At 41.4% G+C, this 288,358-nt stretch overlaps 3 protein-coding genes and 1 long non-coding RNA gene across 7 annotated transcripts; 3 read left to right on the top strand and 1 right to left on the bottom strand.

The window, feature by feature from the left end:
- The first annotated feature begins 6,409 nt into the window (after nucleotides 1-6,409).
- Nucleotides 6,410-41,210, top strand: UGT8 (UDP glycosyltransferase 8). Of its 3 annotated transcripts, none has more exons than XM_079306777.1 (6): nucleotides 6,410-6,855; nucleotides 21,388-22,211; nucleotides 35,013-35,155; nucleotides 36,587-36,663; nucleotides 37,777-37,996; nucleotides 38,923-41,210. In XM_079306777.1, exons 2-6 carry the CDS (start codon nucleotides 21,390-21,392, stop codon nucleotides 39,284-39,286), a joined length of 1,626 nt encoding a protein of 541 aa, XP_079162903.1. In that variant the 5' UTR covers nucleotides 6,410-6,855; nucleotides 21,388-21,389; the 3' UTR covers nucleotides 39,287-41,210. The 3 variants fall into 3 exon arrangements, with proteins under 3 accessions (XP_079162903.1, XP_079162902.1, XP_079162904.1); XM_079306776.1 differs by lacking the exon at nucleotides 6,410-6,855 and adding an exon at nucleotides 13,017-13,154; XM_079306778.1 differs by lacking the exon at nucleotides 6,410-6,855 and adding an exon at nucleotides 18,242-18,491.
- A 23,957-nt stretch (nucleotides 41,211-65,167) lies between these two features.
- LOC306802396 (bifunctional heparan sulfate N-deacetylase/N-sulfotransferase 4) lies at nucleotides 65,168-170,997 on the bottom strand. 2 transcript variants are annotated; one of them, XM_079306570.1, is made up of 18 exons: nucleotides 170,949-170,997; nucleotides 155,161-155,243; nucleotides 140,756-140,895; nucleotides 132,361-133,109; nucleotides 118,089-119,326; nucleotides 98,843-98,930; nucleotides 94,143-94,297; nucleotides 88,235-88,420; nucleotides 87,212-87,340; nucleotides 76,409-76,591; nucleotides 75,445-75,541; nucleotides 75,203-75,326; nucleotides 74,158-74,332; nucleotides 72,954-73,124; nucleotides 71,532-71,641; nucleotides 68,623-68,725; nucleotides 67,925-68,441; nucleotides 65,168-65,655 (listed from the first exon to the last, which is right to left on the bottom strand). In XM_079306570.1, the coding sequence occupies exons 5-17, from the start codon at nucleotides 119,067-119,069 to the stop codon at nucleotides 68,322-68,324; spliced, it is 2,622 nt and encodes an 873-aa protein (XP_079162696.1). In that variant the 5' UTR covers nucleotides 119,070-119,326; nucleotides 132,361-133,109; nucleotides 140,756-140,895; nucleotides 155,161-155,243; nucleotides 170,949-170,997; the 3' UTR covers nucleotides 65,168-65,655; nucleotides 67,925-68,321. The 2 variants fall into 2 exon arrangements, with proteins under 2 accessions (XP_079162696.1, XP_079162697.1); XM_079306571.1 differs by lacking the exons at nucleotides 140,756-140,895; nucleotides 155,161-155,243; nucleotides 170,949-170,997 and having other exon boundaries at nucleotides 132,361-134,135.
- Nucleotides 170,998-173,733: 2,736 nt separating this feature from the next.
- Nucleotides 173,734-255,970, top strand: LOC306802685 (uncharacterized protein; the record flags this gene model as incomplete). The annotated part of the gene is made up of 5 exons (XM_079307182.1): nucleotides 173,734-173,818; nucleotides 250,201-250,364; nucleotides 250,899-250,984; nucleotides 253,078-253,164; nucleotides 255,794-255,970. The coding sequence occupies exons 1-5, from the start codon at nucleotides 173,790-173,792 to the stop codon at nucleotides 255,968-255,970; spliced, it is 543 nt and encodes a 180-aa protein (XP_079163308.1). The 5' UTR covers nucleotides 173,734-173,789.
- Nucleotides 255,971-266,598: 10,628 nt separating this feature from the next.
- Nucleotides 266,599-283,961, top strand: LOC306802865. Its single transcript, XR_013774498.1, has 7 exons — nucleotides 266,599-266,737; nucleotides 269,239-269,364; nucleotides 271,630-271,742; nucleotides 277,586-277,753; nucleotides 280,064-280,324; nucleotides 281,510-281,646; nucleotides 283,904-283,961. It is a non-coding gene; the product is annotated as an uncharacterized lncRNA (long non-coding RNA).
- The last annotated feature ends 4,397 nt before the right edge of the window (nucleotides 283,962-288,358 follow it).

Below are 288,358 nucleotides of genomic sequence, written 5' to 3'. Positions count from 1 at the left end.
ACAACTTCTTGGTGTGTGGTAGGCACACAGAGTGACTCTGGCATGTTTCCCCATCACCCCCAGCAGCAGAGTTACAACAAGGTGCAGCAGGGCTGCCTGTGAGGGCCCTCAGCTGGGCACTGAGGTCAGCAGTAGAAGTTCCAGGCTTCCCAAAGCACTGCAGAGCTGATGTATGTTTGTGGCAACTGGAATGCCCTTTTCTCTTCCCTCTCTGGACTCACATCAATGACCATAATTGATTCCCATAGCAGATTGGATTCACCACAGTTGGGTTACTTTGCTTCTTACCCATTGCTAGAAGTCACTGTCCCCAGCTCCTCCCAGCTTTGTATTTAAGTGCATTTATATCAGTCAGCAGCCACTGGAGCTTAAACTCAGGATGTCTGCCCTGCAATCATTCCCAAAAAGAAGCCTAGAGAGCCCTGTTCTGGTTCTTCATCTCCCACTTCTCATAAATATCTGATCAGAAGTCAGGATTGAAAGTGACCTTCTGGGCTGGAACTATTAACTCATAGAAACCCCAGTCCTACAATGGCTTTTACAGACCCATCAAGTTCATCTTAGAGTAACTTTCTGACAAAGGGAATGGTAATAACTAACCATATATATAGCCATAATTAGTTCACCAAGCAGAGCTTAGCACTACCTGAGGAGACAGAACACTTTAAATGAATGAAGGACACAATGTCTTTTCTGCAGACTCTTAATACTGTTCAACAAACATTCTCACACTGCTGCTTAATGCCATCTTTGACTAAAGAGAGTTCAAAATGCCAACTCCAGTAGGGCTTGACAAGAGAGGGAGGAAAAAAAAGAAAAAAGAAGGAAAAAGAGCAAAGGAGCCAACTGCATGAGACACAAAGGAAATGCAGAACTTCATTTAAAGAGGTTCATAACTAACCTTTTGTCAAGCTTTTACCACTCTACAGAAGACTCTCCTACAATCATTTATAAAACAGAAAACCAAACACACACACACACCATACCACACCCTTATCACCTGGGTCAGTATGGGATTATCAAGAGATCTCAGTTCATTTAAGTGTTTCCTTGAAGCCCTTTTGAGGTGCTGCACACTCACTCTGTTCCTTACAGTTACTGCTCAGATGGGCTAAGGAGAACAAACAAGATGCAAAGAGCTTTGGCATTTGGTGTTTTCTTAATAGGTGTGGCAAGAACTCTTTTATCAATGAGAAATGGTGCAAGAACCAAATACAATACAAAGCTGCTGGAGCAATACATTTGTTTGTTTTACTGCTCTTTTTTTCCTTTCAGTCAAACAGCAACACCTTTTAGTGGAGTATCCAGGCACTATTAATTATTTTACTTATTACATACAAACTAACAAAGATACATAAGCCACAGCTTATTACCATGAATAATTTTAGTTAGAATCATAAGTGCAAAACTAAGCAGTGCTTCAGGAAGCCACTCACAAGGAAGTGTAAAAACTGAATACAATCAAGCATCTGCTTGGATTGGTATGCTGTCTCTGCAGACAGGTTTTGAACTCAGTATTTGTTAAAATACATACATCATGTCAGTAGGGTCTGAAAAAGCCTCTTGCAAAAGTTAAATATAAATTAATGTTAGCTCCAAACTAGGGTATTTTAGAAATGTTTTGCCTTGTACAATAAAACTATTCTTGTAGCCTTTTATAATTACTTCTGGTCAAATGAGCTAATCAGAACAAGCAACTCCCACCAAGTAAGAGACTTGGAATACCTTTTGATGTTCCAAGCTGAAAAAACAACTACCACCAATACCTGTTTCATGTTGTTTTCCTCAGATTTAAAGAGATGAACTCCTAGTGCTTCTCTCTGAAGAGGGATGCAGAGAGAGCTATACATGGTGTTATTTGCTAAGATAATAAAAACCTGTAAAATAGCAAAAGGCACGTGCAAACATTTCTAACTGCAACCAAGAGGACAGTGTTTGCACATGCAGGGTTTTTACAAACGTAATGACTGATCTTAAGACAGTGAATTTCAAACAACTTTCACAAAAGTATGAACAGAAACATTCAGCTTTCTATTTCCATATTCCTTTTTTAAAAGCACACTGAGGGAGCACACTACCAACAATCCAAGAAGTGACTAAACAACCAGAGAGGAGCAATATTCAAACATGGGAACAAAACAGAGAATAGCACAGGATTTGAAAACATGTCACTAAATCACCACTAAGTGTAGAAAAAAACAAGTGATCAAAGAGTCACCAAAGAGATAACACAAACAACTCTATTCAACTAAGAAGCACCTACACCACACCTAGCACTACCTCCCTACTTGTGTGTCAGCATTACACTAGAACTTGAAAATGCTCAGGAATAAACATAGCCTAAGTTGCCAGAAGCAGCTTTTGTAAAAACGTATACCTCTACTTACTACCAGGAAAACAACTCGGTCTTTCCATTTTCTAACTACATTTTCACACACAGAATTCTGCTTAAAGCAGGAAAAAACTCAGAAAAAAATAACATAATGAGTATCTCTGCTCCTCAGGTTAGAGTTCTCAACACAAGAAATACCTTAAGGGTTAACAAAGTTCTTTCGGGCCACTATTCAGTTTCTAATTGTGGTAAAAGAAAATACCTTGAGAGACAGCATAACCCCTCCTGACAACCACCTCCCTTATTACTCACTCACAGTTCTCAGTGATTGTATTTGCACAGTGACAGGTCCAAAGCCTGCCTTCAGAGCTGAATTATAGCACCCCTTCCCACACAGCTACTCACTCCATTACTAATACTAACCTTGCCCAACCAGCCTGCCTTTTTAACTGCTCGGGGTAATAAAGGAAATCAAGGTCAGCTGCTTTTCATGAAAAGCTTCCTCTCATCTCTCTAACCCGCTCTGGTGCTCGCTGAAGTTACTGTCACCTCTTCATGAATCACAATTTCTGGTGAATAGCAGCTGTGTAGCTGTCATCTCTACCCCCTTGATGGCTTTGCAGATCCTGACCAAATCCTCTCTCAGCTATTCCCTTTCCACACACAAGAGTCCCACCTCCCTCAGTGTTTCCTCATAAGAGAGCTGCTTGATCTGCTCAAATGCTTTTAGTGCTCCTCCCTGGGCCTTCTCTAACCACAGAATGTCCCTTACTACAAGGCACAGCAAAGTGGGATTTATGGTTTTAACATTTAACATTTTTCTACATAAAAGTGTCCTGACCCCACGGTCAACAAACCTCCTCAGAAACTTCCAGTACTGCCAGACTAGGAATAAATAAGACACAAGGTCTCACCTAAATTTGTCCATAAGGGATTCTTTCTTCCTTTGTTAAAATTTTTGCCCCAGGAAACAGAACGCTGTGTTTTGTAATTACACAGGCTGCACCAAAAGAACAACTGCAGGCCATCACAGATTTCTCACCTAGGAAGAAAAACTGCCTGCTGCTACCCAAATATACATCACTTAACTGGAAATTACCATTTCACACCTACACCACAAGGCACGGGGTGATCCCTGTAGTTCTCTGTTGGAACCACCACTTACAGCTGTAACACACAGTTATGGGCATCACCCATTCAGGTAGAATTAAAGCCTGTGTTAGTGTCACTTGTGTGAGATAATAACATCCAACAGCTTGCTACAGCAAAGCAAGACTCGTTTGTAGATTTTTCTTGCTTTCATGGGGATCTGTGAGCAGGTTCCAAACACATGGCAAGCAGATCTAGAAGTGCTGGTTGTCTGGAAACACTGCAGTTAAATTGGGTACTATACATTTCACATGATTAATTCCTTCTGGCGTATTGGAAAGGCTAGAGAACTACAAACCCTCTTTAAATGAATTAGTTTGGCTGCTTATGACTGCATATCAATTAGGAAGCAAAAGCAGCTAGCACTGTCTTGGAGTCTGAGTTACAAGGAAGGTGGTGCTCGCAGTTTGTTCTGTAAACTCTTGGGGTATGTGCATGTATAACCAAAACAGTCAAGGCTGAGAAAAAACCACTTAAAGAACTTGGTGTGACTCATCATAATCCAAAAATCTACTGAAGAAATTCCTTCCTCTTCGGCCAGACCTGTGCAAATCAGTAGAACAGCACAAGAGACACAATCTTCAATTTACACGTGCTGTCCAGTCTAATTAACTGGATTAACAGAATCACAAACCTGGAATTAACAGTGCAGCATTTCTTGACTGTTATGAGCATGATCAAAACTCCACCAGGATGAAAACACAACAGGGAACCATTGTCTTCCTCCCACATAATCAAGTTCTAACTTAATTCTGTTGGATGAAGGCACTCTACAACCTCAGAGAAATGTGTCACATCAAGAGGCACTTCTTGTTCCTCAGCCAGTGAAAATAACTTTGATGGCATTACTGTCCAAATTAAAAGCCAATGAAGTAAATTCCTCTCTTGAAAAACAATATTAAGGTGTCACTTTGGACAACAACAGAAGGTTCTTCAAAAATGCTTTGAAGTGTTTACTAGGTCTGTAAAATAAAATTAAAATAAAATAAAAATTAAGAATGCTTCATATTTATAGGACTTTGTGACTTTTTATTATTTTATTTGAATCTAATTTCCTTATCACAGTTTTGGATTCCAAGACTCCAAAACTTTTGCAACACAGAATTTCTTTATTAGGGTCTGGAATATACTGGAAAACAAAAAAATCCCTGTTTCAGTATTTTGCTCTATACTGTTATACACTTTAGAGTTATAATCATAGCTTAGCTAACAATGAATGCCTCATATTTACTTTGAAAGAAATACAGAATCGTTAAATACAGAACTATAGACGGATCTGGAGTTTGAAATAAAGTCAATTTGGCTATAGCATGGAACCATAACAGGCCAAGACAGGACAATAAAATGTATTTATACCTAGAGTTGATGGAAAATCAAGAAAAGTGGTCATTACAAGGCAAGGAAAGATGCCATTACAATAAATGTAGGGTGTAATGAGAAAACCGGTAACTCTTGAACACATTAATTTTCAATAAAACCTTGTGCCTGACCTAATTCTCATCTGCTCAAGATAGGAAGCTGGGAAGGCAGAACAACGACAAAATCAAGCAAGTCTGACATGCTGACAGCAAAGATAGAGTGGGTGGGGAATAATACAAAAGTTTTTAGAAGTAGCATTCATTCCTGAGCCAGTATTAAACAGCACACAATAATTAAATTCAAAGTACTACCACCACTGTGAGACATTTTCAGTACAACATTCCACGAAGAAACCTTTAATTTTTTACCAGGGTCTGGTAAATGATTGTGATGGAGTTCTCCAGGTACCTGCAGTGATTGCCACTTTCACAGGAAACCAAAGACCAGGAAAACAAAGCAATACTGACAACGGTGCAGGTGATCCCAGCACAGCTCTGGGAAACCTCAACAAAATCTACACTTGCTTCATATCAAGACTTATGCCCATGGTTATGCCTTAGGAATGGTTCTGCTGGTTTTGGATTTACTAAATTGGTTGCTGCTGGAATAAGAAGGTCATTTAGATATGCAGAGGAACTGAATTGATTAGATTTTTTTACCTAATATAAACTGAAATTTATTTTGCTAAACCTTTTTCAACACCATAGTCTGAATAGAGTTGATTTTGGGACATTTAACTTCAGAACTTCATTATTATACTTCAGTATTTAGCCAAGGGTCACCATTACCTTGTAGGATTTCAGTACCACCCGTCGAAATTTAATACAATTTAATGTTAACTGGACATCAAAGGGGGTGCGAAGTTTGAGAAACTTTAAAGATTTCATATGTGAGAAACAAAAGAGCTCTTAAAAACTCTATAACGAATATAAAGAAAAATTGCACGCCCCAAATAAATTGGATTAATTTGAATAAAGTAAAGTTTCATTTTCTTTTGCAAGCCATCTTGACTAGAATGGAAATCAATTTAAAGCTTATGTTCATTCTTCTTATCATGCCATTTCATTAACCTATCATTCCAATTTCATTAACTTTTTTGTTTTGTCTGATGAAACTTAAGCCTTTACTTTTATTAAAGAAGTAACTTGATCTGTCAAATTCATTAAGACAATCTGACACTTCTTGTCCTTTAAAGCTCATTGCAAAAACACCAGTGAACGTGTAAGTTAAAAGGAACGGGGAAAGTTTGGATTTTGGAGTATGTGAAAGGTGAGGGGCAAAGCTTGTAGTTTCAAAGAACTTTACTGTCTGTCGCTATGAGCGAGAAGTTTTTTTATATTTCGAATAACACGAGAAAAGAACCCAAATCCACACCCACCCAAACCACACACACTCAAAACCAATTGGCTAATTAGCGTTCGTATTTAAAGCTCGTCAGGGGAGCAAAGGCGGAATAAGGACATTGTTTGGCTGGCGCTCAGCAAGGGGAGCGGTCGGACGCGGCTCGGAGCACAGGTCCAGGGAAAGGTATCCCTGCCCCCGGCGGGGGCTGGAGCCGGAGCGCGGCCGCGCCGGGGCTGATTGGCGGAGGCGGCCGCGGTCCCTCCCGCCAGGGGCGGGCGCAGGAGACCTGCCCTGTGCCGGGAGCTGCCCGCCGTCCCGGCAGCGGGGCAGTGCATGGGGCGGGAGGGCAGCCGAGCCTTTCCCCGGGCGCGGGGGCGAGCGGCAGCGCCGGTGCATGCGGTGGGGCGGAGCGGGGGCAGCCCGGAGTGATGCGAAGTTGAGGGAGGACGGAGCGAGGGAGCCTCCTCTGCTCGCAGGGCAGCCCAGCCCCGCAGCAGGTGCAGCAGAGCCCGGGCGGAGGCACCGGCGGGCCCGGCGCTCTCGGCGCCGCAGCAGCGCCGCAGCCCGGGCCGGGCGGACCCGGCTGAAGGACAAGAGCCCCGAGCGGAGCTGCGGTCGGCGGCTCCTTACCAGAGGCAGCGACGCGGGGGAGCGGCCCTGAAGAGAGAGCGGTGAGGGGCCTCGGCGGTCCGGGGGGGGAGGTGGAGGGGGGCTGTCGTTTCGCCTCGCTGCTCGCCCCAGTCTGCCTGCTTCCTCTTCCCTCCCGTAGCCCAAGGGGAAGCCCGCGGCGGAGGGTCTGGTGTAGCGGGAGGAGAGAGAACCTTTCAAGCGGGGGGGGGGGGGTGAGAGTCGAAGGGCTGAGGAGAAGAGGTGTGTTGAAGGGGAATGGTAGCCGGAGGGCTTGAGGGGAAGAGCCGTGGAAGTGGGGGTGAGACTCGGGGTCTGAGGGAAATAGCCCTTTCTTGGGGTGAGAGCCGAGAGAAGGAGCCGCAGGGGAGCCGCGTCGATGCGGTGCCTCCGAGCGAGGGGACGGTGTGACCTGAGGAGGGAGCTGAGGGGTGCGGGGGAGCGCCATGTCCTGAGGGGCGCCAGAAGGACGCGTCCCTTCCCGCCCTTTTCGTGAGGGGCGTTCGGGCGGGGAGACCAGAGGGGCCCGGGGGCGGGCGGCGCGCACGGTACCTGTGTGGCGCGGCGGGCGGGCTCTCCTCAGGCGGGCTCTGGCGTGGTCGCCGTCCGGCGCCGCAGCGGTGAGTGCGGGGCAGCCCGGCAGGTGCCGGCGCCGCTCCCTGAGGAAGTTTGAGCGCCCTGAGGGCAGCGGGAGCGGCGGGCGGGCTGTGTGGGGGCGCGCGCCCGCGGGGTCCCGCAGCCCTGAGGGGGGAGGCGCGCGCGGGGCGCTGAGGGCGGGAGCGGGGGGGACGCGGGAAAGGCGCCGCTTTTGGGACACACGGGAATTCCGGCTGGCTTCGGCGGGTCCCCGTGAAGTGCTCGGTGTCGCCATGAGGGGCTGTCGGCGGCGGTAGCGCCGCGGTGTGTGGGCGCAGAGCCCCCCTTGTTTGGGTCGCCGTCCGGCTGCCGGCTCGGGAACGCGGTGTGAGGGACATGGGAGACCTGGGATGGCTCCCAGAGCTCCTGGGATGCGGTGCCCTCCCTGGATATTCCCCGAGTTTCCATCCCGGCCGCTTTGGAAGGAGCAGCGTTGCGTAATTGCTGCTGCGCCTCCCGGTTGGGCTCAAAGCGGAGGAAAAGGGTCGAGCGTGAACTTTAGAGGCGGCACATCGCTGAAGTTGCGGTGTTTCAGCGGGTATCAAGCGGTATCTTGCCTCTTACTGTCCCCCTGCTCGTTGGAGCCCTGGCCGCGGAACGACAGGGAATCATTGGAATTGCGCAGCCCGATCTGCATGCTCATCCGAGTTCCCTGGGGACGGACAGCAGGGAGCAACTCTAGTAGTAGCCATCCTTGAAGGTCTCCTCCCCCAAAGCAAACTCCTTGAAATTAATTTAAAATTTTTTTTTTTTGTTACAACCAAGTGACTCAATTTTTGGAATTCTTATTTCCAGACTTCCATTGCTGACGGTTTTTCAGTTAACGTTTCCAGTCTGATATTGCCTCCCTGCTTTTCCAAGCAGTTATCACACAAGGTCACTTAGATTTTTAGCTGAGCTGGTTTTAAAGCACCGACACTACATAGTGTGCAATTAACCTTTGCTTCACGTTTCCTTGTTTTTGTTCCTTTGTTTCAGTCATTGATCCAGGCCGAACACTGGATACTGCAGCGGCTTTTCTTTTTCAAAGGACCAACCAGTTTGTGCTGGAGTTTCGTGCTGTGAAAACACTTCAGTTGAAACACAGGGAAATGAGTATTTAGCACAAAATGCTTATGATTTCTTTTTCCTTTTTTTTTATACCATGTTTCCTGTTAACAGAAGCTCTTTGTAGAACAGAAAAAAAAATATTTGTTTTGTGATGTGTTAATTATTGAAACTCAGAGGTGAGAATCACGTCAGTGTTTTGTAAACAGTAGGTTTTTTTCTTAGTGTGCTTCTAAACAGTTAGGTTGTTCTAAAGCAGGATTTGTGTGGAGAAACCCATGGGATTAACTAGGCTGGAGGAGAGGACATCTGAAATGATCCTGCATTCTCCTTCTGTGCAGGGTGATGTCAGCTGGGCTCCGAGTCCTCTCCTTGCCCGTGCGAGTGACTTGCTGAGTGAGTGCCAGTGAAGCCGTGGGATGGATTTGGTGGCAATTCCAGCTTGGTGCATGGCTACCAGCTGCTGTGCCTTGCTGGCACAGCTGGGTGTACTGCCTGCTCTCTACCTGTTGGGACGTGCACAGAGGATGTGATTTGCTGGAATAATCTTAGTGCTACTTGAAAAGTGTGCTGTAGTAATTAAAAGTGTAACAACGTCTGTCCTGACTTGCTTATTTTCTAATTGATGATCTTTAGCATGAGATAGTTCAGTTCTGACTTAAACTGGTCAGTGTTTGTTGCCCATGCCTGCTTTTCCTGCTGTTTTCCACGTTGGGCTCTCACAAGTGTTTTTAGTTCACTGTTTAACCAGGTTGCTTCCTTTACAATAGCAGAGGAATTTACCTTGGTTTATTCCTTACTGGTCAAGTCCCTTGTCTTCTACTTAAAAGATAAATCCTACTGCATTATTAAAGCCTATTGGGTTGTTTGTGATGAGATCAAATTTGTGAGATGCTTAGCAAATGAAATAACTTTTTTTTTCCCCCCCTCCAGCTCTAGACTTTCAACAAATATTTTTATTTCTGTTTGATTATTACAAAGTCATATTTGTGAAGAGAACAGAGCTGTGTTTGAGAAATGCTGATACATGAGAAGCATTTGACATCATTCTCCTCCTTTGTTGGTAGTTCTAGTCCTCAGAAAAATTTCAGCACGGATTGACTTCTTATTGTTATTTTGGAAAGTATCTTTGGGCTGAAAACTGACATTCTGATACAGCTCCAAGTGTTTGTGAATAGGTATTGTAGAGGGCTCTTCTCTCTGTTTTCCAGGAAGTAAAATACACTGGAAGCATCTAATAGAATTCTGTCCTTCCCCCAGGACAGCTTTGCTGTGAGACAATTTCCAAGACTTGTGACATAAGGTTTTTTGAACATTTTGATGAATATTTGTCATCTTTTATGACACTTGGATGGATGGATGCTAAAATGCTCAGGGTGGGAGATCCTGGTCAGCAATAAGCATTTAAATGATTTGTAGCCCAAACTGTGGTTACAAACTGGTTTGTTATGACCATTTCTCTTAAGCAGCCCAGTTGCCATGCCCATAATTTTATTTGTGTAGGGAAACAAGCATAGCTTTATCTTTGCTCTGTGCAGTTCTTTGCTCCTATGAATGGATGGTTCAGCTTGACAAAAAATAAGCAATTTAAGACTATTTCCCTTCTTACTCAGTAATTAAAGGCAGAGTTAGTGGGAATTCTTGAGTCAGCTTCTGATTCTGAGCTGGAAGTGAGCCTTGATGCCCTGCAGAAACAGCATCTTTTAAAAAACAAAATCTAATATTAAGGCTGTGTCTTGGTGTATTTAGAGGGAGGTAACAGAGTGAATGTACAAGTTGGAGAGCCTTCCAATTTTCTTAATTCCAGACTATATTCCATTAGAGAAGTTATTTTTACCACCAGTCTGAAAAAAGTTACTTGATTTGTTATAACTGAAGATGGAGTGCATATGTGTAACCAAAACTGCAGATATGAAATTTAGGCGTCCTGGATTTCAGATTAAAATGCAGTTACATATTTTGTTGGATTTGTGTTGGGTTTTTTTCTGCAGCCCTCATTCAATGTGAAAGTTATTTGACTCAAATCAAATGAATAAGGTGCTTTAATGCCAAGAGCACCAATTCATGAAGTACATGTTCAAAAGTATTGCAAAAATTTTCACTAAAAATTAAGTACTAGCATTAAAAAAATTGCAGAAAACCTAGCACAAAGCAAACAAAAAGAGGAATAGAAAGTTAACACATGGTCAGTACTCATGTGTTCTGACTTGCTCTTAGCTTTGTTTTCAAGACACCATTATTGTCTTCCCAATTTGATGTTTCAGCTGAGAAATACTCAAATTTGAAGCAGAGTGAGGTGTGGTTGACACTGCCAGGTGATGTTTTCTGTCTGACACTGCAGGTGAGATGAAAGGAGCATCTCTCTGGATGAGCTCTGGGTGAGGAGCAGGAGTTCTGCCCAGGATGCTGCTTCCACATGAGGTGCACATCTTGCTGGTGAAGTGTGGCATGATCCAGATCACCATAGTTCAGTTAAATCCTGTACATCAATGCACTGGAAGTGCTGGCAGAGCTTTGTTGGGGAATTAACACCCCTGGTGAAGCCTTGCTGGTCCTTCAGAAGAACATTATTTCTTGAAATCGAGCTTTGAGGGGTGTGTGGTGATCTGTATGGTGTTTGGTCCCTGGGCACAAAACCTTATCATAAGTAATCAAGCTTAAAATCCTTGTGTGAAGTTTTGTCTGCATACATTTTGCTTCCCTGCAAAGTGGAAAATTCCAAGTGTTTCAGTAACATGTCTGGATAGGCCAGTCTAGTGCTTGGGGCATCCAGGACTCATGGGGCTAAATGGGAAGGGAGCTGTTGGTGTCAATCTTGTGAGGACTTGTGTGGAAACTTGCCCAAGGACAGTTGATGATTGTATGATTTTTGTTTGTTTTTTTTAAGTTGAGAGTCTTGAAAAACACATCTGAGTGTATAAAAGATAGGACTAAAGCTGTCATATTTCTTTAGCCATTCCTAATAGTAAGTCATGAATTACTGTGCTTTGTGTCATTTTGGTAATTATTTTGCTTGTATCTCAATTAGCTTTATTTTCATGGAAGTACCCTTGAAGATTGGAGTATTCCAAATGCTTTTGTTTCAAACTGTACTTTTATTAGACAATCTGTTTTGCCTTAAACTGCTTACTAATGAAATAACTACAGATGTAGGCTATGATTTGTTATTTCTGTTTTAAACCCCCATCAGGTGTTTATTACTATGTAGTCTTCATGTTGGACAAATTTTGCTTTCCAGAAATGGAGGAATACCTGGAAAGTGCTGTTTTGGTGGGTTGGAACAGACATGTGCATGTGTAGAACCACTTGGTGTGCCTGGATGGATTATTGTTCATCTGTTTTGGTTTTATACCCAGATCCCTTTGGGAATGGTAGTTTTGGAGATGAGAGCTGTCTTCATCTTGACCCTGTGTAACCTTTGGTTTTATTTTCTCTTTTCCTGAATATTTTTTGAATTAACAGATTGTAGTTGAGTCTCAGTCTTTGAAAATCTACAAATCCTGTCTTTAGGCTGTTCCTTTCTTGAATTATGCTCTAGTCTTTCTAGCTAGTGGAGGTAGAAATTTGCAGGAAGCTTATGTGTATTTAAAATTTTTTATACACCTACCAAAAAAAAAAAAAACCCAAAAAACCAAACCAATCTTAGTGTAGTGTGTTTTGTACCTTGTAGAAGATTTCCAAGTTGATTTCTGTCTCGTGTAGCTCTGGTAAGTGATGTGGTGTTGCTCCTAAAATCAATCTCAGAATTAAACTGTATGGGAAAGCTGTTACACTACACTTTGGTCCTCACTCTAGGCCCATGTTCTGCTGGGAGAGAGTTCAGAGCAGGCACTCCAAATACAAATCTGAAAGCAACAGACAGCAACTTAATTTGAGGAAAACTGACCTGTAAATTTCAAAACAGAACCTATTAATAAACATACTGAGTAAGGTAAATGTTTTTGGCATGTGTGGTGTTGCTGCAATTATTTTAGTTGAGCTGAATAAGAGCAAAGCATGATGAAACTGTGTGTTTTTACTTTATTCCAAGTTGTATTTCCCACTACTGAAAAAAACCTGTGATAGTTCCCCTTGTGGTAGTGTTTGTGTGGCTTGTTAAAATGTGCTTATTTGCTATAGGATGAAGTCAGAAATGGAACAAAGAAATTCATTGAGTGCTTCTGGGTGTCATGTGATGGCGTGAGCAGGGAGAGCTTGTACCAAGCTGAAGCCAGCTGGAGTGAAAAGCAAAGCATCCCCCCAATAATTATTGAAGTTAAATGCAAATGGCAGTAAAGTGGGTTTAAGTTTAAAACTAGTGTTGTTTTGGGTCCCAAGGCTTGTTCATGAGGTGAAATTCATACTTTGGTGGTGGTAGAATGTAACTACAGCACCAACAAATTGGGCTCACAACAAAATGCACTGCAATTTCTTCCAGCCCCTTCTTCAGAGTGTCATTATATCAAAGGAGGTTCAGTCACTAATTGAAATGTTGAAAATCAGAGTTAGTTTTTTCTTTTTTTTTTCCTTTTTCCATCTCTTTAGCACTTCATTCAGCCACTATTTCAGCCTGTCTTTTGATGCCAGTGTGAGAGCAGAGACTTCATGGGCAGCTTTGACCCTTCAGTGGAGGGATCTGTCTCCATCAGCTGCTGTGGCACTTATGCCTTGTCCTCTGCAGGTAGAAAGTTTCCTTTTGTTTTCAGCACTTAGGTGGTTTATTCTGTTCCTGGGCTCTTCAGGGCATGGTGGTCACACAGCAGGAGCAGGGCTGGTAAACAACATCATTCCCAGTACTGGTGTCCCCTGGAAATATGGGATAACCTGTTGGCTTTTCCCTGTTAATGCCCCCAGCCCTGATGCCACAGCAGTGCTCCTGCTTCTTTCTGGTGCAAAATGGCTGCAGCAAGTCCAGAAACTTAGGGTTTCAGGTCTGGGTACTTGTAGGAAAGGCCTCCAGGAGCTGAGGGGACTTTGTCAAGGGACTGGAGTGTTGTTGCCAAAATTCCGTGTTGGTGCGAGTTCCGGGAGCTGTGATGGAAGGTGCACCATTTGTCAGGAAAGGTTCTCACGTCGTGCTGGATGCAGCAGACAAATCTCTCCAGCAGGAGTACACGTGTCTCACTTGCAGACAGATGGCTCCTCTCAGTGTGCAGTCAGCAGTGTCTTTCCAAGGAGCCAGGGTGGGATCACCACGGGCAGCAAGGAGCAGAGCGCCAATGCGGAGAAACCCGAGCCGCGGCACTCCGAGCCACACTGCCCTGCTGGTTTTACAGCAATGGGTGAGTGCTGGGCTCTGCTGATCCTTACTGTGTGGAGTGCTAAAAAGGGTAGGGATCTCGAAAGGCACCCTGTGCAAAACAGCACAGAAAGGACTGGCTGTTCTTGCTCTATTTGCTTTTATTTGGATTATTAAAATCACTCAATGTCTCTTGATTTGTTTTGACTACCCTACCTGGTGGGTCTACTGAGGTTAATGTTTCACAGGTTTTAAAATCTTGATGAAGCTTAATTCCATGCAGTTAGTTGGGCTGAACTTGGAAAATGGATCCTCGTAAAACACTGACCTTCAATAAAGTTTATATTTTTTTTACTGTGTATTGTTTGCTCAGTTGTAGTGCATAGAGTATTAAGGAATGTAGGTTATGTGGAATGGAAGGTGCCTTTGCCCTGTTGGAACTTAGTTTACATTAAGAAAATATTTAATCAGACTTGAATCCTTTACTCTCAGGGAAATCAGATTTTTGGCTGATGCAGTCACTACAGTGGCATGACCACAAAGCATGCAGGCCTTGCTTGGGTTTATAATGGATTTGATTAAAAGATCAAATTATTGCTATTAATAGATTTGAAATCTTGAGTTGATTTGGAATATAACCACTTCATAAAGATAATATTTGTAAATATTTAATCCTTTTAGGTTTGATCGGTCTTCTCAAAAGTTTGGGACAATTTTCCATAACCGTCAAGAATCACAGAGCACTTCCTTCCAAAAGCCATTGGTGAAATGTTACCTGGGAGTGTTAAACTTGGGCCAGTTGCTATAAAGTCATCTTGATAGGACATCCTTGCATAAGAGTTGTATTCCCATGTAACTTCTGAAAGATCTATTTGCTGGCATCCTTATTGAAAAGATTGTGTATAAACTGGAGATGCTGTATTTTGAAGGAAGTGCCTTTCCTGCCATGCTACTTGTGAAGTGAGGATTTCTAAAATCCTTTTTCTCTACCGTGGTTGAGTACAAAAGCTTAGGTAGAACCCTTCAGTGTTTGATAAAACCTGTTGCACATTCAGTAAGTGATTGCTAAAAGTGATTTCATAAATTGCATATCCTTCTGGCTCCCTCTTAATAGCTCCTTTGGTGTTTGCATAGCTGACACTGTAAGACTGACAGAGGATATTGTAATGCCTATAAATCTTCTCTTTTGTCTCTGGATGAGATGTTCTTGTACTCATTGAAGTGCCTCAGCCATTGGATAGATGTTGTTCAGGAGACTGTACAAACTAAATGCAAAAACCTGCTCTTGTTGATACACGTGTCTTACTAATTTCTTAATTTATTCATTTAGTTGAAAAGAGCCTGTGGTTGAAAGCCAGATCACACCACTCATCTAAAACATTGCAACACAGGATAGCAATTGCAGCACACACTGTGCCTCAGCAATTAGTAACAGGATGTGTGATAGGGAAAATTCAAGGACATAAATCCAAAGGTTGTACAATACCTGGTACCAGAGTCTCTTCCCAGGTAATTTCCTGGTTTGTTGCTCCAAGACTCTCGTGTTTCTGCATTTCTGATGGTTTTTTGCTGTCTTTTAGCACAAAGCCTGAAGTCAGCTTGTAGGGCTGGCTTACTGTAATGCTCCTAAAGGGTTAGGGAAGAGTATTCTGGATTGCCTGTGGAATATGTGCAGCACAGCAAACAGTATTAAGGGTTAAGAACATAATTTACAGTTCCCAGCTTAAAGGAATGGTTAGGAGGCAAGCTTTAGCTTGAAGATCATGGTCTTGCTTACTGTCATCAGTGATGCCACTAATTAAAACCTTCCTGTCTCTATGATAAAATTATTTTCTGAGATTTGCTGTCAGACATGATTTGACAGTGCATTCCCCCACGTAGATAGCATTTCTGGGTGTTTGGCAAAAATAGCTGATCCCTGACACTTTAAAATGTTTAGGGAGAATGTGAAAAATTATATATCTTGAACAGATGTGTGAAAGGGAAGAGTTTTTCTTTGCTCTGGTCACTCCTCTACAGTTTGAAATCAAAGCACTTGATGTACATTTGTCTGTGTATCTTTTTGTCTTGATTGTCAACTGTGTGTTTGGCTGACACAGCTAAGATTTGGGTTGAGTACTTGTATTTTTAGCATGGAATCTTTCTGTAGTCAGTGAAACCTTCTCTTTGCCTTGAAATAGTTTCTTTGTCTTTCATTCTTATACTTAACTGCAAGTGCCTTCTATTAGTCATTCCTGACTATCTTGGGCTTGATAAAAGGCTTTGTTTACAGGGCCTTTGGTCATGCAACCTGGGTTGTAGGGCTTGGCTCTGTGTTTGTATAACTGAGGTGTTGACAAGCCTCTGGAGGATGGGTATCATGTTTTACCTGTAAAACTGTTTTTAATAGCAGCTAAAGCAAACAGAATTGCACATGTAGTAAGTTCATGTCAATGAGGTTTTGAGTGGGCAGGGCTGGAGTGGCAGGTAACAATCTGAGATCAGTGGTCATTTCTTAAACTGTTTTAATGCTTCCTTTCTCTTGAGAGCAGTAGTAAACCATAGTCAGCAGCTGGTTATGTTTGTTTTTTGTCTTTTTTTCCCAGAGGCAGTTTGTAGTGCTTTCCATGACCAGTTGTTCTTCAGCTTCCCTCAGCATTTCTCTTGCTGTGCTTTCAACCATGTCTCTTTTCCTACAGCTACAGTACATCTGGTCTTAAGAGGAATAAACACCCTGTTTATGTTTATCTGTGGTGAGGGCTGTGTGGTTGGGTGGGATTGGCTCCAGAGATGGCAGTGCTCTGCTCGTGGTTCCAGTTTTTGACCTCAGGTTGGGATAACTGAGGTTAAATATACCCTAGTGGGAGAAGAACAAGTGGTTCTGGAGCCTGGCATGGGTGGTTGCTGTATGTGACTGAAAACTGGTCAAGGTCCCTCCACTGATGTGGAAACTGCATCAGATCTGCAGCTTTTAATATGAGTTGCTGGTTAAATACATCCAATGAAAAAAAAGGAAAAATGAAAAAAAAGTTGTTTCTGCCTTTTTGCTCCAATTGGTTCAGATACTGGAGTTTTGCAGAGTTGACAGCTCCAGGAGCAGAGTTTGTGTTCTTCCTTCTGAAATACTGAGTTTTGTGTAATGAGGTGTAGTGAAGGGAGGGGGACAATAATGAGAGCAAGAGGAAGGAATGAAATCTGCATGTTACCACAACTGTGGCAATTGGGAGTACACACAGTTTGCTGAAATGCATCAAAGTCTCCAGTTTCCCCTTGTTTAAAAATAATAATGCTCCTTGGATGCACACATTAGCTTTCCATTTGGGCCTAGTCATTTGATTGCTAATTGGCTCCCAGATTTGGGCTTGCAGAGGTGGCAGCCTGTTCCTTTAACCTGTGCTGTCTGTGTGAAATGGTAATGAGTAATCTGAGCCCTTTGGGTAAGGTGAGAGTGATCAGCAGCTCAGAGATTGCTCCTTTGCTGTCAGAGTGCTGCTGGTTGGGATGAAGGGCACCTTTCCCAGCAGAGCTCCTGCTCAAACTGCCCAGGTAAACTCAGCAAACCTTAGCAAATCTAAACAAGGCTGAACAGAAGGGAGGAACTGGAAAAAGGAAGTTGCATGTTCAACTTCCTTTGCTGCTTTTGGAGTCAGGGCTGTTCTTGGTTAGTGAATAAAAAGAACTCTTTATATCCTTACATGTAAGTGCTTAAGAACTGTTTAATCTTTTGAGTAGTGGTCAGTGTGGGAGCTGTTTGCCTCCAGGCTGTGCTGGATGGAGGTGAGAGGCTCTGCTTCTGGATCTCTCTATGATGGAGGAAAACATGGACAATGGCATTGCTGGCTGGAAAAGAGCTATTTCTGAGTTTCAGAAATAGCAGGTAGGCAGCCAGGGGTGTAAAGCAGAAAAAACCTCCTCAAACATGCCAAAAAGTTCTATTAGTAATGATTAGCTGATTATTAAGGATTGGCAGCAAATCTAAATGTAATTTTGGGTACGTGTTCCAGGACTGTAATTGACTGTTACACCAATTATTAATTGGAATTAATCTAAAATAATTTAAGGCTGATGTCTGTATAAATGACATTGTCTTAATGTTTTAATTATTATTCTAAAAGTCAGTTGTCACTACACTTATTTCAGCTACATTGTCCAACCTTCCAGTATGAGAGCTTTGTGAAGAAGGGAGGGGGAAAGATCCTCCTTATTTTTTTTTCTTCTAAAAGTCATTATTTTCTGTGTAGTCACACTTCTTGTAGATCCTGCTTATTCCTCCTGGGTGAATGGAAAAATACTTCCTTAAAATGAATAAATAATGATTCAGAAATGTTTTGGTCAGCTGGAAACCTCTCCAACAGTCTTGACTGTCAGGAGCGAGCTTTATTTTCTGTAACCCTTTAAAACTCACACTTTCATTTGAAAACCCCCACATGTAGGTCATTAAACCTACTCCAACAGCCACTCATAAAGTTAATGTTTAACTTGTGCTTGCTGTGCTCCAATAGGAGAACCCTTTGCAATCAGCACTTGGTTTCACTACTGTAAAGCCACTCTGCATCTGGTTCTTCTCCATAGCCTTGTCTTTAGGGCTTTTTGGCTGAAAGGAATGGCTTCAATTCAGTGATCATTTTGTGGGTGTTGTTTGATTGGGGGTTCTGTTACGTTTTGGGGGTGTTTATAAGTGCTAGCAAATTTGGATTTTCCTTTTCACTCTGTGATAAAAGGATATTGCATGCCAGCTCAGACTTTGAAGCAGTCTTGTTTAATGGAGGCAAATCCTAAGAAGGACGACTTAAGATAGAGGTATGAAATGGTTTGATATTATTAACCATCCTGGAGAAATGCATCATTTTGTGTCTCTGGGCTTTTCTGTCCTCTCTTTCCATGAGGACACCTAACAATTCTTTTTCATGTTCCTGGTGTGTTTAAATGGAGGCAGTTGCATTGGACGTTGATCCTTTTTATTTATTTTGTCAAGTGATTTGTTCTGGGAGCTCACCACTGGAGTGAGGCTGGGAGTTAGTAGAAGATTCCTTGAGCTCTGGTTGTGATGTGCTGGTTTCCAGCTGAGCACCACCTTGGTGCTCTCCTGACCCTTGCAAAGCCTTCTGTGCCTGGGCACTGCTTGCTGCTTTGGGGAATGAGCTGAATGAGGAATTCCCACTGGAATAGGCAGGTCTGTCCTGCTGGGAATACCTGCTGTGCTGGGGGAGCTCATTGCTGGGGGCAGTTGGAGTGGGGAGTGTTTGGGACAGAGCCTGGAGCTGAGCTTGGCTGCTTGTGTGTTGATGCCCTACTGATGCACCCACCTATTCCCCAGTCCCAGCCTGCCAAATGGCAATTAGGCTCGTGATTAATTGGCTTACAGAATGCTGTTACCTATTCCTGCCCTTGCTCCTGCTGAATTCAAAGCTGAGCTCCCTGCTTCTGTCTGTCCAGGGCATGAAATGATGAGGCTGCAGGTTCCTGCCAGAAGTTCAATAGAAGGTCAATGCCATGTTTCCCAGTAAAAATGTCACTTAATCGGCATTTCTCTAATAGCATCATGTATTTAATAACTCTATGGCTTGGCAGGTCCTGCACATTTATTTTCCAACTCCTGTGGAAGGTAGTTATGTTGAAAAGGGGAGTTGCATAATAGGTTTTTGAGAAGTGATGATTTGTTTTAGCAGTTCTGAAGATGCAAGGTACAGGCTGCCAGGGAAGTGTGTTGTCATCTCTTGACACTGATACACTGCAAGAGGATAAAAAATAATGTTTAGTAAATGGTTTTAGTCACATTGCCAGGTTTTCGTGTTAGTATTTATAATTCATGAGGAGTAAACTGTCCAGTGTGATTGGACATATACTATTTAATGCTATTTAAAACTTGGCTGCCAGCTGAGTGTGGGGAGGGGAAGCAATGGGAAAAGGCTGTCAGCATCCTAGGGAGGGGATAGCTGTAGCTCCCATGGCTTTTGGTGGCATGTGTGTCACCCCAGCCATGGAAAACGTGCCTTAGGGCTAAGGATTCTCTTCTGTGCTGTGCTCTAGGCCTCAGATGAGGAGATGGAAGTAGAGCTGGCCTGTGGCAACCTGTTGGATCATGAGGAGCCCTTAGGCTCCTGTAACCTTTGATTTCTGCTGCTGATAGAAACAGAACTGAGTTTCCCAGTCCTGCACCTCCATTCATGGTTTTGTAATATCGCTCTTGTTGACAGGAGCAGTAACTCAATACCGTGGGAATGCCTCTTGCATGGGGAGATGGAATCAATAATGGGATTTTTCCGGGTTTGATTTATCATTTTTCTTGGATGCTTCATTGGCAAACCATATTTGCTTACTTTTTCTGACACCTCTCTTAGCTAATGAGTGTTATCCTCCAGCAGGGTCCTGTTCAGGCTAACTGAGCATGGGCCAGGGCAGTGATTCTTTCTCTGTACTTGGCACTTTGAGACCACACCTCGAGAGCCCTGTTCAGTTCTGGGCCCCTCACCTCATGAACAACATGGAGGTGCTGGAGCACAGCCCAAGAAGGACAGTGAGGCTGGTGAAGGAGCTGGAGAAAAAGTCCTGTGAGGAGTAACTGAGGGAGCTGGGGATGTTTAGCTTGGAGGAAAAGCTTGGGGGAGACTTAACTGCTAGGTAGTCTGTGACTACCTGAAAGGGACATCTTTCAGAAAACAAAAAAAAAAAGTACAGAGTAATAGAACTCAAAAAACCTCTTAAGCTTTTTACAGTGTAAGTGTATTAGGAATATAGTGATTTATAGATAGCTATGTAGAATGTAAGATGTTCTTTGTTAGCTGATAACCCATGTAACAGGAACTAAGAAAAAGCCCTGAGCAATCTGTTGTAGGAGGGTTTTATGGCTATACCTAGGGAGATAACAAGGACTGAGTAGCAGTGTTATCTGTTCTTTTTTATAAAGGACACTGCAACAGACTCGGGCTTCCACGTGCATTGGTTTGGCACGAGGAGCGAGCAGATTGTTTGGTTTGGCTGGTACTCGTTCCTCTGTCCTAGGAGGGTGATGGTGACTGAGGAGTTTCTGACATGTCCTCATTGTGTTTCTGAGGCACTTTGCTTTCCTCTGCTGCATGCAGCATTTTAAGTTACCCAACCACATGTAAAAAGAGTTTTCCCATTCCCCAGCAGTGTGTTGCTGTCAGTATCTGTGCATTTAGGATGGCAGCGGGGTTTTGCAGCATAGGTAGAGATGGTGTTCAGGTGTGTGTTTGAGTGCTGATTTTAAGGTTCAGAATCAAGTACCTATTAAAGTGCTTCAGTGGAAGATGCAGTGTTCATGTGTGCAGTACTAACTCCTATTACTGTACTTGTTTTTTGCAAGCAGAATGTCATTTTTGGAAGCTCAAAGTTGGTTCTTAGTCAACACGTCTTTCTACCTCATGTTTTGCTTTCCACTGCTATATGTCTGATCAGCGTTGATACTAAAGAAAAACATGGTGTAAATTTGCATGTGCTTTGAAAAGGAAAAAAAGCCCTCTATCTTCTCTCCCTTGTTATCTTATATGAAAACAAAACCCCAGAAAATGTTATGCTGAAATCAGAGTAGAGAGTTGCAGCTTGAAGCCTGTGGGTAACTCTCGGACAAGATCTCACAGTGGAAGTGCTCACAGCCACCCAAGTGAAAGGGCAGTGGGCCTGAACTGCAGCATGTAGTGCTGTTGTGATGTAATGCTCTTCTTTCTCCTTCCAGCTATGAAGCCGTACGCTCCAGCCTTCTTTCTCCTGTGGAGCGCTGTCGGGATAGCGAGGGCTGCCAAAATCGTTGTTGTGCCGCCAATTATGTTTGAAAGCCATCTTTATATTTTCAAGACTCTGGCCTCAGCCTTGCATGACCAAGGTCACCAGACAGTGTTTCTCCTCTCTGAGGGCAGGGAGATCCCTCCATCTAATCACTACAGACTGCAGCGCTACCCAGGGATCTTTAACAGCAGCACCTCGGATGATTTCCTGCAGTCCAAGATGAGGAGTATCTTCTCGGGGAGGCTGACCGCCCTCGAACTGTTCGATATCCTGGAGCACTACTCCAAGAACTGCGACATGATCGTCGGCAACCGCAACCTCATGCGTGCCCTCAAGCAGGAGAAGTTTGACCTGCTCCTGGTAGATCCCAATGAGATGTGTGGATTTGTTATAGCCCATCTTTTAGGGGTTAAATATGCCGTGTTTTCCACTGGCCTCTGGTATCCAGCAGAAGTGGGTGCTCCAGCTCCCCTGTCCTACGTTCCAGAGTTTAACTCGCTGCTCACAGATCACATGAACCTATTTGAGAGGATTAAAAATACTGTTGTTTATATTATTTCGAGGTTTGGAGTCAGTTTTTTGGTTCTGCCAAAATATGAAAGGATAATGCAGAAACACAAGGTTCTTCCAGAACGGTCCATGTATGACTTGGTCCATGGATCCAGCCTGTGGATGCTTTGTACTGATGTTGCACTGGAGTTTCCGAGACCCACGCTACCCAACGTTGTTTATGTGGGAGGAATCCTGACGAAGCCAGCCAGCCCTCTGCCAGAAGTAAGGTTTGCTGAGTTTTACAGTAATTTCTGTGCTTTCTGCTTTACCTCATGTGATGAGTGGCAGTTTATAAGCAGTGATTTTTTCAAGTGGGACCTGTTCTGTTGTTGCTTGGTAAAATATTCCCTGGATGCCACCTCATGTGGTGGTGAGGGGAATTGTTGGTCACAAATTCTACAAAATGGGTTTTCTGGATGCAGGAAATATTTGGCTTTTGAGTGAGGTGTTTAGTGCTGCACTAGAGGTGAAAGACGGTACACTCTGCCTTGGAAATTAACTTTTAACCAAACATGGTTTGAATGTACATGAAGGAGAATGGATGAATACTGTTTATGCTTCAAGAAGCCTCCTCTGGTAGGTTATACTAGGTAATTTCACGGTATTGGTATTTTTATGGTATTTGTTTTTATTCCTCCCTTAGTTTTGATAGTGACTCTTAAGACTACGAGTACATAAGCATGCAAAGACTGTACCGAGTGAGAAATGGAGATAAGGGTTAACATAAATGGCACTGTGGCTGCACTCAGATATGAATTTTTACTGTGCACATGCAGGAAATCAGGTTCTGAACTTCAGACTGAAACAGTGGTAGTGATGGACTGACGCCAGAAATCCTGGCTGTGCAGATTAATTATTAAGTTTGATTACTTCAGTGATCTTTGATATGTTATACCTAAGAATGCCTCTGCTGAGCAGTACAGTGGTGAGTGACAGGCAGAACAATCTCACAGAAAACCATGTCATTTACACTTCTGTTTGTGTACAAAAACAAGTAGATCTTGAATTAGAGAATTTTTAATCATGCTTTTGGCTGGATGATAAAAAAGGGCTAGGTTGGCCTGCAGTGATCTACAATTTGCTCTGTAGAATGCCTCTTTCAGCCTTCAGCTTTGTATGACAAGTGCTGTTATGTGTTCTCCAGGGTGTCGTCAGAGATGACCATAGCAGTGCTGCTTCTAGCTGGTTCTTTCCATGTGTGTGTCAATGTGCTTGTGTTTAGGAAGGGTCAGGTATCCTGAGAAAGCTGACTGAAGGTACCCTTGTGCTGCCTGAAAGTCCATCCCTATTTTCCCTTCAGGAAAACTTTGCTGGCTGGATTGAGTTTTTTCTTCATTTTCCAGGCTGGTAGATCCTTTCTCTGTAGGAGGAAAAATGTGTTTGTGTAATCAATTTGGGCAATAGGTTAATATCTGTTTTATTTTTTGATGTTCTATGAAACAGGAGTGACAGTGACCTTGAAACAAACCTGTAGGTCAAATAAATGGGAGCAATTATTTGTTACAGCAGGGGAAGAAAACTACCTATAATTATTTGTGAGCTGAGACATTATTTACCTTTTCAGTTTTAGCATGTAATTAATTCTTGCTGTTCGAAGCATGAGTTCTCATTGAACATGAGGCACCAAGTGAGCACATTCATATTTTACCCTGTGATTTGTCCATGTTAATACATATCCCTGTGCTGTGCATTGTAGTTAAATCACTGGGCCATCAGTTTGTGTTTGAGCACATGGGTGAAATTCAGAACTGTCCTTCTGTCCAGGCAGACGAGAACTGCGGGTGCTGCGGCTGCTCTGTGCTCGGGCTGCATCTCCAAGGCAGCAGCTTGGCTAATTTATTTTCTGCAGCTTCTAGTTTGGTGCATTAAGGTGAGCCAGAGGCAGAGCTAGTTCATGTTTCTGTGCTGGGCTGGAATTGGTGATGCTTCAGCAGCTCTCTCAAGTAATTTTATTGTCAATGGATGATGATTAGAAAAGGGGAGCACCTAGCTGGACACAGTAGCTAAAGTTTGCCCACTAAAGCTGTTATTACAAGTCTTTGTCTTGAATTCACCAAAACTATTTAGAAGTAGCCTAGCCCACTTTGTCTGCTGGAGAAGTATTGGGAAGGAAATCGGGGTTCTTTCAAGTCCAGAATATCTGCTCAGACTATCTGGGCACCTCAGTAGTGGCACCCATGTGTTGCCAACAGTTTTTTCCTTTTTTCCCCTTTCATCAAAAATAGCTAAGTAGGTTGTTTAACCATGATAGAATGCCTACATATAAGTTAAAAGTTCTAGCCTCCTGTTCATAAGCAGCATCTTAAAAATAAGAGGCACATAATGACATTAAGCAATCAATGAGAGGGTAAAGATCTTTTAAGATGTGACAGGGTGGCTGTTCTTTCATTCCAGGGGATGTTTTGTGGCTGCTCAGGTTCTGCACCTGTCCCTTGAACTTCTTGAGAGAAAAGTTAGCAAAGCACATCTTTAAAGGTAGCACGTAGCAGTAGGTGCTGAATATTCATGTCGTGTAACAGAGTGTGTGAGGGGGAACAAAACTGACCCAGCTTTGCTGGTCATCTGTGTTAATATTATATATATTAATATATATGTTTATGTGAATATATACCCTGACCTAGCTTTGCTGTTCCATGTGCATTAATATTTCTCTGCCGGGGCACATCCTGCCTGCGGATCCTGCCCGTATGGAGCGCGGTTCCGAGCCGCCGCTGAGCCCTGCGGCCATTGCGCTGCAGCCGCGGCCGTGGCGCTGAGCGCCGGCGTGTCTCGGGTTTGCCCGGGAGCCTGGGGAGGCTCCGCTCCTGCTCTCCCTGCCGGGCAGTGCCCGCTGTGCCGAGCGCTTGGCGCAGTATCCCTCGGGAAGGCGCAGTGGCCGCCGTGCCAAGGAGGGGGAGCCAGCGCGGAGAGCGGCGGCTCCTTTGGAGGTCACCGCTCGTCCCGGCTCCCTGCGGTGCCTGCGGCTCCCTCCTGGGCGTGGCAGGGTCGCCTTACCTGTGCAGGCGGTGGCTGAATGCCACACTCCCCTTCCGATCCCTGCTGCGGGTGCATGAAGCTGAGCACGCCCTGTCACTCTGCTCTGCCCTGGTGGTGGCTTTGCAAAGCTCTGCCTACGTGATTCTGTGGGAGCCAGTGTGACGTTCTCGCTGGTTAAACTGGGTTTAGACCCTGCTTCTTGCACAAAGTGTGGTGTGCTGCTCAGTAAAAGACAGTGAGGTGGTGAAGGTGACTTAACCCGCATGCACCTGGAATTTTATTAGTTTCTGGGTGGTGGGTGCAGAGTCCAGGGTTTGTGTGCTTAACTCATAAAACTGTATGCCGAGTTTTATAGAGGACTGTGTGAACAGAATTGGCCTTGAAAAATGAAAAGCTGGAGATGGACTGGCTATATCAAGTCCTTAAGGTCATCAGTGATTTAAACTATTCAGAGTATGGTGCTCCCTGGCAGTATTTTCCAGTTAACTGTCATTGGCCTTAGGAAAATCACAGGCTCCTCTGCCTCTTCCTCACTACAGTTCTCCAGAGAGATCTGAATGAAGCTGCCTTTTTTAAAAGGACACCCTTTTAAGCAACAATGGGGAAACCTCTTCTCTGGTATTTACACCTTGTGACCAGGTTGATGCATACTAGGCATTAATCAGCATGATAAAATACATCCCTGAATCAGGGCAGGAGGCAGAGGGGTGCTGCAAGCAGCTTTCTTGGGAAATACTCAGTCCATGAGTAAAATAAATTTATGCTGCAGAGAAGGGTGTTCTCATTTTGGAGTAGTAAGTTGTCCTTACAGCCTCAGCTGTCAGCAGATGATTACAGGAACTTCCTCACTCCTCCATGGACACCTTTTACATGAGCTTGTTATTATACACAGCAAAGTCTATACAGCAAATCAGTGGCTTTGAAATACCTTCACTAAAAAGTATTCTGGGTTTTTTGTTTTATTTTTCTTCCCTGAGCCTTGCTAACAGTAGTATGTTTATTAGGGGTGTTAGCTGATACAGATATTTATCTTGAAAAAGAGGTGAAAGAATCAAGGGAGGTTTTGCTCCTTAAACCTGGCTTTTCTCCTTCATTCAGATTCAAGGGCACATATCTAAGCCCTTGCAGACTATAGCAGTAGATTTTTGTGCCTGGCATAGCACCATCATTTTAGTATTAATTTTAAAGTCCAGGGAGTGGTTCTTACAGACCTGTTTAGACAGTAACTTTCTGGTGATGTGAAGCAATATTAGAGCTGTTCTAAAATGCATGTGATTGTCAGCTGGGGAGGCAGAAAGTCTTTAGAGGATGATGGAGATGATGCAGCACTGTGCGAATTCTGAAATGATCATGTATTTTGGTTCTGAAATGTATTTTAGGTAAAGCTTCTTTCCCCCCCCCAGAATCTGATGTTTTGATCCACAGGAAAGTGTTGTGTGAGCTCTCCAGGTACCTACAGTCCTAAAACTTGGCTGCTCCAGTAGGACTGGGTTGATGAACCATGTCTGTTCTGCTGTACTGTACTGCTGCATTTTAAATTTGGGAAGAAGTGTGACTCAGCATCTGTCTGTTTAGCACAAGACACAGGGAAAAGGACGTAGGGCTGATTTTGGAGCATGGTTAAATGCCTCCAGTTAAACCTCAGAGGAAGGCAGGTCCTCCAGGTGCATGAAAAGCTGGCATCCCATGAGTTGACAAAGGAGCACCACACCTTCAGCCAGCCTGTGCTCTCCATCAAAAAGCAAGTTTACTTGGTTCATGGATTACAGTCCAGGGTGGTTGTTTGTTGACTTCAAGCAGTTTTTTGTATTGGGAATGAAAAACAGAAGTGCCAGATCTTGGATGTTGGATAGGTCAGATGATGAAATTGGAAGGCTAAAAGCAAGAGAAGCTATTTTATTTCATACAGAAAAAAACCAAATCAAAACCCCAAAACTTTAATAAGCTACTGCTATAAACAGACTTTGTTTTTTTGAATAATCTAATGTATCATGTTCATATTGGAACACACAAACTAATGAGATTTAGTCATTTTGGTAAGATGCAGTGATTTAACTAAGAGTCTCCTCCAAATTTTGAGTAATGACCTCCCTGGAGGACAAATAATGTGCCAGTGTTTTTCCCATGTTTCATTTCAAAAGGCATTCTTTTTTCCTGGGATGTTTGGAACACCCTTGAGTTTTGGTACCATACTCCTGTAATTTGTGAAATTGGGATGAGCTCAAAACTTGACATTTGCGAGTAGCAAGCCTAATTATTAGTACTACTGACTTGGAAAAAAAACAACAACTTTTAATCAAGACAGCTTTTCAGATTTCTTAATTGCTTAAAGGTGAAGAGGATAATTTGTTTATGGCCAGTACCTTGCTTTGGGGGCTGAGGTGTTTCCAGCAAGGGCTTTGTGGGGAGGCATCTTCCTGAGCATTCCCTGCCTGGTCACAGGGGGAATTCAGCAGGCAGCTTGTTGTGCTGCTCATCCTGACCAAGGGGAGTCTGTGTGAAGGAGGTGGGTCTTACACAGCCTCAGAAGCCAGCTGATTGTAAGCTTGTCAAAGAAGTGGTGACTGATGCCTTCTTTGTGTAAGTAGAATATAAAATTATATGGGTGTTGTGTATGTGTATATATACACTTTACATGCATTTACAACTCTGTAAAAAAAGAGAAGGGAGGAGGTAAACCCTAGGAAGAAAGAAAAGCTCCTCTATCTCAAGAGGAAAATGAAGAAGTTGCCATTATTTTATAAAAAGGTTGGAAGCTGCAGATTAGATTTCTATCTCCTACCATCTGAAGAGCACTGGTGTCATACTAGAACAATGACAGACAAGGTTTTCCACCTAAATGAGATTATCATGTGGATTTACAGGTGGGGTGTATGTTAGTATCTGCAACACAGAGGTCTGTATTTAAAGCTTAGCTTCTTGTCAATGTTCTTATTTAATTTGACTTGTGTAGACAGAGTAAGTAAAAACAGTATCCATATTTAATAGTGTTTTTTCTTAACTCCTGTAGAGTTTTTTGCTCCGTATGGAGCAACTGAGAGGGTTGGTAAAACTTGGTTTGCATTGCCATTTGATAATCATCAACTTGGCTGTGCATGCTTGCAAGTTTATGCTTGGGAAGGCGTTTTTTTGGGTATTTTTTAACAGAAGGTTGCCTGTGGGGTAATGGCAGCAAGGTTTGATTGGAACCCTGGCTCTGAGGATCCCTCTGCACCCGCTCCTCTCTGCAGTGATTTCAGTAACCTCTCCTGAAGGGCAAGCGCCTCGCTTTCCACTCCTCCCATTCATTTGGAAGGCAAGGTTGCTTTCCCAGGGTGCTTGCCAGAGGTCTGGTGAATAATGGATTTTTGCATCAGGGAAGTCCTTGCGAGGCACTTTGCTGTTGACCTCTGGCTGTGGGTAGAGCATGTTCCTGGAGCTGCACTGGATACTGCAGCTCCAGAGGGGCTCAGCTATGGAGCAGAGGCTTGGGGGGACTGCATTTCCTTCCTCATTCTGCTTTAGGGTGTGAATTTTGTTCCCCCTTCAAGTTAAATGGACTTTGACTCTCTGTCCCTGGTGGATGCTAAGTGGGAAAAGGCAGTAAAGGTTCAGGATAAGAAAATAGAATATTTGAGGCACTGGAAAGCTTTGTAAGATTTTAAAGACTTTTTTTTAATATGTACACCCTGGGCATTTAGGAGAAGGCAGACAGTGTGTGTATATATATATAAGCAGCAAATAATTGAGAAATGTGAAAAGAGTCTGTATTTCAGCAGGACTGAATCCGTGTCTAATATTGAAAAACTTAAGAGTATTGTTAGATTAATATGTGGTGATGGTACTTAGTACTGATTGGGGTCCTTCTAGGAAACAGTTCAGATCTATGGAGTTTGTTTCCCAACTAGTAGCAAGTTTCTTTCTTCTTGGCCAGCAAGAAAACAGGGATTTAGTCCAATCTGAGTATGCTTGTTTAAAGGGCACAAGGTGTTGTTTTTGGAGCTGCTTTGTGCTGGTGTGGATTACAGAATAGGAGAAAATGTTGCCAATATTAATTGCTTGCACTTTTTGTATGGTAGATTTCATAAATAAAGGGCAGGGAAGAGAAGAATTAACTTATTATTAATGCAGAAGGAAATGGGGGCTTGGGAGGATCCTGTCCTCATTGGGAGCTGCATGTCTGCTCTTAATTGAACAAAGAACTTAATTAAGACTGATATGGAAAGGAGCAAGCCCTGATAAAATGGGAAAATGGCTTTTGGCTGGCGGCAGAAGATGAGGTAGTGGGAAGTAACCTTGGGAGTGTGACCAAGGTGCTGGGTGATGCAGAGTCAGGGAGGCTGGCTCCATCCTCTGCCTCCTGCCCTCAGTGTGCTCTGCCATGTTCTGTGTCCTTTGCTGCTCTGAGCAAATAAAAACTCCTATTTTTGGTCCTTGACTGACTTAAAAAATGCATGGAAAGTAAATACAAACAGCTTGCTTTGCCCGGAGTGATAGTTGCTCCGAGTTTGCTGTGGAATTATGGGGTTTTTATAATTTCTAGTTTGTATGATATGATCCTGTTTGTTTTGTGATGGTAAAGGTTGTATAAGGGCACCTATATGACCTTAGGCCACCTCTTTGGATATGTTGTGTTAATAAAATCTGAAATCAAAATGTATTAATACAGAATTTAAATATGTCACATCAGAGGAGTACTATTCAGAGGATGACTAATGTTGGACACGCAGAAAAATGGTCTTTATACCTTTGTTCATTTATCAGTGAGCATCTCCTTTCTAAAGCTGTCTTAATGTGGCTTATTTTAAAATAGATCTGGTTTTGTCTGCTGTAAGCAGCATTTTGTAGGAGAAGTTGCATAGGATGCCTGTGCTCTGCCTTGGGGCAAGGGTGGTTTGCAACCATATCCCAAGAACAGGCGTTTGTGCTATTGCACATTTGAATGGAGCAGCTGAACAGGGGAAGCTTCGGATATTGCACCCGGTTATGTTTGTATTTGTGCACTTTGTTTATCTGAAACAAAGCTCAGTATTAGGCACCACTGGTTACTGCCAGCTGGGCCCTCACTCCCTGCTCACAGCTGTGTGTTCAGCACCGGGGCCTGCAGAGAATGGCTAATTAGAAAACCAGGCAGAACAAAGCCCACACAGTGGGGCTGGCACAATGGTATTCCTGTCTCACATTGGTCAAAAGATGGATTTTATTTCTTTATTCCTCCCCCCTCGCTCCTGTAGTACTGCACAGATCAATAAGTGCTTCTTCTCCCTGTGCTATTTCTCCCAAAGGACATGCATTTGCACAGAATTTACATGGAAGCAAGCAGAGACCTGGCAGGGTTGGGAACAGTGTTCTAAGTAGAGGTCCTAAAGTTTTTTTTATACTTCAGTATGCATTTTTTGTTTTAAAATAAATAACTTGTATGAAAATGGTAATTAATATAGGTATTAGATTATACTTGCATTAATTATTTTTAACCATTTAAGTGAAAATTTGAGTTGGTTATCATGTGTATAAGGTGATTTTCTGTATGTGTACAAAGCTGTGACTGGATCAAACACAAAATTGAGCTGGAAGATGGAGTTCAGAGTTAGTTCAGAATGTCAGTGTGCTATATTAGACTTGCCAGGCCTACACTTCTAATGGACATAATGTACACAAGCTGTGTCTGTTCTGATTTTTGATTAGGATTTCTATTGGAAGTTTTGCTGTGAAGTTTGGGGGTTATAATTCCTTAAGGTTTGATTGCTGGTTTGGAAGGGAAGAGCCAGATCCCTGTTTCTGAGGCACTGCTAGGTTTGCCAAGTCGGCAGTGTAGCCTCAGCAAGGCAATGTTGTCTCTTGGACTTTTCTAAGTCCTTGCCTCAATTTAAAGAAAACCTGAAAATTACTTACATTTGGGGATGAGGGAAAGGGTTAGATGTTTTAGATGTTCTTGCAGTCACTGAGAGAGCCATTTAAAGAAGTGCATGTCCTGATGTATCTTAAGTTTGAATTAACTTCTTGATTCTGTGCTTGGCAGAAGTTTGAACCAGAGTTTGAGGAAGGCTCAAAAGCAGCTCATCACGTAACAAATTTCCTCCCCCGATATTTTTTTTCCTGTACATTAGACCTCCAGAGTGGTAATCCCTTGTCTTGTGTTAGAGGAAAATCATCCTGAGTTTACAGGAAACCTGAAAATCCTTTAGAGTGGGCAAAAGAGGTGGCTGTGCTGCAGGCCAGGAGCTGTGAAGTGCTGCCGATCAGGGAATGCTGATTTTAATGAGGGCAGCTCTAATGACTCATCCTGACTCAGTGCCTTTTCATACAGGGAGTAATTAGATCGCAGGCAGAAGGTCAAAAGTGTAAGTGGATTTAAGGGGAAGAAAGGGGTGAGTTCATGGGGGGTGAACTTGGGGGGTGAAGCTCTGAGGAGTTTTTTGGTGGGTTCAGAGACTGCTTAGGGGATGTTAGGGCTAATATGGCCCTAGAGAGTGGAATGGTAGGAAGGTGCCTGAAGGCTGCTGAAATTGTAGGCAGACAGAATAGTTCTGTGGTATCAATGTGTGCTTTTCCAGTGTTCAGGTTCTGTGAGCACTGCTCCCAGCTTTTTGTGAATGATGAGTGTACATGCACAAGTTAAATGGCATCCATAGTCACAGTGCTGCTGAAGTATTCAGTCCCTTTCAGAGACGTGCCAAGAGCACAGCCTGCTCTTTATCTGCTGTGGGTATCACAGCTTCACCTTGTATGCCACACAAAGAGCAGGCAAAATACAAGAAAATACTGTGGCTTTGTGCCATGGCCTGGCTAATTGTACCAGGGCATTCAGATGTCTTAAAACCAAAGGTCTGAGAATGCCACTCAATTGGATTCCATTTTACTTGATCGTCTATTTAGAAATTCTGTGCTAAAAAGCTGTCACAGAAATAATTATATTAAGTTTAAGAAATGTGGGAATAGTGGAGTCATCCAGATCACAAACTCAGCTCAAAGAGGATGCTGTGTAAGTTTCCCTGTTTTCTATTGCCTAATTTTTATCCAGCTCCTTGCATTGGTAGTGATCCCATTGAATCAAGGCTGTGTTTTTCCAGCAGTGACACAGATTTCCAGGAGGAATCATTGTCCTGACAAGTCTGTAGTTGATTTTGTGCAGCCCATGCACAGCAGTGTTCAGCACCCCTCTGGGGCAGCAGATTGGAAAGGGGCTGCAGGTCAGAGGGCAGGTAAGTGATTCCTCTTTCTAACAGCACCATGGAAAGCATAAGAAAAATCTGGGATAGGAAAGAACCTTTCAGTGATGGCAAAATGCAGCAAGCTGAGATGAAACTGGGTCCTCTTCCAGAGGTTGGCACTGGGCAGTTTTTACCCTGAGGAATTATATTCTTCCTGATTTAGCATTCTAAAAGAAACTCAAAGGACAACATCAGATTCCTTTGCTTCTGCTTTGGCCAGGCATCATCCAGCTCTGGTCTTTATTAAGGTTGTGTTGATACAAATGATTTTGTTTATTTTCTAGTTATTTTATGTAATCCTGTTCACTATGATGAACAAATCCCATGCTTTCAGCCTGATGGTAGGATCTTGTCTTGCCTGTCAAGATTTTAAATGCACCTTTGTCCATTTTATGTTCCACTGAAGCAATGGGATTACCTTCAAAGGGAAGGAGTACAGAGGCTTGGCTGTGAAACCACCATAACACAGAGCAGGTTGCTTTGCTGTTCAGCAACAAGATGCTCAGGTCTGTAGGTGACATAGTAAAAATTCCTTTTTTAAAAATTATTATTCCTCTACCTAAAATTCTAAGCACTTAGCAACTATTTTTATTACACATGAGGATTTTTTTAATATTATTTTAGAAATTCCACTACAGGGAAGTATTTATACCTCCTGTATGCTTCTGTAATGAAGTATAATTGTTACTGTGTGAATACATCTGCTCTGTGAAGCCTCCAAGAATTTTTCCTTAAGCACAGAGGAGCAGTGGCATTGGGAGCCAGTTCTCAGCTAGAACAGGCTCATCTCCAGCAGCACAAGCCATGTGTCTGGCCAAGGAGAGGCAGTCACAGGTAGGACCTTCTGATGCCAGGATTATTCTCCCATTGCTTTCCAGGCATTAAATTGAGGTTGAATAGACTCCTCCATGGATTTTCCTCTATGAAAATGCAAGTGACACTTGCTATTTAGCCTGTTTCCCCACTCATTCCACACCAGTTTCCAGGCACTAGGCATTTCTGAGTGCATCTGATGTATAAGTAGTCTATGTCCAGTTTATTTAGGCTTTCCCTCTGGTCCTAGGGACCTGGCATTGGCAGAGGCTAAAATGAAGAATGCAGGAAGCACCTTGAACTTTCTGACACCAGGTCCCTTGTTCCATTCAGCTTTGGCTTTCCAAACCCCTTCCCTGCAAGCTCAAGCAGTGCCTGGATATTCCACCTGTCTCTGTTTCTGACTCAAGTGTGCTTTTTTTTTTTTTTTTTTCCTTTTCATGTCTTTATCTTCCTGCCACCTTTGCTGGCTTCCTGCTCATCAGCATGGATCATGCTTGAGCTAGGAGGAAGTGGTGCTGGAATATGTTCTCCCAAGCCTGTCTTTCTAGTCTATGTCTCATGAGGTGCTTCCAGGTCTCTGGAGGGGCTGGAGTTGATTTTCTTGAAGCTCAGGAGCTCTGCTGCTGTCTGCTATGGTGCCTCAGTGTCCTGAAATCCATCTCATGGTCACTGCAGGCGAGGCTTCCCTGCCCTTGCATCCCAAGGTCTGCCATGGGTATGTTTGAGAGCCAGCACCAGTACCTTGTTTGTGGCTCCCTGAGCACCTCTGTCAGGGAAGTGTCATCAAGAAGGCACCCTGGACTCCAGGAGTCTGCCCCTCTGGCTGGGTAAGTGCCCTGTGAAGACCAGGGCCTGTCAATATTGGGCTTTGCAGAACAGCTTGTCCTAGAGCCCGCAAAAAGTTTTTTCTCTTCAGCTTTAAACAGCTGATGGGAAATACTTCAAGATGTAACTAGTTGAAGCACTACAGTGACTATAATATAATGACATTTGCAGTGTGCCTTAGGTCTTGAAGTAAGATTCAAGGACAAGCTTTAAATAAATCACAAAACCGCTTGGAAACTTTGGTGTCAGAAGTTCAGCCTCTAATAAATGATTCAGCTTCGAGGCAGGTCAGAGCCACTTCCCCTCCTTTGCCTTCTCCCTCTCCCTTCACATGAATAAAAAAGGAAAAGAATGAACTGTGGATTTTAAAGAAAATGGAAGGTTTTTTTGCTTTATAGCAGAGAGCAGTGCACAGTTCCCAGTGCAATGTGCTGTTTTGTGCTGGGATATGATAGCACAGCATTACTCAGTTACTGTCTGCCCTCCTATTTATTGCCAGGACAAGAGGCACATTGTGAGCACGGCTCTTCCTTTTCTCTTTGCTCATTTCCTACTGCTGCACTGGTGTTGAGCAGGCTTGTGCCTAAATTTAAGACCAGAATTAAACCATGTCCTGTCAAACAGAAGATATTCTTCTTCCCACTGATATGTCAGTGGTAGGATTTTTTTTGTTTCCATTATTAACAGTTGTGTTAGGAAAAACATAAAATTGAAATCTATGTTTTAAGAAGTAAAGGGTATGCTGTAGAAACTGACTGTCTTTAGTGTCTCTGGCTTCTGAAAGCAAAGCAAGGCTTTTGAAGCACTCTCACTTTGCTAAAGGCTGGAAATGACACAGCTGAGTCCTGGGCTTCATTGACACTTCTTGTGTGCAGGGCTTCCAAGCTGGTACTGAGATGGATCTGTTCATGCTTTGAGTAAAAATGCAGCCTGCTAACTTGTGAATGTATCAACTGATCAGGTAAGGAGGGGCAAATTGTCTGGAGCCGCTGGTGGTGAGTGCTGCAGCTAAAGCAAACACGGGAGGGTTTCTGTTGGTGGCCTCTGCCCTGGACTCTGGGTCGTGAGCCATTGTTCTCAGGGACTGCTGGAATGTTCAGGATTTGTGAAACTTGCCTTCTGAAGCCCCAAGGCAGCCAGGACTGCTCTTGCTGAGCCACGTTAGCCCGCTGTGGCTGTGGCCTGCAGTGCTCAGCGTGGCCCTTGCTTCCCGCAGGATCTGCAGGCGTGGGTGAGCGGCGCGCGCCAGCACGGCTTCGTCCTCGTCTCCTTCGGCGCTGGAGTCAAGTTCCTGTCGGAAGACATCGCCAATAAGCTGGCACACGCCCTGGCCAGGCTGCCCCAGAGGGTTATCTGGAGGTGAGGGCACTGTGGGAGGGCTCTGGAGCATGCTGGTGTCCTGCTGCAGTTGCACAAGCTGGAATTGAGGCTGGCTGGGTGGGTGTCCTGAAAAACACTTGGCATGAAAATATTGCTATATCCTGGTAACAAGGAGAAACAGTGTTGTGGCAGAATAAGGTGTGGGTTCATATCTTTGGAAGGTAAACAAGCTGAGATTATAATGTTTGGGGATATACTGCCCCTATTTTTGATGAAGGCAGTACCCCAGGGCTCGTAAGTGGATCCTAATGATGAAAAGCCTCCATTTTCTTTCTTCTTCCCATTTCCCTTACATTTTTAGGCCCCTTTTCCTCTTGTACGTATAAACACAGGCTTCCATTATTCGTTTTCCCACTTGCTTGTTCTTCTGTGAGAAATGAAGGAAGAGAAATTTTCAGGAGTCAGAGTTTGTAAGAGGTATTCTCAATTCTATGAACATCTTGAGAGGTGCTCACAACTCCCTGTAAAAATCCAAGAACTGTTTAGTCAGCTCTGCCTTGCATCAAGCATTGCTGATATAATTGGATGGAGTTCATGTGAACCTTTTTTTTTTCCCAGATAATCAGCATCTTAGACTTCATGTGGGTGTCTCACAACCCTGCCACGCTCTTGGAGTTGTATTAACTCCCAAGTTTTGGTGGCCTGTTCCCCACAAAATTTTAGGAAATGTCCTCACTGCTTCATGTAGGAGCAAATCCCACTAATGACAGGAAAAATAGGGATTTTTTCAGGCTGTGCCACAGAAACTGTGGTAGTGAAGGTAACATCAGTTTTTGTTTGGAGTAGAGCCACTGTTTCCATATGAATCCCACAACACTGTTTGCTTTCTAATGAATAATGCCAATTTATCTTACTGCTGTTCTTGTCCTTTTACTGTGTTTTCCCTGGAATATGTCTCTTAAGGAAGCATCCCCTTTTGGTAATAAATAAATCAGGAGGATTTCTCTTGACCATGACTTAATGCCAGCCCAACAATTTCATTTAAAGCCTTCTATTAAAATGTAGGTATTTCTATATCAGTCAAATGTAAATCGGAGTTTTTTGGGGATTTGGGGTTTGGTTTTGTTCCTCAAATCATGGACCTGCATGTTGGACAGGAAAGTGGTGAGTACTGCTTGGCAGTCTTAATGTCAGGATGCTAAATCAAAGGGTTTTTGTAATTTTTTTAAATACCCTTCTGGTTAGGGAGAACAAACCAGTAAGATAATTAGCTGCTTTTCTATAACATAGCATAAATAATGGAGTACAAGCCAGAGTTGCAAAGATGTATGCCTTGCTTAATTGAGCATGTGTACCTGATTCTTTCTGAAGTTGCAGTTCCAGTCCTCTCAAGTGAACAAAACAGCTCAATCCTTGAGCAGTTACTTTGGAGGGTTTGATAACTGTTTCCATTTGATGTTACTGGTTTAGGTTTTCAGGAAACAAACCAAGGAATTTAGGCAACAATACCAAGCTGATCGAATGGTTACCACAAAATGACCTCCTTGGTGAGTATCTGTTGCATTATTTATTGCTTATTCTCGCTTGAGTTCGGTTTGTTCTTTCAAAAATACTCCAGCAGTTATTACAAAGCCAGGGAAATTCATGTCATGGCAGTCATGGAGCAAGAATATTAAATTAGGATCTGAAGAGAGAATTGAGCACCTCTCTGTTAATTGTCGTTCCCTATTATGAATTGCACCTTTTCCTTAAGTTCAAATACTGTTCAGGGAGGAGTCATGAAACAGTGCAAGAGTGACTTTTAGGAGTCTGTAAGTACTGTTTTATAAGTAAAAGAAAGCTCTACCAGAACTTGGGCATGTGTTGCAAGCTGATAACGTTTCTGTTGAACTGAGGTGCTTCAGGGAGAAAGGAAAACTTGGTATTTTGTTTTTCTTCCCTCTCAAAGGGTACCTGAGCCCCTTGCAGATCTGAGAGGCCACAAAATATTTGACTGTTTCTGGCAGATCTGGATTTGTGTGTTCTGAAGACAGCTCCAATGGGAGCTGATTGCATTAAGCATCACTGAGTGTGTGTGAGCTGGAGAATTTCCCATAGCTTAGTGGTTAGGCAGATGGCTCCTAAAGCAGGTAGTTTTGTTTTGGTTACAGGATTGCTCTGAGGCAGGCTGCCTTTTCCATCACGTGAGGCTGTTGCTGTGATTGTCAGGTCTTGCTAACCTCAAGTAAGGCATGTGAAGCTTTAGGGAGAGTGTGACATCAGTTGTCCTGCCATTTACAAAGTTATATTCCATGCAAAACCGTGCTCCCTCTTGCTCCCCTGAACTGCTGAACCTGCTGGAGTCACCACCTGCAGCTACTCAGGAGTAGGCAATGCATATTAATTACTCCATTAATCATTTTACATGACTCATACACATGAGGGTTTTCTTTGCTTTGGCTGCTCTCTTTCTCTGCGTATAAGGAAATGATTTAATGCATGAGGAATTTCAGCAGAGTGGGTTTGGGTAGAGCTTCAGAACAAGCTGCAGTAATTTTTACCTGCCTGAGTTGCAGCCATAGAAATGTGGTGGTAAATTTGTCGTACCTAGGTGCTTCAATAACTTAATATAGAGGAGATAGAAGTGTATTTTGTAACCTTCACACCTCTTGTGGTTCCAGGTCACTCTAACATTAAAGCTTTCCTCAGTCATGGAGGCTTGAACAGCATTTTTGAAACCATGTACCACGGGGTCCCAGTGGTGGGCATTCCCCTCTTTGGAGACCATTATGATACCATGACCCGTGTGCAGGCCAAGGGGATGGGAATTCTGCTCAACTGGAAGACCATGACTGAGAGTGAGCTGTATGAAGCACTAGTGAAAGTTATTAATGACCCCAGGTATGGAATGAGTGTTTGTGTGTGAGTATGGATATGAAACCTTTGTGTGGTGGAAAAAAACAAACCTGTGTTTTGTTATTTGTGTGCACAGTTGAGGCAAGTCTGGGTGTTTGTCCCATTTCCCAAGATTACCCAACAGCTGAGGTTTCTGTGTGGGTGCTGGGCTCGTTGCTCAGCACCAAAACTCCATTGTCTCATTTGCTCTTTGTAGCAGTTGCCATGTGGAGGGCACAGAGGTTATGGAAACAAGCCTGTCCCAACTTAATCCGTGTTGCAGGCCAAGGTCCCTTTGTGTCTATCTTGATTACTCCTCGTGAGCAGTCTGGCTGTGGTGCTCTCTGCAGGGCATGGAGCAAGACACATGTGCATGGTTTGGGTTGTAGCTAAAATGGGGAGGTATTCAGAAAGTGACTCAAGTTCTGTAGTTTTATTATTAAAAATATTTCAAGCATTTATTTTCCTGTTCTGGCTCATACTAGCTCTCATATCCAGATTATAAGTAGGCAGTATATTGTGTTGGGCTAACCTGGATTTTGGAGTGTGGTGCTGTTGATGCTCCTTGCTTTCATGGGAGCTGAGTCTTTCTGGGAAAGGAGATTGCTGTCAGGCGCAAGCAGCAGGGCAGCGGCACAGGGGGGGAATGTTGATAGCGACCTTGATAACATCAGTTGCATCACCTTCCCCTTGTGCAATTATCCTTGGTGTAAAGGCAAGTCCTGAGTAAATAACCTGTCAACCCTGCAGACAGGGGAGGAAGAATTTGTCTGCATCAGCTGCCAGGGTGAAAAACCAAAAGTTTTGGGCGAAACTCCGGACCCAGGTGGAAATGGTTTATTGCAAAACCAGCCCTGGGTTTCTGCATTTCTCTCAGTTGCACAATGGCATGAGATGACAGCTTTCCTTTCCTGTTTGCTCTCCTCCCCCAGCTACCGGCAGCGGGCGCAGAGGCTGTCGGAGATCCACAAGGACCAGCCCGGGCACCCGGTGAACCGGACTGTGTACTGGATCAACTACATCCTGCGCCACAACGGAGCCCAGCACCTGCGTGCCGCTGTCTACAGCATCTCCCTCTTCCAGTACTTCCTGCTGGATATTGCCTTGGTCCTACTCGTGGGTGCTGCCTTACTTTACTATGTGTTGGCCAGGATGGCAAAGTTAATCTGCAAGCAGAGCAAACAGCTCTGGTCCAATGACAAACATAGCGCTGTTAATGGACACTACCAGAACGGGATCCCCAATGGCAAGTATAGAAGGAACGGCCACATTAAGCATGAGAAAAAGGTGAAATGAGCCAACAGCCCCATGTAAAGTAGTAATGAATCAGATCAGTAATCGAATTTTATCGCTGTAACTTTAGTCTAACAATTACTTAAAACCTCAATAAGCAGTTCTAACACTCCCCTTCAGTATGTAATATTATGTGACAAAATTCTATGGAACTAAGAGAAGTCTTTAAAAAAAAAAAAAAGGCAAGCACAACCTAAAAAGGAAAGTATTTTATTCTTAATATTGATGCAGAGAGGTTATTTTGGCACTGAAGTTTTTAGAAGCCTTAATTTCTCTAAAGTTCTATACAATGACCGTATTTATGAATTTTCAGCTTTTAAAAGCTCAGTGTGTGTGTCCCAAATGAGGAGAGGTTTCTTTTTATTTGCAGAGGTGTTCTCCTTTTATTTTTTTATTATTTTAATATCTCCATACTTTTAGCTGAGAGAACTCTCTAGTGCTAGCTCTGTGTTTCCATTGTGGGAGGTTCACAACCTGTTATGTAAGAATGCCGTTTAAAACACAGATTATTTCCCCCAGTCTTTATGTGAGAAATAGCAAGTTGTGGACTGAGAACACAGATCTTAAAAAAAATAAGAAATAGTCTTAATGAGCACTGAAGAAAAAAGGCAAAAATATGTACTCGTTTTACTGATAAAGCTGCATGACTCTTCTGCTCGCTACCAGTACTTTGGAGAAAAAGGTTCTGAGCAAGTCTACAGTGTGCCCTAACCTTAACTGAGACAAAATTTTATTTGTCGCCTTTCTCTGCATACAGAATTTATGCCACGAAAATATTAGGCAGTCTTATTTCAGATCCAAATATGGCTGTGTGGGAAGTAGATTTGCATAATTAAGAAAAATAAGTGAAACAGCAGCAACAGAAACCAAACTCATAAAAACCTGGCCCTGTGCTTAGTGCAGAAGGTTCTGTAGTGGCCCGGAGCTGTGCAGACTCGAACCACTCCTTGGGGTTTGTTTGAAGGGAACAGCCCCCACACAGCGCTCCCCCCGAGTTGAATGTCTTTCCTGTTAATTCTCATTAAGTTCTTTCTGAATCGCAATGTTGTAGATGTTCTCTTTCAATGGTTGTATCTGGAAAAAAGCAGAAACATTACCTTCTATTAGTCTGGGCCACGCAATCCATGTTCCACGTAGTTGCCAATAGGAATTCCGTGCTGTGGGCGGTGTCAGCCGTCCCGCCCGGGGCCGGGGGTGTGCGGGGCCAGCCTGGCAACCCGGAGCCTGTGCAGGGGTGGCCTCGTGTCCCTCCCTGCCTCCACCATCTCCTGCAATCATTGTCCCCACGCGCGCTCCGAGGGCGGGAATGCCGGGCCTGGAATCGCTGCTGCCCTGCTGAACCAAAGTTGGCAACTATGGAGTTTTATTTCCATGTCATTCTGTTTACTTGGAATTTGCACTACACACGTTGTGAGTGTACGCTTTATTTATTTGTGGTTGGAGGTGCCGTGGCTGGGAGAGAAGGGAGGGAGGCCCGTTTTGCCTGGTGTGGCTCACTAACATGGCAGGAGTTGGGATGATGACGGGGTGCTGAGCTCATTTTCATACACAGTGATGCAATATTTCATTGCCATTCCATCAGGAGCCTCGGTCCTACAGCAATAAATAACAGTGCAGATATGTTTCTAATACGCAGGGCAGCTACTCGTGCTGCTCTCTGAATACTTGAAGAAAAAAATGGTATTATAAATATAAGCCTCTTAGCTATACCTTTTTACAATCTCGCAGCCCGTGGCAACTACAGGAGCAAACAGAGGCGATGAATGGTGGGATGGTGAGAAGACTTCGAGTGTATGAGTGACTTGGTTTAAAATGTGGGGGTTTTTTGGCATTAAAGAAGGTACAAAAGCACTGACCGGATGATTAAGCATAATTTAATCTCCACTGTGATAAAACTTAAGCAATAAACGTGGATTTAATAGAGAAATTCTGTTGTTGGGAGTATATTTTTGTTCAATTGCATTCTGGTTGTCTCAAAGTACCTGTTCTGTGTGTGTAAATGTGGATTCTTATTGGGGTACACACAATTTTTCTTCAGTGTTATCTGTGGTGCATGTATTTGAAATCAAAAATATTGCTGGTTTTTATGAGTGTAGATAGATTTCCTGCAGGAGCTTTGAATTAAGAGAAAATGGTTAATGATGTTTCTTAAAAGCAGTTCAGCTTTTTTGAAGTTGGTGGACATTCCTGGCACAGTAGTTTGTTTTGTTGTTTTCCTGTACATGGTAAACCCATCACTGGGTTCTGCAGGGCTGAAGGGTTTTTCACAGTGATGGTAGGTGATGGATTTCTGGAGTAGTCTCTGTAGGTATAAAAATGCTGCAATTCTTTAGAAAGATGAGGTAGTTGCTGCGTTAATTGTATTGCAAAATTCTTGATGAGTGTGATCCACCTCATCTCTAGAAATACCTGTTGTGTTTCAACTTTCTTCTAAGTTCATATATGAGCTGTTCCTGTGGTTATTTCAGTCTCCTCTTAGGCACAGCAAGCAAATTGTTCCTGTGTTTCAGACACAGTTGAGCAGTGATTGCTGTTGGTGCCCAGCCAGTGTTGAAAGCAGCCAGATTGCTGAAGGAATGTTTTAAAAAAGGATTTAAAAATGCATGGTGTCACCAGACTGCATCACAGTGTCAGGACTGAGGCATTAGTCACCTCTCTGGTAAGTATTAGTTACTGCACACTGAACAGAGAAGACACTTGAAAGGAACTGAGTTCATCTTCCAAGACAGTGCTCTGCCACTGCATGGAAAATACCACAGCTGGGCTTTAGTTATCCTGATGAAAATTCCACCTTTTGCAAGTTACAAACCTGATTTATTTAAGGATAGGTGTGTGTTTTCTCAAATGGAAGCCAACAAATGCTGAATCTCACTTCAGTGTAAAATGGTAAAACACACTATGCTGGGCAATCCTGGTTACTCTGTAATGAAACAAAACTTGGATAGAAAAGATTGTGTTCCTCATTCATTGAGGGGATGGAAGGTTGAACAGTGTTTGGGGAGATCTTGGAAATTCCTGTTCTGGAATTTACTGTTAGAGTAGGGGATAGAGTAATCCAGTTGTTTAGGTACATGAATCTTGTATTACTTGGGCATTAAGCAGTAGTTAAGGAAATGAACAGATCAGGAATGCCTGACTTCCCTGGAGTTGCTTACAGAGCCAGTTCAGGGACTGATCCTTAAAACAGTAGCCTGGGCTGGAATTGAAGGATTCCATTTTTGTTTGCCTCATGATTTTGTTGTACAGTGATCAAATTTGACCAGAGTTTTATATTATTAGAAATATTTTATTACATTCCTGCCTAAGAATCACTTGGAACAAGCTAACAGTCAAAATTTTAATTTAGTATCTACAAGTTAAATTTGTTAGGAAAAACATCTTGCCAAGCAACATAAAATTGGGAAGTTACTTTTAAGAAATGTACCTGAATACACATATACATATAGACAGTGTTCTTTTATAGATTATCTTGGGTTTTGGAAAACAAATGGGTGAAACTGGGCTGGAGGTAACAATGAGATGTTTCTTTCCATACCAGGAATAATTCCTTGTCCCATTCTTCCTGACAGGGTGCTGTACCAGCTGGGCTGTGTGGTGTCATAAACTTGGGAGAGGTAGCAGCAGCATTTTGTGTTTGTGTGTGCTGCTGTTAGAAGGAAATGCAGAATTAGAACAGGTGTTCAAATCTAGAAGGGACAAAGGTTAGGAGGATGCTGGGATGTAAGGGGCTGGTTGGACATGAGCTGCAGTTAGAGGGAAGTTTGGCATCCTCTGGGATGTCTCTGTGTTAGTTGTGCTGCCCAGAGCTCACCTGGTCATTTTCCAAGCTCAGTGCAAAGGGATGCACTGAACTCCTGTGACAGCCTGGTGGGGACAAGTTGTTCTCATTCTAAACACAAACAACTCTTTGCATCTTGAAATGAAGCAGCAGATATGTGCTAATCTCAGAGGCTTTGAATAATGCCCACTGAGGAAAAGTCAGAGACAGCAGATACGTATGTAGAGAAATACAGAGTTCTGTAAGGAATTAACATGTTTTCCTGTATTTGTAGGAGGTTCTACTCTGTTGTGCCATGCTTTTATGCATCTTTTTTTCCATGTTTCTCTATCTTCCCTCTTTGGTATATCAGCTTTCCTCTGCAGCATTTTTACTGTGTGTGAGTTTCTGAGCTTGCCTGATGTGGCTTTCCCAAAGCCCTCTTGGCATTACCCTGCCCTCCTGGCTCTGCTTTCCAGGATAGCTCAGCTGGGGATGCTGTGACTGTGCCAGAAGCTGTTCCAGTAGCTGCATCCCAGTTCTGCTGGTATGGAAAGCTCCAGTGTATCCCCTGTGTCCTGCCTGGGCTCTGTTGGCTCTTGGGTGGAGGCGGCCTCGCCCCAGGGAACGTTTCCAAGCCTGGATTTGAGTTTGGTCATTGGATTTCAGTGCAGATAAGACCTTTCAACGCTTCAAGCCTCACCCATGAGCTTCTTGATGAAAGAAAGTTTATTTTTCTTTTTTGTTGTTTTTGGCTCTGCAGCCTCTGGTCTGGGAAAAGGTGCAGTGCTGGGTCTGTTGGTGGCAATGAGAAAAGCGTGACAAGGAGATGCATGAATTAAAATCTGCCTCACTTTCTCTGGAAATAAATGCTTGAATTTGTTCTTTTAGATAAAATGGCAAGAACTTGGAGTGTGACTGATGACTGGGTACAGCAGGGGGAATAGGTTTTTTTTTCCCTGCATGCCATTGCTTGTGTTCTCAGGTGCACAATGGAGCTTCATCCATCCTTTTTTAAGGACTCATTCCTGCTGGCCACCCCTCGTGCTGTGGACTGCAAATGGCTCCTCATTTTTGCAGACGTGTCTCTTTTTTGTGGAGCTGCAGTACCAACAAACCTGGTGGGAAGGTCCAGGTTAAAAATAACCCCATGGGAATAAACCCGAGGTCATTCCCTGCTTGTCTCTTTCAGAGCAGCCTCACAACAACAGATGGAGCAGTGAAGAAACCCAGGGTGAGGAATGGCCTCTAATGAGAGGCAGGACTGTATGGCTGCTCCCAAAAAAAGCCAATGATTCTGTGCCTGTGTGACACTTGGAATTCCTGAAAGATTCATCAGCTTCAGTAATTATATTTTTCTTTGTTTTGTTCATTTTAAGTGTTCTTCTAGTGGCTGTAAGGAGAAGAGCATCTCAAGGTAACAATAGGAACCATTCCAGTCTATCCATGGGAGCCTGATGAGATTGCTGTATAAAATTAAGGTGAGTGGTTATAACAATATTTTAGTTAAGAGGGTAAAAGTAGCATTTTTGGTTAAAACAACTTTTTAGAAGTTACAAATTGTCATCACTGATCATATAACGTAAGAGCAACTTTAGGACAGGTTATCAATTCCAGATCTGTGACCATATTTCTTGCTATTAGTTTCTTAGCTCATTTCTTCATCTTCAGGAAATAGCCCACAGACCCGAAACATTTCACCAGATGGGTTGTTGTGGAAATTTTCTGAGCAATCCTGCCTTTCCTGGGTGTGGGAGGAAAGGTTGGGAAAGCTGGACACTCTTACTTGTGTCATAGGAGTCACCACATGTCCACCTGGGAGGTTTCCCTGCTGAGGGCATGCCTTGGTGTGCTGGCAGAGAAAACACAGGGAATTCTGGAGGGGTGAGGGAGGGCAAGTGTGTGACCTTCTCCTTTATTTGTCCATCCTATAGCATGAGGAATTTGTGGAATCTCTCAGGAGTTGATGCTGGGGCTATCCCTCTGCCATGCTGGGTGTCTGCTCTGCCTCATGTTCCTGTTTGTCCTTGCACCATTTCCAGGTGCATAATGCAGTGCATAGTTCTGGTCACTCTTTAAAGGCTTCCTCAAGCCTGCAGCCTACAAACTGTTTGAACTCTATTTGAGGCTGAATTACCTGAACTACCATGATCTGTGTAAGGTGGAGGCCAGGTTGTAGCCCCCCTTCATTGTCCATGGATGGGATGGGTGCCAAGGGAGAGTTCCTTCAGCCTCCTGAATCTGCATGGTTTAAAAGCTTCCTGGTGGAGAACAATGGGTTCTTGGGGCTGGAGCTGTGTGAGAGCACAGAGCAGTCCCTGCCCAGTCAGGGCCATGGAAAGGTATGTCAGGTGTGGTGTGAGAGATTATTATCCATGGCAAGGGACCAGTCAAGCGAGCCAGTGCAGTTTTCACTGACATTTTTGGAGAAGTTCACTTGAGCTGAATACCAATATCCCCATAAGTGCTGAAGCATTGCCTTTATTTGCTTTTTTTCCTCCTAATGCTTTGCTTCACTCCCTGAGAAACATGGAGACACAACCACCTCCTAGAAAAATCCCTGCTTGGCAGGAGTTGCCCTTCCCAGAGCATTATGTCCAGATGGTTTTGAATATCCCCAGGGAAGGAGTGTCCCCAGCCCCTCTCTGGACAGGCTGCTCCAGCACTCAGTCATTCAAGGGCTGCTCTTTGCTCTCAGTTTGTGGGATTCCCAGATTGCTGGGAAGGAAAAGTCAGTTCCCAGATTTCAGAGAAGGAAAGGCCAATTCCCAGCCCATTCAGTCCCATGGGCAGACAAAGGCAGTGAGAGGAGCTGTGCTTACACAGCAGCAGAGTGGGGAAAAGGGCTTAGAAAGGGATTTTAGCCAAAGAATTACTCTGTGAGGCAAAGCTGGAAAGATAAAGGGAAAGTTGGCCAGGAGAACATGGAGGTGTCCAAGGCCAGGCTGCATGGGGCTTGGGGCAGCTGGGCCTAGTGGAAGGTGTCCATGCCCATGGCAGGGGTTGGAATCAGATGGGCTTTGAGGCCTCTTCCCACCCAAACCATTGAGTAATTCCATGATTCTTTCTGTGATTTAGGCTGGTAGCTTTCTGATTATATCAAAGGAAGAAAACACTTCTTAATTTTACCCCAGAGCTTGATAAACTTGCAGCCAGCCTGTCCTGCCTCACATGCAGAATGGAAAACCCTTTCCACTTCCCTTCTGGGCATTTCTGGGCTGGGAAATACCTCTGTGTTTCCCAGCATCACTTTTGCTTCTCACCATGTGTTTCAAAGGATGGCTTTCCTCAGCAAGTGTGCTGTTTTGCTTTTAGAAGGCTTAAACCAACCCAAAATCTGCTGCTCAGCCTGGCTGATGTTTTAATTTGAGATCCCAAATCCCAGTTTATGGCATTTTTTGAAATTTACAGTGCTGTGTGTTGCTGGTTATAGATAGGATGATTTTTGGTTTCTTGAGAGGTTGAGGAGGAATAACAAATGTGTGCATCCCTGTACGTGTGTCAGCATCCTTCATCTGTGTCCGTGTATCCCTGTCTTCTGTGCCAGCCCTTTGGCGTCTTGGGCTGCCTTGTCGCAGGGCTGGAAGCTGGAGCAATCCCTTGGGGAATTCCCTGCAGGCAGCCTGTTAGACATCCACCGCCTTTCCCCCTTTTCATCTTTTTTGTTTTTTCCTCCCGTTTTCCAATTCCCCTCTTCTTCCCACTGCAGTCCGTGGCTGGGGCTGTGCTGCCACCTGGCGTCAGGATCCCGGCAAGCCGGGGAGGAGCATCCTGCTTCCTGGGAAAAGTGGTTTTCTGCTGCCTCTTGGGGCTCTTCAGAAAACCCTCAGCAACAAACAAAGATCCCCCCAAAAAAAGAAAACTGCAGAAGAACGGGAAGCACTGCGGCATTTTTGGCATCTCCCAGTGAGCTGCAGCTGCCTCCCTGGGAAGGGGTTTTATTGGATGTTATGTGTTCTTTATTATCAATTATTAGGAATAATGGGATTTGAGCCCTTCTGCAGTATCTTTATCTCTATTTCCTCTGTAATAAATCAAGTGAAGTCTTCCATGTGTTGCCTTTGTCCCAAAGGATCCCTATGGTTTAGGAGAGGTATTTTCCCACTAATCTCCCATATTTACATCTCCTGGGTTGTGCAGGACTCTGAGGGCAGAACCAGGTCTCTGCCATCAGGAGCAAAAGTCATGGCAGTGAATATTCCAGGCTTTGGGAACGAAGGCTGGGGAAAGAGAAGGGTAAGGTTTACTTTTCCTTAGGAGAATGGGAAGTTCCTGTATTTTACAGGGAATCTCCCTGGCAAACACTAATTGCAGGCTTGAAGGGTGCCACCAGTGCCAAATGGAAGTTGGGGGATGGAGAGACAGTGCCTGCAGCTCTGGTGGATCCTGCTCCAGCCCTGCCCTGGCTTTCCTTCCTGCCCTTCAGAGATGTGGATTTGTGAGGAGCTGGATAGTGCCCAGTGCTGCCTGTGAGTGAGCACAAGGGGCTGATTCAAGGGTGGGGAGAGGTTCCCACTGGTGCCCCAGCACAGAGGCAGGATTCAGGTGGAGCAACCCCATCCCATCCTGGCATGAAATTGCAGCCCCTGCACTGTGCCAAGGACAAGCCTTGCTTTCCTCATCTGCTGCTGCTCCACAGCTTTAAATCTGAGGGGAAAAAGATGTGGATGTAAATGCAACTCTGTGAAAGGAGTCAGGGAAATGTGATACAAAATTATAGCCAGAATGGGCAGGCAGGGATTTATTTTGGATATGAGAATAACATCCATGCATACACACATAATCCCAAGGCATCAGTTTCCCTCATCTCAGCCTTGCCAAACAAGGGTGACATCAGGCAGGGATAATTCTGCAAGGTCTTGTCTTACCACTTGATTCTGCTGCGTCTTCTCTCACAAAGATGAATTTGAGAATTGGCAATGTTTTTAAACCCCTGGGTTTTTTTGATGTAGGGGTTTTTCACTTTCCTGGCTGGGAAATGAGCACATTTTCTCCACACATTTTCCCTTTCAAGATTAGTGTAGATTGTATGGAGTAAATTACATAATCAGTTACTAAGTACTGAAGAATAGTTGCTAGTTTAAGATTTCAGTGTATTCCTTTCCTCAGTGCATCCCTAACTCAGGAAAGGTGCAAATGAGTCACAGAGTGGAAATCAGCAGATAGCACAAATAATGTTGTTCCTAATAAATTAACACCCTGACCTCCTCAAGGCGACTTTGGAGGTTGTTCAGAGCATCCTTGCCATTATTTAATGGCTTTGCTCTGACATCCATCTTCAACCCAAATGGATTCTGAAGCAGCTTAAAAAAGAAATTAAAAAGCGAGTTAGTGCTTGAAAGGTTGAAAAGGAATGCTGCTTGGCTTGACCTTGCTCCTCATGGGAATGATTCTTCTGAGATTTCAGATGCATTTCAATACAAAAATCAGGGGAAAGGCTCTCCAGGTTTTATAGCTTGAGCACCTCAGGTCTTTTTCCATCAGCAGACATGAATCAGCCCCTCAGAGAAGTGAAGGAGTGAATTCCACCTTCTTATTTCCATGTAAGCCACGTGCAAGCCATGGTGCCATATCAGTGCAGTGTACTGTGGGGTGATTCCCCCCCTGGATCCTTTTCCTCCTGGTTCTGCTTGTAAATATGTGGCTTTGTTCTAGCAGTGCTTTTTGCTTCAGGCTTCCTTGGGATATTTACCTGTACCAGACTGTGCTGCTTAAATATATATATATATAGGAAGAATTATTGCAAAGGAGATGAAAACATATCCTGGGAATAGCCTGAAGCTCCAGGGGCTGGCTTCCACTCACAGCAGCATTTAACTTGTAAGAAAAACTGCCCTGCAAAGGCAGAAGTTGTGGAGCTGCAGATCCATGGTGCCATCTGGGAGAGGCTGGAAAAAGTAGAAGAAACACAGGGGACCAGATTCTCCTGCTGCAGCTGCTTCCAGTGGAGGTATTTTCCAAATCCTCACCCTTCTGAAGTGATTCCCAAATGTTCTGGGTGCAGGTGTGTGTGAGTATTAAACCCCTGTTGGAAGGTTTTGGTTCCCTGCAGTGACAGAAGGGGGGTTTAGAGATTTTAGTAACTTGTGCATTGTCTGTTGGTGTTTTAATAGACTCCAGGCTGGAAGTTTAATCCTTAGCAATGTGTGTCAGGTGGCTGATGGATATAAATTGCTGAACACCTGCGAGGCTGGAGGAGGCACGAGGGAGACGGGGCTGCCTTCCCTGTCAGAGAGCTGGACTGGGAAACTGAGCACAAGGGTTTGCAGCCTTGTCACTCTGCCTTCTGCTTCCTGGAGTTCCACTGCTGCAGGCACCTCCTGGTTATGAAGATGCACAGAGAGGTAAGAAATACCCTGTGGCACAAAAATTGTGGAAAAGTTGCACGGAGGAGGCTAAAGAGAGCAGGAGCTGGTGTGGCTGGAGAAAAGGCTTGGGGAAGTATGGGTGTTATCCAAGTGACACAGAGAATAGTGCCACATTTTCATCTTCAGGAAGTATAAACACATGGAATATCCTGCTCCAAGTCCTTTGGTCTGTAGGTTAGAGAAGAGACAGTACAAGATCCAAAGTTTTAAGGGAAGGGGAGGCAAGGATAGCCCAGGTGGAATGATGCTGGATAGGGAGGAAGGATGTGCCTCTGACATGTCAAGTTTGCCTTGCCCATGAAGGGAAATGTGACTTTCACAGGCTTTGAGCTTTGGTTCAGTATTAGCTGTAAATCAGAGTAAATGGGCTGTATAATAAACAGCCATGCACAGGGGCTGTGCTAGCCACTGCTCTGGGCTGAGAAAAAGCATTTCTTAACCCTGCTTGACTGAAATCCTGCTGTCTTAAGTCATTTTACCAGCCAGAAGCTTGGGGGAAAATGATTTGTCAGAATTCCCAGTTATAACAGAGAAGTAGAATGGCCTATGCTCCTCAATTACAGCAGTGATTCCAGTCTCTGTTCCTCCCACATGAGGTGGGCACAGGAATAATCCAAACACAGCCACAGGTGCTGCTCGAGGAAGGGGAGCCTGGGGGTGTGGGTGGCTGAGGGAATGGGGGAGTTCTGCCATGGGAGATGGTTTTGGTCACATCCCCATTTACCAAGTGTTCTGCCACATCCTGAAGCCAGAGCTGATGGACTGTGGGACAAGGGTTCATTTGCTCTGGGATGTAAAACCCCTGGAAATTTTTGTCTGCCACAGGTGCAGACAGGGCCTGCAGGATGGATGAGGCAGGAGCTCCCAGCCCTGCCTTGGCAGCTCTCCCAAGATGGCTGGGACTTCAGGTGTTGCAGCTCTTTTCCTGTTGCTTTAGCACATTCCACAGCCACTCCATGTGCTCCAGGGGGTCTGGTGGCCTTGCAGTCTGTCTGGGGCAAAGTACCTGATGGTTTTGGGGAGGATTGGTTAGAACATCAGGAGGTACCTGCCTTTGTGGGAATATTTACATGCCTGACCTCATATTTGCAGTTCTTCCTGGAATAGAGTCTAAAGCTTTTTCTTGTTAGATCCTAAAATCCTGGGATTGTCTGGATTAGAAGGGATTTAAAGCTTGTCTTGTTCCAACCCCTGCCATGGTCAGGGACACCTTCCACAAGACCAGGTTGCTCCAAGCCCCATCCAGCCTGGCCTTGAAGCCCACAGCACTGCTGGGATAGTTAGTGTGGAGTAGCTGTGTGACAGTCGGGATTGGCACCTGAGAGTGCCTTCGGTGCCTGTATTTGCAGAGAAATGAAATGGCCAAAACCCAAAGTCAAAGCTTGTCTACAAATGAGGACAAACGTGCCCCGTGCACTGACCCACAGCTCCTTCCCCAGCCTGCCAGCATCCTCTGGAGTGTCAGCACATCTCTCCTGCTCCCTGGATCACTGCCTGCACGACAGACGCACCTCTGCTGGGATAATCAGCCGGCGTGGAGGAGCTGGGGATGTGCTGTCAGGCAGGAGGGGGCGATGCCGGCGCTGCTGCTGAGAGCTGTGCTCGCTTTCCTCTGGTTCCCATTCCCTGGAGGCACTGACAGCAGTGACAGAAGGATGACAGTGTGCCTCACTGCCGGGGGCTCGTTGTGCCTGCAATGGGAGAGCGGGAGAGGCCGGGGCTGCAGGAGCTTCCCGCTGCTCTCCCGTCAGAGCTGCCGGCCCGCGGGGGGCAGTGAAACCTGTCAGCGATCCCTCTGGAATGAGCGGAATGGGAGCGGCGCTGCCCGAGGGAAAACACCAAAAACCGGCTGGATGCTCCCTGCAGTGCCCGGAGTGGATCAGGGAACACTCAGCACCACAGGGCTGCACGTCCTGGGGTGAAGCCTTGGTGTTGGCTTAGGGTCAACAGAAATTCCTCTGATTCCCAGTGTGTTATCCTGGTTAGACAGGGATCTCCCATCTGAGCTCGACAAGGGTGCTCTCCATCAGATCACTGTCTAAATTCTGGATGTCTTTACTGGAGGTACCAGAACAGGACAAATGGTTCCAAGTTAGGCTTTTCCCTTCTTCCCTGTCTGTGAGGGCACTGGGAGCAGTGTGGTGAACCTGGGAATTCAAGGTTCTGAGCTGAGCCAGATGGGATAGGGCCTGACCAGCTCCAGGGGTGAGAACTGGGGCAAAAACAGGGAAGCAGCTGCCTCTCTTATTCCCTCTATGCCCCATCCCTGGAACTCTCCAAGGCAAGGCTGGATGGAGTTTGGAGCACCCTGGGATAGTGGAAGGTGTCCCTGCCCATGGAGGGGCTGGGAACTGGATGGTCTTGAAGGTCCATCCCAACACAAACCACTTGGGATTCCCTCTCTGAAGAGATTTTCTTTCTAAGAGTGGCTGCACGAATGAGGAAAAGTGATTATTTTTTCCTAGTGGAATAGCCAAATCACCATCTCCTAAGAATAAATATTTACAGAAATTAATAGCTTGCAAATAATTCCAAAACAGAGTAATTGCAAAGCAAAATTTATAAATATTTTCAAAATTAATTGCTGTTGCTTCCCAGTAGAGCAGATGGGAAAAATTCTGTTAAAATGTTCCTGCATTGCTCTCTAAATATATTAAGAACTTATTCAAATAGGGATAATGAGAGCTTAACATGGTTACTGGTTTTTCCCTTTTCCTGTGTGCCCTGAAGATTAAACCAGAATCCATCTTTACATTTGAATGCAATCCCAAGGAAGTGTCATACTGAGCTGTGCTGCAGAAAGTGCACCTGAAACCACAGGTTTTGATCAAATCATTGAACTTTGGTGGGAAGAACGAGTAACCTTGCTTATGCATTGTCTGAAGCACCTTAGCTGTAAATGCCATGGATATTTTCAGCGTTTAGACTCTCCCTGGGAGGTTCCATGTGTGCTGAAGGGATTGCAATGGGATTGGAATCTCTCTGTGCTCGTGGATGAGCACAGTGCTTTGTCTCCTCTGGGATTCTCCCCCTTTGTTCTGCCTCATCCCATCCTTGGGATGGCTCAGACCTGGCAAGGCCACCAGTGCTCATGTCCCTGCAGGGTTTGTCTCTGCAGTCAGAGTTCAATCTGCCAGCCCTTGACTCTGAGACCTAAATTAACAGAGGGATTCCAACAAGGAATATTCCTCATGCAATTAGACCTGCTGCAGAACTCTTCATTCCATAGGGGGAACAGTGATAGAGTGCAAAAATCCTGGTTTTTGCCTTGTGAGTGAAGGCTTCCCGTTCATCTACATCCCTTGCTATTTATTTCCACGTCCTCCTGGAGGGGCTGTTTTATCTGTAAAGAGAGGAAAAAAAATATTCAGCATGTTTCAAATAACCTCCATCAAATTAGAAGCTGAGTGGGAAGCGTTCCCACAAATGTCCCTTGGAATTCATAAAAGGCTGGACATCAAAAATGATGGAATTATTTAAGGTTTTATTTTCTCTGGCTGGAACAACACGAGATAAATCAGGGGAACGATGCGGTGTCTTCCCAGTGTCTGGATCCAAAGCTCTGGCAATTTTGTGAGCATCTGTACAGCAGAGCCTGTCTCCATTTCCCTTTCATTCCCATGCAGATTGCTCTCCCAGCGTGCTGGGAGTGAACAGACTGATGTGTGCTGGGTAAACATTTACAGAACAAAGTATTACAGTGCCCAAAGTGATTCCCAAATTGGCCCCGCTGCAAATTGCCACGATTGGGAATCATCTGCAGCCCAGGGGGATCCATTGGGAGCCAGCAGAGCCACAGGACAGTGTGTGGGGCTCCTGGGGTGTGCCTGGCCCTGCAGGAGGGGGAAGAAGGAATCAGAGATCCAGCCCTATCCTGAGCTGCACCCGTCCCATTCCTCCCTGGGAGGGTGGGCACAGCGTGCCTGGAGAAGCCCTGGATCCCTAGAAGTGTCCAAGCCAGGTTGGATGGGACTTGAAGCACCCTGGGATAGTGGGTGGTGTCCCTGCCCATGTTTAAGGCCCCTTCCAACCCAGAGCATTCCAGGATTCTGTGGTTTGGCAGCAGCTTCCACCTGAAAGCCCAGCCAGACTCAGCCAGGAGCTGTGGGGTGTGAGGGGACCTCCCCAGGCTCTGCTCACCAGCAGCCAAGTGTTTTATTCAGGGAGCAATTTCCCCATCTCTCCCAATGCTGACACATCCAGCTGCTGTCCTGCAGGGATGGGAGGCTCTTCCTGTTCCCTTGGGTTGGTGGTGGTGAACTGCTCTCTGTCCTGGGTTACCTTTGTACCTCCTCAGCAGTTCAGCTTTTTGTGCAGTCTCTGCCTGGCTGGGGAATAGTTTGGATATGTTTGGGCCTTTCTCACTTTCCCACTGCTGCAGTGTTACTGTGGAATGTCAGCAGTGCTTTCCTGGATCTGTTCCTGGAGGCCTTGGGGGCACAAGCACCTCTGGATAAGGTAAATCTGGGTTGTGATGGCCCAAAATGAGGGAGCTTGGTGGGAAATCCAGGGAGCTCCTTTTCAGGAGTGTTTTATGAGGTGGCAGGACCCAGAGGAGCACATGTGGTCACACCCTGCTCTCCCAGGCTCTGGAAAGGCAGCTGGTGTTGGGATGGGGTGGGAATCAGGAGCCCTGGGTGCTGCTGTTCCAGCTGTAAATCTGCTGCTTGTCTCCATCCCACTGCTCCTGCAGTTCACACACAGAGCTCACTGTCAGCTCCTCCAGTCAGGAGGCTGAAATGGGGTTTATGGTTTTGCTTCTGAGGGTGAAGGGTCTCAGATGATGCTAAAAAACCTGGTGGTGACATCCTTCTCACAGGAGAATGCCAGATACTGCAGGTTTTGTTGCAGAGATATATAAAGGGTGATATATAACAACTAATTGGAAGGGAAATAAATGTGCAAACCTCAATTCTTTTTTTCAGAAACTCATCTTTGTTTTCCAGAAGAGCTCCTGATTCAGGTAGGCCTCAAACCATCCACAGATGGCTGCAGTGGAGGACAAGGGGAACATGGCTCTGCCCAGCACCTCCTGTTTGCTCCCTGGCCAGACAGGAATTAACACTGGGAATTGTGAGGGATGAGAGACAAATGGCTTGACCACAGAGGAAAGAGAGGAGGAAGAACAGTAGGAGTTCTTTGCTCACCATCACTGTGCTGATCACTTATTAAATTTCATCCATTGTGTGATCTGAAAGAGCTCCTCCTTTTATCTCAGCAGCCATCAGGATGGAAACAATAATAAAACTCTGCTGACAGGTGCCACAAAGGTGGCTTTGTTTTCAGAGCCCCTCTTCAATTTCTGCTGGATCAGAGAGCAAACAAACCTGAGGAAGTTCTGCTGGGCCAGTGCAGGGAGAGGAGGAGTGTGGTCAGTGTTGGGCCTGGTTTTGGCTAACTGCTGGAGGAAAAAGGGAGATTTAATAGCAGGTTCTGGGGCTGCTCAGAGGGTGACCCAGAGGCTCAGTCTGTTCCAGCAGTGCTGCTCCAAGCTCCTGGGATTTATGAGGATTTAGGCAAACCTCAGGGTAGAAGGGATCACAGAGCCCCATCTCACCTCAGTGCTGATGGCAAAAGGCTCTGCAGTGTCCCAGTAAGAAATGCACTTTTGTGGATATTTTGGGGTGTGAAGAGGCTTTCAGGGGGCTCTGGGGGGTCCTGTGTTCCTCACACTGCTCAAGTGCCCATCCCTGCCTGTCAGGAGGTGAGTAAAGAGCACACCAAGGTTCACCACATCTGACAGCAGCTCTGCAAACACCCCCTGTACCTGAGCACCATCCCCGGGTGCTTTATCACAGTTTCTGACTGGGTACAAGACATTTTATAATGAGATTAGCAGGTGGCCCTGCAAGAGCAAAGCCTCCTACCCAGCACCACGTAATTAATCCATAAAAAATAAAGGCAGGTTCTCTCCTTGGCAGCTTATAAGTATTTTAGGCATTGCAGTATCATAGGCTTTATGACAGCTTTGAGCTTAAGGAATTAAAAAAAAATTAAAACATAAATTCAGTAATTTAATTCTAGTTAATTCACAGGAATCTTCTTTGAATTGCAGCTCATAGTCACAATATTTCCTTGTATTTCTTCCAGATTTTATTTTTCCCAAGCTTTGCTGCTTTATTTGTGGACAGGTAAGGAGTACATGGATACATTTGTGGTCCTCAGGTTGTATATTGTTTAACTATCTTAAAGTTCACCAATTTAATGCTGTCTCATCCAGGAACAGCCTTTTGTTAAGTAAGTTTCAGGATTTTATGGCTTTCCTGCTCTGGATTTTTTTTTAAAGGGCACTAAAAAGTTCTTTCTCTTCTCTAGCACTGCCCTGGAGCACTGGCCTTCCCACTAGGAGCAATCTTTCAGCAGGAAACATCTTTTGTGCCCTTCAGGTTTGTTTTGCTGTGGTAACCCCAGCTTGGGACTGGCTGCCAGCACCTGTGTGAGCAGAGTTTCAGGGCCAAGCTTGTCCCCAAGGGTGGCACATCATCACCTGGGGCTGTGTGATGCTGGCTTTTGGGCAGGGTGGCAGGAGATTTCCCAGGCTGGAGGGAGCTGAAGTCCATAATCCAGCACATTTCACACCTGGAGAATGCACTGAGCCTGCTCCTGGTAGGATTTTAGGGCATAAACTGCCTGTGGCAGAACATGAATTAATTTTAGGAGTGTATAAATGCTACTCCCAGGAGCTCCCTGGGAGTCCCCTGGGTGCTTTCAGCCCTCTCCTCTCTCAGGTCAATGGGGGAAAGCTGGGGGATGGCAGCACCAGAGAGCTTTATAATCCTGGGAACACTGCCCAGGAAGCCAATTCCCTGGGCTGGGATGGAAAAGTTTATTGTCTGCACCAGGGCTGGAAAAGTGCCTTTTGGGGGGAGCAGGGTGGGTTTGTTTGATTGTTTTGGGCTTTTTAGTGCATTTATAGTTATGGGGGGTGGGGTATGTGTGTGAGTGAGTCGGGAGGGAAGTGATCCAGCTCTGCCCTGCCTGGAGCTGCTGCCAGATCAGTGAGCAAGGTGGCACTGTGGGGCTGCTCACCCGGGAGGGGAGAGGAGCCTGGGGCTCTGCTGCTCTGCTCACTGCTTCCTTGTCTCACATGAGATGGAGCTGAAATACTCAGTTCATTAAAAAAAAAAAAAAAGAAGGAAATGCATTAGAACCTAAATTCAGTTAGGGGAGAAGTAGCTCCTTGCTACTGAGAGGTGGGACACAGGAGTTATGGCCCCTTTGCATCAGCCTTCCCAGAGAGCTGAACTGGAAAGGGGAGTGGGGCAAACTCCTCTTTTGAGAACGTTTTTGCCCTCTTTTTTCGTGATAGTCGTGGGTGCATTGCTGCTGTTTCTCGTGTCTGGGGATGTGGCCAGCTCCCAAGAGGGAGGGCAGATTCAAATTCCTGAATTCAGGTGTGGTCCCTCCCTTGCCCACAGTCTCAGTCACTTCCACGTTGATTTTAGTGGGGATGCAGTGGGACAGGAGCTTCCTCTGCAGTGCTGAGGGGGTGTCAGGCTGGATTGTCACCCTGTGCCCCTCCACAGTCACAGAGCAGCCAGTGCCTCAGCGACCCTGTCACTGTTCCTGAGGAGAGGAGATTTTCCACAGTGGGAGACAGACGATTCCTCACGCTCCAAACAAAGCCTGCCAGAAAAAAATCTGTTTGATACTCAGGCAGCTAAAATGAGCCATAGTATTTATTCCCAGAGCTCTGTCTTCCCTAAATATCTGATCTCTACAATATCACAGGGGCTTCCAACCAAAGCACCGTGCCTTTGGCAGCAATGAAAGACAGGCACCCACGGATAACTCTTCCCAGTGGTTTCACAGCCAGGTAATCAATACCTCACAGCAGACACCTTGCCTTTTATTTGCAGTTTATGCACCACCCAGGACCCCTGGATGTGGTTTTGATGCCAGCACAAGGATACAGGAGCTGGGGGATCAATAGCAAACACTTCTTCAGGTGTATTGATTACCCAGAAAGGGATGACAATAAATTTTTGTGTGTTCCCACTCCATCTCTGAGCCTGTTAAAAGGAAAGAAAGCCCTGATTTCCCTCTCTGTTTCTCTCTTCTGAGAAGCTGAAAAAAAACCCCAACCAAACAACATGGTAAGAGCTTGGGGATTTTGGGTCTTATTTTATTTTTTAGTGAGTGGGCAAATCTAATATATTTCTTTTTTGACCTCTTGTCCTCTTTTCCCATCTTGGGAACAGAGAAAACAAGGATGACAGCTAAAAGGGAAAGAATGCCAAAACAGGAAAAAATCCCAAACCCCAACCCTGAAAATACAACTCCTGACATCTTTCTATTAATCTAATCAGAATTTGGTTTAGTATTGAATTATTGAAAAAATGAATTGGATTACTTTTCATTGGTATGGAAAGTGGGAGCTGTGTTCCACGTGCTGGGATTTAACCTTATTCCTGCCAACACTCCAGACCTTGCCTTGGCACAACTCTTCCCACTCCAAATGCTGGGTGTGCTCAGCCTATTTCAGAATTTGGCATGGAGGAAGGCTGCCCCTCAAGGACACAGCTCTTTGTCTCCTGAGTTTCTGCAGCATCTGGAAGTGTCTCCATCAGCAGGTGCCTCTCATGTTTTGAGGAAGCTCCGTGAGAAGTGAAGGACGTGAGTGAAACAAGTGGAACATTCCAGCCTGACACCTGGAATGAAATGTAGTTGTTGTAGCCAAGGCTGGGAAGTGTGGGGATGGGGTTGGAGCTGCAAATAATAATAACTGCCTGGGAGAAGAGAGTGAGCTCCAGGGCATCATCCCCTGGGAATGCAGATCCCTGAGCCACATCAGTCACTGCAGGGTGATGTGAGATCATTCCACCCCCTATTCCAAACCCACCAAAACCAACCAAACAAAAACTGGAGCTCAGACACAAAATACACCTGCAAGTTCATGAGTTCATTTGTGCCTGAAATTCTCTGTTCCCTAGGCATTCCCTGGAATCATCTTTGCAGAGGGCAAATTTCCTTCTGGCAGCTGATACCAGTAGCTTGGAAGATTAAGACACAATTGGGGAAAAAAGATCTTAAAATAATGTCATCATCAGTGCTGCCAGGGACTTTTTTTTTTGCCTTTGTTTTGCTGGGTGTTTTTGAGGAACAGCCTTATGCTGTTATGTTGTTTTATGGGGTTTTTTGCTTATTTTGCCTTTCTTCCAAGTGATTTGCGAACGTCTCTGTCACCTTTTCATCCCTTCTGAAAAAGCTTTGTTTCTGTGAAGAGGCAGCAGCATGTCAGAATAAAGTGCAAATACCCACTTCAAGGCTCTAACAAGTTCTGTGCCACTAAGAGCCTTTGATTCCTGCATTTAATTATGTCATATTGGATTAGAGTAATCCTATTCCTCCTTGTTTCTCCAACTCAGTTTTCCATAGTTATCCTGCAGTTAATTAAGAGTGCCTCCTTCTCTGCTGGGCTGGTAGGGAAATGAAGGCTGACACACAGGGGAACTTTGCACTGGAGGGATCTTATTTTTAACCTGTCATACTCTGCACCTTTAGACATATATTTATCCTACTTTTCATTCTCCCCTTGCCTAAAGAAATACTCAACTCAAGTCCAAAAAACCAAAAGGTTACTTTGTGAATTCGCTGTAAAACATTTGCAAGAGGTGCGAGGCAAGGAGAAGTTGAATGCTGGGCTAATTTCTAGCTAAATTTGGCTGAACCTTAGCTAATGTCTTGGCAGAGCTTTCCCCACCTCCCCTTTTTCTTTTAATAGTAGTGTTTGGACTTGATGATCTTAAAGGTCTCTTCCAACCTTAAGGATTCTCTGATTCCATGATTTTATCGTAGTAATGAATTTGGGACTTTTACCCACCAGCAGGAAATGCTGCAAGAAGGCAAAGCAAATGTGCATACATGGTTATTAAATGTTGAGTTGGCAGCTGCTTTGAGGCACAATGCCTGATTTTGAGATCTGTGCTATTCATCTCTAACTTTGCTGGTAACTTTCGGCTCCAGCAGTTGAGAAAATTTGTTAGAATTTTCCAAGCACCTGCTCTTATTTCCATCCCTAATCGCCTTATTCCAGCTTTGCTCTGTGCAGCTCCATTCAGCAGAGCGGGTTTTCCTGCATGGTCTGTGACTCAAGACCCTCGAGTCATCCTGGCTTCTTAGGATCAGCCAAAGGATTTTAGGGCATTATGCTTCTTATTCCTGAAGCGGCGATTTGGGACTTGGGGGATTAAGGTGGCTTTTTCCTTTGATCCCTGCTTTCTCCTTCAATCCCTCTTTTCTCCCTCCTGTGGTGCTAGAAGTGCAGATGTGGGCATGAACCTCTCTTACCCTGGCTGTACCTACAGCCATGCAGCTGCATTTTCCAGAGGCTCCTCCCAGGTTTTCCAGAGGCTCCTCCTGAGCGTTCCCAGTGTGGGGATCTGGTCGTGGTGCTGGCTGTCATCTTTGCTCCGGCAGCGAAGGGAAAGTGTTTAAACTCTGTCACCATAATAGGATTATGCTTTTAAGCCCTGAATGATTGCAGCTCCAGAGCAGCATTTTGAGCTCAGGTTTGGATTCCCACGGCTTGTGGGTATTTTGGGAGGCTGGGGAGCAGCGCGGGTGCGATGCACGGCGCTAATTGTGGTGAGGCGCACACGGCGTGGGCCCCGCGCCCGGAAAGGGGGAGCTTTGGCTTTCCTGGGGAGCCTGCAGCCAAAAAACTCCTCTGGGAGCCATCAGGTGGGTCTGCACCCTGCGGGCTTGTCCCTGCCTGGGGGAGATGTTTGCTGGACCCCAGGAGCTCCCACAGCAGTGGGAATTCCTGGTGAAGCTGTGCCAGGCTGGATTGGTTTACAGCAGCTGGCTCGTGTCTGGAAGCACCTCCAGCACTCCTCCAGCATTTATTATCAGCAAGGATTTAAACCTGGTGATTGTTCCTGTGCTCCTGGCCCTGCAGAAGTACCTCTTGAGGTAGGACACCCAATCCCTGAGCCACTGAATTCCCTTGGATGAGACTCATTCCTTGCACCGCTGCCAATTTTCTCCTACTCTCACTTGCTAAAATCAAACATTGCAGTCGCCTCTGAAATTAGACACAAGCTTAACCCTCTGGCAGAGTTCATGAAACCTGTGTGCTGTGAGGAGAGGCTGGAATGTGCCTTTTAATTTGGGAAATGCTGCAGGTGTCAGGTCGGTCAGCTGGATTTTCCATGGCAATTCCTAGGATCAGGGATGGGTTTGGCATGGAAGGGACCCTAAAGAGCATCTCCTGGGCTTGGTTTTCCTGGGGTGGTTTGTTAGGAACCCCAACTTTCTTTTCCATAGGCAGAATTCTGTCTCCAAAGAAGTGTTTTCTCCTTCAGGGATGTGTTACTCATTTCCTATTCCCTGTTTTCACCAGTTTCTCCCTGGTTTTATGGAGTTCTCTCCACCCACCCATCTCTGAGTGCAGTGATGGTTCTCAACAGAGCAGCCAAGGTGCCTGGGCCAAGCTGGATCTCTGAGCTTTCCCCTCAGCTGCCAGCAGACACTTCCTGCAGTGCCCAGCACCTGCTTTATGGAAATACCCTCTGTAATCCCCACACTGCAGAGTTTTCCTCTGCATCTTTATTACACAGGAGGATGAGTGTCTGCCCCACAATTCAGCTCTTCCATTGGAAAAACAACAGGGCTGCAAAGAAATAAATTATTGAGGCCATTAATCAACAGGTGGCAAATGGAAGAGGCAGCCAAAATGCAAGGGAATTATCTATGGGCAAAATAGAGTCATTTAAAATGGGCACTAAGCTCTGTAATTGAAGGTGCAAGAGTGCAAAACTTAACACTGGAAGGAGACCAGAAAATGGATGTACTTAAGGTTGGGCACTTATGAAAGTAGTTTTATTGCACATTACCAAATTTTATAATCTCTTCATTGTGTCACTGTTAAGTGTCCAGAATTATTATTCTTTAATGTGTAAAATAAAAATGTGTTTAATGTGCCAATATTAAATAGGTCCATGGCAAAGTCAAGTCTGTGAGGGATATTTCTACTTTAGCACTCAGTATTTTGTCAAATAATATTTTATGAAAAATCCTACACAGAGTGGGCTGCTGGTAAGGGCTTCCCTTCCCTCAGAGCTCAGTTCCCCAAGGTGGTCTCTGTGAAGGGGGGCAAAAATGAGTTTTTCATTTTCAAAGGACAGAAGGAAAGGATGGAAACAGCCTGGACAGGTCCATGTGCAGGTGTGTCAGCACCTGTCTGTGGAGGGAAGGGTGAGGATTGCCCAGCCTGTGGTTTTCTGACACTTTCTGGGAGCTGGAGTTTGCAGAATGTCAGAGCTGTAAAAGCAGTGAAGTCTTTGTGGAAATTTTCTATACACAGCTGAGGTTTCCAAGAGGACACACAGTTCTCTTCCTTAGGGATTTCCCTATAAACAAGCATCCTAAATTGCAATATTTTCCTGATTCCTGGCTCTGTTCTGAGCCCACTCATGGACTCCCCCTGCCCAATTCACCTCCTTGCCTGATGAGTGGTTGGCTCTGCTCCGTGAGCGTGCCAAGCCTTAAGTAAAAGCACTTGGGGGTTTATGAAAATATGGAGCTATTTTGGAAAAAAGGATCTGCAGCACTACAGGAATGGTGATTTAGGATCCACACTAAACCCTTCAGCTGCTGAGCAGGCTCCTGTGGTAATAAAAATCCTCTGTTCTACAGATGTTTTGCACACCAGAGCCAAAACACTGTCACAGGATGTGACCAATATAAAACATGTCTGTCAAAATTTTATGTCTTGGCTTGTCCCACGTGGGAGGGGGGAAAAAATTGCTTGTCATGAGATGGGCTTTAGAAAGGATGTGACAACGTGGTCTGTGTTAAAGCCCTGACATGACACCTTCCCACAGCAATCCAGGCAAGCCTCCAAATGTTTCCTCTTCTGCCACATTTCTGACATGGAGGGAAATGAAAGAAGTGGCTTCCTGGGTGTGTGTCTGACCTTTGGAGAAATGAGTTTTAGTGTTGTGCTGAGGTGCTTGTCCATTCTGATTGTCCTGGGTGCTTTGGATTGCCTCCCTGTACCTTCCTAAGCTTTCATCCCAAGGTATTGGATCATATCTTTTAAGAAGATTGAAGGGAATTAAGTCTCCAGACTCAACTCTCCTTTTCCAAGTAGCTGACAAGTTTTAGTGTGTTCTGTGTGGCAGTTACTGGAAATAGCTGAAGTCTGCAGAGGGTGAGCCAGAATCCATAAAAACGTTCTTCCTACTTAGGATGACAATTTATAATTTAACTGCAGCTCCCAGCCTAATGATGGCAGATTTACACTCGGTGCCATCCAGCTCTGCTGTGCTTTATGGCCAAGGAGCTTCTCTGCATGGCTTCTGGGCATTGGTACAGTGGGGAAACTGTGGGAATAGTGACTGTGCAGGAAAACCATATCAGAGAGATCCTCAGCTCACTCCTAGAACATGTTGTCTCAATTAACTGGGATAACTTAAAAGTAATTGAAGTGTGTATGGTCTATGTATGGTCTAGGAAATGAAAGGTGATGCTTCCTTGGGAGATCTGCAGTTTTCCTCTCTGGAAGCAGGGAGCAGAAGTTATCCAAGGAAGAAATTCAGCTGGGATTTGAATTTGTGGGTGGATGACTAGATGCTGATGATGAGAAGTAGCCCCAAGGAGTTATGGGTGAGTAGGAAAGCACAGGGGGGAAGCAGGCTGCAGTACTTCCTTGTAGGAAGAGAGAAAACCCAAAATCTAAGACAGAAAACTTTCTCCTAAGAAAAAAGGTACCCAAAAGGTGATTTTGTGCCTTTTTTTTTTTTTTTAAGATCAGATTGCTTATGAAATTTTAAACACTTCACGTTGCAGAACAATTTCTCTTTGCTTACTTGGTGTGATTACACAAAGCTCTGCAGGAAGATGTGCTGCAGCTACAATGTCATTAAATAGCATTTTCTGTTGGTGGGTTTATTCTCTCCTTCACCAGAATATTTAATTGTCACTGATGCTGATGGGAATTGTGTGCCTTTGGAGGGCGTGCAGATTTAATATGGAGATGATTCCCCAGCCAAGGCAAACACAGTGAAACACACACGAAGAATTAAAGAAAAACTGTAAATAAATATCTGCCTCAGAGCAAGTTCTGTAAAAACTCATCCCCTCAAACATCCAGCTCTTCCTTGCAGCTCAGCTCCTCCTCTGAAGGGAAGCTAAATTGCCCAACAGGGGATGTGTGTTACAGATAAGTTCTGCAAGACAGCAGAACATCCACCAGACTCTGAGAAGCAGCAAGTACAAAGTCAATTGAATGGCATGCAATTATCTCCCAAATTATAAACCACACTTTTCAACCCCCACAGCATTTTATGGAATTGGAACTTAGATTGAGAAATCCCACTCCACCCGCTGCTGACCTTCCCCTGGCTGAAAATAACCTCTGAGAACACCCCAGGATGTCTCTAACTAGCAGCCCATAAACCCAGCTGCCCTTCTGCCATGGAGACAGATTTGTGTATTAATGTGTCACCTTCCCCTTCCCAAAGAAATAGGAGCACTATCAAACTGGCCCCTGTCTGCTTAGAGGGAGCTGCAGCAGGACAAACAGCTTTGCAAACACAAAGTGGCAGATATGGGTTTATTGAGATGTTTTAAATGTTTTTTTCCCCACCCAGCAGCTGCAGCTGACTGAAATGCAAATATCAATCTGGTTTCCTGGGAAGTCTTTAATTCCTCATGAGCAGAAATAGGAGTATAAATTATATGCAGAATTCATTTCTGCCCTTCTATAAATCAGTTTCTGACTGGGATTTGGATATTTACAGTCCTGACAAAGAGGAGCTCCTCTCCTTTCCTCTTACACAAACAGATCACCTCACCAGTTTGTTTGGTGCTTTCAGGTTTCCAGATTCTAGGAGGGAATAATCTGGTTGATGAATTTTGTGGAATTTTGATGAATTTTGTGGAAGTAGTACATTTTTGGAGGAATTCTGCTATTGTCTTATTAAATAAGACTGAGACAGGAAACTTTCCTGGGCCTGGAAAGCCTGATGGAAATCCAGTTGATCTTTAGAGCCTACAGATATAGGGGCCTATAAGCTTGCTCTTTTGTTTTTGTTTTTTTTTTAACAGACTCAGATTCCTAAAATGCTTTGAAAATTTTGTCTGCAAGCACCAGGCAGACCTGGGAGAAAAAAGCCAAAACTTGTGGTGAGATATCTGTAATGTCATTTCTAATTTGCTCAATGATAGAAGCTCTCAGGAGGTGGAATTTGCTATTCTGGAAGGTTTGTAGAGAGAATCCTTGACTCTGATATGATTTAACCTCATTCTGACACAGATCAGTGAAACAAATGAATATTTTATAACAAAAAATAGAAGCATTATGAGATTTTAGGGAGGGAAAAAATCTGTCTCGTACTTCTGAGTGCACAGTTTGAGGAATTTGCAATAGCTGGAATCAGGGCCTTTTAAGATTCCTCAAACAGAAGGAAATTATTTTTATTTAGGGCAGGAGCTTGTTTTGGGCTGCCACATGTCCTTCTCCTATAGGGTTCAGGGAGGCCAAACTTTGGGAGGGCAGGCCCAGAAATGTGTGTAACAAACATGAAAGGAACAGACTTGCCTGGATCCACATGCCATGCCTGGGAGGAGGAGGAGAAGGAGGAGGTCAGTGGCACTGCCAGGAAATCCCACGTGTTTGGAGGCCTCAGGGAGATGCTGAGGCAGGAGAAGCTGGTAAGGTGCACAATTAGAAATACATGGCAGAGGTTGCTGAGGAGCAGATTTTGGCTCAGGAAGTGGGAAGGAGGCTTAAGGAAAGAAGCAAAGTTCTCTCTGTAATGCACCATCAGAAGTGTTTATTCTGTGGCAGTGAGAAGAACCGATAATCAGGTGTGTGCACATCAATTATTTAAAACAATTCCAGCAAATACAGCCCTTGACCTCCCTCACCACCCCCCCAACAAAAATACTTTGAGTGATCAAAATTTACTTTGATTCCTTCTGCTTCAACACCAACTATTTGTTCAACTGCATTTGCTGTTGTCACATAGGAGGGAAAAGAAAATTTCTTTAAAAAAAGAGCTTGGGCAAGACAGTGAAGTTTTTCCTCAGCTCTATCAACAGGTGTCCTTTGTTCTGAAATACTACAGAAATCATAGTAAGTCTTACAAAAGTTATCCAGTCACTGGAGCACTGAACACTCAGAATCTGTCACTTGCAAATCCTTGTTTCTTTTTGGCAGCTTTTCTAGATGGGAGAGTGGTGGAGGAATCGAGTCCGTGGGCAGGTCCACACCTTTGCAGTCACACTAAAAGGATGAACTGGAAGCACAAAAAGAGAAATAAAGACAGTGTAAGAAATGTTGTCTGACAGGGAAATTCCTGTCCCATGAGCACAGACTCTTGTAGAAGAAACACCAAACTTAGCCTTATTTAAGGACAATAGAATTAACCACGTGGTCACTGCTGATTTATGTCCCTGTGCTGTACCTGTTTGACACAGATGTCACACACTCATATTCCTGTAAGAAACATCAGTTTTAAGCCCCTTATAAATATAATTTGTTACTGATGGGAAGTGATGAGTGGTAAATGAGTGGTTGATGTCTCCCCTTTGGTGGCCCAGCAGGGGCAAATGAGCAACCCACACCCCACTTGTTCTCAGCCCATCCTTCGGGGGATGAAAGCTCCCCCATCTCCCTGGCTCAGAATGGGGAGGGAAAGAAGCAGGGGAAGGAAGAGGAGAAAACACTCAGCTCCTGCTTCTGTATTCAGGGCACATCCCCACTGCCTTATTATCACATCAGAGAGTCTGGACCCATCAGCACTTTCATTACACAACCACTTCCTCCCCCAAGAATTTCTAATTCCGCCATTTTAATTTGTTTGGGGGACACTCGGCAGCCTGCTCCCCTATCAGAGAGGAAATTTGGTTTATTAGACAACATCTCGGAGCAGTTAATCCCATAACTTTATTTGAGACCTTGAGAGGTCAATGCATAATTTAGAGGGGTTTGGATTCTGTTCTGATTGCCTCTTGCTCAAAGACAACCTCAATTATAGGAGCTCAGCCTTCCCAGGGCCAAAGCCCTGCTTTAATCACCAACTCTGCTGCCAGGCCCTGACTCCAGTGCCTGGCCCAGGGTCACACCCTCAGTGTGCCTGTCCTGGGATCTGCATTTTCAGGGGAATGGGAGCACCTGCAGCCCCCTGCAGCAGGGTGTACAGCTCTCACTGTTACAGCCTGCAGCACGTGAAGGATGGGAATCCTGTGGCTTACACACAGGAAAGAAGGACCAGCACCATCCTTCCCAGCCACAGCCCTCTTGCCATGAAGAATTGTTTCATTTTTGCTGCCTTTGTTTTGCTGGTCTGTAAAAATCCCAACAGTTATGTGGTCAGTGACATAAAAAGGCATAAAAGCAAAGGAGATCATTTCCAGACAGTTCACAGAGGCTCCTCTGTCACACGATGGTCCAGAGAAATTCTGTGCTGATGGGTCCTGTTACAAGTGAGGGAATGAAACTTGGAAACACTGTTATTTCATCTTTATGACACATAAAGAAGTCAATTCAAATGTCAGTTTTCAATGGAACACCAGATCTCTCAGAAATGCGAGGCCCATTCAAACTTAAAAAATAACAGTGAGGTATAAAAATATCCCGTGTATTTTCAGGACATGGTGCCATTACAGACTGAGAGTTGGAGAGACAGACTTCTTTCTAAAGAGAAAGCTAAGAACAAGAAATCATTTTCTGGATTCTATGGTGTTTGTCTCATTTCCCTGAAAAGCTCCTGAAACCAATGTTATGTTTATGTAGCTGTTAATCAAGAGTTAGGCAGTCCTCTTTTAATTAAAGCTGAGCCAATTCTAATGCATTTTAACAGCTATAATTCTATCAAATGGACCATTTAGATATTCTTCTCTGACCAAGGCTGACTTATCCAAAGCTCTCATTACTGCAGTCATCTGTGGTGTTAGCAGTGCTCTCAGATAAGGGGGTGTGATCTGTATGTTACATACAAATATATGTGTTCACCACTTCTACATTTGAGCAATGACCTCCATGCAGGACAAGGCAGGACTCTCTGCCCATCCTTGCTGACCTTGCCCCCACAGCTCTGAGAACCAAGCACAGTTTATGTCATGTTTTTGGTAAACCACCCTTTCATTTCCCTGTGGGCACAAAAAGCAGGTATTTAAAACTAAGTGTGTGTCTGATCTGGAGGTACACTAGGTAGCTACTCAGGAATGAAGATAAGTATGTCATACATGTATATGTGATACACAATGGCTGTGCTTGTCCTTTCAACTCCAGAAAAGTCTACAGAAAGAGTTTGTGCTTCAGCAGACTGATTTGTGTCCAAAACATTAAAAAAGGCCAATAAAGTTATTTTTCTGCACCAGCTTGCAGACTGAAACCCTAAATGACTCACCCAGGGTGTGAAGGCTTCAGAGCAGCAGTGCTGCCTTGCAGACAGTAACAAAACTGTCAGTATTAGGCTACTGGCAGTGCACTGCTTGCACGGCCGGCTTGCACTTTCAAAGGATTTGAACGCAAACGCGGGCAAAGCCCAGCGCATGACCAACCTCCCAGTCCAGCGAGAGCCGTTCCCATCCTCTGCCCGTGTCCTGACAGACTGCAGTTGGTCAATCCGAGGCCCATCCGTCCTACCCACAGGTTCTGGCAGGTCCTGGCGAGGGGAGCGGGGCTCGGCGCGGGCCCCGCTCTGGATGCAGGGAATGCCGCGCAGCGCCGCCTCTTTCCTGGAGCTGACAAAAGGGGTCGGTGCTGCTCCGCTGGCAGCACGCATAACAACACTCGTCGCGTTTGGGTTCGGGGCTTTTTTATTGATTCTCTTGTGGTTTGTCGGCCAGTTCTGGCTGCGAAGAGCGGTGTCCTTGAGGTCTTGTCCTGACGATGCCGAGTGAGCCGGAGGAGCGGGGGGTCTGGGGGCTGGAATTGCCCGGCCGGGTCCCGCCGGTGCTACCTGACCTTCTGCAGCTCCTGCCGCAGCCAGGAGGGCAGCGGCTGCCCCAGCCTGTGCAGCAGCTTGGACAGCTCCACGTTGTGCTCTCGGTAGTAGCTGGACAGAAACGCTCGGGACTGAGACCGGGGGGAACAAACCGAGATCAGGTTAAAGGGAACCCACCCGCAGAGCTCTGGCGGGGGCACTCAATGCCCTCTCTTTCAAAGCTCGAGTTCCTGATCTCGACAACAGAAACTCTGTGTGTTTATTTGGGGTCAGTATTAAAACTGCTCCCATAAATTTCTGGAAAGCCCTTACCTCTTGGTCCATTGGTGGGTATTTCCGACCTTTGCTTTTCCCCAGGCACTTTGTTTTCCCTCCTTCCAATAACTGGCACCAGAAGCCTTTCTGAGGGTCGAACCTGTAGAGGATCATATCTTTCAAAAGACCTTGCTACAGAAACATCCCCTGGCTACTGAGACATCAGTCTTAGCCCAATTATTGCTGCACATATCTCTCTAGATGACTGGAATTCTGAAGACAGAGTGGGAAACAGCTTTCCTCTCCTGTGTCAACTCTGGGGATTCATTTTTTCCCCACAAATCTGCCTTGGAAGTGCCTAGTGGCGGGAAGTTTTTCCACGGTGCTCCACCTACCCTGGCTAATTTTTGTTCTACTTGTCCAGCACACAGGATGAAGTGCTGCTCCACAGGTCTCCCAAGGAAGTGCTGGTTGGGTGCTGATTGTTAAACCTGCCTGAGAAGCTGGCTGCTCCCTATCACTGCATCTAAATACCATTTTCGTTCCTAGGATGGCATGGTATAAACACTGTCTTAGCAGCCCTTATCTGAAACATGCAATTTGATGGTGATGTCTGAAAGGCAGAGATAGAAGAGGTTTGGATTAAGGCTTGGAAACACACTTGCTGAGGAACGAGCAGCACGTGGCGCTGAGTTTGGGATTTATTGCAGTGGGACTTGCAGCAGGCATAAAACATCCAAACACTGCACACTGCTGCTGCTCAGCAGATGTTGGAGAAGGATGAAGGATAATTGGCTGGGACATGGAGTTAATTAGTTACACACCACCTTCTTGCCCCTGCTCTGTCCATATAACAGGGATGCACCAGCAATTTGCTGCTGCACAGAAGTGAGCAAGTTTCAGGAGAAGGGTGAACCTTCTGCGTGGGCTTTTCCTTGCTCAGCCTATTAATGCAGGCCTGACCTTTGTTTCCTAAACTGTCTCTGTAGCTGTATCAATTAAAAACAAATAAATCATTGATTAAATGGGTATATTGATGATAGATTCATTTTTGCTTTGGCCTTTCCCATCTGTTCCTTGCATGGTGAAATGCTTTAGCTGCCTTGCATTAATTTCCCAAGAGGAGCAGCAATATCGTGTGCTGGGTAAAAGGGAAACTGCAAAACTATGCCCCAAACAGTATTTCTGCCTCAGAAGGAGCTTATGGAACATTATGAAAAGGATGTGCATGTTTGTGAAGGGGAAAAGAGGGTGAGACAGTTGGGGCTGAATTCAACCCTCTGCGTTGAGAAATGACAGAACTCTCAGGGCCTTCTGTAAATGTAATTGGGCACAGTGGAAGCATTTATTTAAAAATAGTGATAGCCCTAAGGCTAAAGCTACAGGGGAGCATTTTAGAGCTGTCAGGAATCTTTGGAGGCCTGGTTATCTTCCCTTCCCTGCAGAGTAAGCCTGGGGGAGAGGCAGGGTTTGGGGAAGGCAGTACCTGATGCCAGAGGCAGGGAATGCCTGCGAGGGCTGAGCCAAGCAATGGCACCACGAGGATCTTTCTCTCATTCTCTGACAGAATGCAGCAGCCCTCCGAGGGAGAACATTTTCCTAAGCACACTCCTCTCACCTTGTGTTTTCCTCCAGCCCTCTGGTCCCCTCCCATGGCTCTGGATACTGCCTCCCTTCTGCCTGGGCTGATTTTACTCTCCTGCAAGACTTTCACATAATTACTCAGGGTGATGGACTTGTTGCCCAGTGCTGTTCACAGGACTGGGTCCTTAGGCTGCTTCCTGACACCTTTAAAAATGTGTGGTGTGCAGTTGTCAGGCAGTAATGACTAGGAACATCCTATGCAATCTTTTCCCCTTCGACAAGCCCTACCAGAAAGCAGCTACATACTTCAATGCCTTTTCCCTTTCCATCCCAAATCCGTGCAGAAGTGTGTGCTTCCACAGCACATTTGCATTCTTGATGCCTCCAAACAGGGAGTGCATAATTTTATGGATCTGTTTACAATCCATTTTTCCTGTCCAAACCAGTATGAGAGGCCAAATTTCTTCATGCTGTGCGACTCCACTGACTTTAATTTAGTTCCAGAAAGGAAGATGTATGTCTGTGGGTGTGGATTTTAAAAAGCCAGCAGAAGGCACTGCAGATGTGCAGTTTGAGTTGTTCAAACATCAATAGCTCAGCTCTGTGATCAGACTCCTCCTCCCCTCCATCCGCTTTGGAGACCAGTGACTTAAAAAATTGCATTCTGAAATCCAAAATTCTTCCCCTAGAAAAAGGTTTTGGCAGAGCAACTTTCTTAAGCACTGAAGTCTTACTTTGAAGCTCTGATATAAATAAGCTGAACCCTCCCAGGAGAGGGAACATTAAATAAATGATAATTGTAAGCAGAGAGGAGCAGTGTGGGGCAGTCAGAAAGTCCATGGTTGTGTTTCCCTCAGGACCAGCCTGCAGGGAAGGGGAAGTTGAGGCTTTGCTGCTTCCCACTCCATGTGGGCTCGTGCTCTCTGCTTGCACAGGGACTTGGAAAAGCAGTGGCAGGCTCCCAGCCAAAGGATATCCCAGGGCTGTAAGGAGATGATGCACAGAGAGGCTCAGGGCAAAAGCTTCTTACAATTTTCTGCTGGACTAAGAGGGGAGAGGGGAATTCAGCCCAGTCCTGCCCCTGCAGGAGTCTCAGCCGTACATGGAAATCCAGACAGGAAAATGGGATTAAGGAATGAGTGCTTCTAACCCAACCTCTGCCACCAGACTCCCACTGGAATGATAAAAACACTTAAACCAAACTTTCCACACCTGGCACTCCAGGCTGCAGCTCCCAGAAACTGACAGAAGAGAACCCCAAGCTTTTCAAAGTTACCATTGTCCTGATGTGTTATCTGTTTGTAATTATTAATCAAGGGATCCTGGTGGAAGGGGATTACTCTGGGATCCCACAGGGCAGATAAAAAAGGCAATAAACTCACGTTAGGGCTTCAGAGTAATTGTAGTGAGGAGAGACTCCCAGAAACTTCTGCACTTCATCCATCACAGTAGCAGGGTCACTTCTCAGCTGCTGTCCATCAATAATGAGCAACTGCAGGGGTAAATATGGCACAAAATAATGGCATTATTTCACTTCTCTGACAACCTGGGTTTAAATTAGCACATGACTTTGTACAGTGCTAAAAACATTCATGTGGATGAACTTCTTTTCAGGTTTACTTTTTACTTTATTGAGCTGAATTTACACAGGTGGGCACCTTTTAACTGTGTGTGTGCACCTTGTTCAAGTGCAGGAGTTAAACCTCCCAAGCCAAACCTGAGTCTCAGACAATTCTGAGAAGAAGAGATAAAGAAAGAATGTAAAATATTGTGGAGATTTATGGTGTGTCTGTGGGAAATCTTGAGGAGAGAAGGCAACAGCTCCAGGTGAGGGCAGAGGAGGAGCCCAGGGAACAGGGCATGGGATGCTCAGCACCCTTTGCCTGCTCAGTTTGCCAGGACATCCCCATCTCCTTTGGAGGCATAAGCTGGGATGAGGTGGGTGAGGAGAAGATGTGGCTCCCAGGGCAATACTGCCCTTGCTGCCAGCTCAGCAGCTCTGGGCAGGACTCTCTCCCCATTTATGAAGGAGTGGAAAGGCCAGACATGAAAGAAGGAAGTAAATGACTAAGAGTGATTTTCTCCCTTCTCCTGGAAATGGGATTGACCTGCTTCTCCTCTTTATAGTACAGCTGAGGCCATATGAAAAGAAAAATGAGGATGAAAGAAGGCAGAGCTTTGTTATTTATTTTTTCTCCCATGTCTCTGAGAAAGGAGGCAACACTCAGCTCTGCCTCCTTTCAGCAAAATTCTGTCCCACCCAGAGCAGTCTCTGGGGATCCTTGTTCATTTGCTCACTCATGAAACAGCTTTTACAGCTTTGTCTTACAGCAGGTGCAGATATGAACTGACATATGACCATGTCCTTGCATAAAGAGTGCTCATGCATGTACTTTGTAGTACTAAAATGTTTGCATTAGGTTATTTTATTTTTATTACTTCAACAATGGAAATATCCTTCAGATCTATGTGTTTAGGTAAAGTTTTCATGGCAAAGGTTATAAAAGAAAATTCAATGAAATATCTGATGGAAGAGGGGCCAAAAGAAGGAATCTATGCTCCAGCTCTGAGAAAGGCCAATTCCATACCAGGATCAAACAAATGCAAAGCTTCCTGTGGTAGGGACTGAGTGGGAAGCAGGATGGAATTTCTTCTTAGAAGCCCTGGCGCTTCCTAAATGAATTTGCCAGACCTTCCCACGCCTTCTCCTGCCGCAGCTGCAGCTCTCTGGGGCCGCAGGAGCTCTGGGGACTCCTGAGGGCCGTGCCAAGGCTGGGTGAGCCGGCCGGGGCCGCCGGCCTTACCTGGGAGGCGGGGAAGTGCGAGAGCCACCTGTGGATGTGCAGCGCGTACCAGCCGGGCGTCAGGCAGCGCCTCTGCAGCGCCCGCAGCTCCGGCGGCGCCCGCGGGCCGCCCGTCATCACCTCGTAGAAGTTGAACCTCAGCGCAGCGGGGTCCTGGTGCGAGCGCTGGTGCTGGGGGGATATCGGAATTCCTTTTTGAAGTACCTTTCACCAGGATGCTGCAGACTAAGCCGGAAATCCTGCGGGAGCTGCCGGGAGGGCTGTGCTGGCTGCCCGCGGCTCCCGCTCAGTGCCACCTCTGCCAGGTGGGGACAAGGAATCGGGGTGGGGACACCACTCAGCCCAGGCTCCCCGGGAGTGTTGCACTGCTTTGCCTTGGCAGCTGCAAAGCTGCCAATGAGATATTACACGGGTGCAAACTGCAGCCCCTGGCCATGCTTTATTCCTTACAGAACTTCCTGGCACTATCAGAAATGATATATTTCATGCTTATTCCAACATTATTAATCTGAGTCTATTCCAACACTGCATTTCATGTTTCCTTTATGTGTATGCCTTTGCCATATTTCACAAGCATGCTTATGAATTTCTCTAGAAATAGAATTTTTGAATAGTGCAGAATTTTTGAATAGTTCCAGAAGGGTGTATGCTCAGGAAAAGGCAAGGAAGAGCATCCTGCAGCTTCCTGGGGAAAACAACAGGGTTGCTTTTGTTTCCAAGGAGAGAAAAAAGCCAGTGTCTCCAGACACAAATCTTTTTAACTCCTTGGGAACTTCAAGAGGCACTGGGTCCATTTGTGCACTGCTGCACATTGCTGAGCTTACACACTCAGCAAGGGATGTGGGCTCAGACCCTCAGCATCAAGAGCTCTGATTCCCTGGCTGGGCCACGCTGCTTTTCCCTGTGTTTCTCCCTGGGTGAGGAGCACTGCTCTCCCTCTCTGTCCTGTCAGCTGTAATTGAGATTAAACTGTTTGTTTCCAGCTGGTGGCAGCTCTGTGCTGGGAAGTTTCATCATTTCTGACACTGGTGTCACAGGTGCCAACTGCAAAGGCTGGCATCCAGCACCCTCCTGCTTCCACACAGTGCCAGTGCTGTGCAAGAACTCCCATCACCTGCTCAAGGACACAGATTGCCACTGATGCTGGCCACCATCCCCTGGCACTGCTTCCACTGTGCGTTCCTCGAGGCAAAGAATTCTGTACCTGGTACCAGGAGTAGGCGCGGTCGGACGGGTCGATGAGGATGGTGATGATCTTGGCCTTGGGGATGAGGGAAGCAGCTCTCTTGGGAGCTTCCTCAGAATGGAAATAGTTGGCACTTTTCTCAAAGAGGAGGTCGGTGGTGATGTTGGAAGGAGTGGGGAAGAAATCCATGTACCTGGAGGGGAAGAGACTTGTTGGAATTAGCAGTGGCACAAAAGGGTCGTGGCCCCGTGCCTCCCATCTCATGGTGGCTGAGGAGGTGAATTTTCAGACATAATTCTCAAGGAGAAAAATTGAATTTCTCAGCTCAGCCCAGACTGGAATAATGGGAATGCATCTTGGCTCTTAGGTGGTGCTGGTAATAGCTAAAGCTCTCATGAAGTCTGGTAATTAGGTTTTCCTGTGATGGATGGGAAGTTTGCTAATAACTTCAGTGTCAAAGGGATATCTTTCACCAGTTTGGAGTGAGTTCAGTTTTAGCTGCAGTAAAAAAATGGGAAAAGCTTCAAAATGTCAACATTTAATGTCAACATTTAAATGTCAAACTGTTTAATTTTAACATTGTTGAAGTACTTCATTTTGGAACTGACATATCTTTGCTTTTGGATGCTTTCAGAATGCAAGATTTTAATTTTGGCTTTGAATGGTCTTTTCCATTTAAAATTGATTCGATGGATTCTCATGAAGAGATAAATGGAACCTTACTTCATGAAAAGCCACTTTGGAAGGAACAAAGTGTAAGTCAGTGCAGCTACAGCTGTGACAAGACAGAGATGTTATTCAGCATGCAGACAGAACTCATGACAGAGTTGCCTCTTGCATTCATGTGAAAACTCAGAAAATTTCTTACTGTAATATCTAAACAAAATTAGGGGCTTGATTAAATGTCCCATCATTACCAATTAGATTCTCTTTCTATCTGATAATTCCAAGCATAATGAATTCATCCAGTAATTAAAGCAATGTCACACCCACTCCTGGAGCTGCTCCACTGTGATTTTCCATGTATTAAGAATGAACACCTCATTTTTGTCATTCTTCTTACCAGTCAATTCCCTTGTGGTAGTTGTTGCCGTTGAAGAATTGAACTTCCTCAAAAGTTTTTGGACTGGGGAGATTGCTGATAATGGAAGGATGCATCAGAAGGAATAAATAAAGGGCTGTTGTTCCTACGACAACAAGAAGATATGCCATTAGGAATTATTAAAAATAAAAAAAAACCCCCACCTTTGACTTTGTAGAAACTATGTAGAAACTGAGCTCAAAAGCTCAGTTTGTGCTCCTTACCTGTTTTCTGGGGTCCTATCACCAGGAATTTGGGCAGGTGGTCGCAGGTTTTGTCTCTGGACCAAATGTCCCTGTGTCGTTTATCGTCACACGGGTTCTGAAGGAGGAAAGGTGATTGTGGACATCACACTGGGGGGACCTGAAATCTTTGCAGATTCTAATGCCAGAGCCCTACACTGAGCAGTAAAATCCCACAGTGTATGTACAATGGTTTTGAATGACTGAGGACTAGGTTCAGTCATTAGCACAAAAGAAAAAGAAGGGAAAAAAGAGATTGAAACATTGATTTAATCACGTTTCCATTTGAGGTTAAAATGGAAACCTCTGAATAGCCCCGAGGCATTACTTTTTGAGCTGTCAGAATGGTTTTTGGATGCATGGGGCTTAGTGCCAATTTTAATTTACGTGAGCATGCAAAAGGGAAGGACAAAATAGAAATCTGGGATATTATTCATCTCCTTATCTTTCTACTACCTATGAATGCAAAATAAAAACCTGTGAACAAAAGGCCCTGCAGAAGAGGTTGGGACTGACTGCTCTTCAAAGCAGTTATCATACAGATGCTGCCTTTGCATAGTGCTCACTGGTAACAGAGCATACACTTTGCTGGTGAATAAAATTCACAAATTATGATGGAGAAAATCATCAACTGATGGAAATTGCTGCAGCCCAGTGGAAATATTAAAGATTTATACTTCCTTTGTAGCTGGGCCAAAAATAATAGGGGAAATTTTCTGCACCTTTTTGCTAGTGTAAGCCCTAAACAACTGCACAGGTTTCCTTGGTGGAAACCTGAGCACAGCGTGACTCATGGTATCCAGTTCAGAGAAGAGGCAGGTACGTGTAACCATTAAATTACAGTGCTGACACCACATTCCCATGCTTAAAAAAGGCTTTTTGGAGGAAAAGGTGCTTGTTCCAACGAGCTGATTGCAGCTGGAGGAGGAAGAGGAGGTGGCTTTACCTGCCAGAGAGGGTCTGTCTGCTCAGGGAAGAGCTCGAAGTACTTGTGAGCCAGCTGCACGGGGGGCAGCGTCTGCAGCTTCAGGTTGGTGCAGCTCTTGACAAAGTTGGCCAGGTTGGCAAAGGTGTAGAGCCCCAGGCGGTCGTTCCCGTAGTTGGACAGGTGGGTCATGAAGATGCTGATCTGGGGACAAGAGGAGCCTTTCAGGCAGGGCACACCAAGAACCCAGTATGCTGTTTCCCCCCAGTGCTGCCTGGATTGCCTAGAATAGCATGGCTGTAACTAGGGGAATAAATTCGGACACAGAAACACTCCCAGGCTTTGTGGATGATGCTATCTCAGCTATGTATCTCTGTCCTTTTTTTCTCCTTAAAGCTGATATAACTCCTGTTTTTTATCAGCCTTTATGTGGCCACTGCCTTGTAGATCTCATGATTTATTTCAGAAGGAGAAAGGGATTTTGTAAGAATACCATGACAAATGTATTTCCCAGCATTTTCTTTTCACGAGGTGATTAAACTCATGTTTGTGGCTGGTTTACCTGTAGATTGTTATTATTTACTTTTATGAAGATGGCACCAAACTGAATGTTGTCACTTGGCTGTTTTAGTCAGTGCATTTACCAGAGAGGGGATGGACTGGCAGTGAAATTTGACTACAGCTGCAGGCAGGTTTGGGGGACTGAGGTACCTCATGCTGCAGAAATTAGCTGTGGACAGTGGACACCTGACTGCCAGGTAATTTCTTTGCTTTGCAGAGATAATTGTGTCCAGGTGAGCCTCGCTATGGATTATTAGGAATGGGAGGAGCTTATAAAGCCATGTGCAGAGCACTTGCACCTTCTTACTTTGAATGCTGCTACAGGAATCATGTTCAGGTCAGTGAATTTTGAGTTTTTCAATTCAAAATTAATTGAATTAATGAGCTGGAGGGCTGCTGGATGTGGTTTGAGTGATGCCTTGCACGACATGGGGGGCAGTGTTTAGGCAGCACTCGTTTGGAGCCCGGAGTGTGGGCCAGGTATCTGGAGAAATGCTCTGAAATAGCTCTGTGTATGTCTCAGGAAGGTTGTTAGCACTGATCCACCTGGACAGAAAGCTTTCCCTGCAGTAGGCTCCTGCTCTGTTGTCCCAGGCTTGTCCCCAGCCCATCATTGGATAAGAAGCCACCACTTCCCACTCTCACCCTCTTGCTGTGCCAAGGTGGTGCTTCTTTACCCATTCACCCCAGAGTCTGAAAACGTGCCCATTAGCTTGCTAAATTATTAACAAGGCTTTTAGTACTCCTCCAAGGGGGAGACAGATGGAGCTTAGAAGAAAGTGTCCCTCATGGCTCTTCTGCAGTGGGTTTGCATTCTGCACACTTTAGGCCACAAAAGGTAATTTATTCTTTGCTTTTATTCTGCTCTGGGCCTCAGCTAAGCAAAGATTGGTAACTGCACAAGTTGTTTTTCTCTGTGGATTGATTTGGTGGATTCCAGTTCCTGTGCATTTTACAACCCCAAGTATTTGATGTAAACAGAGTGAATCTTAAAATTACCCTGAACTTGGTGCATGTCTCTATGTACTGGCCCAGAAACTTAGCAGGAAGGTAATAAATCATCCTCTCCTCACAAAATAAACCCCCAGCCAACAGAAACAAATCCTTGCTAGTTCAACTCCTGTAAATGTGAAAAGTTCTTCCTGCAAACTGTTTTAAAGGGATGAAAAGGAAAACACTAGTAGGAAATGCTGATGGAGAATATCACCTCGTCTCTGGAGCACTTGTTTGATGAGTGTAAAGGGTCTGCCAATGACATTTAATATTAGTGCAGCAAATGAAGTATGCAAGTAAATCTGTGTGCTCTTTGTGCTTTGTTTACACTTGAAAATAGATGAGATTGTTTTTAATGTTAAAATGTACTTGTAGGAGATGAGTATTAGCTTATTCTGGGAGTTTCATTAGGCTGCAAACCAATTTAAAAGATCCAATTAATCACTCTTTATGGAGTCAAAAGGTCTTGGACGTCTCTTTTGACTTCTTTTGCTCTGTTGATCTTTTTGGAAGTGGAAACCCCCCAGATATGATGCATTATTATTCATGGAATAAAACAGGATTTAATTCTTTGCCATCTGCCTCCAAATCACTGGGTTTTAACTGTTCATGTTTAGAGCATGGATGATATCAGATTGTTTGTAAACTAATGGCAGGACCATCACAAGGTTTCACTATGTGCTTTTTGTTTCTAGGGCTATTTCACATCACTTACATCTAGAATCTAGATATACAGTGCTTTCTCTATATGGAATGCAGGCTTGTGTTAGAAAATGAAACCTACATCAGCTAGTAGAGAGAAACAAAGGGCTTTAAAAAAATATTGGAATATAAAATACATTCTGTACTCAAGAGTTTGTGTGCTTGCTCTGGATGCACAGCCCTATTAATGCAGAATAAAGAGCTTTTGACCCCCTGTAATCACCCAACTTAGCACAGCTTTAGCTAAAAGCTTGTTTTTGGACAATGATTAGCCACCTGCCTCTGGAGGGCACAGCTGAAATGCAACACAATCTCAAGGATGGCAATTCCATGTTGGGAATAAAATATTGGCCAATTCCTTTCTGCTGATATCTGAAACTCTCCCTATTCATCGATCAAGCACTTGCAATGAAAAAAATCCATTAGCAAACTTAAATGCTTTCCACCCCATCCTCTCAGCCATTCCATAATTAAATAGGATCAATGTTCCCTTTTAGTCCTTTCCCCCTGCTGCTTGTTTGGCCCTGGCCCATGGCTGGAAAGCCCAGGAGCCAGAGATGGGTGTCATGAGGGAATTCCGCTGTTCTGAGAGGAAATTGATGCTTACTGACTTCAGAGGCTTTTCCTTTGCTTTCTCGCCCCTTAATAAGATTTGCCAGAAGGGAGGAATTAATGCACGGGGCACGTAGCAGGGCCGTGCCGGGCAGTCGGTGGTGCTCTCGCAGGATGTGAAGTGCGTTTGCTGCTCTCCCAGCGAAATGAGTTCTGCTCTCGCGGTTTTCCATAGGCTCGGGAAGCGCAGGGTCCCTACGGGGCTGGATGGCAGCCCTTGGATGTCTGTGCCAATGGGATGCAGACCCGCCGGGTTTCCATGTGCTGATCCCGGGCACTGCCTCCTGCAGTCCGGAGCGGATGTGTTTTTATTTCAGCAGCCTCCCGGGACGGATCACAGGCTTGTCCCTCCCGAGCCAGAGCTCCGTTCCCTGATAACGAATCCCCCAATGCAGCTGCTTGTGCGGCTAGGAGCAGGCTGGGAGGGAGATTTTTGTGTTGACAAAGCACTAATTTTAATAATGACAAATGGCTTCTCTACAATTCAGCACTATTCATATTCATGACCCTTCTGCTGCTGAAGCAAAATCATTTATATGCCTGAAAATCGCCTTCTTTTTTTTTTTTTTATTTTATTTTTTTTTACTCTTTCCACTTTGCACATCTGTTTATACTTTAATGTTCTTGACAGGATAATCAAATATTTTCCAAATATAATATCTCTAAAGAAAGCAAGGAAGTCAGTATTTGGACAGAAACATTTTTGTCTTTGATTGAACGGGAAACAAAACCATTGACTGGCATTTTATTTCCCGTGCCCATATTCATTACTGTGCCTGCTCTCCACCTCGAGTGCTCCCAGGGTGGGAGTGGAAGCTGCTGTCCATCAGTGGTGGGAAGTGGCCCTGGGACAGCTGTACAAATGCTGTAGAGCCTCTCTGTTGTTTTAAAATTCCCTACTGGAAGAGCAAAATTGTTTCTCATTTACCCAGGAATGCTTTCTACTTTTCCATTGTTTAGTTGGCAGGATTAAATGAATTCCTTAGTATTGATAGAACAATCCTGTGCCTTGTTCCTTCCCTTCTGAGAATACAGTTGCTAGGTTTGATATTTTATTTTTTTTTCTATTATCTCTCCAAGTTTTGCTTCTAAAATAAAGGCTAAATCATGAGCATATTCCAACACAGCCACTGTTCCCCAGGTCATTTTTGACACCACACGTGTGTGGGGTCCCTGATGAAGAAAACTGGTTGGGAGGGTCTAATCCATTGGTGTTATATATATATATTAGTTGTGTATCTCTTTTGTATTTTTTTTCACAGCCTGCAATTAGAAAAAACGGGGTTTTTTAAGGTCTTTTTACATTTAGCACGTGTTCAGAGGCTGTGAAAAAATAACTGCTGCTTTTGATGAATTTGTGCAATTGGTGCGTAGCTGCATGAGGGTGGAAAATCTGAATGGATGTTTTATGGCTGTTCATTTGTCACACTGGTGTAAGTGATCAGCAGCACAGCTAATTGTGGCCAAAGCTGAATGAATCCTGCCCAAATGCACTGCTGCCACTCACATCTGTGGGCCCCAGGAAGCCTCTGCAGAAGTCTACAGCAATTCAGTCCTCTTGTTATTTCCATTTTCTAGTGAAATTCATGATATAGGAGTTTGTTTTCCTGCCATCTGTGTTTTCTCGTTGAAAAGATTTCCTTATTCTATAAACTCAAAAAATAAATAAATCTATTCAGTTCAGGCTTAAGAATAAACTCAAGTTCAAATTCAGGAAATAAAGCAGATTGAAATGGTTTTGGGTACTGTTGGCTTAGGTCAAGCTGAACATGAAGCAGAGCTATGGAGGACAAGGGACACCCAGGCAAAAAGAAGCTTAAATCATGATGAGTTTGGATAAGTGCCCATAAAGGACAGGTTCTCTGCCATTTCTCCTTAGGGATGTGGTAAATGAAGATCTGCTTCTAACTGTGCTTGAAATGATGGGATGAATGATGACCTTGATCCTGGACATGACACTCTGTAATCTCCAGGTAGAGGAAGGAAATGCAATCCTACCATTCCCTATGGAAATGACTGTCCAGGACCCTGCACACCCAGTTACAGAACAAGTGTAAATCATTCTGTTTATTCTGAGAACTCCTATAAACATTAAGAAAGAGTTTTCACCAGGATATTTTCTTTTGAAATGCCTGGCAAGTTGATATAGGTTGGAGATGTAGGAAATTTATCATTTGCTTTTATAACAGCTCTACTGTCATGTTGCTATCTTAGCAGTTTTCTGACTGCTCTGGATTATAGAGTGTTCATAAATGATGATTAATTAATCCAGTTTGGTGGCCTACTCTGAGCAAACAAACCTCAGAGTTAATTTAATTCTCCACTCTTGGTTTCAGAGAGAAAAAAAAAAAAGGCAGCATTTTCAGTTCACTAGAGGATATAATATTCTCAAATCAGCCACTTTCCAATTAATTTTGAATGGTGAATACAGCGAGGAAATTTTGTTCTTGTCCATTTACTTCTATTAAGGATTCATTTTCAATAATCAGAGAGTTTGAGTCAGCTTGTTTTCACCTGAAAGGCTTGTTTCTGACACTTGAATAAATTATTGTATGGTGTGTGCATGAAGGTAACAGATTCTTTCCCTAATACCCCTTGTTGACACAGTTGTTTACTGCTATTTCTGCCATCACCAAATTTGCTGGGAAGGAATTCTGGTAAAATATCAAAATGTGTGGAGTGGAGCAGTAGCTTTCATAAAGCAGGAAAATGTCATGAAAGAAGGCAAGGAGATGTGCTATCCTTGAAATGTTTTCCTCATGCTCTGTGTTTCAAGCTAATTAGTTTCTAAATATGCTGCTGAAGGCTTGAGTTTCCATGGGATAATATTTCCTTGTAATAGCTCTGTGCAGCCATGTGGGATGAGGGGGAAAATAATGATTTAGCAGTGGGGTAAAAGATTCAAAAATGTGAGGAAGGTAGGGGTTGATTTGGTGTGTTCATGACCATTAAGATAAATTCTGATGTAACTTGTTAACATAACTCCCTTTTAATTTGTTAGAATGACCCTTTCCCTCTTGTCAGGCTGGAGAGGGACACATCTGTCCCTGTGAGCTATACCCTGGTAATTGCAGCTCCACAAATATTGACATTTTTTACTGGGGAGGTTGCCTGCCTGCTTTTCCTGTCCCTGAAATGTGCTGAGATGCTCAGTTCACAGGGCCCTCAGCAGAACTGTGCTGTGAATTACTTTTGGATTGCAGCACATTTCCTACAATGCCCAAGGTTATTTTTTATTCTTTCTATAGCTATACTCAGAGAAACAAAGCAAATAAAAAGAAAAATATTATCAACACTCAAGATGTTCCATAATAACATTCCCAAATCTCTTGTGGAAGGTATAAATTAACCCCTCTCTACATGTACTTTTAATATTCTGAAGCAATAACTGTGATTCTCCTCTGTCTCTGTGATGAGAGAGAGCAGGGAACAAGAACAAAATCTTCCAAGTGTGGCACATGCAGGATGTGGAGAATGTAGATCTAACAGGCTGGAAATGAGCAATAACCCTTTAGTCACGGTGAGAGTTTAAAAATGGAAATGCCTTTAAGTGGCCTTCAGAATTAAAAGGGTCCCATGCCACTTGTGAGGGAGTTGGAATAATAATGTACATTATTATGGGCTGCCTGTAGCTTCTGCCGAGGGGAGTTCAAAGTTACCTTTCAATCACGAGTCTGATTTCGCTCTCCACAACCAAATTCCCGCAAAAAAAGCTAATCTTCCTGAAATTCATCTGCCACGTTTCACCTCTGGTTAAAGCTTCTTAGGGGAGTTTGATTGAAGTGGGAAGAGAAGCCTGGAGAAGTGTTTAACTTCTCCCTTTTTCTGCTGCTTTTCCATTTTTAACCTGATCTGTCAGTTGCAAATATGTGATACTTTGGTGGGTTTGTGAGCCAAATGTTGTGCAGGGTATGCCTGACTCTAGATCCCATGTGGTGAGGCAGGTGTAAATCTAGAGTAGGGAGGGTTATGGATATAAAAATATGGAGAAAAATGACTTGTGCCCATTTTTATGGTGGAACTCTGGAAAGGAGTCAATGGGAGACAGAAAACACCCTGTGAGAGGGAGGGGAAAGAAAGACTCAGCCCAGGCAAATTCCTGTGTAACAAGGAGAGAAAGGAAGGGTGCTGCAGGACAGGGGTGGCAGGATTCTGGGTATCCAAAAGCTTTTCAAGGTGAACAGGTAATGGGAACATGTGCACCACGTTGGCAAATAAATCCAATTGACTGACTGCTCAACCAGGCCAGGGGGTGTTGCTGCCTCCCCTCAAAGCCCCATGCACTGATTTTTGCTGTAGTGTTCGACTGAGGTGCCTTTTGTGCTGTCACTTGCTGGCTTAATAAAAAGCTCTCTGCTTTAAAGAGGTGGTTTTTTTAGGAGAAATGACTCTCTCGCTGTTGTTTGTAGAGGCAATAATATTTAGGGCTGTATTTATTAGCTTATCTTGGCTGTTAAATGTTTATGGCTGTTGTTTATGGCCTGTGGAGCAGGGGAGGAAGGGAGAGGAGCTATCAAGCAGATAGTGGGAGACCTTGTGGATGTTGAAGAGGTGATAAATAGAACAGTTTGTAAAAGCATTAAACATGTCATGGCTTTTCCCGGGAGACTGAACGAAGGACAGCGGTCACAGAACCCACTTGGTTTGGAGCCTGACATTTGGATGTGGAAATTCCCCCTGAAAACTTCAACTCCAATGGAGTTCTCTAACTTTGCCTATGAGAAACCTGCTCTTTTCTTTTGCTGCTGAAAGCATTTCAGTTTAGGGGACTGTATGTTAGAAATGGGTTGCTTTCAATTCTGAGTTTTCATGGGTTGCATTTGGAAGCAAAGAGAGGGATTTGCTCTGTTCATCCCATTTGCTCTCTCCACCTCCTGCTCTGTGTTTGGTCATGATAGCAGATGCTGGGATCCTTGGAAAATACCTTGGGCACACCACAGCTTCCACACCAAGCTCCTTTCCAAAAAAAGCAGGCACTTTAAAGCAGGCTGGTTTTACTGGCAAGAGGTTTAAAAGGAAAGCAATGTGCCACAGCACTGATGAAGTAAACAACAAGGAAGAGAGAATTTAAGAACATATTCTGTGAGAAGAAAAAGTTATTCTAAAGCACAATTAAGCTAAGCAAATAATGAGAGGTAGAATTTTAAAAAGGCTGAAAATAACCAAAATGTTGAACTCCTTGAAAGGCTATAAGGTTGTTTTTTTTTTTCCCATCCTATATAACCCAGTGAAGCAAATGTTAAAAAAAAGTCTTTGAAAGCATCTCAAAGCACAGCAAGAAGTTGTAAAGAATTGGAGATGTTTAGGTAGAGAAAAAATGACATGATGATATTCAAAATGGTTTTAAACAGAAAATAAATTTTTATGAGTTTTAGGCTGACTTTGCTTCTGCTGCTGGGGCTACAGAATGCTGCACACCTACAGAAAACCTAAATATTTTTTCACAGTGCTGATTATAAGCAGAGAATTTTCTAACATATTTACCTAGCTGGGTAGTGTTATATTCCTGTTAAGGCCAGGGTGCTCTTGTCTGATGTTCTTTGGTATTGCATTTCTGGCTTTGAAGATATGTCATGAGCAGCAATGCACTTTTTTGAGTAATAATGTGTTTTCTTGGCTTATGATCTTAATAGAGATGCTGTCACAAGAATCTTAGTCTTGGGACAAGTTTTATTTTGCTATCAAGATTAGATTGGGCACAAAACCAGTTATGTAAAGCTTTTTAAACTTTTGGTTGAAGTTTTAGATGTCATTTTTTCCTCTGCCCTTCTTTCTAGTGTGTGTGGTGGTTTTGCTGCTCTCTTTTCACTGCTGCTGTGTAAGTGCTGATGCTACAGCTTTTGGGAGGTCTGTCCTCATTAAGATTTAGTGACTAACTGGGTTTTGATGTTTGTCAAAGCACATAGTAAATAACATCAAAGATGATTATAACTTAACTCTGAACATCCAGCTTTGGTCTGGCAAGGGAGATAAGAAACTTTTAACTGAAATTTTCCCTACTTGTATCAAATAGTAAAGCGAAAGTCCAAGAAGATAATATTTCATTTTCTGCCCCAAACTGTAATTGTATTTCTTATTTATACATAGATCTGAAGCTCCTTGTTATTGCTGTAAGCCTCCAAATGAAGGAAACCCTTTGGAGGGGAGCTGGATTGATACCTTCGAAAGAGTTTCATTATTTGGGTTTGTTTCAAACCCAGTCTGTTTGCTGAGCCTTCCCCACTAACTTTAATGAGCTTTGCTTTGAAGTGTTTATGCAAAGAGTAAGTACCCCAAACTGCAGGCTTGAGCAGCCTGCTGCCTTAGCTGGATTCTGGAAAGGTCTGCCTGGGATTCTTGTAACCCTCATTAAAACTCCAAGGCAGTTGGTTTGATTTCTGTCTGTCTTGGTGGAATTTATCCCTCCTCTGCCTACTACTAAATCATCTCTGCCAGACATGACTCATCTTTAGGATTCATAAATTAGAAAGTGAAAATATCTCTGTGAGCCACAGAGTATTCAGTAGAAGCCATTTAAAAAAAAAAATTCCATCAGAAGATCCCCTTGACAATCTCTCTGCAAACTTTATTCCAATGCAGTGTCTCTTGGGCACTTTCTAATTTAACCATCTGTGTGGTACTGCTTCATGGAAGCACAAACATTTTTGGTATTTGAGCTTAATATGGATTTGTAACACATTTGCTGAAATTGCTAATCACGACCTGAGGAATGTACAGAGTTTCTATAAACCTGTTGAAAAACTGTTTAATCAAAAGTTGAACATTGCAGCTTTTTCAAATACCATCATTAGCATCTATGGCACTCTCAATTTATTGGGGCATAGATTGGCTGAGGATTTTGGGATGTTCTATGGATTGCTCATGGGGTAAGGAGCTCTACATACTCTGCTGCAGGCTACTGCACTGCCCAGATCTGAGGAAATCTTCACATAAGTGAGAAATGCCAGGTATTCATCCAAGTATGATAAAGCTCAGTGTGAATTCCAAGATACACTTAAGGAAGCTATGGGATGAAAAGTCAGCCTGAGAGAACTGCAGGTAATGGGGGAGACAGGATAAAGAAGAGGGATATGTTTTATTCTCAAATGAGGTGTCATATGGTATGGTACAGAAAAAATTCCTGATAGAAATGTCCCATTTCTTTAAGACCACTGAATCCAACTCGGACACCAACTTAGCCAACCAAAATGTTCACTCACAAGCATCTAGCTGTATAATACCAAACATCTATATTTAGATCTCTAAATAAAAGTGACCTGGATTTAAGAGTCAGCTCCACCTGAAGTTTCTTTAGCTCTGCAGAGGAGTCAATAAGCACTGCAGTTTAAACTCACTGAAAATGAGGCTGCCTGGCAAGACAAGGGATATTTATCTTGTGCCTAGTGCAGCTTGTTTGGATGGAATGGGAAGGAGGGAGGACAATGGCAAGAAAAAATAATTGATATATGGGGGGGGGTTTGGCTCTTTCCCTTCTTCCTTGCACCTCTAGGCTCCTGTCTGAAATGGCACCAGCAGTTTTTTAGCAGCTCAAAACCTATTTTTAGGAGCCAGTGGTGGAGGAATGATAGCAGGCCTGAGCCCTGGGGTTTCCATTGAGCTGTATGAGGAGTGCCTGAGGAGCCAAGCTCATGGAAAAAGGGGAAAAATGAACAAGATCAGCTTTTTCTACCCTCACAGGTTAGTTTCAGCCTCAGACAGGTCTCTCAGGGGGACCTGGCTTCAGGCTGGGAAACAATAAGGAGCTGGAATTAATGCATTTTCCAGGAGATTGTTGCACGTACAGTTGTAGCTGGAAATTGGTGGAAGACATTTTTCTCCTTCCTTCTTAAACTGCTTGTTACCTCTGAGGAGGTGGTCCTGGTTTTTATTTCCCAACATGATCTCCTTCCACTCCTCCCTCCCTCTTTCCCTCCTGCTGATCAGAACATCCAAGAAATAGCAAAAGAAGGTACCTACGGGATTCAGGAGAATGGTGAGGAAGAGTTCACCTCCTCGGATACTTTTGTCCAGCTCCTGAGGACCTCCAGGATATTCCTTGTAAAAAATAGTGTGAGTGAAAAGGCCACAGGTCTGTCGAGGGAGCACCTGGGAACAAAAGAACAGCAGCTTACAGCTATTGCAGCTGTAATAATCTACCCGGGGAAGGGCTTTTGTTTCCCTTAATTCAATTCAATATTTTATATTTTTTACTCAGTTTAAACAACAACCAAAACCTACATTTAGTAGAGCATTTGGAAGAACACTGCTGACTTTGAGTCTGTTCCAGTCATAATTGGACTCTGCGGGAGTTTGGTTTTGAAATACTCCCTCTGCCTTGTTCAGGGGATCACAGTTTTGACTTGGCATGCACAGGCAATATTCAGATCAGTTTTTGGGACTTGAAACCACCCCTTGGAATATTTGTCAGCTCACTTCAGCACACCCAATCTAGAGGCTTGCCAGCAGGCTGGCAGGCCAAAGGACTCGCTAAGTTTTCCTGTTTTAAGTGCATGGGAGGAGCCTTCTCTCCCCTGGCACACGTGCACAGGCTGTAAGAGGCAGGCAGGTGTCCCAGTCCTGGCTCTGGCAATTTCAGGAGCAGAGCTGAAACTTCAGCCTTGCAGAAATGCTGGAGGAGATTACTTACACCTGTTCACCTTCCCAGGTGATGGATTTCTAATCCTTTCATGCATAAAGATGAAGCAGAGCTGGGAACAGAGGTCTTAGGCAGTTTAATGATTTTTGCAGAGTGCAGCCATGACTCGGTTGCTGTTTGATGGGACCACGAGCACATTTAGTTTCTGAGAAATACTTTTGCAATTGCTTGCATCTGTTTTTGCCCCTCTTTTAAACTGCCTATCAAATGCACTCTTCTGGCATCCCTACAGCTGCTGGATGCCAGGGAGTGTTAAGGGTGCTGCGACACGGGAGGCACCCGGCACAAGCAGCCCCGCGGGGTCCCCGCAGTTGTATTGCTATGAACATGGAAATGCAGTGTACCATGATGCCATTGTGGATGAAGCCCCGTCTGTACCGTGCGGGTTTCAGGTGCGGGTACTCTTCCGTGCTGGTCACTCGGATGTGCCACACCTTCTTCCACGCCTCGTAGAGCTGCACGTGCACCGGGTACACGCCCGAGTGGTGCGGAGCCACCGCGTAGCCCATGCCCGTCGGGATGCCGTGCTCCTGCAGCGCCGGGGGACACGCGTTAGGGACACAACAAACCCCAGGCATTGGTCAAAGCTTCTTCCTGCACACAGTGGCACGGGAGAAGCAGAATTGCAGTTGGGTATCTACAGCGAGTAGTAATCCTCCTGGATTATGTTCCATCTCTGCTGCATGGAATAGATTTGCCTCCCGTTCCATTATATATTACATGTATTTTAATATACATCCCACCTATCTGGGTTTTTTTCAAGGTAATCTAGAGAACCAATGCTGCTTATTTTTATTAACATAGTAAATAGATGGGGGAAAAAAATGTTGCAGTGATATAGATGGGATTTTGTTTCCTAGTTCTGGCATAGGAGAAAGATTCCTTCCTAGTTTAATAAATAAATATTCTACACATCTTCTGAACTTCCTTATTTTTTTCCATGGTATTAAGGTAGTAGCAAAAAATAGCTTGGACTACTTTTACATTTTATAAATATTTATATTTACCTCTATTTCTATATGGAAATATGTGCATCTTCATGACTATAATCTATAGGTTATCTTGAAAATCTCTTCCAAAGACACAAATTCATCTTGCTCCCAGCACTGCCGGGCACATCAGCTCTTTTCTACTCCTTTAAAACTGATGTGCAGAGGGAAACAGCTAAAATATGAGATGATTATTTTATGTGCTTTTTTGTCCTTCCTCTTGCCCACATTATCCATTGATTACTTTAATTCCAGGAACAGCAGGTTCTGCTGGGCATCCTCAAGTACTTAACAAAGAAAGGGTTTTGATTCATTGGCAAAAATTAAGTTAAACCTGTAGGGAACACTCATTCTGACATCACATAATGCAACCACTTAAAATTATCCATTCCTTATAGTAAAGACCTCAGGTTACTGACTGATCTTGTAAAAGAGAAACCCAAACTCTCTATTTTGTAATTTACTGAGAACAAAATGTAATTTCAGTCTATTAATGCTGTTACCTACTTTAGAGGCATGAGTCAGTTTAAGGGTGGGATGAGGGATAGGTCTATAATGAGAGATGGTAAATCACCCTGTTCTTTTTTTTTTTTTTTTTTTTTTTTTTTTTTTAAATGAAAAAAGCTGTATCAAAAAGTTTCTTTAAAGCTGGCCATTTGCTGCCATGCCTGAGAGGTCTGTGATGCCCAGACAGTCAAACTGTTAACCTGAATATTCTGTCTCAGCTTGAATGTACAAACCTTCACCAAATGTGGGGTAGGGAGTACACCAAAACATAGATGTAAGGCAAGTGTGTCCTGGGGTTGACAATGAACACAGCTCTGGATGACATATCCCAAAGCAGGGATCTGGATGAGCATGTGCAAGATCCTGTTTATCTCCTTAGTGTTTGATGCTGGAATTGCCATAGCAACAGAATGCTGAAATGCCAATCTGCCATTCACAGAGGCAGCTTTTCAGGAGTTCTCAACATAAAAACAAATTGGTCTATGAATAAAACCTGCTCACTGTGTAGCTCATCATTCAAATACATCAGGCACCCAGATATCTAATATGGAGTTAAGAAGAAGCAACTATCAAATAATTGTATTTTCTTTGGGTAGTTCTATTTGCAGTTTACCTGGGAAGAAGAAGTTCTGTGTGTCCCCTTTCAGTGTTTTTCTGTTGCACTTTTCTTCTTTTCTTCTCATTTTGTTATTAAACTTACTTTGGGAGTGAAAACTTGTGTTAAAGGAGTATACTGGTGTGTCAAGATATGAGAAATACCTGTACTGAGCATTTTTTCTTGGGTATTTTCAGGGACAATTTCCTGATTTTTATGTTTAAAATGTGCATTGTTTTGTTTGGAATGTAAGTGTGATTTGTGTCAGTGAAAATAAGAAAGCAAACTTTTAATTTAATAAATTTTATGTCTACTGTAGATCTTTTCACACAGTCAAGGTGCAGGTGTGAAGGCTTTTATTAGATGAAAAAGCTAAATACAACCTCAGCTAAATTTGCCCAGCCTTTTGGCTTTGTCTGATAGCAGGTGATGCTGAAAATGAGTATTTCAGAAGAAAATAAGGTGAGGCAGAATAAATCTCATCCTGCTGTACAGGGTGATGTTATCCTGTATTTACAGCCCATTTTTAGAGGCAATCTCCAGTGGGAATCTCTCCTTCCCCACGTTAAGTATAGATATTAATAATGGGACAAATTAGACTCTTTTCATCACATGTAGATGCTTTGCTTTGGCTGTGTGGTCACTGGGCCCTCACATTGTTGGTATTTAATTGCTGTATTAAAAGCTCATGGTGTGTTTGTGGTTTGAGCAGCTCAAGGGTTCCAGGCAGAGGAAGTGCTAATGTGCATCTGCAGCTGGTTGTAAGCAGGAGGTGGGAGCCAAGGAGTGTTACAAGACAGGTTCTCTATTGATTTGCTTAGTTTTACATCTTTTTCTTCTTCCTATCAGCTCCCAGCTGCCTTGAACAGCCAGTGACAGTTTTTGCCCTGTCTCTGCTGTGCTTTGGGCTCTGTACTCACAAATGAGCAGGGAAGATAATCACTGAGCAAACAAACCAAGGGATGAAATAAAGAGCTACAGGCTTTGGATTAGATACATTCTATTTGGTTTTGTCAGATAAGGATGTACAAAGGGGAAGGAGGGACATCTTGTTATTGATGGCAGGGAAAACTTGGTTTGCTTTATTTTTGGAATATATGCTAGCAGAGACTTCTGCTTGAGAGATTTTTTTTTTGCCTTTCTGTGTATCCATTGCATTGCCTATAAACAAGGAAAAAAATACTTAAGGAATTATCAGTTTGTAAACTTTAATCCAAGGTTTTGTTCAGTAGTGTCTTTAAAGGGTTTTGGGAACTTCTGACAGAGAAAAAGCCCAAACCACAAAACATCATCAACTCAAATCCAACTGATAATCAAAGTAACTGTAATTTCCCATTTCCTTAGGGAGGCTCTGGAACACATCATCCATATTTACATAAATAGGATGACATTGGGATAGCAAAGTTTTGGGTAGCTTGTGACTTATTTTACCACAGTTAAAAATCTGTCTCTTGCTCCTGTGAGGCTGAGGATCTTGTGATTGATGAGAGATTGAGCAGTGAGGAGTTTGGGAATGGGGCTATGGATGGTGCAGCTGTGGGGCCCAACACTCAGGTACACATGGATAAGGATTTTGCCAGGCAAATCTTCCCCTGCTGCCTGCAACATCCAGAGCACTGGCAGAGTGACATTTATACAAGATGTGAGGAAGTTTCTTCCTCTCACCATGTAGGTAGTGGAAATGATAAATATCTCAATAGAACAATTTGGAGGGCTCTGGGTGAAGGCAGTCTCCTGGTTCACAAGCAATGCACGTGGAAGGGAATCCTTGAAGGCAGATGCACAGAGGTGTTCATATCTGCACTGAAATCAAGGCAATTAGATGCCTAATTAGCAATTAGCTCTGTGTGCACAGAACTGTTTAGATACCTGATTTCTGTGTGCTGTGACAGAGCTGTTTGAGGCAGGCTGCAATTGTAAGCTCCCATTTTATAGAGCCTTGTTAAGAGGTGTGGATAAAGCCATGTGAAACAGAGCCAAGGCTTTTATCTACCAGCCAGAGGAGCCAAAAGGTCTTAATAAACAGAACTTTTGTGTGTTATTTGGGATCTTCAGCAACCTTGAGTATTGTTCTTGGATATAATGATGTGCTCTCCCTTCCTGAACACCCTGTTACCTCCTTAGCCATGTTTAAAAAAGTGAACAAAGAAATAGCACATTAGGTGAAGAATTAATGTGATCACACTTCCAAATAATTACTGCAGCTTTACTTGCAGAGGCTGACACAGTGTCACCTCTATGTGCAGCCAAAACAGGAGGAGGGCAGATATGGTATATAAATGAGAAATGCAAGAGAAAAAGGCACCAGCATCAAGCTGTGTTCTCCTGAGTATAATATTAAATAAAGACAGTGGACAACAAACAAAACACATGTAACATCAAGCAAATTTTCTAACTGCTGTTCCAGACGTCTAATTTACATTTGGATCCACTTTGTGAAATCAAAGAATAATGCCAAGAGGTTTGCTTTAACTTGGAGGGTTTAGAGAACAGCTGCAGAACAGGGAGTTGCTTTCTCAAGTAAGACATGATGCTGAGGATGAGAAAGGCAGGGAGGAATCAAACCCACTCTGGAGTCATGGCTGGGACCTCTGTGATAGCTATCAGGAAGGCTGTCATATTGGGAAGATAAATTTCTCCCACAAGAGAGAATTTCAGAGGAAGCCTTTTGAAAAGAAATGTTCTCATAAGTAAATCGTACAGCTCATATAGATTCAAGGTCAAGGGGTTGATACAACCCCTGTCCAAATGTTAGCAGGAAATAAAAGTGTAATAACAGCAGCTTTTCACTGACATCAGCTCCTTATTTATAGGCACCCTAAGGAGTCTCTACCCTTCAAGGCATGGGCTTTATCTTTCTGGAGCTGAAGTTACAAACAGATTCCATTACCAGCTCTGTTTTCAGGCTGTGCTATAGATTTTACTCCCAAAGGTGGCTTGACCTGGATGACTTCATGCTTCCTGAAAATACTTGGAGAATTTCCCCATAGGTTTAAAGATGAGGGGACTGTGTATTTTTGAGATATGGATTGTTTAAAAAATTACTCTTGCATTTAAAATCTCAGCTCTGTTTGGGTCTCTGGGCCAGGCTACACAAAAGGCATGAACAGGAGTGAGGCTGACAGGGAAGCAGAACTGTAGAAAGGAAAAGAAGACATCCTGCCAAGCAGGAGATGGGAAGGGGGGAAGTCTGGCATAACAAGTAAACAGTTAAGCCATTTTTAATTAATTTTCTTTAAAGGTTGCTAGGAAAATATTTCCATAAATATGGGAATAAGGGAATAAATTGCTTCTAACTGCTTCTTCAGGCATTTGCCTTTTTCCTGATGTGAGGGATGGGAGGAAGGGGCTTGGCCTTTTGGAGCTGGGAAGGGCTGGGATTGCTGTTCCCAAAGCTGTGTCCCTCTGCTCCTGTGAGCAGCTCTGGCTGCTTGGCATTTCTGTGCCTCACCAAAGACCACAGAGTGTCTTTTCCAAAGCCAGCACGTATAGATGGCAGGTTCTCTTTGTTGTGTGCAATAAGCCAGCAGAACTATCCTGGAAAGGCTGTAAATAGCACCAGAACTGTGAGGTCTGGGCAAGGGGGGAGGATGGCTTGTGGAAGTTCAGAGCACAAATGAGGAAAAGGGAAGCATCTTTATCTATCAATATTAGCAAGAGGTTAGCTATATAAAGAACATTTTTCAAGCAGGCAATTTAAAAAGGCACAGGGAAATGCAGCAGCTTCACTTCTTGGCTCTGTCAGCATCAAGGTTTCTCCCAAACCATACACAAGTTTAGGGTTCACTGCAGCTTCCTTCCTGCCCTCCTGAGGGTGTTTGCAGCAGACTTTAGGAAGCTGAGAGCCTGTGTGCAAACTGCTGCCTAAAGCTCAGAAGGCTAGCAGCTATCTGCTGTGTTTGCACTGATTCTGATCCTGATAGTCCTGCCAGGATACTTGGGGCAGGGCTGCTCCCTCTGCAGACAGCTGTGCCAGTGGGAAAGGCTAAGACAAAACTCAGTCTGAGTCACAAACAGGCTGGGTTCGGGATGAGTTTCTCACCTCACTGCCTCTGTTTACATGCCTGAGTAAATATAAAGGTATTGCATAGGCAAGCACAAAACCAGTGTGGAAAGCAAGGCCATGGTATCCTAGCAAATCCCTTGGGAACCCTTACTCACTATTGCAAACTCTTTGTTGTGGATCATCTGCTCCACCAGTGAGGACTCGTTGTGGAAGAGATGTGGCTGCATGTGACTCCACATGTGGGGAAACCACCAGAACTCATCCACTGATCTCAGCAGCAGGTCATCACCCTCATCCTCCTCCTCAGTCCCTGCAGAGTGAAGAAAGGGAGAGAAAAGATACTAGAAAAGCAAAAAAACCCCATAATTGTTCTTTAAACACAGAAGAGTTTGCAAAAAACCCTGGTGTCCTTGGCCTGCCTCACAGTGATACTATCATGTTTATAAACTGTGGGAATATTAAATACAAACAACAGGACTTCTTTTTTTTTTTTTTTTTTTTTAACATATATGATCTTAAAAGCCACCCCCTTTCTGTTGTCTCTACTAGCTTTATTTTAATGCCACACTATCTTTTCATTGCCACAACCTGGCAGCTTGGATCTAACGTGACAAAACAGTGTCAGGAATATTAATGCTGTTTCCCAGGTCTTTTGAAAGCTGGACAAATGATGATGTCCAATCAGTATTGAAGAAAAGGTTCTGTATGTATTACTTATTTTCCATTTTGTCCTGATAATAATGTCACTGTTTAATACAAAATACTCTCCATAAAGACAACAAATGGATGAAAATAGAATCTTATCAATGCTTCCCCTCTCTCCTCCTTGTAACTACCTCTTTATTAGCCTTGGTTAATTGAAATCTGATAATTTCTGGTAAAGTGTGAAACAAGTTTTAAAATATAATTCGGTGGAAAGCATGAAGCTGTAATGGTAAAGGGCTTCCAGATATTTCTGAGGGTTCAGTAGTCAATTTTGGCCAGATTTAATCTTGAAGTAAACCAAATAAAACCTCCTGTGTTAATGAAGAGTATCTGCTTCAGGCAGAAGGGAGGATGTGTGACTGTAACAAAACTTCCATTTGAGAAAGGACACAATGCTGCTCCCACCATCTGCAGACACGTCTGCCCTGCTTTTCCAAACTGGAAAGGCAAAGTGACACTGCAGCAGCTTCACCCTCAAACTACCCAACAATATTTGCTTTTTAGCAGATTTCCTTCTTTGCCATTTGAAGGCTTTCATTTTGCTTCAGTCTAAGAAATAATTGCCAAAATCAGTCTCCTGATGCAAACATAGAAATCCTGTCTTCTTGCAGGCCCTTTAATGTTTTCAAAACTCATTGGAAGCAAATGCTCCACGGATGTCACTGTTTACTTGGCAGGAACATCCAGAGATGCCTGTTCAGTGCCTGCACTTCAGCTCTTGGCTTTTATTTTTCATTTCTGTGGTGGTTTTTGAAGAATGCCACTACACAAGGAGAACAGTACTTTGAAACTTTCTCCCAGAGTCACTGAATCCCTTTGCTCCCCTCTTTGCAGCACTCTGCAAGTTCTAAGGAAGCTGCTCCTGCTGATGGGAGTGCTGCTGGAAAAAGAAAATAACCTTGTTTACTAGGGAATTGCATACTGAAAAGAAAGGCCTGATGGCTGCTCCCTCTGTGCCCTGCATTTTTGGAGCAACTGCTGGCTTGGTTTTGGGCTATGTGCTTTGTGACCTGCAGCCACTCAGGCATGGGCAAGGGAAGAAACTTAACACAGGCTTTCAAAATGGGACAGAGCAGGGAGCAAATGGTGTTTGTGAGGCAACTGAGGATCTCTTTGTTAAAGCAAAGTTGGGGATGAAGAGGAAAAAAGTGCTTATTTGAAATAGATAAAGAACTACAATCAGAGTAGATTTAGATCAAAGTATAATTTAGTTCCTTATTAACTTTTGAAGTAAAGTATGGTTCTTGAAATAAATCCCACTTTTCCCCATTAGTTTCATTGTAAATTTAGATATACACCTAATAAAACTTAGTGCTTCTTTTACTGTAACAAAAAAAAAAACAAGATGAAACATAATGCTTTCTATTTTAAAAAGAATAAACCCATCTTATAATTCCAGAGGTGAGGCAGAAAGGTTGGAAGTTTAACCTTAGGTGGTGGCATTGCTTATGAGGTTAAATCTTCTCACAAACCTTAGAAAAGAATGTTGTTTGATTTTATGAATTCTTAGGTAGTGTTATTGCAAAAAAATCTTATTCAAAGCTTGAATGGAGCATTTGGTGGATGCTTTTATTGTTCAAGTATTTCTGCTCAACCCCTTATTGGAGGCTAAATAAGGGATCTTGAGGTTTTAATTTCTTGTACAATCAACATCCTTTCTGTTACTTTGTTCATTTAAATGTGAAATTTGGAAAATGCATTAAACCTATGAACAGGATGAGCATGTGTCTGCTTTGAGTGCACTTTACATGGGTAACAATTCAAAGCTTGTGCATAATATTTAACCCCATATTTTAAATTTATAACTGTACTTAGAGGTCTCTGGAGTTCAAAACTGAAGCAGATTTGGAATCTGCTACCAATAATCTTGTAGATCTTAAAGGCAAATCCTGAGAATGTCTTAATAGCAATTGCTTAAAAAGAACAAGTGGGAAGTGCTTGTTAAAGCTGCAGAACTAAAAGGGTCTGGTTTTGCTTTTTGTTAATGGTGCTAATACAGTGCAGAGTGTACCAGCTGATGTGGCCTGATTTGTCAGCAGTACCTTTCCATTAAAATATCTAACAGATTTTTGGGGTTTTTTGTGTGTGCCAACACATCCCCACACTCATCCCCCTCCTGTGGTTTTAAACTGATCTGAGTTTTGGAAAGGAGAGCACAGTGCCACACTAAGGAAGACAGGCACAGCAGCTGTGGAGCCCTAGTAGAACACACTGAATATCTGATAGCAAAAGCCTCTGTGGATCAGCCAGCCACATGTACAGTAATTAAAGGACACCTTTCCAGGCTTTATTTATAATGAGTCAATAAAGTGTATATTGTGTGGAGAATATGCTGAAACCTGTGCAGTAAGCTGAGATGACCAAGGGCCATCCCCACCCTGTAAATGAAGTGCTCTGTTAAAAGCCTGGCTGCATCCAGGCCCCTGAATGGAGCCAAGGACATGCTTCAACTGAGGAAGTAGTTCTGTGCTATTCTGGGGAGCCTGGAGAGCCTCAGGAAGATGGGCACAGATGCACACCTCCTCTTTTTTCTCTCTCTACAGTAGTAGCAACTGAAATTGGCCAGCATGGTATCAGAAAACCTGTGACAGCACAGAGGGTCTAGGAAGGAAGGAAGAAAGAAAGGAAAAATAGTGGCAGGTCAGGGAGTGAGGCTGCACGTTCTCTGTCAGCCACTGCCCACTGTGCCATATCATTAACATAAACCCATCTGTTTCCCCATCTCCTCCCCTCCATGGATCACCTTTCTCCACAGTGGACACGAACGTTCCCAGCTCTGCTCTGGAGAGCATCCTGCTTTAGAGCAGCTCAGAGCCTTGGGCTGCTTTTGTTTGTTTTGCTGCATTGTCCAGGAGGAGCAGCTGCACAGGCAGGTCAGCATGAAGTGAGGAGAGCACTGGAGTTCTATCTCCAGAGCAGCTCTCTGACCACAGGTCTGCCACTGCCTTGTTATATGACTCCAGGCAAGTAATTCCATCTCTGTCTGCCTCTCCTTTTTCCCAGGCTCTCTAGCCTGTATCTTTAGTCCATGAGGTTTCCTGGGCAGCAGTTGCTCAGCATTGAGTGCTTGCACAAGGGGAAAACAGCCCGGACTTAGTGACATTGATACAAATACAGGATTTTGCCTTCTTTCTACTTATCCCTGAGAGGCTTCCTCATCTTCCTTCTCCCAGGGTGACCTGCCTCATGGTCTAGGAAAGCAAGGACTGCATCATTCCTAAGTTTTAGATTCACTCTCCTGTCTTATTTCTGCCTTCTCCCATGCCCCAGATGTAGTTTTCCTGGCATCACTCAGTAAGTGGGGCTGAATGGACTGACAGCTGAAGATTTTGGAGCTGGTTTCCAGAGGTGGGAAGGGTTATGGCGTTTGGAAAGGAGGACAGGGAGTCTTTTCTTGCCTCAGCAGTACTAGGGAGCAGCACAGCTCAGTGCCACCAGAGGGAAGCCTGAGTTGAGGTGCAGCAAAGGGGAAGGCAAAATAGGAGTGAAAAAAAAAAAAAGAGCATTTTTTTAAACGGGGGTATTGTGTGCTGAAGATATAGAGCAAAAATGAGAAAGGAGTCACAAGGATGAGGAGATGTGGAAATACCTCATCTTCCACAGAAGCACAGTGAAAGTGTGCAGCTTGTTACTGCACTGAGTGTGGAAAGGGCAGGGATTCAATACAGACTTCTTTTCATCACGTTTCTCTTCTATCATCCCTCCCGATTTGCAGATCACTGAGATAGATTACCTTCACAGGTATAACAAAATCTGGTGCATCCCATTGAAAGGCTTCAGCCTCCTCAGAGATTCTGAGACATGATTTTCCCAATCTTTTATATTTTATCATACCTATCACACCAGAAAAACCTTACTCTATCTTCTGTGCTGGCCTGTCTGCTGTGGAATTAGAGAGATCTCTGCAGCTACTTTGCCTCCTTAATAACACTAAGATTTACCACCACACATCAAGGAAAACATCAAGGGCATCCTGGTGTACCTGAGCAGCTCAGCCACAGTCAGTCTTTACCCCACTAGACACTGAAATGGTGGAACATGTATTTCCCAGTGAGTCACTGGGTTATTTAGAAAGGGAATTTTTAAAGCTATTTTAAATTCTGTCACCTATTTAACTGCAGCTACCTAAGAGCATAAAGTTCCTTCTTACCTGTGTGGTAAAATTTTCCTGAAAATCCAAGGTTGAAGGTAAAATTTGCAACCTGAGTGCGCAGTAAATTTTGAGTCTCTAGTAAAGCCTGAAACAAATAAGAAATTAACATGGATTTAGAAAAGTTAATATTATTTTGGGCTCATCCTTTTTTATACGATTATTACAGAGAACTTAATTTGTTCTGTGAGCACTTGATGGACTAGAAAAGGCAGTGAGAGTGCCTAAGTATCCAAGGAGGTGATGGTTCTGTGGCTTGGCCCAGGGTATTATCCATAGGGGCAGTGATCTATGGCAGGACTCAGATCCAGCCACTCAAAAGCAGCAATATCCTGGATCACTGGGTCACCCATGCTCTGAGTCATTAGTGAAGCTTGATAAAACATGCATAAAACCTAAAATAAGATTTGGAATGCTACTCATCATCTAGGCATGAAGGTGTTGAGATTTACTTACCTGCAGGACCAGTTTGGGCTGTGTCTGAATAGCAAATTCAGGCTTAAGTGTGAATGAGCAAAGCTTCAAGTTTGACCTATGCTAGAAGCAATATCCATGTCATAAATAAATTTTTAATTTCATTAATGTTTAATTAATTATCTCCAAGCTAAGATAAGCTCACTGTAAATGAAATGGAAGGAAAGGGTGCTGCTTATAGAAGAAATAGGTAGTCCTGGCCACTTGTCCAGTTTTTCCTTTGGACATATTTCTAGCTACTAGGGAAAGAGAGAAGTTGGTTAAGCCTGTGGGAGCCTTACTTTGTTTACTACTGGTTGTTAGCTCTGCACTGCTCCCAGAGCTGGTCCTTGTGCACAGATCTGCTTTGGATCCCAGCACATGGAATGTGGGTGCTCTGCATGTGAGATGGGAGTGCATTTACCTCCCTCTTGGCCTTACCAATGCTGAATAGGTTAGAAACTCTGTTTTCATCAATTTTCCACATCTCCATTATGTGGCTCTTGAGAACTTTTCCTATTATCTATTAATAACACTTCTATTGATTAGACCTTCATGTTCTTGCAGAGTTCAAAGATAATGTGATTGCAGTGGTTACACACACCTCCAGCCCAGCTAATAGTGTCTTTAATTTGAAAAAATTACATTCTGTATGGTCATATTTTCACTTAACTTTACAGGAAAATAGTATTTTGGTCTAATTCAAGCAACAACCAGTACCCCTAGTTGGGACCACAAACCAAAATATCTCCAGTGCAGGATGAACAATGAAACCAGGATTTAAGCAACTGAGGCATGTGAGTGTAATACAAGACACTTCCAGGCAGGATGCATTTGCCTTTTTTTTTTTTTTTTTTTTTTTTTTTTTAATAGAAGCATACGTTGGGTGGCAAGAAAGATATAAAACAGAGATAGTGTTTATCAGCTACAACAGTCACCAAGCAAATTCCTCTCCTTGCTAAAGGAAATAAAGTAATCTTATGACAGTAAATCTTGTGCTTTAGCATTAAATATTAAGGTAGCTGTATGGTTTCCAGCCTATCTTGCCAGACATTTAGTAAGTTGATGATTTCAATCCTGTGAAAATTTCTCATGTGGGACTATATTTACATAATATATAACAAGTAAATGTTCACTAAAATGTAAAACCTCAGAGATGAACACCACTGCTAGCTGAGACATTGAGGAAAATCCCCAGCTGGTAAAAACTGGCACTAAATTGACACCATTAAAGTCAGAAGCATAGAATCTGAGTCATTATATTTTAGAACATAATTTTCCAAGCTATCTAGAGCATTTTAGATATGTTGAGAAAGACTGATGGGCTGAGCAAAATCAATTTAATTTTCCTTTGAGGGAAGAACATCTTGAGAAATTATCATCGCTTAACATCCAGTACAAGCAGGGGCATGGAGCAAACAGCATTTCATCACCTGGGCTCCTCTCTCCTGCTCACACCTCAGCAAGATGACAGGGACAGGCAGGAGCCTTCCAGCCCAGGGAGGTCTCATTAAAAACACAGAGTGAGGATTAAGATGTAAATCCTGCAACCTGCAGTGTGTCAAGCATTTTCCTGTCTAAAGGGCAAATCTGTCACTCAAACTGCATTTGGCTTGGTCCTAAAGACTTTTTTTTTTTGCTGTTTCAATTTCCATATATGCATATTAATTTATATAATATGCAGCTAAATTTTGTTGTCATGACCTCCCCTCTTTTTAATGCCAAGAAGATCTTGTCAGCTAAGTCAGTCCAAACTTATTTTGTCACTGCTTGTCTGTTTGGGGGAAGGGCAGTAATATCTTCCCCACCTTTAAAATGGAAAAACTTTGTGATTAGGGTCTGCCTTCCCTATTTTTAATGAAAGGATGGAGAGGCTGCACATCCCTGGCAGCAAGTGCCAGAAACCTTCCTAGAATTTGTACAGGCTCCATGTGAGGCAGAAGGTATTAATTTAATTTGATTCTGAAGGTTCAGCAGGATGGAGAAGGGCTATTGAATTTTAACAGCTGGAAAGCTGCTCCCTTTCCAAGGCCAGGTGCCACACAGCTATTCCCACTCTGCCTGCTGTCCCTGGCTCCACAGGTATCCCCCTTCCCTGGGGGCTTAGTGGTTCCCATCCCTGTCCCCACTGCATACCTGTGGAAATACAACCAGCATTCCTTGTTGAACAGGTGGTTATTTTTGGACAGTTAAATAGATCATGCTCAAAACTAATCACTTTCCAAGGAAAGAGCCATGGAGCACACTGTGCACGGACAAACAGGCATTTCTCTGTGCCAGACTAAGCAAAGACAGGGGCTTTCTTTAAGGTAATCTAAGCTGCTCTTTCAAATACACACCCTTAATGGCCTGGAATCTCTCAAAACTCACGGATTTAACTTTATTAATTGATTCTTTGCTTTGTCAGTGAAGCTTCTGCCTGACACCCACTAGATACAGTTTCTTCATTGTATTGCATTCAGCAACCTTTTACATTAATCCATATAATTACCTTTTGTAGATTTGAAGTTGCCGTGTCTTTATTCTTCATAATTGGTGCATCTATTAGGAAGAAGTTGATATTTTCCTGCTATGTCCTTGTTAATTATAACTGTATCCTTCATTTACATAATAAACTTTTTGGGGCAATTTCTGCAGGAACATTTCATGCCTAATAGGAAGTAATTTGCTTTCCTTCATTAAGTACATTAAAACTTCATGCCCCAGACATCATTGACTGTAAACATTTGATTCTGCTCAAATTTAATGCACCAAGGCATTTTGCTCTGCCATATTAGGTTTATTTATGTGCTATGTTCTGGATTGTTAGCTGCTAATGAGACTTTGGCTCTTACTGCTCTAAGGCCTGAACAGTAACCTCATTTTAATGAGTTCATTATTTGCTGCCTTCTGAGTGGAAGACAACAAATTTTCCTTTTAATTAAAGGTCAAAACACCTCTGGCTGAGGGAAGTGTAGAGGTTATCAAATCCTTAGAGAAGGCAAATGAATGACTGTTCCTGATTTTGATGCCAAGCATGGGCTGGCCAGGCTGAGGTAGAAGGTGCCTCTCTGGGGAGCAAAACTCCAAATCTAAGTTAAGTGATAACAATGCTAAAACACGGTACTGGATTTCTGAAGACATTGTTAAGGCAAAACAGAACCTGAAAGTCAGCCAAGGTAATTAAAGAGGCTTTCCTCCTCACCCAATGGTCTGTGTGGATCAATAAAGCATAAGCCCTTCCTTGTGGTTCTTGGGGTGAGGAGGACAGATGCCAGATGGTTTGAGCCAACACAAAGGAATCTTATATTTCTTATCAGGGAAAGTGAGGCAAATATTGGGGCTGTTGGTAGGGAGGCAGGTGTAAATGCAGCTGTGGCTTTGTGTGTGTGCAAGTGTACAGACAGGGACTGCAGATCCCTGAAACTTCAGTTAAACCAAAAAAGGATTCATTACGGGAATTGATGCACAAATCCTTGTCCTTTTTCTAGTATTCTATTAGCCAGTATTGTTTCATGTGCCTTTCCTTCTATTCCTATGGCAGGTCACAGCATTAGAGACAAGAAGGGTTCTTAGGAAAGAAAGGACCAGTGTCAGTGAGATCATCTGGTGGAAACTTAACATCTAGTTTTGGAGGAAAATCCTAAGAGTCTCTGAAACAGACGTTGTTTAGCTTGAAAACTACAGCTATCAGAATATCTTTATGACAGCTCTAAACACAACCAAACTCCTGACACTCAGAGGTGTCTCAGGGACATTACCAGAAACGGAGAGCATCAGGAAAAGAGCAGGAGGGACACAAGATTTGTAGGACTTAACCTCTCCCCAGTGTGGAGCAGAAAAGCCTGGTGTTTCATTAGGGCTCCTGCTCATACCTGTGACACTCCAGAGACAATGCTGTGAATGTGAATTTTGGGAAGCAGCAAAACCTCCAGATCTTGGAGGTCCCTGTGTCCTTGGCAGGGTGCTCAGGGTGCCCAGCCTGGGGCATTCCATGAGGGCTGCCCAAGGACACACCATCCCAAGTCACTACAGAGCCTGTTGGTGAGGATGCACAGTGTGTGGGAAGGTGAGGAAGTTCTTCCCTCAGTCTGGAAGGAGATTGAGGGAAGGAGAGAAGTTAGATATTCCTGCTTTGCAGTGTATCTGTGATTTGCTGTCATCTTGAGTTATTTTCCTTGCACAGACTCGTTTGAGGGAGTGATTCTGGCACAGGAGGGTGTGCCAATGCCCAGCATCCCAGGGGTGCCTGGCCAAGGTGACACTGTCCCATCACCTTCTGAGAGGTATGACTGAGAATCTTGTCAAAAATGGGCTCACCTGCCATTACTCAAAGTCATTATTCATTTGGGAGCAGATCCTAGTGCTGGATAGTGATTCCACTGCTGCAGGTTTCTGCTCCTTCATGTGTATGTGTATAAAATATTGATATGCTCACTATATACACAATACTTTTTATTTATATTTACTGTAGATAGAAAATATGTGCAAATATTTGCACATATATAACTTTGACATTACCTCTGCTTTGTGCTGGGGCTTAGCTTAGATCACCTCCAGAAATTCCTTCTGACCAAAATTGTTTTTCACTTCCAGACAGTTTTCTCAGGCTTCTATGGCACATATTGCTATTGTTAACAGCAAGAAGTGTTTAATGCATTTGTTCATTTTTGTCCCTAACATCTGTCCTTAATGCTTGTGCAGCTACACAGCCCTGAGGTTCATTCCAAGCTGTTCTGTGCAGCAATTTGCTGGTGGTCTGTGGAAAGCTGAGGGACCACAAAGTAATAGTTTTACTCTAAATTTTTACTCTAAATTTTTTGGAGGAAAAAAAGAAAAAGCAAAGAATACTTTCCAGCAATGTTTCTTTGCACTGCAAGCAGCTGCTGTCAGGATATGATTTTCTGATTGCCTCTTCCTGCTCTTGTTCCCTCCCTGAAATCTATGCTAAGATAAAAAAATCTGACTAAGCCTGCTGTGGTCTTGGCAATTTTCAAAGCCAGTGGAATTGGAATTGATAGGAATACCACAAAGCAGTTAAAATCACAGTAATGACTATAAGGAAGGCATGAAATAACTGGCCACTGCTATTTTCTGACAGGAAAGCTGTCAGTAAAAAAGTGATGTCTAGCTTGACATTACTGATGGGGTCACTGCAAGACTGGGATTCCAAGTTCCTTATTTTCAGCTTTCAGATTGGAGCATAAATTTCTGTCAGAAGGGGGACAATCAACTCAGCTGTATCTGCACTTGTTACAACTCAACTTGGTGAGGAATTTATAAGCCTAGTGAAGCTGAGTTGATGATTTCTGTGTGGTGAGGATTTCAGTCCCCTTCCCATGCTTACCAGAAGTGTAGGAATTAGGAAGAATCCACAGAATTGACTTACTGGCTGGAGTTTGAAAGCAGTTTAGTGGTCAGAGTTAGTAAAATCTTGAATGGGATTTTGAAATCACTGGCCCTATATCCTGTGCCAAACCTGACTGAAAAAGCAGGGCCTGGATCAGAGGCCAGCTGCCAAACCTGTCAGACCTGGAGACACTTTTCACCCAGTCCTTCCAACAAAAGGTGCCATTCCCAGTGCACAGCCAGCAAGGTGAGCAGGGCTTTGGCCCTGCCTTCCCAAGGGGTGAGACTGCATTTCCTTGTGCATTTATTTCTGAGAAGCACCATGCTAACCCATAGGGCTGTATAAATAATTAACAGGGAGCTCTCAGCTGGGGCTGAACACAGCCAGCTGTGGCTGCAGATCTATTTTTTTATTGCAGAGCTATTACTTGACTCTGTTCAGCACTTCCCTAGAGTTGGCTGCCTTTGTGTGAGGTCTGACAGGATAGGTGGATTTCTTTGAAGCAAGAAAAAGGTGATGATTTACACATATTTGTGTAGTATGTTTACTGCAAACAGGAAAAAATTATTTTTCCTTCTTGAATGGAATTGCCAGTTTATCAGATCTATTTCTCCTGCTGTATTGTAACTCTGTCCTGCAGTCAGAAAACTCTCAGGAGCCTACCTGCATTTAATTTGATCCAGAGGAGTGCATCTGTCCCAATGGAGGCTCAGCCAGTTTCAGCTGAAGGAGATGAATGGGGTAATACTGCACCAAATTTACTACTCACTCATGACTACGTGGTGAATAACATCCCTGAGAACTCAGGAGGTGGCTTTTGATTTAGTCTTAGAAGAGAGATGATGCTGAGTGTGACACAGATATCCTGGCAGTGAGAGCATCTTGACCAACCACACAAGTGTGGGTGTACAGATACATAAAAATATCCATGGCAATTATCCAGTCTCTCTTCTTGGAAAAGGGAATTCCTGGCTTTGAGAGAGCATCTAGCAGCAAAAAGCTCAAATGAAGAGCAAGGTGACAATCTGACAGGGCAAAAAGTATGAATGGAAAATCAAGAGCATGAATAAAAAGCAGGTTTATTTTAACCACAGAGGAGTTAAGGCAATTGCTCCCCATTCTGGGGAAGATCAGAGGCATTAGGCCTGGCTGGGAGCATCCACAGGAGCTGCTGCTGGAGCTGCAGGAGCAGGGAATGGCTGCAGTGCTCTGCTGCCAGCAGTGACTGCTGCTCTGTGTCAGCCTCACCCACTGAGAAGATTTACAGCCTATTTGGGAAAGCACTGAGGGTCTGCAGTATCAATCACTCCTGATTCTGAAGGATTTTCTAGGAATACTATCCAAATCTGCTGACAAGTCCTGGACAGGGAGAAGCCAGCACGTGCCCAAGCTGAGAACAGGTGGCAATTCCCTGGGCTGTGGGAGCCTGCTGGCACAAGCCTGGGGCTGAGCAGGATCCCTCCCTGCAGGTTCATGCAGCAGGGACAGGAGCTGGTGGCACTTTGAGCAGAGCAGTGAAGGGGCTTAGAGATTATTTCTTATCAGTTCTGACTTTTCAGAAGCTTAAGCATTTTCAGCAAAAGAAATCTCTTGAAGAAAGGCTCTTCAGGCACAGGAATCAGGGGAAGGCAATCTGCCAGTGGGAGATCAAGGATTATTGGTCCAGTTTTTGAAACAGCATGATCAGGAATGCTTGTTCTAATTTCAGTGGCTCTGCTCCCTACAGCTGGCCAGCACAGCAACCCCATGAAATAAAGAAGAGATGCTCTATTTCCCCATGCCCACATCCGTATGAGGCAGTGGGGTTTGTCTGTCTCTAATTCCACTATAGAGCTGCCAAGAAAGAGGCCCAAAAGGCAGGGACAGAGCCCTCATGTCAGCTCTGATCAATCACAAAAACAACCCCTAAAATAAGTATTGAACAGCAAAACTGTCTCAAGGCTTTACAGGGACCACTGCAAGGTCTACAATAGTGTGTTAATAAAGAATGCATGTTTAGCCATCATGGTCCTGTGCAGGGAACTCTGCTGGTGTCAGTCACTGTGCTGTATGTCACAGACATGGTCATTAGCTAGCTCAGGTCATGTTTAGGCCATGCCAAAAAAGAAGGATCAAAGTCTCCCTCTCTTTGGCACAATATAAATATAAGGCAAAAGACAAGTAACACTAACAAGTGCATGTTGGTTGAGTGGTATATTTTTCCTTTTTCTTGTGTCTTGGTGCTTCAGGCTTGCTTCCTTAAGAAAAAAAAAAATAAAGGAATTGCAAAAAAACTCTACAATCTGTTACAGGTGGGTACTCAGTTGCTATAAATTATTGAAAGGCTACACTAATGGAGGCTACCTTATTTATCTTCTTTAATTTATGGACTTGGATCTGCTAAGGTTTAATCAGAATGGTTTTCTGTTCCTTTACTGCCCTTGGAAATCATTCACTTGGATAACTTGTCACAAAAATAAAACTTCCTTCAAGTTCTCATCATGTACATTTATCTCGAAATTCTGAGCACCTACCAGCAATCTCAAATTCCTGCTTTAAATTTACTGCTTCAGAACTAACTGATGTATATGCTTTGTGGTGGAGAATTAAGGGTTTTTTTCCAGCACACATTCAATCATAAAGGAGAGATTGGAGCAGGTGATATATCCTGAACTGAGGTCTGGCCTTCAGGGTTCAGAATGGGTGTGTTGGCACACTGATGGATCTATCTTGTGGCATTAAGAGAGTGCCTCCATATGTTTGGGGTTTTTTTCCTATGCCAGTCTGCCCATTGCCCACCCTCTCCATAAAAATCAGAAACCAGGGAAGTCTGGAGAACTGTTTTCTAGGTTATTGTGAAACCTTCTGTTTGCAAAATCTTGATGAATAAGGGTGTGCTTTAAAAGCCACTAGGATTAAGTGTTGCTTTTTAATATTTTTGAGATGTTTGATACTTGTCTGGCAGAGCTTAACTTCTCTGACCTTTCTTCCTTCTTTGTGATGCTCTCTTCCAGTATCCAGGGAACTCGCTTCAGTGTTTTGATAACTGGAATTGGATGTTTCTGTGGAATGAGCAGGGAATTTCAAGGCAAATGTTCTTGCTTTATACCATATCTCTTTCACTAGAGATCAGAATGCTTCTGCCACCCCCTGCTCCTTCAGGTTCAGAGCAGAGGGAGCTAAAACCTTTATTGTCCTCCAGGACAGGTTTAAAACTCCTCCATCCCAGAAAATCCTCTTGCTTACCACTGCTTTATTATCTTTCCCAACATGAAGACAGCATAGTGAACTGTCCAGAGGAGGAGGCTGGAAGATCCAGAGTAAAATGGCAATGTCCATCTTACATTTCTACTCAATTCTCTTCAGTAGAAACATGAAAGGCCAATGAAATCAATCAGATCACCAACTGAGGCTGGCACATTTGAAATCAGCAATTTCAGAAGTTCCAGTAGGTTACTTTCCCCATAAAACTAGGTTATTTCAGGTAAAATTGAGAACAAATCTCTTTAACAGTCTAAGGAAACATTTCAGGTTCAAAAGTACCACCACATCTTTCCCAAAAGTGGGGAAATTACACTCAGATCAAAACTGAAGTACTGTTCTTCCTCAGATCACTCTGGAATAGAGACTGGCAAAAAACTCCAACCTGCACCCTTGAGAAATTCAAGGGGTCCAATGTAATTCTGGGAAAGTGATGAAATCTTTCAGTAACTTCCTAGGAAGGAAACTTCTGATAGCAGGAAGCCCTTCTACATGGCTTTTCCAGCTTAGGCCTGTGTAAGTGCCCACAGTAAGCCAGCTCAAGCTGGTCCCAAGCTCCCTGGGCAGACCCTAGAGCAGCAGTGTGCCTTCCAAGAGTGACCATGGCTGGTGACAATAATAACCCAGTGAACAATCAGTGCTTGTGATCCTTCCTAAGTCTTATAGCAGTTGAAACTCTTGGCTTTTCTCTGTTCTCACATACAGGAGAAAGTGTGTGAGCCCTTGTGGTGAATAGGTGTCTCTAGCACTGGGGAACAGGGAAGAGAGCTGATCTCACCAGCACACTGAATGCTTGCATAGCATTGTCTTACAAAACACAAGCAGCACAGAAAGAGGGGGGAGAGATTTGTTTTTTTCTTAAAACAGATTCCTATTTCAAGCCATTCAGATGCATTTTGGTGGCAGACAGAAAGTGGCATTACTGAGGCAGTTAACTTCTAAACCTAGTTGCTTTTGATCTTAATCATTAAAGGCAGTACTTTTCTCTCTAAATATTCCCATTGAAAACTGTAGCTACTTGCAGTGTAAAGTATGAATTCATGTATCACAGGATCATTAAACTGGGAAAAATATGTTCAGCAAACTATCAAGCTTTTAATTATAGTTGTTACACTAAATTTCCACTCATTTCTGAAGTGAGAGATTCTATTACTCTCACAGCTGAAGGGTAATGCCATAATTTTATTTTATATGGGAATAGCTGTTTAAAAATCACAAATCCTGAATTGCTGTGACAGGCTTTGCTTGGTTGATACTCTGCTAGCCAAACAGGACTGTTTGAAAATGTGTACATCCAAATCCTAGAGATAATTTGCAGCTGTTATATGAGAAAGAGCTAAAAGCTGGGTGCTATTTTTTCATTGTGGAAAACCTTCCTCATCCCTCAAGCTCTTTGGGCTGTGCATTCCCCTTTCTCTGCCCCCTTTCTCCTCTGCTGGGGTTCAGCACACCCCTATGTGTTATCCCACCAGTGAAATTAATAATCCTGAATATTTCTGGATGTGGAATATCAGCTGGATTTAAGCAGTTTCAGAGCAGAAGCCTTTTAGAATGTTGGTTTTAACCATTCTACAATGGGCTTTTTCCAGGCACAGGTTTCCTGCCCAAAATTCCCTCTGATCTTTAACACTCATCTTGAAATATGTATAGCAGGGATGGGTAGCTTTTGTTTCCTGATAATGTACTGGCAGCCTGTTCCCAGTTACAGCAGAAATAACAGTGAAAGCATATGGGAAACTGTATTCCCTTTCCTAATAACAAATACAGTGGAATTACACTTTATAATACCACAGACATATTTGTTCATGATGCACATAAATCTTGGGATATGTTACTAGGAAGACACATGCAGAGCTTTTTTTTTTTATTAAAGAATTCACATTCTGCAGCTGAACCTATTCTTTAAAATGTAATGCATTACTATTGTTATTATTGTTACTATTAACCATGCAGAGCATAGCCTCAGCAGTTCACACTTGTGCCTGGAAATCCTAAATGAATATGATTATAGAGTATTTAATCTCTATTAATTATAGATTCATATAGATTAATGCTTATTTCTGCATGTATATTCAATTAATTTCCAAACATTTCTGCTAATTAAATACAGTATACAGTAAATATTATTACAAAGGAGGTCTTCAGTCTTGTAGCCCTCAGGGATTAAATATTACAGGAAAATGGACAAAGCACTTGGATCCACATCCCCTGGGGCTCTCTGCCTTGTCCTGCTCTTCACCAGGCTGCTTTTCCCCAGGTACAACCTGCTGCCCACGTGATTTCCCCCTTAAAACAATTGGGTCTCCACCAAAAAAGCACTTGTTCTATCAAGAATCACTGACAGCTTTAAGAGCCAATATTTCATGAGGTTTGGGCAAGGCAGGCAAATACAGTCTCCTGTCAAAAATGTAAATTCCATCATTTCTTATACCATTTTTTACTTGAAGGGCTGATGTTTTGGGGTGAAAAACATACAGGTCCTGAAGCCCATGTCTGATTCAATCCAGGCAGTTCAAGTGGAATACTGAGACAACTTTTAGGAATTGCTTCAGTGTTGATATTTCAGATTTAATATGTTATGTAAAAGCTACTTTAATAATTCTGGCGTTTACATAAAATGAAGAGGCAGTAAAAACCTGAAATATCCATTTCCTGGGAAATTCTTGTATTAAAGAAGTCTCTCAGCAAAGTGTGAATTACTTGCATTTTTTTTTAAATTTCTGGAAGATCAGCAATTCCAAACCTACATTTAATTATGATCTTTGAAATTAATTTTTTTTTAATATTCTACAGACTGCCCCCTTTTCCTTGAGTCTGCCACAGCAGATGAGCTGGCAGAACACAATTTTGTTTGAATCATATTCCAGTGATACATTTTGCATTTCATAAATCAACATTTTGCCACAGGAAGCTGTTTCACTTGAGCAATCCAGGTTGATCAAGTAACAGGAATATCAGCTTCATTTCCCTCTGCCTTGTCACTTTGCCATTTTGGAGGGGTTTTCCACCCATTTAGTATAAAGATAAATGGCTAAACAAGTAGGATGGAAAGAAAATTAAAATCCTAACCTCTAACTCTTTGAATTTTTTCCATTTCTTGGTCAGAAAGTATTGGGAAGGTGATATTAGTTTTAATAGATTTAGTTTGTGGGGTTTTTTTAAACTGCTAAAATGCCAGTTAAATGACTACATCAATTAAAAACTAAACTCTGAGGTAAGGGATTCAGCCTTTTCCAATCAGAAGTATTAAAAATAGCAGGGACCTCATGTGCTAGAGAAGCTGAGTGTGTACCACACTGCAGATCCCACTTGTGTTTGGGTGCTGTCTGGATGAAAAATGTGAACAGCAGACGAGGAGAGTGCTTGTAATTAGCAGAAAGAATGAAACCAGTAAAAAGTAAGGCTCACAAATATCTAGAGAAATTTTTATGGCTTGGTAAAGGACATTTATAATCTGTGTTTCTGAAGGGGAAAAAATACTTAATCCATGGCTTTATTTGCTAAAGAAGGCAAAGTCTGGACGCTGTAAGGAGGAACTTTATTTTCCCCCAGAGCTGGAAGGACACCGGGCTGCATTATTGCTCCTTCTGTGCCAGCCTCAGCTGCAGACACAGGAATTTGTTGCTGTGTGCTCCCCCCAGCAATGGTAAATGCTGCAGTTTGAGATCAGAACACTCCAGTGCAGGCAGTGTGTCACAGTAAATCAAACCCTGACAAGCAAAAATGCTGCCCAGAAAGACCCAGATGGTTTCAACTAAAATATTGGTTTGCAGGAAACTCTTAATAGCTTATCTTTAATTTTCTTGTAAATTTTGAGAATTAAATTCTTAATGGAATTAAATAGTTTTATTTTCTCCCTGACATTTCTGGAGAGAAATTCTTTTGTAAGACATTATCTATAAAATGGGTGTGACTATTTAAGTTATAAGTTAATGTATTTAACATGAGAAATTTTGTTGACACAAAATGACAAATTAAATTGCTAAATAGTCTTATATTAGAATTTCCCATGAGATGATAAAAAAATCTTTACTACTTTGTTTTTTTTTTTATTTTCTGACTGGATGGAAAGAAGAGAGGTGGAGGTGTAATACACTGGAAGTAAAAGCAGTAATTGAAGAGATCTTTAGCTATAGTCATAGAAAGACAAAGACCATAAGATTTAATTTCTGTGAGGATAAATATATAGAAAGCTATAGGGGTTGATGGATAAATGAATATGACTAAGGATTTGAAGCTAGACATAGTAAAATATTTGGTTTTATACTGTATTGTGACACAGAAAATGCCTAGTTAATTATTGCTAAATAATTTAAGTCTCATATTTCTCCTTTTCTCTTGAAGATTTTGTTTGCCACCTGTTTGTCCATCCCTCCCTGTGTACCCACCTTTTTCCTGTGCACTGCCACTTGCACATCATTTGAATAATGCCAACAGTGCTGAATTGAGCTTTTGCTCTAAGTGTTCCTCCTGCTCCCATTTGGATGACAAAGGCATATTTAAAGTCACTTAAGTAACGCTGCTCCTGAAGGAGCTGCATTATAGATGGGTTCCTAGTAATGTGTTTATTGCTGCTTCAAGTGCTTTTAAGGCAATAATTATGACTGCTCTTGCAGTCTGCACTGCCTGGCCCTTCTACAAGGCTATTCCATCATTTCAGAGTGATGTTTTCTGTGCAGGAAGCAACTGTTAGTGCTCCTTTTTAACTAATATGCGTTGTTTTAAAGCTCAGGTTAATGCAGGTCTCTTGAGGGGTTGGTGTAAAGCAGATGTGTTTTTTTGGTTCCCATGGATTCCCTAAGTGAAGCTAAATTAAACAGAGTGCCATGTGTATTCTAGAAATATACTCCAGTTTGATACTACCTATGACTTCAGAATTATTTTGGAGAAAGGATTCAAGAAATAAGTACAAATCCAGGAAACCAGTGCAAACATAGAAAAGAATGTGCCGTGAGTCAGCAGTGCTTGGCACAGGATGTGATGTGAGCACTAAAAATATCTGAAAGTGACCTGGAAAACTTGCAATTTTTATACTTTTAAATGTAATGACATTTTTTAAAACATGGAATTTGAAAATATTTTTCAAAATTAAGTTCTCTTGAGTTCTTGTAGCCAGAATTAAGTTTTTTGGTGGTTTTTTTGGTGTTTTTTTTTTTTTTTTTTTTTTTTTTTGTGTGTGTAATTAATTTATTGCTTTGTGGAATATTATACTTTTTTCCTTGGGGAAAAAACCCCAAGCATGTGAGATAATTCTGCAGTGCTTGTACAAACAATTTAGCAAATTGAACTCCTTGGTGTCATGTAACCCTACAGACCAAAAACAAGCATGTTCTCTGGGACAGAAGAACACCAAGTGAGTTTTCAAACATTCAGGAAAATCTTGCTAGGAACATTATAGTTTAAAAAATTCAAGAGGTATAAAATTTAAGCCACCAGAATGTTTTCTGGCAAGACTGTATAAAACACTGTCCAGACAACCAGATCTTGGGTGGGAACCTCGCAGATGAGAGAACCCCAAATCTATTATAATTCAGGGAGGGTACTTGGATAGACAGTCAATCCATCAGGCTGCCAAGGAGAAGAATACAGGTTCTGCTGGAGGCAAGGGAGTTGTGGTTTTTAACTACATTGGCACTGAAATTCTGAATGAAAGAAAAGACCCTATTGAAACAAAAGAAGTATGAAACATTTTGTCTGATGTGTCTTGACAAGGCACTTGAGCAGTGCCTCAACACTCAAATTATCACAGAAAGAATTGGGTGATTCAAGAGACCTGAACAAGGAAAATATTGAATGAACTGTCATATCTGATGAAGCAGAATGGAGCAGGCACTCCCATTTTTTAAAGACGATTATTAAAGTTTTCATGTAATGCATCTCAGCTGCTTTTTAAATTCATTTTTAAAGACTTTAAGACTGTCTAAAAGTGGGAGCTCCAGAACGCCATTGTGTTCTTCACTGCCACTCTCTAGTGCTTTAAAACGTGATAGAAGTGCCACCCAGCCTGCAGTGACCAATGCTTGGCTGTCTGCTCTGGGTTCCTGTGCTCACACCTCTGGGCTGGCCATGGGTGTGGTTACTTGGCTGGCAGGGGCTCATTGTTATTAAAAAGGTATCAGGATGATTGTTTCATCTCAGGACTGACCATTCTGCCATGCCTGGTGATGTGGCCCAGGCATTTCCAGCAGTTCCCCCTGAAAGCAGTTGTCCTTGCACAAATATCAGGGATAATCATATGCTGGAGAGATGGAGTGGTTGAGCTCACCTTCCTGCTGTGCCAGTACTTTTTAATTCGGAATAGCCAGGTAGGATGCAACTCCAACATGAATTGTTGTCTTTAAAACACTAAAATGAGCCAGAAATCACAGGCTTTAAGTGTTCCAGGCATTTTAATGATGGTGAAGGTCAAAGACAAAGTGCAGACTGTGGCAGTGAGGAGGTGTCAGACTAATGCAATTCTTGTTTCCAGGGAAGGAAGCAGGCTGGAGCTCAGAGGGGAGGCAGGAGAAGGCAGACAGGCTGCCAGGAGAAGGAAGGCCTGCAGTCAGCACTAACACCCAGGACATGGCCAAGCATGGCTCCATCCTTTTATTGTAGCTCTGAAACTCCAAGGATGCTCTCATCCCTGTAGTGACAATTAGTGGGATTACAGAAAGGGGATGTGGAGGTTTAGAGAAGGGGGTTGTAGGATATGGTGGTGCTGGGACAAGCAATTTCTCCTTCATAATCTTACCAGCTCCAGCTGGGAGAGTGGGAAAAGACAGGGGAACAGGTGGTTCCTGAGTCCACCCACAAGTAGGTGTGTGGCAGTCTAAATTGTAGAGCTAAGAGGAGGGTAGAAAGTGAAAGGTAAAGCTTTTTGCTTCGTTTGAAGGGTTTTGATATTTGTTTTATTTATTAAAGAGTAAGTGCCTTAGCTTGCACTGTGCTCTTGCAGGGCTTTTGAGTTAATAATAGGATGTGTATTTGTGAAAGGTGTTGGAAAAGCCCTGGTGGCTGCATTGAGCTCTTCCTGGGTGAGTAAATATTGTACTAGCTCATACTATGGCAACAGAAAAAATAGAAATACTTCAGCAAGTTTCAGTAATGCAGTCCTCATTGTGCTCAGATAAAAGGAAACTTTAAAGGTGAAAACTTTGTATTTTTTTCTCTGTCTCTTTCCCAGACACAACATAAAAAAACATTTCCAGGGCTTTTTTACCTGATCACTGATACCAGTGATACTGGACTCGTGTGGCTGTGAACCAGCATCATTTACAAGTACACAAATTCACTGTTTCTGTGCATTAACTGATGAATTCTTTTGCTTTCTAAAATAAAGCACTTAGATAATAGATTGGCAGGCAGGAAAGGGAGAAATTCATTTGCAGAGACTCGCTATGCTCAAGATAGAACTCCACAAAGCTTGGAAAAACAGCTTTCTGTGGCTCTGCTGAGTTCCTGTTAATTACTTAGCCAGACATGACCTTGCACAACTTCTTCAACACTAGGGACTAGGAGATCTCCCATGGTAAACAGAGCCCATAATAACCCTGTTGTCTGATTTCTGTTTCTGTGGCTGATGCCACCCTTTATAAAAGTGTGTGTGTGTGTATATATATCTCCCAGAGACACCTAATTGAGAGATGGCTCTGTGAGGGAATAAAAGCATTCAGATTGCAGGAAGTAATTACACAGGCACAAGTTTACTTGTTTCATTACTGTTACACACCAATATTGTTATCAGAGGACTTGCTGTGTACTGAAGCATTCCCAAGGGATTTGGGTGGGCATGGCACCTCTGGAGAGCCTGGCAGAGTCCCTACACCTCTGCCAAGTGCCCCCTCTGTGAGCAGCCACAGCCACTCCTCCCAAAGGCAGGGCAATGCTTGGACATCACTGAGATATCAGCCTCCAAAGCAGTTGTTATTTTTGCCTCTCAAGCAAAGCTGCTGTGAAGCTTCACCTTACAGGGTGAAGGCAGGTCTGCTGGATCTTAATTGCCTCCTTCCCCCTGTGACTTGGGAGATTGTTCTCTAACTGGCTGTAATTATCCTTTTCTGTAAACTAACCAAAGTGCACTCTGCTTTAGTGTTATATTCATTAACAGGGCTCTGTTCTGTGGGTTAATGTATTCTGGGAATGTCCAGTCTGTAGGAACAGACTGATTTGTGTACCAAGTGAAATACCCTGAGGAACAAATCTGTGCCTGTAACTGCTTCAAAATGGAATCCATAATGTTGAGGACAGGTGTCTATGGGTGCTCAAGCTGCAGGATGGATTTATGTGTGAAACATTCACCTAAAAAGGGGAGATGAACTTTTTATTGTCCCTGAAAGAGAGCTTGAGGGGAAGGTTCTGAGCCTGTGCTGAAGATTTCTCCCTGTGGTTAGTGTGTGTGGCATGATATCTTGTGTGAGGTGAGGAGGGCATTTATCCTGTGAGTGGCACTTCTGGTGTTTTTGTGAGGAAAGTGGACTGCTAACTGGGCACTGGAAAAATGTGGGAAGAACAAAAGCTTCCCTCTGTGCCCTGGCTCATACATAATCAATGAAAGAAGGTTCACCGTGTATTGCTTGAAAAAAAATTTTAAAAAGTCTGAATCTGAGCAGATGTTACTGTCTAGCTATTCAGCAGTGTGGGCTAGCTGGTTTTCAGATAAATAAATGCTTGCAGCACATAAATACATTTCTGAATGCTTTTAACAGCATCCAGCTGCTACTGCAGCCCCTGGATGAGGAGTTTTCTGTTGTGTCTCCTAGAATGAGCATGGAATCATGGCTGCTGTGCCAAGCACAACTGGAAAGGTTTGCCTAGCCATGTTGTTGACTGCTGGATAGTAATGGGGGTGATTTGTGCTTTTCCCTGCAAAATGAGATGATTGCAGTGAGACCTCTGCTCTGAATCTCCAAGTGTCTCTGTGTGGACACTCCTCTGCTGGCAGTGGGGGCCCTTGAACCCTGTGGAATTATAACAGGCTTCCTTAGTGGAGCAAACCACGTCAGAGAGACGCTTGCAAAAAGGAGCAGGCAGGAAGCTATTGCTGGAAAACTGGTTTCACAATTACCTTTTGAGTTAATGTCCTCTTGTGTAGGAGCCCTTTCTCAGAGCATTTCCCCATATATTTCCAGAGAGAGAGCACTTGATCACTGAGCTTGTGCGCAGCGCTCAGATCTCAAAGGCACTCCAAGTGCCTGGTGCTCAGAATCAGCCCTGATGAGCATTCATATGCCTGGCTTGGCTAACAGAATTGCCCCAAGTGCTCTGATGTGCAAAACTGTTTCAATTGTATATGAGGCTACTGCTTTTGCTGGGTATTTGGATACCTCAATGGTCTGGATGAGGAGGTAAATTAATATAGAAACTGTAGAAATGGAAATAAGGGTTTAGAAATTAAATAGAAATCTGCTGTTAAAAACAAAAGGTTTGCTTATTGTTCTTGAAAGCATTGGGTATTTACAGGAAAAACCCTTCAGAGTAAAGGCTGGAGAATGTGATATTGCATGCTTAGGGACTCAATTAATCTCTGACTATGATTCCCACATGTGGAAAATGACAAGAAATAACTGTCATGCTGTTGAGCTCTGTCTATTCTTTCCAAGTTGAACACATCTTTGAAAATTACTCTGAACAAATTTAATGGTGTCCCTGGATACTACAGATCAGGAAAATAAGTGCAGAAGAGCCCCCAGCGAGCAGTCTGTGGGCCTTTCACTCTATCAGATGGTTATGTCACTTGCTCAAGTGCATGCTGTGCTTCCACCCTGTCACGGGTAACTTTAAACGCTTACCTGCTAGTCTGGCAATGAAAATTATCCTGCTAACTCTTAGATGTCACATCAGGGATGTAGCTTCTTCATGCTCCTTTTCTCCTTTTGTCTTTTTATTCTTTTTAAACTCAGTGATGGTGAGGTTTAAAAGGGCAACCATCTTGTATTGTTCTGTCTGCTTTAGAGCAATACTGAGAGAAACAATGCAGAAAAGGCCTCTAGAAGATATTATATATATATATATATATTTGCAACATGCATGTGTATGCCCCTACATATGTGCACCCATAACTGCATCTTTGTATGTATGTGGGGAAAATGGCTTTTAATCTCAGGCTGTGGTTTATGTATCTGCTGCCTGCACTTGTGCACTTTGAGCCCTTACCAGGAAAAGAAGCTTCTCAGCTCTTTCAAGCTTAAACACCCATTAGCACACACACATGTCTGGGATGGTATCCCCCAGTTCTTGCCTTACCTTCACATCGTTGATGTTCATCCTTGTCCCCTCCTTCCCGACAAAGATGTCATCTATGTCCACCAGGATGTACCTCTCCAAGGAGAGCGTGAGCTTCTTTCCCGACAGGAAGGAGATGGCATCGAGGAAGATGAGCTTGTGGAGCCAGAAGGTCAGGTTGTTCCCAAAGAGGACTCTCTGGATGCCGTCGTGCAGCCCCAGGTCCTGGATGACAGTTGCATAGAGAGCAGCCCTGGGCAGCGTGGCAGGGGTGGGCCTGGCAGGCTGCAGCTCAGCCAGGAGCACGGGCTGGTAGGTGGAATGGTTGAACTGGAACACTGTCCAGTCCTCGCCGGGCAGGGGGCCCCTCTCCACCCTGGGCGCTTTGGTGATGCGCAGCAGGGGCGACTGAGGGTTCACCGTGCAGTCTCTGAGGGCCACGTTGTTGTGCAGCTGTAATGGCAGCCCCTTCAGTCTGACACTCGGGGAGCTGTTCTCGTTGGCTTTATGAAAACCAATTATGCTAACACTGTATTCCACACAGTATTTTTCCAGAAGCTCTCTATTCCACGAGTCCATGGACACGTACTTTAAAATATTCTCATATATAACAATCGTGTACTTCCCTCTCCCGTTGTCTGTGAGAGGGGGAATATCCCCCTTGGCTGGGGCAATGACCATGTGGTACTGAAACTTGCTGGACTCGAGAATGGCTATGATGTCTTGCCCCAGCTGGGAGTACTGGCTTTCCACAAACAGGAGCACGGTGGGATCAGTCCTAGAGGGATCAATTGGCTTAGGTGTTCTCAGCTCCGCAGCCCTGTAGGGCAGAAGCTTGAGGTCCTCACACTCTGCTTGTCCAGTGGTTTCCACCAGGGCCATTTCCTGCTTGTAGCCAGTGTAGAGGAAATAGGCAGAGATGACAATGCTTGCCAAGCAGAAGGTGGCCAGGAGAATGACCAGCGTTCGGAAGCTTCTGCGGAGCTTCCCGATGAGATTCATCTTTCGCAGGGCTTCCAGCTCCTGCTGGACTTGCTGCTTCTCTGGGTGCTCTTCCTAAAGTGCCATAGGAATAAGGAGCTGTGGAGGTTCCCCTTCCAAGATGTTCATGTGACCATTGCAGTGCATTGATGAAATGTTCGGGGAGGCTGTAAAGCTGCCGGGGCGGGAAGTCAAAGGACCCGGAAAGATAAATTGAAAGAGGTTTTCTCAGAATGCAGCAGCTGCCAATAATCAATGAAGAGGACTCTTAACATTATCTGCAACAAGAAGTAAAAGAAGAGTAAGTAAAACAAAATCCATAAAGCAATTAAAAACACACATTAATAAGGCTGGTGATTGATACTGGCAATCTGAGTAAAGAGGGAAGTTTCTGAGTAGTTCAAGGAGCACTCAGTGTCACTTGCTTTCTTGGTGCATTAAGATGAGCTGCATTAAGCAGCTGCCCTGTGTTCTCAGGATACAGAAATGAACTCTGAGCATAACTTTTTGAGGATGTGCATCTACTTATCAGCTTTTCTTGTCTAAAATGCGTCATTGCTATTTCAAATGGGAACAATGGAAGATTTCGGGGGCAAAATTAGGAAAAAATTAATCTTTGTCTAATAAGGGACCATGTTCCCTGTCAAATTCCAACTGCATAAGGGATAAACTGGTGTTGGATTGGAAAACTAATGTGACCAAAGTGAAAAACACAACAGGAGGAAAGATTTGTAGAGCTTTCTCTCCAGTTTGCATTCTGCACTCAGAGCAGTCAGGACTCCATGGTGCGGTTTAGGAACTGTAAAGATGCTGTGGGGATTTTTCCAAGTGAATAAGCAGGCTGCTGCAACTGTGTTGGAGCTCTGGAGGCTCTGCCTCCATCAGGGATCAATGGGAGGTGCTGTGGCAGGAGAAGCACCTCAAGGGAGCTGTTTTAGTGCTGGGTGGGCAAGTAGGTGTGTGTGCTGGTCCATGACACCTCCAGCTAAAGCCCTCAGCCTCTGGTCTGTCCCTGTACAGATGAAGTACGAGGTGCTTAAACCTCATTGCTCTGAAACCCCCGTGCAATTCCTGGCAGTTCTGCCTAAATTCATGAAAAATTGCCATTGGTAACAGTAAACCCTATGATTCAGAGGCAGTTAAAGCTAACTAAATAAATAGACTGTGCTGCTCTAAGGATTTAAGTAGGAATTAACATCTTTCTGAATTATTTATAGTGTTTGTCTATTGGAACAATGTGAGACAGTAAACAATGAATGATTTTGGAACTGCAGGGAAGAAATGCTTTTTCCAGGCAGATACTTATCAGTTGATGTGTCCTCCTCCATTAGCTCAGATTACACTTTTGACTTGTGTTCTGGAAACTATTCATTCATCTTAAGGCTTGCACCTAAAACTGGAAAATGCTTGTAAGAAGCATTTAGAGAGGAGGAGTTGTTTTCTGAGACCGTTTGTGAGTCTGGCAGGTTCAAGCTCTTATCTGATTTACCTTCCTCAGCTGGAAGGTTGCAAGGAGATTGATACCCCTGCATTGTGGGCTATTCCAGCAGTGACCCTGCTGTGTCACAAAACTGGCCAAGAGGGGAGTGAGGTAGGGACAGATAGAAGAAACACCTTCTGCATTTACTCCTTTCTTATGTGCGAGAGAAGAAATAAAAATCACAGCTACCATTAGGAAATTGAAGTCATCCTGATAATCTTCAGAGTATTTGCCCTGCTTTAGTGCTTCCCTTGTTCTGCAATTGTCTGCTTGGTGGGATTTCACTTCTTATTAAACCTCCAATTAAGATTTCCTCAAAAGATAACACTGGATCAAGTGAAGCATCCTGTGCCAGGCAGTGTTGGAGTTTGGGTGACATTGATGAGTTGCTCAGCCCGACTCCGAGGGTTTATCAGATCAGGACTCTTGCTCTCCGTGGGAGGGGCAGCCTACAGGGCTGGGTGATGTGTCCCCCCCAAAAAAGATGATTGCAAAAAGCCTGTTTGGTCAGCACGAGACAGGCAGGTAACCTGGAAAAAATCTTGAACTCGCTGTCCTCGGACTGTGCATCCACGGCTTGCTTTGGGCACTAGAGGGCAATCGCTTCTCGCTTTTGCGAGGCAGCACCTGCTCTGCCCTCGCTCCCGAGCACAGCCCTGCCCGCGGCCACGCTCCCGCCAGGAGCCTTCGCAAATCCCCAGGGCGCGTAAAGCACCTTAATCTTAATTAAGATTCCTATGTTTAACATTAAATAAAAGCCAGGAGTTCTGCTCTAAGAAATGTGCCGCTAGATCACCCTGGATGCTTTGCAAATGTTCCAGCCTCCACCTGTGGCACAAGGGAATAGTTGACAAGACCTAAAATCGCATGGATTTCTCTCTGTGTTTGACTGCTGCATCTCCTGGGTACTGGTATTGCAAGCCGCCAAAACAATAAATTTCACGAATATTATAGCTTGTATTACTAAAATAGGAGAAGCCCCTGACTTTATGCTAGTCAAAACAAAACTATGGTCCTCATCCCTAACTATTTCCTCCCAATAACATGGTAAAATCTCATTGAGATGAAATCTGATTATATTATAAATAAATGCAAGTATTCCCACTTATTGAGATGTATAATTATATAAAATTGATATAGAATTTAAACTTGTGTAAGGAAACCTAGCATTGGAGCAGACCTTATTTTGTCTGCACATTGTTTTCCAACTGCTCCGTTGAAGTGATTATACTGTTCAGTAAAAAAAAAAAATGGTGTGAAGTAATTAAAGGTTATGAAAATAATTCAGCTATATTAGCCATTAGTGGAACTTTCTCCGAGGCATAATTGGAAGTTAAGTGCCATTTGTGCCTTTGAAACTCTCCCCCTTAAAGTTCAACAGCTTTATATTCGCTCCAGAATTCAGCTATCTTCGGAGAGTTCCTGTGCTAGATTAATTTGCAAAACATGAAAATAGGCCATATTTCATAATTAGTGTTACTAATGGAGTTGCATTTTGGTAACTGGCATTTGAAGTCTTGTGCTCCTGTGGTCACTGATGAGCATTCACAGAGTTTTCAGGGAGGTAAAGCCCAAAGCTGGGCACGTTTGCTCAAGGAATCAAGGTTACAGTCATCCAGAGTTGGTTCTTCAGTAGATCTTCAGCCAATTTCCTCAATATGGGGCCTTTCCCCAGCAAGAGCAGAACGCTGCAGTACAACTCCATTGTGATGTCAGAGACATCTGCAGGGACTCTAATTTTTCTTTAATTCAGGCAGCTGAAGAAAAATGGGGGTTTAAAAATTGCTGCCTCCTTGCTAAATAACACTTCCTGCTTGCCTGCAAAAATGCATTTGATTGATGAGTAAAGTGTACTGATTTTGAAGATGATTGATTGGGAGATTAGGACTTGACTATTTAAAACCGATAGCACGACAGCCAAGAGAAGCAGCCCCTTATTAATGCCATGTGTTAAATGTGCATCAGGAATTAAAGCTGACTCCCCCGTGGGCCAGTTCCCACGGGCACAGCTTCCCCCAGGGCTCTTGGTGCCTGAACAGGCAGACTTGGTGTGTGGGCTGGGGGAGCTCCTCTTAGCTCTGATCATGGGTAGGCAAATGATCTCTGAGCTACTTGAGCTTGTGGGAAGTAGAAATACTGATATCAAACCATCAGCTGTGTTCGTTTGCCCTGAGGATGGAGCTAATGGACTTCACATCTGCAGTGGGCTCAGAGGTGTCAGTGCTGACAGGGCAGAGCAGAGGAGCAGGACCCTCGTTGTTCCCCAGCAGTGTGGCCATTCCTAATCTCCTGTCTGCACCAGAGTGCACTGCTGGGAGCAATTCACCTGGAGGCAGGCCAGAGCTTTCCCTTCCTTATTCCGGCATAAATCACAAGTCAGAATGTCTTTATTGTCTATATATAAAACCTGCCTTTAGGCTAAAAGGCTGATGTAAAGCCTTTCCTCTTTTCTTTCCTTTTTAAGCTTGTATGACTCCTGTCACTTACCAGCAGCCCAATGAATCATGATACCTGCCTTGCTGCTCCTTGCATGGACTCCTCATTCATTACAGAAACAAGCAACCTGATTTGAGTGATAAATGACTCCTGGTGACCATTAGAAAAAATTCAGGGTTTCTGTTCACTGCAGAAGGAAAAAAAGAGCATTTTTCTTTTCTTTCTCTCGGAAAAGTTTCCAGGAGATTTTTTCACCGAGCTCACAAAACTTGCATCCTCTTTGAAAGTAACTTCTGCTTTTTTTCAAACTTAACAAAGCTGCAACATGTTTTGTGTTTGTAAATGTGGGGTGTTGAGAGGGGTGTTGGTAGCAGCTTCTCAAAGCTCATCACAAGGCATTAAAAAATTCTTTTTACTTAGGATAAGGTCAGCATCTTAGCTGATAAGGGATATTGCAGATCTTTTGACTTCTATTTTATCATTTCTAAGTGGAGAGACTGCTTAGTACTTTCACCTCTTTCATTTCTTTTCAATACATAATCATGTGTAAGTTAAACCCCCAATTTTTTGGTATTTTCAGCCGTTTGATCAAGTCTATAGTGCACATGTAATCTTGTGTGATTTCAGAAAGCTAAATGATGCCAGAGGGTGAAGTCAATAATCAATGAATATAAAGCAAAGAGTTTGAAATACTTCAACTTGTGCACTTGATGAAAGCTGGTATGATTTTAGTGTGGAACAACACTTGGAAGGGAGCTCTTTGACTCTTCTGACTTCTATTTCTCTTTGGCTTTAAACTTTTCCAGATGATTTTAGAAAGTGGTGAAAAGGCTCCCTGCTGGAGCAGTGGCTTGAGGGTGATTTGGAGATGAGTTTGGCTCCTATGGATGTTTTCATACCTTTGCACACCTATACACATGCACATCCTTTGGTTCCCCAGCCCAAATGTGATATTTCATGTTGCTTAGCTCCTAGCAGAAATATGTTTTAAGACTTAGCCAGACCACACTTCTGGTGAGTGTTGCCTGATGTTCAGCCTCATTGCTTCCTTCTTCTGACCCATTAACTTCCAGCAGTCTCACGGTCATTTGGACCACCCAGAAAATCCCATAAATATCCCATCTGGGATGCTGCAGTGAGGCTCCCTCCAAATGGCACAATTTATGGATCTCTAACTCCTCACTACTTCTGAACATAATGAGTAATTGTAGTATTTCCTCAGAAATTTCTGACTCGTGCTTTCTCTGGAGTGAAAGCTCCTAGAAATCAGTAATTTAGGTATTTTAGGTCTGAGGAATGCATGAAGAGAGAACCTATTATGTATTTTTTGTTTGTTGACAGAGTGGCTGTAGTGATCATCACAACAGATAAATGTTAGTGGCCACACTCACCCTCTGAGCAGCTCCACATGTTGTGTGGTGATAGCAGAATTATCACAATACACATAATATTTTGATGTCAGCAGGTAAAACATCTTGACCCTGAGGCCAGACTTGAAATAATTTAATGATAATTTTAAATGTACCTTCTCAATGCAGTTTCTAATAAATGTGTCCATCTAGCATCAGTGATGGTATTAAGACCTACCACTTCTCATCCAGTAACTCACCAAAAATTCAAAAGGCTAAATAGCATTAAAGGGTACAAGCCTGGCTTTGCCAAGGCCACTCAGACACCCGTAGCTGAGCTGGAAGTCCCTTGTCCTTGCATTGTGTCCTTCAGCAGCTGTTTCCAACCCTCATGACGTGTGCAGCAAAGCAAAAGGCTGAAAAGGTGGTGTTGAGAGATGATCTGAAGGTCAGCAGCTTCCTGCCAAAGCCATGATGACAGAGCCAAAATGTCATGGCAGGGAGCTGGGCCTGTGATGAAGGGATGTGTGTGCCCTGCAGGACTGAGCCCTTGCTTTGCTCTCCCAGTGGGACTCAGGGGAGGGCAGTGAAATGACTGTGCTGTCAGTGCCCCAGCCCTCGTGAATCAGGTGGGGAATAAAAGCAGCTTTGCACAGTGCTCTGAGGCAGCCCACACAACATTCCCCCTGACTTGCTGCAACAAATCTCCTGCTCTCGCTTGGTTAATGGCTCTTCATCACTTTTCAATTCATAGTTTAATGCTTCAATGGAAGCCAATTTGAATTCATTTAACTCTTCAAATAAAACTTTTGTGAGATGCTGTATCAGATGTTTTATTACAGTCCATCTATTCTGGTACAGTTTTCCACTTTCATGAGGCTGTCAATTAGCTATCCAGTTCCAATAGAATGATTTGTGTTGTGAACTCAGCTGAGAGACAACATTTGTGCACTAGAATGGCTGCCTAACTAGGACTCCTTCAAGTCAATCAATGCAGTAGCCAAACTCTGTACGTGTTGTTTGATCGGGTGGACAAGCTAAGCCATTAAAAAAAATTGCTAAAACCCTTTTTAATAGTTCTATTAGCAACCAAGTAACTGCAGATTGTCTGTATTGATTTTGAAAATTTACAAAGGATTACAGATTTGTGGGTGATTTAAAAACTTTACTTTTTGGAGGTTACTTATACACAAAAGAGAGATGTAGTCCCAGGCTTTGAAACAGCCTGTTAGAAGCTAAAGTATTTGGTGTTTATGTTTTTTTTTTTTCATTAGTTAATTGTTTCCCACACTTTCTGTTGTCCTATAGCTTTTCTGGGAGCTAAAAATGTTTGCCACCATGTGAGATAATTAAAATGTGTCCACTCTCATACCAATGCCAATATATTTCCCTGAATCACATGTTTTGTGGTGTTGGTATCCTGTCACAGGGACTATTTGTGAGCAAGTCAGATGTGGTCACATCTGTGCTAGGAATTAAAAGGAGGCCACTAACTTATTTCAGAGGGACTACTGCTGTCACATAGTAATGATCTATTGCTACTGCAGAGGAAGTCTATTTAAACCCAGATAACAAAGACTTTGTACTTAAATCTTTAGTACAGCACGTTTGCCACATGAAATTTAAACAGAGGTTTGTTCTGAGTTTGCTCAAGCCTGGTTCCTGCCAGTCAGACAAAGTTCCCAAGCTCTGTAGGCATTAATTCTCATTATAGCAGCTTCCCTTTATTTATTCTTTAAGTAATTTCTGCTGGAGTCCCCTTTCCCCACTTTGCCCTCACTGGCTGAAGGGTTTTGCTATCACTGAGAGGATTTGGTAGAAAAAGGAGGAGAATACACAGAGTTTGGTCCCACCAGTCTCTGATCAGAGCAGATGTGTGGGCTGGAGCACCATGCAAGCCACCAGTGCTGATGACAGCCTGGCAGGGCTTGGCAAGTAGTGGTGCCTCTCAAGCAAAATGAAGCAAAGAGAGTAAATGAAACCAGGGTGATCTTCCACGTGTGCCTCCTCTTTTTTTGTGTGTGTTCTTCTTGGACTTCCAAACAGTCTCTAAATACTTGCATTTATCACTGCTTCTGTTGCATGGCAGTTTGGGACTAGGAAGTTAAGTTTATAATATCTCTCCTGTCTCTTCCTAGTCTTAGTTCTAGACTAGGTTCCAGGCAATCCTTCAGGAAAAATTTGAGTCTTAGTACCAGTTCTCTACAGTCAAGATGAGCTTTTTGTGGGGACCACTTAGGGCTGCACATACGACTGTTGTCAGTACAACTAACCTAGAGAGAGATATTTGATCTTGTAACAAAAATACTGCAATATCCAAGAGACTTTCCCTTTAATGTACTTAAGTATTGCAGAAAAAGGCAGTCAGAGGAAGTTTTATGCAAGATTATTAACATAAATTGAAATTCTTACCTTGAAATAACTGGAGGGATACTGTTTGCCTATCAAGAGGAAAAATGCTTTATGGTGGAAGGATAAGGCAGGGAGTAGACCTTTGATTTCTGTCTGTGCCACCATCCTGTTTTGCCCTCTGGAGGCCACTGATTTTTTTCAGTATTTCATTTTCTCTGTCTTTGTTGAGGGAATACTAGTCTTTTCTACCTTTACATGGGCATTATCTGTAAAATGCTCTAAAATGATTCATGTTTGGTTTAGATGTGTACAGCATGGATATTGCAAAGTGTGCTTTTGGGAAAGCCAGGCAAAATTCATACCTTCGTGTGCAGGCAAATGTGTTTAGTGTACTTCCTTCCTTTTTCTTTTCTTGTTGTACCCTGGTTAAATTCCTTTGTGTTTATTCCTGCCACTGCTTTATGGGGGTTTCTCTGAGAGAAGCCACTTTGTCAGCCAAATGAAAGATCTCTTTAGAGGTTTCTGGTGTGTCATCTGTGACCTATAGATACTGCTCTGCTCTTGGTTCAAAATAAAAACAAATGTTTCTTTCTGAAAGATCTATTCTTTGTTTTGTGTAGATAAAGTTCAATTTGGAAATGCCACTAGTAGGATAAGGGTCCTACTTGGGAATTCAAGGGATTTTTTTGTTGAGTCACGCTGAGCTCAGAGACTGGAACTAGAACTAATACCATTAGAGCTCTGTGATGGAATAGAGAGGCTTTGATTAACCTCTTGCTTTCGTGAAAAATCTCTGTTTATTGAACTACTGAGGCATTAACTTATTGTTGAAGGGGGAGAGTGTGGAATAAAAAAACCCAAATGGTTGTCAGTCTTTTTGAACATACTGCCCCTTAATCAGGGTGGAATTGTCTTTACATTCCTGTCCTCTCCTGGGGGCTGAGTGCATAACTCTACTTGGTTTTCAATAAGAATCTCCAGGGTGTATTGTGGACAAGCAAATCCAGCCTGGCTTTCTGGCTTATGGAAGGGGCTTACAAAATTATGTCTCATCATTTGACACAGCATCTTGTAATCCATACAGCTCAATTTTAGGTAACATAGACATAGAGACTTTATTTTCTGCTGAACACATTTTTTTTTTTTTTTTCATGGAGCAGAAAGCCTTTTTATGAGGTCCTTCAGTTAAAAAATCTGCGTGTGCAGAATGATTGCCTGTGATTGATGTAGGCACATGGAGCTTGCACCAAGGCTGGTGGAGGGTTAGTCAGGTGTTGGGAGGCATGCATGGCTCACTTTGCTCACCATATGGACATTGCATATCACAGATTCCCTTTAACTGTGTTTTTTGAGGTGCAGATAATAGTACCATGCCCTTCTGCAGGTGCTTAATTCACAGGGTTCTAATGCATAGGTCTGCCCTAAACAGCAGGACTGTATGGGGGTAGAACGGGGAAGTAATTTAAAATTGCACCCCAAATACAGTCTACAGAGTAGTAATGAACAAAAACACTCTATAGTTATACCAGCTATTTAGGTGGGTAGAGTGCACGTAGTCAGGCAAGATATCAAGGCAGAGGGCCTTGCTTTTTTTTGGTTTAAAATTAAAAAATACCACCAAGTAGCTATGAGGGCTTTAAAATCAAATGTGATCAATAAGTCTAATTTCTGTATCTTATCCAGAAGCCTGGAACAGTGCATTTTCCTCTAATTTCCAAAAATTTCTCTTTGAATCACTGACCACCTGCCTTCCCCCTCTGGTGGTTTAGGGGGTGATCTATATCCCTATGAGAGAGAATAAATTCAAGAATACCCTGAGCGTCTGGAACTTGAGCTCTGGCCTCCTCCTTGCACAATATGGTCCCATGGAAAAGGACAAGATGTGCTTGGTGCTGTAAAACAGCCCCTGAAAGTAGAACACAGAGGAGGTGGGTGCATATTTCATGACAGACTGTTTTAACTTTCCAAACAGCCGCCTCTTTTACGGCCAGCAGCTACTATTAATTATTTATCAGAACACTTATTTATACACTAAAAGCTAAATGCAATCCTTTCAGTGGAGCCTGGCAGAGCAGGGGCTGGAGTAAGTAGCTGTGGATAGTCCTTCAGGAGGGGAGGTTTCATGCAGAGCTCTGCTCAGGGAAGAGCCTGTCCACATGATTCTCTCTGCTGTTTGTGCCTGGTAATGATATTTACATATGGGGCATGAAAACCCAGCCATTAATAAGTGTGTAGCTGTGGGGATGTCAGCCTGATCTCCCTTGGCCAGGCTAAGTAAGCCAAGGACGGTTCTTATGTCACCAGCATCCAAGGAAGAACAGGGAATCCCTTCCTTTTGATTTCCTTCCCCATGAAGGAAGCCCACCCTGCCCTGGCTTCTACTCCTGTGTTTGCTCTGGCTCTGTAAAACCCATCCTTGCAGCACAGGAGGAAGGATTCATTTGCTCCCTTTGCCTCCACTTGGGGAGAGCAGCTGCGACCCCTTCTGTCGCCAGAGGGAATGAAGCAGGATAAATACTCCTCTGTTCCTTTCAGAACAGAGTCTAATTGGCCATCCATGACTTCTGGGGCCAATGTGTTTCCCTCATCAAGGACTAACATGGTTTCTGTGCTGGTGTGCTGTTGCCATGTGATTCTGGTGTCATTGCTGTTTAGGTAAAATATTATTATTTTTCTATAGCAACTGTTAATTTCAGTAGAAATTCCGATTCCATTGTAATTATTCCTGACAGTAGTTGTAATAAATATTTGGGATTGACGTACATGATTTTCATTTTCTTCCAGCACCCGATGCTTTTAATAGCTCAATTTTTCTAATTTAAATGTTGACATAGATGGAGAATTGATTCTGAATTTCTGTCTGGTGCTCTTCTGGGTGCCTTTACCTTCCTGAGGGGCATTGCTTTAACATCTCAATAGGAGAAAGAGACTTGTTGCTGTCAGATGTGCAAAATGGGAGACAGGACTCTTGGACATTCCATCCAATTTCCAACAGAGACCCTCCTTCCCCCTAGCAGTCCACCTGCTCTGTGGTCTTCAGCTGCATCCCAGGCCTGAGAACAAGGGATTTGATAAACTGCCACCTTACTTAACATTTGCCAAGGGTTTCAAGCCAGGCTCCTCTCACCTTAAAGAGCATGGCTCACCCTAAGATCAATGCCCTGTTCCTGAAATTACTCCCCAGGCTGGGCAAAGTGCAGCTTTCTGCACAATTCCAAGTCAACCTTTCCTTCAGCCATCCCTGACCCAGCTTGCAATGCCTTGCAGCTCTCGGCCTAGGGGCTACTTTGCTCAGAAAAGCCAATTGTGAATATGGAAAGCAGTTTCTTGGATGCTCCTATGAAACTGCAGAAAGAGGGTTGGAATTAGATACTTTTTAAGGCCCCTCCCAACTCAAACCATTCTTAGATTTGGTGATTATGGAAGCTTTGCAAAGCAAACACTTGATGGAAGCAAACAACAGTGTATACATGCAACTGAAGCTCAGCCAGCCCTGTGGTTATAGAGGCAATCAAAGCAAAACTGTTTGTGGGCTAAATCAGAATGATTTAGAACAGAAATTATACTTTTTTTCTTTTTTTTTTAGTAGAAGTTCATTATATGGTTTCCTTTACTGTTTGTAGAAAAATGATGAGTCTTTTTCTGGGGACACAGAGTTAAATGCAATTTTTTGTTTATCTAACTGAAAACTCATAGTCAGAACTAATAGTAACTCATCAGCATTTTCTGTGCTCAGTATTGCCAAGGGTTGCAATATATGGCCACATTTTCCTTAAAGTATCTCATTATACTGCAGGGATAATTCCTGTACTGCAACCTTTAAAAAACCCCATCTTTACTATTAGCATATTTTTATCCTGCTCATAGTGAATATGACAGTTGAACTCTGGAGCAGCTCATGATTCCTGCATGGTGCTGAGTCTGTTCATGGCCATTACAAAGAGTGATACAGCAGACATCACAGCCTCTAAACACCCATAAAGTTTTAATAGGACTTCCAGAACTTGATAGTGTGAGTTAACATGCTGAAAAGGATTTGTATGTGGGGGTATATATATATATGTGTGTGTGTGTGTGTGCAAGTGATCAGTCACTGAAGCATCCTGCTCTCTGCTTAAATGTAACCCTTTGAATTTGATTTACTCTGATAAAATACAAGTTAGAGGAGCATTTCCCCAGCCTTACAGAAGAAAGTGGTGTCAACAAGACATTAAGATACTCCTGCTTTCAATTCTAAGGCTTTCAGACATTAGGCATCTATTATGAATAAAAAAAAAAAGCCAGTGTTCTGGGGAAATGGCACAAAACCTAATAGACAGTCTTAAACTTTTGCAGAGAGCAATGTCATTAGGAACATCTAATCCAATTGAGCAGATCATAGTATCTGATATGATTCAGGAGAAAACTCGAAGCCAAGAATTTCCTCAGTTAAATGTGCCTTGGCAGTTCACATGCCACCCCCAGCCCCTCCTTAGAGCAGCATTCCCAAAAGCAAGACAGACAGTGCAGCTTGGTGGAGGGGAAAAGGTGCATGGGGAAAGTGTACAGACAGGATGGGGTAAGACAGGGAGCACCTGGAAACGTTGCCAACTATTGCAACTTTATGAAGTAGGAGATCCTGCTGTCCTCACACAGGCTGAACATTTATAGCAGGAGGATCATGATTCAAACTACTGAAGAAATGGGGTGAAAATTAGTTCCTTCTCTCTTTGTCTTGTTCTCTGGTATTCAAAACTAGGAAAGGTAGAGTAACCTGCTGCAGGGGGTAGGCCAGATTCTGCAGCATTTACTCACACAGGGGGAAGGAGGGAGGCTTCAAGCAATGTGAATGAGAGCCATGGGAGTTAGTAAAAAATGACCTGGGAAATTCCCTGGGAAAAAGAACTTCATGAGTGTGGGATCTGTAGGTATGTGTGGTTACAACAGTGCAGTGCTTGTAGGAAGGGACTTCTTCACCTCTAAGCATTTTCCTCTGAGTGTCCATTCCCAGCAGCAGTGCCTTGGAGCTCGTGTGCCAGCTGCAGGATAAAAATGCTGGGCTGCTGCTGGACTCAGGCTCTGTAGGATCTGAAGAGATCACACTGATTTCTTCAGTCTACCTCTTACTATCTCTAACAGTCCTTGCTTCCACTCTATAAATGATGATGCTGTTAAAAAAAAAATGCTGCTGACAGATGTTGTTTGCTAGCAAACTACTGGAAGAGAATAGATCTGTAGGTTTTGGCTTCCCCACAGTACAATTGCTTTTACTTTGGTGCATATTTAATATATCTCCATGGAAAGCTTCTACCATGTCATTTTTGTATAGTAGTTCTGCAGAACTTGACTAGATGGTAGCAAACAAAAGCAAAGGATGTGGAGTAGACCAGAGAAGCAACTGTATCCTCACATAACTTCCCATGCTGTCCGTCTGTGGTCTTTCATATATTTAGGCAGACAGCTGCTTCCCTCAGAAACAACATCCCTTTACATCAGGGACACTTGCAAACGTGGCAAAGACTATATCAAACTTCCAAATAATCCTTGGAATGCCGGGCTCTAGGCAGCTTTTGGAAGCACTTACTATGCATAGGTTCTAGGCAGATCATTTGACACACTCTGGATATTTATACCTGCTCTGAGTACAGGCACTGTCTCTGTGGTTGTATGAATATATACCCCAAAGCAGAGGTTGAGAAGCTGAACAATCACTTACCTAGAGAAGAATTTCTCTTCCTAACGTGCAGCAAAGAGACATCTGCTATTCAAAGATCTTCACGGGGCTCCAGGTAAACTAGGGAGAGTTTTCAGTTGCCAGCAGCTGTCTGAGCGCCATCCCAGGAAGGCTCCTCTGGCTCCAGCCCCAGTCACCCAACTCTACCGGCACAGTCACATCTCATTTGTGCCCAGCCTGTCCTTTTCAGAGCGAGCAGCCGGCTGGAATGATTCAAACCTCTGCTCGGCACACCGTTCAAAATGCAGCTTCCTCTCGGACACGGGGATTAAGCCGGGGAGCCGCCAGGCTCCGGCAGAAAGCCTGCGAGAACTCTGGAATCAGCCAAGGAGCAGCTGCTCGGGTCCTGCCGCCGGCGCCGCGCTCCCGTGTGCCGGAGTCAGCCTCCGTCTCCGCGATCTCCAGGAGTAGCGAGGCGGCTTCGCACGGCTGGGATTGGCAGCAGCGGCCGATTCCTGCCGCTCATCAACCCGCAGACTTTCAAGGACTCGGAGCTGCTCTGATGTCATTCAGCCGAGGGGGGGATGCTTGGCGAGGACGCCAAGGAAGAGGCTAATTCGGAGATGAGCTGCATGCCTCTCCCAGCGCCCTGATGGATTCCGTGCTCCGCGCGGATTTGCATAATCTGTCATTGTGCGGCTGGACCACCTCCCCTCCTGCCCGCCCAAAATGCGGGAGGGAAGCGCCTCTTCCAGCTCCCAATTTTACACCTGGAGTCTGCAGCTGAAAGCCTAGGAGAAAGGAAAAGTTGAAAGAATCATTTTTCTGACAGCAGGATGCTTGTGCTCCCAGTGCCCCCCATCACCCCTCACTGTCTCCAGATGCTAAAAGAGGCTTAACAAAATCCTAGCTCTGGAAGTCTTGCTGGTTCTTGCTCTTGTTAGGTCACTGATAAGATCACCGGGGACAATAAAAGGTGGGTTTTAGGTATGACCAACATCAAGCAGGGGTCACCCAGCAAGTTTGTTTCTTGTTAAACGATCTCCCGGGCACCAGCAAATATTCGGTGCTCAGAGGTGAAAAGTATTTTCTTGCAGTATGTGACACAAGTTCCACCTATTTGTTGCATAATTTCTTATTAAAATCCTCTATTTCATCCAGCTAGAGAGAAAACCTACCTCTGCAGCCAAGAAACATGATTGCTATGTGACTTCAAATTATATTACAGAGGCAAAACTAAACACTTTCTATATTAAAAGAATTAGATTTTATTCCAATCTAATTTTCCATTTTTGCCGGCTTGACATCTTTCACTCCAAAACTGTTCTTTGCACAATACACCTTGGAATTGAAATTCAGCCAATTCTGTGCAGCAAATGTGAGGAGAAAATAGTTTTGTTCAAGGAGACTGGAACAAACCCATTCTGAGATGATGAATGATGCTGTAAACTCAGATTTGAATCATAGGAGGGTCAGCTCAACCTTTCGTGTTTCCAAAACAGTGTAAATAAATGGTGTTCCATGCAGTTCACCATTTACATCCTTCAGCTGGGACCTTCTGCATGAAGAGCTGTTTGCTCTCTGTGGATATTCAAGTTTCAAAGATGGTAGAGATTCTGAACTGGGGACTAATTGATTCCTTCTGGCTAAATTAGAAACTGAGGGAAAATTAAAATTCAAACTATGTCTGAGTAATTTCCTGCAATTTCCAATTACAAAGCACTTGCTGGGAGATCTTTTAAAAATGCCTTGCACCTATGGCCAGGCTCTGGATTTGGGATTCGTTTTCCAAAGACTGTTGTGAATGTTGGGTGTGGTGATCCCACTGCAGGTGGGTGGTGAGCAGATGCCTCCTTGCATCCTGTGTGAGCATTGGAGCTTCAGTCAGGGACATCTTCTGGTGCAGTTTATCCAAAAACTGACACTGCTTCCTAATGCTAATCTGATGGTGTGAAAAGAAAAAGTCCAGTTGTTTTTTGCTCTTTGTACTGCCATCCTTGGCTTCTGGCTGCATTTGGAACACTGGAGAGGTGCCTGTGGGAGGGTTTGGCTGTGGGACAGCTGTGCTGCTCCAGATGTGGTAGGAGCATTGCTCTGCCCCTTGGAAGCCACTGCTGCAGATGTTCCCAGGCAGGCCAAGTGGTTGCACAAGCTGTTGAGTGTGTTTTAATTCATCTGCTGAAGTCACTCTTTGAACTGAAACCCTTGGCTTAAGCCCTGCCGTGCTGGGTGAATTCAAGGAGCAGGGCTGTGGATTCACGCTGCCTCTGGAGCTGTTTGCTCTGTTGGTGATTCATTTGAAGTGCAGGATCAGGACAATGACTGTGCCAGGGTCTGCCCTCATGAGAAACGTGTGGGAATCTGTTGGCAGAGTTGCTCCAACTCTGTGTAACAGAAAGAGCACACCAACCCTTGGGAGGAAAGAGTACAGCTTGAATTTTCACTTCCCTCTCCTCTGGGTAGTAGACAGAATTGAACTCTTCCAGCTCGGTCACAAATGCACTTGAGTTTCCTAGAATGTCCTTCTGATCATGATATAGTTCTCAAGCTCTGCTTGAAGGAAAAATAGACAAGAAAGAAAGAAAGGAAGGACAACAAGAAACAGAAATTAAGTGTGGATGGAGAGAAACAAGAAAATAAGATAAATTCTAATCATTAAATGCTGTATTAATGAAGCAGCACACTTATGCTGAGATCCTTGCCATGTTATGATATATGTTTTTCTGTCTCTTAACCTGCAGCACAGATTTTGCAAAAGGTGGTGTACATAATTCTGTACCTGTTAAATCTGTTGAGGTTTATTTTCTCCCTGTATAGGTAGGCAATCACAACAGCTTATTCTATTTATTTTGGTACTGCAAGACCTATAGATGAAACCTGTCATTACTTTGGCCAAAACTTTCTTAAAAACATGACTGTCTGGGTTTGGAACTGTGAGTCTGTTGGTGGTTAGTTTTTTTGGTTTTTGGTGGTTGTGTCTTGTTGTGCTTTGTTGGTTTGGTGAAAATATGTGTTGCTCTGTTCTACCTAAATCTTCTTGCAGCTTACACACCTATCACTACAATGTCTGTTCACAAAGTATTCATCTTCATATCACCAGATGTGGAAAACTCAATTCCTGCAGTTCTGTGGTTAGAAACATAGAATCCTAGAACCATTTAGGCTGGACTAGGCCTTTAAGATTATGGAGTCCAACAATTAACCCAGCACTGCCAAGCCTACCACTAAATCATGTGCCTAAATATGATGCAGAGCAAGTAAATCCTCTCAGCAATTAGTGTGTAAACACATGGTATCTCCCTGGTTCACTCTTCCACAGTCTCTGAAAATTTTCACTGTATTATGAATCGAATTTGGATCGATGTTCTGTTGCTCTAGTGTTGAGTTTCTCTTGTCTGGCTGCTCCCAGTCTCCCCACCTGTTATTTCAGTGCTGGAATAGGCACTCCCTACTTCTCCTCTCAATAAACCCTCTTGCAGCATCAAGGTCATGCTTCAAAATTGACTGCAATACACAGAATCCTTTCTTTCAGCTAAAGATATTTATGGTCTTTACCAAAAGAAAGATGGCTTTTGACACTGAAGTTCATAATGAGTTTAAGAAAACAAAAAAATGACTATTCCTGGAAGAATCAGCTTTTTCTTGAGCTGTGGAGACTCCTTCTGAACCTCCCTGTAATTAAACAGCAGTGTCTTATTAGACACACAGAGCATTTCCTCAGATAGTGTAAATTGTCAAAACATCCATTGATTTCAGAGGAACTATGACAACTTATAAGAGTTATAGATTAGTCTTAATTTTCCAGCAGCAACTTGAGATAGGCAGAACTTAATTATACTCACATCAAAAGTGCAAGAAACATAAAGGCATACCAGAATGTGGTTTGGGTTTCTGTGAGTATTCATATATTTCATTAAGAAAATTTTTTTGTTGTCTTGATGTCTCAATAAATTGTTAGGGTTTTTCATCTGCATATTTTGGCTCTGGTTCAAAATGTGTTAGAGGTTTTACAGAATCAGAAATGTAGGGATCAAATATGGATACACTTGGAGCTGAGTTTCATGCATTAAAACTCAGTTAAGGCATTCACATCTTCTACTGGCAGTGCCTGCCTTGTTGTGGGCTATTCTTATTTCTCAGATGCAAGGGAGAACATGCTGCTAGTGGTCCATTTAGGCATGAAGTGCTGATTTGCAACAACATCAACAGTAGAAATGTTGCTCAGTTCTCCAGTAAAATTACAAAATGTAAGAAAAATAGCTAGATTCTCTGACTGCTGATTTTGTCCAGCTCTACAATCTCTTTTCCAGCTTCTATTATCCCCTCTTTATGTCTGGACACACTTGTACAGATGATAAAGGCAAATCAGTGCATGCCAGTTCTGTAATGACCTTTATCTTATACTTTTATTCCTCTGTAAGATTACTTTGATATTCTAGTGTGGCTTTGTTCCTGTACAGCTTTGGAAGTATTAGTTTCAGAGAGTGTGCTGATAGAAACTAATGTGGAGATATCTATTAAACCAACATACATTCATTTACATCTAGCATTAGAGCTGCTCCACATATTTCTAATTACATTACTGTTTTATGTCTTAAGTGCTTACTCAACTATGAAAATGTAAACTGCACTGTTTTAAGTACTCTTATTGAGATACCATCAAAGCAAAAAATGAGTTTGTGCTTAATCCATAGACTGATCTTTGTCACTGCTTCCTGTCTGACACTGAGACAAGGATTCATGATGTGAGAGAGATGGATGTCTGTGTATCCACAAAGACTTTTGGGCTCAGTCCCAAACTTTTCCTAACAGAATCCTTCCCAGGTTTTGCTTTGGCCTGAAGTAGCTGACAGCTCCTGGGAAGTAAAGGGGGGTAGGACTGGAGCTTAGAGAGAGAAGAGCTTTTTCCCAGGCCACACTTCAATGTAGCAGGAGAGACAAAAGCAGAGAGCAGATTTAAGCTCTGCTCAGCCCCCTTGTGATTTGCTGTTTGCACCTGTAACATGTGACACATCCTTGCAAAAACAAGACAAAAAGCAGGGGCAGGTGCCATTCATCCAACTGCCTCACCCAAAAAAGCTGCCTGCTTTTTTTTTTTTTTTTTTTTTTTTTTTGCACTGCATTGCAAATTGTCACAAATCCAGATCTAGGAACTTTGTTTGTGCTCCCATTTCCCCTTTCTGTGAAAGCATAGGGAATCAAGCTGTGTGACTCACAAAGGTTGTGCTTCATCACAGACCATGCTGGGGTTTCTCTGGTCCCCAGAGCTGCAGACAGAAGTAGAGTCACACGTGGTGCATCTGCTCCCAGCCTGAGGTCAGGCTGGGTGAGGGACTGATTGGAGTGCTAACACATTTTGTCCAGCACAGCTTTACAGCACCTGCAAGGGCTCCTTACAGGGCTGGGCAGTGCTCTGCACTCCCTGCATGAGCTGTAGCAGAGCCATTCACCAGCTCCTGATGATCTCCAGCCAAGCCACCACCAAAATGCTGATTGATGATTTCCATGAATTGGAACAATTATCTCTGTGTAACAGCACCATTCTGCTGTCATGTCAGCTGTGTCTGAGCTGTAACAGGGCTGCTAAGACAGCCAGGGAAAGGGGGCGTCTAATAAAGAGCAATGCAGGCCAGCTGCTGGCAAAGTCATTATCATAAAGAGTCTCATCCATAAAATGAAGTGATAGCCTACAAATCTCTAACCCAAGCATTTCTTCTTTGATTATTAAAAACAAAGGGGCTTGAACTCTTGGTTTGATGTATTAAGTCTTTTTTTTTTTTTTTTGAGTTAGTCAAACTAGAATGATTCATAAAGTAGCTTAATTAGACCAGAGCTCCAGTGGGTGTCCCCTTTAACATGTCTACAGAGACTCTTTTAATAGTCTAATCCACTTCTGAATAAAAGGTGAAACCAGGAATGGTAGTTTCAAAGGAGGAACTACAAAGAACATTTATCTTTCTCTTTTTGCTCTTCTGTCCTTGCCATCTAGATATCAAGCTTCCATTGCATTCTAAGGATGGCTTTTTTTTTCTAGGTTAGCTCGCACAAGCAGAGCTTTTTATGTACCATAATTTAAAACTTTAAAACGCTCAAAGTGAAAAATCCATTACTAGTGCACTTCCAAACTGGTTTTCTAGAATCACTGTAAAAAATGGATCCTGTTGTACAGTGTTTTGTTTCACCTCCTAGCAATTTTTAAAAAGTTTTAGGTCATCCTATTATAATTGGTTTTCCTCTTTATCTGCTGCTATAGGAGGAAGCCTCATGCTAATGCTCCAGTAGGGTGGGAAATCCTGAAATGGGAAATGGAATATGTCCTAAGGTCTATTTTTAGACTGATGTGACTAGGCTGTACTTCAAAATAAAATATAAAAAATCCCACATAAACCTGGGTTCAGCAAATGGGAGGCTAAAGACTTGGAAATGCTGTAGTCTGACAAGGGAAATCAAGATCATGATGTTAAATTTACTTTGAACTGGCCTTCTTTGGAGATGTGAAATCTCTCTGCAACATCTGCTAGGACAGATTTAATAAGCTAAAGAAATGCTTTTAATGTCTAACTGCTATTGATTCCTTTTCCTTGAGGTAGGAATTGCTTACAGATCTGCAGCGTTAAGCTTAAAATATGAGGGTGGCAGCAGAAGAAATGGCTGGGCTTTTTGTTTTGAATATGCAATACAATTCAATGTGAACAACGCCCAGTGATCACTGCTCTCCAATCATCTTTTAACTGAGGTTTCTTTATAAAATGTATTTTTCTTATGGAAAGAATATTAAGGTGACTTAATTAAAATGAGCAAAGAAAACCCTGGATGGAATAATCCAGAGAGCACTCCAAGTGAATTAGAACTTAATACTTAACCATTGTACTTCTGTATTATGCCCATTGTTACTTTACTCATGGAACTGATGTTCAGCAGGCTACATTTGAAAATATCTATAACGATATTTTGAAGTGGCATCTGCTCTCTGAAAACTTTGGGTCACTTCAGAAATATTCCAAATGTTGTTTGCCTATTCATATCAGTGATGTGGCTCCTGCTTTGTGTGCACTTTGGTTTAAGTTTTGTTTATTTGTTGTTTTTAAGCATGGCAGAAATTCTGACAGACTTGGAGCAGGGCTTCTGTGAACTGAGATTATCACATAAAAGCTAGATATTAGGACGAGAGATGTCTGTTGCAATTTGAAGTGTAGGCTTGAAAGAAATTAATTGATGAGAGGATAGTAAGTTGATTTCTTCTGGTGGCATAAAGCTTTTATGTTAAAGAGAAGTGTTTTAGGAAAGTAGATACTATGTTAAAAAAAAAAAGAAAGTCCAAAGAGCAGCAGCGTGCCTATTTCTGTTGTAAATCTGTTACATCTTGGGCTCCCATAGAGGGCAATATTGTATAAAAGATAGTTTTAAGCCATGTATTAGGGGTCTGCCAATTCATCTGTGTTGATATACCTTAAGGAAAATTGCTGTTACAGTAAATTTGATGGTGCATTTCCCTTCAGTCAGGCTATGACTAATACACACAATAATGCACGCCAAACCACCTAACAGAGCCTCGTTAAATGTGAAGGAAATAAATTTTGTGCATTACCTAATTTAGGTTGTAGGGGGAAAAGGTCCCATTTTGGCTTACAGTGTTCTGGTCAGTCACTGAGTCACAGCAAGTGTGCCCTCCTTTAATACAGGTGCCTGAACAAACCCATAAGAAAAAGGACCCAAGTTTGTGTTGTCTGTCCTGGAAAGGGTTTGTAGATAGAGATGTCTGGGGTACATTAAATCCTCTGCATTTCTCATTGTGTCCTGTGTTTCTTTCCTGTAGGACACATGGGTAAAATTATCATAATGCTTTCCTTTACTTTTGTGCTTTTCTGGTTTTGTTGTCTTGTCAGCATAAGGCTCTGACTTGCATCTGTCCCAACCCCCTGGGTACTTGGAACACTGAAAGATCTGTTAAAACAAGTTCATACCCTAAATTTCTCTCCCATACTTATTTACTGCCTAAATCTCTTCTATGCTATCCTGCCTAAGTTGTGGAAGTAGAGAGATGGTTAAATTATTTTTATTAGATCTCTGCTCCAGTAGTGACACTAATGACAAGCCCCCTGTAAATGTTGTACTCAACCCTGGTGCTCAGTCAGTGAGGCTTAAATCCATGGCACTATTTGTTCCACTGACTGTTTCCCAACAGAAGTGATCCAAGCAGCCTTACAGCAATTTCTTGTTGCTTACATCTTGGAATTCTTCACAGAATAGTAAAGAAAAGTAATGAACAGGAACAGAAACCAGGGATTAAAAAAAGTTTTAAAAACTTTTGGTTTTTTTGTCCAGGATTTGAATATGGACAATCAAATATTTTTGTATATGAGTGGGTTTGGGTTTGTTTTTTTTTTTTTTTTTTTTTTTTTCGCTCTGAATTAAATTTTCCACCCTGGTCTTGTACCTGAAGCCAGGTCCCCTCCTGGGAGTCCAGATGCATCCCATAGGACTCTCCTGTTGCTGATGTGGAAGTCTATGCTGGCAGCCAATGCATTCTCTCTGGAGCCATATGTCTCATTTTCTGCTTTCTGCTACTCCAGGAATCTGGAAAGAGTGGGAAAGAGCAGGTTGTGGCTGGCTGTACTAGTCAGGGCCCCAAAATAGGTAGATTCAATGAAAGAGAAGAATTACAGGAAATTCACAGTTAATGTAGGGGACTGTGCTCTGTAAATGACAATTTTCAGCTCTTAACTAATGTGATATTTGGCAGAGTGGGTTTTCCTGCACTTCGGTGGAGTTCACATCCCATTAATTTGCACATTCAGTGGTTATTTAAAAGTGAGTTAATGACACCTCATTGCATTTGTATCCATCAATCTAGATGATCCTTATTCAACATGGAGCACACAGTGGAGTGTTTCTCCACAGCCATTTTTTGGATTTCAATATTTGTATCTTCTAAACAGACCAATTGTTTAACACTGGTTAAATAATTAAACATTTCCTGCTTCTATAAACACAGTGGGGAAAATAAACACTTCCCAACACACCTCCATATTGGTAAATATAAAAATACATACATTAGACCCAAAAGAACAGTTAGAAATCAGCTCTGATAAATTTGTGGCTTTCTAGAATGACATCGACACTTGAAATTTGTAATAACACATTTCTCAATAATAACTATCCAACCCAGCTGTTCTTTGCATTGCTGTTATTTTGCTGCTAATAAGTCATTGGCAATGACATTCCAATGCAAAGTGTTTATGGAAAATGAAGATGAGTCAGTAGCATATATTGAAAACTGATTTAAGCCATAAATAGGAGTACTGATTATGGCAGTGGATCTGTCTGCCATCAAACAGGAATGAGGTGTGGGGTAAGGACATTAGTATGTTCTTCAGAGCTCTGCTCTGCATAGCTGCAGCCCATTTGCATAACCTCTGGGGTTTGGATAATCCCCCTGTAACCTGGGCATAAGAATTTTAGGTTCATTGTAAAGCTCCATAATTTGAGAGGCTTTGCACATGTTGGTGAGAAGAATTACAATTCTCCTTCTAGAACTGTTGAAATGCTGCCAACAGAATTACTGTTGGAAGAGGAAAAGTTAACGTTTGGGTTAGAAATGGGAAACTCCATAGTAAAGTGCATCCTAGAAGTTTAGTCATGCAAAAGATGGACTGAAGTTGTAAGTTTTGAGGTTTTATGTGTAAGTGGTAGCAGTTTGCTGCTTCACAGAGGTGGGGTTCTTTTCAAGAACTTCTCATTTTGACTTTTTGTGGAAAACTGAGTATGGAACAAGTGGAGAGAAAGGTAATATTTGCATGTAGGGTGTAAGAGTAGGGAATTACTTTCATTCTGCACAAGCCTGGAGGTGGAAGGTTGTTTGAGGGCACTCCAGAATGTCTCCATCCTCCCTTGTGGCCCTGCCACAAGCAAGCCAGCTGTGCTGGGGCTCTGCTGGCACAGGGGCTGTGGGTGTGTGAGTGCCCCTGAGCACCCTTGGCCCCAGCTGGGTGGGAAATTGAGAGGGTGAGTGCAGCAAGCTGAGAGCTGTCCAGCCTCTCATGCAGCCCGGGGCTGGAAGCCCTCCAGGTCACTCACAGGCAGAGCCATCACATCTCCAGCCAGGGCTGCTCAGTCATTTCCTGCCCTTTCATCCCAACCCTTCCCATCTAGGCCACTGCAGCAGGACTGACAGGGATCCAGATTCCCTGGACACGTCTCTACTGCCTCGTGCATTCCCACATTAACAAGGATCACACACAACTGCAGAATCTGCAGTGTGTATTTGGAACTAATTTTGCCTATTGGAGGTTTAGATGTCTTCCAGTGTGTGTCTGTGAGGCTGACTGCCCAGCAGGGAGAACAAGTGAAAATGCACTGACCCAGGATCCCTTGTCGTTAACTGTGGTGTGGGGATAGTGAGATTCCAGTGGGGTAAAAATAATTTCATTTCAGGATAAATCAAAGCTGGAGGCTGTTCCTGGTGTGATATACCTCCCATGAGATCTTCGGTGTCCCTTGCAGTTAATATAACAGCAGGAAAAAACCACTCTCATTAAAAATATAATGGAGAAGGCAAGAAGGCTTAGGGTTTACATGTGATCATTGATTATTATCCACTGCTTTTCTTGCTATGTGCCTACACAGGCATGCAGATGTTACCAGCTGGAGATGCTATTTAAATCAGCATTTCACCTCTACTTCTCCAGGCACCAAGAACTTTTCAAAGAAAGATGCAAATCCAAGACCAGTCACAGGTTTAAACTCGGTTCAGGTTAACAGGAAAAGTCACCAAGGTGCCAAAACACTGAACTCTTGATCCCTCAGCTGTTCTGACAGAGTTCACATTATTGTGCAGACAGGGTATCTATAACCTCAAAACTGATTTTTAAAATCACACTGGTGAATGTTTGGATTTATTTGATTTTCCTAAGTCAGCAGGAAAAAGCAGTTTTTTTCTTGTCCTCATTGTGGGAACCAGTTCTGCTTCATATGAAAACCCCTCCTCCTTCTGTTTCAGATATGCTAATTTAATTTAAAAACGAAATTAATTCCTCACCATTCACAATTCAGTTTTCTGTTTGTCCATGACCAAAGAATATTCACATAAAACAGGTTCATTTAATTGTACTTCAGTAATGTCATGCAGCTTTCTGTACTGATAGAATGAAGCAAAGTCAGCTGAAATAGAAACAGGTATTTCAAAACCAGCAAGAAGATATGAATATGAAAGCTCTGCTATTAGAAAGCTAAAAGCTCATTTTCTCTGTGCTTAAACTCACTTTCTTGTGGTTGCTATGCTACCATCTCTGCACCTACATTATGGAACTTTGAACTATAGCAAAAGAAGTCTTTTTGAAAATGACAGGCCTGAACTAAGCTGAAATCCAATGTGAGACCATCCTGTAAAGTTTTTATAGTGGATAAAACTTTATATTTAGCAAATTTAAATTGGTTACTCTGAGGATTCAGCTAGCCTTGTCTTCTGAACTTACTGGACTTTTTTTTTCCAATGCTTTTTACTAAGTTTTATCTTTGTCTAAACGCACACTACCAGCCTTAATACTATTTGTTTCAGGATAAGCAAGTTGCAGCTACTGATAACAGCAATAGCTGTTTCACCCTTTAATATACATGGAAATGGATCAAACTCTCATTAAAAAATATTTGCACAATGGGAAAAACTAGTCTGCATTCAGATGATCCATCACAATGTGCTAGGCAAGTACTCTGGTGTTCAGGAGGCAGAAAGGTAACACCAGGTAAATGGCCTAAAGATATTCAGAAGCTGGAATAGGCATATTGGTGAGAGAAGAAATATGGCAAAGAGAGCAGCCTTTGGAAAACCAGAAAATGCAGCCAGCTGTGAGTGTAAAATTGTCGTGATAGATTTCTTTCAAGATCACATCTGCAACAACCCTTTTAGGGAAAATACAGGTACCATTGAACCAGAAGGAAGGAGGGTCATGTGTGGATGATGAATTCCATGTAAGGGGAATGGTGGTTAGATAACTTGGGTGCTGTGGCTGGAGAAGACCTGGAGGGAAAGGGGATGAAGTTCCTACTGATCACTAGCAGGTCTCTGGTCCTGGTTCAGCCAGGTAAGGAAGTGTGGCTTAGCTACACCTCAGGTCCTAATGCAGGCAAGCAAGGAGAGCCTATTGTTCAAGGTTGGGGCAGCTAAATGCAGAAAACATGAGGTATTATTCTGCAGTGCCTAATGGCAAAGAGATGGACGGCATCAGCTTGTATGACTTAGTTCACCTCCAGAGTGATTGTTTCTATGAAGTGGAAATGTATAAAATTGCATAGCAAGAGATCCATCTCACTGCTCTGAAAGCACCTTAGAAGAATCATTCCTGGAGGAGGAATATCAGTCATGCAGCAAATCCCTGCTCTCTTTGCTTCTGCCTTTGCACACCTGTGTGTGTACACACATGCTTGCACTTGGGATTGATAATTCCTCTTTATGGCTCTGAAAGGCTCCCACGTGGTTCCTCACTTGGGCTGTTTATCATATGGCTGGCACTTCTGTGCCTCCATACTGAAGCAGAAAAAGAGAAGGATGTGCTTGTCTATAAATATATTAACTGTAGTGACTATAAAGGTGCTAAGGAATTATTGAGTATTTAAAAGATGTAATGGATGGAAAGCAGATCAAAGAAAGCTTTTTTTATGCTTTAGGAGAAAAAGGCCTTCTTGAGGGAAATTCAGTCTTACAATAACTTAGAGAAAGTCCACCATGACTGTAGAGGTGATGATGTGAGTAGTTGATAAGGTACATGAGAAAACAGAGAGGTAGAGAAAAATAAATAGTAAATTGTTGTAGTAAATAGTTACCAGAAAATGTTAATGCACTAATGAGCAGCTAAGGGGAGACCCCAGCATCCCTTGCCCATCCTTGTGCTGTTTGGGATTCTGCTCCAGTGACACAGCAGCTGTTAATCGCCAGGGGAAGGGAGGTATAACAAGATGATCTAGGAGGCCCCTCTCAGCTTTAACATCCACAGGATTCATTCAGCTCCCTCTTGGCACAGGAGTGAACTCACCCTACTCTGATTTATATAGCCAAAGTTTTTATTTTAATACCCCTGCATGGAGGGGAAAAATATTGCAGCCTGACAGGAACTTTAAAAAGTTACTTGCCATGGGAAGAAGTGCATTCTTGCTGTTGTCACCAGGGATTGCTCATTTTCTGCCCACTGGCCACAAGAGCATTAAAGGCTCAGTAATGGTAACACCAGTAATAAATAATTATCGTAAGCTGCAATATGTGCTGTGCAAAGACTTTTAGCCATCATAAAGATTACTTTCTGTACTGTCAGATTTCTGTACTGTGGAATTACAAGGATTTATTTTATTGAAAAGAAAAAGCTGTCTGCTGATAAGATCACATATCAAAAATATGCAAAAATGTTCCCCTTACATTTGGCTAAGGCAGAGACTGCATTCTTCTTTTGCATCCTAATTTGGAGACCCAAAAAGTGTAGTGCTAATATTGAGTGTCTCAGCAGTCTGTTTTCCCTCTGTTCTACCACACAGCACATCTCATTCTTCTATTCATAAAGGACAAGGAGAAGGGGGTAGTTGTTCTATAGGACCAGAGTGCAATCTCTGTAGGACTGGTGTGCAGCCTTGGGTATTTGCTCCTCTCTGAAACATCAGGAAGGAATAGAACTCAGCCTCTTTTCCTACTAGTATACACAGTGAGCCCAATGCAACAGAGAGTGAGGCAGAAAACATGCAGTGCATCTCTCTGCCTTTTCTTGAGCAGCTTGAAGTACCTGTTCCAACTCAGATTTCAGCAATATAAATGGAGTGGACAATTTCCTTGCTCTTCTCTTTTTAAGATTGCCATATCTGGGAAAAGCTGAGCTTTGGTCACCAGGGGAGGCATCTCATCAGGTGTTCCAAGTGATCACAGCTTTGTTGAGTACACTTTATCAAAAGGAAGGGTATGCTCTGAGGATTATGATCTCCACATGCTTTCCTGGCTTTTCTCTAGGATGGTAAACAGCAATTATTTGTCCAGTGCAGATGGATGCATTCAAGATGTTCAATTTCCACCAACTGCAAGGCAGCAGGTGGGGATAATTTTTTTTCTGTTTATTTCTTGATTTCAGTCTTTATTTTTTCCCAGAAAAACTTTTTTTCCTCAGTGATACACAAATTTTGGGAGCTTTATCTGTACAAAACAGACTGGAGTCTATCCCACCTGCAACTTCATTGGGGCTCTCTTCCCTTTTAAAACTCAGATAGTCAAGAAAGCACACAATATAGAGCTTGAAAGGTCCTTGCACAGTGACCTTTATACCTTAACTCTTCATCCACCCCTCTCTAGTTTTTAAACTCTCTACTGCTAGTTGCTTTACTATTCCCTTCAAGCTGATGCACATTGCTCAGACTTCTTCCCAAGCATTCTATAGAAAAGCACAGGCAAATACCCTTCAGAGTTAATTTCTTGCATCACTGGCTAAACATTCATACTTGGGACTCTCCCTTAATTTCTGGCTTTTCCCTAGTCTTTAGGGCTGTTTTTGACCCCAGGTTTTAGGACTGCTGCATTTCAGCTGACCAGACTGCTTTCTGAACTCCCAGGTCCCATCTTTCAACCTCCTCCTCCTCTTCCAAAGCCCTTAATATTGATGAATTCAGGCAGGCGATCTCATGACACCTGTACATAATTTACCCTGAGGTTTCTCTGGAAACAGGACTCCTATTTGTTTGGTGCTTTGATGACAGCACCTTCCTGCCTAGAGTCATGTACAGATAATTAATTAGCAGCAGTCTGCTGCCACAGGGAGGGATGCTGCTGTGCTGAGGAGACCACACACAAGAAAGCTCCTTCTCTGTCAGTCCTGCTGCTCTCACTTGATGTTTAAGATTTGAGAAATTTAAGAGCTAGTGAGGAGAAATTGTGAAACAATTGAACACAAGTGAGGGATGAATAATGCAGTGGCCAGGTCTGCACTGCAGGAGGAAAAGTAGACACTATCAGCCTTTGCAGTGAGATCCACATTCAAAGGCATGGCGGGTTCAGTGAATTGCTTTTGCAAACTGTTAATTTTATAAGATTTTAAAAGTCTTGTTTTCTGCATTAATAAAGTTTCAAATGGAGTATCAACACTCCCATTTCACTGCTTTTCCTAGGAATTTGGCTTTGAGATCATCAGCTTTTTAGTCCCTATTAACTACTGTTAGGTACTTCTGCAGAGCTGTGAACACAAAATCTCTGACAAAGCAGCCATGCCACTGGCTAAAACATGAGTGGAGTCAGCTGCATTTTAATTATGCTACTACACTCCATTAAGTGGCAGCTGCCATTTCCAGGCCCATGGGAAAGCAGAGCTAAGGACTGCCACACTCCCTCTGCACAGGCAAATGTGGCAGCAAATTTCCCTCTTGGAAATGTCACCGTGCTCAAGAGCCCATTGAGCCTTTGTGCGTGTGTCAGAGACAGAGCTGAGCTTAGACACAGACTGTATCCAAGTTTGGCAGCCACTTCCTCTCTTAATTCTGAGATTTAAAACCAAAAGGAGATAGCAATACAAAGGTAGGATGGGAATAAGCAGGATGGTGGTTTTCCCAGAAATGAGAAGCATCCTGGGAACATTGCTCCCTTCTTTGCAGAGGGACCGAGTGCTGCTGAGCCCCTGCTCCTCTCAGGGCTGGCAGAGCCAGCTCAGATGCCAGCACACATGACAGCTGAAGGCAGCCCACTCCTCAGACTGTGTGCAGGTCAGGAATCTTGCCAAAATGTCCACAGCAACATGACGAGGGAGTTGAAGGGAGCAGATATGACAGCTTACACGTACGTGTTCCTTAACTATAGTCACTCCAAGTAGGTGTAAATTGCCTACATTTTAAGAACAACTTTCGTGTTTTCACTGACATGCCAGTGAAGTTCTGGCAGTTTTCTTAAGCATGATAATTTTGCATAAAAGACAAAAAGGGCCTTCAAGGGAATGTGTAAATCAAATGCAGCCTCTTAAAAATCCAGTTGGCCCTCATCACTCTTTTTCTTCTGTGCCAAGTGTGTGTCCTGAGAGCAATGGCCAAATTAACTGAGCTGCATCCTAGAAAAGGTAACCAGGACATGATTTAATCCATCCTAGACATTGTCACAACCCTTAATTTTGTACCAAGTTCCTCTAGCCCAGCATCTTGTTTGCAAGTTTGAATTCAGATCTGAAATGAGCTTATGCTTCTTTTAAGATTTTTCTTCTGCTCACTCCTCAAAGCCTTTCTTTGTCAACCTTTCTTCAGCAGTAACACACATGACAAGGTTTTGAGGTTTTGATTTTTTTATTCTTAGACCTTACTTTAGAATCCCAGGCCTGGCCCATAGAGTCAGGAAAGTCCTTCTGAATCTCTGGGTTTTGTTCCCTTGGTTTTTTTTTGTAATATCTTTCAGTCAATTAGACCGGAATTTTCAAATGAAGTAAAAATCTTGTCTTCATGATAATGACCTCAGCAAGGATCAGCAAACAAAGAATGAAAACTCTCCAGCTCTGTGGGAGCATCCTGCACAACCTGTAGTCTACCCTTTCATAAATACAGAGAGAATGTGAAGTGCTAATGATACATTGGACAGAAAACAGATGCCAGCAGGGGAATTTTTTACCTGCGTTATTCCAACGGAGCTTTTGAAAATAATTATGCCTTTTTTATACTATTTCAATAGGTCCCCACGCCTACTGTATTGCAATTGCACAATTCCAAGTATGAAATCACTAATTAAAATGTATTCACAGCAGGGTTATTTATTGAAATGAAATAGTTGGGGTGGACACAGAACACTCTTGAGACTAAATTAGCCTTTCACCTATCAATAAAGCACAATGAAGAAAGAAGGGGGAAGAAAGAAAATAAAAATAAAGGATCTCTGTTCCAAATCATTCCACTTTACTTGTATGTTTGAAGAGTGATGGGTGAGAGAAGTGTGGTAGATTGCCATCCAGCAAAATTATTTAATATTTCACTTTTCCAGCAGCTAACAGGAGTCCTGTTCATACTGGAAATGTCAAAGTGGGGGAGAGGTGGATGGAAAAATGGTGCAAACAGTGTTGAAAAACTGTTAGTCAGAGAAGCTGCTTCTGTCCCAGGCAGGAGACAGAGCAGATCCCAGTGCAAAAGGACAGATGAGCTGGGTACCTTCCCTGTGTGAGCAAAAGGTGCTCACAAGTGGGAACAGAGTTGCAGGGAAAGCGCAGGGAGCACAGTGCAGGTGAGATGAGTCTGTCCTTGGAGCTGCAGGATGTGATTCCTGTGCCAGCCCTGGTGCATGTCACCCTTGGACTTTCACTGGAGAAACCTGTCATGAGAATTGATGGAGAGAGCTTTTTGTCCTTATTCCCCAGCACCAAGTTCTTCTGTATTTGAACTATGTTGGTTCATCTTCATTTTGAGCATTAGTCAAACCAGAGCCTTTAAAGCAACAATTGCAGAACAGTTACAGCAATTAAATTTGGAATTGTCAATGCAAGCCTCTGATTTTCTAAGAACTTGGACACAATCAAGAAGCAACCTATATTGAGAGCACCAAATGTTCCATCAAAATGTTCTTCATGTCAAATGCTGGTTGCTCATGAATAATCTGAAGCCAAGAAATTAAATGTTTTATCCAACAACTAAGACAGAATACAAAATATCTAACTTTAAACTGAGCTGCTTGGTATTTCCTGCAAAGAGCCTGGAAATACTAGAGATGCTGTGTTTTGTCAGTGTGTCTTAGCATAGCTTACACATGGAGTAAATCAGGGTTTGGTTTTTAGCTAGTTTCTATGTTCTACAGGCTCTCCAAAGCCAGGCTTAGCACACAGTATAACAGGGAAACAAAATCCTTGTAAAGATTGGAAAAGCTTTGTGTTTGACATTCACCATGACAAACTTGAAGTTTTAAGGCAGTTGTGGCTTTGGTTTCTCAACTTGGAGCATTTTCAAAGTAGCTGGTTTTCAAGAAATGACCACTCAGCATTTTGGAAAGACTTCCACAACATCAATACTTGTGGGACTCAAAGCCATCACTTGCTGGAGATAGTGTCAGTTCCTGTAAAATGAGCTGGAACAGCACAGCAGTGGGGGAAAAGCCCAGTGTCAGTAATGAGGGCTTTACTTTCATTATCAGGGTCTCTTTTCTTTGGTTTGGCATTCCTTAGGAAGATTATTCCTGGATCAGTTAGCTGCAATAGGATGCAGTAAGGTCTGTTACTCTGCTCAGCCTATAGGTGTCCTTGCCCTAAAGGCAATTTACTACCCATTTTTCCCAGAGAAACTGGGACTAAAGTAAAACTCCTTAGGTGTAGGAGGACCTCTAGCTTTAATTCCAGCTGAGGACACAGCTTCAGCTCAGCCAATGTTGTTTTTTTGGCTGGACTAGTAGTTTAAAGCAACTTGAGGCACAGAGAGCTAGGGAGAAGGGGCTCCTGACAGCTCACAGCTCTAGCAATTAGACAAATGCTAATCCAAGCCTTGACTGTTTTCTTGGACACATTTTAAAACCTTTTACAGCATGCTGTTCTTTTGCTCATGTGCTTTCTAGTGGCAGTGCCTCTCATAATTAGTCTCTTCTGAATAGGTCCCTAAAAGTGCATAGAAATTATCTTGGTCATACTCGATCTGTTAAAGGTAATCCACTAATTTTTGACCTTACATTTCACCTTGCTATAGCTAATGAATTTTTGATGGCCACTATGAAATCGTTTTGGAGGCTACAGAAGCACTTCAAGCAATAATAATGTTTTTAAAGCACCCTTTATTGACTTGGGTGAGCGTGAACAAGGAGTCACTCTTTCCATGTTATATATTATTCTTTGCTTATAGGCATTTTGCCAGGCACTCATAACAAAATGTTACTTTCCACCTCCAAATCTCATGTGAAACAAAGACTGAGATGAAATCCCTTAGATTACATGGGTGGCTAAGATATGGCACATCATACTTTTGGACAGGCTTGTTCAAAAAATAATTGAAATCAAATAGGATCAAATGGGGTTGTGCTTTCTTCCCATCACATTTTTGTATTTCCATTAACCAAATGCTAATAACTGCACGATCCTGCAGTCTCATCCCATGGTAGCAAAACCAGCATACCTGAATACAAATACCTGTGTACATGAACAAAACTTCAGAGCAAGTGCTCAAAGATAATGGAAAGACTACTTTTTTTCTTCAGAATTTCTGAGCAGTAGGTGTGTTGTTTACAATGATTAAGATGTTTTGGCTACCTGTAATAATTTTTTTTTACACTGGAAGTTTTGTTACTTGACCTTAACAAAAGGAAAATTGCAGTCAGTGTCCCACATCTGTTCAGCCCTCTCAAGGCAATTGTGCTTCTGCCCAGCCACACTGTGCTGTTATCAAACATCACCTGAAATGACAGCTGAAAAGCTGCTCCTGGAGAATTTGTATCCACACTTAGAGCTGCACACATCCATTTAGCAGGTAAATAGGCATTTCCATGGATGCTTTAATACCCTATTATTCTGCAAAACCAGATACCACAGCACTTTTATGGGGGAAGCTTGGAGCGGCTCCTTAATTATTTTGCTAGATGCTTACATAAAGTCCTGTAAACTTCAAGAAATATATATAATGTTCAATCATGTAGCAGTAATACTGGTGTACTGCTGACAGAAAAGGCTATTGGTATCCATCTGGGAATGTAATTTTCAGCTTATTTACTGGCACAGAGCAAACTATCTTCTTTTCTCTCCTTTTCATTTTCTCTCTCCTGTTTTTGTTTCTCTTTTATGGGTATTAATTTGCTCTTTGGTGTTTGAACCCTTTTTCTGTGTCTACCCTTCTAGTGTTCTTGCTTTGAATATGTTCTTAATTAGCTTTCTTAAATGTGCATTTATAGGTATGCCATAGTAAGTGGGGAGGAACAGCACTAAAAGGGCATCGTTCTATTCAAAGGAAATTAAAAAAAGAAAGAAAAAGTGAAACTTCAAATCTTCTCACTTTCCATTAGGTTTTACCATTGATTTCTGCATTAGCTCATTCATAGTGATCCTGAGTTTAAAGTTAAATTATGTTGTCCATTATAAGTAGGGAGCTTTAGACCTCAGTTCAGCAAAACAAGTCTACTTAAATGTTTAAAGCCAAGCATGTGCTAAATTTTGCATTCAGCTAGGATTTTAATAGCCTTATAGAATTAACACCTTAGTTTTAATCCTGTCATGGTTTTCCCTGGCCTGAATTTTGTCTTGTTTTACAAAAAACTAGAAGGAAGCAGCAAACAAAACAATATGCAGCATTATTTCCTTTTGGAGCTGGTTTTGGAGTCTGTATATAAACATGCTTAACAATTGTGGCTTTATCAGATGAATGAGATAACTTGGTTCAAGTTGAAGAATAAATGGCACCTGCAGTGAAATAGAGCAGCCTAATGTGAAATGCAAAGAATAGACCCCAGATGGCTGTAGGGAGGTGTATGGTGCATATTTTCTCCCTAAAGTCCAAAGAGCAGGGTCTGAACATAACTGGGTAGCTGCAGAAAGAGAAGAAATCTGATCCCACCGGGTTCTTTAAAAAGTACACAAAGCCAAAGAAGAAATATGGCTCAAATCTAGAGCTCACAAAACTCAAATGCAAATCCACTGTTAAGATTCCAAGTTATATATTGTTTTTTCTCACTTGGAGAATGATAAAGTAACTCCCCTCACTGGTTCATGTTTCTGATAATTTTTGCCAAGGGGCACTTGACTGTAGCTATTGATCTCAGTGCCAGATTAACATGTAAGGCAGGGGTTAATGCAATTTTGTTATAATGGTTCCTGTTGCCTGTAGATCCATAAATACAGCTGTACCTTAAAGTAAGGCACAGAGTATTTTTTAGTGATTAGATGAGGTTTTTTCAGTAGAAACTGTGACTATTTGCCAGAAGAAAGTGCCATGCCCATACGAAAATGCCCCTTGAAATAAGTGTTGTGATGTTTGTGTTCTGGTTTGTAATAATGGAAGATGAGAAAAATGCAACCTGTGAGACCTTGTGAGTAAAATTAGAAACAAGAATCACTCTGAAGTATGAGAATAACCTAGACAGAAAATAAATCTGCATTTCTGGAAGTATGGATATTGTGTTCAGCCTTCTCTAGAAGCTCCTAAAACCAGTGTATTTTTCCCTGCTGCAAGGCAGACCAGAGAGTCAGGACATCAGGGAATTTAGCCCTCAGCTGAAATAGCTGTCCTAAGCTCTCCAGTCAATACAACAGGAAAATCCCAGAAAACCCTGTTGAAATTCACATATCCATTTCTAAATTTCACAGGCCATGGAAAATAGTGCCAAGGGCTGCAGTGCCACTAAGGCATTCTAAACTTGTAAAATAAGGGAAATTAAATGCAGCTTAAAGGAATACCAGAAAAGCATAGCATGTACCAAATTCTCATTTGGATTATGGGAATTTGCTCTGACACTACAAAAAAAGCAGAAAGACAGAAGCAAAAGAGAAAGTGTCTGTGGTCTGCTGGCTGGCCTGCCTAAATATAAACTTCAGTTAATTTTTAATTTGATATTTGGAACAGAAATATTCTGAGATTTCACTATGTAAACCCTACACAAATCCAGGTGGTAGCTGGATTTCAATATGGATGTGATGAAAGATATAAATTTAGATGTCCAGAGTAGGCTGCAATGTGATGTCTCCCATAAAGAAACATATTTAATGTGGGTGTTGACAGAAACACTAATACAATTGGTGCTGCTAACTTACCTTCCAACAAAAGCAGAAAAACCACAAAAAATAAGACTTCTGCTTTGACTCAGTTGAAAGAATGAATCTTATTATTACCCAGGTACTAAGCCTAAGAGGCAAAAACAACAGATGTGTCTTATTTTATCTGTCTGGGTCTAAAGCTATTATTTAAACAACCTTCCACATGGGATGTTGGAGAAAGAAATCCTTGGTAATTTAGTCTCTGGCACAGCAACAAGGCTCAGTGTAGAAAGTTTCCCCTCTTGTCTACCTGCAATGTTGAGTTTCATTCACTTTAGAATCCTAGGTCAGCCTTGGCTTTAAAATGATAAACAAGGCATAATAACAGAGTTAGGCTGAGCTGGAAAGTATTGTCAACTAGTGCTTTTCATAACAATTAGTCTAGAGTAAGTTCTCCTCTAACAGGCTCCATAATTTAGAGATCTGCAGCATTTCAGGTTATTGACACTTCCAGAAAGAAGCCTTTGACTGGCCAATATGAACTATTTAAACTCAACACCTCAGTCCTTTGAAATTTGGAACTTTTTAGAGCAGCACTAGCTTTGTTCATTAGGAGATAGGGCAATACAATAAAATTCTCTGGTGATTTTCTTTTCAGTCAAAGAAACTATTCACAACCACTAAAGTTAGATCAGGGCCTCAACTTTAAAAGCTGAATGCAGCCAGAAGTGAAAAATAATACATCAAATTCTATAGTTCATGGATTCTTTATGAGAGCAAATTTAAAGACAAAAGAGCACAAAGGAAAGATCTATTGCAAACCTGCAGACTTTAACTTTTCAGAAGGATTTAGAGCTCATCTTTCTAGTCATGTACATGCTGACAGTGCTGTGTGGATGTAATGGAAGGTAGATCTGATTTCAGGTGACAAAAATTGCAGTGTTTAGAGAAGGTCAGATATTTTTTCTCCTTCCTCATAATTTTATTTTTCAGTTTTTGACCAGCAAAACAAAACACATGTTGCAAACACCAAATGCTTGTAAGTATTGAAGAGTACTAAAACAACTCTAACTCCTCTGAAATCTTGAGCTCATTGTGAATAGCATGCATCAAATTTTAAGGAAGTTTGATCTTTCCTAACATTTTAATGGTACATTTAAGGTTTAAGTGCAGGAACACAAACAGAGAAATTAGAGAGTGGGCTTACCTTGCACTAAGTACTGCCTGGCTGAGAATTCTTGCTCAGGAGTAATATGAGGTTGCATAGATCATTTTGGAGAACCTTATTTCCTGTGAGATTAAAATTCTTATATGAAAGCAAAATCATAAAATATTTGTAAAACTTCTGTTCAAAGCAGAATTTAAACCAACGTATTTCCAAAAAGCTGTAATTACTTAATGAGAATTCATGAGAAAAAGGTGAAGAATAGTTTTTGTTCATCCATGTAAGTCCCCTTGGAAGGTCATAGAATCACAGAATGGTTTGGGTTGGAAGGATCATTAAAGACCACCTAGTGCAGCTGCCCTGCACTGAACAGGGACATCCCAGCTAGATCAGGGTGCTCAGAGCTCTCCCAGCCTTGAATATTTGCAGGGCTGGGACATCTGCCACCTGCTGTCCTCTCAGGCAGACAGGACAAGAAGAACACATCTATTTATTTTAACAATCAGTAGATCCCAAACTGATCTAAATACAATTTGTAGCTGTTTTATTGAGAACTTTGGTTTGAGCTTTGGCTGGCATATGGCTCATTTACACACCCCTATTGGGAAAAAACCACTGGACTTGATTTTATGCAGACATTTCTTTTCAGGAACCCCTCACATGTACTTTATGTCCCTAAATGATTATCTGGAAGAAGTCTATGGATATGGGACAAGTTTGAACAAAGCACAGTATTTGTTGTCTTTGCAAAGTAAGGGGGTTATTTGCTGGATAAATCTGTGAGGTCATGCAATGCTCAAAATAAACTCTCCCTACAGCATTAAATATAATTGTTTTGTGGCTGACATAATATCCTAATCAACATCTTATCTTGGGTTTATAGAAGTGTTGTTATAAACAGGCAGCTTTAACCTTCATTGATTTCAAGGACTCTGTCATTATCCATTTTCCAGGGTGAGGTCTCTAATTACTGAGCATTCTGGTGCTTAATTTCATGTGATAGGCCTGAAACTCACAGATAAATGGTCTCACATCATTCTGAGGACAAAATCCTTTCTCTAGAAAATACATTTGAAAGAAATATCTACAGATAATACCTAAACCCCACACATTTCACATAGCAAAATATCATTTAAGCAAGGTTTGCCTACTATTAGGCCACCAAGAAGTTTCTTCTGTCTGACATTTTTGTCACTGTGCTAGGAAAGCTCCACCAAAGGAGGTGATTTTTTCACCCCTTCAGCCAAACATCTAAACAGAAGGCACACTGCACTAATGGGAGGTTCATTATGCATTGAGGTGTTTCCTTTGTGCCCTTGCCTACTTGCTTTGAAGAAAGCACATGGGCTGTAATTTCCAAAATACCATTTTTCTCTGTAAGAGCACTGTACCTGCTAATGTAAGCTTCTCGCCTAGTCACAGAATGAATACTTGGCGTTGTACAAGCGACATCAAACTTATTTCATACCTTTTTTTTTTTTTCTTTTAATATTTGCTATGGTGTTTTAAGTAAACAAGCTGAGTGGCTTTCCCACTCTGGAAAGATTGGGCAGAGGCAGACATCCCTACAACTGGGCTATCAGTGGGGAGATGGGCAAGAACTAAGCCTTCATCTTATTGAAAACACATGCAAACTCTTATTTTTTTTTAGTAACCAAGTAGATCTCGCAAGTAGTTGCAAAATTTGGGATGCCAGATTTGAAGAAAGTTTCTATTTTGGCCTTTCTCCAATGTCAGCCTTTAAAAAGCTGCACTTATACCTGGCCCATTCCTCAGGTGTTCTTGCAATCAAGAGCGTGTCATTGGTCTCTGTCCCACCCCAGCACACGCTGTGACACTGCAGCATGCAGAATCTGTAGTGCCACAGTGTGACACGGGGCAAAGGCAAAAAGGAGCACACAACAAAATAGGAAACAAATATGACCTATGAATTATGCACTCAGTTGTGCATGAAGTTAACATAAAAATAATGCAGTCTTACAGGAAAATGCTCTGACAGTGCATCAGGCTGAGAAATCTCCTTGCCTAGGAGAAATATCTTCTTATATGGACTTTGGTTTTGGAAGTCAGGCTCTGCCTATATATTCATGTGCTGTCTTTCTTAATTCCATCTGGATGAAGATGGTTTCGTAAACTATTGCAGTGTAATTGTGCAGGTTTCTTAGAGCTAGTGGAAATCCAACCTCTTGTACCACATATAAAAGAATCTCTGATCCCAGAAACAGCAGAATATTGTTTAGGAACTCCTGGAAGACATACCAGCATTTTACCTGCTGATAAAAAATGTATTAGCTGGAAAAGGTTCATAGATATGACAGGTATAGACATAATTGAACTGCCTAGATGAATCAAACCCACTTTGAATTCCTTCAGTAAGGACAATGATGCACCCTTTCTGACAGGAAAAATCCTTTGATAGCAGTGGTTTTTATCCTTTCCCTCTTGTTCTTGCATCACAGAGGGAACAGAAACTATTCTTAGATGCCACAAAGAGTTGTGGTTCTATTCCTTCCCAGCTATCAAGTGTTTCCTGGATTTTTTTTCTATTAATGGTGTAGGGCACAGACTTTATGATCAAGATCAGATGTTTTGCTTCAGAGAGAGACAGGGGGCTGTTATTTCCTGACAGCTAGCAGAGTTACTGCTCTAGCTTGAGGGGCTCAAAGAGAGACAGATTAATTCCTCTGTGTGTGTCCCATGACATTCCAGGCATCTATACAGGAGCTCAAAAAAAATTTGTTTAGCAAACCACATAATGCTAAGTGTGTTGATAACAGTCTCCCACTGATGTCTAACCTGTGCCCACAAAGAACAGGAATGCTAGCAATGGATGGATGTGTGAGCTGTTCCTTTAGTCCAGCTGTTGGGGGGCTGAATGGTTTTTTTTGTTGCTGAAAGTCACAAGGTGATTGCTGCTGAGCCTGGAGCAGGTCTGTGTGCAGGCAGCAGCTGCTCACTCTCCCGGACTCACACAAGTTGCCACATGCAGCTGAAATGTGTCTCTGCAGAGGTGCAGCTGATGTTACAGAAATGCAGAGCCCTTGCAGCAGCAGCCCCGGGCAGGGCCCTTGCCTCCATCAGTGTGGGAGGGTGGGAGGGCTGAGCATCAGCAGAGCCTCGAGCATGACTTGGATTTGCTATTAATCATCCATCTTTGCATAGAATCTTAACAAGGGCTGAGGCTCCAGCGTGCCTCATGTTTGGGTAGCGGGCCCTGGCATTAGCATGCAGAGCCCATGCAGGTTGTCTCAGCTTTCCAGACAGTGCAAGGTTACAGCAAAGCTCTCACAGCCATGGGAGCAGGAGCCAAGCACTGACTGCTGCAGGAGCTCGGCACAGCCAACACATGAGAGAAGCCCCCCGGAATCAGGCTGGCCAGTCACACTCACTGGGAGCTATCACAGGCACAGGACATGGTGAGCTCAGCTGTGCTGAAGCTGCTCCCCAAGGAAGTGCCACCTTCCCTTGTTGCACCTGGTGATTGTCTTTAGAGGGCTGAGACGGTTTCACCCAGCTCTTGGTGAAGCACATCTGCCAAAGGAAGAGGACACCTCACAGAATTCTCCCTCTGCTACTCATCTCTTTGCAGTATCTCAGTAACTAAATCACTCAAGCACAGAAAACGTTCAAGTATCTGCTTTAGGCTTTTAAAACCATCCTTGTTCCTCACACTCTAAACACAAGGGGCTGGGGTCAATGCAGGGAAAATGACCAAAAATCTCGCCCCAACTAGTTTTACTTTAAAATTATGATGCAAATAACAGGGACAGAGGGACTCTATGGGGAATGTAGTCTTTAGTGGTTCTGGCAGAATTATAGATGGACTGCAGAGTGGTTGGATTAGAGCTCTTTTTATTGACTCTGTGTTGTAATAAGGAGCCATAGATTCAGTAGTACATCCATCCCTTTAAATTAGAAGATGCATTACTTCTGAAAATGTGTTATTCTGCATACATACATCTAGGAAGCAAGTCCTGGGTCTGCATTTCAAGTCCCACTGAAGAGATTCCTGTGTATAATATTTTTCAGATACACATATCAGCATACACAAGACAGCTATTAAAGCACTGGGGGATGTTTTGCCAGGAGAGGCACGTAACTAATGCATTGCTGGTAAACACTTTGTCTCCTAATGTCATTTGTTCCATGCTGGTATTCAAGCCATGCCTTTCATTTCCCATTGTGATTAAAACTAGGTGGGTGTTTAGCTACAAAAAAGGCACAGTGCTAATGCTCAGCACTGTTTATCCAAACATGCATATGCATTTCATTCCTGTAATGTGTGAGCCAGAGAGTGATCAGAGCTTAAATCCTGAACTGCGGGCTCTGGTTCTGATTAGTGGCACTTACACACCGAGGCAGAGACATTTCTTATTATATGATCTACATTTCAACTCCATTTGGCATAAAGGTAAAATCATTTTTCCATGCATAAAAACTGTAAATCAGATAAGAATTGATTGTATTTGTTGGTTTAATGAAGTAAGATAGTGGATTTCTGACTAATGCATTGGAAAGTATTTATATAATAGAGAGTTCTGCCATCATAAATCACTTTGTGGCGAATGCAACAATTTTTTTATTGGAGGTCACCAGAGTTAGCAGCAAAATCAATTCAAATCAAATCACAGAGCTGCTGTATACATCAGGAGACTGCAAGGAATTAATACACTCTTGTATTTGCTCACTGGGCACGCCTAAATTAAATATTAACAGTTTGCATGAGGATGAAGATGTCCTGCATTACAACCAACTCATGTGCTCTCATGCCAGGCAGCCCATGTACCTGCTCAACAGAGACTGGAGGAGTTCACATTTAGAAAATCAGACTACATCCTTTTGGCTAAAGAACACAGTGATGGTGTTTTTCCACTGTACCAACCAGGAGCCAGTTTTGAAAATGTGATTAATTGCTCTCACAGTTAAATTACTTCTTTGGGCAAGAAAAGTTCAGCCCTGAACTTTTAAGCATTTTTTTCATGTTGTCTGATTAATACCCACAGAGCAAAATTGCTGCAGTGGGTGTTGTCAAAGCCATTTCTGCTTCCTCTACAGCTCAAGTTCAGAGTCTGCTCATAACTGTGGTTAATGAGCAAATTCTAAAATACAAGAATATTTTCCTTCTTTGGTGGAACCAGAACCTGGCACAAGAATAAGCTGCATGGAGGCGTAGAATGATTGCTCTTAAACTTCCCTTCCTCAGTAAAAACAGGATCAGTTCTCTGAAAGTGAAAAGCCAAATGTAGTTGGGAGGCAAAACCTAAAAAATGCCTGTTTCTCCTGATATCCCTTTTTCCATTTGGAAAAAATAAATGGACATTTGCTACTCTGCCCATCCATGAAAAAGGATCATCATGTGTGTTTAGCACAGACTTACACCTTGGTATATTTGTGCTGCTGAAGATGAGTCAATGGCTTCCAGCACATGTATTACCAGACCTTAATTGCTAGTTCATATATCAGCAATAATTCACACCTTCCAAACTATAGCCCTATCTAGCAGAAAGGTCTCTGAGCAGGGATTGTTCTGAAGTGCCCTGTTCAAAGCAGAGGCTGCAAACTCAATGACAGAATAATTATAATGTCAAACAGATTAACATTAAGTCAGTTCCTGGCCATACAACTACAGGACATATTTAACAAGTCAGTGATCTAAATTTAAAAGCACAAACTCCAGTCACATGGAGTCAGATTTAAAGTCTTTTCCTGGGCTCTGCAATTATATAAATGTAATTAAAGAATGGAATAGTTGTTAGGGGAATTAAATAAGGCAGGAACTCGGTCCACTTTTTCCTTTCTCTTATGAGTTAGGCTTCAAGTCATGCACAAGGGGTGCTGGGAACCAAATCTGCTCTTTATTTACACCTGTGTAGCTCCATTTGGCCTTAAGCCTGAAATGCCACGAACAGAACAGAACCACTTTTCCCTGAGCTGTGGCCCCCTGAGCACAGTAACACAATAAAAAAGGAAGAAGCTACATAAAATTAGATGAAGAAAGCCTTAAACTAATTCCTGAGACCCATGGACTTGCATGAATTAAACAAAATCACTTTGAGGTGTGCTAGATCCTTCCTTGCACTTCACATCACCAGGGATACGTGCTGCCATCTACTCATTCCATAAAAAAGCTAAGTCAAAGTGGATCAGGCTAATCTATAGTATTTCCAACTTTCTGGTAAAAAATGTAAATGAGCTATTCATTTCAGAAGCTAAAACTTGATTATATCGTTATATATTATGAATTATAAATGCATATGCTTTATACATATACTTTATTTTAAATATAGGCATTAAGTATAGAGCTCTATATTATAAATTATATAGAGGCACACAAATAATTCTTCAACACTAATGGGTGATCAAAGTGAAACAAATCCCCATTGAGCAACTACAATGGATGAACTTTTCTCTCCAATTATAGTTAACCCCAAAACTCCTGCTCTGCAATTTGCTTGTAAATTTGGATTGCTCTGAAGACTGGGAGAAAGCTGTGCTTAGAAACAGGCTGTTAAAAATTCTTTAGCACAGGGATAAGGCAGAGGCCCAGTGGGAGCTGACTAATGGAGTGTTTCCTTGCACGTCTCAACACCCAGGGCTGAAGTCTGACTGTGGCACATGGTACCAACAAAAAAGCTGATTCTTAATGCTACAGTTAACTTGACTTGTGTGAAACATTTATAACCTGCAGCCTCCTGCACGGTGTTTTGCTGGAAAAGGCATGCCTGATGTCTTTTGCTGTAACACATTAGGCTGAATGTGACTGAACTGGATTCTGCAAAGTGGGTAGGCAGTGTTTCCTGAGCTAAATTTACCTCTGACAGAGAGGTTACTCAACCAATATAACTCATCATATGATGCATTATTCACAGTAATGGATTTATTCTTAATCCCATCAGTTTTATCACCAAAGAAATGGGATGGGCCTTTTGAGGGAAGCTAATCTTCAAGATGTTCACAAAAACTATGCTGGTAATTGCCATGAAAAGCATTGACTGAAGGTTTGGTAAAGCTCTCCTCCAAAACTGGGCCTAATCTTTCTAATCTTCACATAACACATTTCTCTCAGGTCTATTTTGGCCTGTGTAATCCTGTTTAGTTTTTTCACTACTGATTTCCAAGATGGAACTTTTGGAAACTGATAATAATTTTGCCCTTCTTCAATGTGCAAAGTGCTGCAAAATAGAGCAGAAAAGATACCAGGTTTAGCAGTGGTGCAAAACCCTTTTAAATTCCCAAACTTTCCCTGCTAAAGCTATGAACTCTTTTGCTGCATGGAGACTTTTTGGATTTTTGAGTGGGTTATCAATACTTTTGCAATCAGCTGCCACTCAGCAAACTTTGATTGGAGTTTGCTCATACTTCAGGTTATATGGGTGAGGTTACAGGTATAAGATTTCAAGTATTGTTGTTACTAATGACCACATGTTATAACAGTCTAGGAAACATGATTTTAAATACCTAGCTAGGATTTAATAAAACAGCTTAGTGATATTGCCTGTGCTCTACAATTATGATCTCAAAGATCTAGTGGCAGCCTGCCCACCAAAACAGGTAAGTTATAAAGACAGCGCTCTTGGAAAATAACCTGAACAAGCAGCTGGCCAGGGTTGTGCAGCTCCTCACCAGATACAGCCTGAGCAGGTTGAGTTTGGTACAGCCACAGCGAGGGGTCCGCGACACAGCTCCTCCATCTCTCCACCGTGTTGCCACTGGTCTTTAATCGCTCTCCTTCCCACAGCCTCTCTCACTGATCTGCCTGCTTGGACACTTGAGCGGCGGAGAGCCGGGCCGGGAGCGGCTGAGGGGGAGAAGCCCCGGCTGAGGGGGAGCTCCCGGCTGAGGGGGAGAAGCCCCGGCTGAGGGGGAGAAGCCCCGGCTGAGGGGGAGAAGCCCCGGCTGAGGGGGAGCTCCAGGCTGAGGGGGAGCTCCAGGCTGAGGGGGAGTCCGTGGCTGAGGGGGAGAAGCCCCGGCTGAGGGGGAGAAGCCCCGGCTGAGGGGGAGAAGCCCCGGCTGAGGGGGAGCCCCTGGCTGAGGGGGAGCCGCGGCTGAGGGGGAGCCTGTGGCTGAGGGGGAGAAGCCCCGGCTGAGGGGGAGAAGCCCCGGCTGAGGGGGAGAAGCCCCGGCTGAGGGGGAACCCCTGGCTGAGGGAGAGCCCGTGGCTGAGGGGGAGCCTGTGGCTGAGGGGGAGAAGCCTCGGCTGAGGGGAGCCCGTGGCTGAGGGGGAGCTCCAGGCTGAGGGGAGCCTAGGGCTGAGGGGGAGCCCCTGGCTGAAGGGGAGCTCCAGGCTGAGGGAGAGCCCGTGACTGAGGGGGAGCCCCGGCTGAGGGGGAGCTCCAGGCTGAGGGGAGCCCATGGCTGAGGGGAAAACCCGGCTCGGGACGGCTGAGAGCGCCTGAGGGCTGAGCAGGGGGCGAGCGGGAGGGGCTGTGTAAATTCTTATTATTTCCTTGCAAAAACTTCCAAGGTAAGAGATGGACATACAGCAGCTTGGGTCAGGCAAGTATTAAAATATCGCATGTTTGAACAGCCTGGTTGGTTCTCCTTCCACCTCCCAGTTAACACAGGCATTGTGTGTCTTCCAGCCACGGGACAGCCTGACATCTCTTCAAAAATATCTGTGCTCCCTGAAGTATATGTGTTATGTGTCACTGTACATGTATTTGAAAACAGTGACAGAAAGCATTATTTATGTCCTTATTTATTTTGAATCTGCAGCACTATGTGAATTCTGGTATATATGTCCAAGTTTGGCATCTTCAGCTTCAATACTGAAATGCTTGGGCTGCTGTGAAGGCAAGAGATGAAATGCCTTCAGTCAGGTGTTCCAGGTGAACCTAAGATAAAAGCAGCTCCATGTATTCACTCTGCTGTCCTTTCCAATTGTAAGGGCACATGGCTAATTAAGAATTCCTTTTTCCTGGCTTATTTATTACCATTGTCTTAGTTCTTATCAGGTAAACTTGCATTGACATCATAAACTGTATTGACATCTTTTATTAGAGAGCCTTTAGTTCCAAAAGTAAAAACTAAAATGTTCTTGAGAGAAGCTTACTATGTAATATAAATATGGCATTTTAGCTATATTGCTTTTAAGCTCTTATCATGGTTTTTTTTTTTTGTCATTCTGAAGCATTCTTGAACTGTTATTTTTTCGGCAGACTTCAGAGTTACTTTGTATAAAATCCATGTTTGATTTTCATCACAAACCAAATTTGTATGTATCTTAACTGGGTTACATTTTTGCGTGGTCGTTACTCTAAGGTACAGGTCTGTCTCTAATGGAAGCAAATACTTTTAAGTTCTTTGGGAGGTTCTGTGTTTTCCTTAAACTGGCAAACATCTGCTTAGAAATACCTTAATTTTAGTGTTGCCTCAAGTAAAAGGGATAAAGATTTGGCCCGATGCTGTAACTACAAAAAATGAGGAGAAAATGAAATGGAAGGTGTAAGCATAGACAAAACTTTGGTGTGATATCAGAAGACACAGTATTTTCTGTGATGGCTGTGAAACTGTTTTTTTATTCCTGAAACAAGTTGTTGATACAGTAGTTAAAGCACAAGGTGACTGCAGGGGGCTGAGTCACTGTACTGTGTAAGGTGTGGGGAAAGGAATGAATGCAAAAATTTACTGCAAGCTTTGAAAGCCTCTAAAGCTTTTTGTACAAGAAATTTTATGCCAGCCTGCCTCTATCTTGGGGCCTTGAAATATTTGGGCCCTGGGTTTTGTAACACAATTTCACATCCTATAAAGGGTTATTAGTGGCTTTGGAAATGCATGTTGGGGACTTTTCAAGTCAGACTTGTAAATCAGTTCAGAAGATGTTGGGGAGGAGCCTTTAAGATTTTGGCTGTTCAGCTCACAGCCTCCCAAATCTGAGGGTCTCTCTGAAAGCAGCTTGGCTTCCCCGTGGTCAGACCGTGTCACAAACCCCACTTTGTGCTGAGCCTCAGATCTGTGCACAGCAGGGACAAGGCCTCGGGTTTGACACAGCAAAATGAATTTTTATCTGAAGAAAGCACATTTTCTTTCTTTTGGGTACAGTTCTGAGAGCTAGAGTACAAAGTATTGACTGAACCCAACCAGTTATGGGTGGTGATAAAATGCTCCAAATCCCTGCCTGGGAAAGCTGCTAGAAGAAACTTGTGTCTGCTTCTGACCCTTTCCTTTCTCTCTCCTGGTGAAAGGAGATGGTCCAAGTAGAAATACTCATCTCATGGGAGCTGACAGCTCTTTGACTACATTCCCTAAACAATACCCATAACAGGGAAAGCCATGCCATGTAATTCTGAGTATTTCCCATCTTAAGGCCAAAATGAAAAACTTCTCTTAATTGCCAAAATTACAGTGGTTTCTATTGTGCAGGGACATCCACTTCAGAAACTCTTTCACTGGTGTTTGTCAATGGCTGAATGTAAAAAATAAATGCACACACCACACAGAATGTCTGTCATGAGAGTTCCCTCCTGTCACAAGGAGTCTAAAAGCTACAGTAGCTGAAAATGTAATGTCCATTATAGTGTGAAAGACTCACTTTCAATTGAACTAGGTATAGCACTTAATAGAAAATTTAAAGGGGAGAGTTTTCTTCATGACTTTGCTGCAAATGTGTGTGAACCACTTAGCAGTTCTGTTGCTATTCCCCAGTTTTTTGTTCCAAGAAGCTGTGGCTGCCCCATCCCAGGAAGTATTTGAGGCCAGGCTGGATGGAGCTTGGAGCAACCTGGTCTAGTGGAAGGTGTCCCTGCCCAAGGCAGAGGAGTAAATAGATGATCTTTAAGGTCCCTTCCCACCCAAACCATTCTGTGATTTCTCTTTGCATGCCACAAAGGAGAAATCCAGCACATTTTTTGGTGGAATTTGAAATGTCAGTTGTCTTTTTCCCTTGTGGCAACGTTTTAATGAAATTCTCCAGATACTCTTCATTCAGTTGCTCTGAGAAAATGCGAATAAAAATCTGAAATCTTTCTCATAGTTAATGCATGTGTGCATTGCAGAAAAGCCTTTGTTCACAAGGCCAGTGTCTGCTTTAGACAGCAGGTGTGGAAGAGTCAGAAACCCAGTGCAGTGAGGGAACTTCTACACAGGCTGAGCAGCAATCCAACAAGAAAACAGTGTTTCTGTCTGTTTGATTTCTGACTTAGCTCTCAACTTCTTTACCTTCAGGGATCCTGAAATTCCTCCATCTTGCAAAAATGGGCAGAGAGGCACTGAGGCTGTATGGAGTCACCGTGTTCCTAGTGCAGAATTATCAGGTGTGTCTGTTCCTGGACTTGGATACACTGTGGGAGGGTGAAATGAACAGAGGTGTGAGGGCAGGGAAAGGGAGAGAGAAGGAGGAAATGAGAGAAAGGAGAAACAGAGCTGTGAGCACCCATTGCTCTGCAGCATTACACAGGCTGCAGCCACAGCTGAGTTTTTCCAGGACTCATCAGGTCACACAGATGCTGAACTGAAACAGTGATAAATGTCTAGGTGAGAACTATGAACTAATACGTTATTTATGCAATATAAATGCGGCTCTGCTTGATTCTGCTGATCTTTCAGAAGTTTTTTTCTGTTAGACCCTCCCTCATTTCCTGGGAGAATCAAGTGCAAATAGTGTTGATTAACCTCAAGGTATTTTTTTTTTAAAAGCTTAGTGATTTGGGAAATCAGTGACAGTACACTTAAAACTAATCAAACAACAAAAAAAAAATCACCTGGCTTTTCTGTATACAGGTGAAAGCTTATAGACATAAAAACTAGTTGAATGTGTAGCTGGATGACCTTTAGCATGCACCATCAAACTCCAGTGCCTTGGGCATGTCTATGGAAATCTGATGATAGCTGAATAAAAATAGCTGCATTTCAGTATGGATGAAACAAAGTCTTCCCGGGTGGGGAGAAAGGCAAAGAAGGTGAAGAGAAAAATATAATGTTTCTTGAAAATGACAGGCTGTTCTAGCAGGAACTTCCAGCTGAAATACTGGCCTGAGGCACTTGTCGAGCATGGACTATTACACTCCAACCAGTTTAGCTTTTGCAAAACTATCATCAGCAGCAAGCACTGAGAAGTGTCAGTCAGTATTAGCCACAGGGAGCAGTGAGTGCTCCAGCTGAAACCTTGCACTCCCATCCTCATGTACAGGGATGGCACACCAAACATTCCCCTTAAACAGCTCCCTCAGGCACAGGGCAGAGGTGGAAATGGACAAACTGCTGGGCACTCCTTAAAACTGGGTTGTTAAATAAAAGCTTATTATTATTATTGTTATTATTTTTATTATTATTACTATTACCTGTTTTGCTGTCTTTCTTGTGAGGTTTCTTCTGGCTTTCCTATTGAAATCCATAGTTACACATCAGCACAGTGTTTGGAATGAGATTAAATGAGGAACATAGGATTAACCTTATCCCTTGTACATGGCTGGTTCAGTCTATAGTGTCTGCCTGATGACATGTATTTGAATTTGTGTGCATATCATGTTTTCCTATGTCATTTTTAGAAGGACAGAAAAGCTGTGTTCAGTGTTTCTGCTATAGAAGCTTGTTTTTCCTGCTTTTGAAACAAAGTTAAACAGATAGGAATCCTGTAGGGCTGTTTTTCATGGAGAGGTTCTGAAAGGTGAGTCTTGCTTGTTGAAGACTATCAATTTTCTCAATAATCTGAAAAGCATTTCAATGTTTTTGTGCTTGGCTTAGCAGAAAAAAAAATTGAACATCACATCAGCTTTGAGCACATTCTAACCTTCAGAATTTTTAACAAAGTATTCTTCAGGGCAAACACAATTCTGTACAATTGTACAAAAGCTTCCAGGGGAGTCTACTATAATTTCAGAGCTTCTATTGTGGCATAAAAAAAGGGGAAAATTTGACAAGAGAAAACCTAGATAATTTGGAATAAATAATCAAAATCTGTGATAGTAGAAGGAAAATCAAATAAACAAAGTAAAACACACCAACTCACCCCCCCAAGCCAACTCAACAAATTTTCTAAAAATATAAAAAACTGATCAAAGAAAGAAACAAAAAGAACACCTAAACTTCCCAAAATCAAACTTAGTCAAGTACTTGAACAAGATTAGAGAGCAGCATAAAAGCAGGTAGTTTATAGAGATGGTATATCAAAGAAGGAACAAGAATGAAGAAGAAAATGCTTTAAACTTTAGGGAGAAACATTTTTTTTCTCAGAAACCTGAGCATGTTTCTTCACCAGTGCAGAACTAGTGAGTATCTTCAGGCAAACCACTGGCCAAATATGCATGCAGCTTTCTTCAGTGCAATGAAAATGGAGTATAGGGAATATTAAAATGCTTAACACAATCATTTCCAGGGATTTAAATAGCATTGAGTCTTTTATGAAATGACATACTGACAAAACTACTTCTCACAAGAGTGCTTAATGTTCACTGGTAACTCTTGGGGATGTAATTGCAAGGGTGCAATCCTGCTTATTCTTGGGGAAAAAAAATCTGTTTCACTTGGAGGGAATAGGATTACATTTCCACAGAGCAAAGAGTAGCTGGTATGTACCAAATGAATCTGCAACACAGCATAACGACAAAAGAAAATACTTCATACAACATCCAAGTTATTCTACAAGGTTTTTTTGTTCCTACATCAGTTTTCAGTAGAAAAATTTTCACTTCTCTCTGCTCTGAATACACTGTTAACTTTCTGCAAGTCTGTAAGTTACACAAAGCTTGTTTGCCTCAGAACTTCTTCGCAAAGGAAATTTTTGTCCTGGCTTAAGGCCTCATGTTGTCAGGTGAGGAGCAGCCTCCAATTTTTTAAAGGTAAGAGTGTGCTTACTCAGACATACAGAAGCCCTTCAAGTTAAAACCCATAACACTTGATATCTCACTGCTATTAATGCTGAAGGAAAACTGTAAATAAATTTGGAAGTATGGGACTGTTTTTATGTTTTTATATATGTGTATGAATAAGGGGCTCTGACTGGAGGGAGCTGTAGAGTAGTACTTGGCTGCAGTAGAATTAAGAGCTCACCCAGGGACGAATGAGAAGTTCAGGAGGTTATGTGGGTATGGCTTTATTCTGTAGTAGTTTGAAAAAGCTCATTTTTTAACCAGAGAGAAGCTTTGCTCATAGCAGAAATCAAAAGCAACAGGAAAGCTTCACCTGAGGTGCTGCTGAGCCATTTCCTTCCCCTCCCTCTGACACTCACTCTCCCTTCCTCTCACCTCTCTTAGTTCTTTTGAGCAGTTATCCTTCTGTGGTCCCCGTTGGCCTCCTACACACCTGTCCCTGTGTTCTCACTGTTTTTTTTCTTTTATTCATTTGCCTCTCCAACTGAGGTGATCAAAAGCACAACAAGAATTACTGCAGCATTCAGCTTCCTCAGCAAGTCAGCTGCAGGGGATGGAAAGGGGCTTAGGTGGTGTTCCAGCAGGAGCTCTGCTGTGGTACTTGTAGAAGGGGCAGAGCGTGAAGATTTATGGAGAGAGAGTTCAGGTGAAGACAAAGTAGTTCAGTGTTGTGCAGCTTAGGGGAGGATCTTCCCTGAGACACTGCTCAGTTGTGCAGGCAGCAGCTTTGATATCCTAGAGACAGGCTTCAAGTTTTTATAGGCAAGGCACTGGAAACTCTTTTGAAGCCTGCCTGGTGTTTCCTTGCCCAGCTCAGGGAATGGTTCAGCAGGTGGTGATGTACAGTATAATTGGGTTCCAGAGCACTGGCAACCTTGGAGCTTTATGACAAAGCTGAAGGAGCTGCTGTAATAAAAGTGACACTCAAGGTCAATATTTTTGCCTTTGTTTCGTTTAAAAGAGAAAAGTGCTAGCAATTCTTTTCCTCAGGTTATTCTAGTGGAAAAGCATTGCTGCTTTAAAGATAGAGTTCATCAGACTGGATATCCATGGATATTTTGCTACAGAATCATTTTCCTTTGTAATGAGAGAAAGTTATTTAGCCATTATCAGTAGATAGTGCATCTTAGAAAACTTGATGCTTTTCCTGACATTTTAATCTCTTTTTATATCCCAGAAAGCAAATAGCATCATGATTTTTCCCAAAGTATTAGTGAGATTTATTTTAAACCCACACAACCAAACAGTGTAAACAGGTGCTAAGTCCTTTGGTGATGGCTCTAAAGTAATGTTAATTTTTTTTTTCTGTCAAAGTGCTTTTCATCTTACACTAGGATTATATGACTTTCTGTGCCTTATATAGGATTAAGTTTTTAACTGTCAAGAAGTTTTTCTGAAAATATTTGCACTTCTTGTAGTCAGAGTCCACAGGCAACTTGTTCATTAGGTGAAATCCATCTCCCTAACAACAGGCTGGTGCAGGACACATCTTTAATTGCAGATTTTGAAGTGTGCCAATTGTAGTTGTGGACTGCTTGAAACAGTCTCTTAAGCCATAAAAATATCTAATAGGACTGTTGTGTTCATTTCTATAAGCTGTCTGTTTCTATAAGCTTGCTGTGCATGACTTCAAATACTGAAAAATGATAGGAAAATTAACAGCTCTAGCAGTTAGTCAAATGATAGAAAAATAGCAGTTCCAGTGAAAATGTTAAATATTTTCTGTGGCACCATAGTGTGGAAAAAGACTGGTGCCTTTTTGCTGCCCTGTGTAACAGCAAGAGGCATCTGTGTGCTGCTGCTGAGACTGAGACCCTCTGCAGTCTCTTTGCTGGCTGTATTTCATTAACTTTTATAAACCTCTTGCCTTCAATAACAGCAAATGAAACTCCGGCACAATGTCTCCCTCTAGGCCACAGACAACTCCAACTTGCAATAATTCAGCGCTGGAGTTGAATAAGAGACAAATTATTCTGTCACCTGTCAGTAGCTACAATCCATCAGGCAGTAACACCGGGTACTTACTGTGGGAGAAGCGGGGCTGTTTCCAATTACTGCCGGCTCCTTAATTACCCCGCCGTGTCTGCGGGGCCGCGGCTCCCAGTCTGCCGCAGGGCACCGCTTCCTGCTCGGCCCCACCTGGGCTTCCTGTGCTCGGGCACACGGCACAGAAACTAAACCTGTGGTGGCAGCGGTTTTTCTGGGGTAGTTCAAGCAGGTACAAGGAGTGATAAACTCGGTTTTACCTTCTGCATGGCGTGTGGTTGTGTGCGGCAGAGCTGAGCCTGAGCGGAGCACAGCAACCGCAAGTGCGCTCGAACTTCTGCTTTCTTAGGAGCAGACTTTGTATGGTCTTGCTCAAAGCAGAGCAAGACATGAGCCTTCCAGGCAGCTTGACACAGGAGCTCTCTGATATGCTCCAGCATTTGTTTATTCTCCTCATGATAGTCTGAGATGCATGTAGTATGTTAGTACTGATTGAGAAGTGATTCTGGTGACAAGTCCTGATTAACCCTGCTTTAAGGAGTGACAGAAACAGTGTTCTCTCAGTGCCCTCCCCAGACAGATTTGCCTTATTTTACCTTCTTGAACTGATACAGCTTGTTTTATTTTTTAGAAAATGTTTTGGTTTATTTTGTTGGTTTTATTTTTTTAGAAAACTTCCTAAGAGTCCAGCATCTCTCTACTTTTTCAGTCTAACAAAGAATTTGATACTGGAAGGCAGCCTCCTGAAGTCATCCATAAATTCCAAAAAGAAAGCAGTGTTTCCATGTATTTGTTTTCATGTTTTCTTTTTCAGACTACAAATCATTATTTCTTACACACGCACAAATCCCCCTAGGTCTGTAATTTGAGTAAAGAAGAGGTTGGTTTTCTTGAGCCTCTCTTGTTCTGGAAGGTCTTTACTATTCAGGTTTCACAGCTGAAACCACTATGTATGATAGGGGTTGCCATCAGGTGTGCGTGGGGTTGTACTGGTTTGGGCTGGACAGAGGGAATTTTCTTTGTAGCAGCCTGTGTGGTGCCATGTTCTGCTGTACTTAGGCCTAGGTGTCTACCATGGTTAAATTCCAATAGGGGCCCTGCCCAGTTCAGCAAAACTGCTAGAAGTTCCCTGATTTAATGCTGTCAGTCCTTAAGTAGTCTGCAGAATTATACAAAAATGCTTCTGTGATTTATTGCACAGCTAGTTATCGGGGAAAGACAAATATATTTCAGGCTTGCTAAGTAATGTATGCATACAGCAAGCTGCTTTGTCAATGTCACATTAATTATCCGATAATATTGGACTTAATTCTTGTTGTAAACTTAAATGTGCATTGCCTTGCATCATAATAAATCATGGTCTAAGCTGTACCTGTTACTGCAAAAATGTTTCTAGTAAAGTTTGTCCCCCCAATTAGCTGAAAAATGAATAGGAAGGGATTTCCCCTGTCCTCTGTTTATTGCCTCAGGTGTTAGAAATTTATTTAATTCATTTGGTGTGGACAAACTTCACTGTTTTATAAGCACCAACGTAGTATGGTTTTGTTGCAAAAGTAGCAGTCTAATTACAAGATTCCATTTTTCTGTTTCTGGCCTAGGTTTCAGTAGAGAGATGGGCTGTAATCATTACATCCAATTTCCCTGATCTTTATCAGGACTCTCTGCAGCTAATCTTAGAATAACCGTTTCTATTTTGAAAACCTCTGTTCAAATGAGTCCTTCAGATTTTAATTCTTGTTTTAAAAAAACCCCTAAACGACAGCAACAAATCATAAAAACCAAATCCTGTCTTCTAGGTATTTAGAAACTGAGAGAAAGCATCATAACTTGCTGTTGCTCTGCTGGAACAAACTGTGAAAATTCTCTTAATCTAGTTTCAGTCTTTGTTTTATGCTTAGCAAATTAAAGAAATAGAACAAAAAGAGGCAAGCTATAAGAAATGCTGTTTGTTCTGGGATTTATTTTCTTTTGTCATTGAAAACTAGTAAACCTAGTTACCATCTGACTATCAAAAACATGTAGTCTGTCCAAATATTATAGTACAAAATAAGATGGACAAGCCATTGCATCTGATGAATTGGAACAGGGAATGGAAAACCAGGTTAGAGAAACATGAGAGAGAAAAGGAGGAATACTTTGTTTCCTGGCAACTTTCTTGCAATGCGCTGCAGTCCAGAGGTGCTTCTCTCTAAATTCATTCGATGTGACAGTGATGTGAAATTTTACAGCTTGTATCACAAGCTATCCTTTTTGTTCAGACAATCTAAAGCTCTGCTCGTGACAGCACGGCAAAGAAACCCGGGGGGTGATAGGGCTTCACTTCTAATTGGTAATTTTGCATTTGTTGCTGGTGTTAGTGATGAATAACCCAGAGCTATTATTATAAATGCTGGGATGGCTTCTCTGCTGCACTCTTTCTCCTTCAGTCAGTAGACAGAGGGACCATCAGGGTACAAGTTTTAGCTCTCAGTATGTCTAGCTCTGCGCTTGTTTAAAGCCATCCAAATAATAATAATAATATCAGCAAGAATCTTTCAGGAATTTGCCAAAAAACTTAAGTCAGCGAAGACTATTGGGCAGTGCCTTCTGTGTGTGTGGCTTTAGATGCAATATCTAAGTCAGGGAAGGCATAGTTCAGATTATATTTTGTAGAAAGACAAACCAGCCAAAACACTACACCACCACCCACAAATTAGACAAAGGGGCTTTAAAAGTATGCTGTGTTTGCTGTTGAATACCTCTATTTTAAAAATACTTTCTAATGACCTCTTGACTTTGTCTCTACAGAAAAACCTGCTAAGAGTACCAAGCTGGCCGTCCTGATCCTGCTTTACAGAGCAAAACGTGCTGGTCAGGAAGTCCTTGAGCAGTGGTGCCACAATGTCCTGTCTGCACCTGCTCTTTCTGAGGTAAGCCCACAGGAAAGGACAACGGTTGGAGTGCTGTGTTATGATCCTGGAAAATGGTTGATCAGGTTAAGGTGAGTTTTGTTTGCTTTCTCTGAGGTTACCTGTGGTGTGATGGTCATTGCACACTGTGCCCTGTGAACCAGATCTCTCAGGGCTGACAACATCTTGTATACACCTTTGCCTCACCTGGAGAAGCCCACACAACTGCAGAGTCCAGATTGTTTGATCCTGTGTGTGCATCATTGTCATGTGCTTCTCTTCTTTGTCATGGCACTCACACAGTGGGAGACAGGATTTGATTAATGAGCAGACAGATATTTTTTTTTAGGAATAGCTGAGATGTTTCATGTCCCCTGGTTATCGTACAAGGAAATCATCCCAGCAGATCTGGCAGGACATGCTTCATTCATCTCTTAAGGCTTATTATCTGAACAAGCTTACAGAAACATGCCAGGGAATGCCTTAAGAATATGACAGCTCATTAATCATGTAGTCCTGCAATAAAAATAGACATCAAGTGCATTAATTACTCCTCAAACAGTTACATTTGTTGGGACTTTCTCTCAGCTAGTGTTGAAAGATGGCTAATTTTCCAGAAATAACACTCACTTTGCTTCATTTTTTCTTAATAATCAGTAAAGTTTTAACAGGAAAATCTAGAATAACGACATGTGTAAATATAGATTAATGTGCTTGGAATTCTAAGTAAAATTCTGTGCTGAAATAATAATTCCTTTAAAATGAAGCTAGTTAAAGGTTGTTTGCCTCCAATTTCATTACATGATACTGCTCTTAGAACTCAATAAAAGTCATACAGAGTAAAAGATGCATAATTCAGAACATGAGATAGAGGATGAAGAATACGTGGGCCAGTGGTTGTTCTTCTGAGGTACCTTTATAAAAAATGATTTCAGTCTTTTCCTTGGATGCTAATTTACCTCTAGGAACTCACACAGGAAGAGTAAACAAGGTTTAGGAAAGGTAATGATGGGGGCTTGTACCCTTAAAGCACTGTGTGGTTTTTTGTCCCCTTGTCAATCAACAAGCCTTACAACCAAGCAAAAGTTAGTCTCCTTCATTGGAAAAGCAGCCTTTAAGGTAATAACTCAGTAGAACACACTGGTGTGCACCAGAAAAAGTTTAAAAGCCCATATGTCAAGGAAAGAACATGCTGTGGACTGATAAGCTTGAGCAGGTTTTCTTAAATGGTTGAGGGATTTTGGTGAGTCATCAGGGGCAAAGCTTGGTGCAATTTCTGCATAAGTTTTATTTTTTAGCTAGACTTAAAAAAAAATGAAGAAAAATAAAATCAAATGTAATAGATAAATTATGGAATTGATCTCGAGAGAAGTCAAATTAATATTAAATGCAGAAATGTATTAAGAATGTAGGCTTGAAGACATTAGACAGTCATCACTGTGCCTGTTGGATATAAATCCCTTGCCCAGCTCTTAATTGTCATTCCTACTCTGTGCAAACATCATTGCACATCATGAAGTTTGTAATCCTTTTGCCTGTGGCTTGAATAAAATGCAGGATTCGTTCTTTTGGCTCTTACTGTCTTTATGGCATTTCTTTCAGTAGCATATTCTATGTTTAATGAGGCTGAGGTGCAAAATTTGAAGTGACATTCTGTCTTCATTCTGTCTTCATGTAAATTACTAGCAAATGGCCAAAAGTATGAGTAATTTACCTTAACTTCTGAGAACCAGCCTGGAATACAAGAATAGGAGACTGGTTTAGGCACAGGTTTGGTTTTTAGGAACTTGTAGATGATGCTGATGGCATCTCACCCCAAAAATCCTGGAGTCATCAGTGCCATTGGAGCTTGAAGTCTGACTTGGCAATCAAGTTGGCATTGCTTGCAAAGAAAGCTCCTGTTCAGTGTGAAGCAGCAAACTGTCTAATAGCACTAGAAATGAGCAGGAGCAGATGCACTGTCATCATAGTGAAATCAGGACTAATAAATTATTGGCAACATGCTGCAACTCATTTGCAATGGATTTGATACAAACTTTCCCATTTATATTTTTTCGTATAAACCTAGAGAAACATTTCCCTTCATTTGCTGCTTTTGATGATTTATCAGTTCTGTTTTTGAGTCCAGGTGTTTTGATAATAGTGAAAAACTCTGAAATAGGTGATCCTGCTCCTGCCTGATAAGAGAAGCTGTTTGCTAGTCTGCAGTACCAATGTATAAGTTTAGTAAAGAAAAACAAAGGGAAATGTGGATGCATTGATGCTTCCCTCTGGGTTTTTCTACCATATTCTTTGAAAATAATATCTTTCAGTACCAGAGCTGTGAACTGTGAAGGGGTCAAAAGGACTAGGGGACTATCAGAGCAAAGGATAAAGAAATAAAAACGAACTGAAATGATTGAAAGATTAATCGGATTTATTTCATTTTAAATCACTCGGCCCTGATGCTGTGACATGAAAGGCCCAACAGAAAAACAGAAGCAAGAGCAATGGGCAGAGCAGAACACCAGGAATTAGCCAAGGCATTAGCCATGTTAGTGGGGAGTGTGTGTAAATCTGGATCTGGTGTTCCTGCCTAAGCTGTGGTCACTTGGATTCACCACTGATTCCTGCTGGGAGTGAAGGAGACTTGGGCTCTATCCCCTGAATAACTGTCATGACCCATTTCAGTATCTCATAGTTACAGGACAATGTGCTATGGATGTGAAAGTTTATTTTATGAACTCCTTAAGAAATCTTACAAGACTAGGGTTCAAAATGCAAATCTGGCATGAATGTGTCTAGCAATGACTCTGCACAGAACTGTTGCTGTGATGGTCCTTTTTTCTTTAAGCAGCAAGACATAACAAATTCAGACATAGAAAAATTACTGTATTCATCCACTAGGAGCAAATTTAGATACTTCACGTGAAATCTGTGGAAACTGGAGATGTATTCCCATCATACTGCCTTTAACAAATTCCTTTGTAAATACCCTCTATCTTTTTTAGATTAGGTTTTTTTAGATTCAGATGGTGTTGAACATGACCCAATTTAACTACATAAATTTTACTGTTTCAAAGGATAGTATTTTCCTCTATACTCTGAAATAGTGTCCTAATTTTGTGTGATGGTATACTGTAAATTGGTGTATATTCCTCAGACATGGCTGCAGATACTCAGCACTTGGTAAGTCTGATCAACAGGATATGAAAGCACTGTATGATTCCTGGAGGTAAGGAATGTGTTTGCTGTATGAGGCAGTAATGCCTGTCAGCTCCAGCCTATGGAAAGACTAACTGTGTTGCTACTTTCAAGCTTGGGTGAAAGTTTTCTGTACTTTGAAGTTGATTAATACATAATTTTCATAGATTCTGAATTCATAGTAATTTCATTTTGTAATAGGCATCATGCAAGTTGAAGGAGACTGATTTATTTCTTTTATTATTTGTTTTCCTTGTGCAAAATGCAAAGAATTCTGAAAAGCAGAGATAATCACTGTACATTTGTATGTTAATGCTACTAGGTAATCATCTTGAAAGACTGAATATGATTAACACCTTGAATCATAAACTAGGGAAAATGTACAACACTTGACAGGGAGTGAAACTCTAATACAATGTGAAAACATCTGGCCAGGAAATTGTTTTCCAAACAGTGAAAATTATAAGCAATTATCAAGTATTTTACCTGACTATACTCATAACTCTGTTTTAGTGACATTTTAACTGATGTAATGCTTCATTTCTCAGCAGTCTGATTTTTGGATAATCACCCTAGATCTGTGTTTTGCACTCTTCCATCTTCCTGTTTGATGTGCACAGCAAGTACTTCCCTGGTGGTACTTTAAGGGGGCAATCAAGGCTGCAAATGAAATAAGGGCACTCGTGACAATTGAAGGGAAGAGCTTAATTTGGCAATTCTCATCAGTGGGGGATCTGACAGGATATCCAGGTGGCCCTAAATCAGCATGAGCTTAACTTCCAGAGAACTGAGCCTGCATATGCCAATTTTCTTAGCATAGGCTGGGTGTTCCTGTAAAGAGCTTTTCTTGGGGTGAGTGGATGGACTTTGTGGTGTGAGAAATTGCCAGAATATGGTGGCAGTTGTACTGGCTCATAATAATAATTAAAGATGACACTTGCCTGTGATACCCAGCTGCAAGCCCTATGTGAGAAGAAAGGGCAACTTCAGCCTTTCCATACCCATTTATGCATTTTATTTCTATTACATGTTTTCCCAGGAGAAAAGGTAGAGTGGTAGGGACAGGCTCAAAGGATGCTCAGTTTCCTTTGACTCCAAGAACATTTTTAGCTCATAAATCCAGATGCTGTTTCTGACTTTGGAATATGGTTGTGAACCATTCATGATTTTTATTGTACCAATAACCCTTTTCCTGTAGCTGGCCTCGGACACTCAGTAGAAAACTGCCTTTTCATCTCAGAAAAGGAGCTTCCCATCTCAAATCATTCTAGGACATGCCATAAAACTGACATCCCTAGTGGTTGTTCCCTCATGTCAAGAGATGAAAGCTGCAGTAAGAAAAAATGGCAGTCTGTCCCTCAGCAAGCAGGTTCAGAGTAGGTCAGGTCCTGACATTCTTACACAGCTCCAGGAAAAAAAAAAAAAAAAGGTTTAAATCAGGTTGGTTTGTTAAGGAAATGAGGTGAATTTTCACCTCAGTGGTGACAGTGCTTCACTGGCATCTGCCCTTAAGCTATGTGAGGTCAGCCCTTGTAGTAGAGCTTCTCACAGTATTTTATCAAGCAATGCTTTTTGGCCAACCCTCCTAACCTGACACAACATGAGGGGCCATTAGGTATTGAAGATCACACATGAACACAAAATGTTATTGGCTTTTATTTTAACTTCAGGTAACATGACCTCATAGGAGTGCTATAGCTTCCTAATGTGGTGTTTTCATCATGCTAGAAAACCATGTAGGTTTTATTTTGAAATGGTCTGTTTCTACACTGTTGCTTTGATTTTTAGCAGGTTGAAGGACTATTCTTGCTTTTTTCCCAGTGATAATTTTCTTATTTCATGAGTTGGAAAAATAACAGGGAAATTTTCAAGCAATTTGGTGGTTTCACACTGAAGTATAGTAAAAAATCAAAGTCTCAAAATATTTCAAGGAAAGGCTGAAATAATCGAATGAACTTTGGAAAACATTTTTCACTGCAATTGAATAATTCATATCAATGCATACAGGAGGATTAAAGATAAATGGAACAAGGGAATTTGAAATGAGAAAAAGGAAAGCTTAAGATGAGATAAAAATAGTCTGAGTTCTGCATTTTGAATTTTCCTTTTTTTTAAAAAAAAAAGAATTTGTTTCAATCAGCACATTCTGATATTCTGGTACTAATATAACATGACTTGCTAATATAAGATAATATAAGATGACTTGCTGGGAATTTTTTTTTTTTTTTGCTACTTTATGAAATGTATAGATTTCTGCTGGAATTCTGTCATAATGTTTGACAGCTGATTTCAGATGTAATTTTTAGTTCATTCATGTTTGCTCTGGGGCTTGCTTCTTTTAAACTGTCTCAGGAGTTCAAACATCTCCAAGCCACAGGTAAATGTGTTTGTATCGCTTCAGGTGGAAATTTGGGGAGAGAAAGTACAATGTGATAGGAAATGGACTTGATGAGTACTGGAACCTTAAAGATCATCCAATTCCAACCACCCTGGTGTAATTGTTAAATTTAGAAAGGAGGCTGTAACCAAGCTAATTCCTCAAGAATTCTGCATCCAAAGGAAACAAAAAGTGCTAATCTAATTAAAAATTTGCAAATGATAAGGCTGGTGTTAAATTCAAGCAGCAAGTGAAAATTGCATGCTCTGAGGACCTGGCCTGCTTATGCTGTAAGTGACATTTCCAGTCAGATTTGAGAGGGTCAGGGTAAGCATAGGGAACTGGAAAGGTGGTGTGCTTCTGAGTAATCAAAAGAAGTAAAAAACAGGAGGAATAAAGAGTGTTGATTTAAATGAAACCAAGTGTTTTCAAGAGGTGTTTAAGAGTATGCATCATTGTGCCTTGCTCAATTACAAACTTAATTTCTTCAGCTGAGTCCATGCCTAACTGTGAGCATAAAAACTCACCTGCCATCTCTGAGAGGTTAAAATCACTGCCTCATATTACATGTTCAAAATGTTTTTAGGTATTCCATTTAATTCACATGCTCCATTTAATCTGAAAGTTACATGAGTCAGACTTGACTCCTTTAATCTCTAAAGCCACAGACATACCTGAGGTACATCTGATGCTTGAAAAGGATTGCAAGTGGAGCAGTCCATTGGGCCTCTGGAGACCTGATTTTGTTTTTGTCTGCCACAGGCTGGGTGGATTGGGAGCAGCCACATTGCTCTGCTCCATCCTTGGTTTGCCTCTCAGGAGGGAAAAGATAATATCACTGACCTTTAGAAAGCACTTGAGATCTAATTATTTATAGATTAGGGAGCATTATAGGATAGGTTTGGGGTTTTTTTCAGTGTAAAAACTTGCTTATTTTTTTGACTGGGAGCAGAGCTTCTTTGCTCTCAATTATTTATAGATGAAATCACAACGGTCAGTCCAAAGCAAATGGTGTTTTGAAGAGGAAGCTGAAGACAAAAGATGACTCAGGCCATTGGAAGAGTACATTTCATTTACAACAGGGTTAAACACCATTACATTTATTAAATGTAATGATCTAGTGATCATGGAAAGATAAAAATCTCTATTAGCTTTTCATTGAATGACATTGTAAAAAGTAGCTCCAAAGGCTCTTTGTGGTAATTTGATCCGAGTGAATGTCTTCTACTTGCATTCTACCTTCTCAAATACTTTAATATGGAGATTTCAGGAGGTTTGACATATTTATAGTACTGAGGACTCTGAAGAGATTAGTAGGTTATGCAATTTCTCTTTTTTAGTAAGTCACAGTAAGCAGCATCTGTATTTTTGTACAGCATAGCCCTATTGCTCTTTTAAACAGTGTGCTGACAAAACAATTTCACTATAATTGGAACAGCTCACTGCCACTCCTCTAGAGAAAATAAAACTGAATTTGATGCCCTGGTTGTTACTGACAAGACATTTCATCATGAAAACAGTTAAAGTTCCATTTAAATCATTAGATTAGGTTATAAACAGCAAAATATCTAATATCTGAGTTTTCTTAGTTGTTCTTAGTGTGAACTTTGTGTTGCTCAGTGAATATTGATACAAACAACAGAAATATGGGCTAAACATTGTGATTTGCTCTGTGTTTGCTTTTTTTAAACTGTGACACTGGTAAATACTTGAAGGGTATATTATTCCTGTGACTTGTGCTAGTTTGTGCATGTGTGGTGTCATGCCTTGGTAGGAGGAGGGTGTGTGGTTTTCTGGTGCTCCTGTAAAGCAGTGATAAGTGTCTTTTATATATTTGAAAATAGGCTTGAGCAGAGCATTCTGTTGGCTTCAAGGTTTGCCTAAAATCATCACAGATCTTCAAGGTTAAAACCCAAGAAAGCTCAGATTTACCAGCAAGGTTTGTGCAATGGTTTCAGAGTACAGGAAGTTAAACAAGAAAACAGATCACCATAATCAACACTGTGGTTATCAGGATGGTTTGAGCTCTTGAAAATACATCCTTGAGAATCTTGAACCTGCTGAGTGAAGGTATTTGTGCTGGTTTGACATCCACATGAAAACACAGTTTCTGAGGTCAACAGCAACCTTTCAAAACTTGTGCAGAATTTGATCTTTCAGGTGAAACTATTGCAGTCTGCAGAGTGCTTGGTTTTTGCTGAAATTGAACAAGAAAAAAGACCTGGTGCTATTGTGGGCTGTAGCTCTGGGGAGTGTATTTTATGTCCACTTTAGAGGGCCTAGAAATTAGATGTCCATGTCCTTCTTTGGTGCTGTTGTAGGCAGATTTGTAGATGAGGTGTGTGACCATCTGAAAAGGAAATGCAAAGCTCAGATCCTTTCAGTGTCTCAAAGTAAGATCTTTTGTAGGCAGGTGTTGCTCCTGTGAGCGGAGTTAGAACCAGCTTTGGGAAAACCTTGCTGTGCACATAGTTTCCTTCATGTGAACTCCCCTTAGATACAGCTCTCTTGCAAAATTGTTTTCTCTCTCAGCTAACATCTCAATCTGTCTACCCCACTGCCCATCCCTTTGCCATTAGATCCAGCTCAGAATGAGTAGGACAGGTTTGTGTGTCTCTGCCCTTTTCTCTGAGGGCACTGGCACTGGTTTGTTTCTCTCATACTCTGTGATTCCATTATCAGGTTTTTTTGTGTTGCTTTAGCTTAGTCTTTTCAGGTGCCTCAAACCATTACAGATTGTTTCTCCAAAGCATCTTTAAGATGTTGCTTTGCTCTGTTGCTCCTTGAACAGACTTTCAAAGTGTAATGTCCCAATTTTTGTAACAAATTCCTGTATGATTTGAGAATACTGCCAAAAGATTGTGTACTGCTGGTGGTTCTCATAATTTTTATCTTTGCTTTTTATTCCTCTGCAGGCTCCCAATTTTCTTTCACATCAAACATTTTAACTCGACCTTCAGAGGACCTTGCTTCCCTTTCCACTTCTTGGACTGTCATTTACCCGTAGGTTGGATACTGCCTAGGTCCATTTTCCTCAAATACACTTCTGTGTGCTCTTTCATCATCTTGACCCCACATTATATGTGACAAAGTTTCTAGAAACATCTGTACTTTATCCTTTCAGACACTTTTTTTAAACTGTACTAATCCTGACAGTGACTCTGCTGCGTACATGTCAGCTGTCCATCATCATGTGTCTCTCTTTATTTCCAGTGCCACTCCAGTTTATCCCTGTTAATCAGCTCTGTCTGGTTCTGCTTCTTCCTAATGGCTGTCCAAGGCAGCACAGGGACAATTCACAAAAAAGTCCCTGTCCAAAAAGGGATTGAGCTAACAGTTTGTGGTGGTTCATTTTCCATTAGCATTTGTTCAGAATTACCTGGTATTTGGAGAACAGAATTGCACCTGTACAGTTGAACTTGGCTGATGTTTCAGGATTTATGATTTATGTTGAATTTTTTGTACCTCATCTCCTTTTACACCATGAGAATTTAGACAAGCTTATGATGTTTCCTTGACACTTCTAGCACTAATGTAAAAGAAAAATTGTTAAGATTGCATTAGAAAAATTGATGACACCCTGCACACCCTGAGGGGTCAAACTACTGTGTCACATAGATGTTTTCCAGTTTTGGTCAAACAGAGATGGAAAAAAATTTCCTGGAAATTTAAATGTTAAAAAACAAGCTTTTGCTCTGCTCTTTTTATGTGCATTCTTGGGAAAATGTCTCACTGTATTGCTAAAAATTAAACATATAATCCACAGAAGACGTTAGGCACTGATTCACTTCCAATGCTTTGAAAATGAATTCCTGAGTATATTGCTTCAGTTTTGTATCTAATTTTTTAGTGCTTTGTTTTTTTTAAGTGCTCTTCCATAGTTAGTTTTTGCATGCTTTAACAAATGTTATAGGCTCTAAACAGTGACAGTGTTCTCTCAAATTTTTATCCCTATTCTTCAATTCTAGCCCTAATTAATTTAGCTGCTGTATTTCAGTGGATTAAGTGATTCTTATGCATGAAGTCAGACAAACGTTTTAAGCTCTTCTGGGATAAAAATTGCAGGTGATATGTATTGCAGTTGGACCAGATGATGGTTGTGGGTCCCTTCCAACTGAAGTATTTTGTTCTCTGAAATATTCTGTGTAATTACCAAGTCTTGTGGAAAAGTTCTGCCTGTCTTGACACACTTCAGATTATCAAACAGTTTATGTTTGGTCTGTGCCATTAATGTCTTTCTTATGAATTTATGGACTTGTTTGGATGCATCTGTTCCTTTCCTTGCAGCATAAACTTTAATGAAGCCTAACCTGATCAAAATATATTTTTATCAAATCCATATTTAACAGTAGGGTGTTAAATTTCTTTTCTTATTCTATGTTAGAAGGATAAATTTAACTGTTTCTGATAATCCAAGAAAAGACAAGCCAGAAAAGAGTTAACATAATGTATCAAGAATGTTAATTGAAATAAGTAACTTATTTTTCTGCTACTGAAAAGTTGAAGGCAAACTAAAACTAGAGCTTTCCAAAATGTTTTAATGACCCTTATAGTATGCTGGTGGGGTATAAGAAATGCTACTTCTTAATTTAAAATAAATCCAACTTCTGCCTAATGTGTGTGGTGGGCAATTTGCAATTATGATCTTCATGATGAGATTCCTCCATGAAATGAGAGGTGTATTATAATTTAAATAGAGTTGTAGATCTGGTTGATTTTAATTTGTGACCCAGGGGTCAGTAGTTACTGGGTGTAATAACCCTGCGGTAATGTGACTCTTCAAGGCACATTTGTATAATGAGAAATCATAACTAGTTATAGGAAGCATGATGATTTTTTTGCCTTTCCAATTCCAGAATGCTGCTCTCTCAGTCTTCATTTTATATGCTTAAAATGTCAGTTAGCATGGGGGTTTTTTTGCTATAAAAATCTCTGAAGCTGTTGGCAGCATCTGATTTACAGGGGTTTACACATTTCTATTGTTTCAGCATGCAGCCACAGTCCTTTGTTTGCTCTTTCCTGGAAATTCAGCCTCTCCTGTCAGTGGTGTTGCTGGTAGTTGAGATTTTGGTGCACTTCAGCTACTTGCCACTGTTCCCTGTTCCTGTGGTTTGGGTGTCTAGTGGGTGCCAGTTTTATTACCTGAGATGAAATGACAGAACTTATGTATGTGTTTTTAACTACCAGGAGACAGTTCAGATGTGTAAGAGATAAAGAGCTAGCTGGTGTCTTCTCCTAAGCATTTAAATATGTCTTGTGCTAAGACATCAGAAGCAACTTAATTTTTTTTGTTAAGTACTCATGCATCTGTCAGGGATAAGAGGAAGAACAGCAGTGCCTTCATGTCCTTGCATGTGTCAGAGGAAGTGCTGCTGTCTCCAGTTCCAGCAGTAATAATTCTGCAAGACTTTACAAAGCCTCATAGTGTTCTTGGACCCTGAACTGAATCCAGTGTGTGCACATTGCCTTTTGGAGCAAATTCCTTCAGACCTGGAGAAGGAGGGAATGCCCTTCTCACACTGCTGTGCTTTGACATATCAGCTTGATGAAATAAGCAGTACCTTTTGGAAAATTAATGAGCCTGCTTCATTAGAGTTAATAGAGTAGACAGAAATGATTATCAAATTAAATTTTAGAATTACAAGATGCTTCATAGATGACATGCAGCTGGTGTCTTCAGAATGCTAAGTTCAAAGTAGGTAAAGGATGTATTTAGCCAGGCTTTCTGCAATGTCTTTATGAAGAAATTCATATTCATGGATTAAGCTCTGATAGTGGTGTTGGTTCTCATTTTACCTAAATTTGTCACTTAGACACCTCACAGGCAGATCAGGGATTTGTCTGTATCTCCTTCCCACTGAGCATCCTACCTTCTCATCTGGGCAGCCTTGAATGCTTCACTCTTTTATCTGACAGTCCATATCAAGCTGGTTCCAGTTTGAAAGGGTAACCTGAGGGCAGAAGCAAGCCCACCCTCCTTTCATGCTGTGTCTGCAGAGTGAGCAGGGAACTGAAATTCCCCCAAGCAGGAGCGATACAAATGCACACTTTGGTATGATGGATGGTTTTGCCCATGTGCTGTTGGACTGGGTGCAGAGAGGAATGGGGGATGATGGCAGAGATGGAACAAAACCTCCTTCACTTTTGATTTATAATGGCTTAACACAACGTGTCTGGAGGGCAGGGACAGGCAGAGAAGGACTATGAGAGCAAAATAACCCTGGCTTTAGAGCATGACTGCAGAAATCAGAGAGGTCTCAGTGAACCTTGGGAGCTTACTGAAAAACCCCTATGTGGTGAAGAGCTTCAAGAAACTGGTTGGGTAGAAACAAGCTTTGAAGGTCTAGTTTTTGAACTTGGACACCTTTGGGAAGAGCTAAATGCCAGTAAAATAGTTCTGCTTATACCTCTTTTCTCTCATTCTAATTCTGGAGAGTTCTCTGCACTGACATGATGAGAGCATCTGCACTGTTAGAAGTGGAATACAGCATTGCAAGTGTCCATTCCCAGGATGTGCAGACCAGAAGTGTGAACTCTGAGCTCATGAGGCCAGATTTTATATCTGGCTTCTCAGTCTGCATTTTCCTTCCAATAACAGGAATATTGTTTTCTAGTTTAAGACGACTTTTAAAGGAGTTCTTGGGTTGTCCATAAGTAAAAAGCAGCAGTACAAGCAGTGTGCATTTCCTGAGATTACTGTCTTTGTAATAGAAAGATATATAAATACTCATTTATATTTGACAAAGTGTTGCCAACCTGTTCTGTATTGACACTTAAAGTCTTTTCCTTAACCATTCTTTACTTCAGAAATTTGTCTAGGTAATACAATGAAAGCTGGATTTTTATATATGGGAAAACCTTCACAGTGAAGTTTCTGGATTAATTTACTTTTTACCATGTTAGAAGTTATTTATATGCATTTCCTATAACTCAAGTTGTGAGCTAAATCTCTTGATTTAGTACAGATAGCATTGATGTGGAGCATTTTCAGACTCAAGTCAGTGGTGGAAGGGGTTTGGGAATTCCTCAGAATGACTGATAATGCAGACTTGTCAATTTGGAGTAGCAAAGGGAGTCATTTGAAGGGGCTGCTTTAAATAATAGATATTTGAAATGTATATTGCATTGCATACCTGTAAAAGGCATATGGTTGAAGAGTCTTTAGGAATCAGTCAGGGACCAGGTAGTTGATCTGCCTCATCCAACTTTCTCTGGATCATATAATGTTAGTCTCAAATGCAGAGTTTTCCAGTCACACTTTGCTATGGTGACAGTGGCTAAATGACATTATGTAACCCCATTTAGAGTATTTATAACCACTGCCTGAAGCTGGTGACTGCTTTCAGTCCCTAAAACACCTGGCCTCCTTAGCAGTGGTTCCTTGGAGGTATTGCTGGTCTCTCTGCTCAGAGGGGTGTGCTCTGGGATTCCTGTTCTATCCTGTGCTTCTCTGAGAGCCCTCCTTAGCACATCTTGGAGCCTCCCACCTGGCAGCAGCAGCACAGCAGCTCTTTCCTGCTCCTCCTTCTGCTTCCAGCTCACTGAGTGTGATCCATCCCCTGCTGGGCACCACAAGGCACTGGCACTCTGAGGAATGAACAGTGTCCTGAAATCCCTTGGATTAACAAATTTCATACCTTGGCTCCTGTGGGCATGATTGCTCTGATTTTTCTGGCAAATGCAGAATTAAACAGCTTTAAAAAGCTGTTCTTTGCTAAAGCTACTCACTGATTGCTAAATGCAAATCTATGTCATTATTTGTTTAGTATTTTGAAGCCTCATTTCCAGCCATCTCTTTGGTTACTCTGTGTTAATACCAGCATATTTTCAGTTAATGTAGCAAAGGTCACTGTTTCTTTCTTCATGACTCATTTCTTTTAGAAGTCCCGCTCCTACAATAACCTTTCTGTGTTGCTTATGACAAACTTCTCCAGCAATCAATACCAGATATGTATTTATTGTCCTTGAAAATCTGAGCTCTAAATTATATTGAAGTAGCTGCATTTTTCTGAGAATCATTCAGTCTCCTGATACATTTTGTGGCTGAGAGTTCTCCTTTGCATTGTTTCAGGGTTGGAATGCTACAAAATTTGCTCACTTTAGCCTTCCTCGAGGGAGAAAAAACCCATGTGCTTCCTTGAACAAGAAAAACAATGAAATAATCTAAATTGATTTTTTCCCCACAATTTATTTAATTGTAAACATGCAAACTCTGCATTCTGCAGCCTCTCAAGAGCCCTTCTGGGAGAATGAGGCTCCAGTTAGGGACACATTCCTGCAGCTAAGCTGGTCAGGAAGTCTCCTTTACCAAGTGAGCATTGCAATGTGTCCTAAGATAAATGGACCTTTTGCTTCCATGGAATTAAAGCTGAGGAAGTTACTTAAAACTTTCTTAAAATGCAATGATGGGGAAATTACACCTCTAAAAAAAGTACTTTTTAAAAAATGATATATTATTCCTTGATTAAGAGGCGAAAGCCTGAGCAAAGAATCTTAAATTAGATATCTATTATGCTCCAGGCAAGCAGGCTTTCTAAGCAGAAGGAAGTATTGATCCCATGTCTGGCTTTATAGCACATGAGTAGGGAGTGCAATCCATTATCCAGTGAAAGCAAAGCCATTAGCCTCCTCAAGCATTCAATTAGACTATTACTTTATCTGCCTTAATTGATGCTGCTAATAGTATCATATTTAATTGTTTCATGGAGGTGGAAAACAGGCTTGTTGGTGAGTCTCAGCTCATTCACAGAGTGACATTTAAGCAATAGCAGCAGGGCTGGGAGTGGTTCCTGATCAGCTGTGACTTCTCTCCTGAGACATCCCCTTGGGATGGTCTGAACTGGTTTGTGTTCATTTCAGATGAGGTCAGTGCAGGGCAATCAGAGTTTGCTTTCAAAGAATGTCCCTTGAATTGTGGGAATTATTCAGGAAGTGGCTGCTAATGCTACTTTCTCATGTCTCACTCTCTCTTCTCAACTCTTCTGATAATAATTTATTATTGGTATTGATCCAGTGAAATCTTTGTGCTTAGAACTTCATAATAAAGATGCATGCGTGTATGTGTAATAATGTATTAAAGCCATTTTATGCATATTTGTAAATAAATACATGCATTTGAGCATATGTAATATACATATCTATCTATATATTTGTATCATGGCTAGGGGGAGATCAATGGCTTGGATCCTATTTGCAAATAAATATCTTCTTTCAAAACTGTCTCATCTTACACTTCTGCAAGAAAGTATCTAACAAATTGAAACTGAGTTCAAGAATGGTAACAGAATCCTACTGAAATTTGATTGACCTAAAAGAGAACAATGGAGGCACGTGGCACAAAAAGAAAATGTGACATGACAGTAATTGCAAACTCTTTTAGCCGTTCTGTGTAAATGTTTGGTTCATCTGTACTAGCAGCCTGCTCTTCTCCATAAATACTTGCACATCTTTCTTTCCTGAATCCTCTGCTCTGAGATTTTTCCTAGGGACTTCACATTTTCCTTTGAGCTGAAGAAAAGAAGCCATACTAGACTTTCTAGATTGCTTATGATGATATATCATATATGCATAATCTTTCTAGTATTTAAAAACTATATTAATGTTTTCTTCTTCCTAGAAGCTCTTTTGAAAACTGGTGAAGACTTTTTCAAAACTCAGGTTCATCTTTCTTGAGTAGCTATTCCATGGAAGCTTCATAACACAGGTGTGGGTTACTTAATAGGCCCTTACTGTTCCAGAAACTTCTAATTGATGTTGGAAAGAGCTTTTTATATTTCTGACATGAAAGACTGGCTTGTGCTGTGCTTTGGTGGTGAGCGTGAGGGCCTTGCCTTTTTTGGCTGCAATAATTGAAATGCCATGGAGAATATCTGCCAGCTGCTCCCTGCCTAGAGGAGCACCCCCCTGACCACATAGATCTAACTGGATGTGAATGGGCTCAGGAATGCACATCAAAATGTATTGCATTAACTTAATATACAATACACATTTCAGCTTGAAATGGCTGAAGAATTGGGTGTGTAGGCAAAGGCCCAGAATATTTTAAAGAGTGTTTTCCTAGTGCCAGGGTGCCACAGGTGTCATGGATTCTCACATTTCAGCAATCTTCATTTGAGTCTCTGGGAAGGTGATGTGATCAGGTTAAACTCTTACTGAAAATGAGAACAATAGCTCAAATTTAAAATTTTATTTGTTTTCCCACCTTTTTAATTGCCTGGATAGCTGGTGGGAGATGATGTTCTTCTGGCTGTAGGACTGCATATCTCTACAATGTAAAATGCAGTAAGTATTTAAAATTAACCTGGTAAAATTACTGTATAGAATTTTAGTTGTTTTTATTTAATCAAACAAGCAGAAAAATTCCACAACAACCTCCCTCCTCTAAAAAAACCCTCAAACCCAATAGCATCATCCTACCTTTTTTAGCTGTTTTGGAAAGTTAAAAGTAAAGAATAAGACATGATACTTGTTAAAATAACTTGCTGCTGATGTTTAAAGAATATCAGGTGTCTTTGGGAAGCATTCTTTGTGAGAATGAAACAAAAGAATTTATATATTATTGTGAAATGAAACTGTTGAAATGTCTATTACCAGTCTGAAAGGTCAGGGTTTCAATTTGAGTCTCTCAGTGAGGAGTAACAGGGGAATGTTCACCTTGGGCAGCTTCACGTTCGAAGCTTTGTCAAAACTGATGCATTTCTGAGGCATTGTGCTTCTGAAACAAAACCTTTCAGCAAAGATGGATTTTGCACTGCTTGGAAATGGATTTTACTGTGTCTGTTTATCCATAATGTATACAATGGATAAAATGTAAAACTATTTTTGGTATATTAATTATTTTACTGCAGATGATGCTGACTACGTGTGCTTATTTACAATTAAGTAAAAGAAAATGAAGTCACAAATTTCCTTCATGTGTATAATTATTTTAACATATGGACTTTTAAAATTTTTGTGTGCATGCTATTTCTTTCTCCACTTAAACCAATACCATTTTTTCTGGTACACAAACACATGTAAATATATAAACATATTGGTTTGTGACATAAAAGGCAGTAACAGGAAAATACTACAATAAAATGCATGAAATTACATAATTTACATTTTAAAAACTGTCAAAACAACTTTCTTTCAGAGGTCCACATACTTTATCAAATATAACTGTCAATTTGTACTGCTGAAAACTTGTGAACAGTCAACTGCTTTTTACTGACTCTAAGTTTTAAAGTAGGATTATGTTACTCGACTGGAAAATAACTGAAGAACAAATTGGAAAAGAAAAGTCTCTTTATTTTCCAGCTCAATAAGATCTTTAACTGTTACATAAATTCTAAACTGTATAGCATGTAATATTTGAAAAGCACTTTGACTTGAGCACAAGATAAGTGTTTTTGTTCTTATATTGCATCAGTTTTGAAAGTCTAAAGGACATTTCAAATAATCAAATGGCAGCACTAAACTATGAGAATGTAATTATCTTTCTACAGCTATTCTTAGCTTCACTTTGAACAGTTTGATAATTGAATAAGTCTTCTAACAATTTAAAGTCAGATTCACAGTCTACATCACTGTGTAATGGCCTTTATAATTTCTTTCTCTGAGTCATTTTGTTTAGCATCTGGGCTTTCCCCCCCCCCCCCCATATTCTTTCAAACCAATAAAAAACCCCAAAGCAATCCTTCAGTGATTGATTTAATTCAATTGCATTGCTTATTTTTTTACATAGTTATTATTGCTAGGTGAACTAGCATTGCAACAACTTGTAACAACATAACATTTGAATAACAGAACAGAAATTCTGTGGTTGGATAAGTGACTTCTATTGCACCACTATAAAACCCTGGCAGAAGGGAAGTGCTGTCATCAAATGTCACAATAGTGATCAAGTCTGGTTTAGAGCTGAATGATGGCACAGTGGTTTCTGTTAATACTACAGGCAATTCAAAATGAATGTACCAAGCTTTTAATTGTCACAAGCACTTTTAGCTAGCAGGTTGTTCTTATTTTTAATTGTTATTGTGAGAGAATAATCAGGGGGCTCTCCAGCAGTGGAGAGTGCCCATCCTCGCTGGTGGTTGTGGCTGTGGATCCCTGCTCTGGCTGCCTCTGCCAGCAGAGGTGCTGGTGTGTTACAGGACTGCTCACATGGCAGCTCCACCAACCTTCTATGACATCAGCTTTCCTAAGGGCCATCTTTTGTTGTTTCAGCTGTCTGCGTGAAGGTCTTGATGTTTCCTGCAATGAGATCTTCACTTCTAAGTGTGCCACTTAGGACAGGCTAATATTTTATTTATGACATATCTTTGTCAGGTAGGAGCATTGCTTGTATTTTACACAGGAGTTAAAAATCATATTTGGGTTATTGAGCTTCTCTGACAACAAACATGCATCATAAAAAGCTGTGAATGCCCTGACCTATTGTGCTGGTAAATGTCTAACATTTGAGATGTGTCAGTCATAGCAATGCTCATGCTGTGGCTTGTGCCTGATGGAGGTGTGTTAAACCATGTTTTCAATTGCTAATTTTGTTCATATCTGAAGAACCCTTGACTGAAGTCAGAAGTCACTTTGCCAATGTGATTTCTAGCTCATGGAGCCCAGGCTGCACTCAGCAGTAGTTTTACACCTTTTAGCACCTTCTGGATGACAGGGAACTGTGCCCATGTGTAGCTCCTTGGGTCACGTCTCTGCTGTGTGTTTTGGAGTCAGTCACTTTGACTGAGCTCTTTGCTTTCAATTACTGTTTCCCTCTCACACTGAGTGTGGTTATGTCAGTTTGTAAATTTGCTGAGTATTGTCTCAAATGTTTCTAAAAGTATTCCTTTCATTTCCTTTATTAGCCCATCCATACCTGGAAATCTGTTACTTGCAGAACATCTTTCAGTTGTGTGGAAGGAATTGTTCTTTAACCTAGAAATTGCCACTGTAGATAAAGCACCCAAAACCAGCAGAGTCCCACAGAAATCTAATCCTTATCCTGTCAACTTCCCTGAAGACACAGGATTTATCTCCTCTTTCCAACTGTTACCATCTGTGTATCTAGAGAGAAACTATTTACACCCAGAAATAAAAAGCAGAGAAAAAGGTGTATTCAACCTGCCTTCTGTCTTAAATCTCTTATGTAGGGAGAGGTTATGCTTTGAGTTTTCTGTAGCTTTTTTGATGCCCTCTTGCTCTTGTTCTCAAAGGGATGGTGAGTTCAATTAGGGCTTTCTTCACGCTGGGCTCTGGAGACATGACAATTTTGCAAGTTGTGCTGTCCACAGTCTGTGTTCTAACAGAAGTGGACATGGGTGGAGTTGGGTACTCCCTACTTTACACCAGTGTGAAGGGCATAATAGCACCTAACAAATGGGAAAACTGCTGCAGGTGTGGAGATCTCTTAATTTTTGTCAATAGTCCCATTTTAATACATGCTATATCTTGTGTTTGTAGTTGTTAATTTTTACATAGGCAGTTACAGATACTTTTTTTTTTAGGTAACTGACACTTTTATAATTTTAGAATCTATTGACAATGGCTTTGCTTGTCTAAAACAATATCAAAGAGTGAATAATGACTGATGTAGTAAAAATAAAATTGACTGAGAATCTTTCAGCTCTATATATTAGATATTGTTTTTCAAGATATTTAATGTAAAGTTTCAACATAAAAATATTTAAGTTTCACCTATAATGACATGTAATGAGTGTTCCCTCTTAAAATTCCAGGGTTTTTTTTCTATTAACTCTTCGTACTTGTCCCAGCTTTCTTCAGTGATATTGCTCCTTTCTGAAACATTTTTGTAGATGAACTCTTTCTAAGCTTTTCTAATTCTTCTTTTCAAAATCACCTTTCTTGACTCTCTTGGAAAGAAAAGGTATGATGTTGGTCACCTAAGCAGCCCTATACTCACCTTGTTAAATCATGTTAAAGTTGATCTGAGTGGCATTTGGATGGAAGTGGAACCCTCTTCTTTCTCTCCCTGTCACCATTCCCAGCTGCTTTCACTAACTACACCATCATTTATATCACCAGTTGTTATTTGTCAGGAGCAAATGTGTCATCCCTGTATGTATCAACCATAATAAACATAGGGAAGTAGCAGTGTAGAATGGATTTTATGAAAACTACAATTAAAAAAACCCTTTCTGTTCCCTTCCTTCAATTTCTGACAGATTACTGCCCTCTAATTACCTACTTCTTGTGCAGGGATTTGCACCAAAATATAATGAACATACTGCTAAATATTTTGACAACCTCATGCTCTGTGTATCTGGTTTGTAATATGGTTCTCAGTTTGGGTTAACAGTACTGAAATATTTGAGGCAATTTGTCTCTTCTGCTGGCCAGTTGTGGCCATGGCATACAGCCTGAGAAAAAGTAAATTTAATCCCTGTTTTCCAAAACACTTAATGAAAGGTTTTCCTGGTTGCATATTTTCACAAGATGTGTGTTTAGCAGTGATAAGAAGTTTTATGAGTAAATGTCATCTTTTCTTGTTACAGTATCAGCTTCCCTGTAGTAGTCTTTCCTAAAAGCACTCTTTTGCCCTGTCCTGCTGAACATAGAAAGTGATAAAAGTGTGTCCTGGTGTGGCTTACATATGTGACAGCTCTTGTTCTTGCACTCCCTGCAGTGCAGCCCTCCTTGGAAGTGAAAAGCAATTCCCTTATCAGCATCATAACAAAGCATGAAATGTTCAAGAATGGACTGCAGTCAGATACTCGATTTGTTTAGTCCAGAATGTGACTTGCCTTGTTCTTGAAAGAGAGGGGGACAAAACAACTTCAGGCTGCCCAAGGAAGCCTTTGGCATTCAGGCACTTACTGCACCATAATTTCTGACAAATTGCTAAGTGACTGCTGGGGAGGGATGTGAATATAGGTACTAAATAAAATAGCAGGTCACCAGCCCGTTATTTTTGGTTATGACTATTTTATGTTATTTTGACATGCAAGAAGAGCATAAAGGAAATGCATTAGAGACATTATTGCTATGCAGTAACAAAAGGTGATGGCAAGTCCCAGCTTTGGGTCTCTTAGCAGAGGGGAGACTGCTGGGCAATGTGGGAGGGCTGGAGTTCCAAAGGGAGAGGGATTCTGGCCTCTCCCCTTCCATGGCTGAAGGGATGCTGGTTAGACAAGGGAGTCATTTTTAATGTCAGTGACAGCACTAACTGAAGAAAGGGTGTCAAGGTAAAGGGAGGAAGAAAGGAGAGCATGGCTGTAAAATTATTCCCAGTTTGTTGTAAGGAAAGATTTGAATCTGCTATACCTGTCAGCAAAGCCATAAAAGAAAAGATGAACCACCTTATTATAGATTATATAGCTCTCTGAGTTTTTATGATTTCACTGACAGCCAAACACCAAATGAAGATTTTTTTTTCCTCTCCTCCATTGTACATGAGATGGTTTATAGTCTAGCCCTCTTTCCCTCCCTTATGCTTTTATCTCTCCATAGTCGTTATGTCCCCCCAAAGCTTTCCCTTTTCTCCCTCTACTTCCATGTAAATGAGTCAGCAACATTTTCTATTAAATATTCTAATAATTTGCCTACCCTTTCTCTTTTTTTTTTAAACAAAAAAGAAAAATGGTGCTCTTTTCAAGCAGGTGTATGTAGGCTGGTGAGAGGTTTGAGCCATGCAACAGCTCTACCTGCCACCACAGCTTGTAGCAAAATATAAACAAATCATTATTTCTTTGCTGCCACTAATCATGGGGCTTCATCTGTGTGCTCTTCTTATGGATAAACTCTTTGGTGATAAATATATCACTTTGACAAGGTCATCTCGCCCTAACAGGAACATTTTGCAGCTCTCCGGAAAAGGGCAAAAAAGGGAAGCGACTGTGCCTGTCAGAGCTTGGCATCCTGCTGCCTTGCTGTACTGAGATTCCCCAGCTTTAATTGACAATTTCCACATGCACTTACAAACTTCCATCAGCCTTTCTTCTATCTAGATCTTGATGGTGATTAGAGGTAAATCACTTTATCCAAGACAACATCTGTCCTCTCTGGTAGGAAAAATGCACCCTCAGAGGGGGAAAGGTGGTTCCAGGTGTATGTGCAGCCCTCCCATCCATGCTTCTCCATCTTACAAAGGAATGCTAATTGTCCCATAGCATAAGTGGGAGCAGAGGATCCTCAGCTGTGCTGTGCCTTTGGCAAGTGGCCACTTGGAGACATGTGTCCTGGAACAGTGACAGGAATTGCCCGTGACTCAACCCCCATCTGTGCCACTGATTGGGAGCTCCACAAATGCCACTTGAAAATCAGGGCCAGCTGCAGAGCTCTGCTGCTGACCCTTGCTGAGGGTGTTCTGCTGCAATGGGCAAGAACACTTCCCTTTTGATGACAGATAGGCACTATCTAAAATAAAAATAACTGTATTTTAAAAGAAAAAGTGCTGAATAGTAGAATATTAGGAAGTTATTATATCAGGGCTGCCTGTCAAGTCACTTAATACAAGTCAGTTTGAAATATAACATAAATACTAATGGATTGGAAGCTGTGCCTGAAGTCTGAAAATCCTTGAGTTGCCTAAAGCAAAGCTCTTCAAACTTACTTGGAACTGGAGAGTTAGTGCTTTTTAAAAAATGTACCTGGAAGCCTTTATCATATGGGACTAAGCATGGGAACCTAATTTCTACATATTTAAAATCAGAATATTAATAAGTAATAAACTCAAAAAAAGTTGTAGGTATTTAAGTAATTTAAAAAATAAAAAGAAAGCTGTAGAATATATTGAGAAATAGCATTGAAACTACTTCCAGCCTGCTGTATGGGGTATTCAGATATAGAGGTGCTTCAGGAACACAGGTAGATATTACACTTTGATTTATGTCAGCAGATAGGATTATCTTTATGAAAATTTTAATACCAATTGCTTTCAGAAATGTACATTGAGAGTTTTTTCATTAGACTTTGCATCTTAGAGATTTTAATTTTGCTTCTTGTTTTCCTCTGATTACTATCCATATCTCTTCTTTCCTTTAATACATCAGTAGCAAGCAAGCTGCTAAGGTCACAGCTAATACCAAGAATTCCAGCATCTTTCTTTTCTTTTGGTCCAATATGAAGGATGACTCTGACAGACTCAACAGCTGGTAGAGGTGATAAAATAGCAGGTTACAATTTCATAAATAATGTTAAAATATATATATATACATATATATGTTGTGTTCTGCAGATAAAATGAACCCATTTGAAGTAGCAGTCTATCAATTTTCCAAGGTGGAAAAGCTGATGGATTCATTCTCAAGCCTGTGTTTCAGTGCCAGCTGCAAAACAAATGCAGCTTGTATTGTGTTTGGTGGGGGAGATTAAGGTATCCTGCAGTGTGTGGGCAGGAGAATACCCCTGGGTTTATTCAAGGAGATCCTGTTAAAGAATACTCCCAAGAATTGGAATCCTTGCCAGTGAACTCCTTAGCAGGCAGTGCTGTCAGCCCTTGGTTGCCCACAGCACTCCCCCAGGGCCCCTCCCCACTGCCAGGAGCACTTCAGGGGAATGTCTGACCCCAGCAGAGGCAGCTCTTTGCCAGCACACCGGGACTTCCTTGGGATTGTCATTGAGAATGGCACTGTCCCTGGCTGAAGTGCCTGCCTGGAAAAGCAGGAGGAACACATCCTACTAAAAACTGTGAGGTTTCTCTGTTTGCTTTTATTTTTCCTGTATGAGCTGCTCAAATAATCAGTCTGCTGCTTAATTGAGCTTTCAGTTTGGGACAGATTAACCAAGACCAAGCATATTTTTTCTTTTTTTTTTTTTTTTGTCTTTTAATTTTCTTCTCTCTCTTTCTTTGTTGTTATGCTGTGGGTAAACTGTCATTAGAAGGGAATGGAAGAAACTTCTTTTCATCACCACAGCAGGACTGTTGAGTACCGGTAGAGCAAAGAATACTCAGTGACTAAGTAATGCATCAGTTGCATCTTACTTTCACTCCCTTTGTATCTAGGATTATGTGCTGTTCAAGAGGGTTGTGTTTGCAAATTAGAATTGTTTGTTCATTTTACTAATGAACTGGTAATTCAATGACAAAAATATAATTACTAATAGCAAATGGGCCTTGGAACCAAACTGCCTTTTAATCATAGAAAGGACCAGGGCTATTAAGAGTAACCTTAGTTGTTTTGGTTTGGTTTTTTCTTTAGAAACATATATTAAGTATTCAAATGAACATGTCTTAACTGCTAAGTAATGAGGACAGGTAGCTGCAATGTTGACTCTGCACCTGCAATGATTAGAATTATTACCTGTTCTGTATCAAACTGCAAACCTTTCTGCTTTACTTGTCAAAACATCTGTCTAACTTCTCTATTTCCAAAACTCCCTGTTCAGGAGCTGCAGCAGCTCCAGGTCCATAAAGTCATCTCCTGCACAGCGGTCAGTCATTTCATTTGCCTTTTTCTGCTTTTTGTTTTCTCATTCTCTTTGTAGTTGAATCAGCCTGCTGCTCCTGGCACCTGGGGTCAGAGGGATTTTGTAATAGCATGTGTTAAACCGTTCCAGCTCTGATTCTGAACTTGGGGTTAGATTTACCCTCTTATCCTCACTTCCCTCTTATGATATCCCTGTTCTTGAGCACTGAGCTCCTCAGGAGGTTTCTCACTGATGTTCATTGCAGCCTCACAAGTTGTAGAAGCCAGCTCTGTCAGGACTGCTTTGTGGGGAATCCTGAAAATCCAGCGTGAGCTTTATGGGAAGGGAAGTACCTACAACGTGTAGCACTGAAAACCAAAGGGGAGATCAAGTTTGGAACCATAAAAATAAAACCTCATGGGTTTCTTGGAATAATTAAATGGTGCATTTAGCAGCAAGGAGCATGTTCTAGCTGCCTGAGATCTGCCATAACCTCCTTAGGCTGAGGGACTGCAGCCTCTTTAGCCTTGGCCTCTTGGTGAAAGCTACTTAGTGCTTGTTGTAGTCATGGTGTTTTAGAGCTTGGATTCTGGCCAGCTGGAAATTTCCTGAGACCACAAATCCATTTCACTTAGGCCAGTGGACACCCATCAAATGCTAACAATATATGCTACATGCTCTCATTTGTTCCATTCAGTTGCTGTTGGTGGAGATGTTTGGATAGGGAAGGGCAGGGACCTGGGCAGGCTCTACATGATACAAACAATGTAATATATATATTTGTGTGTGTGTGTGTGTGTATGTCCAAGAGGGGAATTGAATTGCCAAGAGTATTCATGCATATCAGAATCCTCAATAAATGTTTAGTATGTGGTTTATCAAAAGTCCTGTTAACTTAAAGGCTGAGTTGTCAGGAGGTACAGATACCTGCTGGTGGGGAAGTAATTATTGATAGCCTTGTCTCATCCCTCTATTTATCTGGTCCCTATGACTACACTGGTTCATGAACTTGACAAGAAAAATACAGATTTCCCACTTTTCCAGGAGAGGAGGTGGGAGAAAGCCAACATGAGGTAAGACAGGTCATCATTTTAAACATCCCTTAAAGGCAAATGAATATTAGAGGATGTTACCAAAAATCTCTATGTGAAGCCATTGCCAGTTTTCACTGAAGTTCAGTGATGTATCTGCTCTAAATAATTAACCTCTGAATGCTTCCTTTTATTGATGACATGAACATACAGGGTTTGTTAATGTGGGGCTTTTCTTGCCATTTTTTTTAATAGTTGAGTTTTTAAAATGAGCTGTCTTCAGGACCCCAGTGTCCAGATCCATCACTCTGCAAACAATGTGCATTGCAGGATCTCCTTTATGGAAAATGATTGTGAACTCTTGTGTCCTAGGAGTTGTACAGCCTACTTTTATCACTAAACAAAAGATCTGAATTCCCCCAAAAGTGTGCTGATCTGCACAGGATCTGTGCAATAGGGAGAGAACTGTGGGCTCCCTTCCACTTAAAAAAAAATGTATCTGAAGAGGCTGAACCGTGCTCCCTTTGTCATGCAAAAGCAGTCATGGACTTCAGGGTACCACTTGTGTGAACAACCAGGGATTTGCATAAACAGCTTCAAGGCAATTGACAGATTTCTACCTGGAACTGAAATCCCACTGACTAATCAGAATTTCCGATTACTGGGAATGCAAACACTCTTTGCTCAGGGGTGACCTGTGGAAATCTCAGCTCTGCAGCTCAGTGTGAAGTCTTTCCTGGGAGAGCTGAAAAGGAGAAAAGGCAAATGCAAACGGTCTGGGTGCTTGGTATATTCTGATTTCATTGGAAGTTTCATGTTTTCTTGCCTGTAGCCAGGGGATATCAAGCTGCAAATCGTTTGCCAGATGGACAAGGGAGGGCTGCTCCGAGTTCCATCACCTGCTGTCCTCAGGGAGTGTCTGCTGAAAGACACCAGTGCACATCTTGAGTGGGGAGATTATTCCTTATTCAAGCAAACCACATTGAAATAATTCGGTTTAAAACTTTTAATACTTCTAATTTTACTATTTCATAATATGCTTCTAAATGTGGAACACTTTAGTTATAAAGCCTCTTTATAAATAGAAGAATGCTGCTTTTTAGACCTATATGAGAGCTTGAGTTGAGCCCAAGTGAGGCTCAGGAACTGCTGGCCATATGGTACATGTTCTGGGGCATTAATAATATCTCATACTTCTCCTTCATTCACATCTTCTGGGCTGCATATTTTAAGGAAATTCTAGCTGCACAGTTTTGTACAAGTGTAGTTCCCTCCATGTGAAATTGCAGAATTTTTATGGAGTTGCACTGAATCGTAGATCCAAGTGCAGGGAGATTGGAAGAAAGTTAAAATATAATAGTAAACAAACTGAAAAATGAATTAAATTGCCACTCTTTGATTTGTTCTTCTCTAATAACATCTTTTAATGTCTGTAAATAATGCAAGAAGACAGGGTGTTTTCTGCAGGAAAGTTGGACTTTCAAAAAGATCTTTCAATGCTACATTTCTGACAAGGTGTTAATGCAAATTTTGAGGGAGACTGGTAGGACTTGTAAATTTGGCTGACAAGGATGATTTCCAGTTTGTTGCCACCTCTGTCATTTTCTGTAGAACACAGTTCTGTGTATCTCTGCAGGTCCTTTCAAATGTGGATTAAGTGGCAGAAAATCCGGGGTACCAGGGTGTCATGTCCATGTCTCTCTGTTTAAAAACAAGTTAAAAGCAGCCCCAAACATCACTTTTACACTGACTCTTTTAAAAAAGGAGAAAAGATAAATTTTTCCTATTGGGGATAAGTCGCTTAAATCATTTCAATATTTAAGCTGAGACTGAGAACAATAGGGAAAAATACGATGGAGTGGGAGATTCAGGAGTTTTAATCAACCGAATAAAGACACTTTATAATGACAGTCAATCCCAACAAAAACTGTCACTATAATTCACCTGTAATGACTCTTCACTGAGAGAGCTGTCAATACCAATCTAGTTTAATAACAGCCTCCTACCAAACAAGAAATGTTTGTACTGAGTATGTTTTATAGAGCAAGTGGATAGGTTTGTAATGTTTTGTGTAAATCAGTATATTTCCATTGTTAGCTTGCATTTTTCTTGAGGCCAGTGTCTTTATCCAACTCTGGATTTTCAAGTTACAAATTAATTGGCATTTAAATGATTTCAAGTAAGGGTTTTGTTTCTCTTGTGGTACCATGTATTTGTACAAAAGCTGGGAGGCCACTCATTATTTGAGTGGAGGACATTTTACTACAAGACAGGTATTTGTTATTGAATTACTTCTCAAAGATAGATCCCTTTTAAAAGCTATTCAGTTTCTTTTAAGCCTGGGTGAAATATATCCAAGGGGATCTGGAACTGATATAATTCAATCCAAATAAGAACTGTTGTTTTGTAATAAACTTTCTAAGTGATATCTCAATGTTTTGATTTATTACAAGATACATATATTAATAATAAACACGGGTATTATAGACACAGGAAATTTTAGCTGTCATTTTTCATTTTCCTTGTAAATGTATTTGGGGCTCAAATGACGTGCCTGAGCACTCTCATAATTACTGCAGATGACAAATCCCTTTTAGGTAACTCTTCCTCTTTCTCTTTCAGAAGTTTATCTAGTGTTGCAGAAAAGGGGAAAATAAAAAAGTATTTCCAGCAATCCTCTGCTAATCTGCCATAGGAAATATTTGTTTTGTAAGTGGTGAATGGAAGATTTCAGACTTTGTCAGGGTAGAGATTGCACCCAGTGTACAAAAAATGGTTAGGGCTGCGTTATTCAGTGCTAGAGGGAAATGAAATAGAATTTGGCATTTTATGGTAATAAATGGTATTTTGCAGTACCCATTATTATTAGTAATAAATTCCTATTTACCCTATTTACCCTATTGTGGAATTTTGCTTTCCTAAGGATCCTAAAAACACTCCTTTACAAACCCAAGAGTACAGAATGGTTTACAATTTAAAGAAGCCCTCAATGTTTCACTACAGTTCTGAGTTTAGGAGTTATTTGCTGTTTTACATGTAGAAAATCAAATCTGGCAGCAGCAAATTGTCCTAACTCCTGTTAACTATTGGCCTTTGCTTGGAGTAATCATTGGAATATTTCCAGAAACTAAATTTAGGTTGCCAAATAATCACAATAAAATTTTAGGTAGAAGTAGTTAGGCTGTGATTCTCAGTTGACTTTGCCCAAAAGTTTCTATTTATAAATGCCAAGTTAATAATCAAACATCACAACCTCTAATAGGACTTAAAGGAGAAGAAACACCACGGTGTGATGTTTCTGGAGTAAGTTTTGATCAGGATTTGGACAGAGCTAAAGGACTTTGTAGCCATTTATCATTACTAATGACAGCCGTGCCCTTGTCTCATGCTATTGACAAATGATTTTGTTTCAACGCCTGTATTGGTATTTTGGCAACCCTTCAGATGCACTGAAGCACTGCCTTCATTAGTGTAATGAGAAATACATTTACATTTCATCCTGACAAAGACAACTAGCTGAGAGCTATATTTATGTAACATAAGGTTGCTCAAGTATTTTAAAAATATGAGCATATGCAATAACTTATTTGTTCAAGCTGAAATATCATTCAGTGTGTGTCCTAATGAATTTCAGGTGTTGTAGCTAAATGTACCTTTGGTACTAATAGTCTGAAAATGTGTCCTTGCTATATTATGGCTGAAACACATTTTCAATTTTTCTTTTTAGGTAAAATGACTCTTTGAATAGCTTCTCAAGAGCATTTTAATAGGACTGGGAATTCTTGTTATTAAAAGTAAATATTTAACCTGCTCTCAAGCACCTTGAGTTAGTAAAAATTGGAGAAGGTGCATTTCAGACAAATAACCTTTATTTTAAAGAACTGGGGCAAGCTGAATTTGGCAGCACATATAAAGTGAATGGAACCTTTTAAGTAAAATGATGCAACTGAACTAAAGGTCTTTGATAATTAGGGAACAAATCCAGTGCTTGAAGTTAAGTGAGTCTTATACTGACATCAGTGGAGATGACTTAAGGCTGAAGATAATAAGAAAAGTGTAAAAATAGAGAGTGTCTCTCCCAGCTGTACTTCAGACTGCATGAAAACATGTGTAATAAACAAGAATAATTAATTAAAAAAAATACTTTATGTATCAGAGAAACTAGTGTAGTCAGTGTCAGGAATTAACACAACATCCTTTTAAGCTGAGTCTTTACACTGAGTTTAGAGAAACATTGCCAGTTTAGGAGCATAGACCAGGACTGAGACAGTAATCTCAGAAATCTAAAGCAAACTGCTTTAGCTACTAAGAAAAAGGGAGAAAATCTTGCAAGGAACCCAAGAGATGGCTCATATTTCAGAAACAACATGCAGTGCCACATAGATCATGTAGTATTTCCAAGCACTGGTTCTAACTGATAAAGCAGCCCAAAAAAGATTTTAGCTGGAAGTGAATTTAGCAGCTTGAATTGTAAGTGGTAAAGTTATAAAACTGGGTTTGTGCTGTAATGTTAAGCGGGCAATACTAGGACCACATGATTAGAAAGACAAAAATACCCTACATTTATATTTATTTTCCAGATTTGTATCTCATCAAATTTGTTAAACATTGTTTTTGATCAAGAACTATACACATTTCTGTTCTTTTACATCATTTGTAAGTACAGCCTTATTAAAATGCAACATTTCAAAAAGCCCCATGTGAATCAGTGGAACAATTACTTGTGAAATTTCCCAAAAAGTTGTGGAATTTTTGCAGATTAGGCACAACTTTTGTGCCTCCTCATCACGGCAATGCTTGTGGAAAGTTAAGACCCGTCATTGCTCAAGGCTCTGCAAATTCAAAAGGCACTGCTCAGGCTTGAAATGATAAGTGACACTGGGAAGTTGTAATAACTTGGGAACTGGAACAGAATTTGGGCAGAAGTATCTCCAAGCTCCTGATTGCTAATTCTCTTCTGAGCAATTTGGAAACTCAGAGGGTACATACCTTTATTTTGCTTTATTTTTGCAAATTTTTTCTCATTTTTTTACTTTTTTCTCTTACCCTTTTTCTCATGGTCATGTAGATCACCCTATTAGATCAGAGCTGGTGCCCTGCTGGCTTTCAGACCCCACAGAAATGTGCAAATAATTCTCTGTGGTGGGGGTTTTCATTCTGAACTCCCAATTCTCTGAATTTATTGTAAGGTTTTTGCACATTCAAATATCTTTTTCCCAGCTAGAAAATTAAATTAAAGAAATGGAACTATTATTACAGTTCTGTACAGGAGTGCTAATAATATCAAAGATATAGTTCTTAGGGGGAAAATTCAAATATAGTAGGTGATTAGGGTGGTATTACAGGCTGGCAAATGAAAAGTCACTGTAAGCTGAACAGCAGGATATAAGGATATTGTGGTGAATTATAAAAACATTTGGCACATTGCTAGAGTTCCTCTCTATGGTGTTGTGTTATTTCATTTCAAATGTTGTAATTAAAATTGAACAAACTTTGAATTAATGTAGCTGAGACTTATCTTCCCACATGCACTCTTAAAATTTTCCTCTGTCCTTGTTTTGCATAGGAGAGATTGGGAATAGAGAATTGTCCTAAGGTCCTGGAATCTCTGCAAGCTGAGTTCAGAATCAGGGTTACTGCTCAGGTCTTTATCAAATGTTTGCCACACATAATGATGTTGGGAAAGAGATGGTGGATTTGTTAATTCTGAATGTTTCAAAATAGCTAAGAAGCACATTGGATGTGAAAGCCTAGACTTAGCTGAGGAAACCCAGTTTGTCACTCTGGAAGATGGTGAAAGAATGCTGTTTACATAAGGAGTCTCCAAAGTGAGCATCTGGAAATCAAAACTAGTAGGACATTTCTTGGAAAGCTTCTCTTCCAGTTTTATTCAAGTTTTTTCTTCCTGTGCAGGATCTGCAAAGCCAGGCACAAATCTGGCTCTTTGTGCAGTGCCTTCCATCCCACCTCCTATTTATTTTTTAAATGCACATCTTGAGTAAGTGCTGGTGAAGGCCTGGGCCCTTGGTTGTGGTGCCCAGATGGTTAACTGAGCCTCCCTGACACTTTGAAGGGTAGGTGATGATTCCAACTTCTCCAACTGCATGATCAAATGGAGCTCCTAAACTGTCCAGCACTGACTGACAAAAAGTTGATTTCCCCAAGGCTGCTCTGACTAAATTGATGGCACAGCTCTGACAGAGAAGAGTTTGTATTTGTATTTAATTTATGTTTGTGTTCGTTTCCTTCCTTCTGTTGCCTTGGGACTAACCAGAACAGTCAGTTTTGTTAAACAGGGCCTGTGGAGGTTTTCCCCATCTGGTGCTTTTTTTAATGTCTATTGATCCTCCCAAGGAAGGACAAATTCTTGAGTGAACTTAGGCAGGAGGTGACACTGCTAAGCGTTCAGTTTTGCTGATCTTTCCTTAATACTGAATGTTATTTGTCATATTTAGATTGTTCAGTTGTATCTTTAAGCATATGATTTAATTTCAAAAAACAAGCATCCTTCAGATCAGCTAAAGATAATTACAGGACCTCTAGAGATTAATTAACGCATATGAGTAGTCTGGTACTAATATAGTGCTATTTGAATTTTTTAACACTTAGAAGCATATTGATACAGCAGACAGCAAAAAGGGAGAACAAAGACATCTCTTGTTCAGTTCTGCCTCAAAGAATTTTGTATCAAAGCTTTGTGCCTGTTCCAGGTTGTATCTTTATTGCCTGAGATCAGGTTTTCCCACAGAATATGGGTTTCTTCATTCCTGACAAATAATTTTGGCTAGCCAAAGTTGTTCATGTCTTTGCTGGGTTTAATGTAAAATTTTAGCAAGGAGATGGTACTGTCTTATACTGAAATTCAAGCTGTGAAGCATTTTCAGGAGACATTGTTGAGGTTTGAGTGGATTATACAGAAGCATTTTATTGTTACCTGCTTCTCACAGCTTTTCCTGTGGTACTTCCCTTTTTTTCTTTTCAAAGATGAAATATCACTACCCTGGATAACTTAATCTACAGTCAATAGCAGTAGAGCAAACGTTCATACATTCTCTGTTGATGACATTTTAACAGCCCCCTTGTCTTTCCTGTTTATTCGGGTTAGAGATGAAATTGTGTGCTGACCTGGCCATAGAGCTCATTGTGTGGAAACGGAGGGTGTCTCGTGTCATGTGAAAGCTTGTGTTCAAAGCCGTAAAAGGAACAAGAATTTTGGGTTTAAGGCATGAACTAATATGAAAAACTCCTAGGGAGTCCTCAGTGTCTCTTTAGTGGAATGCCAGTGCCTTTCCTGATCCCTGCTTGTTGCTCCTTTCCCTGCTGAGCCCTCAGGTATCATCTCCCCACAGAATCCCCAAACTGCCGAGGACCACCCGCTGTTCCCTGGGCTCCTGCTGGGGACCCGAGCCCTAGGTGTGCCACTGCAGCCCCTGATTTATAGTTCAGCCCTGATTTATAGCTCAGCCTGCCTTCAGTGCCCTGCACTCTGCCATCAATTCACACCGAAATTGATCCCAACTCCACGTGCATTGTGATGCAAATGGAGGCGTTTGTTTACTGCTTCCAAAATAGCCGACTTCATTGCAGATTTTTCTAGAGGACACAAAAAGAGGTGAAAGAACAAGCTCACTTAACCAGCTTGCACAAAGATGAGACTGGAGGGGCTGCTGTCGCTGTAACTCCTGAGAGGGCTGCATCTGTGCAGCCGTGTGCCAGCAGTGGCACCCACCAGAGAGCAGCCCTTCCACGGCACATCTCCCTCCAGGAGCACACTCGCTGTATTTAATGGGTCTGGATCGTTCAGGAGCAAGGTTTCCCCCGCTGGACTTGGTGATTCACCTTCTGTGTTTGTGAAGGTCTGATATGCAGCGATAAATGGGAGTTCATTAATTGCTTGTAAGGTCAAGCACAGCAATCGTAAAAGCGCCAAACCTCTGGGTGGATGGCATGTCTGGCATGGTTAGTTCCCATCTCCTTTATCCTAAAGGTACTGGCAATAGATGGAATTAGGAAATCTGAACTGCTATCCCATTATCTATCTGCCATTGGTGTTTGCAATTAATCATTTAGCCTTTTCATCCTCACTCTGGCTAGAACATCTTTGAGACTGCTGTGATAATAACATTCAACTCTGGGAATCTGTATTAGTGTTTTGAGTTAGGAGTGATCTGAAAACATATATAATGCAGATCTTCCAGCACTTGAAAAAGTAACACCTAATTTCATCATTTGGAATGGAGCTGCAGCTATTTCACAACATCTGATCTCACAGAAAGGGCTTTTTTTTTTTTTTAAGTGACAAGATCATCACTAAGGTGCATGGAATTGATTCCCCTTTCAGCAGTTCAGTGGTGGGCAGAGTGCCCAGACTAAATGAGCTTTTAAGGCCCCATACTTAGAGTGATGCATTTTGTCTTTTTTTCTCTTTTTTTTTTAAATGCTTGATTTATTTGATTATCTCTATCAAATTAACAGAAATTGATCAGAAGTCCTCCATTTCAGGGAATTGCCAGAAAGCAGCTGTATTAGTGGGGAGGAAAAATTCTTAGCTGTCTAGTCAGAAAGGGATAAATGATTTTGTGATTACCAAGAAAGTCTGAACTTGTGTTCCTATTCGGATTGGTTTAAGTAATTGCTGAATTATTAAACTGCTTTATTAGCCAAATTTACCTAGGGACAAATTGGTTCAGCCATTGCAAGTACTCAGAACTATGAAAGAAAATTCATTTTATGCTGGTGCAGAGAGGGGTCTGTTGCTCCTGAAAACAGCCAGCCGATTTAGGGAGGGAAGCTGAGGAACCTGATGAATGTCAGGCATCCACCCTCAAAGGGGACAGAGGAATAGGGTTGTGTGAAGGTAAAAGTGAGAGTGCAGCTCTCCCAGAGCACTTTGTGTTCAGGCAGAACTCCTTGGTTTCCAGGAGCTTGGTATAGTCTGCAAAGCTGGGACCCTTGTCCTGCTCATGGGGCTAGTGAATAATGAGGGCATGAAAAACAGCAAGGTGGGTAAAATCCTGTGTAGAGAGTGTAATGGAAATTGGTATCCATTTTCAGATATCCTCCAGAGAGTACTGCAGCCCAAAAACCTGGAGGATGTAATTTTCCTGTCCTTGCTGGAAAAGGACATGGTAATAGGAAAAAGAAAATTGTATGGTTGTCTGCAGGACAAGCTAGTTTTCACTCTTGTAACAGCTTTTCTCCCCATATTTCTTAAATAGACCTTGGGTGTCTATATTCAAAGACAGAAGCATAAAAACAATTAAGTAATTAATTTGAATAACTGCCAGTGCACTTAGAATATAAACTCATGTAGCAGTAACCCAATCATGCTGTTATTCAGGAACTGTCTCTGGGCTGAGTTTCTTATGAAAGCAATTTCTAATTTAGAAAACTGTAAACATTTTCAATCTTTTATCTCCCAAGTAGACTGTGGTTTCTTTAGGCCTCTTCCACAGATGATCTGTTTTGCTGTTGCACTCTTTAGCTCTCAGTCTCTCACTTTGTAACTCGCATCTGGTTCTCTTCAGGCACCTTTTGATAACTGTGCACTGTTCCATGTCTGTGATGTGTTATAGCATCAGTCTTCTCCATTGGATTAAAATTCTACATTAAGCCAAACCTATCAAAATTGGTTCAGTACTCTTCATGTGTTTTATTCCTACTTGGAGACATATGTGATAATCCAACATATTTAAACTGCTGGATTTAGCAGAAAATTCTCAAATAAGGCTAGAATAGAAGAGGAAAAAAAGCCATAAGAAAGTACCTATCATGTAAAGATAGCTAACATAGTTTGCTGCAAAGAATTTCCTATATTTCATGTCTAATCTTTTCTTTATTAGTGTTTTCTCCACTTACAGAGGACAAGGCAAAAAGTTGATCGTATACTTTCAGAAAACCTATAAAACAATCTGCTGGGATATTAGAGCTCTTTGTGTAGCTGCTTTTGGGTTTTAAACTTTAGTTATTTCTCTCCTACTGACAGAAATGATGTCTTTAAACTCCAGATAAACCTACAAAAGGGTCATATTTTTTCTGTAATTCTGTAAAAATAGCTGACAATTAAGATAAATGGCATTGGAGAAGCATAGCAGTAAGCACTTTAATTAAAAAGAGGGATGCACCAAGAGTTTCTTGCATTTAATTTTTTAAAATTGTATTTCCAGGTCAATAATGTGATTATTGATTATTGTCATAATGAACGTTTGACCCTCATTTTTATTGAGCTGTCTTTTCTAAATAGTGATGGTTGGTATGGGAAAGAGCACCAAGAGTTGGAGTCACGAGAGACAGGGCAATTGCAAAGTTCTTGTTCTATACTTACCTCATTCTGTTGAATTATGGTTTTCCCTCCTCTGCTCCTAAGTGGCCACTTACTAGCATAAATGGATGTTTGTGTGTGTGATTCTGAGAGTAGGATCTACTTTTTGTATGTAAAGGTTAGATAGCTTTGGGGAATAAGAGCAGGATTTTCCCCTCTCTTGCAGTGCACAAATGGCTGCTTCCCTCCCTGAGGTGTGTGGGATGCAGGGGAGAAGGGTGAGGGGAGATTGCAGGGCAGGTCCATTCCCTGTGAGGAGTGGAGTTGCCCAGCTGTGCACAGCACGTGGGGATCCCTCAGACTGAGACCTTCCTGCTCCATCTCCCTCCCCAGGACACAGCTCCTGGGATTTCACCTGCACCTGCTGCAGGTAACCAGAGCCTCACAGGGTCCTCCATCCCTGAAGGTCTTCTGGGCTTCCTGTGGCTAAACTTTATTTCAAACATTTTGAAAAGTGGGACAACGTTCAGGTTCTTCATACAGTAAAAAGGCAGGAAATACGATAAAAACATTTAAAACATTTCATCTGTATGGTTGCAATCCTAAGGGCATCTTTCTAATGAAATGTTTTACAAAACTTAGAGAACTATGGAAAATATGTCTTGTTTTGTAAATGTGCTGTAGCTGGAGATCTGGAATGTGATTTCCCCTCCTCCTTCACAATAGACTTGTAATCCAAATGCTTTGGAGTGGAATTACTGTCAATTTAATGAATTTTTTCTTCATACACCTAACATGATCTTGAATTAATTTTAATGTAAATGACAGGCCTAAGTCCAGGTACTGCCAATAAACTGCAGTTATGTATCCCTGGAATGGTTGCTGTGTGAGTCAAACTGTCTGAGACAGTGCAGTTAACATCAGGAGAGGGGCTCTGTGAAGCAACCAAAATTAGCATTAAAAAATTGAAACGTATGAGCCTGCAATTACTGTAACATCATAACTGGGAGACACTGCAATTGATATTGTAATGGCTTAGATGGCAATGGAATAAGTCAGTGAAACAGCTTCAAATAAATGAATAAAGAATTTTAATGGCATCATATTGCTTGGCTCCAGAATGATAATATTGTAGGGGTGCTGAATCCACAGTTAGCTATTAAAAATGTTATAAAGTATGGCTGCAGTGCATAGTTGCTTTTCTCAGTAGGTTGGATGATGTCAGCTTTTCATTTTTAGAATGTTAACAAAGCAAAATTATTTTAAGGATCAGCACATGGTAAATTTTCTATTTCTAATTCAAGTTCTAAATTCTGAAATGTTTTGACCCAGTGAAACTAAGAGTATAATAGCAGATATTATCAGATTAATCTCATCCACCAGCTTAGATCTCCCCAAAATTTACTAAGTGAGAGAAAGTCACACCTGTCCAGAAGAACAACCCCACCCACCCTGTGTTTGTCAGTGAGAGTGCCAGGAAGAGGACTTTGGGAAACACATGGAAAATTCTAGTGTGACACCAGTATACTCACAATTTTTCAGTGGCTGGCAGCACAGTGGTTTCAGAAAGTGTTGTCTTTTCCAGCCTGCCCAGGCCTGCTGTAGGGAGAGCAAAAAGGTAAATGAAAAAAGGAAGATAGAGGCATTCCAAGGGTTGTATGCAAATGCATTCAAAAAGTAGCAGCATGTACTTGCATTTCATCAAGGTGCTGCTAAACTTTCCACCCCAAAGGAGCTGTGTTTCACATTTTTAAATTTAATAGAATTCATCTTGGATTTCTAAGAAGCTGAGAGAAGTCTCCATCAGCTGACATTAACTTTTAATGTGAGTTGTAACAAAGTAAAGGCTTAGAAACTCCAGAAATAAGAGAGTAAGTAGAAAAAAAACTTCTACTTATAGATTGGTTATGCTGAATTTATTTGTAACAGAAGAGTAAAAAGCCTCATGAGGAGCTGAATATATAAAGACCTAAGGATAGCAGTGTAATCAATAACAGGAAATCTCTGAAATGATTCTGCACTTGCTTAATAGAGTTACCTGCATGAAATAATAGAATTCAATTTCATAAAGGTACTTTCAGTATCAGATGGCATTTCACTAATAAAAAAGTACAAAACAAAATAATTAAAGCTTATGTTAAATAAATTAAGAATAAGCTGTTTGTCAGATTGCATGAAGTGCAAGTCAATTGTAAAACATTACTGAGTTCCAAAGGGAGAGAGATTATGCCTGGTGCTGCTCAGCATTCCCATCATCCATCTCCAAGTTTTATGTGTCATCTCTGATAACATAGAATGGGTGGAGGCCAGACAAAGGGGAGTGTCTGGGAAGCAGTCTGGCTCTGGAAGAGATCTGTATCTGGAACACTGACTGGGAATGGGCACCCCCAACTGGAGAAAGGGGGTCTTTCCTCACTCTCTGTGACTGCTGATGTTCATGTGGCAGTGCTGTATTTTTACCTTTCAGGAGGCCACTTTCAAAAGTGTCTCATAATAAACAAGAGACAGTGCAAAAAGAAAGGCCTCAGACTCAGCAGTCTAATCTCTTTAGTTGCAAAATTAGTAAATGAGAATTGGCTGCCTTGGAGTGTAAAAGAGAAATAATGGCAGGCAGTAGAAAACTCTTTGGTTGATATTGCTTAAGAATCAATATTTAGGACTTAGAGCACACCTGTACCACATGGAGAAACATAGTTTGTTAAGACTGGTGGTTAATGCCTGAAATTGGGAGGGGGACGAAAAACTACCTGATGAAGCAGAAGTGTTCTGCCTTTCCTGTCTTGACAAGTCTTGGGTTCTTTCTGAGGCATTAATTATTTTAATAGGAAGCATTTGATTTGATTATATTTTCTCATGATATTTAAGATGCTGTGATCTGTAGGAGACCAGACAGCAAAGAATCCAAAAATGCTGCCAGCTCTGGAAGTCTGTGAAGCTGTGAAAGTTCTGGTGGTTACTGCACTCTCTCAGTCACCTGCTGAGGACCTGGTTCAGCACAGCACAGTGCTGGCTGATTGCCAACCAAACCACTGAGCCATCCTATCACAAAACACATCAGCAGCACAGGATCACAGGTCTTAAATTTTCTCATAACTCCAGGCTTCTGCCTAAATCTCAAGCCAAAGTTTTTGTCATGACACAAACATCATACAAACTTGGAAATGTTTTGTATTTCTAAAAAAAAATCCTGATTGTTTAGCTTAGTGAAAAGGATAAATAATGCATGTGGAAGGAAAAAGTTTTACTTTTGGAAACTGAACAGAATTTTCTAAAGAATTTATTTCAATGACACCGAGTGGATCAACATCATTATAATTTCAACCATTCTATTTTGAAACTCTTTGCTCATTTGCAATTCTGTACTTGCTTTGCAATTATAATGGTTTGCAATTCTGAGCTTTTAGTGACAAGCCTGAAACTATGCATATAACATAACCATAAAATTATGACCCAGTGATGTTTTAATACTCTAATATCAAATGGATGGATTTTAAGAAATTTTTTCCAGGCCAACACATATTTCAGAGCAAACTGAGAAAAACCAAATGAAGTAGAAATTTATTGTAACAAGAGCAGAGTGTTCATACTTAAGTAATGAAGAAATGCACAAAAAGCATTGGCTTAAGATTTTAACATCTGCAGCCAAGGCATTGTAAATATTTAAACCTCCTCAGCCAGCAGATGTGCAGTTTATGATCCTGCTCCTACTGAGTCTGTGGCAGAACCTCTCTGAGTTTCATGGTGTGGGAATGGGCTCAGAGTTCAGTGCCTTACCTTACCATGCTGCACCTCTCTGTCTTCTCTGATGTGGGATCAAAGCCAAGTACATCTTTAATTTTTGAGATAAGCCCTGGCCATCTTTAATTTTTCTCTCTACTGTTAATCCCATTTTCACATGGAGTCACTTCTGTTGCATTTTTCTTGCACATCACAAGTGTTGAGACAGATTTTAGGAAGTCACCTCTGCTTCTTCTGGTCCAGTTTTTCTTTAGGAGGCAAAGAGAAAGAAAGTGCAAACCATGTGTTAGTTTGGCCAATGCATTGAGAAAGGATCTGTAACTTCACATATTAACCATAAATCCCACCTCCTATGAGCATTCCAGAGGCCATTGAATCCTTGGGCCTTTTCCCCTGTCTGCTGCAGCTCATTGATTGGCAAGTGAGGCAGGAGAGGCTTTAATTAAACTCCTATGTGATGCCTGTGCTTTAAATTAGTGCCAAGTGGCTGGGCTCAAGGTGTTGTGTAAATTTCTTAAGCATGTCTAAATCTCTTCCTCAAGCTAAACCAAGGGCAGAGAGACATCAATCTCAATAAATATTGTACACACCTTTTTAGAAATGGCCACTGATAAGGAAGTTAGATATTCTGATCACAGGCTCTTCCTCATTGTCTGACAAGGTGAGAATGTCTCATTCTGGAGGAAGTGAGTGTGTGCCAGGTTTACTTCTGCCTGGAAAATTACCAAGTCTGGGAATATATTCTGATCTTTCTTCCTCCCCTTATGGGAATGATCAGACAGCAATTTCAACCCTCCAGAGTCACATTAAATTGGATGTGAATCTAAACACAGATTTTGAATCCACTGCTGCAAGTGTCTCTGCCAGCCTTTGTAAGTAAATTCTGCTTGATCTTACCTTTTTTTCCTTTCTAATTTGTTTTGCACTGAACGTAAGAATACAGTTTTCATTTGCTGCAAATTGAAGCAGAGTCAAGTGCAAGAGCAGAAATAATTTGTCCAGCATAGAAGCTATAGCTCAAATAGGATTAAACTATTCTAGTTATTAGACTGTATTACTGTCTTGAGTGCTCTCTATACTACTTAAAAAAAAAATCAAAAATCCCTTCACTATGGATCCTTGACTAGTCAAGTTTTCCGAGGATAGGAAAAACCCAACTAAACTCTAGAGAACCTAGAAGAAGCTCTAGAACTTCTAGAAGAATGTTTTGGTTTTTTTTTTTTTTCAACAAGCAAAATTTGAAAAACAGAATTCTACAGTTGGAAAGAGCTTCTGCCATTAAAATTTGAAAATACAAATTAAAGTTATGTTATGAAATAACTACTGGAAGGGAACCATACATTTTAATGTCCCTGCTTTTAGTCATCACAAATTCTGTAGGGTATTTCAGATCACAAAGTGCCATTTCAGTGCAAAATTCATATTCTGAACATTTTTAAAGATTTTTTCCCCATAAAGCTTGTGAGTATTTACATAATGTATTTTGGTATTTGGTTTATCTGGTAACATTTTTCCCTTGTAAATAAATTCTTCCCACAATATCTTTAATAATTTTTGTATTGAAAGGCTTTGATTCTTCAACTTCATCCTGAAAGAAAAAGGAGAAGTGAGAAAATTTTAACTACTAGGTGATATTGTTCATTTTTGCAGTCAGGTTCAGAGATCTTTTCCTGTCCCTGCAGGGCCCTTTGTATTGGTGATGGTACTGCAGAGTAAAAGCAGTGCAGGTAACAGGGCAGCTGAACATGCACCAGGAGAGTGGATCAAGGGCTCAGGGCAGGATACCTGAGGAAAGAGCAAGGAACAATCAAAATACAAAGAAATAGATGAAATGGAGGAATCATGCAGGGGATGTGTTGGATTTTTTTGATACGACATGGTGCTAACATGAGAGAGAAGATGAATTCAAAGTCAGCCTGGTATAACTACTCTGAGTTGTTTGGTATCATTGGCAGAGGATGGTGGAAGACAGGGATGAAAATGTATTTAAGTTGTTTTATATAGCAAATGAACTTCTTCCCTCCTCTTTTGGAAAGTTGAGCATGAAATTTTTGGTTTGTGTAGTTCACAGCACGATTATAATTTTAAACTGTGGAGTGGAATGTGGACAGAACCAAGGGTTTTTTGGTTTTTTTTCCTTAATTTTAAAATGTATTTGGTGATCTGTTTAGCTGCCTGTCTAGTCTGGGTTTTCAGCAAATATTTTTCAAAGGTCCCATGAAAAGAAGAGAAATTCCCCACATCAGAAACACTTTTCTCAGAGAAGCTTTATTTTTATTGTGGTTATTTTCTTTTCATTGTTTGCTCCTTTGGGTGTCACTTTAAAGTCTGACCTTCACACAGATCAGCATCAAACCCCTCCTTTTCTAGATTAACAATAATAACCTGAATTTTATACAACCTCCTCCTTTCTGCACTGGTCTGTGTCTCTCTGTACAGACATCTCATTACAAAGCATGTGCCACAGAGATCAGCTTGGTTTTCAGCTGATTGCATTATACTAATTTCTAACAATGTTGTGGTATTTTGATTCTGTCTGTCTAATCAAGGAAATAGGCTTTTAGTGAAAAAAATTGCTGATCTATACATAGAATTTACCAAAAACTCTGAAATAGAGGAGGTTGGAAAATTTTGACAGGCATTTTCTTTTGGGAAATGCAAATGTTGTCAAAACTGGAACATTTAATGAAGATATTTTCTCTAGAAAAGACCCACTTTGAAATGGAAAAACCCCATATAAATATATTACATCTATTCAAATTGTTTTAATTCAGCAATTCAGAGGACTGATAGAATTTTTGGTTTGGGATAACTTCAGAGTCAAGTTTTTTCAACATCTCATGAAATGAGAGTACAATTCAGTAGGGCTCAAATGAGCCTTTTCTTTCCATGCATGCCATTTACTGGAGTGTTGTTAATTTGGAATTTGCTCCAGCATCAGAAAAAGTTAACATACGATAAATTGTCCTGGTTGATTCAGGTGTTAACACTTTGAAAGGAGCTGACCTTAACCATGAGCTCCACTGTCAGAACCAAGGATGGAGACTGATTTAAAGATGCTGATCTTGCAAATGTCCCAAGTCAAAAATTACATGATTTAGCTTTTGGCCATTGGGTGTAGTTTGCCATCATTCCCACCATGCAGCACCCTGGCATCCCTTCTCAAAGTCTGTTTTGCTAAAACTGTGGGTATGCACTTTCACATCCAGAAAAACAGTTTTGGCCACAGCACCATGGTTAACTCCTAACTCAGAACGTTTCAAAAGCTGATAAAATCCTGAGGGCTGTATTTCCTTGGTGCAGTCACCAGTCTTTACTGAGAGAGTGGTGCTTTTGCTGCAATTAAAAGCTTGAGTGTTCTTAGTTATTATTTCCAAATTCTCTGTAAGATATTTCTTCTTAAATACAGTAGTTTTTCCTGCAGCAGCCATATTTTCTGTTAACCCCAGGTGAGGTGAGAATTTGTTTTGGTGCTAAGCACTGCATCAGCATGGTATGAAAGATGTGAGACTGCTGGAGTCCCTGTAGGATATTTTCCATGGAATTTAGACTGTATCAATAGTGAGAGACAGTGATGCAAAGCACTTTGGATCTGGGAGGACAGGGGTTGAAGAGGAAGAGGATGAACTGGTGTGCACAGAACAGGAACACACCAGCGACAGCCAGGGCTCGTGACCCAGTTCTTTCAGATTTCGAGCCAGGGCTCCTCACTGCTAGACCCTGATGCCTTCCAAGGTTGCCAAAATGTGCTCAAGAGAGGGGACACTGAATGGTTTGGACAACTGCCTTTGAACTGACGTTGCAGTTCTGCTCTGTCAGCCTTCCCTGTCATTTCTTGCAACAAGTAAACAGGGCTGTAATTCCTAACTCCAGCAGAAAGGATGCAGGAAGTGCTGCTGCTGCTGGAAGAGACAACACATTGTAGGGAATTCTGCTGCTGAGGATATCAAAGGGCCAGTAAACAGAGAAGATGGAAAAAATGGATTATAATAATGGATAGGGCACAATGAGTCCATTTATTTTGTATTGCATAATATTCAATATGAAAAGGCCCTTGGGAATCCTTACACAACTTTCCAGTTCAACTTTGTGCCTTGCTAATTACAGTTAGTCAAAACAGACAAAGCCTTTCACAATTCATAAACTTATCATCATCCATCTGATGCCACTGTTGATAAAATTTGTTAATATGTTTGGAGCATAGTTCTACTGCAGCTGCTGGCATTTTGGGGGGATGTGGTGGGGTGAAGCTGGAGAGAATGCTCTGCACCCCCTCCCTTGAACAGCTCCAACTTTCAACAGCCTTTCATTTCAGCATGGTTCACATCCAAATTTGGGGCTTGGCCTCTTTGTAGTCACTACTTGGGCACAGCTGAGACACTGAAAATCTGTTTTCACTTGTGACCTCTCCAATTTTCTCTGAAATTTCACATCATGTTGTGGAGAATCTTGTCGTGAGGGTATCTGAGTACCTTTGTGAATGCTGTTTTTGTTATTTCTCCCTCAGCATGACAGTTATTTATATTACAGTGATAAAAGACTAAACTCAGTTCCCTGACAGGAGAGGGCATCTTGATTGATGGATTTTGCAGCATAAGTCAATCAGTCAGTTAATTTTGGAATTATTTTTTTTTCCTTGCAAGAGAGAACAAATTTCTGCAAAGAAATGAATTATATGAAAAAAGTGATGTGAAAAATCAGCTGAAAATGGAACTAATTTTTAATTGAACCAAAATATGCAAATTTTAGCAAAGCATACATTTTTTCAGTGTTGTTTTGGGATTTTTTTTTTTTTTTGTCTCTGAATGCTTTTGAGCTAGAAGAAATTAAAATTGGCAGCTATAATTATCTGGAAAACCAGCAGCATCTTTGAATTAAGATTTGTACTTTCTCCCTGGGTTTTTAATGGCTTTCTGAACTAGCTTTTGATGGTAATATCCTTTTTTCTGCTATTGTAACTCCAAAATAACTTGCTAAAATATTGGAATGACTACAAAAAGTATTCTTTTTGATGGTAGAAAGGAAGAAAAATAGCCTATGTATCTTATTAGTCTTTTTTTTGTGATAGTTGTGGACAGCATAAAAGTTTGGTGTAGATAACAGCTGAAAACAGAATTGCCACCCAGATGGATGAATGCCAAATTTGCTAAGGCTGAAAGCAACAAACTCCAGTGAGTTAAAATTTACTACAGCACAAGAATAAATGTGAGGAAAATTCCGAGTGAAATCAGGGTGTGTTAGATCTTCAGCACCATTATTCCTATAGCTGCTTGTAACTAATAGCAGCATATTCATGTATTTCTGTGTGTGCTGGTAATGGTAAATATTGTAGGAATTCTCTGGTGCCTGAAATGGATTTAGTGGTTCTACAGTATCAAAGAACGTCATCTGCTGTTCTGCAAGCCACTGTCTGTTCGCCCCTTTCTCAGAGAACTTGATAAATTGGATTAATTTCTCAGAGTCTTTAATAGAGCTGTCATCTTTTAGGTTTATACCCTAAGTAAAAAGGTTCAGTGGTTCTCGAAATAATATTTAAAAAGTAATGTGATCTAATCAGATTTCATTTTTACTGAGTTTGGGAGGGGGAAATGGAGATGTCTTCCTATCTGCTGCCTTCTATCTGCTAAACTCCTCTGCAAACTTGAAATTATTAAAGAGTGTTTGCTGATACTGAATTAGGTTCTATGAATTTTAAATGGTCAACTTATTTCAGGATTGGGCTTCTATTCCTTAGCAACCTTTAGTTTGTTTCAATTCTTTCCTTAAGTACTCAGAAATTATTGAGCAGAAATCTACCATATAAAACCGTTGCATAAGACCTGTATATTTTTGTTGAGCAAAAACTCCTGATTTCCAGGAATTTAAATGAATTACTTTTTAAACTTTAAATGCTTTAGTTTTCATCTACCTTTTTAAATGTACTTGAGCCATTATTCACGAGACAGCTTTAGCGTAGCTGTAAATGCAATTTCAGATGATCAGATACCGATTCCCACAGTCAGAGGCACCCAAGCTTTCAGGGAGTGCTTTAGGAAGGGGTGAGCAGGGGTGACAGTTGTGTTTTTATTTAAGGTGAGAAGGTGTGCGCGGTGAGGGCTCGCGGCTCTGGCGCCGCTCGGCGGGTTTGAGCCGAGTCCCTGCTGCCACCTGCTGGTGCTCGCTCCTTGCTCGGGGATGCGGGATGCGCCTGCGGGATTGCCAGGGCTCCGCAGCTCCTGGGAAAGGAGCGGTCAGGTCCCCACTCGCAGTAAGGGATTGACAAAACCATAGTGGCTCGACAGTCTGTCTGACTTCATAGAGGTGAAGGGTCCTCTTGGAGCTGCAGCCAAAACCAAATGGACAGTAATAAAAATTATACCATATATTAATATTAATTAATTAATATATTCAGCAGTTTGTCTGTTTGATCCATAAGCACCAGTGCAGCAATCCTGCCCATTCCAAGTCAGTTTGTTCCTCAGTAGGCTTGAGGGGTATTTTTTATGAGTTTATTTGGACTTTTTGTTGTTGTTGTTGAGTTGGGTTTTTTTAAACCTTCTAGACACAAATAAAATATTGTAAGATGAAATCTGCATCCCACTGAAGTAATCAGCAAGCTGCCATAGTCTCGAGTAGGATGGTGTTTGCTGCTTTACCTGCATCTTTTGCATAGGCTGAAATTATCTTCTTATTTAATGTATTTTGTGATGAAACCATGAAGGGGGAAGTTGACAAACAGCAGATATCCTGGGACATGATCCATGCCCTTGCTTCAGAGTGGTGATGAGAGGCTTGGCTGTCCTGGGTTGGGCTGTGGGCACTCCAAGCTCTCTGCTGGGAAAAAGCAGGCAAGGCACTGAGAACACTTCCCAGAGAACAGATGGGCCATCACCTTGCCTTGCTTACCCTCTCCATCATTTTCTGAATCACCAGCTTGCAATTTCTGGGCCTGCTGTAGTTGTATAGCAAATCTTGAACTTCCTCCAAAGGTGCAACACACGTTTTGAGGTAAGGGAGACAGCAGGAAGGCTCAGAGGCTGATGTAACATGAGAAACTGCCACTGAAAGCTGCATTAATTTATACCCACAGAAAATACTACCTATGATTAGGCCAGGCTTTGAGTCAGGATTAGACTCTCTGCTGGTATTAGGGTGATTCTTTTCAGGCATTAAAGTTTTTGTAATTCTCACTTGTGTCAATCCAGAGGATCAGGGAGCAGGGATCTCTGAAAAAATCAGCTCTTAGCAGTAGGACTTTAAATATGAACTTCAGCATATTACCTGTGCAGAGCAAGCTTTTTTGGGAAAAAAGAAATGGAGTACAAATTTAAGCTGTGTATCTGTCATCCTACTTTACTCTTTTATAGCCAACAATTTGCTAATTTGTCAGGGGTTGGCTCAAGCATTGAAGCATAAATGGATGTTTTGGTGGTCAGGTAGTTCAGTAACTGATTCTGAGTTTTTCATTAGGAGTGGAAATCAAATGTTCCAATATTACGATGTTGTAAACATCCAGTGCTGGGACAAAGATTAGGGCATATGAAATGAGTTAGTGGCATCTGTTCCTTGTATCTCAACCTCTTAGATGGGCAAGGGGAGGATTGTGAAGAGATGCAGACTCTGCACTTTGGTTTTAGAACACCCTGTGAGAAGGACAGGGTGGATTAATGTATTAAAAGAGAATGCAAAGGCATTCTCTGACATGGAAGCAAATGGTTTCTATGCTTTTCCTCAGCATCTCTCAACAACAAGAATGAGAGCTTGGAGGTCATTCCAAAGTTCCTCAGCTCCTGCTTCCCAAAATGAAGCTTCTGATGCTTTGCAGGGGAGTGTGGTTTCCTCACAGGTAGTCAGAAGTTCTCTGTGTGCTTTTGTCTTGTGGAGCACTTGCAGTGTGGTTTGGATTTCTTGGGACTGACCTTGTCTGACTGAACAAGTAAATATTCTGATGTCATGTCTCTGCTTTTCTTTGTCCTTTGTCACCCATTATGTGACAAATAGGAAAAATAAGATTTATCTTGTTTCTACATCATGATTCCTGAATTAATCTTTATATTTCAACTGTGTTTATATGACTCTTAATGAAACAGGATCTCTTCTTGCATTATCTCAATGATTAATGGTTGTTGTTGAAAAAAACAGATGTGACTTAATGTTAGAAGTGCAAATGATTTCCAGACTGCAATTATAGTGAATTAGTTTAACCATTAATATCTTCCAAATTGAATTATGCTGTATATGAGGTCACTGGTAGTGGCTGCAACTAATACCTGGCCATATGTGTCTGTCTGTTATTTTAACCTACTCATTGTTATATCCAAAGGCATAATTGATGTCACAAAATGAGTTTGTCATGCTTTAGTAGCTCCTATTAATTATTGGGATCATTGAACACTTGACTGCTCCAGCCCTATGTGTGCAGCTGCTCAGGAAACATCCTCTGAGGCACTTCAGACCCAGGGTTTTGCTCTTTCCTTCATGGTAATGAACACTGTGCTTTCATTCCTAAAAATCAGTCATTCCTTTGAGTGCATCTTAAATTCTCCTTCCGTGATGCAAGCAAAAATGCAAACAAATACAAACAAAACCATAGCAGAGAAGTCAATTCCCTTGATTCACTTTATCTCCATTTTATTACTGCTGCTAATTATGAAGCACTTCAGGCAGGAAATTCCATGTAGTTGAACTTAATGCCTTATTTGAACCAGGTAGGCATATTCTACTGAAAATATTCTGCTCACTAAATGAAATTTGTTCATTAAAAGAAATATGCAATTTGTTACAATTGGTAGCATTTCATACTCTGAAATTTAAGCAATTTTGTAATAGTGATGATAATGGTATTAGCTTATAAAATTTCTGGTTTGTAGAAGAGCTTAAGGTAATTTTAGAAAGTAAAGACTCCATCTTAACTATCACATTGAAAAATGCAGCAGGCACACATTTAAGCTTTGTGGATTTTAATATTTTAGTATTTAGTATGTGAATATATTGGTGTAACCAGAGCTATGTCATAGAGCTCTACACCCCACAGGAACAATCTATGAGTTTGTGTCTCTAGTCCTGGTTTTTGTCCTTCTTTAAGATGAAAAGTAGTAAGTAGCTTCCCCCCCATAATTGGTTTTGTATTTTTAAAGAGAAACTGTTACACAGATTTCATTAACATTTGTGGTAATGAAAGCAATTGGGAAAAGCAACATCTGCTTTACGTAGGACAGCTCCAAGTTCTCTAAAGAGTACAAAGGGTTGTGAGTAAATACACACCAATAAAGGCCTTGCCAGGGTGCTGCATTAATGTGTTTGGAAGAAAAACAGCAGCTAAAAATTTGTTTAAACACTTCAATAAGCATAATCAGAAAGGTGTTATTTGCACAAGCAATTCCACCTTCCAAAACATCCCCACTGATTTCCTTACTCTGTTTTAGGCAAACAAGGTTCGTCTGATCAACTCTTAAGGGAAACTTTCACCAGTGGATAGTAAAAGAAATAAAAGGAGAAATACAGTCCAATTTAAACAAAGAATTGACTGGTTTAGAGACATTCTCTTTTTAATTTCCACTGTGTGCTTTTTCTTTTTCGCTCCATTGCTTTGAAAGGCAAGGACTTATGGCTTTTATGCTTTCTAAAATATTTCAGGTCAGCAAGCCAGCATAAAATATATCTTCCTGCTTATGTGTGCACTCAGTCTTTAGGTCCATATCAGTACAGTTGCTAAAGGAATAATAAATTATTTAATTATCTGATAGTAATTAGTGCTGCTCACAGAGAACCCTGTGAATAGCAGTCTGTGGACTGGAATGGTTTATTTACAGATAGGGAGGTGTATTTTCCTTAGGATGTTTTCAAATTTTGCTTGCCTCTTGCAATGTAAGTGAAACATCAGGGAAATGCAGTGAAGGATTGCCTGCAGTGTCTAGAAGGCAGTTGTCTAAGATCCATGGGGTTTTGAGAATTAGATATAACTTAGCTTTGAGATATAGGTTCCTAGCCTGCAAATTTAATGAATAATCAAGAGAAATTATTATTTCATGCCTAATGTTCCTGCTAGGAAGGTATTTACAGTTCAATTTTTATTTTGAATGGCTGTAGATGTCAAGAGAAAACAATTACTTCATTGTTACATATAGGCATCACTCACTCAGGTTTTAAAGGAAAAATCATCCAGAAGTAAATATATGTAGAAACTCACATCTGGTTCTCTTATTGCTAATCTGGGGCTCTGAAAATGTGATTTCTGGCCTCCAAAGTGTTTGTATGCAGACTTTAAAGGCCTTTTGTCACTGTTCCCATGGAAAGGAGCTGGAAAGGAACATGTTCAGAGCATGGCAGTGCCAGTAGACCTGAGGGAGCCAGGAACTGCCCAGCAGATGATGGCAAAGAGCATCCAAGGCCTGGTGGAAATGAGGGTATTGGTGACTTGGCAGGACCTGGGAATTTCAGCAGATCTCAGGAGCCCATGCCTTTGATCTGTGGATGTACTCTGTGGAAGTGATGAGAGCCTGAGTGTGTGAGTTATCCTTTAAATAGCTGACCTGTTCATGGATAGGAAAATAGAGCTGAGCCTGGCTGGGAAGGCAAAATATGATTCTAATAGAAGCTCACACCACAATGGGAGACAGGAGATCTATTTCCTTCTCAGTTGCATGTCTCCCCTAGCCCTGGGTAAACCACTTAATGGCATGGATGATGTACTGATCCAGCAAGAAGCAGATGTTTCACTTCCCCACTTCACAGAGCATTATGAAGATGGAACCATCTGATCAGTCAGGGATGGTGTGGTGACAAGGGTGACATCAATTCTGGAGATGAAGATGTGTGGGGTGAGGATCCAACTCTGCTGAATCCAAAATGCTAGAACCAAAGATTCATCAGTGGTTTCATGTGCTGTTTGTGGCATGCAGACATCTGCAGACTATTTGAAGATGAAATAGTGAATGAATGGCTATAAGGAAATGAGCTATTTTGTGTTCTAAAATATCATTAGTCTTGAGGGACACATTTATTAAAAGCACAGAGGGCATGTGGTGCAGGAATGCCCTGCAGAGCCAGTGCCTAAGGGATGAAGCTGTTCTAGGTTTGCTAAACCACCACTCACAAAGTAAGAGCCAGAACTGCTTCCAGGTCTGCTGCTGGAATGAAAACCCCCATCATCTCACAGTCCTCCAAGACGGATTCTCTGAGTGCAGGATAAATTTGCTATTGCAACACAACATATGGCTGTACCTGGCACCATTTCCTCCAAGACATCCCATATGCTTGCAGTCTGGAAGTTGTTTGCAAAGAGCTTTACTGACTCATCCCAAGTATGTAATCAGCTGGGAATAATAATAAAGAAGTGATCTAAATTTATTACAGGTTAGGTTTTTATTTCTGTGGACTGGATTTCATCAGATCAAAGTATCATTTTTCTAGCAGATGAGGAAGCAGGTATGCTGAGTACCTGGGTGTCACAGCCAGGCAAGCCACAAAATTAATTATCTGCCAAATTTTACTTCAAAAATGGTGATATTTGTTGGGGAAAGTATTCAGCAGATGCAGACATTTTTTGTGTGTTGAAAGGCACTTTGCAGACATCATTCAGTTTCTTCAACCTCCCTGATGGACGTGTGTTGGTGTTTTCCATCCCTAAGGAAGGGGGATACAGGACAAATGAGTTCTTATTTCAACTATCAGTATTAGAATCTGTTGGTGGTAACCTCAACTTTCTCCCATGATGTGGGAGAAGGAGGGAAACAATTCTTTCTACACTCTGGGCATTAATAATACAAAAAAAAAAAAAAAAAAAAAATACTGGGCCTTTAGAACCTTTTAGAAGTCCGAGGTGAGACCTTAACACAAATGCTGTTGTCTTTTCAAAGGCACACAAAATTAATTTCATCTCATGACATTTCAGTGGAATTTTGTAAGGGAATACTCTCAGAAATTCTGTGTTGTGGGGGTGAATAGATCTAATATTCAGATCAGCTGCAGGCAATCTGTGGGGTTTTACTCTGTGTCTGTGAACACACCATGCATTGCGGTGACAAATGATGGAGATAATTATGAAAAAGAGGATTTGGAAAATCTGGCTCAGGCTGGAGTATTTTAATAGAGCTTAAAAAACACCATCTTTTATAAAGCAAGCTTGCTCCTAAAACTTCTCTTCCTTCCCAATAATTTGCAGGCCTGGGGATGAGAAAGCCTTTTCCAGCAGCAGAGCTGACTGGCAGGATTTGGAATGCTGCTGAAGCAGCCTTTGGCCCCCAGCAGTGGTACTGGGGTGGCTGTGAGCTCCTCTGGAAGGTTTGGCACTCAATTCTGTCCCAATAGCACTGCAGAGTTTGGCTCCCACTCACTGCAGCTCAGGCACTGCTGCTGCTGAGGGACAGATATTAATTCAATTACATGAGCAACTTGGGAGCCCATTAGAGGCTGCTGCTTCTCTGCTGTCAGAATGAGGAAGTTTTTTCTGGGAATCCAGCATTTTTCAGGTTGCGTATATGAGAACAGCTAAATCACAACAAAGACTCTGCAGTAAATGTGCATCTACATAATGCTGAAGGTTGCAAGGGGAAACAGCCAAGGATTGCATCCAAACCAAACCAACCTGAGTTCTTTCTATTACATGAGTTTAGTGAAGCATGGGCAGGGCAACCAAGCTAAACCTGGGGTATTTCAAGTGGCCCTTCAAAAGGGACCATATTCAATGCCCAACAGTGTAAAGATTCTAACAAAATGTTCATGGATGAGCACTCAAGAAGGAAATTTTGAATTCCTCAACTTAGGTGGGAATGTGCATTTTCTGGCATTAGAGAAAGTGCTTATGTTTTCCAGAACTTAAGATGATATCAGTGTATTAGATGCTGGCACCTATCTCAACATGCATGGCTTTAAATGCAGAAAAACACGTGTTCTTTGCCATAGTCTTGTTCTTTTTAGGGGCTTCCACCTACAGTTTTTCTTGCAGTGGAACCTGACCATCTGTGTGCTTCTGTTGTGTGCAAGATCCAGTAATGTGGTGGTGGATTCTGGCTCTAAATGAAGGGAAAAGAATGAACAAGTCCTGGCTAAGGAAGTGCAAAGTGCTGATAAAGGCACTTTCAGTTGGAAAAGCAAATTATGTGATTCAGAGCAAATTATTAGAAATGGGCAAATATGTGACTGTAGGTAATGTGGATGTGTTTAAGTAAAAATCTCTTTGGAATAATAACCTCCTTTGTAGAAGACAGCAAGTAGTCACAGCTGTCTTGGTGGTGTTCTTGCACTGAAGTTCTTTTGGAGACCAAGAAAATTATGTATCTGCATGACATGATTAGAATTGTGTTCACAAAACATGGCATCTGACCTTACAAAAAAGAAAATCAATGCAGAACAAGTCCTGATTAGATTTTTTTTGCCAACATTGCACTTTTTAAACTCAAATGGATGTGCAAGGTGAAGCACAGTGTGTAAGCTACAGGCTTATGGTTTTGCTTTGAGAGGATGAATAAATAAAGAATTTGCAATTCATTTTATCTTGCAAAGTCACATTTTACCTCCCCTCATGTAAATAGATTGTATTCATTTTGTTAGTGCTTGGAAGAGCATTTTGGCAAGTTAAATGTCTAGAAGAAAGGTTTAGATCCACATTTTGAAAACTTCATGGATAAGGCAGTAAGTTTTTGTTCTATTCCAAGGAAGAGCAGAATTCACCCTTTCCTCTTTACATACAGAGGTGCTGCTCTACCTTTTAGAAGCAGAATGTGAAAGACTTGTTACTGAAACACATTTAGTTTGCTTATTTTCCTGTCCATAGCAACAAGTAAATAATTTATTTGCAAGCATTAATTCAGTTTATTTTGAACATTTTTCCATAAAGGATATAAGTGATGCACATATTAAAAATTCAGAACTTCTCAGAAAATTTGTTGCGGGTATCTCAGACCTGCTTAAAGCACTTAAACACTTGAGTTTTTTGCTAATTAAGCCTGTAGATAACTAATTATGCCTCTGGGGGCTGCTCAGGACCATTTTGATTTTAAGTAATTTCTTTAGTGGCTCTTATTTAGCTCATCCATGAGCTGCTCTTGTGGCACATCCCAACCCTGCAGGTGTCACATGGAGCACATTAAGTTGTGCTCAGTGAAGAAATGGCATTATAGTTCTAATATCATTATTGCAGAGTGAGGAAATGCTGGAGCTCACCAGTTGAGTCAGTGTCTACAACCAGGATTGTTTCCTACACCATGATATGTAATTTCCTGTTTGACAAATTGTGCAGCCTTTCTGAGTTCTATAATTAGGATAGAAGTTATAGCCTGGTGCATTTAACTCTTCCAACAGCTTCACATGCCTGTGAAGACTGGCAAAAAAGAAAAGTGAAATGCAGCTATTTGGTGGAAGCAATGAAGTTCCACAAAATGTTCCTTTCAGCTCTTCAGGATGCTAGTGGTGAATGATGTGGCTTCACTCCTTCTTCTAGAAATGAGAAAGAAAATGTGTAAAACCACCCATTCCCTGCCTGTAATTGATATTCTGTAAGGATGTAGTGTAGAGTAAGACATATCCTTGCAGCAGTGCTAATCATTGTCAATCAGTAATACTAATCAGTAATGACTTTCCATAAATCTCCCCAAGAGCAATTGGGCCACTCCAGCCTGGGACCTGCTATAAAAAATTGCCTGGGCTATCTAATCTCTGTGCTAGACAGAGCTGAAAATGCTGGCTCAAATTAGTTTGTGATAGAGGCAGATAGCTGCATTTTGACATGCCTGAGCTTAAAAAGATCTCCTTTAGCAGAAAATTGGGGAAAAGCTTAGTATGTCTTAATGCCAAATTTGAGATTTCATTTTAAAGTTTATAAGGACAATTTCTATATTTATGTTTAATTTTATCTAAAGCTGCAGGAACTCTATCATCGCAGAGCTGAGCTTTACTCTTCTCTCCCCCTATTATTCTGCTAAGGAGCATCTCAAACTTGACCAGAAAAAGGAAGTCCTGGCAGGGCAATTCCCATTTATCTGCTGTGCTGGTTTTTGTGTTTTGTGGGGACCCTGAATGGACAGGGCTCCATCAAGTCATGTGTTCTGTATCCATCTGTGCCACTGGCTTTCTTCCAGCTGGATATGCTCTCTTCAGACCATTTTAGAGTGACAAAACTTTCACATTTTCCTCTGTGAAACTCTTTTATGCAGTTTTTCCTCATACTGTGCTTACATTTTTCTTTAGCCTGCTGTCAAGCCATTGCTGTGGCACACAGCCCTTGTTTCCTGTGGCACTTTGTCTTGTTCTGCTCTTTATATGGTTCAAATACACCTGAGCAGCATTATTATTCTCAGTTTTTATTGCCTTTATTAATCCTGTGTGGAAGTCATTAGCTCCCAAGTGGTATTTGGTTTTTGTCTTGTTTGAATCCTTCTAAACCAGATTGTCTTCTAGAACTGAGATATTGAGAAGAGTATGTGGAGGGGAAATCTATCAGTGGCTCTGATATGAATTATGACCCTGGGCACAACCCTCAAACTCTAAAACTCATGCAGCATTTTGTCTATTAATTTTGGGTTTTGGCTATTAATTTTGGTTCTTCAAACTGCATTTAAAGCACCTCTCTTTAAACACAGTCAGGGTTGGGTTATTTGACTGCACAGCTTCTCAGGGATGCTCCTGGTATTAAATTATCTCCAGCTAGTGTAGGATGACTATCACTATCCTTATGACATCTGATTGTAAAACAAGACCTACAGTTCCTGTATAAAATATCTTGCTGCTCCTTGGCTTCTCTATAAGGATCAAACTCTTGGAGGCTGCTTAATGCTGAACTGGTACCTGATCTGTCCTTTCTAGAGCTGATTCTTTTCCACACCTCCTGCTTCAAGGAGGTGTTTATTCCCTGTAAACAAATCTGGATTTTGACTTCACTGGGACATTTTTTTTTGTTACTTGTTTATGTTAATTCTGTTTTGTAGCTTGTTTTCTATCACCCTCATAGTTCCATCAAGACCATCTCTGAATATTCATTTGTGGTTTTAGCACAGGATTTTAAAATTGCTTTCTCTGGAGAGGAGCTTCAATCTGTATTGTTTTAACTACAGCAGTAAGGAAAATTAAGAGGTCACTTTTTTGTACTGTGGTTTGGGTATCCAAAAGGACTTTCCTGTATTCCTTGCCTGCTTCTCCCTAAATTTTCTACCAAAATAAGCTTCAGCTGCTGCCACCTCCATAATACAGCACTTGTGTTACTATTTCCTTTTTCTAAATCAAGGCTGTTTACTGGGCTTAAATGTCAGTGGTTTCTAATCTCAGAAGAGTAATGTTTCCCTATAATCAAAGGTAATGGACATTCTCTCTCTCTACTGCCATTGTGACAGCAAGAGTGATTCTAGTGACACCAAGAAAGAAACCCTAAACATGAGCAATTAACACTGGATCTCAGGGCCCTGCTTTGCAGCAGTGTTAAAAGTACAAATGAGCAATTGCAGAAGGGAAGCCTAATCTGATACACAGAATGGATTAGTGCCTCAGGCCCATGGTGCATTTTCACAGCAATGCAATCATAGGATTTATGACCCTACACTTCATAGTAAGATTAGAAAAAACCCTCTTTGTTACTGTCCAGAAATTGAAAAAAGTTGGTGAGATGGGTGTGCAGTGTAACCTCCTGTATTTAAGAACCCAATCTGTGGAAAACATAAATTTTGGCAGAAGAATTCTGAATACCCACAGGTGATTTATATGTAGTTGGTTTATGAGGAAACTACAGTTACTGAGAGAGTGTTGTGTAGTGATGCAATAATGATGTTGCTGTAGGCATTGTCTTCTGAATCTGTAATAGGGGAAATCTGTGGGTGCAGATAAAATCTTGGTTTAGCAAAGCTGACAAGGCAGGAAACCAGCTTTGGTGTTTGGCCCTCCATGTGATTTAACAGTAAGCAGATAAACAGTACAGTCTAGAAGTAGATAGTGTATTTTAAATTATTTATGCTAAACAGACCACCTGAAAGGTAAAGGTGTTTGGACTCTCTGGATCTGAGCAAATAGCTCTGAGTTCAGTAAAAGGGAGATGGGGTCTGCAGCAGACATTGGAATGAATACACAAGCCTGTGGTTATCAAGGCCCAGCAGTTGTGAAAAAAGATTGTGTGCTTTGTCGAGGGTAAGATGTGAAAATGGCTGTTGGTCAGCCATTATATAACCTAACAATGCCTTTAAAGCTATGCAGTATTTTCTTTTTATAGTTTTCTTCCTCCTGGTAGGTGAAAGGGAATTATCTAAATTTATTTCATGTCTCCTAGCAGCTTCCTTATCTGTCCTATGGACTTGCTTTTGAGTTCTGCTAAATCTCTTAAACTCTGAAATCTTTTACCTTTGATGAGATCTGTTTTGCTGGCTGTTTAGGGAAATGGCTTTAGCTGTCATTCTGCCATAACTCCTGACATCCACCACCATCTGCCTCTGCTTCCTGAGCACAGTGGCTGCCCTGTAGCTGCCATTCAGAGCTGATACAGAGAGAATGAGAGGCAATGCTAAGGCTCCACCCAGGCAGGGAGCACACAGTGCCTTCCCCACAGCAGGAGGAGAGAGATGATCCCACAAACACAGGAGGGGGGAAGGCAGGGCAGTGTCTGACGGGCAGGGGTTGAAGGCACCGTGCTGTGGGACGTGCCCTGGGTGCAGAGCTGACCTCCAGCCCCCAGCAGCTGACTTTGCCCAGCACAGGTGCCTCACCTGTGCCTCACCTGCACAGCTCCACAGCTCAGTGCCAAGAACATGCTGCCCGTGCTGGCCAGAGCAGGAGGGAAGTGGCACCTGATTCACACTTTGCTTCCTTCCTATAGTTTTTAGTGTTTGTTTTTTCTCCTTCTACCTCCTGCTATGTGGAGTTTAAATGTGGCAAATGCTGCTAGGCAGGAAAGGACTAAAACTCTTCTGCCTCCTGAAAAAGCTGAAAAGACTGCCAGCTATGCACAAGCACAAGTTAACCCAAATAAAGATGAAGGCATCCTGCATTGCTGAGATTTGTACAGAAAGATACAAGGCGTTTCCAGCTACTGAAGAGCAAATAAGGAAAAATCAGTCATCACCCCTGTTAGCTTTATTGCAGGAGAGAGAAATAACCTTTTGGGACAGCATTTATGCAGGGCTTTTAGTTGAAATTCAATTAGTATTTGTGTTGGTTCTCTGCTAGGTGTTAACAGGACTTTAGTGTGTGTGTGTGATGCAGCTCAGTCAGAACATATTCATGCTGTTTGCAAGACACTCCTGTCCCTCTCCCTGAGAATGCATGAGGGAACAGTCATATCAGGAAAAAGTCAGGAGCTGGGACATGTAAAAATTGGTGTGTGCTGCGAAGTGGAGCATCCTGAAATCTGCACATCATGTTATGACTAAGAAGTACAAGAAAAGGCTGAGGTGTGAACAGGGGAACAAGCATGGATATTATGACAGCTCATACACCATAGAGCTCATAACAAACATTTTTCTTGATAGCTGTGAAACGTTATCCCGGTAGAAAAATAGAATATTCAACTCCTTGGGAAATATGCCTCAATAAAACTAAATATGGATGTGTCTTTTTACACATTTTACTGGGGATGTAATTTTCAGTCTAATTCTGAAGCCACAAGATTACCAGATAAAACAGTGTGTTACAGCATCTTGACTACTGTGCCAGTGTAAAGTGGTAGAAATACTGTGAGTTTTTAGTAGCCAGTATGAATATTGAAGTGTTCATACTGCATGTGTTAGGGTTAAGTATATATGAATTGACTTAGTGCTGTTCTTCTAAGGGTTCACACATAAATAATTGATTTTTACTTAAGAATAAACATCCTTTAAAATAAAAAAAAACAATCCAAACCAGAGAGTTTCTGGTTGAACTAGAATAGGCAGTTGTAAAAGAGTTTGCTAGCAAAGACAAAACAAAATGGTCTTTCCACACACCTATCCTCACTTCTCTTAAGAGCTATGGATTGTAGCAGGGAAGGGAATTTTACTCAATAAATTAAAAAGGAAAACCAACAGGGTTTGTAAATCTGAAGCTTCAGAGAAAGATACTGCAGTAATTGTTTGCAAAAGCAGGCAGAAGTTACAGTGGTGAAACTATAGATTTTTGCCCCTCTGTCAACACTATAAAATAAGTGAAAGGGAGAGAGAGAAGGGTGCTGGTGGTTAAGGTTCTTGCCAGGATGCCCAGTTGTGGCTCAGGAGAAAGAAGCAGCTGAAATACCTCTCCCATATCTGCAAGGATTGATTAACTCACCAGACTGACTGTTCTCTGGTGCCATCTTTTTTCTCTGTGTCATTTTCCACAGAAAGGGCTCCCAGACACACCCAGAAAAGGTCTCCCTTTTTTATTTGTAAGAATTTCCTTGAGGCTGGAGTGTTTCTTGTGAAGATGAGCTGTTCTCCATGAAGCAGGACCTCGTTCATCAGTTGTTAGCCCAGTCAAATTAGGCATGTGTTACCAGATACCAGGGTACTCTCCGAACCTGAAGATATTCATTTTACAATTTCCTTTTTATTTGGAGTGTTCACAGAGGCTTGGAGAAGTTCACCAGAGCAGGGAATTGCTGGCTTTGAGCACTGCTGAACTTTTGAGCATTTGTACACCAGCCAGCAGGGATTGTTCCCTTCGAGTCTCTCCATGTACATCAAGTTTAGAAGCTTAAGATGTTCGGGCAGCTCTTTTCTCCCAGGAACTAGTGAAGGATGTGAGTAGTAGCAGAATGTTTGCTGTTGTTGTTGCATTTGCTTAGGTCTTATTTCACTGCTGGAGGCATCCTCAACCATGGCAAGTAAACCTTAAAAAGAAGGTTTTTTGTCTTTGTTTTTTAACTTTTTATTTTAGAAGGGAAAGGGTGACACTGCACAATTAACAAATTATACAGAGGAGAGTTTTAAGCTACTTTTCAAAAGTAATAATGAAATAGGAGTAATCTTACCCCTTTGCTTATGTCTGCCATTCCATCAACAGCGTCTTACAAATGGGATGTAATTGCAGGGTAGGGTCTGTTTTGTCTCTAGCCAGTGATGCTCTACTTCCTACTGTATTCTCTTCCATGTCATCCAAGTCTGAATCCTTTTTGAGAGTTTGAATGTGTTTCTGTGGTGTATCAGAGGCAGGCCCAGATTTTTAAGGCAGTTGGGTGGAAAGCTGGCTGAGGAAGCAATGAGAAGCTGTGCTGGTTTTAGCCTTTAACACGTGTCTCTGGCTGGCTGTGAAAGGTTGGAGTGGTTGCCCTGGAAGAATTCTGAGTTTGGCTTTCACATCCAGACAGTTCTTTAATAAAATACAGTGTCTGAATCTCAGGCTATATCCCTTTAGTTCTCTTGCTTTTTCTCCCCACCATGATTTGTCAAAAAATAAATCCAGTCCTTTTGCTAATAATAAACCTCTCTAAGATTTGCAGTTGGACTTCAGCACACACTCATCTGTTCTTTGCAGGTTGGGAGAAGCTCTCGCCCACCTTCCCACACCTCCCCAAAATCTGGTTATGGCTCACTTAATGCTCTGTCAATATAGAAATTTCTTATATTTTGTCACAATGGATGTTTACATCTTGTTAATGAGCTATTAATGTTCTGCATCTAAGAAAAAAGCAGAAACAAAAAAAGGGTTGATGTAATAACTAAATCCTCAATGTGAGCAAACTGAAAGAGAAATTACAGATGCACTCAGTTAGTAAGAGCACAGGATGTTTTAAACAGACAAACTGATTTTGGATGAATTGGATGACTTGAAGTCAGCCAGGAAATAAGTTTGTACTCTGAGCATTTTCAAGTGGGGCTGTTTCCAGTCTTCTCCTCCCCTTGCCTCCCGGGAGTAAATGCATCATTTTGTAAGAACACGTTAATTTGGTGACAATCCGGATCTGGGGACGCGTCAGGAATGGGGGTGAATCACACAGGAAAACGGGATTGAGGAGCTCAGCACTGAGCTCTATGACTCAATAGAAAAACTCTCTGGACCTAAAGAATAGCCAGACACTGCATCACTGATGAAAATTAAAATGTGAAAGGATTGGACTGAGTCACTTAACAAGTAAATAAATGGTAAATGAACTGAGTAATTTACTTTGACTCAGATGTATTGCCTCAAAAGAGAGAAGCCTTCCTCAGCTGCACTGGGTATGTGGTTCCAGCAGTGGTAGGAAATGCTTTATTCAGAGGCACAAGATTGGGAAAAGAGTAGGGCATAAATGTAATGATCTAAGACAGAAGCCAGATCTGACAATACTTGGGATTCCTGATTAATGATTTCCCTGGTATTTAGCTGTCTTATTGCCCTGTCAATGCTTCCCTAATCAGAAAATCAATGTACAGAGTGATGAACATTGATGATGCCTGGAGCACTGCTGGTGGTAACCTTGAAACTGTAATATATGAAAAGTTCTACCTCTGGCTCTGGTAGTTTTAATAGTGGGGGCTGAAAAGCACAATATGCTTGCAAAACCATAATTTCCCTGGAAAAGGAAATCATATTTGTTAGAGTTTTCTCTTCTTAAGGTGCAAAATTGATAACACTTGTAACTGCTACCAAGAGATTCCAGTAATCATCAGAGTCATGTCACCATACAGGTGGCAAGGGATTGGGAAGACCAGGAAAGAAGTCCAAAATGCAGTGCTGGAAGCTTCCTGCTAGGCTAAGTTGAAATATAATCTTCTTTTCCTAAGTCTCCTACTGAAGTGCTGAGAGTGAAATGCTCTCTTATTCAGACAGCATTCACATTCTGAAAACTAATATCAGTGCATGTCCTGCTGTCAAATTGAGATCCTTTCCAAATGCCTGGGGATTGATTGTCCACTGTACCAACCTGGACAAAAAATGCAGTTTTAAATGGAATTATATACATAGAAGTAATGTGGCAGAGGAGGGAGCTAATAGCATACTGCTGGGGTTTTCCTTCACCTCAAGCATGTGTCTAGCACCATCCTCTGCAATCAGCTCTCCTGGAAGTACTGCTTGTAATTACAGCTCTCACAAGGAAAATTCCACATTAGCATGGTAGCCACTTACAATTAATTATTTTTTAAAATTTTACCTTTACAGAGCAAATGGTAGTCCAAAATAAAATTATTTTGAGTTGGAAATTCTCCTTCTTGAAATTCCTCTTAAAAGGATATGGAGCTTTTAAATTGAAACCTTACAGAATAGTCCTGATTCAGGCTGGAATGGGTATGTGAAAAGAAAGATAACTGCATGTCTTGTGGGTGGAAAATGTGTAGCTAGGGTGAATTATCTGGTCTTTCATGGCTTTATTCTTTTTTTTGGTGTTTATCAAAACTGAAACCCTGTAAGTTTTTGCTTCTTGTAGGGCAGGTTTTTCTGTGCCTTCCTTCAAGTCTCTTTGTTCACCACTGATTTGTCTACAGCTGAGAAACTCTGCTCAAGGCAGTTGCTTGTCCAGGTTTGTTTCTCAAGCTCTCTTTTCCTCTCCAGTCTGTGTTTTCCACAGTGTCACATTAGAGGGACATGGCTTTCTGAGGAGATGTGTATTTTGCATTACAACTGGCAAATCCACCCTCACAGGAAACAAATCTCATCTGTGTTTGGTTGTACCAAGTAACGCAGCACAAAATTGTGCTAAGAAACAGCCTAATCTGACTGGAGCATATGTATTGAAACTATGCTCAAAAGAGCATTGATAATTGTGAATTCCTTTATTTTGGTTCTGGGGAAGAAACAGACTGTTTCTTTTCTTCATACACTTTGCTCTTCTGCAGCCTTTCAGGCTCTCTCCTTTCCCTCTGGGCAGAGAGATTAATATGAACCTATGCCTGGAGAGAGCTCAGATTTTTCCTGCTTGCACTTAGTTTCTTGGCAACTGCCCTCTCTCTCTTTCCCTTTGTACATCTGATCAAAATAAGTAATGCTTTATGGTGGGAAGAGTTCACAAGGAAGTCTTGTCCAGCCAAAGGGTAGAAAGAGCTGTCCTGGAAGGGACTATGGACCAGCCCCAGAAATGTGATAGAACAGAGAAGACATTTTTCAAGCATCTGGCCAGTTGATTTCCTTTGGCTTAATTAAGGGATTTACTCTAAGCTTCCAACTCACTTTATTTTTTCATTGTCTTTCCAAAGATCTTCTTGGAACTGACAAAACATGTTTCACTTTATACTAATTTTGTATGTCAGTGTTGAAAATATTTACCTAATTCTCATGTGTTTAAAACATCTTCCCATAGGATATGGATACTTCTGCTTGATTAACAGACTATCACACTAGGTTAGCATTGCCTATATATCATTAAACTGAGTGGACCAGCTCTGTGAGCTCTTAATAAATAGCAACAGGAGATTAAAAACTAGGGTAATGTGGTATTTTTATAGCATTTTGTTTTCTTAAGCTTAGAAACTGTTGTGCTCTGCTGTAAGCTGTTCAATTTCTTCTTAGGGAAGAAAACCACACCATTATTTTTCTGACACACCATCAGTGTGTCCTCTGCCAGAGCATTGCTCACTGCAGGCCAGTGCCTGGCACAGAGGGCAGAGATGCTGTGCTCTGGGGGGAAGGAGCACCAAAACAGAGAAGTGATAGGCTGGTGAGCCCAGCCTCTGACCTGAGGGTGAAAGATGCAGCTGAGGAAATGGAACATGTGGCATCAACACCACTGGAGGTGATGCCAGAACTGGCAAATAAATAAATAAATAAATCTGCACACACATATACATACCCTGAGTTTTGTGAAAATGCAGCTTCCTCAAATACATTTTCATTGCCTGCCAATCTGTCATCATGCATGGATTGGCATGCTTTGCCCTTTTGGGGCTGTGGTACAAAAAGTCAGTGCTGATGATACATATTTATGCCAGGAAATGCAAGAAATTAATTTTCTGCATTGATCAGTGGAAGGTGTCCAGGCTGATTTCAGTAATGAAAAATAACCCCCAAGTACTGCAGCACTAAAGCTTGCAGCTCACTTTCTCACAAAGCTACCTGCAGCAATCCAAGCTTCTGGAACAATTTCATGTGAAATTCTGTGAATAGGTTTTAAAAGTTCAACTACAAATCATCATTTCACTAGATAAGACTACTGGTGCAGGAGGGAAACATTTTACTACACTAGTTCTCTGTAAGGCTGATGCTCTATTTCATCTCTGCAGTAGCAACCTGGCTGATAGAAAATATATCCCAGGAATCCAAGACCAGTTTTTCCTCCCTTTTTGGAAAGGCACTTCATCAGGTTGTGCTACAATCCAGTGTGTGAGATCTGACCTGGTCCTGGTAACTGAAGCACTCCTGAATTATTTTTTCCTGTTGCTTTAACTGACAGCAAATCAAAAGGAAATGGGGTCTCTTGGAAATTCGGAGGAGATCTGATGAGGCAGTTTTTAAAATTTTGGCTGTAAAGGGATTAGATATTAGAGAAATGTTTAATGGTAGAGATTCTTACTAGGAGCTTGTTGTAACACACACATTCCCCTCTCCTGGGAATTGATGCTATGCTGTTGTCTGCCATTGCTATCCAGGCATGTAAACAAAATGCCATTTCCCCACCAACACCTTAAATGACATTTTTCTCTACACTCAATATGATTTCAGGCACACCGTGTGGCTGAAGATTTGCTAATTAACTTTGGATTGCCTGGGCTGTGTGTATCTCTCCAAACCCTAAAAATACCTTGCAATTTGCTGGAGTGGAGAAAGAGCTCCCATCACATCAGTGTTAGCAGTGGAGGTAAAAGCAGTGGCAAGCTGCAGCATCCTAAAGCCTGTCCATTTTTAATCAGATCCCCTGGAGCGTTGGAAGTGCTCTCTGAGTCTGGACTAATGAGGAGCAAAAGTGAATATGTCATCTGAGCATTCAGGTGAGGAGGAATAAAGCTCCTCCTGACCCCAGAGCACGGCGCTGGCACTTCCACAGGAGGCAAAAAGCGCTCGGCTCCTCAGTGGAGCGGGGCATAAAATCCTAAGTGGCATTTAAAGAAATAACAACAAAGCCTCAACCTGTGCATCTCTTGTTTCAAACCCAGTGATTGAATACAAAATGCCTCTTTATGAACAAACAAGCATCCAGAAAGCAGGAGATTTGATGGGTATTTTATTTTGAGACCCTTTTTTATGATTATGTATCTTACAATTATACTGCTGACTGTTTGTATCTGTCAGCAAGATGGCAAAGCAGCCCAGGTGTCAGCAGCCTGTGCCATCTGCCATATTAGATTGTGCACTGTGCTAGTTAGAACAATGCTGTCATCTTAATATTCCAGATACCTTAATGAGTTTCTCAGACTAATTAAATGTGCAACTTGCAGAGATCATTGGATGCCAGGTTGCGGTGGCTGGGAAAAAGCTCCTCGTGTTCACAAGCAGCTTTATGATGGTAGAGGTGTATTTCAGACACAAGAACAAGGGGGCATTTGATTTTAGATTAAAGAAATTATTAAGCATCTGGAAATATATTTTCCTGAGCTTGTCATCATGTATCTTCACAGTTTACCTAGAAGCAAAACTGGCATTCACTGAATGAAGAGTATCTGTGCAGGAAGTGGCAAGATTAAAAAACTCTTACTTGATTTAATGTTTGTGGAGGGTCAGAAAAGTGGACAAGTTTCCGTGATTGCCAAACAGGCATTTGAACTGGATGTTTTCTTTCTTAAATTTTTGGCTGATATTTTGGCTTGGATTTCTCATTTTGCTTCATCAGTCGCACGAGAGGAAGGGAAAAGGGAAATAAGGGAAAAGTTGTCTTTTGACAATAAGATCTGTAATGAAGTCCAGCTGTCACAGTATGTACTGTAGCAAATGAGAGGAATTCTGATCTGATTTTATGCTCTGGGTCATGGGTACAGGACTCAAACACTTCCCCAAAAATGAGAATCCTGGCTGTAGAATTCAATGTGTTTGAAGGCAACTAATCAAGACAAATGTCAACACGTAATGGCTTTCAGCTTAGTAGGAATTCTGTCCTCAGTAATTGATTCAGAAATTCATTTTGGTGTGTGGCTTGCATTTTGCTTAGTCATTCCTACATAGTACACATCCACTGTTTAGTTAGGTAGGCTGAGTTCTCATGATAGTAACTGGAAGAATTAACTTCCAGCAGGAATTTTAGTGCAACTTCCTGAGTAAGACATTCAGTCCAGCTTAGTTGAAGAGAGGCCCAGCTGGCATTTCTCACCCTGGCTTTTGCCCTGCACTTTTGTCTCACTAAGCCTGTGTTTACCTGGAAAGTTTTGATTTTCAGGTAAAGGAGCCATTTCCTTTGTCTCTTTATGTCAGAAGTGTCACTCACCTGTTTTTGCTGCCTCTTTCCCAGACTCCCATGACATTTCCAGTATGCTCAGGGAGCATTCTAATGGCACAGCACTAATGTGTGCCTCCTTTCACTCATGGGCAAGGCCTGGGCTAATAGCTTGCTATTGATAGAAAGGAACTCTTGGGAAAGATCAATTAATTTGTGGCCTCTCTGCAGTGAATTGAATTATTTTGTTTACAAGAGGGGGAAGAGAGAAAAATATCAGCAATTTGCTTGGAAGATGAAGCCAGTATGGAGGCTCAGTTTCAGTCAAGGGTTTTGTGTGGATTTGGGTGCTCTCCTCCAAGCCTGGAGCAGCTGGCAGTGCTCCATCCCACAGTGCAGTGCTGGGAAGAGCCTGCCCAGTGGGAAGGGGAGCAGCACCATCCTTCTCACTGCTCTGCTGTCAATGAACAGCTCTTACTTTGCAATTGACCTGCTCTACCCAAACAGGGAGAGGAGATAAGGGAATTATTCCTGCAGCTGCTGCAGTCAGTATAACATAATAGAGGACCACACTACACAGAGTGGTGCTGGCCTTGAGGAAATTTCTTGAGTTCATGCAAATGAAGCTTAGCTTGCTTTGTGTGGCAGAAATAAACACTGCCTGTTGATTTGTGTTGTTATGCAGAGTGGCTGTCCTTGTAATCCCCAGCAGTTCTTAAAACTTAAGTGTCAAAAGTGTTGTTGGGTAGGCAGGAAGGAACCTCACAGATCTTAAAAGCAAATTTCTAATCAATTATAAACTTTCAAATATCCCAGCTTTTCCTTATGAGGAAAGCACAAACAATAAAAATGCCACACATGGGGAAATCAGGAGGGCAGGTTTTTTTCTAAAAGCAGATGGCAGATACCAAGAGCCAGTCTTGCTATCAGGAAAGCAAACTGGTGAGAATTGCATTTGGGATTACAGAGGAGCTTTTGGCTGATCAGTTTTGTTTGCTTTTAATCAAGTGTCATTACATTACCATTTAAAAAAAAACCAACCAAAACCCCCAAAGTACATGTTGAGAAAGAGTAAAATGCTCTAACCTGAAAAAAACCACAAGTAGCTTAGCTGTTGATTCTTGTACAAGCAGAGAAAGAAAACATTCAATTTCTATGTGTTTAATACATGACACTTAATTGTGCAACCTGCAGAATATATGGAAGAAAGGTAGAATGAATGTTTACATATCCACCATCCACTGTCCATTTAAATGTTAAATCACACTGTAACTCCTGCAAATGTTTTATAACTGTGAAAAGCTTTGTCTGGTGCACATAGAATGGAGGTTTTCATTTTATTCAGGGGGAAACAGGGTTAAAATTGCAAAGTGAAATTAATTACCTTTAGATTTGCAGGCAAAAAAAAAAATATTCAGAGAACTGTGGAGAGGTCAGTAGGTTTTCAGAGTAAAGAGCTAATTTTAAAAAGGAGACATTCAACTAAGAATTTTCCAAAGGCATTTGGAGCGTGAAACAATAACTGTATCAGTGTTGAGTTCATTGTTGTCATTCTAATTTTTCTGAATAGCTTTTAATTTTCTTTCAGGTTAATTTGCTTGCCTTTTCTTTTTCCCTAGTAAGGATTATTTTTTTGGGTGTCTAAACGTTTTTTCCAAACCTGGTTTTAATAAAATACATATTGATTATATCTTGCCTTCCTCAGGAAGATCCTCCACCATTGGCCAGAAACTAAGTTCACTTAGCAAAAGGAAATCTCTCCTTATATCCAATTTGCACTGATTAAAGCCCAAATGTTCAAATATATGAGTAAACTAATACATGTTTTTCCTTGCCTGCTATGGCAGAGCTAAATACACACATTTAGAGTCCTGTGAAGTTATTAGAGTCAGCCTGTGGCTACTTCTAAATCACATTTGTTTTATACATAAATTACATTAATCTCTCCTCTCCTAGACTTGCTGTCCTGGGAAAAAAGTCTCAAATCACTTTGGTTCTTGCTGATTTCCCACCATTTAAACATTTGTTTAAAGGGCTAAGAGAAAAAAACAACCAACAACCAACCTGCCACATTTACTTTGATGTTGTTACAGGATCTGTCAGAGAGACCTTAGGATATTTATGTATCCTTCAAAGGAAACTCCCAAAAAGGTTAGATAATAAATATGAGCATCTTCTGTGCTGTAGTTGGTTCATAAGTTAGGCCCAGTGCCAACATCTTGTTTTTCTTTGCCCCAAATAAATCCTGCCAGGTGTGTAAGAGGGAGCCCCTTCCACAGCCCAATTTACTGATTTCCAGGGTTAAAGGAGATGAAAAATAACTCATCAGAAACAGGGTATTTATATGCAAGGTGGCTTTAATAATCAAGATCACATTTTCTGTGTTGATTTATACTGAAATTTCTTGATTGAATTCTGTGGTAAGGAGCTTAGACATGTCATCTTGTCTTGATAAACCTAATTTTAACATGTAGTATCTGAAGTCCCTACAAAACCAGTAACTTAGAGAAGCCTGAAAATGAGAAACAATTGGCTCTCTTACCCAGAGTGGCTTATTTTGATTATTTCTTGACATATCTTTATGTTCTTTCATGTTAGCACAAGAAATAGAAAAGAATCACTCTTTTATTACCTGTACTAACTCTTGCATTATATACTTGTACAGCCACACAGAATATTCACATTTCAGATATTCTCTGTCTGGTTAATGAAGGTTGATGATATTTTATTGCTGGTGTACATAACAGGAAGATGTAGAGAAAATACCTCTCTCAATACAACAAAAAAAGGCTCTTGATGAGGGCTGACCTAGACCCCTTACTGAAGGAATTTTTAGGGGCATTGCTTTGTAAATGTGATTTTAATCACCAAGAAAATAGAGTAAATACAAAATCAATTACTCTGGAAAACTAGATCCATCAAAAATCTAGTCTTTTGTGGCAGAACATCCAAGTTACTGTCTTTTAATTCACAATTAACATTTCTTATTTCAGCAAGAAAAATCCCAGTGCGTATCATTCTTGACTGAGTGCTTTCCACATCCAGGACTGATTTCCCAGCCTGGGGAGGCAGGGACAGAAAACAGCAATTTTGTAATAACAGTGTTTGCCTGTTGCAGAAAAGTCTGTGGGATTAGGATGCTATCCTTCCTTCTGTACACACAACACATGCAGCTTCAGGCCCTCTGCAAATATTTGCTCTTTGCTGCAAATTTGCTAACTTATTTTAATTACAGCAAAGCAAACAGGGAGAGCAGAGCTTTTGACATAATCTGCTTTATGTGCCTTTTGTTGTGGTGTCCCATAGCAAAAGCTGTGGAGTGACACTCTGCTCTGAAAGAAACTGTTGAGATGAGTTATTGAATCTTCAGCTGGTTATGGGAACTATAAATGAGGCATTATTAAAAGGAAATGTTCATTCTAAGAATGGCAAACTGTTAACACATACATATGTGTTAACATATATATGTTAACACACATATATAAGAAAATTTTATATTAACTTCTCAATACAGTGAAAATATTTATTTAAAGTTTTCAAAATCTTCAGAATTTTTCCTAGGATGATTTAAATCTAACTTAATGTCAATAAAATTGTAATTGTAAGAAACAAATTTAGCTTTTAATGAATGAAAAGGCTTTTATTGTCTTAATGGAAATGGTTTTGGAATTTTAGCTTTCATTTAAATTTTGCTCTTTTTTTTTCTTCTTAAATTTTTTTTTTCTTGCTGTTATCTATTGAAGGGGGAGCACAATATCTATACAGTTTTTTCTCCAGTAGAAACAAAAATTAACTCTTTTTGTGTGAAAATCTAGTGATCCTGAGTAGGAAGAGACTGCAGAAAACATTAATATTTGATTTGGAAAAATAAATTAGTGCCCCATTTTAGGAGGTCTCTGTAAGCAGAGATTTTAGCACACAGCAGTGCTCCATCACCTGCTTTACTGTGAGATATTCCCTTTTATAAACTTTTTTAAACAAGACCACCCCAGCTGCCTTGTTTTAAAAACCAAGATCTTACTCTTGACAGTTAATCAATAAGCAACAAATGAAAAGTAATAACGCACGGCCTGAGAAATACTGTTGTGATTCTCAACCTGAGACTGGGGCTTGCCAATCTGTGCAGATCAATCCATCTTCCCCTGGCTTGCACTGGCATCCACGTGCACAGGGCAGCAGGGAAGGGGGATGTTTGCCTGGCTTAGGGATGGAGAAAGGCAGAAGAAGAGAGAAATCCTGGAGTAGAGGTGGGGAATATCCAAGGGAGGGAATCCTTTTCCTGGTAAGGAAATTGCTCTGGGTGTGCTCTGCTTGATTCAGCCTGGTGCTAAATCTTCCCAGGCACAGGCAGAACAATGAACAAATGAGCAAACACCTGGAATCCTACTCAGAGGGACTGTGCTCCATGGGAAGAATGGATGAACTTGGCATTGGGAAGAGGCATCTTTGGTACAGAGCCATTCAGTTGTCACAGGGAATAATGAAACAGAAACATGGCTCTGTGAGGGTTGTTTTTCCTTTGTCAGAGGACAGGGAGAAGGGGCAACAGAACTTTTAAATTACTCGTAGAAATTATGCAGTTAGCAGGCAAACAAGTTGTGCAGGCACTATTGGGTGGATACCTTGGAGCACCTTTCCCTGGGTATATGGATGGCAACTAAATTGCTTTTCATGGCTCTGCCCTTTATCAGCTGTTCCTGAATTTTCTGTGTGTAGTCCTACTCTTGCAACTAATCTCAGTAGCTAAAATTAATTAGGACGTAAACACACCTAGAAAGCATGTAAAACTTCATTTATGCCTGCAATATAAGCCAGAACATTTGGCAATGTTAATTGAAATGATAAAAAGCTTTGTAAGGCATCAAGAACTCTTCAAGTCAGTTCTCCTTACCTTGGTTTAATGACACAGTAAATGCTTGCTTTTCTGGATATGATTATAGTTTTAAACACTAAAGACTGAGAAAATTCCATTTTCATGTGTCAGGGAACCCTCCAGAGAAGATAAAAAGGCAGTTAATAAACAAGATTACTTCCAATGGCAATTGCTCCATAATAGAAAATTCGCATTCTAACCTTCTACTTTAGGATGCTAATCAGTTAATCAGCTCAGTCCCATTGGAGTTGCTGGCAGCAATTTTTTTCCCATTGGGAAAAAGTAAATGCAAGGTTTCTGCTGAGGTGAAGGAAGAAAGGAAGCAAATAGTAAAAGTGCCTGGTTTCATTTAGCAGTGATGGCTTCAGGCAATTATGTACCTGCAGCACAGACCCCCATTAGCAAGCAGCATAAATAGGCTACAGTAAGTCTGTTGAGCCTTTCTTTTTTCTTCAAATGAAGTTAAAATACTTTATTTGTATGTATATACCAAAGCAGAGAATATTATCCATGTTCAGGGGCTGGCACAATTCCCACACACCTCTGCCTTTGGCAAGGTATTAATCTGTGCCATGCTCTGGTGTTGTCTGGCATCAATCACCCCTGCAGCAATACACATTTAGGACAACATTCAAAGGTCCTGCTTCCCTTCATACAGAATCTTGTATTTCATTGCTAATTTACTGTTTAATAATAAATGAAGTACGGCTGTGGTGTTTTCCCCTATTTCCCTGTTATGCACAGCCAATATGATTTGGTCCTCAGAATACTGGCTTTTTCTGGATGCACTGACCTCGAAGTGAATATTCAGTGTATAGTGTTGATTTTTTTCCCAAGGATATTTTATTAAGGGTGATTTTTCTGTTGATAATTACTTAGATTACTTTTTATAATTATTATTGTGACATTTGCAAACTTTGCTGTTTTATAAAAGTGTATATTGAAAGTAATTTTTTCCCCTTGTGATCTCCAGAAATACATTCCTTTGCCCTGTATTTATCTTTCTTCTTAGCTGTCTAGTGTACCTGCCTTGAAAGCAGGCTTGATCTGACATCCAAGCCTGCCTTCATTAGCACCTCCCAGCCTTTTCTTTCACCCCTTTTGCCCAAGATTAAATGTCTTTAAGAAAGGGGGTTATTTATGGTAGCCCACAAGAAGTTATTTGGAAAAAAAAAAACCACCATATTTCCTCTGTGGTTGTGAGAGAAGAAGTCTAAGAGAGAAGTGACCAGTGACATTTATTTCAGTATAAAGAGCAAAACTTGCAGGTTGTCAAAGGAACTTGGTATATTTTGGCATTAGAATGCATCTGGTAACTGTGGCAGTGTGTTTAGATGTCTGTTGAGTCTTTGAACTTGTATTACCCTGCATCCTTGTAAATAACATGAAGCCAAGTTATAGATTGAGTTGATTAAAAGCAAGTCTGAAAGATACCCCATTACTAATTACAGTGCCATTTCATTAACAGTGGGGAATTTTCTGCAGTTTTGGGATGTCCTGGCAGAGTTTGTTGTATTTGTGACTGGCTTGGGAGGCACCTGGTCAGGTGACACCTTTGCTTCTATTGCTTTTGAGAACTCCTTTCTTTTCAAAGACTGAATTTTAAGGCTTAATTCACATATCTACTTACAATACACTAATACACAAAAGATTGATCTCTAAAGTGCATTTGCAAAATATTCTGGTTTATTATTTTGCCTATGTGCTACTTGGATCAGATCAAGGGTCAGATGGCCAATTCTGAAACTTTGTTTTAAACTACACAATCAGAAAAGACATAATCTTGACTTTTTGAATCTATTAATTAACCCTGCTGCTTTGCTTGTTGTTCTGAATTCACAACTGCATTTTACTGCACAGTGTGTAGGTAAAGGTAGTGTTAACCACTGATGTTGGGAATGTTGTGCTTCTGATAGATTTTCATGACATTTAAAGCTTGCACATTAATTTTTTAATCCTCCTATATTGAGGAAATCAACACTTTTGTGTTTCCATCACACACATTCTTTTTCTTTGTACAAAACTACTTAGCTGGCATTAGACAAGCTCCTTTCAGTATTTGGGATAAATGCTGACCTGCTGACAGGCATGTAAGGGACTTTGTAGAAAAAAAACCCGTGGAAGACTGAGTGCTAGCAATTATAATTTGAGCTGCTTGTCATCCAGCAGATAGTACAGCCCATTCTGATGTTCTCATACAGGGCATTTGCTGTCCTGTTCTAAGGTTCTTAATACCTAAATCACCCTAATCCAGAGGCAGAAATTCCAGCTTCAGAGAGGCACTCCACACAGCCTGACTCTACTGCTTAAGGCTCAGTCTCTGCTGGAGAGATTTTCACAACTGGCTTCCAAGGTATTAAGGCAAGTCTGAGCCTGGAGGGCAGATCTTTCTGTAATGCAGGCATCAACTGATGCTTGGGCATCTCTGTGTTCATTTTCCTGTTCAGCTGGCCCTTTGCATTGGGCACTGGAGGGTTTGCTTCAAACTACAGGCTGCTTTTTTTCCATTACCAGGTGTTGAGGACAGTACTTCACACAGGGTCCTGTCCCTCTCTTTTGGGGTGGTACAAAGGATAAAAGCTAATGTGGATTATTATTTTTAGTTTCATCAGCCTTTCTTGCAATGCAGATTCTTCCTCAGGTAGTTTGGTTTGCCATCCTAATGTACCCAGTACTTTAGTCCCTGGAATGAAGTAATTTCTGCTGTGTAGAGCTGAAACTGAAAATGCCCCCAAAACAAGGGAAGTTATTTCCAGCCAGGTATTCAGTGCTGAGCTTGATAAAGGCTTTTGAGGGACCTCTACCAGCTGTTCTGGTGGCCAAAATGGCATCTCAGCAAGTGCTTGCAGAGCTTTCTGTCTTCTCAGCAACACCTGGTCACATCTGTAGTGCACTGGAGGGCATGGATAAAGCAGAAGGTGCATTTACACAGAATCATTCACACTGATGTTGCTTCTGCAGGATTAGGAGTGCAGAAATCAGTAAAAACCTCTTTGAGTGAGCAGACGCCTCTTTGTAGTCAACAAGAGAGCGTGGCTATATTTGGAGTGTTCTTTCAAGTTACAACCCACTGTATTGATATATTTTAAACAAATGCTTTCAATTAAGCCAGTGCATTTTGCCTTCACCTCCCACTTTGCCCAGAGTTAGACTGATTTGTATGACACACCGTTACTTTTATTAGCAGATCATAAAACCAGCACTCTCTCCAAGGAAAAGCTTTGCCTCCTCTCCCAGGCACTTAAGTGCCCTATAAACAACATGGAGACAGGGTCTTGGTCACCATTAAAATCACTCTGCCTGAGGAATGCTAAAAAACCCCAAATGTTCCTATATAAGGTGGATGATTAATTTATTTACCCCAAAATAAGGAATTCTTGTAGTCTGAGCTCTTCTGATGCTGTAGCCACGTAAGGATTATGCTGCAGTTTGCTTTCTGTTCCAACTTATATCAGCTTTTGTGAGCTAATTCACAGATCAGTTAGGCATTCAGGCATAGAGAATAAAATGTAACTCCTGTTGTAAGATCCAGCCAATTACACAAAAATGTGAACAAAAGCAGCACAAGAACACAAAAGTGTTCAAGCATCCATTATAAAGAGTTCCAATTTCCTTTCTAAATGTCAAGTACAAAAATCTATATTTCACATGCAAATAACAGTGGAGTGTTGTTGCTAATATACTTCTGAAATTACATTTTCTTAGCATGACCTTTCTTGCTAACAATAACTTACATTTTAATTAAATATGTGGCCATTTTCATTTCATGCAAAATATCCCCATGCTGTGTAATACTGAATTTTCACGTCGGAGAAGAAAGTTTAAAGGTCGCAGTCCTAAATTTTTCCTGGAGTTAATATTTTTTAATAATACATGAAAGAAATTACATGTGTGTACTATCCCTACAGGTTTATAGAAACACAGAAACACTCTTGCTTTCACTGAACTCTTTGTGTCAGGATGAGAGAGAAGGATTTGGCAGGGTTTTAACTTCAGCAAAATAACCATGGAGCATAAGGAACAAAGATGTAGTTTAGAATTAAGTGTTGGCAGCTCAGCCTCGCTGCTGGAGCTGCAGTGCTACTTAAAGGCTTTCTAATCCTTCAGGTTGGCTCCTGCCTGTAAAATAGGGAGCTTGGACCTTGCCTTTGGTGTGGACATGGCCCCAGAGCCAGAAACTCTGCTTTAAGCTTTCTGTCACTTGACTTCTGGCACTGAGACTTTTGCAAGCTGTGAAATTCTGTGTAGGTGTTTGCAGAGACTTGGGGAGAAAATGCATTTAGTTCTGGCTCTAAAGACTCACAAAATTACACAGATCTGGACTTCTGCTAGGCTGATTATTGAGAAATCCTCTGCAGAGGATTTCTTGACACTGACCTCTGAGATCAGAGGTTGAAGGGGAAAATGGAATTAATTCCTGGAGGTAGAGGATCCTTGCCAGAATTATTTCATTGTTTATTGGCCCTTTAACAGTAGATTGAGAGTGATGGTTGTCTTGTCCCAAGTCAAAATGCTGCCTGCTGGTAGCAGAGTGACAAATCAAGAAAGAAGTAGAAATAATCTATCACATCGTGAAAGAATAAAAGTCTTCCTTGAGGTTTTGAAGAGCCATGACATTTGGATGGAGTGGTTTTTTGGATAGGGAGTGAGTTTATGATACACCTGAATTTCACACCTCCTTAAATGGTCTTGGGTGTTACAAGTGTGGTTTTATAAATACTTTATATCAATGACTTCAGTGACAGGTAACTTACCATGAAAACTCCTGCTGTGTCTCCAACAGGAAGATATTCTCCATTTACAACTCATGTTCTCAAGTTCTGAAGGAAATGTCTTCCTTAAACATTAGCAATAGAAGCTATTGTAGTTTACTGTTTTGAGAGCATGTCCAGAACTGTTTTTGAGAACTCACAAGGAATTCATTTGAGGAATTAATTGCTTGAAATATTATCTAAAAACTCCCCACCTTACCAAGTTTTTCTTACTTGTCAGACACCAGGCACTAGCACACTAGTGTGTGCTTGTTCCTGAGTTTTCAGGTTTTGAGGAGCTTTTGTTGCTGCTGTCCTCTTTTATCATCAATTATATAATGATGACAAGAGATAGACAAAAATAAGTAACAACAGCAAAAAAGCAGTGACATAACCACAGTTATTCCTCTGCTTATCATAGGGAAATCATCAGCCAGGGGAGGAAGACAAGCAATGAAGTGTGTACCACTCAGCTCTGGATAACTAGAAGCAATTTCTGATCAGACTAAGCCTTTGCTTCACATCAGTGCATCTCTAAATAAAATAAGAAACAACCCCATGGCACTGTGTTTATAAAAAGAAAAATATGGAGGGGGGGGGGGATGGAAATAAGCAACCCAAGGGCATTATCCTGCAGTTGCATGCAGTGATGTGAATAGAAGCTTAACAGTTTAATTAAGCTTGTTTTGGGCTCTCTTGATTACAGGAGCTTTGAAGAAGGGCTCCCATATCTTGCTATTGGGTCCAGCTGGAAAATGTTCAAGAGAAGTTTGGCTTCTGGACTCTGATGAGTCTCTTCAAACATCTGCAGCAGCACACCAGGAGCAGTGCCTGCTGAAGAGGAAATGTAAGATGGAAATTCCTCCAGTACTGAAAGTTGGCAGTGAGAGGAGAGTTGCCAGGGAAGTAACACTTTCCTCAGAGTTGACAGGATCAGGACACAGGGAGGTGACACAGCACTGTCTTGGGCAGCTCTGGCGTTCCCAGGTGAGGCAGCTGTGCCCCATAATGTTTTTGGAGGGGAAATGAAAGAGCAGGAAGAGGATAAACTTCTTTCTCCTCTGTTGAAGTAGCAGCTGAGAACAAATCCAGTGGAGCATCCTGCATAAGCACTCATTCTAAAGAATAGAACAAGTTTATTAAGGAATGATGTATGTGAAATGCCTCCACTGATCTAAAACCTGGAGTGGCCTGCAGCCAAAACTCCATAAAACATGCACTTGTGCAAGTGAAAATTTGCCTGGCAATAAATGGCCATACTAATTAGGTTTTGAAAGGGGCTGTCAACCTTTTCAACTGATTGGGAAATAGTGAGGATCTGCATCCCCAGCTTCATGCTGTTGTGAACTCCACCACTTCTGTTTAATGAACTGATGTGGCAGAATAGAGAAACAAGGGAGAAAATGTTGCCAAGGTATTTGGCAAAAAAATTTGTTGTCTTGAAACTAGCAGGAGAATTTCTTAGTGTAGACACTTCATTCTCAACAACACCATGTTCTGTGCTGTGCTTCCTCTTGGTGTGATGTTCAAGAAAGGAAAAAAGAGTAGTGAATAGAACAAGGCTCCACTTAACATCTACAATATGACACAGAACAGGTGACTTTTGTGTCTTGTTAAGTGAGGGGAGGGTTGTGGAGGTCAAACTCTGTAAAGATTGCTAGAAATTAAGCAACTTTGACAGGAGTAGGGGAGAAAAGAATCTAATTGTCTGTTCATGTTATTCCTTTCCAGTGTCTGTGTGGTGATTCTGGACTCTGCTGGCTCCTTTTACCTTGGGTTGAGGAGAGACAGATTTCCCAAAGCAGCTTCTCCTGGCAATCCTCATTGTCTTCCTGACAGAGACAGCAAGGAAGATGAGGCTCTAAGAATTGCCCAGTGCCAGCTGGTTGGAGAAGGTAACTTACCATTTTTACAAACTCTGAGATGCTGAAGCCATTAAGAGAGATCCTTACAAATTACTTTAAGTGTTGTAATTTTATGCAAGTGAATGTTTCAGTGATTTTTATGTAGCTGTGGTTTGAAGTTTTTGTTCTTCATTATTCTTTAGGGTTAGAACTGACTCTGAATAACCTGAAAGATTAGGCACTCCATTTTCTTAAGATGAAAAAGCTTTTTGTAAGGATCAGGTGGAAAATCTTTGGGGCATCTAGCCTATAAACTATACATTTTCCAGACTCCAGGTGGGAGCTCAAAGATCTTAGCTTTAAGTACATTTCCCAAGAAACCAATATTTGTGTTTGGTCTGGCCAGGCTACAAGTCACCATTTTCCCATGTTTTCCTCAGAACCATGATTATTTTAATTACTTTTTAAAAATCAATATATTGCCAAAATGATTGCATCCTCTGATCTGAAAAGCCACAATGGAACTGAAACTATCATTAGTACCTTGGAGTGCAGGATCAAACCATTACATCCTACTGTTTCCAGAGGTATATGTTCAGATTCTCCCTGCAATTCCAACCTCCTTGCTAGAGAGCAAGCCTGGAATTCAGCCAGCATTGACCCACCCCAGGGTAAGTCTGAGATTTTAAAAATTTTAGGTCTTGGTGCAGCTGGACTGCCAGAACTCCCTGAACTCATGAGGTTTAGAAAGCCCATAGAGCCAGACCTGCTCTGTGGTGCTAGTCCTTGTTTGACATGAGGGACTCCTGATGTGATCCAATACACTGAAATTAAGAAAACAAATCAAACAAACACCCCCAAAAAAGTCATGTGTTGCTTTCCCTTCTCCCTACCATTTTTCCCATTTCATAATTGTAAATGCAACCACTACAATTCCATTATAAACCAGTAGGTCATCTGATGGTGTATCCTTACTCCAACAGGAATTAAAGCCCTTGTTCCCTAGGGAGGTGAAGGAAGCTGGTGTGGCATGGGGGAAATGTGTCCTGTCTCTGATAGTGATGGCTCCTTTAGCATGGTGACCTTTTCCAGGCAAGAACAGCTGCAAGTGCCCTGAAGCAGAGGGAACATTTCTGGATCTGCATAAATGCACCATAACAACAGCCAGTGCCCATAGCCATGAGATTTGACAGACATTGGAATTTAATCTGAACTAGTGCACTGTGTCTGGAGATAATGCTCCTCTTGCATATGCACAATCCTACTGCTTGCCACAAAATACCATGTTTATCAAGTGGTTTTAGTATCCTTCAAACGTAGAAACAGGGCAAGAGTCACCTTTCCATGCAAATAACTATGCTGGTTGCTATAAAGCAAATGTAGGGAGAAATAAGGACACCTGCAGTTTTATGTCATTAGGGAAAAACCCAGCTCCAGGCATGTTGAATCTCTTGGAAAGTGGACACATCTGGTCTGCTAGAAAAAGGTTAAACGTGTCAAATTCTTTTAATGTGCTGCTTGTGATGTTTCTGGGTGTCTTTCAGACCCATCATCCAGGTACTTCAGCATATGCTTCATTTTAAATACAGGAGTATCATTGGTTTCAACAGCATTACTGTGGTGCTTCAAGTTATGGAAAAGCTGAAGATAGCTCACCAAATTGGAGTGGGGAATAGTGATAAGGGAGGTATGATGTTGTCTGAGGAGACATATCTTAGACTGACAGCATCTGTGTTTTAATTGTCCCCAGTTTCCACAGCATATTTCTGTAGCAAGGTCATGTTACAAGTCAGCTATATTCTGCTAATGAGTTGTAGCCTAACAATTATCCACTGCCCCAACAGCAGAAATGCTCCAGATGTGTTGGTATTTAAATGTAATGCTAAACCATGATCAGCAGGGTGCTCCTGACTCCTCTAACTGGGCTGAAGATGAGGCAGAGCCCAGAGCCTCCATTCCCAGCCTTCTGTAGATCTGCCATGGCAGTAATTGAATTAAGGGAACATGGATGTGCTGAAGCCATCCCTGCTGCAGTGATTAGCACTGCTCCTGTTACAATTAGGAGTAAGAAATGTTTACAAATGTCCTTGAGGTAAAAGGACCCCTAAGTAATTACTGTAATTGTGCAAGAATTGCTTATAATTGCTGGACTTGCCAGGAAGGCCTTTCAGAGGGAAGCTGTGCAGCCAATTGCATTGCTGCCTGCTCAGATCCGTGTGAGATGAGGGGCAAAGGAGCAGACCATTAGCATTTCATTAGCAGCAGCCCCTGCTGCAGGACTCACATCAGGGATGATCTGGGCAGGGCACACCTTCAGATGCCTATGAATAACTAATAATCACCCCCTCTGCTTATTTTGTTTTCTTCTTTTTCTTCACTGCCTTTCAAACAAAATCTTGCCATAATAGTCCAATTTCCATACATTTAAATCCTTCCATTAATAACAGTATGTGTGCATCAGCAGCATAATTGTTTTCAGTGTATTTTTCTAATCAGTTTTAATATAAATAAGGAAAAAACTCAAACCAAACACCTTCAGCTTATATCCAGACTCTTTTTTTTTTCCTTCTGCCAAAACAGACAAAATTCCAGCTAGTTAGTGGCAGTTTATATGTGAAATATTTCTTCTGCACTGTTGAGCTCCAGTTTGTTTGCCCAGGTTTTCCATAAGCCCTGCTATCTGTCAGAGGCAGACTTAAGCTCTTCCCAACTTATTCCAAGTGTAGCATCTTTTTTACTGACCATGAATTCATGTCTGTACCAGAGAGAAAAAGAGGAAGTCAGAACATCAGGAATCAGAACTGAGGAACCAGAAATAACTCGGAAAAGGAGTCACTGGTTTAAAAAGCAAGTAAATGTATATATTACATTGAATTACTTAATAAATCTTGAAGATCCATCAGTCTTATAAATCAAAAAATTAAATATTTGACTTAATTGCCGAAATTAGAGCTACAAATTTTGCTCTTTTGCCTATGTTTAAGCATTTCCTAAATGTTGAGTTTTAGCTTGGACAGAGCCATGTACATCCAGCACTTCCTATTTACTTGATGTTATTATTTACTCAAGAAATGTTCTGAGATTTGAGGTTTTAAATTTTAGATTTCTGTCCTTCTAAAGGCCAAAATATTTGCAAGGTCCAAATAGAATAAGTACTTATTCAGATTTTTTGCAGAAGAAATAATTAATTTAAATGAAAATCTGAATTTAAATTAATATTTCCTTTTGAAGAATTAATTAAAAATAATTCTTTTTATTCTGCAAAGCAGCATGTGCAGAAAATCTTTTTAATTTTTGCCATCTTTGTCATCCTGAATAAGTGCACTTGTGGCATCAAGATGGAAAGGCTAATGATACTGCTGAGGCTACAACTGTGGGCTTCTCTCTCTTTTTTCTTGATCTGGAAAGAAGTTTTCAGTGCATTTAGCACTCTGTCATTTTGTCTGACCTGTCACCCTGTGAGATTCATTCAGATATATCACATTTATCACTGGTCACCACAGGCATCAGCCCCTCTCTGTTGTACTGCCACTGCAAGGGACAGGATCAGAAACCAGCAATTAGGGAAGGGTTAAAGAGACCTGAGGATCCTGGTGAAGGTGACAGGAAAATTAATTTCTTTTTTCAGTTCTGGTTTGGTCTGCTGAGATCTTCAGGAAATGTTCAAAATGTTATCTCAGCAATTTACACTTGTTTTTAATGTGATTTATCATTACCCATTTACAGCAGAGTTCCTGCTGTTCACTTTATAGTTTTGTTTTTCATTGTTTTGGTGAGATATGACATTAATTTGCCTTCACATCTTTTATTCATTTCAACTATGCAAAAATTCCCTAATATGTATCACCACATGGACTCTGGAAAATGCAGCATATGATTTTAGTCAAGATTGGAGAAATACATGCACATACACTATGAAGAAACACAGAATTCTCTCTTGGAAGAGGCTGTGACAATATTTGTGTATTTGTAAGAGAACTGTAAACTCTCTTACTGAAGTCACCCTGTCCATTTCTGTAATTATCCCTGTGGTATTAAACAAGCCCAGAGCAGCAGGCAGGAATGGAGTTTATTTACTGTTTCTTGCACTAAGATTGTACAGGAGTGATAATTTTGTTTTACCCTTTCCCAAGCCAATAGAAAACAGTTGAGCACAAGCTTTTTTAAAGAGATTTTCTGCCATTCTATTTTCATTAGCTTCAGAAGAAAAATGGGATTGCACTGGCTCACAAATATTTGTTTGTTAGGAAAAACAGTTTAGGTGTCAAGGTTTGTGACAGGTGTAAATTGAGTGATTCCATGTGGTCTTAAAAATTACTCAACCTCAGCATCAAATCCCATGTTAAAAGATTCAGAAAAATGCAGAACAACCTAATTTAGCATCTGTCACTTGAGGAACCTCTCTATGTTTTCACAAAGATGGATGAGCAGAGGAACCATGGCAGATCTGTCATATCCATGTGACTTTCCCTGGAAAGCTATTAAACTCCTCAGCATCATCCTAGAGCCTCTCATTACTCACAAAGCAGAGATAAGAGAGACTTCAGACCCTGGAAGAGTGCTGGAAGTTCTCCTCTGGAGTTGGCAGTTTGCTGAACTAAATTAACTTAATAATCATTAAATCTGCTTCATTCAGAATCAGTACTGTTAAAGACAATGGTACCATTTCTGAATTTTAAGAAATAACAATTATGGCTGACTCCCATGTCCCAGTTCTGTCCCATCCCTGCTGTTGAGGTATTCCTGCCCTGTCTACCACTGAACAACACTGAACTTAGTTGGAAGTGCTATTTTTATTTCCTCATTTAGGAGTTAGGTGTCCTGTGTTCTTCTATGAACATATCTGGAATGGAGCCATAATACAATCCATAAACCAAACTGTTACTGTTTTCTGGGTGTGATTGTAGGAAATCACTGCCTTTTATGGATTATATTTAAAATCATGACCAAATTATCTTCATGAAATTCCATATTTCCCAATCAATTAAGAAGCTTTAATTCTGGGTTCTAATTTTCCTCTAAAAAAAGTGAAGCAGGATCTTGCCATGTGCAGAGAAACACACCAATGCCCCACAGGCCTGGGCAGTGGGATGCAGCTCCTTTCCTCAGCAGTGAGAGAGGAAGATGGGACAGTCAGTCATTTCTACTTCATGCTTCGTTTTATCTAACTCCAAAATACAAATAAATGGATGACAACATTGCCAAGCAGTAGAAGAAAATTATTTGATTTTTAGCATAAATTGTATTTTAATCAAAGTTTATCAGGCCTCATTAAGTTGCAGGAAGAAGCAGTCAGGAGCCATCCAGATAACCAAAGTCTACTTGGTGGGTTTTGAGGTGGGTAAAAAAGAGATTGTTCATAATCCATGTGCAGTGTGTCAATCTAAAATCAGTGCCAGTGCCAGGAGTGGTAATGGACAGGATGCTGGGAGTGGTGTCACAGCAAATGCTGATCAGGCTGCTTTTCCATTTATCAGCAGGACCCTCAAACTGGCAGCTTCCAGATTATCCTGAGCCTGTTGGAAATCTGCTGGGCTTTCCATGTCACTTGGGCAACTGTGCTGCTCACAGAATCCAGGGGACTCAAGCAGTACCTTTCCACATGGCCTACAGGGGCTACACCATTTTTAATTTATCAGAATAAGAATTGGGTATAAACCCTGTATGGCATATTCCAGCTTTTTTTGGTAAGTAATGATGTTTAAATTTGATCTGGTTATTGCAAAATGCCATTGTGTAGTCTGCCAAGCCTGGTTCTTCACAGTCAGCACCTAGATTTTGTTAATACTGAGAAAGATTAGAAACTCTGGAATGAAAATCTTAAAAAAAAAAAAAAAAAGAAAAAGAAGTGTTAAAAAAGCCAACACATCATAACATTCCAGCTGTCAAATTTCACAGTTCCACCAGGAATCTTGGATCTTGGCTTATTGTCTTGGGTTTGTAGTTTTTTAATTAGACTTTGAATTCTAATAAGATGAAGATATGTTTTCCTAATTTTTTTTTCTTAAACAGAAATTAGTTTTCAGGCCATTAGCATATTTATGTAAGTAATATTGAGAGCGACCCTTAGTTAAAAATTCACAGTAAATTAACTTTTCCCTTAATATAAATGATATTTTAGAGCCACTTTAATTATCCATAATAGAACACAACATTAGTCTGACAGAAATTCTCACAGGAAAAATATGATGTATTTATATTAATAAATTTAGCTGTGTCAGTTTGATTTGAAAGGAACACTTAAGCCTAGAATTCAGTTTACCCAAAGTTTGAGCATTTAAGTCACATCAGGGGAATGGAAGAGTGTTAAACAAAAGTAGAACATCTTTTCCCTGTATAGGCAGATTTTGTGAATTTATAAATGTTTCCAATATCTTCATGGTTAGATACATAAAGCTTTATTTTAATTAGGTAGGCATATGTTAGGATGCATTAGGAAACAAAATAGAACCAATGTATGTTTTCAATAGGCTGTTCTGCAAGCACAGAGATAATAATTTGGAAAAATAATTTATTTCAACTACAAATGGTACATCATAATGTCAGAGAAATGAATACAAATGCTGAGGTTTCCAAGAATTAAGCAGGATTTTAGCTTTAGCTCTCCATCTCTTTCTCCACTAACCAAAATGAATATGTAATGCCTCAAATAAAGTAGTTTCATATTGTAATCTTTGATACCAGCATGATTAAGAAAAGCATTAAGAGAGGTTGATTTGTACACATTGCTGAAAAATCAGTACTGCCTGGGAGAATGATGAGCAGTGGAAGCTGCTATTAACATACAAGTAATTGCTGATACATCTATATATATGTTTTAGCACTATTTTTAATTTGGGGGTTTTTATCTCATTGCACACCATAAAAATTCCAGATAGAATTAGCATTAGGAACATTTTATAAGAAAAATTCTCCTAATTTGGAAATACTTTTTGTGTTTAAAAAAGAGCTATTTTCTATTCAGCCCTTTGCCTGCTGACCTAGATTCTTGCTCAGATGGAGTTGTGGTGTGAGAAAAAAAGCATTCCATGTTCCTTGTGTGTGTACTGGAGTGAGTAGGACCATAAGCTGGAGGCAGTTACTGGGTTCAGACTTGTGTATCGGGGTTGCTTAAAGACTTGGCAAACTGTTTAATCTTGGAATGGAACGTGTTATGGATTGTGTTTCCATGTATACTAATACAGGGATTAAATGCTACATGAGTCTCTGCTAAGGCCCAGGCAGATCAACTTGTTTGATCTTTGCAGGGAGAAGAAATAACAAGTGGAGATGCAGGAATTCAAGGTGACAGAAAAACAGCATTTGGGAGGCATTTAAATTTGTCAGCCTAGCTGTGTGTAAATAATTTCCTTACTTAACAGAAAGATTTCATATCTGCACGTATAGCCAAAGAGGACATTATTTTCCCAGGTAATGTTGATTTTTTGAGACATTAAGTGTTTTTTTATTTGTCTAAGGATGAAATGAAGCTTTTCTGAAGTTTATCACCTAATAATTTGGGCCCTGAGTTTACCTGAAGTTTGGTTCCTGCACCCTGACAGTCGCCCTGTCCTGGGCAGGGATGAACAAGTAACTAGATGAGAGGAACTGGATCAGCATTTAGGATGAAAATGCAAAAAGTCACAATTCAACTAAAGATCAACTTTATGGAAAAGATTAATTTGAGAAAGTGTTTTAAACATGCTTTGGATGAAGGATTTTATAAAACCACAAATGAAGTGAAAAAAAAAAGTTACAAAATATTTGCTACATGGTTAAAGCCACTCATTCTTTAAAGCAGGAAAGCAAAGTTTTTGCTTAACAAACTCAAATAGGATGGCAGTGCCACTGCATTGTTATCTTTAAGGCCAGCTTGTTTAAGAAATATGAAACTTGGGTTCAATTCTTCCATCAGCCTGAGGGCATTTGAGTTCTGCCCGGGAACTTTCTCAAATCATGATGAAGTATCTCATTTAAAAAATTCCTATATTTCTCTGAAACATTACTTATCAGCCTTTTTCTCATTGTGGAACATAGTGCAGGGAATCTATAATTTTTTTCTGGTTCACAGAGTTTACCATCTTCTTTTTCCAGGAGAAATCAGCATATTTTAATATTAAACAAAAATCTTGACTTAATAATTTCCCTGTGTATTAAGCTCATTAAGAAGTATCAGGCTCTCCAATCCATTAATTTAATATGAGTAGTGTCGCCTGCAGTAACGCTGCTGAATTTATTGCCCAAAGATAACATTTGGATAACGAGACCATTCCTTTACAAATGACTTCTGAAAAAAAAATCACTGCCCTTATAGAACCTAATTTAATTAATCTTCTAGATGAAGGCAGTAGTCAGTAGAAAGAATTTGATGTTTAGCTCCTCTCTTATGAATATGAATATTTAATAAAATGATTCTTCGGTTCATGAATATTATAAATGAGCATTCAGAGCTCCAGCCCTAAAAGTTACCAGCAGTTATTTCTGTTTCTGTGTTCTTGTAAACAAAGACTCTCGCTTTCCTGTTTGATTTATACAAAATCTTAACAACAGAGTTATGGTGGAACTCTTGTTTAAGGGAGAAAAGCATTAATGAGTGTGGACCATGCCTGCCCTGAGCTGAACTTGGAGAACTCCACTGTGTGTCTACATGTATGATTTCAGAATTAACATTAGTAGCACCTGACATTTTAAATTCTTTAATTATGCTAAGATACATAAATAGAAGTACAGCTTTTAGGCTCTTGTGTGAACAGAATCTAATTTCACTATATAAAAACCATGTAAAAAGCCTTTTTCTTTAAAAGACCAGAATGAACCAACCTTTATCTTTTCAAGCATGCTGCATTAACATGAGCAAATCATTAAATCTGACTTCCACATTTCACCCCTTCAGGGGCTCCCTTATGACACACTGAATTCCTAAATCTCATTATATCCAGCACTGAGATTGCTTCAGCTCCCATGGGGGGCTGTACACTGAAGCTGGACCCAGCCTCTGCCCACACAAACAATTTGCCATTTCTGTGTGAGATTTGCACCTTGGGATCTAGCAAGAATTACAGGAAATATGTTCTCAAACAATGTGGTGTTTGTGCTTTGGGAAAATTTTAATTTTTGGGAAAAAAAAAAGAATTCTGTTCAAGTCACGTTCATAAATACCAGAAAGAGATGGGGCACTCATATGACCCTCATAAAGGGCAACATGCCTCAAGCAAGATTTCATTAGCTTTTTGAGACTTAATTCAGTGTTTCCTGGAAATGCAGAGACATCAAGTATTTAAGTATTTTCCTCCTTTCACTTGTAAAATACTTTGTAAAAAAATTAAAGTCAAACCAGTTATTTTGCATGAAAGTGCCCTCAAAAAGCATGAAGATATCTGAAGCTGGATCTGAAATGGTTCTCATAAGGAAAGGAAAAAATAGCTGAGAGTTTGCACTCAAATCTAAATGCTCACTGCAGTTTTATGTTCTCTGTGTTGTTCTCAAAGAACAGCTTTTACTTCAAAATTGCACATTTTCCTTCAAGAGAGATCCACTCTGCTGTGCTTTGGTTGCACAGGAGTTCTGCAGGTCTGCTATGGGCTGGATCTCCACTGCTTCCATGTGCTGTTGTATGTCAGGGTATTTGGCTGAGTATTTTTATTTTCTGGAATCATTCAGGTAAGTCAAGTTTCAGACAAATTCCTGTTCTTTGGACTTGGTTGTTGCAGTATAGATGAAGGAAGGGATTTCACTTGCTCTCTTTGCTAATTGTATCACAGCAAATGGTTCCAAAGGTATTGCAATCACTCCCTCAGTAACCCTGGAGTAGGAATAAAGGGAGGAAATTGTCACTGTGGTAGTATGACAGATACAGCACTGAGCAACTGTTCCTAAGCCTCTGGAGATAAGTGCTTCAAGCTCAATAAAGTACATGTCCTCCTCTCTCTTGCAGCAATATCTTAAATGACTTTGTGCATTGTTGTGAATTTAATTTCTATTCCCTCCACCCTACAGAAATGCTGTATAATATTGTGGCCACATATAGAATAATAGGATATTTTTACAGTAAAGTGTATGTTGATCTGCTTCATTTAAACAGTTGATTATTGGAGGAGGCAGTGCCATTTTTTTGCAGTACCCTGTTTACATATGAAAATTCTCAGAAATGTGGCAAGTTAGTAATTTGTGCCAGCAGGCCTGTACCTGAGCTCTAATGTTTCTAGAAGGATGTAAGTTTAAATGTTATGTCTTCTAGAAACACACTTCTTCTCTTGTTACTGTGACTGAGCTAGAGGCAGCTTGTGAAGGAAGGATGGAGAAAGGGAGAGTGTGAATTTGGATTTCAGATATGAGAGTGAAAACCAGTCTTAGCTCTGTTTTCCTGTTACACTGCCATATCAGAAAATGTTTGTACCAAATGTGGTTTTCATTCCCCAGTAATCTATTCCAGGCAATGTGAAGTGTTCCCCAAGCCTGATGAGGGTGAGTTGCAGTTGATGATTTTTAAGTGCTGTTGCACTTGAAGGGAGTGAGACACTTCTCCTCCTGCTGTGCCCTGCCAGGGGAGACTGTGTCTTCCACTTGAATATGCTGCAAGACAGAACCCTTGTGCTCTGGGTGTAGCAGGTACATGTATTTCTGTGTTGCTGATTAATGCAAAAAATGTGAGGCCTGACCTAGAACAATACTGCAACTTAATTCTGTGTTTGTAGAGATTATGGGTTTTATGTCCAGACACTGAGGTGTTCACATGATGTGGATATTTTCCAGGAGCTAAGAAATAATGAAAAATGATTTTACTGATCTGTTACAGCTGTTACAGCAGTGCAACAGCTGCTGATCTGCAGTTCAGTGAGAGATGAACAAAACTGGTCTAATCACCTGCAGAAAACAGATAAAAATTAATAAGAAGGTGGGAAGTTAAATAATGAATGAACATCCAAAACTGAGTGGTGAAAGATGAGCAGCAACACATTCTGGTATTAGAAGTTAAGTTAGAAATTCTAATCCATCATTAGAATAAAAGGAAAAGATGGAAAAGTTTGCTCAGAGCAGAGGGGTAGTAAAACCTGAGCAGTGACTTCAAATACTAATAGAGGAACTGAATTCCTGCACTTCCCAGGTATTTTGCTTGCATACTGACTTCAGAGTACAGCTATTTGCCGATAAAAGCAATTCTAAAGGAGCAGCATGGAAATACAGACTGTGAATTGAGACTTTGGAAAGGAGTTGTACACATTTAGGCCAACAGGGATGGAATAAAGCACAAGCACTTGTAGCCAGATAGAAAAGCGAGGATTCCACTGTTCACCTGAAGATGTCCAGAGCAATGAGTCAAACAAGCTCCAGATCACTTCAGTCCAGAGCCCAGGGTGCTGATAGGACACGCCCCAGGGAAATGAGCATTATTTCCAAAGGCACTGGTGGTTACTCTCTCATGGATGTGAGTCTTAGTTGCTTGTCATATGGGAGTTTTATATCTCGGTCTCTAGTAGAATTCTCTACTCTGAACCAGTGTGTGGAGCCCAGAGGGTCACCTGGGCAATTCCTGTTCTCCCTGCTGGAGCCACTCTCTGCTGTCCTACACTGTTACCCTACAGCAAAGGCTGCCAGGCAAAGCTGGGCTGGCATGAGCCCAGGTGGTCTCTGTTGGTAGAAAAGTGATTCCTTCTTTCTTGGAAAACACTGGGCTGCAGGTGCGGTGAGCCTGTGAACCCATGGCAGGGCAGCCTCAGAGCTCGGGCCTGTGCTTTGCCTGCTGCGCTGCCCTGGGGCTGCCTGGGCTCAGCTGCGCCCTGAGGGACAGACGGCGCCATTTTGGGTGAGGGGAACAGACCGACATGAGGGGTAAGAGTGGGGAGATGGAGGTGACGGCGCCATTTTGGGTGAGGGGGACAGACCGACATGTGGGGTAAGAGTGGGGAGACGGAGGTGTCGGTGCCATTTTGGGTGGGGGGACAGACCAACATGTGGGGTAGCAGTGGCAGATGGAGGTGTCGGTGCCATTTTGGGTGAGGGGACAGACCGACGTGGGGTAGGAGAGGGGAGATGGAGGTGTCGGTGCCATTTTGGGTGAGGGGGACAGACTGACATGTGGGGTGGGGGTGGGAAGATGGAGGTGTTGGTGCCATTTTGGGTGAGGGGACAGACCGACATGTGGGGTAAGAGTGGGGAGATGGAGATGTCAGCGCCATTTTGGATGAGGGGGACAGACCAACATGTGGGGTAGCAGTGGCAGATGGAGGTGTCGATGCCATTTTGGGTGAGGGGGAGAGTCCAACATGTGGGGTGGGGATGGGGAGATGGGGTTGTCAGTGCCATTTTGGGTGAGGGCATGAGAGAGAAACAGTCAGGAACAGTCCAGCGTGTTGTGTCAAGCTGTGGGGTCACTCCCCCATTTTGGGTAAGGGCATGGGGAAGTCAGACCGCCATTTTGCGTTGGGCTGTGGGACACTCCGCCATTTTGTATCAGGCTGTGGGTCACTCTCCCAGTTTGTGTCAGGCCATGGGACACTGCCATTTTTTGTGAGTCTGCATGGTCACTCTGCCATTTTGTGCCAGGCTATGAGATTCTCCCCCATTTTGTGTCAGTCTGTTGGGGGTCTGTCTGCCTGTTTGTGTCAGGCTGTGGTGCACTCTGCCATTTTGTGTCAGCTGTGGGGTCAGACCGCCATTTTGTTAGGCCATGTTCAGCAGCCTCCATTTGTGTGTGTGCACAGAGGCTGCCTGAGGCTCAGGATGGAGCAGTGACATCCCACCTCTGCAGATCTTGCCCTGTTTCCCCCATGCTTCCCACCTGGCTGTTTGGAGCCACTCAATCCCTCTGGTCTCCTACAGGGACAAAGACGAAGTATTAATTATTCTGTATTTAATATGCAAAACAATTAAAATAGCATGGGCCATATGGTTCTATTTTCCTCATGAAAAATTGTGTGATGAACTGAGGAGGAAGCCCAGAGTTTGCTGATTTTTTAAGGTGAGATGATCAGATTTTACATCTTCCCTATCTAAAACTTCAGTGCAAGGCAAATGTACTGAAATGAATGCCTTTTAAGATTCTGAGGAGGTCACATTTGTTATTCACAAAGGTTTCTGGCCTTAGCCGAGGTCCCTGCAGTGATGCCAGAATGCCCATCCTGAGCTGTGCATCCTCAGTGGGAAAACCTGGGATGAAAATCCACTGTGCACATGCTTTTCAAGGGTTCTGTCTCTGCTTGTGTTTTCTCATGAGTTGGGTCACTTGTGGCTTCCCATCTGTATTGTATATTCTTAAGAGCAGTCATTTATGTATCAGTTGATAAAAGTGCAAGGCTTCTGTTTCCTAGATAAATAGTGTTTTATTTGGTGGTAGGTGATTATTTGTATTAACACATGAAATAGCATTCTTAAAAGGACCAGTATTTTCTGACTGAAAAACTTTCCCATTAAATTCACTTTGAAGAAAGAACTACACAAAGACTGGATTTATTACTCAACAGATGCTTATCACATTGCTTAATGCTCTATTTCATGGTCCATATTCATCATCCTTTTTGATTCTTAATTCTACACCCAATTCTTTTTGAACATCTGGTGTTCTTTCTCTTCTGTGTTTGTAAGAGAATAATTTGTTTGGGCAAAGTGTTTCTTCTTGTAATGCTCTTAATCCCCATGGGTGCTTGGATCATAGGCAGGAGAGCAGGACTTCTGCGATTAAATGGAAGGAGGTTTGCAAGATTATTTCATTTTCTGATAAATATAAATTTGTTCTTTCAATGACTTCATCTGTTGGCAGCCTTTGACATAAATCTGCTGATGCTGAGAACTGTCCTTGCTCAGGAAATTGTTCTGTAAACAATTGATCTGTACACAAATTTCAAGGTAAATTAAAAAAATCCAACCAAATAAACATAGATTTCTCTTTAGAGTGGGCATAACTGAATATAGGAGAAATACAGTTTATTGCAAATTTTGAAACAGTTCAACATATTTTTGCATGAGATATTTGCCATGTGCCAAAAGCATATTGATTGGATTTTTGGTAAGCACATGGGAGTGTGGGCATGATCTGAAAAGCTCCTGCAGCAGCACTGAAAATAAAGCTTCCATTCCTGACATCTCAGTAGAAGACTTTAAAATATTTTCTTTCTTTTTAAGTTGTAGGTATTTTATGGTACTTTTGAATTATGTTAATTTGAGGGGGTTTTTTACTAACATGTTTGATGAAGAATCAGAAGTCTTTTTACAACTTTTCCTCTTACTGGTGCCTTGTCAGCCTGATATGCAAAGAGACTTAGATATATTTTCCCAAGACATTGCCATTTTTCAGACAAATGTTCAAATAGTAGTTGACATCTTTAATAAGAAAATGGAACCAGGAAACAGAATGAGTAAATTAAAAGAGCCATTAATTTGATTCTAGATTTGATCTTAAAAAAATAGTCTAGACATGATTAATATTGAAAGAGCTGCCATGATTATAGAATTAATCCTTGCCTGGAATCAGATATTTGAGATAACTTATGATCAGCCAGCACAAGTTCAGAGTTCCACTGCTAAACTCTGACATAAATAATTGGAAATTGAGAAGTGAATAAAATAGCTAAATGGGAGATGCACTGGTTTATGAAACAATTTCAGGGTACAGCTGTTTTTCCTCTGCAGAGAACAGATAACATTTTTTACATATAAAATAAGACTTGGCTTTAAAGTATTTTTAATTTTTTCTGAGTTGATATTTTTATTTGCTTCTTAAGTGGGTTAACTTTAATAATTGCTTATTGATTGTTCTTAAGCAGTGGCTCATATGCAATGTTCATACTGTTTGTGTTTTCTTCCTTGTTAGATTGCTATGGATTTATTCCAAATCTCCACTCTTGAGCTACCTCAAAAAAACTGGCTCATCTGTAAATTTTGTTTGTGTATTCATATAAAATATCTGAAAAAAAAGTAATGCAAACAGCATTTGTTCAGGATGTTTGGCATTCAGGTTTTTACTTGTTAAACATCATCAGGGTTAAGTGGATTTAAAGTATCAATGTAGGCTTCATCTGTGTGACATAGGCCATTTTCCCAAGAAATTATGGTTTAAAATGGGAAAATATATTAGCAATTTGTAAATATTTCTGCATTCTTTGTGTGCTTTTATTGCCTCTCAGTTGATCTGTGCCTAAAACAGGGAGGATGAAGCAGCTTTTCCTCACACTTGTAATAGTGTTTGGAGAAGGTGAGTGTGGCAGACATTGTTCTTTTCCTCAACATTCTTATTGGAAAATCTAGCCCTTGTGAATTCAGGGAAAAGTTGCAAAGTGCTAAAACTGCTTCAGAGAGACAGAACTAAGTTTGTCCTCCCCAGAATGATTTCTGAAGGTCCATCTGCTAGCCCTGGGTGTGTGGGATTGCCAAAACGTGGAAGTGTCATTGAGGGATTTTGTTTCCTTCCAGGGAAGGTGCCTTAACCATGCTGTGGTGAGAAACAAAGGAAGCCTTTTTTCATGTGACTGGATTCTAAAATTTGCAAAACAGAGAATAGGGCTGAGACATGAGTAACATGTGGAATGAGTGATATTGGAACAATGACTTCAGTGACTAATTTCTGTGCTTCAGAGTGTTTGTACACTATCAGACGAGTTTGTAGCAAAATTCTGGCACCAGTCATGGGTTTGGAAGCTCAGCTGCTGGATGCTGTAACTCACTGCATTTAGCTTTGAACTGGTGCAGGCTGAGTAAGTGTCTAACAATGTTTCTGAATGAAAAATGGAGCTATAACTTGGCACATTTCCAAAAGATCACTAAGGGCCAGCATTTATATCACTAAGCAACTTCATTTAATTACAGTTTTTAATTCTGTTGAAGATTACTTTGCATTTTTAATCTCTCATGTCCTTGCTCTGATCTGATCCTTTTGTTCTTAAGTTATCACTGAACACTGCATTTTAGTAATAACAGTTCAAACAACAGCTAGCTTTTTTTTTTTTTTTTTTTTTTAATTATTGAGGTTTGCTCAGCCACTGTCTGGTTCTTGTAGGTTTTCAGGTCAGTTTGGAGGAATACAGGGAGCCTTGCTTTGATCTCTTTTTTATTGTTTGTGAGCAAGTCTATGAAGAGAAAAAATAGGGAATATGGGGGTTTTTTTCAGCAGGAATTAATTTCAATTTACTTGGAAAATAAAGACTTGAGTAACATGTTGGTTTCAAAGCCAAGGGCTGTGGTGACAGCATTGTGGGATTTTTCACATGAGGTTTTTTTCTTCCTTTTGGTCTCTAATTAAAGCATATGTGCTGTTCCCATTCCTAGGGCTGCTTCCTTGCCTCCTTACACCTGTGTGTCCCCCCAGCTGGGTTTAGTAATGCCTGAGTGTGTGCCTGACCCTGCTGCTGCTGCTGCTGTAGGCTTTTTCTGAAGCTGCCCTTTCAGGGCACTGCTCTTTGTGCAAAAGTCAAGCAAAAGAGGAAATCTGGAGGTCCCTGACACTACCAGCACAGGTATAATTTTAAATTGATATTGTGACTCTTCCCACTGGCACGGCCTTTGGGCATAGATGATCTTGGTTTTGCTTGACTGTTCCATACTCCACTGGGTGCAAATGATTAAAACTCGTATTGTTCAGAGAATATTAGTTTTGCTCAGAACATTAAGACTCTGCTTTTTCTTCCCTTTCTCCATTCTTTTTGGTGAAAATTTGTAACCAAATTTGAGTATGTCATTCAGTACAGATTATTGAGAAATGTCACATAATTTAAACCAAAGCACTTTCTTGAGCTAAAGGTACCTATATTTAACCAAAATAAGTGGGTGAGGGATCTGCTAGGATGCTTTGTATCAGATCCAACTTGGCCTTGCTCTAAAACAGTAATCACAAAGGTGAAAAACAAGACTCATTAGGCATTGGGAAATGAAATTGAACAGATTGAGGCTAAACATTTTTAATGTTTACAAAAACATTGACATTTATAAAGTGTTCTTTCAGACGGCACAGCACAAATATTGTTTAGAAGCCATAATAAATTTTCTCTCCAATGAGTTTCAAATATTCAAGTCCTATATTAGCATATTTATCCTTCCATGTAAAACTGCATCCCGAATTGTCAACCTGGTGAGACAGTTGTGAGACTTGGTTTTTTTTCTGTTTATTATGTGATAGATTATAGTAGAGTGTCATGGAATAGTTATAAACTAATTCTTAATACTGTTTGCCTGAATTATTCATTTGCTGTGCTGCTCCCATGATTTTGGGGCAAAGGTGATGATGCTTAGCTATATTTCTAGCAGTTCTTAAAAATAATTGGATTAGAAATCATGCACTGAGAACCTGCTTATTATTCTTAACGGTTCAAGACTTATGTAAGTGTTTTAATCAAGCTTTAAATGATGTATATCTCAGACTACTTTCTTTCCTGGGTTTTGAATTGCAATTTTGTAAGCACTTGAGCACAAGCCTTTTCATTTGGCACAACAAATTTTGGTAGCGTTTTGCCTTTCTCATTCCTCACAGTAGGAAATAAAGCCCAGCCGTTAACACTGGAGGCGAGGCACACTGTGCTGTCTAAACAAATCCACAGAATTAGCACATCGCTGAACTAATGCGACCAGAATTAATCCCGTACACCTGCAGAATGTCGTACCCAAATCACCTCTAATTGATTGCTGTTGGTGTTTGTCTGGCTTGCTAATGGAGCTCCAGTTTTCAGCGAGGCAAACAGCCTGGTGTGTGTTTGCATTGGAGCTGCCGTGCCCGCGTTGTGCCGCACCTGCCTGCTCCCCAAATGCTTGTTAGAGCTGTCATATACTTTTATGAGGACGGGAGCAATGTTCTGGCAAGCCAACTTGACTCAAATTGTGCTGGGACATAAAACATGAAGAGCCACTTGTGATTGCAAAGGCAGTAAGTCTAATTTGATTAGGGCTCCGGTGACGCGGCGCATTATGGACGCCGTTTGTCATTCCTCACGAGTGCTCCTGCAAGGATCCTGTGCAGGGGAGGCACAGACACAGCCTGTGAGCACCTGCCTTGCTCAGGGGAGGAGCAGGGAAATGCCAGGAGATCATTGTCACTATTGGCTTTAAAATAAAAAGGAACAGGAAAGGCAGCAACCAGGAATTCCTGCCTTCTGAAATGAGGGAAAAGTTTTCAGTGGGAGAGGGATTTTCTCCTTAAGAATGATGCTACTGACTCTCAGCTACTAAAAACTCCACAATTTCAAATCTCCAAACTCTGTTGTTAAACAACAGAGCCTTATTTAAAAAAAAAAAATCATCTTAAAAAGCTTGGGTTGCCAAGCAACTGGGCTTGGACAAAAAATGCCTCAGTATTTCTGGGTGTACATTTAAATATATCTCCCCTCATTCTTCATAGCTGTGGGTCAGGGTAGTGGCTGTCAAGCAGATTTGGTGTTGTGTACAGAGAATTCAGGATGAAATGATTTTACAGAGATGGCAAACATTAAATCTTCTGTCAGTTAGTAACAAAAATATCTCAGTGAGGAAAATTGCAAGGGTTTTAAATTTTCCATCTCAAGCATCCCACTGGAATATGTATTTGAGATTTTGTTTTCTGCCTTTTAGTTTTTAAGTATTAGTGTATAAACATTGCTGAAAGGCTTCATTAGAAGGCTGTGAATACTGGGAGAAGGAGCAGGGTGGAAAAAGGCCTCTTTTTCTGGTTTCTTTTTTTTTTCTGGAAATACTGTCTCTTCACACAAACTATCTTTGGGATCACTACTGAAATAATTGGAATTTCTGCTATTGGACTTTCATGAAAAGATGACAGTTTCAGAGAAATGTAAGATTTTCATAATTATATAAAATATTTCCAATTATTTTAAAAATATATCATGTATTAATATACTTTTATTCATCACTTATGGTAAAAATGGACATTACTATTTAGAATCTTGTATTTTAGAACAGCTTAGAAATTAAATGTATATAGTGAGGTCCTTGTATTCTTTTTTCTGAATGCTTTTCATGTATTTTTTTTCCCTAGAAGATACTTTCACACAAATAACTTAGCTTACAGATAACTATTTAGAAGTGGCAAAAAGAAATCCTCACCAGTCCTGGCAGCTCTAAACTGGGGGAAGAGCTCTGTCAGTGGAGGGAATGAGAAAAGGTCTGTAGTCTTTTTCAGTATAAGAAGTATTTATTGTTTGGTGAAATTCTCCTAGAAGCAATATAAATCATGGGATAATACACAGTGCTGATGGATTAGAGCTGCTTTGAGAAGTAAAGGTACATGAAGGGAAAGATGTTTATGCTTGGGGAAACACGTGGTATTTGAGATGTCAGCAGCCTGGTGTTCCCCCCTAGGAGCTCTGCTCTGTCTGTTCTTTTGGCATTCTGTCCTGATTCCTGTCCCTCATTCTGTCCTGCTTCCTTCCTTGCAAGGATCATGCTTAAAAGTTTGGGGAACAAGCAGAGTTGGGTGCAGGGAAAGCTGAAACGAGTGTTGTCAATATAATGTAGATGTTCAGTTCATCTTCCAGTGACTACTGGTAGAGAAACAACCTTAATTCTTCAAAAACCAAGTGAGGTCTGTTCTTATGGTTTTGGGGTTGGTTTTTTTTGATAAATAAATTATACTGGATATTTTCAGCAGACTATTACAGCTTTTGAAGCCTTGTGACGTGCATTTTAATTATCACTTAGCATCCAGTGTGTTGAATGTTTTTAAGCTTGTTCAAGGCATTAAAGCAGCAACTGTGTTAATAAATTCTTGTCACTGATTGATATTAAATGACATGTAGCAAACAGTCCATCTGTCTCTGTTCTGTCATCCCATGCCTTCTTTCATGTTTCCATTACAGTCTGTAATAAATAGTCTGATCATTTTGAGTGACATTTGGGATCTTTATTGGACAAGACATTTCAAGTGCATCTGTCTTCTGACTGGTTTATAGCTGACAGCTCTAACAACAGCTATTACCTTCCAAAAGACTGCATTCACAGTGCTCTCCATACTCCCCTTCCTGATTTTCTCTCTGCTTTTCAGAGACTGACATTTTTTGATTGTGTATTTTTTAAATCCAGGCACTTCTATGATGGTGATGATGATTTTATCACTGTAGTTCTGAGTTCAGCTGTATCTGCCTCTCACTCCAAAATTAATCCTGGTCTCTTTTGTCTAATCCTGTTGCTGCCCTCTGTTAGCCTTATCACTTCTGCCCCTTCCTATCTCTGTGGGTATAGCTTCCTCAGTGCTTGGATTTTACAATTTGTGTAATATCAAAACTTCCTGGAAGCCCAGAGCAGAACTAAAACTACCAACTCAGCAATAGTGTTGGATGTGTTTAATCCACAAGCTCTTACTGAGGGCCACACCATGCTCTAGTTGCTCTTATCTCAACTTGCTGTGAAATTTCTATGTAATTGTTGTCAAATCTGATGACTAAACTACAAAGGAGGTTGTTTCTTCTTATCCATTGAGTTCATGCTGCACAAGAAGTTGAAGACAGAACCTCTCCTTCCCTCAGTTACCCCAGTTGCCATCCCACTGTTGGATTTAACTCTTCACTACTTTTAGTCACCCATTTTTTGGGTGGCCACAACAGTTGCCCTTGTTTTATCTCCTTGTTCCCTGGTGCTGGGAGGTGCCAACTTGAAGGAGTCACACTGCTGAGATAAATCTGACACAGAAAATTATTTAAATTGACAATAGTCCTTTCTTGTGTGCAAACCAAGCTTTAATGCTGCTGTTGGGGATGTGCTGGATTAATTTCGTCTCCCTGCAGGAGCAGAGGCAACAGCCTGTGTACAGCAAAGCCAGGGAATCTCCTCCAGCTGCAGTGCCTCAAACCAGAGCTCCTGCCAGGGCTCTTGCCATGTAAACCATGACATCTGAGCTAAGAGACAATGGATACAGTGACAGGCTAGCTCTTGAAATCCCAGGAATCCTAGGATAAATACAACAGCACCCGAATATCTTCCTGAAGCATCCAGGACTCCCTTCTTTCTTAACTTTATTCGGAAAGTTTCTTTGAGTTTAACTGAACTTGATTTAAATGATAAGCAAATTTTACACTGAAGCTGAGCAGCAACCATTAAAAAGACAGCCATTGTCATAGACAAATCAAACTTTAATTAATAAATTCATTTTACTTTAGATATGTGGAAGTAAAAATAGAGTCCTTACCTGTTTCCATTTTTTACATCAGCACATTTAGTCCACAAGTGCAGAACAGTTACTGCTGGTGACTAAACTGTGGTGTGATATATTGTGTTCTGAGGTTGTACTTCTCTACTTTAAATATTAATATTTCATTATTACAACACTTTATTTCCAGCTCTTGTGGAGAATGCAGAGTCATACATATTTAATTTTTCAGGCAGACGTGTTCCACATACACAGGAGTTTTGATGGCATGTTTCCTTGTTCCAGAGGAACGCTGGGCTGGAGGATTGGATGGCTCCAGTGGCCAAGCAGAGCTTTCCACTGATCCCAGCTCTGCTGGAAGCCATCACTGCCTCAGTTTGGTAGGGCCATAACCCCAGGTCAGTGGAAGCAATCATGGTATTTTCTGGTCTCTCCCCTCACACAGTTGTGTCACATACACACTTAGGTGGGTGTAAAGTGACTTGCAGTGGCATTGCAGGATTTTGTAGTTGCTGTTCTAAACCATGGACTATCTTCAGTCAGAATAATGCATTTCCTTAAAAATGCAGCCATGGGCCATTGAGATTTCCTAGAGTGGCTCACCACTTTATGGAACAAACACGTCAGCAGAATTGTCAGACTGCTTCTGCATTGTATGTGAGCCTTTGAATACCTTAAGTATATGCAGGGTCCTCCGTGGGATTGTGAAAGCATTAAAAGAAAAGTCAGGCCAAAATGTCTGTGGCCCACCTCAAACTGGATGACAGAAAGTGCTGTAAGTTTTCAGCTTTAATCACAATGTGTCCCTTTTACCCTCTCCCTCAAAACAAAACTCCCTTGGTAAAAAGCCAAAATATATGTCTAATGAAGTAAAATATAAAATAGGGCTGGGTCAAGTTACATTTTAAATCCCAGGAGCTCTAGTTCAAGGTCACATCATTTACTCAGTTTTACCATAAATCTCCAGATCAATAACAGAGGTTGAAGTCGATAAGAAATATTTAACCTTTGGCAAACACCTCTATCTGCTTTTTATAGACCTTGAAAACACAAAATACCAGCTCTGTGTGTTTGCAGTCACATATGCCTACAGTTTTTACCCATGAAAGAAATGATGTTTGGCAAAATGTAAAAGATGGAATGAACATATATGCCAAAATATTCTCAAAATTCCCTCTTTGTTCTTACAACTCATGGCTTTGATTTAAAAAAAAACATTTATACAAAGGCTTTTTAAAACAAAAATTTATATACTTGAATTTTAAAGCATGTACAAAAAGAAAATTATCAGGATGATTGACATTAAAGAATTAAGAGTAACATGACATTTCTTTTGCTGCTGTTCAGTGCTCCTCAGAAGTGATTTATCTCTGGCTGCTAAATTCAAAACTTGGAGCATTTTAATTGAGGATAACTCAGAGAGAGTTGTTTTAGTTATTATTTTCTGTTACACTGAAGGAAAAGATAAGGCTTAGTACTTTTTTCCTAGTTTCCTTTGGTTTTGTGTTTCATTAAATTAAAACACAAACCTTCACTAAAGTTATTTTGCAGTCTAGCATGTTACTGGTTTTCATTTGACTGAAATGTTTTACCCAAAAAATAGTAAAATGAATAAAGTAGAAAACTTCCCAAAGTTTTGCAAGTACCAAGTGCAATTGCTGTTGCTCTTGAGCTAAGAACTTCAGGTCACTGATGTGTGTTCAGTGGATATTAAAGTTGGGAAGAAGAAGTGAAAGTGCTCCAGTTTGATGCTTGAGAATACCACAGGTCTGAGGGGAGACCCTTCAGAGCCAGGTGAAAGAAGGATGGTAGGTAGAAATACAGGCTGAGAGCTGCAGCTCAGGTTTCTCAAAACAAAAAGGATTGAGGAATTTGTCCTGAATTAGCAAACAGTATTATAACAATAGATGTAAATAGGAACCACGATGAAGTTTCAGAGCAGCTCCACTTAAGGTGGAGAAAATGCTTGGGTGAGTAAATCAGAAAAATCAGCAATAACCCAGGGGTGGAAATGGGAGGAGGGGACAGGACCCCCATGAGGACTTGCTGTTCGTTTCTGGCTTTGGCCCAAAATGTTTGGGTATGGCTCTTTCCTTGGAAGAGTGTTCAGTATTGCAGGAGGAAATCTTTCAGGAATAATATCCTGAAATTTAAACCCAGGAAGGGGAAATTCAGACAAGAGAAGATTAGTACAGTGAAGTTTACAAAGTAAGCATGTTTATCCCTTCCCAAAGCTTCCAGGTGAAGAGAAATGAAAGCAACATTATACCAGTCATAAACTTTAATTTTTATTGGAATGAAAGTATGGAAAATTGCAAGGCAGTCCTCTGTAGACTAACCCAAAAAGTGTATTGCCTGTCCATGTGTGTCTCTCACCTTTTATATCTTTAAGAATCTGGACATTAGGAATTCATTTTGGCATCTTTAGTGAGAGTATTTTCAGGCCAATAAAGCCTCACTGAGTCGAACTCAAGAACAGCTTCTGGTGAGGCATGAGTGAGAAAAGCACCTACTTAGGATCTCAGAGTCCCAAGGAGGAAAGCAATAAAGGCTCTGGCTCTCATCTATCTTATTCAAGCAGGCAGGACTTGCTCTGGGCACAGATTCCTGTTAATAGCTTTGGAAGTGGCATTAACACAGGTGCAAAGTGGGCAGGAACATGGAATTGCTGTCACTGCAAAGCCTTGGCAGCACCATGTAAAATCTGCTCTTACCTGTATCCACCATGGATGGCACCACGTTTGTGTAGGCAGCAGCAGGAGCCCCAACTCCCTCACACATATCCCATTAACTTTTTAAGTGGGAAGGCAATTAACTGATTTAGTGGGAAAGCTAAAAAATAATTTTCTGCATGAAACTTACTGCTTAGGAGGTTGAAACAACAAAGGTGATGAATGCATTCCCTCATTTACCTCACCTTCACCCCTCAGCAGTGTAGGATCTTCAGTCTCTCCAGGTTCTACTGAGCATCACTGTGCAAGGCCCCAAGAGAGCTGATGAACTGAAAAAGAAACAAATAGAGAAAATTTTGATTTTTTTGATTGGCTAGCAGAAGAAACTCAATTTAGGCAATTGTTTGGAAAAAAAGGCCCCTCTTCCAAAAATCAGTTAGAAATTAAGCTAAACTGCTTTTCACTATGATCACACAGGTATCTAAAGGGAAAAAAGCCAGAGCACATCAAATGCAATTTGCAACATATCCTGGGTACAGCTTGTTCTGCCATCCACTGCAATCAATAAAAACCTTTCACTGATGTTAATGGCTTGGGATTGAGGCCTCAAAGTGAACAGCTGTTTCCTGATGGTGCAGTTGTGCACTGTCTCCCCAAGCCTGGCAGATATTTTGAGGTGAAACAGAAAAAGGTACCAAACAACTGATTTGCAAAAGGTTAGAGCAGCAGAAATCAATTTGGAAAGCTCTAGCTTTTTTAAGATAGTTATTTGATCATGAAAGATCAATTTGAAATTATGTATTTCTTGAGTCTAAAAACTATGTTTGCGATAAGTGTGTTATGCCTTGAGTAATGCAGGACTTTGTGTAGGTGGATCAGAATCAATACTTAAAGGAATTCAAGGACAGGAACACATCTATTTGCCTTACTAAATTCTTGCAAAAATTTATATTGGCTAAAAAGCACCCATTTTTTCCAAGTAATGTCTAAACTTTTGACCTAAGTACTTGATACAAACTCATAACTCTCTCAAGTAAATAATAATGATTTTAAAAGTGGATGATGTTCCGTTTACTTAAAATTTCTCAAGATGGATATGGATATGTTTGTGAAATATTCTTTCCCATTATCTACAGCCTTTTCTGTCATGCTCTGAATTATGCAACTTGAGCATTCTCAAAATTGACATGTCAGTTAAGTTACTGTAAGCAAAGATTTTTTTGGAAATAGTTTTTTTACATGGAGTTTTGTGGCTCTTCAAAGCTAAGAATGGCATTTTTTTAGCCTAATATAAGAAGAAGGAAAAAACCCACAATATTTGGTTTTATTTTTTTCCTTGCAGGTCGGTGAAATACTGACCATCAAATGCTGAGCTGTTGTTAAAGAGTCCAGAATGCCAGAGCTTCAGCAGAGTCTGGTGAAAGACAAGGACCTGTGAATAAAGAAATACTCCCACAGCTTCTATTAAACATCTCTTTTCACTGCTAAGCATCTGCTTTTTGTAAGCTCATGAAAAATTTCAGTCATGACTTTAGCTGCAAGTCTGTTCTTTTTCCTTCACTGAGGCTCGCAGGAAGCAATCACTGAGGAAAGAAGCTATCAAAATATTTATGAAAAATGGAGCCTAGTGCTTGTCAGATGCCATCTCAGAGCCCTTGCAGGCACCAGTGAGAGTGCACACAGTGCAGCTTCTTGAGGAAGGTGCTTATTCTGATCCCAAGTGCTTTTGCTGATTGTGGAGCTCCCTGAATAAATCCAGCTCAGTGCATCTCTTGCTGGTTGCTCAGCATATTCTTTCCCTTGCTCTGAGTGCAGATTTTAGAGTTCTGTAGGAGAACAAATTGCTTTCTGGCAATACAGCAACAGTAACAACATCAAAACTTTGTGGGAATTTTTATATTGGAATGTCTAATTGCACTTCCCTTGATTTGCCACTCTCTAAATTCAGTTACTCCTTCTAAAGGGACAGAAACAGTAATATAACTTAAAATAATTGTATTGTTTCCGTGTTTGAATGTTCATCAGTAACTTTTGAAACCTTTCTTTTCACAACAGGAAAAGTACTAAGAACTGAAATAAGACTTATTTAGTGGATTGTGAACTAAAGCAGCCTAACACACTCCAATTAAATAATGGATTATGATGGATCGTATAATATTTTTTAAAGTTGCTTCCATTTCTATATGCTCAATGCAAAGTAACTTCCTTTACAGAAGTTGTCATTAATATTGATATTATTCTTAAAACCTGTGTCAGTCAAAATCCTGAGATCCTTTTAAAAAAAGTTTCCAGTATTGATATCAATTTCTGGGTTTTTTTAAAAGAAGTTTTTTAGCAAAACTTCAGTAAGTCTTTCACCAGCTGAAACACATACAGGACTCTGAAGGGTAATTTTATGTATTGTCTTTTCTCTATGTGTGAAGAATATTTGTACTGATCCCTTTTTTGGCAGTAATCATTTGCAAATGCTCACAGAATATTTAGATATTTCTGTGATTTCTTTTGTTGTATCAGTAGCTTTTTGCTGTAAGTGGCTGGTAATTTATATGCTGACATTTGTAAAAACTGGAATACTGGTGACTTTCATATACTTTTTGTGAACTACTGATTGTTTTCCCAAATATGATCCCTTGGAAAATGAAAATGTTAATATTAATTATAAAACACGAGCTAAACCAGAATGTTTTAAACCAAATTTAAAGGTTCTTGTGTAGAGCTACTAAAAAGATTCTCCCTTGTGCTGTTATTGTAAAACATTGATAATATAAAAGTCTTAAAATTGACAATATAAAATTCTAAAACATTGATAAGGATTTAGGTACATATGTATTTATACTCACATATGGCTATGCACACAGTTTGCTTTTGCTTTACATTTAGTGAAATACCCAAATTTTACTATATAATTGGCAAAGTAAATGCTAAATATGGCCTGTAAAAATTATCTTGTTCATAAATTTGCCTGGTATTGTAGAAATCTGTACTAGTAAAATGTATTCACCGTGATGCTGTAATCTGTTCTCAGTGATATGCCCTCAGTACTTCAAGGACTGAGTATTTTTATCACTGATGATATTTTTTCACTGGTTAGTGGAGATTTGATATTACTATAGGTATCAAAATAGCACCTTGATGCACTCTGTTAAAAAGACCCATATTTCAGAAATAGAAAATATTGAAAAGATTAAGGATGAAAAAGTGAATAAGCATATTTTTTGTGCAGTTAGATAGGAGCTGTAATGCTTTTAGTATCCTCTGCTGTTAAACACCTGCTTGCAAATCCATGATATTGAAAGATTCTTGGTCAGAACTTTTCATTGGAACACTTTGTTTCTTCCTTATGTTTATATCAATCCTAGGCAGTTCTGAAACTATTCATTGGCTTTCTACCATTCCTGTGTCTGGTGACTTCTTAGAATATTCTTGTTCCTCTGTTGAGTCAGTCTTCAGCAGAATAATGCAAATGGACTTGCATGAAAGAGAGTTTGGCAGAGAACTTGCAAATTAAATAGTAATACTGAAAATTTAGATGGAAAAGCTTGCTTTCACAAAGCTCTCTTGATTTCTAGAATTTCCTGCCAAAATGCCACTGGAGCCAGGATTTGGCAGCTTGTGTTTGCCCTGTGGAACCAGGGAGGAGTTCCCAGGCATGGTCTGACTCCGTGCTGGAACAACATCAAGATTCCCCTGAAACTGGGATGCACTATTGTTTCAGAAGAGCCTGTTCTGAAGTTAAGGTAGGACCTGCTTCAGTGTTTTCTATTGGCTCATGAGCAACTTGGGAGGTAGCAATGGTTCTTTCAAACTATGCAAAACACAGGAATAATTAGTGTGCAGAAAGAATTCCAGCCACTTTGGGGTAAATCAGTTACTGGAGCTGTTTGCATGCCTTCATTTTGGCTCTTCTCAGTCACCATGGACCCTCTGCCTTGAAGGATCAGTTACTGTGGGAATTGCAGTAGTTCTGTGCATAAAGCCCAGATGTCAGAATATCTGAACCCCTTTGACACATTCCATTGCTTTAAAACAAACCTCCATATAACCTGGGTCTTGAGATAACCCAAACTCAGAAGAAGGAGGAGTGATGAAGGGAGAAGGGATTAGGGGCAGAGAAATGAGAAGAAGAAACTCACAAAGAAAGCAGCAGCTCTGGAAGAAACTCACTGTTAAGCACAACTTGCTAGAGAGAACTTTGGAGTCTTTTAGGGTTAATTCTCTGTATTTTAAGAACAAAATATTCTGAGATGCTTAGAGGAGGAGCCCTGTAATTTTGACTTCTCATGTAACATTTATTACACAGTCTATTTTAAGTCATATCTACATACAAAATATACAAAATTTCCCCCTGACTGGAAGATATCTTGTGTGTTAGGGTGTCATTACATGAATTATTTTAATTTAGAAATACTTGTACTTGCTATTCCTTAATAGTAAAATTCAGTAGCTATTTGAAGGTGCATTCTGTGTTTGGATACATTTGCTTGGCTACCTCACTGGGAGAAGAAGGGACTGCATGCCTAAAGCAGCACAGCATATGGAAGTGATCTGGAAGTCACAAAATATGCTGTTAGCCTTTCTTAGTGTGAAAAGTTAGTTCAGCTTTAACCTCTCCAGAAAACTCATTCACAGGACTGGTGTACATTAACACCCCAACAGTAGTTCAGCTGTCACTTCTCTAATTTAGTCTGTTTCACAATTTGTGATCTGTGAATTCAGCAAAAGGGAATGAATGCTAGTCAGAACATTTAATAGCACTTGATTTTTATGCAAATTTCTTTTTTTGTGGGCTACCATAGACCATTTCATTTAAAATATCAAAGTCCCTAACAGGTGACAGAGATATGAAGCGTGTAAGCTGATGGATTTCTGAAGGCACAATAATAAGTTCTGTTCTTTTTTTCACTGGTTTGTTTTGGTTCTTTAATCAAAAATCAGTCTGCATGAGATGCTGCTGCTGCAGTTTTCTTTTCCCCCCTGGAAAGTGGAGAATTATGTTGTTCAGCTGAGCTTGTTTTTGTTGATGCCATCTATTTACTGTGCTGACAGTCCCAGAGGCAGCTGGACCAGTTTTTTGTGACAGAGGATTCACATATAAATTTCTGTGACATTAAAATGGGGTTATTTATTATTTTTTAAAAATATAATGTGGTTTTGAAATAGGAGGATGTAGGCTCTCAGGTACCATTTGAGATAGTAATATTGTCATTATATAATCCTGGTAGGCTTTCGACACGGAAAAAGCTGAAAATGGATCTAAGAGTGGGAACAAGAGCAAAGGCACAATGGTGCTTCCAAAAGTAATTGGCCAGGGGAGAATTATTGCAAACCCAGCTCCTTAATGGGAGGAAACTGCACAGGAGGCAGAAATGACTGAAATGACCTGGAGATGACAGTGCCTGTAAGAGCAGGGTGGGCACTAACGATGCAGCACAGGGGAAATGCAAACACACCACATTAGGGATGGGATCAGCAAACAGGCAGTGCCTGTTTGTGGCACCACTGAGGCCAGCTGGACACACCCTCCCTGCAGGTACCACTGCTAAAGGAAAGGGATTAGTTCAGAATGCCCAGAAGGGGAAAAAAAGCCCCAGGGAATGGAACACAATTGTTAGAACACTTATTTTTCTTTTTGGTAACAATATTTAAAAACCTGCTGCTTATAGAATGCACTGAATTACATATTTTGAAAGAAAAAATGCAATAAATTCTGTTTTAAAAGTTCAGACTCTATTCAGAGACAAAATACTTAGCATTTTTCCTTTTTTTTTTCACTCAAAATACTTCAATCAAAAAATTATATTTTTAACCCAAGATGAATCTTTAAGCACTCACATAAATATATGTGTGAGTGCATGTTATTTTTAATGAGTTTTTTCCTAACTGCTAAATTACTGATGTGTTGTAATCAACAGTGACTCAGGAAGGAAGGGAGAGTAACTCATGCATCTGATTCAAGTAGCAGTGTTTGCCAACGCTTTGGGGAAGGAATTTCATTCATATAGTCTCACTGCAATGTTGCCATTTACTTACCCAGGTTCTTTGCTCAGTTTTCAGAGGGGGTTTCCAAGATCCATCCCTACTGCCTGGTCTGGAATGATGAACTGAACTGCAGACAAAGGAATAGATTTAGTGTGATTCAGTCTGGGTGTTGAGGGAGATTTAGAGTCACCTGGAGAAGACTGGAATTGTTCTGTTCAAGGAGAGGCTGTGTCCCACACCTTAAACCAGAAGCTCTTCCAAAGGCACCAGTATCAAGCTCTGTCTTGTGACAAATATTGGAAGGCAGCTGGATGTCACTGGGGAGCAAGGTATTCTATATCAGACCTACATAATGAATGCAAATTGGTTTTTTTAGGATCCAAATGGGAAAGCATAAAAGGCTGCAGAAGCCCTAATTTGTGATTTGTTCATTTAAAGCTTCAGACCATTAAGTAGCCATTAAATCACAATTTTATATTCTGCTAAGTGCATGTCTATCATCCGAATAAAAAGATTGTTTTAATTCCCCCTGTATCAAATAAAACATTTTAATTGAAAGCATTTGTGATAACAAATTGACTGGAATTGGAAAGTAAATTAATGCTGAGCTCTGACAACAGAACATCTTTGTGGTTTTGCTTTTAGTGTCTTGTATGTGTGTGAACAGTCAAATAATACATATGTTTATCTGTATTTAGATTTCAATTACAGAGATTCTACCCCAGGTAAAACTTTCATTGCACTGATAGGGCTCTCCAGATTCATGTCTGTCACACTAACTTTTCCTGTGGAGTTCAAATTATAAGGTTTTAACTATTTTAACCTTCGCACCCCTGCTAAGGGCCTGCATTACTTAGGCTGTGTCCTAAAATGGGGAGTAGACACAAGCAGATGAAAGAAGATTGCACATTTTGCTCCTCTTGGACATTTTAATATTTGTTTTTCTTTCCAGAAAGACAAAAATTTTAACATCTGCCCTTGGCACATGGAGATTTCAAAGAACATTGGTTTGGAAACACATTTTGACATATTTTGTTATGGCATTTTTGATTGCATTAAGCACTGCATTTCTGCAAGTGAACTGGTTCCTTTTCTTTCAGTCATGAGCCTTCCTATTTCCAATATTGCCTGCCCTCCAGTTTTCTCTGTGGAGCTGAAAAACACCTCTCCCAAGATGGACTAATTGGAATGTGTGTAACTAGATAATGACATGCACAGCTCTGCAGCAAGTTGAAGTTCTTGTGCTAAAAATGTCAGAATTTCCAGATGGAAATATTCTAAGAAAATGCAGTCGGCAATCATTATTTTTAAAGCAAAATGTGCTGTCCTGTTTAATGTAATAAATTGTTCCAATGTGGTTAAAGCAGACACTAATACTCAATTTTCTGAAGAAAACTTTGACATTAGGAAAATACTTTGAGATGTCATTTTTAGGTAAAATTGTGTGTTAATAGTTCAGAAATTGAATTCCCTGTCAATATATGCATCTGGAAAGGTCACCCTGTGTCCCCCAGGAAGGGCTGTTTTCTCATTAGCAGGGAGGTTCTCAGCATGGGGAGGAGAGGCTGAAAAGCAGAAGGGCTGAGGAGAGGATTCCTGGAAAGACAAGGACAGGGCAGTCCTGCAGCTCCTGGCTCACACATGCTCCCAGGTAAGCAATTCCATTACCTGGGGCCTCTCTGCCAGCCCATCTGGCCTTGTCTTCACTTGGGCAACTTTTCTGTCTGCAGCTCCTCCACCTTCCCCTCACCTGTTTGTGCTTCCTGGCTCTGCCTTTCCCCCAGATTCTCCCAATTAGTGGTCAAACAGCAGCAATCCCTGAGAATTGCTACACAACATTGTGCATTTTAATGTCTCTTTGATGTGATTATTCAGTACGCTGATAAAATCTGCCTTTAAAATATATTTAGTTTTAATCTGGTTTTAGTGGCCCTCCTGCTTACCCATATGTGAATAATTCCTCCAACAGTTTTTAAATTCAATGCCTTAAAATGTTTTTAAACCTAATTCAGAGTGTGAGGCAAATGTATGCTCTCGCTGGGAATTTAAAGAACAATTATGCTTCATAGTGTGAAAGGGTATTTTCAAGGAAACATTTGCTCATTCCATTAAGATACTGTATTATTCCTTTCCTGAGGATTCCATTAATCTGTATTTGTCATTTATACAGACAAGGAACGACTCTGAAAGTGAAAGCTTTTATCTGGTTATCTATTGATGGAAATTCACCCAGCACACTACTTCATTTTGCCTCTATGTTTTTATTGAACTTGGAGATTTAGTTCACATCTAGTTCATGAAACTGTGAATATTGGAAAGCAGAGAGAAGAATATTGTTTTTTAAATGATAAATTGTAGTTTAAATATTTCTTAAGTATATGTTTTCATAATATTAAATAAAGGGATTTATTGATGTGCATTTAATTTTTTACACCAGATTCTAAAATTTCAGTGACTGAAAACCAGATTTATGCATATCTTTCAAGTATCATAGAAAAGACTTGGCTCAGAGTTGAAGTTTTTTGGTTTGGTTTGGGGAGTTTGGATTTGTTTGGTTTTTTCCCTTTAGCAGACCTTTTGTTTCTGAACATGAAAAATCAATCTCATGTAATGCATTGGGAAACTCTCTCTCTTAAGACTCTGCCTTTCACTTTGGGTTATCCTCTGAGCCAAATCCTGCAAGATTATAATTGATTTTAAAAGTCAGCAGCAAAAGTATTTGATCTTTAGGTGACAAACAGTCAAAGAGGAGCCTTCAGGATCAGTGTTAAATGTCAATGAAATTACAGTCACGCTAGGATAGGCAAGTTACAAAAATTTAAATCCTGCTGTAATAGTGACAGTAATAAATGGAAACTCAGCAAAATGAAGCTATTAGTCAACAATGTCTAATGTCATAAAGTTGAACAAATGATTACAGAGCAGCTCAGGCCTGAATTAAAGCCAAGCAAGCTGAAACAAGCAGTGTCATTGAGATGGATAAATGAATTTATCCGAGTGGATATAATGACACATTAGAATAAAAGCCAATGTTTTACCTGATGTGTTTAAAATAATCTGGACATCATCACTCAAAGTGGACCCCAGCACCTGCATGCCCTGCTCCTTGTAGCAGAATTTTGAATGTTGGACCCTGTGGTTGTGTTTTTCTCCTGTTGTGGTGCTTTAAAGAATCTGTCTAGAGAACTGCAGAGAGCTTCACAATGCTCTCATGAAAATATGCAACTGATTTAGTGTCAAGAGCACCTAAAACAATGCTGGTGTGCAAGATGGCAAGGGAGCTCTAGCAAACAGCAAGGCTGAATTGAATTGACCTGGCACTAAAGAGCAGAAAGCAGCCTGAAGGCACTTGGCCATAGAAAGGGGCTGTAGGACACTTGAAGCCTCCCGACACAACCTCAGAGAAAGCAAGCAGAAAACTGCCTCCAGGAAGGCAACCTTCCACTGCACCCAGTCTGCTTCCTGAGCCATGAGAAATACACATAATGAGAGGAAAAATGTGGTTTCTGGGAAAACAGTTACATAAATAGCACAGCACATAGTGTTGTGTTGTGTTGTACTCTTACACGCAGCTTGTTTCCAAACAATGCAAAACAGTGTTGAGGGATTTTAATGATAACTCCATTGATGCTATAAAAAGCTGCAATTTTTCTGGTAAGGTCAAGTGTTCCAAATTACACCTTGATCATCATCAGCAAATGAAGCAGAGAGTGTAATGCTGATTTTTCTGCAGCAGGAATGCTAAGTGAAAGTATTGGAATAGTCCAGCTATAATGTAAAAATAGATTAAAAGAGACAACAAAAATTTCACAGTATGCATAAAAATGAATGCTACCACTTAAGTTATATGAAGTTTTAGTATTTTTGCATATATGTTAGAAAATTATGTGTATTCTGCTTTTTTGAAGGTATAGAATATCAGATGACTCTTAGCAAATGTGAAATGCTTCTGGAAGCCAAGAAGTGTTCATACCCTGTGGACAACCCTGTTGTAAGTTGCAAATCATTGCTAAAACAGAGTTTGTATTATTTCTTTGTAATCTGAGAGCCTCTTTAGTTTGCCTGTGTTTTTTAAGTAGAAACTTTGGCTACCGAGTTTTATTTCTCATCCAAGATGTACTTAATCAGGACAGACCAGATTTCAGTTGATTTCTTAATTTTTTTCCTCTGGAAGTAGGAAATGGCATGCAGATCTTTAAGCTGTGTCCACTTCTTTAAATCATCAGCTCCAAAAATATAAATACAGGTAGTGTATTTATATTAGTGAAACTCAACGTGGTGTGTATGGAGTGTAGCCATGTAATAGTGGAATAGAAAGTTCAGTGTGGATCTAATTTTCATTCCAGACCCAAATATTTAATCATCTTGGAAGAAAAGCAGCCCACTCAATTTAGTCCATTTGTGTGCTTCACTGAATGGATGTCTGTGAGGTACTTGATCCCCACTCTGGATGTTGAAGGGCTCTGCCTCCCTCCACAAAGCTGCATCAGTCCAATTCCAAGTCCTTCATTATCAGTGCTTTTTGCAGTCTGAAAGAGCAGGGAATTACCTTTGAGAAGTCAATAGTCATGACTCCAGCTCACATTATTCACAGTCATGGAGAGCCTTCTGCTAGTGCTCACAAGATGATTTTTAAATCTTTCATTAATGCTCTGAAATCTAGGCCTGCTCAGCCCTCATCAAAGCCAGTGGAAGATGTTTTATTGACTTGAGGAAAGCTGGCTGAAATCAATGGTCTGAAGGTCTGTCTGCCCTCACTCTTCCTTTCCTTTCTTCCTTCCATTTTTGTTTCTGTGGTGGCTTTCCTATCTGTATCTCCAGGTGACACAGGGAGATAGGCACTCAACTCAGACACAAATGACAAGCCAAAATAAACTAAACAATTCCCATCCTCTTATCTATCATTTTCAAGCTTGTGAGATGTTTTAGAGGGCACTTTGGTGACTTTGAGCCAGCTGGTGCCCTTGTAGCACTCTGACTTGGCCATGTTTTCAGTCCTGTTTCCAAGGGCTTTCTGGTTTGTTTTTTTCCCTTGGTTGTCCTAAAAGCTGTTTGTTGCCTTGACAAATATTTGTTTCCAATTCCGTGTATGTAAACATCTAACATAAAATTGTCTCAGGATTCAGTATGCAGATGACTGCTGCACTACTGTTTACCAGAGTTCAAAACCTGGGCAAACAGCAATTTGTTTGGGCTGAATAAGTAACACCTTATTTTGGAGGGCCCAAATAGCCATGTAATTATTTTGAATTAAGAAATTACCATATCATTTCAGGCTCATTACATGGGTATTTATTCTCAGCAGATTATGTGCAGGCTGTTATAATAGTAACTAGTGTAACTTTTGTTTGGAAAGGGAAAACAGGGTAGTAATGAGAGAAAGAAAGGGCCTGTGGTGAACCTGCAGTCCTTGGAATGGGAATGCCATCCCTGAAGTGTGAAGCTCCATTTTCAAGTGGAAAAGACCTGTTGTTCTTGCATAGCATTTTAGTGAAGATGCAACAAGCAATAATGAACTATTTCTTTTTATTTATATATTTCACACAAAGAAACCCAGGAGCTTTGGGAGCTCTAACTCAGCTGTTGACTCACTGTCAAAGTACTGCAGTAGTATAAATAAAAATCAGCCAAACTGGGTAACAATGCCCATGACCTGTGTATTCCTAGTAGACACTAAATAGGTGGTTGTAATTCCGTGAGGAACAGTCTTGACATCACATTGAATGTCCATGCCTTTGGCACTCTCTAATAGAGCAGCCACCTGACTTGTTAATACAAATTCCCTTCATTTTCTCAGAGTCCATCGTGTCTGTGCCACACTGCACTGCAGTGATCTGCTCATCCAGGAGAGCCTGACCATGGACAATGGGATCAATGAGCTCTGAAGAGCCTGATCAGAGGACACAGGGAGCCTTCAGGTCTCCCTTACCTTCCAGTCCCCCACATCCCCAGTCCTGCTGCCTCAGACAACACTAAGATCATTCTCAGTTTCCCTTCTTGATTATAAATGCTTATTTAAGCTCTCTAATCTTCTTAGCACCAGCACACAAAAACCTCAGAAATATTTGTTGTGAGGTGGAAATTCACCTCGATGTGAAATAATTGCTTCTAAAGTGTTAGTCATTCATGGCGTGGCTCTAATTGTATTATACTTAGGGGATCCTAACACAGCAGACTTCCAGATTTACCCTGGAGCACCTTTTTTGCAGTATGGGGTTAGAAAGCTGTAATTTGAATAAATGAAATGAGTAAATGAAGACAGACTCTGCCTCTCCCCAGTATGTCTCATTAAAAAAAAAAGAAAGGGTAGAAAACTGTGTTGTTTAAGTAATTAGCAAGATGCTGACATAGTGCAGGAAGTGTCCAATGGATATTTTGTATTTCAGCTGAAAACAAATTCATAAAGATTTCTGTTTAGATAAGGTAAGTTCATTTTCAGAAGGGAGAAGTTCCAATTTTTACAAGATCAAAGGTAAAAGAGACAGTGAGAGAAGAAATGTTCATGAAAGCCTGGTAACAGCCTCGTTGTCTATTTGAGAAAGGGAAAGCCATAACATTGAGAAAGCCCTTAGGTCTATTCTACTGCTATCAAACCCTGGGTCCTAGACTGGAGGAGATAATGACTGCTGCTCAGCACAAGGGAAACCAAAAGGAGGGTTGAGGAATGGCAGTATTTTGCTGGGATACACAACAAGAAGAAATCACTAAATTCTACCTTGACCCCTTCCCTGTTTTTCCCTCCATTTCCATGAAGTCACTCTGCCCAAGCTGCTTTCCTCAACTTCAGTTTGCTCCCTGTCAGTCAGGGTTTTGCTAGAAATCACAATCGCTTTTATTCCAATTCAGTGCATCTCCTGCTTTGGTCTCATCCCTTTAAAAAACTGGCTTAATTTCAGTTAATTAATTCAGGTCAGTGCATTCCTTCCACAGATGGCTGGAAATAGGCTCTTGTCCAAAGGCTTGGATGATTTGCATGTCCAGTGAGGTTAGGCTGATGTTAGAGAGCTGAACATTCACCAACTCATCTAAATATGAGCTGATGAGGAAAACACAGCTACACATCTCAGAGTGGTTTTTAGAGAAGTCAGTGACAGATCACCCCATACATGTGGATGTTACCCTTCTTGTTGGAAAATTTATCTGTAAAATAAAATCTGCCTGTGTCTTTACCCCACCCTCAAACTACCCCTGGTATTTGCTTTCTGTTTGAAATCCCTGTTTTTCACTTCTGGGAAAGAAAAGCATTCTTTCAGTGTCCTTTTCTCACCCCTGATATTTTACAGTCCTCTTAGAGAAGGTAGGGGGAGGATGTGCACTTTCACAGTGACCCTTCACAATATATATCAATAGATGGCAGTAGCTGAATCTCCTTGGAAAGAACATCCCTGGAAAAATGTCATAATTGGCTTTTTCCGTAAGACAAAAATGAATGCACTCTTTATGGGTTAAAAAGAGTGCAAGTTATTTCATAAATTGGGGTTAAAGGACAATTTTCCTTTTTCATTCTCAAAAGTATTGATATCCAAAGTTGCTTAGAACAGCACCAAGTTTGCTTCAAGCCATACATTGAAAGACTCCATGGGTTCAAAACCGGGATCAGAAGCAAGGATCGGTTCAAGTCTATGAATGTTTCATTGGAACCTGGTTGGAGACTTGCTACTGATGACCTGGCCATGATATTCACCTACAAACAGACTATCAAAGCCTGCACTATAATTTAGAGTCAGCAAGTACTGCATCCCAGCTTGACCTGGGGATTTCCCCAAATGTTTTCCTAATGCCAGTGCAAACATTTTACTGCAGTCTTGTAAATACGACCTAATCTAATTTGTTCATAGTATCCTGTATTTGATCACGTCTATTTTAATATCTCTAGCTTATATGGAAATAAAATTTCAGAATACTCTGAAATCATCATTGTTTTAATGGAGTAGGTCCAAAAAGCTGGTCTATGAAGGCAGTAACTCAAGAACTTAGCTATTTCCTATAGAAAGCATAAAACCAAAGAAATTTGTAATTGGAAATTTTCTCAAGAGATCATTTTATCCACTCCCTTTCAGTGTGGCAGAATCAAGAACATGCACATCTGGTCCCTACATGCTGACCAAAAGCAATAATGTTGTCTGGCCCGTGGAAAAGATAATTGTCTAACAACAGTGAAGGTTTTCCATGACCCAAAGCCCCAGTTTCCTTCAGTGGCAATTTTTTTCTTCCTTTCATGGCTCCTTCTTATTTTCCTGTTGTTATTGTATTGCTGGAGAAGTTCTGACAAAATCAAAATCTGTTTGCGCATATGCATTGTACATTTTAAGTGAAAACTCATTTTGAAACATCACATAGATTTTTAGATTACTTAGATTTTT

This window comes from Erithacus rubecula (genome assembly GCF_903797595.1).
Source record: "Erithacus rubecula genome assembly, chromosome: 5".
NCBI lineage: Eukaryota > Metazoa > Chordata > Aves > Passeriformes > Muscicapidae > Erithacus > Erithacus rubecula.
Note: the sequence above shows the minus strand (reverse complement) of the source record. Positions and strands in the feature narration are given on the sequence as shown.

What these genes read in the sequence shown, in the direction of transcription:
- UGT8 (XM_079306776.1), top strand. Translation starts at nt 13,079, where the DNA reads ATGGGCAGCTTTGACCCTTCAGTGGAGGGATCTGTCTCCATCAGCTGC. An exon ending in TTATGCCTTGTCCTCTGCAG is followed by an intron (nt 13,155 to 21,387) that starts GTAGAAAGTTTC and finishes TTCTCCTTCCAG; the next exon opens with CTATGAAGCCGTACGCTCCA. An exon ending in ACCACAAAATGACCTCCTTG is followed by an intron (nt 36,664 to 37,776) that starts GTGAGTATCTGT and finishes TTGTGGTTCCAG; the next exon opens with GTCACTCTAACATTAAAGCT.
- LOC306802396 (XM_079306570.1), bottom strand. Translation starts at nt 119,069, where the DNA reads ATGAATCTCATCGGGAAGCTCCGCAGAAGCTTCCGAACGCTGGTCATT. An exon ending in ACAACAAAGAGTTTGCAATA is followed by an intron (nt 88,421 to 94,142) that starts GTGAGTAAGGGT and finishes CCGGCGCTGCAG; the next exon opens with GAGCACGGCATCCCGACGGG. An exon ending in AATTACTCTGAAGCCCTAAC is followed by an intron (nt 68,726 to 71,531) that starts GTGAGTTTATTG and finishes GATCCTCTACAG; the next exon opens with GTTCGACCCTCAGAAAGGCT.